The sequence below is a fragment of the Balaenoptera ricei genome, chromosome 8, assembly GCF_028023285.1.
Source record: "Balaenoptera ricei isolate mBalRic1 chromosome 8, mBalRic1.hap2, whole genome shotgun sequence".
Taxonomy (NCBI): Eukaryota; Metazoa; Chordata; class Mammalia; order Artiodactyla; family Balaenopteridae; genus Balaenoptera; species Balaenoptera ricei.
This window is the reverse complement of record NC_082646.1, coordinates 58,767,043-59,013,520: the sequence shown is the minus strand read 5'-3', so window position 1 is coordinate 59,013,520 and position 246,478 is coordinate 58,767,043. Positions and strand designations below refer to the sequence as shown.

Genomic DNA, 246,478 nt, shown 5'->3' with positions numbered 1-246,478 from the left:
AACTTGGTGACTGAACCAATATTAATCCTTGCTCAGCCCAGGGGGTAATTGTTGCAGAATTGTATGCCCCTATGCCCAGGCCAGGTTCCCACAACAGTACCTACAGGCATTATTTCCAATCTGTGATAACACAGAGGTCCTGAGAGAACTTATTTCTAGATTTATTCCTGTCCTGTAAACAGGGCTGGAGTGACCCTGCCAAAGATGCTGGACCAAGACCATGTTGGAGAGTAGGGTACTGGAAGCCATGTTGTCCCAGACAGGGTTTGGACACAAAGCAACCAGAAGCAGGTAATCAGGAGGGTGAATTCAAATTGTTACAAGTAGCTGTAATGAAAAGGACTTAACTTATTACCTTAGATCATGTCCTGGGCGGTAGTCAGGTTGAACTGCACTACCTGAACCCACTGCCCATTTGCAAGGCTTCTCAGAAAATATTCAATAAGATGATAATAAACCCTAGGAAGCCTCAAGTTTGGAGGGAAGTAAAAATATTCATGCAGAGCAAACCATTCACACATGGCTGCTCAGAATCTCTACACACCAGTTTAGAGCATAATCTCAAAAGAGTGTCCTCAGACAAGAGAGTTCTCATGTAACAGTACCCCTTATGTGTCTACCCGCCAAATCTGTTTTATTTCTGACATGAATTTTGCCCGGCCTGCACCTTGCTGCCTAGGCCTCTTGAGATTTTTGATCCTGTAATCTCAGGGTTCCACCCATCATGCCCTAGGCCCTTGTCCTTGACTTTTCTCAGATACCGCTCAGTTTATTCTCCAGTTTGCTCTTGCTCTTCTGTTTCCCTGGGCTTTGTTTTCTGGTTCTGGACCACACCCTCCAATAGCTGCTTTTGGCCACTTTGGTGTGCTGTCCTTGAATTCCCCTTTTGGTCATGGTTTTCCACTCAACTGCAACTTTTCTCTCTTCTGATTTTTATATCCCTCTTCCACGTCCCCACTTCAGCCCTATAGTCTTTTGTTTTTTTTGTTTTTTGGGGGTTTTTTTGGCAGTGCCATGCAGCTTGTGGGATCTTAGTTCCCCAACTAGGGACTGAACCCGGGCCTTCAGCAGTGAGAGCACAGAGCCCTAACCACTGGACCGCCAGGGAATTCCCAGCCCTATAGTCTTGAGTAAAGAAATTGCTCCATCCCTGGCCCCAGATTGCCTTCATATATAAGGGGCACACTGGGAAGGAACAAAAAAGCTCCCTCTCACCCTTAGCCACCAGGGGTTCCACTCCCCAGAGGCAACAGTATTACCAGTTTCTTGAGGCAATTTGGTTACCTCTAGTACTCAGGAGTTATGAAAGTTTTTCAGAGATATAATACGCAAATCGCACTCTCCCAGCAACTCTTATTTTCCCTGGCAGGAGAAGCTCCATCTAACCATAAGAGATGAAGCCTGGCTCTCTGTAGGATGTCAGGAAGAGAGCTGGCCATCTGCAAACCTTGACCATAATTCTCAAGCTAAACACACAGTCAAGGAATCTCTCTGGGTTTCAGGCTGACCTTCCCCTTCCCCACTCTGGTTCAAAATCCACATGGAATGGTATACACTACAGCTGGAAGTCTGGGAGGAATAAACTCTTTCCAGGGCAGATCATTCCATCCTTGAGTTTATCCAGTCCGTTCTCCACCCATCATCCCACCTTCCACCTGTCCCACTGGTAATGATCAAAAACAGAAAGAATAAAAAATTCACCAATCTTTGATTTCGAAAAACGTGGGTAGTTCTGCAGTCTTCTGAATTCTGCCCCTGGCTCTGAGTTCTCACTGAAATGTTATTGTTTGGGAAGAATGTGTACCTGGGGCCTGCTTTCCAGAGTCTTCCCTTCAGATCCATTTCTTAGAGTTCAGACTTTGGAGGTGCCCGGATAAATCTGGATGCTAAATGACTTGAGGATATCTAGTACAGGAAGGGGGTATTATTGGGAACTGTCACTGTATCACATGTACTGATCAGCCAGCCTGCCATTTACAGACCTCATTGCCAGCAAGTCTCACTAGGCTCCTTGGGATTGGTCACCAGGGTCCTATGTGGCTCAATAAGAGTCGTCTTTGCTGCTGGGATTGTATATGTAACCCTGCATTCTCCAACTCCTTCTTAGTTGGATCAGACCCCTCAGATTCTGCCAGGCTTTTACATCCTATTTGAGGCAGCACGCATATTTATCTTCTCTAGTCTCTGTCTTACCAGATCCTTGCAAATACTGTCCCAGTTGCATCACCCTTCTCCCAGTATTAATATCCAGAAACAAAAAATCTGTAGTGGGAAACTTTAGTACTTCTTAGGTCCCACTTGGATTTAGTGAAGAGGTCAGCAAACTTCTTCTGTAAAGGAAATGTCTTAGGCTGTGTGGGCCATACAGTGGCTAGTGTAATTTCTCAACATTTTAATGCAAAACCAGACATAGCTAATATGGAAACAGATCAGCATGGCTATGTCCTAATAAGACTTCATTTATGGATACGGGGATTTAAATTTCATATAGTTTTCGCATGTCACAAAATATTTTTTTCAAACCACTGAGAATATTTTAAAAATTCTTAGCTTGCAGTTCATAGAAAAACAGATGGTGGGCCAGATTTGGTCCATGGACCATAGTTTTCTGACCCCTCGTCTAATGTATATAAAATGTGTATATAAAAATGACAGGTGATTGATCCATCGGTAACATTGTTAATGCCAAACTGATCTGGCAATGTCTGACAATTTACTACTATAGAAATTGTGGAATATTGAAGGTAGTCTTTATGGTGCCAGGAGCGTGAACTAGAGCTGAATGATTGACTGTATTACCTTGACCATATTTTGATTCACAAAATAAGTTTTGTGCTGTTCTCGGCTAAAAATTATAATACACAAACTACTACCTATATTTTGCCCTTGTAATATTTCCAGAAAAAATTGGCAATACTGAAAATGGTGCCAAGTTATAACCAGTGATAACAGAATGAACTGAAGGTAATTCCAAAATTGCCTTGACCATGAACAGCATTTGGATAAGTTTGTTATCACCTATGAAAGTGACTACTATGGAGGTAACAAAACTCATTGCATTATATTTTTTTGCATGCTTGTAAAAAAATTATATATATATATTGGCAACTGGTACCAAGCTATGTTCTTTTAGATATGTTTACTTGTTTTTCTCCTAAAGAGTGCCATATTGTGTCACCTTCATTTAAACTGATTTTCCAAAGTTGAAATAGAATCTCAGGATTGAAAAGACCTTTGCAAGGGTGTTTAATCCATCCAGTCATGTTTCCTTTGAATCCAGGAGTGGCTAAATCCTACAGCTGCTGAAAAACTGCATCTGAAAGGAGATTCTGTGTTAATTCAGCAAATTTTTATCGAGTGGCTCTATGTGCCAGGCAGTGTCCTATGTGCTGGGGTACAGCAACAGACAAAGCAGACACAAGCCTTAGACTTGACAGTCTGAAATCTAATTATATTGCTGTTCACTCTTGCAAAACTTCTGTTCCATGTGCTCACACTAACTCATTGTTAATTGCATACCTGGAAAAAGGTTTGACCTTTGCCACAGGCCTCTCTGCTGTGGTCATGATGCCTCTCCAGCTGCATTAATAATTTAAGGACTATATGTTCCACTTAAATTTTATTATCCTTTAGACCAATCTATATTGGTAGAAAAACACGCTGGCAATGTTGGAAGTGTAAATTGGCAACAGCTTTCTGAAAAGCAATTTGGCAGTATGTATCAGGAGCCTTAAAAATGTTTATAACTTCTGATCCTCTAATTTTACTTCTGGGAATCTGTCCTAAAGAAATAGTCTGAAATGTGGGCAAAGTTTATGTTTTAACAATCCAGAAGTCCAACAGTAGAAAATTGGTTAAGTAAATTACACTATGACGATACTATAGACTAGTATGCAGTCATTATAATTAATGTTTGTAAAGTGTTAAAACAGCATGGCAAAATACTTATAAGTGAAAAGAGTGACATACAAAATTATATACATAAATCCAAAAATATTTTTCTAAACTATTAATACTTTTATTATCAGAATAAAACAATAGCACCAAAAGTTGGCAATGGAGAGAATGGGGCCAAACCATTAGTTTGGTCCAGGAACAATTAACTGGCTGGGTCCACATGGAGACTGTATGATACTATTGTATTGGTAGCAGGAGTGGGACAGAAGGGAAACGGGCCTTCCCCAAAGGAGAAGGGGATCAGAATCCCTACAAAAATCCCAAGTGATATGAGAAGACACCACAAATGGCATGTTCCTGTTATGTGGTCCTAGGGAGGTAAAGGAGCACATATGGATCAAGTATATTCTGACAAATGGAAAGGATTTGAAGTACTCTCCTGGGTAAAATTAACCTTATTCTTGCATTCTCTCATACAAAATGAATATTCTTGAGATGGATTTTATTACAACTGATTCTCTGAAGAATCCTTGAGCTTCCCATATAATTTGTTTAGGATAGGAATGGCTTTCGATGTGCGGAGTCTACCTCCTCCCATGCTGGGACACTCAACACGGATGTACATGGGAGTATTTGATATTCCACACTGAGAATACCACATGAATATCAATAGTCATCTTAATGATGTAACTTAGGAAACTTGAAGGTTTGCAAATGTTTTTGTTGGTGTCCAGAATTACTGTGCTTTTATTTATATCTGAAGAGTAATCATTCACAGGATTTTCAGGTATGAAATGATGTAGATAAATCCTGTCCATCCATAGATGAAATTGTTGTTCTGTTGGGGAAATGCGTCTTTCATTGTTACTTTAGCAAAATGTTTATCATTAAAATGCCAAATATAGCTCCTTGGGGAAATTTCAGATTTTCAAATGAGTACCCAAAGTAAATACATGTTTTATAGGCATCTAGGTTACAGATTTGTCAAGCTGGAAAAGTTCTTCAAGGTCTAAGTCTCTTGGTCTATAGAAACAAAGGAGTGAGACTGGGGTTTTAGTCCTGCTCCTTAACAAGCCATGGGACTTTGGGCAGTTCATTTGCACCACTGGAGCACTTCAGGTTACTCATCCATAAAAGGAGAATAATAAAACCTGTCTCATGGAGATGTTCACTTTGTTCATTCAACAAATATTTATTGATTGTTTATATGTATCTGACCCTGTTCTAGACACTGAGGATACAGCAGTGAACAAGACAAAAAAAATGTTCCTTCTTATGAGCTTACATTTAAGTGGGGGAGACAGACAAGAAATAAGATAAATGAGTGAAAATATAGTATGTTAGATAGTGATTGTTAGATGTGAGGCTTACATTAAAATAATGTATATGGGGTGCCCAGCACAATATCTGGCATGTAGTAAGTACTCAATAGAGAGTAATTTCCTTTGCTTCTTCAGTCTTCCTAACAGTTCCTGATTAGTCTACAGCATGGTAGTAATCAGTGAAAGGCCTGACCCATTGCCTTCTACCTCTTGCGAGTTAATGTGGCCTAAACCTATTTTGCTTAAGAAGACAAAAGAATGCTTACAGATGTGTTTTATACTTCCTGTATGGCAGATTAATCAAGGTGGTGCCTAAACACTGTTGATAAATGACCTTTTCTGAAGCCAGTTGGCAGGGGTCATTGCTTGGAGCTAGATGGCATTTGTCCACAAAGACAAATGCATTGTTTCTTCGCTGTTTAAGCAAAATGGACTAGGAAACTGTACTGGCTGTTTCTCTTAAAGAAAAGATGTGTGACCTTTGTTCTGTTCCAAACATCGGAGAACTGGAAAAAATTTACATTATTTATGGGAAACCAGGGCATTGACTAAAAGCCTGGAAAAAGAGGGTTTAATACTTGTGGTTTCTATATATTTTTGCCCATTGTAGAAAATTTGGGAAGTTCAGAAATGTTTAAAGAAGCCGCCAAAAGTTCACCCCTAGGATTCAGTTATTTCACCAGACCCATCTCTCTGCCTCAGCTTTCTCCTTCAGAAGCATCCAGTGAATAGTCATTTACTGAATTCCTTCTTTAGGCCTGGGCCTGTACTAGGCACAGAGGGTGTAGCCCTTGCCCTTAGGCAGTACCAGCCTTGTGGGGGTAGGGAAAGGGCCAGAGGCGGAGAGACCACTGAGAATGGGCTCCTATCTTAGACTGTCAGTCTCTCCCAGACGACAGCTCTAAGGAACAAGCTTTTGTAAAGAATTTGGAACAAAAGTTGTTATCATCACAGTTAGGGTGATTGTGGGAATGAGAAAGTGGAGTATAAAGAGGCAAAACACACAAAGCATTGGTAACTGGCCTGCTGGCCTTGCCATCCCCAGCTCCTCTTATGTAAAAGGTCCCTCAGTTCTGTCCTGCAGTATCACCTTTCAGAAGAAACTAGACATTAGGCTGTGGGCCAGTACCCCTGTATCTTGCTTTAAGAATCTAATAAGTGAAAATTCAGAATTACAACCCAGATTAGATGAGGAAATTGGCCCAGGAAGATTGAGTGAATTTTCTTGAATCACACATCTAGTTGGTGGCAGAGCCAGGATAATAACGAAGGACCTTGAATTTCTCTCAGTCCAGTGAGGTTTTTTCCACTACTCCATTGGTAATAATTTCCTTTACTAAAGTATACATTCTTAAGATAACTTTAAAATAATGGTCACCCTTGCATTTGATAAATATGATTTACCAACAGCTGATTTACATGCAGTTTGGGGGGAACATATTTATGACAGAGAAGGTGGTGCAAAGGTTTTTCCAAGTTTTCCTGGGGTGTCCAGGCCCCCTGGTCCTTCTCCTGGACTGTGTATTCACAAGTAAATGTTGGCATTCTGTCATTCATTTTTTCCAGATGTTCTTCCCAAGTAGTGTGTTATGTTTTGTGTTTTTAATATTTCTCATAGGGACTTCCGTGGTGGCACAGTGGTTAAGAATCCGCCTGCCAATGCAGGGGACACGGGTTCGAGCCCTGGTCCAGGAAGATCCCACATGCCATGGAGCAACTAAGCCCGTGCGGCACAACTACTGAGCCTGCGCTCTAGAGCCTGCTGGCCGCAACTACTGAGCCTGTGTGCTGCAACTACTGAAGCCAGTGCGCCTAGAGGCCGTGCTCTGTAACAAGAGAAGCCACCGCAATGAGAAGCCCACGCACCAAAACAAAGAGTAGCCCCCCCGCTCGCCACAACTAGAGAAAGCCCGTGCACAGCAACAAAGACCCAATGCAGCCAAAATAAATAAATAAATAAATTTATTTTAAAAAAAAATTCTCATATACATTTTTAAAAATCTGGGCACATAAATCCTAATAAAGTTCTCAACTATCTCTTCTATCCTGTCTCAAATTTCCAGGTGTGTTTATATTTATGACACAGTGTCTGAAGGCATGAACGATATCACATCGTTAGGGCTTATATTCCTAAACCCTAGACTTGCGTTTCTAGGTGTTCTGAAAATTCTTTACACTTCACTTGTAAATGCCACTATACTATGCCATGACATTTCCAGATAACATATATTTCAAACAGGAAAACAGAGGAAGCCCAAAGAAAAGGGAAGTAGGTTTCAAATATAAATACAAAAAAAAATCATTAAAAAATAGTAGAACACATAAGATGGGGAGGAGTATAAATTCTAGTTTCACGTCCCCTGAGAACAGAATGTCCTGCAGACCCACTTTAGGGACTGGCAGTTTCCACTAGCAACAAAGTGGCCCAATCTTGGAATCACACTTCCTTTGACTCTCACATCCAGTCAAGTCCAGTCATTCCCCTAACATGTCTTAGTGTCACCTACTGCAGCCAGACAGGGTGGTCACCCACCTCTCACGTCACTGTCCTGAAGTCCATCCTCTGTGTTGCTGCACACGTGCTATTTAGTTTGGAGTTTGCTGAAAACCAGAGGCTTTTTGATGCCAGCTTTTTGAGCCTGCTCAAGTCACACCCGCTGTCTCGAATCCATCCTTGCTGCCATCCACCTGGAAAACTACTCAGCACTCAAGCCTCAGCCTTACCATTGCTGTTCTCTACCCCTCCCTCACTTCTGTAGGGCAAAGCGGTCCCCACAGTGTACAATGCCCATTCTTAAGTGAAGGAAACCCTAACACTTAATTGAACTTAATTGTCTGCAGAATGTTTTTCCTCCCCTACCAACCTAGGAACTCAAAAGCCAAGACCACATCTGATTTCTCTGTATTACCTGCATCCAGAATAAAGCTTGCCTGGAGCTGTACAATAAATGTTTGATAGATAAATGAAAGAATAGACTTATGGAAATTGCTTCTTTAAATTTCTGTTTAAACTCACCATTTTATCCATTTTAAAGTGTACATTTCAGTGGCATTTAGCACATTCACAGTGTTGTGCAATCATCACTGGCTATCTAGTTCCAGAACACTCCAAAAGGAAACGTTGTATCCATTGAACAGTCACTCCCCATTCACCCCCTTTCCCCTAGCCCCTGGCAACCACTAATCAACTTCCTGTCTCTGTGGATTGGCCTATTCTGGACATTTCAAATAAATGGAATCATGCAATATGTGACCTCTGTGTCTGGCTTCTTTCACTTAGCATAATGTTTTCAAGATTCATCCATGTTGTAGCATGCATCAGAACTTCATTACGTTTTAGGGCTGAGTAATAGGCTGTTGTATTGATATACCACTTCTTGTTTATCTGTTGATGTTTAAATGTCTGATGGATACTTAGGTTGTTTCCACCTTTTGACTCTTATGAGTGGTGCTGCTATGAACATGTGTGTACAAGTTTTTGTTTAAACACCTGTTTTTTTGGTTTTTTCCTAATAAATTGATTTATTTATTTTTAACTGCCTTGGGTCTTCATTGCTACATGCGGGCTTTCTCTAGTTGCAACAAGTGGGGGCTACTCTTCATTGCGGTGCACGGGCTTCTCATTGCCGTGGCTTCTTTTGTTGTGGAGCACGGGCTCTAGGCGCGGGCTCAGTAGTTGTGGCGCATGGGCTTAGTTGCTCTGCAACATGTGGGATCTTCCTGGACCAGGGCTTGAACCCGTGTCCCCTGCATTGGCAGGTGGACTCATAACCACTGCGCCACCAGAGAAGTCCCTAAACATCTGTTTTTAATTTTCCTGAGTACATATCTAGGAATGGAATTGCTGGGTAATGTGGTATTATATGTTTAACTTATTGAGGAACCACCAGACTATTTTCCACAACTACACCATTTTACATTCCCACCAACAGTGTACGAGGTGAGGGATTCAATTTTTCCACATTCTCTCCAACACTTTTCATTTCTTACTATATCCATCCTAATGAGTGTGAAGTGGTATCTCGTGGTTTTGATTCACATGTCCCTAATAACTAATGATGCTGAGCATCTTTTCATGTATTTTTTGGACCTTGTGTGTATCTTCTTTGGAGAAATGTCAATTCAAGTCTTTTGCCCATTCTATTTGGGTCACTTGTCTTTTTTAATTTATTATTTTATTTATTTTTGTCTGTGTCGGTTCTTTGTTGCTGTGCGTGGGCTTTCTCTAGTTGCGGCGAGCTGGGCTACTCTTGAATGCAGTGCCTAGTCTTCTCATTGCGGTGGCTTCTCTTGTTGTGGAGCACAGGCTCTAGGTGCGCCAGCTTCAGTAGTTGTGGCATGTGGGCTCACTAGTTGTGGCTCATGGGCTCTAGAGCACAGGCTCAGTAGTTGTGGCACACGGGCTTAGTTGCTCCATGGCATGTGGGATCTTCCCGGACCAGGGCTCAAACCTGTGTCCCCTGCGTTGGCAGGCAGATTCTTAACCACTGCGCCACCAGGGAAGTCCTGGGTCATTTGTCTTTTTGTTGTTGAGTTGTAAGAGTTCTTTATATATTCTGGATACTAAACCCTGATCAGATACATCCTTTGCAAATATTTTCTGCCATTTTGTGGATTGTATTTTTACTTTTTCTTTTAAAAAAAAATGCTTTTTAGTTTTATTTTTTGGCTAACCTGCACGGCTTTTGGGATCTTAGTTCCCCAACCAGGGATCAAACCAGTGCTCCCTGCAGTGGAAGTGCAGAGTCCTAACAACTGGACTGCCAGGGAATTCCCATGGATTGTTTTTTTACTTTCTTGATAGTGTCCTTTGATGCACAAAAGTTTTTTATTTTGATGAAGTCTGATTTTTCTATTTTTTCCCTTGGTTGCTTGTGCTAAGAAACCATTGCAAAAAACAAAGTCATGGAGATTTCCCCCTATGTTCTCTCCCAAGAGTTTTATAGTTTTAGCTCTTATATTTAGGTCTTCGATCCATTTTGAGTTTGTTGTTGTATATAGTGTGAGGTAAGTGCCCACCTTCATTCTTTTGCATGTGGATAGCCAGCTGTCCTTGCACCATTTGTTGAAGACTATTCTTTCCCCATTTTCACATTTGTTTTTGAAAGATATTTTCAAATTATAAGTTAACAATTCTTTTTTTTTTTTTTTCTTTCTGTATCTTAAAGATTTTGCTTCACTATCTTCTGGATTACATTGTTTTTGATGAAAAGTCTGCTGTAATTCTTATCTTTGTTCCCCTGTATGTACTGTTTCCTCTCATGCTGCTCTTAAGACTTTTTCTTTGTCACTGACGTTAGCAATTTTATTAAGATATGACCTGGTATAGTTTTCTTCTTGTTTCTTTTGCTTGGGGTTCACTGGGATTCTTGAATTTGTGGTCCTAAAGTTTTCATCATTTTTGGAAAATTTATGGCTGTTATTTCTTCAAAAGAATTTTTTTGCCTCTACTTCCTTTAAGGTCTTCAATTACATGTATGTTAGGCCACTTGAAGTTGTTCCTTAACTCAATGATGCTCTATTCAATGTTTTTGGTCTTTTTTTCCTCTTGTTGTGTGTTTTTTTTAAATTAATTAATTAATTAATTAATTAATTATCTTTGGCTGTGTTGGGTCTTCATTGCTGCTCCCGGGCTTTCTCTAGTTGCAGCGAGTGGAGGCTACTCTTCATTGCGGTGCGCGGGCTTCTCATTGCAGTGGCTTCTCGTTGCAGAGCACGGGCTCTAGGCAAGTGGGCTTCAGTAGTTGTGGCACGCGGGCTCTAGAGCACAGACTCAGTAGTTGTGGCCTACAGGCTCAGTTGCTCCGCGGTATGTGGGATCTTCCTGGACCAGGGATGGAACCCGTGTCACCTGCATTGGCAGGCAGATTCTTAACCACTGCTCCACCAGGGAAGTCCATCTTGTTGTGTCTTTTTGTGTAGTTTTTATTGCTGTGTCTCCAAATTACTAATCCTTTCTTCTGAAATATCTAATCTATTTTTATCCCATTTTATGTATTTTTTATCTCAAACATTGTAGTTTCTATCCCTAGAACTTTGATTTGGGTTTTTTAAAGTAGCTTTTGAATTTTGGAATAATTTTAGATTCATAGAAAATTTTCAAAGTATTCCATATGCTTCTCATCCAGTTTCAGTTTCTTCTAATGTTATTTTCTTACATTACCATAGTACACTTATCAAAACTGATATCAACATTGGTACATTAATAGTAACTAAACTTCACATTTTATTCAGATTTCAACAGTTTTCCATTAATGTCTTTTTTTCTGTTCCAGGAACCAGTTAAAGATATCACATTTCACTTAGTTGTTATGTCTCCTGTTCTCTTCTGACCCATTACAGTTTCTAACTCTTTTCTTGTTTTTAATGACTTTGAAAGTTTTGAAGAGTACTGGTCATGTATTTTATAGAATATCCTTAATTTGGGTTTGTCTGATGTTTTCCTCATGATTAGACTGGGGTTATGGGTTTGGGGAAAGAATAACATAGAGGTGAAGGGTCCTTATTACATCAAATTAGAGGGCACATGATATCCACACAACATCATTGGTGATGTTATCTTTAAACACTTGGTTAAGGTAGTTTTGCTAGATTTTCCTACTGGAAAGTGACTATTCTTCCCTTTCCATACTCTGTTCTTTAGAAGCAAATCACTAAGTTCAGGCCACACTCAAGGAGAGGGGAGTGATTAAGTTCTACCTCCTATGGAGGGGAGTATCTGCATATATTATTCAGAATTCTCCTATATGGAATAGTTGTCTTTTCTCCCCAATTTATTTGTTAATATCAGTTTGGACTCATGTATATTTATTTAATATTTTGGATTATAATCCAATACTATGTTATTTATTTTATTGGTCAAATTGTTCCAGCTTTGGCCATTGGATGCCCTTTCAGGTTGATTTCTGTGTCTCTTTGACATGCTCCATCCTTTCGTTTTCTGAACACTTCCTTACTTTCTACTATTACATTATGCTCTAGGATCATCTTGTGTTTTCCCTGTTCCAGATCTGCAATCAACCATTTCTCTAAAGAACGCTGGTTCCTTTTATTGGAGAATGGTATTTAGAAACCAGGACATGGACACTGGCTGTGTTTGTTACTACTGGCATTTGGGTCTTTTTTTTTCAAATTTTTGGCTGTGCCATGTGGTATGCAGGATCTTAGTTCCCCAACCAGGGATAGAACCCATGCCCCCTACAGTGGAAGCACGGAGTCTTAACCACTGGACTGCCAGGGAAGTCCCTGGGTCTTTTTTATATTGCCCATGTCTGTATTTAACAAGCTCACTCTTTTCTCTAGCTTCTTGATCATGTGGAATATAGTTACAACTATTTTAATGTCCTTATCTGTCTTTCTGTGTGATGAGATGAAGTGAGGTGAATGAAGTTGACATTGTGATGTATCGTTAGGCTACTATTGACCTTCTGATGTATTGATGAGGATCATTTGCTCCAGGTGATACTGCATTTGTTACTACTGGGATTTGGGTCTTTTTTTTATATCATCCATGTCTCTATTTAACAAGCTCACTCTTTTCTCTAGCTTCTTGATCATGTGGAATATAGTTATAACTATTTTAATGTCCTTATCTTTCCATTCTACCTATCTTGGTCAGTTTAAATTGACTGATTTTTTCCCCCTCATCATGGTTCCTTCTATATGGGCCCTCTGGCTTTTTGGAAAGAGCTTTTAAGCTTTGTTAGTTGGGACTAGAGTACTAAATTAGCCTAGGGCTAATTTTGCCCCACTATTGTTGCAAAGCCGATCTGATGCCTTGTGAAATATGCCTTGCCACTCTGAATGCTGGGAACAGGAACTGGACCTGTGTGATCTCCAAGAATTGTTCCTTCTAATTCTTTTGGATGGTTCTTTTTCTGGCTTCAGGTAGTTTCCTCACATGCATGCTGAAGGCTCAAGGGGGACCCTCAGCAGATAGCCACAGCTTCCTTTTTGTGCACCTTTCTTCTTTTTGGCATTCTTCCCTGTGAACTCACCACCTTGACCAGCCCAGATTACTCACTCCATCTCCTGAACTCAGGGAAACTACTGGGCTCTGCCTCGGTTTACTGTCTTGGTACCATGGCCTGGAAATCCTCTCCAGGAGGTAAGCAGGGACAATCATAGGGCTTACTTCACTTATTTCCTGTCTCTTAGGAATCACTATCTTTAGTTGTCTGATATCCAATGTCTTAAAAACTGTTGTTTCATACATTTTGTCCAGAGGTAAGTCCAAACCCTATTACTACATCTGGGCCAGAAGCAACAGTATAAGCATAGAAAATTAATAGAGCTAGGGGTTATGATTAGAACACAGGCATGCATATCATAAAACTTAAAGAGGTAATATCATATAGTGGTTAAGAGTATGGACTCTGGAAAAAAGACTGCCTGGATTCAAATTCTAGCTTTCCATCTTGCTAGCTATAAACCCTTGGCCAGTTATGTAATCTTTCTGGGCCTCAATTTCCTCATCTTTAAATTTTTATTTATTTATTTATTTATTTATTTTTATTTATGGCTGTGTTGGGTCTTTGTTTCTGTGCGAGGGCTTTCTCTAGTTGTGGCAAGCCGGGGCCACTCTTCATCGCAGTGCGCGGGCCTCTCACTATCGCGGCCTCTCTTGTTGCGGAGCACAGGCTCCAGACACGCAGGCTCAGTAAATGTGGCTCACGGGCCCAGCCGCTCCACGGCATGTGGGATCTTCCCAGACCAGGGCTCGAACCCGTGTCCCCTGCATTTCCTCATCTTTAAATGGGGATCATAATGGTCCTATCTCATTGGAATGAGATGAGGATTAAATAGATTAACATGTAAAGCATTTGGAACAGTGCTTGGTTCAGAGCAAGCATTCAATAAATATTGGCTATTACTATTCTGAATACAGTAGTCTCCCCCTCTTATTCACAGGGGATACATTCCAAGACCCCCACTGGATGCTTGAAACCATGGATAATACTAAACCCTGTATGTACTGTTTACCTATACATACACACTTATGATAAAGTTTAATAAATTAGGCACAGTAAGAGATTAACAACAATAACCAATAACAAAACAACAATTATAATGATATACTATAATAAAAATTATGTGCATGTGTTCTCTCTCAAAATATCCTGTTGTACTATACTCACCCCACTTCTTGTGATGATGTGAGATGATAAAATCTCTATGTGATGAGATGAAGTGAGGTGAATAAAGTTGACATTGTGATGTATTGTTAGGCTACTGTTGACTTTCTGATGTATTGATGAGGATCATCTGCTCCAATGATACTGGATTACTGAGATGATCATTGAGATCATGACAATGTTGATGGTTGGATGTCAGGAGTGGACGACATTAATGGTTGGGGATCCTGGGTGGAATAGAGCAGGCGGCACAAGATTTCATCAAGCTACTCAGAATAGTGTGCAATTTAAAACTTATGAGTTGTTGGACTTCCCTGGTGGCAGAGTGGTTAAGAATCCGCCTGCCAATGCAGGGGACACGGGTTCGAGCCCAGGTCCGGGAAGATCCCACTTGCTGCAGAGCAACTAAATCCGTGCGCCACAACTACTGAGCCCGCGTGCTGCAACTACTGAAGCCCGAGTGCCTGGAGCCTGAGCTCCGCAACAAGAGAAGCCACTGCAGTGAGAAGCCTGCGCACCGCAACGAAAAGTAGCCCCTGCTCGCCGCAACTAGAGAAAGCCTGCACGCAGCAACAAAGACCCAACCCAGCCAAAAATAAATAAATAAATAAAATATTAAATTACTTTAAAAAAAACCTTATGAATTGTTTATTTCTAGAATTTTCCATTGAATATTTTCTGACCATAGTTGACCACAGGTATCTAAAACTGTAGAAAGCAAAACAGCAGATAAGGGGGGACTATGTACTTGTTAAAAGTAGCCAGCAAATTTGGTTGTGAGTTCTCTAGTGACCCTAGCAAAGTGGAAATATTGGTTACATGATTTAGTGTCCATAAAATATATACGAACTCTTGTATAAGCGAAGTACAGATTTCAGAATGTTTCCTCGCAATATTTCCTCATAAAGAGGATAATTTGTGTGCCTGGAATAATATACCAGCCAGAGGGAGTTTCCCAGGATTTTGTCTTTACCATCCCTCCAAATAGCCGATAGCTTCACACCAGAGCTCAGTTCAGTAAAAGTGACTCCACTGGGACTGAAATATTGTAGTACCTTTGGTCTGGCTTAATCCAACAATAAAATGTATAGTGTTAACATAAAACTACTGAACCACATGTCATTTGGGCAGTTCTCCATAAATATAGGGGGTCAATTAGGAACCAATTACAATGGTTGAGGCAAGACAACTAAAGCCTGAGCCAAAGAACTAACTCCAGGATGGAAGTGTACTGGCAGGGAACAAGCCCACTGCACAGTGAGAATCCACAAGGCTTGGCAATTTACTCAGTGTATAGCTACAGGGAGGAGGAACTTTCAAGGCCCAGGAATGGATGTATGGAAAGATGGAAAGAAAAAATGATCTTTGCGTTGTTCAAATTTTCTATAGCCTTACAAATAGTTTGTCTTCTTCCTCTATCAGCTACTGAGGAAGATGTGTCAAAATCTCCTACTATGTGGATTTGTCCATTTCTCCTTTTAATTCTGTCTTATATATTTGGAGGCAATGTTTCCAGTTGGTACAAATATGTGCTGGTCATTATATCTTCCTGATGAACTGTCTGTTTTATCATTAAGGCATTTGACTCTATCCCTAATAATGCTTTTTGGCCTAAAATCTATTACTGTTGCATTATTTCATTTTGTATTTGCCTAATATATTTCCCCCATCCTTTTAACATTTCTGTGTCATTATCTTTTGAATGCATTCTTGTAACCAACATACAGCTGGATTTTTAAAAATCCAATCTGAGAATCTTTGTCTTTTCTTAAGCATGTTTACATTTCTTCTTCTTATGACATATTGTGGATATTTTCCCCCTTTGTTTTGTCCTTTGCCATGTGTTTTATTTGCTTTATTCTCTTACCCTGCCCTCTTTTACTTTGGTTGTTTTCTTTACTCCCTTTTTTGTCTCACTAGTGGTTTGGAAGTTATACATTCTAATTATATTCCTTCAGTGGATGTTCTTATGTTATCAATGTGCATACTCAACCTAACATTGTTAAGTTAATCACTATCTTTAGCACACTGTGAAAATTTCAGGAACTTTAGAGTTCTTTAATTCTGTTCTCCACCCCCTCTATCTTCCACTTAATTTGGATTTTAGTATTTTAGTTCCAACTGACTTTTAACCACTCACCCCCCACATTAGATGTTTTAACAGCCATAATTTATTTAGATTTACAAACATGCATACCAATTTCTCTGCCTACCTTTCTTAAGTCCTTTCTTTTTATTGAAATATGATTTGTGTACAATAAAATTCATCATTTTAAAGATACAATTCAATAGTTTTTAGCATATTCACAAAATTGTGCAACCATCACCACTATCTAATTTTAGAACATTTTCATCATCCCCAAAAGAAATCTCCCCATTCCTCCTATCCCTAGCCCCTGGCAACCATTAATCTACTTTCTGTCTCTATGGATTTACCTATTCTGGGTATTTCATATAAATGGAATCATGTAATATATGGCTTTTTGTGTCTGGCTTCTTTCACTTAGCACAATGTTTTCAATGTTCATCCATGTTGGAACATGTATCAGTCCTTCATCCCTTCTTATGCCTGAATAATATTCCATTTTATGGATAAACCATATTTTATTTATCTATTCATTAGTTGGTGGACATTTGAGTTAGTTCCACTTTTTGGTATTATACATAATGCTGCTACGTACATTTGTGTACAAGTATTTTTGTGGACATATGTTTTCAGTTCTCTTGGATATATACCTAGCAGTGTAAACCATTATTTCTTATGTTCAGTGGTGTGCTGATAGATGTTTAACAACCAGTTCTCATGTAGTAGGAGTAAGGGAGCCCTGACTTGTAGCATTTGTTGAGCTCTGAGGTGCAAATACTCAAGTTACCAATGTGACATCACTAAAATATAGAGAAGGAAAAAGATGCATAGCAGCACACCGTTCTATAGTATTTCTACCATATAGATGTAGGAGATAATAACCTCAAGTGCATAGATAATAGAAAAATTATAGTAAAATAATTAAGAAGTGATGCATTGTGAGGATTTTTTACCTTTATTTTAAAAGTAATTCATTTAATTGCAAGTTTGTATAATTTAATTTTTGTGACTCTAGCACCTCACTTGCATCCCCCTCCTTACATCTAACTTATTTTTCTAGACTGAATTTTCTTCTTCTTTTTTTAAAATTAATTAATTAATTAATTAAAAAAATTTTTTTTGGCTGAGTTGGGTCTTCACTGCTGTGCACGGACTTTCTCTCGTTGCGGTGAGCAGGGGCTACTCTTCGTTGCGGTGCGATTGTGGTGGCTTCTCTTGTTGCGGAGCATGGGCTCTAGGCGCGTGGGCTTCAGTAGTTGTGGCACACAGGCTCAGTAGTTGTGGCTCACGGGCTCTAGAGCGCAGCTTCAGTAGTTGTGGCGCATGGGCTTAGTTGCTCCGTGGCATGTGGGATCTTCCTGGACCAGGGCTCAAACCCGTGTCCCCTGCATTGGCAGGTGGATTCTTAACCACTGCGCCACCAGGGAAGTCCCCACAGTCTCTTTTTTTTTTTTTTTTTTTTATTTATAGTTGAATAGAAAAGAGGTTTAATTTTTTTATATCTTTACTGGAGTATAATTGCTTTATGATGTTGTGTTAGTTTATGCTGTATAACAAAGTGAATCAGCTATATGTATACATATATCCACATATCCCCTCCCTCTTGACACTCCCTCCCACCCATAGTCTCTTTTAAATGGTTCTATTTTAACCCTTCTTCTCTCCAGTTTGTTGTGTTGGTTGACTCTCCATTTTGCTCACTTCTTTCCTCGTGGTTTGATACTTTTCAGGAGCAGCTTCATCAGGGATTGTTTTTTCTAGTGGATTCTGCAAGCCCTGGATTGGTAAACATCCCTGCAGAGCTATTTTGAATTCACTTCAGCCTAAACCTAAGAATTTTAATAGGTCTTACTTCAGCCCTAACCTAAGAATTTTAAGGTCTGGACCAATTTTTCTGTTAATTTATCTCACTAGCTGTCTGCACATACAGGTAGAGTAAATTTAAACCTCCATATGCATTTGGCACTGATTGGGATTTCTGTTTCTCTTGAGTGCCATTTCTTCCCTTCCCAAGGCCTCTTCAGACATCAAGGTTCCTTGAACTTCTCTAACCTTGGGTAGAGTTTTTCCAGTCTCCTTTTCATGGAAGGGGACAGAGCTTCCAATGTCAGAGCTGTATGCAAGGGGCTCAGTTCCAGCTTTCTCACCTGCCCAGGACCGGAGCCCCATCTCCTACTCCTTAGTGTTCGGTGGAACCCTGGCCTGCAGATCTCAGGATCTATAGCTAAGTGTGAAATCCTTGTGGCAGCTAAGGCACATCACCTATGACCAGTTCTGGCTTTGAGTTTTTCATTTCTTTTTCATTTTTGATATCTGGGGATTTCTCTTTATATTTTTCAAGTTTTGCAATAAAAATATGACGTCTGTTATAGTTCATCCAGCATCTCTACGTGTCTGTAGCGGGGGGGGTGGGATGGGAAACCCATCTATATTAGGATAGTTGATCATGTTTCTGGAAATTCCCAGATCAGAAGGAATCATTCTGTGAGAAAGACATTTATTGTCTTCATTTTTTAGATAAGAAAATGGAAACTCAGAATGGTTGTCCAAATTGCCAAAGCCATAAAACTTTAAATGGGGAAATGGGTTTTGTGTCCAGTCTGTTTGCAAAATCCCATGCAAGATATCTAGGCATCTTAAAGTTGACTTGGTACCTCTGGCTTCTCTCCATTATTAGCCTTTATGGATAATTCACCCCTGGCATTTTGCTGAAGCAAATACTCTGGAAAAGATTCTTCCTGCTTCTTAGCTAAGGCTGTTTTGAAGAGAAGGGGAGGGAGTAAAACGTAGGTCATGGAAGCTGGGCTGTCCTGAGCCTGAGAGCCCCTGGCTCTCAGAAGCATTTGCCTGGGAGGAAGTGAAAGCCAACAGGCATTTCTGCCCCATCCAGAAGCACCCCCAAGCTCACTCGTGCAGTGGGCAGTGAAGGGGACATAGCAAGGGTCCTGCACATTGTCTTTGGTTTGCCTCTGGAAGAAGGAAGAAGCCCAAGTGATGGCAGAGACTGGCACATTCTGAGGCTTTTCACTTTGCTCCTTAGACTAGAGCGCCTCTTGCCCTGTGCATTCTGCACGGAGCCTGGCCCTGAGTGGGCGCCCTACAAAGGTGATGTGGATCAATGACTCTAACTGAGGAAAAAGAAGCCACATCAAGTATTTACAGTAGAGGGACCTTAATGAGGAGGACTGGTTACACAGGTGATAGGATAGGGGACAGAGAGGCATCCCAGAGCTTATCAAGGAAACCACTGCTACCCATAAGGCAAAGGGGCAGAGGGAGGAGGCAGTGTCACCAGGGACCAAGAACCAGGAGATGGAAGCCAGGAGCCACATGATCAGAAGCTGGAGCCCTAGCAGTGGAAGCAGGAGCCATGGAAAATGTGTAGCTGGAAATACCACCTCAGGCAGATGTTATGGGGGGGTGGGGGGGGGACATCCCTCTGCCTCCCCTCCCCCACCACAACCTACCCCCAGTCTCCTGCTAGTACTTCCCTTGGGCCAAAGTCAGATGTCTTAGAGCTTGGATTCACAGCCTGAATGGATCAACCTCCCTATGCTACAGAGCACGGCAGAGCAGAAGAAGGCTGAGGGGTGAGTCTGAGAAAAACAGGCCCAGGACTGGCATGGAAGGAAAGAAGGAAAGAAAAAAGGAAGAAAAGAAGACAAGCCTATGTGTAACATATAAGCATTCTAAAATACTTCTTAAATATCCTTTTGCAATTAAAAAGGATCTATAGGATAAAAAGTTCCCTTCCTTAGAGTTGTGAGGATCAAATGACAAAATGGATGTGAAAACCTTTTGAACATTGCCAACTACTGCATAAATATGAGACGATCATCATTTATATCATTAGTTGTGGGCTTCCCTGGTGGCGCAGTGGTTGAGAGTCTGCCTGCCAATGCAGGGGACACGGGTTCGAGCCCTGGTCTGGAAGGATCCCACATGCCACGGAGCAACTAAGCCCGTGAGCCACAGTTACTGAGCCTGGGCATCTGGAGCCTGTGCTCCGCAACAAGAGAGGCTGCCATAGTGAGAGGTCTGCGCACCGCGATGAAGAGTGGCCCCCGCTTGCCGCAACTAGAGAAAGCCCTCGCACAGAAACGAAGACCCAACACAACCATAAACAAACAAACAAAAAAAAATAAAATAAATATATCATTAGTTGTTTGGATGGAGGAAGTATATTTGAATATGAGTATAAATGGAAACACTTTATAGAGCATCTATTATGTGTGGACACTATTTATGCACGTGTATTAGAATATTATTAGCTGCAATAATATACAATAATATACAAGCAATAACTAACAGTGACTTAAACAAATAGGTAGTTACTTTCTGACATAACAGAGGTGCTCCTTTGGTCTTTCCATCGATTACAAAATGTCTGCGATGCCCAACCTTCACCTCCAAGTTCAAAGCAGGAAGGGGTGGGGATGGGAACAGTTCCGACTTCGCAGTCCTGTTTCATCAGGAAAGCAAAAGCTCTCTCAGTAACTCCCAGGAGAGTTCTATCTAAATCTCATTGGCCAGAACTGGGCCATATGCGATCACCCCTAACTACGAGAGAGCTGTGGTGGGAGGGAGCAAGGGAGAAATGGCTTCTGGGTGACCAAACAGCAGGCTGTGCCACATGCATATAGAGCACAGTACTTGGGCACAAAGTAAGTGCTCAATACATGTTAGCTATTTTCTGTGCGTGAGTGTGTGTGTGTGTATGTGTGTATCTATGTCTGTATGGTTCTATGCAGTCCCCATTTCTCCTAACAATCCTGTGTAGTAAAATCATCTACAAATGAGGCCTAACACATGGCTGGTAAAAGGCAGAGCCAGGCTTCAGACCCAGCTCTTTCTGACTGCAGTCCGAACGCTCTTTCCATTGCCTCGCCATGGCCCACCCTCCCCCTAAACTGGCCCCTAAGATCTTGGTGTTGGAGTCACATCAGGCTCAAGTGGGCTTGATGAAGAGAGAAAGTGGGATAGGACCAGCTCTGAAATGAATTGACACCTGTATCTAGAGCTATACACGGAGTAACGATGAAGTCATGAGAAGAGGTCCCATAATTACACGTGCTAGACTTGTGCCTACACTTGCATGTAGCCACTTAGGCATGATCATGCTGGGAGGCCTGGCACTTGTTCTGATGATGCCACTACTGCCCAAAAACTCCTGTGGGACTACCCTTCACAAGTCACAAAAAACCTCAATGTCATGACTGTAAAATTACACAACGTTTCTGACCCAAACCCAGCTGCAGCTCCTCATCTCATTTACCATGAGTTCCAAATGGCTTTTGACTATTGCCAAAAATAAAAAATCATTCCCCAAAGACAGAATTGTATTGCAACTGAGATGCAAAAGAACGGGTTGTCTGCTCTTCAGGCAATTTTCAAATCAAAATTATAGGGAAAAGCAGCAGAAGAACTGTTCAAATAAATATACCCTCCTAGGTTGATATCTTGGAAGAAGACAACTCTAAGTGTGGTTGAATAATTTTTGGTGTGTTTAAGAAAAAATTACTCACCTTGAGTGGCATTGTGAAAAGAACACGGTGCTTGGTAAAGATTCCCAATGGGATAATACTAAATGTAGGTCAGGGCGTTGTGAGATAGGCACGCTCATGCATTGGTGGAATTGTAGATTGGTTCTCAGAGCAATTTGGCAGTGAGCATCAAGAACCTTTGAAGAGTTTTAACCAGCTGACCTAGACATTCCATTTCTAGGAATCTTTCTTAGGGAAATAGCCAAAGATGCAGACAAAGATTTATGTATACAGCTATTTATTTTATTTGTAAAACAGTAAAAAGAAGTAACTGGTCCAAATGTCCCACAATGAGGAAATTGTCAGGTATATTGTGGTATACTCATTAAATGAAAATAATGCAGCCATTTAAAATGATGTTTTTGAAGAACTGTCAATGACGTGTTTATGTTCACAATGGAATAGATGCTAAAGCCAGACTATAAAACCACATGCATTATATAGTCCATTTTTACTTTCTATATGCTAAAAAAAGGCTCAAGATATACTCAAAATGGTACCAGTGGTTTTATCTGGGTGATGAAATTGTAAATGATTTAAAATTTTCTTCATTATACTTTTATATATACAATTTTTTATCATTATATCTATAAATATTACTTTCATAAGTAGAAAATATGTATGATGAAAATTACTTTTTAAGAAAAAAAGAAATGTGTTTTACTAGGAGAGAAGAGATCTGTCCCCAAGGAGCCAATGGTTTGATGAAGGAAATGAGACACATACGCAAATAAATTCGTTACAAGGTAATAAGGGCTATAATGGAGGGAAGGATTATCTCTACCTGGAGTTGAAGTTGGGTGAAAAGAGGTAACATTTGTGCAGGGTCTTGAAGGATGAACAGGAGTTCTCTAGGGCTTTGTAAATTGTTAAGCACTCTATAAGTGTAAGTTAGTTTTTGGCCTTTATTAGGACTGGCAAAGCTTACCTCATATAAAGCTCTCTTTCTTGTCTCTTTCCCATGCTCCCTGAGGCCCAGGAGCCCTGGGACAGGAAGCAGCGGCAGTTAAACAGTCACACATCAGTGCTCCAGCAAGTGAACTGAGGTGCATCCAACTAAGGAGCATATCCAGGACCAGAGGACATAAAATTACCTGGGAGCAGGGCCAGGAAGGTGCTGGTGGGTCAACAAGTTCCCCCTTGTTTGCCATCCTGTGGAAAGGCTGCCTTTGCTTGGGGCCTCCACCCTGAGTTATAGGGCCATCTCCACCTGGGGGATGGTAAAAACTGAGAACAAGCATCACATATCAGTCCATGATTTACATTGGCAGGAAATGGTGTGTCAGATGTCCTTATAGCCTCCAGACAGAGTGGAGTAGAAAGGAGGAGTGTGAGCGAGGAGACCCGGAAGGTTGGCAAGAGATGATTTGTTTGGGAGAAAGTCTTAGAAGCTCAAGGTTGGAAGAGATTTAAAAGTTATCTTACTTAGTCCTCCTGATCCCCTCCCAACATCCCCATCGCATTGTCATCCTTCTTGGCCTTCAGCGAGCAGCTCAGAGGCCACCTCTTCTGTTATCTCCCACCTCAATTCCTCCAGCCTATGCTTTAGGTATTCCTTGTTGTTCAATTTTATGAGAAAAAAAATCAGTGCCCACTGTGCACCAGGCAGTGTGCTTATGGTTCTTTGATTGCAGTAGGCCCTCCTGTGCCTCCTGTTGTTTATTTATTTATTCAGGCAACAAACATGTATTGAACACCTACACTATGCTAGGCAATGTTCTAGACATTGTGATAGAGTGGAGAGAAAGACAGCCAAGATCTTGTGTTCTCTTGGACCTGTCATTCTTGTCGGGGAGACATAAAATAAACAAAGGAATAAATAAGAAAATACCAGGTTATAAATGTCAAGAAGTCCCCTTTGGGGAAATTTAGGGGAAGAACTTTCCATACAAAGAATGCAGCTAGTTCCAAAATCTCAGGGGATAACCGTTGCTTGTTCTAGAAACAAAAAGAACACTGTGGTATTGCGCATGGAATACCCTTTTGTGCTTTATCTGCAAACAAAAATCTTCTCATTTTTTAGAACTTAGCTCAAGCATCGCCTCTTCAGGCAAATCTATCCTATTTATTTTCCCTGGTTAAAAGTGACCACTGTCTCCTTTCCTCCCCACTGGCTCAGAGCAGACTTCTGTCAGCACACATGTAACGACTTGCCATTCTTACCATACTATAGCATTGCTACTCCCTAGTGGATCTCAGTCTTGTCAGTGGCAGAGCTTCCTGTCTAAATCCCTAATGCCCATCACAGAGCCTGGCACAGAGTCTGTAATTGGTAAATATTTGTTCCTTGAATACATGAACTCTCACATAGCACTTTCTCAGAACCTCCCTGGTGCCGCTTATTCAGGATTAGCAACCCTTTATTGATCGGTGCCAGGTCCTGCACTGTGTTCTTTCAACTCTGCTACCTCTTATAAGCCTCATGGCAGCCAGGTGCAGTGTTATTATCCTATCCTGTAGTTAAAACTCAGAGGATCAGAGTGACTTCCATGGTGACTCAGAAATAAGAATCAGGGCTGAGATTTGAACCCAAGTCCTCTTGATGGCAAATCTCAATGCTTCATTTTCTGTGATGTACCCATCATGCATTAGTTCATTTGCGTACCCGTCCTCTCCTTTCTCCTAGATAACCTTTTCCCTTTGGGAAGGATCTGTACTTGACACCATTCCATTCTGTATTCTCCATGACACCAGAACAGTGCTATGTATTTAGGACACACTCAACACAAATCTCTAAGGATGGAAAAGAAAGAATGAATGTGTAAATGAATACTTCATCCAAAGCGGATCAGCGTCTGATATCAGGTCATAGGATGGTGATGCGCTGGAGGAAGAGATGTTTCTGAGGGGAGGGACCTTCCCAGATACCTCTGCGCCCATCTGGGAAAGCTGAGGGTGCCGTCTCCATGCTACAGCACTCATTCCTTAGAAATCACACCTTTCACTCAGTTGTACATCTCAGCAGGAAGCCAGGGGCACCAAGGGGAACATGCATGGCTTCCAATGAGTTGGGAAAATGAGGTTAGGTTTCGATTCAGATAGTTAATTTTTGTTTTCTGGGTCTGCACGGTCAATAAATTTTCAACGAGCAGTGATTCTGTTCCTCATCTTTCATTGCTTTATGGGACTTCAGGGAATGAAAGCATAACATCCTGCTTTCCCATAAGTTCTCTGGCCGCTACCCTGGCACCAATTAAAGACATGTCCATGCAATTAATCAAAACCAATTTGGAAGCTCTCTGGCACTGCTCCTCTGATGTGCTGCCTGCTCCACATACAGTAGTTCCTCAGCTGCAGCGATGGAGCCAGGAACATAGGAGCTTTTGATGAACTGGTTGTGCCAGCCCCAAGTGTTAACTATGTCATCTGACATGACTAATGAGGCTCCCAACTTGATCTGCGTGAGCGGAGCAGTCCTGCTCTCTGGAGGAGGCTCAGTTTCCAAAGCCAGCCTGGGAAGAGGCTGCGACGTGCAGGGTACACACTCCATCAAGTCAGCTGGAGTCCTGGAGGCCTCTAGTGTTGGAGCTGAGAGTCATCCACGGGGAGGGTGATGGAAACTGTGGGCCAGGCTCTGTGCTGGGCGCTGGTGGGGATGTGACCCGACTTAAACTTCTAGCTCAGCCTCCTCATTTTATAGACATGGAAGCCAAGAGCCAGCAAAAGTGAGGCGCCTGCCAAAGGCCTGAGCTGTGGGGAGAGAAATAAAGGAGAAGGCATGGATCCTACCTTTGAGGAGCTAAACCCCTAGATGAGCAAATAAACATGTGTAAGGATAACAACTGGGGTCTGATGCAGGTACACCTCCTGAAGGGTTAAACTGTGGGTTTCCTTCCTTCATTCTGCAAACATTTATCAAGAGGAAGAGAGTCTGTGTCTTTGTCGCCTCTGCAATCCCAAGAGTGTGTGATTTGAAGTCAACAGGTCTGGGTCTGAGTCCCAGCTCTCCTTTGAGTTGATGTAATCTTGAGCAAATCACTTCATTTTTCTGAGCCTTGGGTTCCTCAGCTGTAACATTGGGACAAGCCAGATATTGCCTACCCAGCCTACATCCTACAGTCCTTGTGAGACCCAGCAGAGTTAATGGGTGTAAAAGTATAAGAGTCCCTGCACACGTTAGTTATTATTTATATTACTACCCTCTCCAAGGACCCCTGGCTGAAATCTCTGCAATATGGATCCACAGATAGCTTTAACTCTCTTCCTCTTCTAGTCCCTTTCAAAATGCACTGGAAAGAAAGGGATATGAAACTAATTGGTCATCTGCCTACAATCTCAACAGCTTTCCCAGAGAATCCATGACACAGGAAGACAAAGAACTCAGTCGTTGTAATTTAATGTCATTCCACACTTTGATTGAGCACCTACCATATACCAGGCGTTGGCCACGCTGTGTGGGGAATCAGAGTTGGATAAGACATGCTCCTTGGCCACACTGAGAAGCTCGCCATTCAGTGGGAGAAACAGACATGGACACAAATAACTAAAACATACTGCAGAAAAATACAATTGCCATAGGAAAGATACAAATCAAGTTCTGTGTGAGTCAGAGGAGGGAATGATTCATTCCCCAAAAGGAGACTGGGAAAAGTTTCATCAAGGACGTGGTATTAAAGGATGAGCAGGGTTTAGCTCTGTCAGGAAGCACCAGAAAGGGTGCTCTAGACTGAAGGAACAGCGTGGGCAAGTGCATGGAATCCTGAAAGGAATGGTGATCTAGAGGACAGAGTAAAACTGAGCGAGATAGGAAGTGTGAGCATGAACAAAAGAAGACTCGCTGGGCCCCAGCTCTGAAACCCAGGCATGGATGTTGCTATTTCACTGTTCTCTTTGCTGGCTGAGGTTACCTTGGCCTCTGTCCCTCAATCAGAGAGAATCCTGTACTGGCTCTTCCTCCAGCAAGGCCAAACCCAAGCCCCAGGTGGGAGAGCCAACAACAAAAATGAATGGGGAACAGCAACGACCATCAGATACAAAGTGGCCTGGACTGGGAAGCTCTGGTCACAACCATACATCCCCGGCCCATGTGAGAGGGCCACATAGATGCAGCCATGACACCAACATCTGAAGCATGATGGCAAGGACCTGAGGCCTCTTGGCATGGGTCACACACTACATTTCTCTCCTTTCCTCCTTTGTTCAGAAGAAGCCAACTTCTTCTTTATGTGTGCTGCTGTCAGAATGGTTTTGGAAGGCCAGGAGCTGCAGCTGGGCTCAAGGCATGGCCATGGGCCACCCCAGGGACTCATATTTTCTCCATGTTTCCATTTTTCATTGTAAATTGGTTTTTTTAAAAAATTTATTTATTTTTGGCTGTGTTGGGTCTTCGTTTCTGTGCGAGGGCTTTCTCTAGTTGCGGCAAGCGGGGGCCACTCTTCATCGTGGTGCGCGGGCCTCTCACTATCGCGGCCTCTCTTGTTGCGGAGCACAGGCTCCAGACGCGCAGGCTCAGTAGTTGTGGCTCACGGGCCTAGTTGCTCCGCGGCATGTGGGATCTTCCCAGACCAGGGCTCGAACCCGTGTCTCCTGCATTGGCAGGCAGATTCTCAACCACTGCACCACCAGGGAAGCCCCGTAAATTGGTTTTATATTGTGCAAATAATACAGTGATAAGAAAGAAACCTCAAAAATAGGAGAAAGAGATAACCCTCTCACACATTATCTGTTTCCATTTCTTTTTGCCCCTTCCTGCTGTTGACTGTGAGCACAATTTTGGGGGGCAGCTTTGATCACTGATACAATTACATACTCTTATTGCTCAGCTTTGTGAGCAATAAGAATATGTCATCATACAGCTTTTTCCATTTTGCTACTTACTGCCCATCTCTGGTGTCCACACAGTCTTGGCCCTGTTACCCCAAGACTGAAGAAAGATGCCAGGGCCATGTAAAAAGGGATGCCCCGTAGATAACGTGGTGGTTGTTGACACTTGCCATCATGGTGCAGAGGAAAGCACTGACTGCTCTGCCATCACATAGACTTGGGTTGGAATCTACTTCGAAGCTAGATAGCCCTGGGCAGATCGCTCCATTCCTTTGAGCCTCAGGTCCTTGTCTGTAAAATCGGGTTGGTATTAGTACCACCCTCATAAGATTGCTATTGCTGTGAGGATTAAATGAGATACCAAAAGGCAAATGCCCCATAACGGTGGCTGCCCTGCCTGTGCCCTTGCTGGGACTGGCCTTGGGTCCACTCTGCTTCCACCCTTCTTCTCCTGCCCACATTGGACCTTCTCCTCTCCCCTGAGCCCAGCAGGCCTCCTGGGTGAGTTCACCTAAATTCTGACAAGCACTCCAGTCTGTGTATTTATTATTCATTGGATGAATGTGCCATCTTGTACTTAGGTATTCACCTCTGATGAAAATGTTGGTTGTTTTCCAATTTTTTACTGTTTTCAATACTGATGTAATAAATATCTTAATGTATATTGCTTACTCCATCCTTTAAAAAAAGTATTCCTTAAGAACAATCCCCAGGAATAGGATCACTAGAACAGAGGTTAGAAACATTTGAACAGCTTCTGATGTATATTTCCAAGTTGATTTTCCAGAAGGTTTGTACCTGTTATTCCGCCACCAGCTCGAGAGAGAGGACCACTTGGACTACATTACAGGCTCTTGGATTCTGGCCACAGACTCTCATTCCTGCTTATTTTTCACCATTTTCTTCCCCAACATCTTTCTTTCTTTCTCGCCTCCCACACTGCAGCCACACAGGACAACTCAATATCTTCCCTCCAAAATAATGCTTCCATGTTTTTGTGCCTTTGTACTTCCTATTGTTTCCCATCACCCTTGCCTGAGAATATCCTTCCCTTAACATACCCTCTCACCACAGAGCTCATCTTTTGTGGAACTGGGAACTTCTATACTATCTTTAAGACCCAGTTCAAATGTCCCTTCTTTGTGAACTACTGCCAATCCTCCTAAGCAGAGTTAGTCACTCTTGCCTCATGTGGTGATTGGAGGGACCCTTGGCATCCAAGTGCTCACCAAGAAACCGTCATCCTCTAATCTCAGCTTACACGCCCAAATCTGTGTGAGTCTCCTCCCTCTCCCCCTCTCTCACTCTTTGCACCAGGCAATTACCAAGTTGTGCTAATTCATATCCTAATTATAATTTTGCATCCACTTATCTCTCTCATTGCCATCACCATTGACCATCACCTCTCATCAGGATTCCTGGAATAGTCTCCTAAAAGAAAAAAAAAGTAATATGTACATGGTTCAAAAGTCAAATTTTCTTTAAAGCTTATAATAGAAAACACTAGATTCTTGTCTCATCTCTCCCCACACCAAGCCCTTCTCCTCAGAGACAACTAGACACTTTCAACTCTTCCGGCTGTTTCTTTTGGTATTTACTTCTGTTTTCCAAATAATATAGCTCTACTGTTATTTCTTGATTTTTAAGTTCAGACATTATATATTGACGTTGAACAATGGAAGATTTCTCTAACACCACTTCCCTGCCTATCTTCCAATATAATTATATCATAATTTTGGGTTACATCATTCTGTGGTATTTACATATTATGACCAGGAGTACCATTAAAAATATTTGCCATCTGAGATGCCAGCATTCCCTCCAGGACTGCTGTCTCTCAGGGGTGAGGTCTGAGCCTGCTGGGGGAAGGCGGAACATTCAGGAATGGGGGTTGATATGTGGGAGGTGGGGCAGGCTGGCCACTGGCTGGTAGCTGGGTGTCTCTGGATGGTTCCTACGCAGGGCTCCCTGGGCCCCGGTACGTGTAACAAGCAGTGCTGAGTTAAGCTGTCTGGGGAAACCAAAGGCAGTGCCCAGGAGGGGCTGTAGGCTGCTGACTGACACAGACACTTGACGGATCCAAAGAGATGCTGGCCTTTCCAGCAGGGTCTGGAGCCCCAGGCTGTGCCAGGTATTGTCTCTGTAGTTGTGGATCCTGAGAAGGTTCAAGGAGTTTTAAGATGGGGGGCAAGGGCAGCTGGAGCAGTGGCAGTGGGGTACTCAGGGAGCTTGGGGTAGCTACTATTGATATTTACTAACCAGTATAGAAAAATGTCAAAACGTTTACAACTTACAAAGTCTAATATAACTTATACAGTTCTGTTGACCCTGATTACGACTATGTAAATATTATTCATAGTCAAGCTGTGCAGGGCTGTGTGATAGCATTTCCAGTTTTGCTAAGATTTTTCCTGGAGTTTTTCCAAAACTTAATAACTGCCTTGTTTTCTTTTGCTTAGTTTCAATATACCCATCACTAATAAATCTTCTCCCAAACTCTTTGGTAGAACAATATGATTACCAAATCCATCAAGTAATTTCTCACTTTCAGCTATATCCCAGGCACTGTGCTAGGCACTGGGAACTCAACTGTGAACAAGAAAGACATGGTCCCTGCTTTCATTGAGTTTAAGTCCAGCAAGGGATCAGATATAAGTAATTACAGTAATTTTAAGTGTCACAATGGGAGAAGTATGGGTTCCTCTTAGAACACATAGCAGAAATACCTCACCCGGCTAGAGAGACAGGAAAGATTTCAGACCTTAAGAATGGATGGAAACTATTCATTTAGACAGTATATATTTACTGAGGGCCTCTTACATGCCAGCCACTGTTCTAAATGCTGAGAACACAGTACCAAACAAGACAGACAAAGCCCCTGCCTTCCTGTAGCTTACATTCTAGTGAGAGGAGACATAATAAACACAGAAGATAATATTCAATTGAAACAAGGACTATAAAATAAACAGGATGACTTGATGGCTGGGGCAGGAGGTAGGGGAGCTGAGGCTGGTTTAGACAGATTGGCAAGGTCATGGAAAGTCTCTCTGAGGAGGTGACACCTGACCTAATATCTGAAGGATGAGAATAGCCAGCTATGTGAAGAGCAAGGGAGAGCGTGTTCCAGGCAGAAGGAACAGTATATGCAAGATCTGAGGAGGTGCAATATCATAAGGTTTCAGGGCAGAACTGAAAGTAGTGCCATGTAGTTGGAACATAAAGGGCAGGGGGCGGTTGCTAGAGATAAGGGAATGGATGTGAGCTACAGGGTGGGATTCCTGGCGGCTCCTAATAATATTATTATTATTGATAAAACCCCTACTCTGCAGTTATTTGTCTGTTTGCTGTAAGATACATTTCCCCCCATCCTTTGCTCTCTTTAGTATTACAAGAAGTATAGGAACTCAAAAATTACATTTTTTAAGCCTCCCTTGCCAGATGGAAGGTATTGGCAGGAGACTGAAAGGCATGAGGAAGGAAGAAGGCATCGTTTTGTCCCGCTTTTTGGTGGTGCCCCCAGCAGTGACACCCCTAATAGATCAGTTACCTACTGTGGGCTGGCTTCTCCCAGGGTGGCGGCACCTTCTTCATGTCCCTTTTTCTCTTCTAACCCTCCTAAGCCCTTTCTTCCTTGGTCTACTCCCATATGCTCAACAATTTCCTGTTTTAAATCTCTTTCTGCTTGAAATGATCTGGAGCAGTGCTGTCCCATAGAATGTTCTGTGATGATAGAAATGTCCTAATTGCGCTGACCAATACAGTATCGACTAGGCATATGTAGCTACTTGAAATGTGGCTAGTGTGACTGAGGAACTGACTTTTTAATTACTTTTAATTTTAATAATTTAAATGTAAATAGCCACATGAGGTTAATGCCTACAGTACTGGACAGCACAGACCTAGAAGGATTTGCTTTTCTGACTGGAAAAACACTGGCTGATACAGTAGTTGATATGGGAAGTGGTTGGGAAACTGACCCTCAAAGATGGGACTCTGGGATTGTTATATGACCTGATTGGGCTTGAATTCAGCTATGAGGTCTTTGCCAGTGGAAAATGGGATACTGGTCAGGGAAGAACCCCAACCTCATGGAAGATGGCAGGCAGTAACAAGACTCCAAGTTGGCTTGCTACACTTCAGAGGTCCCCAAAGTAGACAAGTTCAGTGGATCAGAGAAAGACAGTGTATTTCACAGCACTGCAAAGAGCAGGAACAACAGCATGGTACAGCTGGTTTCCTTGCCCCCAAGTCCCATGGGGCAATGCAGTGGGCCCAGATGGCAGCTACACATGCACTGTCACTGAGGAGCCCCGGACAAGGACTCAGAACCTTTTACAACAAGCAACCAACAAGCCAGTCTCCTTCCCCAAGGGAGTGAGTGAATAGTTGTACAACAGTCATGCTGTGGTCACCTTGGTCTACTTAATTGCCTTTGAGACTAGTTACAGAAATGACCCAGGGTCCAAGCATGGTTAGGCCTTGCAGTTTGGCACACTCAACAAGGGTGTACAGCGGGCTTCCCTGGTGGTGCAGTGGTTAAGAATCTGCCTGCCAATGCAGGGCTCACAGGTTCGAGCCCTGGTCCGGGAAGATCCCACATGCCGCGGAGCAACTAAGCCCGTGCGCCACAACTACTGAGGCTGCACTCTAGAGCCCGTGAGCCACAGCTACTGAGCCAGCAGGCCTAGATCCCGTGCTCCACAACAAGAGAAGCCAGTGCAATGAGAAGCCCACGCACCAGAACGAAGAGTAGCCCTCACTCGCTATAACTAGAGAAAGCCCGCATGCAGCAACGAAGACCCATCGAAGACCCAATGCAGCCAAAAATAAATAAATAAAAAACAAGGATGTACAGGGACCCTTGGGGCCCCTGGTTGGACTGCCTCTTCCAGTAATTAGTAATCCATGACATGTAACAGCAAGAGTTACTTAAACTATCGCCTGTGAAATTTAAAAAAAAAATGAAAAAAAGCTATCACCTGTGAATACCTGGGATGAAATGCCTATTCAAGGCCAGTCTTTGGGAGACCAAATTTCTGCTGAAATGACTATTATGGTGGGAATTGTGACTACAAGGATTTTGAGACAGGTTGGCTGCTTCTGACGGCACCAGAAGGCTTATTGGAAGAAAATCACAAGCTCAGAGTTCTAAACTCTCAGTTCTAGGCACATTAAGAGAAATGGAGAGCTTCTACTATGGCTCTAAAATAATTTTTTTTTAATTAATTTATTTATTTATGGCTGTGTTGGGTCTTTTGTTTCTGTGCGAGGGCTTTCTCTAGTTGCTGCAAGTGGGGGCCACTCTTCATCGCGGTGCGCGGGCCTCTCACTGTCGCGGCCTCTTGTTGCGGAGCACAGGCTCCAGATGCGCAGGCTCAGTAGTTGTGGCTCACGGGCCCAGTTGCTCCGCGGCATGTGGGATCCTCCCAGACCAGGGCTCGAACCCGTGTCCCCTGCATTAGCAGGCGGATTCTCAACCACTGCACCACCAGGGAAGCCCTAAAATAATTTTTTTACCTATTACAGCTTCAGGACTAATGTAATTGAAAATCAGACTCAAACTTTGATCCTGTGGCTGCCCAATTATAATGTTAGTGGAAGTCACAGGTTCCCCGGGTTTCTTTGATGAAAGTTACGGCATGAATGAGAAGGAATGGAATCCTGAGACATGGGATGGAGACATTTGGTTTGATTCAGACAAATAGGAGAATCTAAAATGCCTAAATCCTTCTGAGATCCAGAAAAATAAAAAAGCTTATGGGTCTCTTTTCTATCTATCTAATTTCTTGGGTAAGTATGAGAATGTGACCAATTTTTTTATAAAATCAATCCTTACATATAGATATGTGTGTGTGTGTGGGTGTGTCATGAGAGAGAAAGAGAGGGAGAGCAGAGAGAGAGCACACGTGTGCATAAAGGCATCTGTATCCCCCTAAGACCATTTAGGATCCCTGTGTTTGAAGATGGAATGTACAAACTCAAAGCTCTTTCCAAGTCAGAAGAATCTAGGTCTCCTCTCCTCAAACCACTTTCACTCCAGCCCTGCCTGTTAGCATAATAGAGGCAGGCAAGGTCCATGTGGAAACACAAAATTCCCAATCATAAATCTATCAGACTTAGAAGCATTCACAGCCTCTTGCCAAGTCTGATTTCAATCCTTCTCTTGAGGGCCTACATTTTCCCTCTCCCATTTGTTCTACGCTTTTATTGTTTGTTTATTGAAATGCTCCACTTGCTGGAAGGCTCCCAAGGAAGTAAGTCATCATGCTATTTTTTTGCGGTTGGGATTCTGGGGGAGAAGAGGGAGGGAAGGTGAACGTGGTGCTATGTCGGGCTCCACACAACACCCATGGCAACTTCATCGGAAACTGCAGAGCTCCCCTTCACTGATAAGACTTCAGTGCAGTGATAACACTTCAACGCGCTACTTTTCAGAGGGTAGAGCAATGAATAAGTTGGGGAACCCTGCCCTCAACTAATGGTCTTACAATCTCGTGGTAAAGATTGAGAAGAAAAAGACAGTTACAAGTTATCAATCCAGGGAGATCAGTGCAATGATAGAAGTAAGTGCAAGGTGCTTCAGGATCATTTGAGTTGTGGGTAGAAGGTGGAGAAAGAGGGGGTGCTTTCCTGAACCTCAGCCTGAAGGCTGAGGAGGGGTTTTCCAGGCAAGCCTGAGAGTGGGGTTGGCATTGATCGTGGCAGAGGAAGTAGCATGTGCAAAGGCTTGGAGAGGAGAGACAGTGTGTCTGTTCAGGGATGGCAGGTCATCACAGGAGACCAGCGACCAGAATTTGAAGGGAAAGTGATGAAAGATGAGGCTGCGCAGGTGAGCAGGGACACCTGTTCTGAAGGAGTTTTAGGTGTATGAGTGACACGGTCAGCTTTCTCTGTCAGAAATGTCATTCTGGAGAATGGCATGGGGGCAGAGAGACCAGTTAAGAGGCTGCTGCATTACTCCAGGCCGCATTACTCAGAGAGATGTTGGAGGCTTGAAACTGGGTGGTGGTAGTGGGAAGAGAGAAGCATGTAACGACTTCAGGGTTATTTAAAAGGTAGAATTGACAGACATTAGTAACCTATTAGACATGAAGAGTGAAAGAGAGGGAAGGGTGGAGGGTAAGCCCAGGTTTATGGCCTGGCTAACTGGAGGTACTCATAAGTGTGAACCAATGGAAGGTTCAAGCAAGTGCTCTCAGAACTCAGAGGCTAAAGAGACTGCTATGGGGAAGGATGTGGAATGTGTGGTTAGTGAGGGTCACTGCCTTCAAATGAGCAGGGTAAGATGGAAAGATGAGTCAGTGGAAGAGTATGGGGCTTTGGCATCAGAGATACATGGGTTCAAATCCCTGCTCTGCCATTAACTTGCTTTGAGATCCAGACTAAGTCTTATTCTCTGAGGCGCAGTATCATCATGTGTAAAAATTAGGCCAAGGCTAATTTCTACCTCTACTGGGAAAATTTAGTTTGTAAAATTATAAGCATTGGACTTGGGTTAGTTATCACTGTCTTCAAGTGCATATGTACACGAATTCACCTTCTGTAATCAATCAGCAAATAGTTATTGAGTACTTACAAGAACACAGGCACCATTTATTAAGCTTCACCCAATTTGACAAGCATTATGTATAGCTACCATCTAATTTAATCTTTACCATAACTCTAATGGATATTACATTATCATCCCCATTCTACAGATGAGGAAAATGATACTCAAAGAGAAATAGAGTTCTGCCTAAGGTCACACTGCTAGTAAGTGATAGAGCTGGGATGGGAATCTGGATCTGACAAAGCTGTAGTCCTAGGTGCCGTGGAGAAGATGATTCTTGCCCATCAAGCTCCCCTCCTAAGCTGAGGACTCAAGGCCAAGAAGTGAGATCTACTCTTGGTGGTAGATGGGCTGTTAGTCTTAGGCCATCAAACCCTTGAGTAGGGGAGGCCTCCAGTGCCCTCTAGGGGCAAGGGTGCCAGCACAGTGGGTCACTTAGCAGAATCATTGTCTTACGGGGTCTCCTGACACACAGGCATAGATAACTGTTCCCGAAGGATTAGGGCTGGCAAATTAACATGCACAATCACAACTAGAGAACATTAAATTTGAACTGCTTCTAGTGCTCTAGTGAGGTCAATCCCAGGAACCTTTGTTGGAGATGTCAGCCTGCTGCCCAAGTCTTCTGGCAATAATTATGTACCACTACAATAAATAGCTACATTTACTAAGCACCTAAGACTTTACATATGCCATCTCATTTAATTTTATAACCATCCAACAAACTAGAAACTTGGCACTTTAGGAGATATGTGACTTGAATAAGTTTGCACAGCTAATAAGAGTAAATAACAACAATAGCTAACGTATATTTAATGCTTACCATGTGTCAGATTCCATGTGGTAACAGACACGTTGGTTGTCTACATAACAACCATCCCACTCCTTCTCTGCTCACAGAATCCTAGTTTTGTCCAGATATCCATCCCTAAGGAAAGGGGACTCTATCTCCAGTATGACTGGCCAAGCCAATCACGGTGATTCTATCCCTTTTGTCAGTGATTGGATTAAAGGCAGGCTTGTGACCCAGCTCCAGCCAAAGATGTGAGAGGGGGCATCGGTGAGGAAGTAGCATATATAGACTTCGAGGAGAGAGACAGTGTATTCTGTGATAACACCAGAGAAAGGTTTTCTTACTCTTAAAAAAAAAACACAAAAGAGATGATCCTCTTCTACTTTTGCATATTGTAGTGTCAGGATGTGATGTCTGGAACTGTGGCAGTCATCTTATGTTCATGAGGAAGGCCAGCCTAGGAAAGCCTACAAGCTGAGGTTGGAAGAGCATAAAGACGGAACAAATCTGAGTCCTTGAAGAATAAACCAATCCTGGAACTTCCCTACTTCTAGACTTCTTGTTTTGTGAGATAATAAATTTTCCTAATTGTTTCAGCAATTTTGAGTTTTTATTTGTTACTTGCAGCTGAAGACGTTCTAGCTGATACACATGTACTTTATCATTTGTCACCAAAACTCAATGAGGCTGTTGTTATTGTCCCTATTTTACGTATTAGAAAATGAAGGCTCAGAGAAGTTGGGTAATTTGTCCTTAGTCACAGAGATAGGAAATGGTAGAATAGTATCTGAACCTAGCTCTGCCTAACTCCAGAGCCAGAGTTCTTAACCACATCATACTATGCAAGACAATGAAAACCCAACCTGGTCTGGCTGGCTCCAAAGACCAGGATTGTTCCTCCACATTTCATTGCTTCCCAGTTTCTGGGATGAAATTCTCAGAAACTTGAATCCATGATGTGTGGTGCTTAAGATATGATGGTGCCCATTAGGAAGAGGAGGGACAGCCACAGGATGCAAGGCAGGATGGTTGCAATTGAAAGGGACCCAGACACATGGATTGGTTTGGTCTGAGTCCCCCGTTACCAGCAGACTGGGCCTTTCCTGCCACTGTGGCTTGAGAACATCTGTTGTAAGGGATAGCCTGGCCTCCAATAAGACACAACTGGACTAACTCTAATGCTTTTGTATATAAAATTTCTCTCTTGCCCCAGGTTTAGTTCTACCTGGATGGACCTAACCACTTTCCAAGTCCCCCGACAGGAAATTACCTTGCATCATCCCCTGGCAGTGAAGCCGGGATGTCACAAAGAGATTCTTATCATCAAATGCAGGATTAGACAAAATAACAGCTAAGGTCCATTCCTTTGCTGAAGAGTCTAGGATTACCTGAGAGGTGCCAAGAAGCCTAGAAAAACATTTGGGGTCATCCTGAGAAAGTTCCAGCATGCCAGGGCAGATGACTTGGTTTGAATTTGGTAGGAAATGAGGAGCCAATGAAGGCTTTTGATCAGAAACATAACATCCTCATGGGAATACCCTAGTGGTCCAGTGGTTAGGACTCCGTGCTCTCATTGCCGAGGGCGAGGGTTCGATCCCTGGTCGGGGAACTAAGATTCCGCAAGCCGCGTTGCATGGCCAAACAAACAAACAAACAAAACCACACACAAGCATGCTCAGCATTAGGCTTTAGTGTATGTTAATTCAGCAGGTACAAGCAGAATTGATGTGGGAAAAGATGGGGAATCGGGGAGATCAATTTGAAGATTTAAGGGATCCCTTCTCCCTTACCACCTAATGAAGGCATTCCTTTCCTACTAGCAGAGCCCAAGTGTCTTGCATACCACAGAAAGGCAGCTTCAATGGCCTGGGAAGAAACTCACACTTCGCTCTGAGGGTTCCCGCCCAGCTCAAGGCTCACACACGTCACGGTGCACTCAGCAGAGGCGCTGACAGAGCCGGAGGACCAGGATCAGTTACACAGGGAGAGGAGGTAAGACTGCCAGAGCCAAGCTGCAGAGAATTATCACTGAAGACAGGAGGCCTCAAAGGAGCTCAAGGCAGCCTCTCAGCCAGCTGTGAGGCGCTCAGAGGAGGAGTTCCAGGCTCTGGGAAAGCTGGAGGCCTTAGGTAGTACTTGGAAGTGCATGGCTGTCAGTCCCAGGATGTGAGGACTAGGGGGGTTTCTGAAGGATCCAGTAACCCTCTTACTGAGAAGCTGGGCCAGTTCTGCATGATTACTGAGAGCAGTTTGGTCTTCTGGCCCTGGATCTGGAAGCAGGGGTTTCACAGCATTTTCTCCACGCTGTCACCAGCTGCAGAGAACCCCTGCCATTAGCTGCCTCTGGGCCATGGACAAGCCCTTTTCTGAGCCCTCTCAATTTCTTCCTACTTGATTCATCACCTACTTGAGGCTCTGAAAGTCAGTGCTGGCTTCTCTTCGACAGGCTCTGGCCAGACATACACATGTCTCCTACACCCTCTTTAAGACTAGCACTCCTGGCACATTCCTTCTTGATGGCCTGTGAACATTGCAAAGTTTTATGAAAAGTAAGGCAGCCCCATGAAGTCATCACTCCTTATGTAGCAAACCCTGCAGGTAACATAAATGAGTGAGGGACCTGGGTTTAAGAGAAAGTTGCAGTTCCCCAACAGATACACATTTCTTCATGTCCACAAAGAAACATGCTATTCCTCATTTTTTTTTTTTTTTTGATTGCCTGGCCCTTGTAATCTAACCTCCATTTCCCCACTTTTCACAGAGACATGGGTACTAAGAAATATTTCTTCCCTTAAAGAAAAACAAGAGTGCAAGTGTGATGATAAAGGGTGTGGTGGAGACTTGCAAGTTATATAACACCCCTGGCATCTAAGAAGGACAAACAATACTCAGCTAACGTGAGAATGAGAGCCTGGTGTGGACAGATCTTCTGATTTTTCAACAGAAGCTGGAAATCCAGGATTTTATGTGAAATCTCCGCATTTTAAAACTTTGGCTCATTTCCCTCCACTTTCCAACTGTGCTTCCAAGCCCTTCCCACCACACCAACCCGCCTGCAGCCCCCCCCAGAACTTGATCTCTCCTGTCTTCACACCTCTGCAATGCTGGTCTCAGTCTGCAATGCATGTCCTCCCTTTTCTCTGCCTGGGAATTTCTTAAGCAATTTCTTAAGACCCAGATCAAACTATACTTCCTTCTGACAGCTACCCTTCTCCTTGTAAGATTAGGTGCTTTAGGTGCTCTTCATTCTCTCTCTGCTCCCACAGTACCCTGCACATACTTCAACCAGACCTCTTACTACACTGTCCTGGAATTGCTGGTTTCCTTGTCTTTTGTTCGCCAGCCTGAGAACTCCTTGAAGGCAGGAACTTTTATAGTCTTTGACCTGAGAATCTCGGGTTAGGAGGGTGAGAAATATGCCAAGAAAGTAGAAATAGTTTAATCAGAGGGGAAAACAAGATAGAGAGCCAAAGCCCTGAACATTTCAAGTAAAAGTCCAAGAGGTGATTGTAGGTAGTAAAGAGAAGAGAAGCCCAGGAGCCAGGAATCGGGATGATTAAAACAGGCTGGGAAGTGGAATGGTTTAAGATAGAAGCTATGGATGAAGTAAGGGTATCTGGAGCCTGTTTTTAGTGTGCTGAGAGCATGATAGGGACAGAGAAGGGTACACTTCCTTAATGTCTTTGTGCTGGACTCCATTATTAGCTTGATAGTCTGATGAGTTTCTCTTCTCCATTTCAAGGATTCATTCTCAGCAAGCATCTGTTGAACATCTATTCTGTACCAGGTTCTGTTAGGTACCATAACTATAGAGCAGAATCAGATATGATCCCCGTGCTTGAGCTTGTGGTCTGGTGGAGGAAGTGGATGCATAAATAGATAATGACAAGTAAATGAAGTAAATGCTACAGCAGAGAGAAGCAGAGAGCTATGGTAGCACAGAGCAAGGGCTCCTGATCCATTAAGGTCCAGAAATGTAATTTACCTGAGAACATACAGCTAGGGAGGATTAGAATTCAGGTCCTGTTAGACTTAAAAGGACACTCTTTTTCCATTGTAGAAAATTGGGAAAAGACAGAAATGACTTTGTGATGATGGAGGCAGTTTATGTGTGTCAGCTTGCTTAAGCTGCAACTGTATGATTCTAGGTTAAACTTGGTTTAAAAAGAATAGTTGCTTGAGATTTGGGAAGCAGAAGTGAATCAGCAGCCGTTGCTCTCTGAAGTCATGGGTCTGACAGCAGACATGGAGGTGCCAGCAGGTTCCAGCTTGTCTTCACTCTCCTCCACTCCACATCCAGCTCTTCCCACTGCTGACTCTGCTGGCCCATCATAGCTCCAAGCCCACCACCAGACACTTGGCTGTGCACCCACAGACTTCCCCCTTAGACTTCTCTATCAGCTCCCCCATCACAGCCCCATTCTGCAGCTGGGTGTGCTTGGTTTCTTCTGGTTGGTGACTTCACTGATCTCCGCCCCCCTCCACTTTCAGAACTACACTGCCCCAGCTCCTCCCACAACTGTACAAGTTCCAATTCCTGTAATAAACCCCTTATCCCATAATTCATAAGAGTTCTGCTTCCTTAGGTGAACACTGACTGAAATACTGTGTTTTTCCCAAGGATGAAAATAATTGAGTGAATAGAAGAACAGACTAAGGTTAAAAGTCTATCTTCACCATTATCTCCATAAATCCAATGCCCCTGCACTTAGCAGTTCAGTAAATATTTGTTGAATTGGACTGAATTTTTAGGTTGCTTCCAGTTCATTGGTACAGATATCACTGCAAAGAATAGCTTCTGGGGAAGAGATTTTTAAATTTGTTTTTTGCTTTTCCTTCTGTTTAATTCTTTTCCTAGGATCAGTGCAAAGGTATGGAGTCCTTTATGGCTCAGGCTCTGAAGTTTTGACCCAGGACAGTATCTGATGTGTTGACTGTATGTGTTCATCTCCTGTGTTACAACAGATTTTCCTCTGGCTTCAATTTTCCTCTTTCTCCCTCACCTTCTACTCCTTGCGAAAAAGAAGAAAACCTCACTCTTGTGCATTTTCTCCAAAGAAAATATTTCACACTCTAATCAGATCAGCAAAAAAAAAAACCCATATATTGAGTTACCCTTATGGGAATGCTCCTCTGGCCGGGCTGAGTTGGAAGTGAGAGAAACAAAGACATCTGGAAGTGGAGGCTCTGCTCACTCAGGCTGGATGGACAGCAATCAACTCTGAACCACTTAATTGCAGGGGAATTTCCTCCTTGCTACTTAGACCATTCAACGCTGGTTGAGAGAAGACATGTTACATGCTCACTTTGCCTCCTGGAAAGCTGGGTTATATGTTTCAATTAGATAACCATTTATGAAATGTCTGTCCTAAGCTAGTCCCTAATGTAGTTGCTGGAGATACTGCCCTTGAGGCATTTTCAGCCAAAGTGGGAGGGAAACACAATGAGTTACAGCACAAGTCAGTTTATACTAAGTGCTAGAAAACAGGCATAAACAAAGCACTACAGAACAGAGGAGGGAGCAGTTATTCTTGATGAGGGAGTCGGGGTTGGGGAGGGGGAAGAAGTCTAATGGAAACCTAAAGAATGTATAGGCAGAGGGACCTAACATTTTTAAAGAACTGAGCTGGGTTTCAGAGAGCTAACAGTTACTGATAATCTGTCCTGTGCTGGTCACTGACCCAGGCGCTGTACATACGTTATCACATTAAATCTTCCCCAAAGCTCATCTGGAGGAAACAGAGGCACAAGGACGTGAGGTAACTTGTTCAAGAAGTTGAATGAGATAGAACTGGATTCAAACCGAAATCTTTCTGACTTCCAAGAACATGCCCTGCTCTTATCTGTGCTTGGAGAATTATTTTCAAAAGACATTTTGAGACGGACTATAAAGAATAAGAAGGATTTTGATAGGCTTCAAAAAGCAAGGGGGTGGATGAAGGGACAGGGTAAAAGCATTCCAGGCAGAGGAAGAATGGAAGGAGAACAGCCCCAGGGCAGAGCATGAAGGTGTAAGGCCTGCCTGGGGAAACTAAGGCAGTCTGGGTGACTGTGGGAAGACACTGCCACATGCCCACACCACTGTCCTTTTGGGTTCAACACACCATTCAGTAATTCAGTCAACAGTGCTGGGGATTCAGAAGTCAAAAACCTCAGTCCTTGCTCTCAAGGAGTCTCCTATCTAATGAGAGTCTGGTGAGATAACTGCTATCAGCACTGATTGCCTTGTACACTTCAGCTCAGGGTGCGTATGTGTGTGTGTGTGTGTGCACGCGTGCGCACATGAGCACACTCACACAAGCGTTATTTGGACCATTTCCTTCCCACAATCGTTTCTCAACACATATATTTCCCAGGCTCTCCATAAACACGTGTTGCTTTATTATCTCTGCCTTTAGCAAGGCTTGGATTTGAACTGCTGGCCTTGATGCGGTAAGTTGTTTTTTTTTTTTTCATGTGCTAAGTTTAAAGCCCATAGCATCTCAGTAAGTGCCCTTTCACCCATGAGAGACCTGACCTGGTCTTCCACTAGCTTACCTAGAAAATAATGATCAGTCCTAGGGTTACAGGAAAAAAACCTTCACTGGAACTGACAAGAAAGCAGACACTTTCTACCATTTCTCTGAAGACTTCACAAGTGCTCAACACTTTTTGAAAGAGACTATGGCTCCAAGGCTTTCATTCTGCTGGCTGCAGCAGAGTTTTAAAAAATGCATTTCATCTCTGGCAAATCACAGCAAATGTCATAAACAGCTGGAAACTCTCTGAGGTGAAGACAAGTTGAATATTATGTTTGGATTTATAGCCCCCTCCCCCATGATAGCTGATTTCCATTTCCGACAGGGCTATTATTTCCATCTTCATGAAATATCTTGGATCTCACCTTGGATAATCACTGATTATAATCAGCTCCTCACCTGAGGCACCTTAGCACTTGGGTGAACCTGAATTTTTTTTTCAAAAATGAACTAGGGAAAACTTAATGTGTGAGATTATGTCTTTATTTCCATTTTCATTTGCAATTCCCTTTAGCTTTCTAATGATCAAGTCATTAATCAGTGTCAAATCACCATCCAGAGCACAGACAGTATTTCTGCCACTTGGGTTCCAACGAGGATTAAATGGCAATAACTTGTGTTATTAGGTCTGGTGCTCTCTTGTGAGGTACTGTGGTAATTATTTAGGGTACGGACAAGATCTCAGTGGCCACCTAAGGCTTTTAGCCAAGAGTGTACATCACAATCTTCTGAAATTTGATAGAGCACCCCAAGTTGTTCTGACAGGTACTCCCAGTTGAGGACCACTAAGAATCCAACATCCCTCATTTCACTTCTATGTGTCCTTTTATGCTTCCATGCCTTTGCTTCTATTTTCTCTGCCGTGACACCCTTGATACCCTCTCCTTACTTCTCTGCCTGGTAAAATCCTGTTACTTTGTGAGGCCCAGCTCAAATGCTACCTCTGCTAAGAAGCCTTCTGTGATGGAAACAATCCTTTTCTCCCTGATCCCATAGCACTCCTTAAATGCCTCTGTGAACGTTCTGTGTTACCACGTTCTCCTACGGTATATAGAGCTAACTGCATGTGTCTAACTTCCCCACTCAACTGTGAGCTCCAGGAGGATAATTGTTGTATCTTATTCATCTTCATAATTTCATGGCCTGACATTCATTGAATGAATAAGTTGATACCCAAAAGAAGTAAACATTGGCCCATTAAATTTAGCCAGATCTAGGCTTCCTTTGCATTTATTCACTAAGTTGTTTACAAAGAAAGATGTGCAAGGATGTGAAAGGGAAGGACCTAAGGGGCCATGATGTTAGTTTTTAATATTCTTTTAAGAACATCACTTTCCCAACGAACACGGTAACTGCTTTAATTTGAATTAGTAATGGAAGGCTAGATATCAACTTGAACTTGAGGATCGGTTTTCAGAAAAGCAGACAATCTCACCAAAATCCAAATCTTAATTGATTGGTTCAATCTACCTCTCTGGGTCTCAGACACCTCTCCTGTAAAATGGGGGGGTTAAACTGAGTATCTCTGAGGTTTCTTCTAACTCTGAGGATCTATGACCTTAACCACAATCACTAGCCAACTGATGTAGCAGTTTGTTTATTCTGGCTCTACTGCATACTTAAGAGAAAGAAATATTCTTGGTAAGACACTAAGGAGTTTTACAAAATACATTAAATCATAACAATAATATAAATACTAAAAGAAGACTTGGAAATACAGTGAAGGGAAAAGGATCATCCATGGTTCTACCACTCTAGTATGCTATTGTTTTGGCATGTTTTTCTTCCATTATTACTATTATTTTTTTGATGTTTACATATACATGCTTTTACCATGTACACAAGCATATTCCTTGATGTTAATTATTTGTAATTTTCATCTTAAATGACTACATACTGAAACAGATGTGGGGTATGTAAATACTCTCCTATTGTAAGATAATTGTCAATTTTTTTAGATAGCATTGAAATTAAAATCTTTGTATATGTAAGTGTTCCCATATTTTGGATTATTCCCACAAATGGGAATCCCATATCTAAGGGTAGGAACATTTTTATGACTCTTATCACATTGCCATCGTTTACTTTAGTAAGCATCTCTGATTTTGCTGTGCGGCATTCTTTTATTTTCCTCTGATTATAGTACCCTAACTTTCCTAAGGGAAACCAAGCCCACACTCACACCCACTCCCTGTGCTTTGGGAATAACTGACTTTACCCACACCCTTCCTCCTTTCCCAGAGAGTAACATGTGGTTCAGGCCTGGCAAATCAGGGCATTACATTCCCCTGGCCACAGTTCAGGGATTGGCATGTGACTCAGATGGAGTCAACAGCAACAGAGCAAGACGAGTTTTGTTAAGACTGCTGGAAGAAATGACATGTGCTCTTTTCTTCTGAGCCTATAAGCAGGGGGATCATATAAGCTGGAACTGCTGGGAGCCAACACATGTAGCCTGAGAATGAAGCTAACACAGTAGAAGACAGAGCTGAGGGATGGAGAGATACTAAGACTGGCCCTGTTAGAATCCTGGATTCAGTAATGCCTGAAGCCAGAACTACCCCAGCACTTACTTTTAAGTGAACCAAAAATTTCCATTGTTCCTTAAATCATTTTACTCACTCACTCATTCACCCATCCATATATATTCATCTATCATTTGTCTCTCACATACACACACACACACGCGGCCCCTAACTGGCACAGATAGGTTTTTTTCAATCCTTTTAACTTAACGGCTTTTTAAAATTATTAATTAATTATTTTTTAGAGCAGTTTTATGTTCACAGCAAAATTGAGTGGAAAATTCTCATTTGCCTCCTATCCTCCCTCACTATCAACATCCCACACCAGAGTGGTACATTTGTTACAATCGATGAACCTACACATCGATTATGATATGATAATGACACATAATTATCACCCAAAGTCCACAGTTTACATTAGGGTTCACTCGTTGTGTAGTACATTCCACAGGTTTTGACAAATGTGTAATGGCTTGTATCTACCACTGTAGTGCCCTTTTACTTTTTATTGAGGTATAATCTACAGAAAGGACACAATTTACATGTGCACTTGGTAAACATGTACAGCTTACATGTACAGCTTGGTAAACTTTTACATGTGCATATCTATTTATATAATCCCTACCCAGATCAAGATATAGAACATTTATAGCACCCTGGTACATTCCTACAAGCTCCATTCAAGTAGTTGCTCCGCTAAAGGTATTTATTCTTCAGACTTCTATAACTACAGATTATATTTTACTGCTTTTGAACTTTATATAAATGGAATTTCACAGTATGACTGCAACCTCCTAGTCTCTGAACAACCCAGGTCTGCTGTCATAATGGGAAGACACTTTGGGTTTTGCGGGGAAGGAATGAGTGTGTTTTGCATGTGAGAGGGATATGAATTGTTGTGGACAGAGGACATTTTCCAAAAATGGCCACAGCAACATTTCTGGTCCCACAGAAATGGTACAGAGTTCTTTCAGAACTCTACCACTCTTCTATCTAGCAATGGAATCTATTTCCCTTCCCCTTGAACCCGGGTGGGCTTGACTGTTCCAATCAAGAGTATGGCAGAAATAATGCTATGACTTCCATAGCTTGATTATAAAAATGATATAGTTTCCTCTTGTTTCCTTCTCTCCAGTCACTCACCCTTGGAATCTGGCCACATGCTGTAAGGAAGCCTAGGCCACATGGAGATGCCACATACAGATGTTCCCGCTGATAATCCCAGCAAAGATTCCAGGCAACAGCCAACATCAATTGCTAATCATATGCATGAATGAGCACTCAGATGATTCCAGCTCTTAGTCTTCAAGTTGCCCAGAGGAGCAGAGATGAGCTGTCTCCACTAAACCCTACCCAAACTGGAGATTCGAGAGCAAAATAAATCGTTTAAGCCACAGCAATGGTTTGTTATGCAACCATAGGTAACTAGGACTCTGTAGTATCTGTGTGTTCTTGGGAAGTCTTCTGGTGATATCAGACTTTGGATAATTTCTTCTCTCTAGGCCTTGGTTTCCTCAGCTGTAAAATGGAACAATAATTACTACATCATGGGAATGTTGTGAGGTTTAAATGAGATAATACACACAAGGTGCTCTTTTTATAATGGGACTTAAACAAATGCTACCTAATATTATTTCAACTTACTTCTGTCAAGTTGTTCTAGATTTACTGCTTTGTACAAATTCCCTTTCATGGTATGTGTCATATACACACAAACATAAAACCTGCTTTTGTATATACACACCCAGGCACATCACAATACCGCAGTTTCTACATTGCTCTCTTGGAACACTTGTTCTGGGGGACGCCAGCTACCATTTCATAAGGATGCTCAAGCAGCCTTATAAGGAGATCCATATAGTGAGAAACAGACCTCTTGCCTCACTAACTTGCCAACCATGTGAGTGACCTACCTGGAAGTTGATCCTCTAGCCCTAGTCAGCCTTCAGATGACTGCAACCTTTTAGAGATCCCAAGCCAGAAACACCCTCCTAAGCCACTCTTGATTCCCATAGAAACTGCAAAAACTGTATGAAATTAAAAAAAAAAAATTATTGTTTTAAGTCACTAAGCTTTGGGATAACGTATTATGCACTAATAGTTAACTAATAGATCAATCATCATGAGGAGGGATGCAGGGAAGAAACTGATTCAAGGTTGAGGGCTGTTTCAGGGTCAATGTGGAAGGACAGAGATGGCTGAATGGACTTGAAAGTGTTGATAAGACTGAGTTTGAAATAAATCATCATGGAGTCCAGGGTAGAAAGGGAAGAAAGCAAAACCAGATGAAGGAACAGATTTGGAACTGGGAGACTGTAAACTGCAGATTTCACTGAAGCTGAAGAGCAGGTTTGGTGAGGGTAAAGGAGTAAGAATTTGCAAAAAAAGAAGTTTTGTTTTGAATGTGGAATACCTTGCTTACTGATTCAAAGGTGGAATGGGACTTCCCTGGTGGCACAGTGGTTAAGAATCCACCTGCCAATGCAGGGGACATGGGTTCGAGCCCTGGTCCGGGAAGATCCCACATGCCGTGGAGCAACTAAGCCCCTGTGCCACAACTACTGAGCCTGCCCTCTAGGGCCTGCAAGCCACAACTACTGAAGCCCATGCGCCTAGAGCCCGTGCTCTGCAACAAGAGGAGCTACTGCAATGAGAAGCCCAAGCACCACAACCAAGAGTAGCCCCTGCTCACCACAACTAGAGAAAGCCCACACACAGCAGTGAAGACGCAACGCAGCAAAAATAAATAAATTTATTAAAAAAAAAAAATCTTCTCCTTAAGATCCTTTCATCCCTAGAGTGATGGAATGAGGGTGAAATGGAGTTTGAATGGCTTAATGGTGAAAGCCTTAAAACAGGGGTAGTTGACCTTAATACAGATGTAGTGACAAGTTAGGAGAATGCCAGCCTTTATTTCTGGTTCAGGATATTGAAGATGGGGGGAGAAGGAAGAACTCCATTTGAAAGGGCTTCAAGGGAAGCAGTAAACTTAAGGAAAACATTAGATTTCAGACTAGATTAAAAGGTGACAGCAGTGCTCTAGGAAAAGCTTAGATGTGTAAGGATGTTTCTTTGAATTAGCATGGGTTTGCTTACAAAAAAGCTAAAACTTTATTCTGTTAGCATCTGGGAGCCTCCCAAGTTTTATGCAGGGGACTGACAAGTGCTTTGAAGTTCAGAAAATGCACCCTGACAGTAGTGGCAGTATGGTAGATGTACTGGCAAGGAGTATAGAGAGGTTCCTCTGGAGAAAAAGTGTTGGTATAAAGGTCCATCTCACACAGGTGAGGAGGCCTCATCATCAGCCTACTAAAACAACGGGGTCAGCTACCTAGGAAGTAGAGACTATAGAATTGAATGGACAGTGGGGGAGAGTAAGGGATGCAGTGGACAAGGCAGTGGCCAGATCTTTTACCTTTTTGAACCTGTTCTAGATTGTTCCAAGCACTTCTAATCCTCTATTGAGCCTGGATATGTAATTGCCAGTTATCTCCAGTTTACTTTCCTTCTTTCTTTTCTGTCCCCCAAATCCACTTATTTTGATCTATTTGATATTCTACTTGTATATTTTTAAAAAATTTTGGTCTTGCTATTCTCTTTTAGTACACCTCTGGCTATACCAGTATGGTAATAAAACTTTCTGATGGTAAGAATCTACGGGCAGTGTGATACAGTGGAAAGAGCAGCAGCCTGTAAGTCAAAAGGGCTGCTTTCCAGTCCCAGTCCTGCCATGAAATTCTTGTATGACTTTGGTTAACTCATTTCTTCTTTGGACCTCAGTTTTTTTTAATTCAGAAAATGAATCTCTAAGGTCTTATCCATTTCAATTTGCCTACCTGTACAATACCATAGGAGCTATTTTCAGATATTTTCATGATAATGGTGAAATCCACCTTCTCCAACAGAGTACTACAAAATTAGAATGGTGGATGGTAGGCATCTTGAAGTTTGTTCCAAGAAACCTGCTTAATCTGCTTTGTGAATAGAGGAATAAAGTTTGAGATAGGTATTGTATTCCAATGCATTTTCTCAGACCAGAGGTAGAGGAGAGTGGTTCTTATTTACCATACATTTCCTGGAGTCAAAGTGCCTTCATTCGAATTCATGGCTCTGCTACTTACTAGCTTGTTTCACTGGGCAAACTACTTGAAATCTCTGTGCCTTAGTTTCTTCATCCATAAAATGGGGGTAATAATATATCTCATAAAGCTATTGTGGAGATTAAACACGTTTATTAGGTATGTAACAGCATCTGGAACAGAGAAAGCCGTCGATAAGTATTAGCTATTATTCTTATGTGCTAGGCACAAGAGTGTACAGACTCTTGTGCCTCCTTAAAGAGCTCACTGCCTGGTCAGAAATATTTTCAAACAAATGACCATAACTCAGTGTTCTGAGTTCTGTAGCAAGATGTATAATAAGTGGCGTAGGAGCGGAGGCAAGAATGCCTGTCTCATCCTAGAGAGAAAGGCAGGGGCAGGACAATATTCTTGAGGGTAAAGTTTGAGTCTGATTCTTAAAGAAGAGAATTCAATGTTGGGAACATTTGGGAATATGGAGCAGTAACCGACAGCATGGGGAAGGCAGTTTCTTGCTGCAAAAGACAAATACGGTTCCAAGGAAAGGGAGGATGTGTGGTAGATCAGAGGTAGTAGTTGATGCCAGAGCATCAGCAGTTGAGAGCTTGTTAGAAATATAGGCTCTTAGGTGCTACCCAGACCTACTCAACTAAAATTTGTATTTTAACAAGATACTCAGGTGATTCTTTGAACATTGAAATTTAAGAACCACTAGTCCAGAGCAGACACTGGAGCCAAGCTGCTTACATTTAAATCCTGGCTTTACCATTTACTTATTATCATTATTATTATTATTATTATTATTGTTATTATTTGGTCGTGCCACTGCAGCATGGGGGATCTTGGTTTCTCGACCAGGGATGGAACCCATGCCCCCTGCAGCGGAAGCGAGGAGTCTTAACCACTGGACCACCAGGGAAGTCCCACCATTTACTTATTATTATTATTTTTTAAAAATCTTCATCCTTCCTGTTTTTAAATTTATTTATTTATTTATTTACTTATGGCTGTGTTGGGTCTTCGTTTCTGTGCGAGGGCTTTCTCTAGTTGCGACAAGCGGGGGCCACTCTTCATCGCGGTGCGCGGGCCTCTCACTATCGCGGCCTCTCTTGTTGCGGAGCACAGGCTCTAGAGCGCAGGCTCAGTAGTTGTGGTGCACGGGCCCAGTTGCTCCGCGGCATGTGGGATCTTCCCAGACCAGGGCTCGAACCCGGATCCCCTGCATTGGCAGGCAGATTCTCAACCACTGCGCCACCAGGGAAGCCCCTACTTATTTTTTTAAACATCTTTACTGGAGTATAACCGCCATTTACTTATAATGTGTAACTTTAGGGAAGCTATTTCACCTCCTTCCTATGCCTCAGTTTCCTCATTTGTAATTAGATAATAGTTTCTACCTCATAAAGTTGTTTTAAGGATGGAATAAGTATTTTAAATGCTTAGAACAGTACTTGGCACCTACCAAGCCCAAGGATAAGAGGAAGGACTATAAGATATTCGGGGGACTGCAAGAAGAGAATTCACCCAAATCTATAGGATTTGGGTGAATTCCAGTCAAAGATCTGGAGTTATAAAGCCCAACTCCCTTCAATTGGGTGAGTTCTTGAATATCTGTGTTTTTCTCACTCCTAGTAGGGGGTAATCTTAATTATACCTGCCTCACTAAGATGCTCAAATCAAAAAATATACGTTCAACTACAAAATCTTCTATTAGATTTCACTTATCATCTTTCCAAGAGTTCTTAAGTATCTGGCCAGAAAGCAGGTGGTACCTCAACTCAGTAGGAAACAGATGGAAAAGAATGCATTGGAAGATCAGGGAGGGAGTGGTGGGAAAGCCTAGAGACTATTTGTCCCATTTCCTGCCTTTCTGAAGGGGCAGACTTGGGTTTCAACAATAACAATTTTCCTGGGCCTCAGAGAGGAGTTTTAGCTAATGGGCAAATAGTACACAAATGCCGTTATTTATTTTCTCTTCCTAACCTAACCTACAATGGAGATTCAAGGACATGAACAGTCTCACACGTTTGTATAGTGGTCCAAAATTTACAAATAACTTTTCTCTACTTTGTGTATCACAACATTCCCATAGGGTAATATTAACCTAACATTTTATAAGAAAACTTTGTTAATATCATAAAGCACATTAAAAACTCCTTTCCATTTGAGTATTTTTACCAGATCCGATGTCTCCCAAAGTACAAAATTTAAAAGGGAGATCAATCACAAAACTTGATTGGATCTTCAACAGTAGCAGGTACTGGCTTCGATCTTATGGCCGCGATTATTTGTATATTGGGCCCCTTTTCTCATCCGTAAAACAGGGGCAACAATACCCTCTTCACACAACTGTTCTGTGATTAAACACGAACAAAGGCTGAAGGGTGAACCTACCACGTCGCAGGGCCTCAAATAAACCCCTTCTCCTTCTTGCCTTTGATAGATACAGCACTATCATTCCCACTTCACACGCGGAGAAACCCGAAGTCGAGAACGCTCGGGTTCCTCTTCTCTACTTGCAACTCCGCAACCCCCAGATCGGGTACGCGCAACTGCGATGTCCACTGTGTCAGGTGTCGTAGCGTGTATTCTCTCTCCTCGAGCTGCGTCTGGCGGGGCTGGAGGCCGCTGATAATTGCTCCCAAGACTCTTAAGGAATCCGATCCTAATCCTCAACGGCGCTTCAGGGACGAACCTGCTTTCCCACCGTCCCAAACCCCCCCTAGAATAAAGGTCGCGGGGAACCCTCAGCTCCAGGTACCAACGCCATCTTGACCACTACGTGTGACGCCGCACGTAGCGGAGAGCGCAGCCCATTGGCTGGGAGACGGCATGCGGAGGCGAGGCGCGCGAAGCCGGAGAAGAGGGTGTGGAGGACAAGCCAAGGAAACTACAATCCCAGCCTTCCTTGCGCGTGCACACCAAGAGCGAAAGAGGAGGGAGTTTGGGTTCGGACCACAACTCCCAGCACTCCTCGCGATGTCGCTCCTTTCCTTTCAAAACGTGCAGAAAAAGAGGGACAGAAGAATGGAGGCCTTCTGGTGTCCGTTCTCCGAAAGGCGGGAAAGGCGAACTACACCTCCCGACTGGCAGCGCGCGGCTGCGCCTGCGCCCTGATACCTGTCGCCATCTTGCCCCTTCTGAGGCACAGCAAACAAACCCAATTCCTGGTGTCCCCTAGTCTTGGCGGAGGAGCCTTTTAGATGAGCCCAGAAAGGCCGGGCAGGTGGGTGACTCTTAGACAGGGTTCTGGGAAGAACTGGCAGGATAGCCAGTCTGGAAGAGCGCCGGGCCAAGCATTCGGAGCCCGGCTTGGGGCGCCCAACCCCATCCTCCGTTGTCTCCTAACGGGATCGTGGGGCTCCCGAGGTGGGCTGAGGGGGACTCTGGCAGGCCTGGTGCTGGGATTGCTGGAGTCCAGCTCTGGGGGCCTCCCGGTGAGTCTTGGTCGTCTGCCTGGCTGTCCGAGCGTCTACTCTTTCTCTCCGTTGTCCTCTCCGCTGAGGAGGGAGTGAGGCGCTGATGCCTGCCGGGGCCCCTGACTCCGGCTACCGGTCCTGAGAGGGCTTGGGTCGCGAGCTTGACATTGGGGTGAGCGCTGAGCGGCACCGGTGAGGAGGGTGGGCGGGTTGCTCTTGTTGTGGTGCTGCGAGAGAGTGCGTGTTTGGGGAGGGGGCGGGGCGGGCTTGCCTCCTTGACACTTGAGTGGGGGAAGGATTAGACAGGATTCCGGTTCTCGGAGCGGGCTCCGGCAACCTCTACCCAGGTTTCCAGTGCGATGCGGCCCCGCAATGGGGTCCGCTGGCGGGGACGCGTCGGGATGCTGTGACGTGGTGGTTGATTCCGGCGGTCGCCGGCCGCCTCCAAGATCCTGTCGGGAGGCGGGGACTGGCTTATGGAGGGAGCTGATTCCTTTGGCTCTGCCCCTTCTTCTTCCTCCCCACCCCTTTTCTTTATGTCATTCTGCCGGCTGGGGCGCGCACTCCAGTTCTCCTTGCTCTGGGTTGGTTCTTAGATGAGAGGACTATGGGAAGTAGGGGGAGGGGGTTCAACTTAAGGCGTGGAGTTGCAGTTAGCAGTCCCAGCTCTTGGAACGGGAGATAGCAGTTATTACGGGTCGATGCCTGACTCCTAGACGAGACACTGAGCTCGCTCATTCATACATTCACTCACTCCCTCATTCATTCATATTACTTGCTCTTCTCAGTCATTCATCTGTTTATTTAACAGATATTTACAGCAGATCTGCTGTGTGCTAAGCAGGTATAGTGCAAGGGCCCAGCGCTGTTATCTTTTTCTCTAGACCAGGGAATTCCCAGTACCAAGTTCCTGACATCTAAACTTTTGGTTAATGTTTTTTTGAGGACTGCTGGGTGTAAATTCATGTTTCATTGTTAAGACTCGAGGAGAACGTACTATATTAAGTTCCATTAACCCACTTAACATCCTAGGAACTTTACGTATTTTATTTCATGTAGCTCATAGTGAGAAAGCCGGCAGAAGTCAAGTGACTTGCCCAAGGTTACACAGGTAGTGGCACCTATTTATGAAATAATGTGTCGGCCACTAGGATAAGAACGTCACATACACTGTTATTTAATCCTCATAACAAACTGAGTGATAAAATCTCTGTTTCACAGATGTGTAAAATTTATGTTCCTATAGGCCAATTTACCCAGGATCACACAGCCAGTAAGTTGAAAGATTGAATTAGAACCTATATGTGTCCAACGCCTATGCTCTTTCCACTATGATAGGCTGGAATAGTAAGCTCGCACATGGTTAAATTCTTCATTTGTCAGAAGTTGGAAAGCATGGAGGTGAAATAGGGTTGTGAGATACTCTTACTGGTTTTGCTTCTTAGCGTGTGGATCTCCACGTGAGTGGGCTTTTGAATGTACTTTCGTAATTTGAGTTTTTGGTTTTTGTTTTGGTAGGGAAGACAAGCTCTTTGGGGCTACCAAAAAGAAGCAGCAATGCCTGTTGTGTGGCCAACACTTTTGGATCTCAGCAGGGATGAATGCAAAAGGATTCTTCGAAAATTGGGTATGATTTTCATTTTTGATGTTTCATGCCTCCCTATGATCCTTTTCCCTTTCTGTTTGGGTCATGGCTGTTTGCATGGATATCATATTTCATGATGGTTAGAAATTCTTTAGAGGTATAGTTCTTGTCTTACTCTGTTATTTCCCTCGTGCTTTATATAGTGCTTTGTACACAGTAGATGCATGAATCATATTAATAATAATAGCAGCTAAAAGTTCTTCAGGGCTACTGGGCTATTCTGAGTCCTTTACATTCAGCATCTCATTTAATCCTCATTCAAACCAAAAAGATAGGTATGTTTCTTCTTTTGTCCCCATTTTACAGATGACAGACCTGAAGCTTAGAACCCGAAGTAATGCTGATAGTAAGTCATGGGGTCAGAATTTCAACCCAGGGAATAGGATTCCAGTCTCATGTTAACATACTTTTAACCTTCATGAATGTATGTGTGAATTACATACTGTTTCTGAATTCTAAGTTAATGTAAGCTATGCTGACTTTTCCAAATTACATTTTACTTTCAGTAATAAAACACCATTTATGCCTGTAATGAATTATTTAGTGCTTCTTTTCCTTTCTCAACTAGCATTTAGGGAGAGAATTAAGCCCTAATACTAAGTTATCCATTGTATGTAATGATGTATGTATTATCCTTGGGAAAATTGAGAAAAAAAGAGTTGCTCAAATCATTTTCTGTATTCTGTGGTTCACATGAGAATCCTTGGTTGAGAAATGCAGCCTTAGACTGTAAGGTCCAAGAAGGAACCTTTTTGTCTTATTTACCACTATAGTCTCAGGCCAGCACATAGTAGGGACTCAGTAAATGAAAAAGTAATTTGAAAAAGAACATTAGATGTTTTGGCAGTGGATAGGAATTATTTAGATATCTGTGACTTTGAAGGGGAAAGTGTGGACCTTGAATTCAGATAGACCTGGGGTCTTGGTCCTGTTACTAATGACCGACATGATCCAAGGACAAGTTGTTTAATCTCCCTAAATCTATTGACACTTTTGTAAATGAAGGACAATAATATCTGCCTCATAAGTTTATGTGGATTAAGTGTATATAAAAAGGGCCTATCACAGTGCCTGACATCTGAGTATATAGCGTTTTAAAGCAGCTGCTTTCAGACATTATTTATTTGCAGGTGAATCTTTTCTTCAAAGGAAATCTTTGTTGGGAATTCCTATGCATAAATCTGAATCATAGCTAATCTGGCCCTGCCTGCTAATAACCTTTGCCCTTTTTGTTTCCCCTTAGGCCACTATGAGGATTTCTATATTTTAAACTACTTCTTAGCATTGTATTTTAGCACCTCTAGAGAGGTTTTTTGTTTTGTTTTGGGGTGGGTTGGGTTTTTTGGGGTCAATTATTCCTTTTTTTTTTAACCTTATATCCAAACTTTTAGTACTAACTCAAGGGTGATTTTCTACACACTTATATGCAATTGCTCTAACTTGCTAGCTACCAGTTATAAAGTTGGATTTTTATTTATTTCATAGCTGAAATAATTGCAGATCACAACTGAAGTTGATTGCATTAGAGTTTCTGGGCTTTGGGGACCTTGAATCAAGAGATTATGTTTGAATATAAAAATTGTAACCTTTAAGTCTAAATTTATCCTTAATTTTAGTCAGAGTTGTGTGGGTAATATTGCTGAAGAGCTGCTTCTATACAAAAGAAAACAGCCTTCCTAGAGGGTAATGTCATCTTCAATGGCCCTCCTTTTGGGAGGTGAGCCTTGAGAGTGATTTGCGGAAAGACTTCCTCCCCACCCGTTGGCTCATTATCATAACAGTGAAACCTTTGAATTGCTTTCAAACACTAGCTCTAGGTCCAAAGTTTAGAGAAGGTACTGTATTTAAAAATTAGCTTAAAATATTTTAAGAATTAGCTTTAAAAAAATTCTTTTTAAAAATGTTATAAATTATTTTAACACCAGATGCTAAACATTACATTTTACTTAAATGTAGAGAAATTGGGATAGAGAATTTCTTTGACACACTGAACATACCAGTGATAGATAAATGCTTCCTTCCTTCTATCCTGCTGCTCCCCTGCCCTATTTTTTTATGACCATTCCTGAACTATAACTCTTACATGAGGCTTTATGAACTATAGTATAACTGAATGGCTGGTTTGTTTAAATGGAACGGGTTGAGGGCTTTATAAAAATAGTTTGGCAAATCTTTTGTTTTCTGTGTTTTTTCCTGTGTTATTTCGTTATACTTATGCGTCATTAGAGTTAACACTGTAATAGAATGGTACCAAATATAATACCAGAAATTCAACTGAGTTTGATATTTGTCAGAATCTTAGGATTCTCATCAAATGAAATCCACAAATGTGAATGAGGCTGGGAAGCTAGTAAAAGTTCTTTGCAATGAGTGAGTTTCTCATTGAATGAAGGGGGGAGGTATGCCTTGGATTGTGTAGCTATGAGAACTGTGTTCTGAGTTACAGTTTTGTGTGAGGTTGCCACCTCTTACTTTTGTGCATGACTTTTTAGTTGGACTTGGAATGAGACTTGAGATGTCAAGAATCTTTGTCTTTCTTTAGTTAATTTCACTTTTTTTGAAATATCGTAAAATAGTGAAATTTTGATCACCATAAATTCCACAGGCCAAAAGTAAAGTTTTTCCTCAAACCACTTCCTCTCTCTGACCTCTCCATTTCTTTTTATGGTATTGCCATTCTACTAACTATCTTGGAAACTGGAAAACCTGATTCTTTTCCTTCTGCCATTCCTTCCACACTTAATCAGTCACTGAGTTCTATCAAAAACTTTTTAGACTGGAAATGGTGGCTTTTCTTAGTCTGGCCCCAAACAGTTTTTGCATTTTTATCCTTGTTGGATTTTAATCACCTTGAGGATAAGGACTTTGTTTTGTTCATATAAAGATTCTCCATGGTACCTTGTAGTAGTAGTGTTCAATTAGTAGTTTGGTTTAAATTAGCGACTAACCAAGTACGGACATATTTTTACTTTCCCTAGTGTAAAACTCTCAAAATAGTCACTGACTATTACTGGAAGTTTAATATCTCTGTGAAACATTATATGCTCTTTTACTCTCTCTGTTCCTTTTGCACATTTGCATTTCCCCCACTGCCTGCCTAGAGCACAGTTCTCTTTCTGATTAAAGCTTATGCTTCCAGACTAGATGATGTGTTTTTCTTCTGTGCCTTCACCACTGTATTGTAAACTGTATCAGAATTGTCTGATGACTTGTTTCACTGTAGCTTTATTCTAGAGTTAACTTCTTAAGGGCAGGATTTAGCATACTATCTGGTATATATAATGGGACTCAATACTGATTTGTTGAATAAAATATTCCATAAATGGGGCATAAACATTTAGATATAGTGGTTTCTTAGTTATCCCCAGTGTCTTTCTGAACTCTACTTTAGGTCCTGATAAAAGCTGAAATATATGTTTCCTGGAACAAAGTATTTCCTTCGCTACTCCAGAGAAGCAGAGTTTGTCCTTCCAGAGAGACCACATGAAACATCTACATAATATCCAGCCTAGATTGAACATGCAAGATGTTTACACATGGGATAATTCAGTTGGACCAGACATTTCTATTTAATATGGTCAGCTCACTCTTCTATATAAAGTCTTTTCTTTTGATAGAACTGTGAATAATATGAACTGAATGAGGCTACTGTTTTATTGTTGGTGTAGTACCTTGGATGCAGGTATGCATGCCTTAATTATTTGGCTAATATTCAGTATCTGTTGTATGTAAGGCATTGGCAAATACTGGTAGCAACTTGAATTGAGTAAGAAGATAACTGTAGTCTGGACACTTATTTCCCATCATTTTGTTTTGCTCAGGTATACTTGTCTCATAGTGTTAATGGTTTGAAACAACTATTTTATTATTTCTCATGATTCTGTGGGTTACTTGTCTTGCCTGAGCTCTCTCATGTGGCTCTATTCAGCTGGTAGCTTAGCTGGTTAATTGGGCTCAGCTGAGGTGGCTGGGCCTCTCTCTCCATGTGACCTTTCATCCTGGGCTTCTTCATAGCTTGGTGATCTCAAACTTCCAAGAGAGCAAGGTCCTGTGTCCAAGGCTGTTATTTGCATCATGTATGCTGATGTTCCATTGGCCAAAGCAAGTCACATGCCAAGCCCAGAGTCAGTGTGGGAGGGACTATTGGAAGGTAGTATACGAGGAAGTACACTGAGAGGCAGGCATGGTTCATTGGGAGCCATTGAGGGCTTTTGGGTTTTATATTTTAACCACTACTAGGGACTGACAGTTTCATTAAATAACAGTTGTTGCTGTGGAAAGTTAGTGAAATGAAACTGTCTGGCATTAGGGTTCAGTGTATTATGTCCTGATTGCTATAAGAGCAATTCATGTGTGCTAATCTGCCTTAGTCATTTTGCTGGTGGTTTTTATAGATGCAGAGGATCATAGAAATGGAAGGTACCTTCAAAGTGTCTTCTAGATAAAGAAACTGAGGATCAGAGATGAGAAAGGACTTGTCCAAGGTCACACAACTAGTGTCAGTGCTGGAGCCAGAATCTGGTCATTTGACTCTTGATCCAGTAGTTTTTCACTTGCACACCCTTCACAGATAGAATATAGGTCAAATTCTTAGGCAAGCCTAAGGAATTATTTCAAAGTTTGGCCAGTAAAGGTACCTATCAATAATGCTAAAAACTTCTCTTATCAGCCTTATTATATCACTTGGAACCTGTTCCCAGGTGTTGGTAGCATCTGAGTTGAATGTTCTTCAGGATGATGCGTAAGACGAAATATTTACCATTAGATTTTTCTACCTAAACTTTTTATATACATGACTTCTGTGAGGCAATAAAAAAGAAAATAAGATTACAAAAGCCACATTTTAACCTATGGTTTTAGATAAAATTTTTGAGAGGACATTAATGAAATATTCGCATATTGATTTTTAGGTTTCCTGCCCTGAAGTTTCACTCTATGTAGCCATAGTACTTAAATATTGATGGCCTATCTTGATAAAATAATTTTCTTCTTCTAGAATTGGAGGCATATGCTGGAGTTATCAGTGCACTTCGGGCACAGGGAGATCTCACCAAGGAAAAGAAAGATCTTCTTGGAGAACTCTCAAAAGTTCTTAGGTAAATTATCATAAAAGTTTGTGAGAGATGAGTCTAGAAATTTCATTTTGAGGTGTTTCAATACTTTTCACTCTTAAGCTGAAGACAGAGGTGTTCAAATTGTTGGTGTTTAGAGATCCCATCCCAGTTGTGTGCTTTGTTATGGAAAATTATGTAATTTACCATTTATTCTGTAATCTAATCAGAAAAGGTTTAAGGCAGGTTATCTTAGGTTTGGACCTCTTGGAAAAGGGAGGTATTTTTGACCTGGGTGAAGGAAAGAAGAGCTGGCAACGACTGGATAGGAAGATCTGGAGTGGCCCAGTGGCATTTGTTAGGGGGTAGAAGGAGACACTAGGAAGTTGTTGTCTTAATTTATAGAAATGGGTGGTGATTATATAGTCATAGCCTTAGGGATAGTTTATCCCTTCAGCTTCCCATTAGAGTTAAAAAAATTCATTAAAAAATTCTGGTGAAAGGGATTCTTTGATACTTTGCCTTGACCCATTCTTAACATCTTGAGCTTTCTCAGAAAATTCAGTTCTGTTTTAACTGAAGTTTCCTTTCTATATTTAAGACCATTTTGTCCTATTCTTTTTTTAAGTGAAAATAGGGAAGAGATTTTTTTTCCTGCATTTAATTAACATTAAAATAGGGATGTTATTAAGCCAAATCGTCAGTCTTATTGCCTCCATACTTAACAATTTGTATTTTTTGTTTGTTTGTTGTATATATTGCCTCATAAATTCTGCTTTCCAGCCCCTTAAATATTTTAGTCTGTGTTATAGATTTAACTTAGCAATAAAGATTACACTTTTAAGAGTTCTATTCATTTTATTAAGTATTTATGAATGGAATGGGTATAGCCTTTTTTCAGTTGTTTAGATTTAACTTTACATGTATTTAATCAGGATCAACATAAGTACATTTTTACTATAGTGGTAACATGATACAATGTAGAAGACACACAGCTCAAGTGTTGAGTAATGAAGGAGTAATATCCTGGTGTCAAGTTTCATAGCATATAGCTACAGGAAACATTATCTTGCCACTTTCATTTCTTTATTATATTCACTAAACATAAAATTATAGACTCTTAAGCTTTAGAAAGAACTTTAGAAGACTTTCTTCCAAGTGCCAAAATCCTCTTCTCAGTAACCATGATTAGGGGTCATTCAGTGGCTGTTTACATTTAGATAACACGAACCTCTGCTAATCTTGAACATGGTCTGATATTTCTGTGTTTTGGACGTAATGACTTGATATCAAGCTGAATTTGTCTTCCTGTGATTTCTAATTTGTAACTAATTCTCTCTGCAGTTACACAGAATCAGTCTGAATCCTTTTCTATGACTTTAATTAAAGCATTTGAAAATATATATTAGGCCCCTGTCTATATCTTTTTACAAATCAATTTTGCCCCCCCCCCAAGCAAAATGTTGACTTAAACATTAATAAAAGTATAGAAAAGAGCTGCCTGCTTGGCAGAGTTCTATAATGGCTATTTTTTTTCATAGCATCTCAACAGAGCGCCACCGTGCTGAAGTTCGGAGAGCAGTAAACGATGAACGGTTAACAACAATTGCACATAAGTAAGCCATTAGTCATACCACCCCTGATTTTTCATGACATAGTATACCGTAGTTTTGAAAGTCTTCCTATTGTGTAGCATTCCTGAGTCTTTTATCTTGATAGTAATATCTCTGTACTCAGGGATCCTGACCATAGCTGTGTTAACTATTTATTCAGTTGGTTATGTTTTTGCATTTGGTTAGGCAAGCTTTAAGTACTCAGGTCAAATCCTGTTGCAATGTAATCTCTGTATAACTAAAGGCCTCCACAGTTTAGCAGATGATTCCTTTACTTGAAGCAAAGTTCAATAAGAAAGTAGTGTGCTCCCCAATTTTGACAGCCCCTTAGAGTTACTTTGTAATAGTATTTGATATGTATATTGCTTTATAAATAGGCATTATAAATTTTTTGATGACTAATATTTCATGTATTTTGAGATTCAGCAAAAAGATTGTAAAATATATGTTCTGCTTTTAAGAAATATGACTACAGTATACCTTAAATTACTTCGAAAAGCCAACAAAATAAAATTGTAAAGGATTCTTATCAAACTGTTTTCAGATCATTGTAACTATTTGATAGGTGGGGTGGAGGGTGGTGTAAGACACAGATTGAGCATTAACAGAGTATGTATGGAGACAGTGCCTCTTGAAAAATAGAAAAGAACAGAAATTATCCTTTAAATGTTAATGCAAGATGGTAGGAACATTTTATAAAATAAGGTATGTTATAGAATATTCATCTGTTTTTTATTTTTATGTTTTAATGTGAAATAAAACTAAAGGAAAAAATTCAGTACATTTCCATAATGTAATAAATAGTGCTTTTAACCCAATTGGCAGTATTGTATTGACCCCGAAGATCCATTAGCTTCATGTTGTGCTTTAATGTTACTGATTTTACTTGACTGATAAAATGGGGTGCTACCTTTTTAACTGTGTAGTTTGAAAGTTAAGCTGTTTGAATTTGGAGATTTTTCAGTGGTTGGTATGTATGCACTGTAGAAATTTGAAAATTTTCCTCTAGCATCATTAAGTATTTACTTGTTAGGCCAACATGGCTAAAACATTCACATATTGTGTTCCTTCTTTAAATTGCTCTAAACTTTTAAATTTGGATACTCTAAAAATAGTAACTGAGCCTAGATTCTAATTTGAGAACTTATAATAGGAAACTTATGTGCTAGGTAATAAAGTAGTAAATAATAGTTTGCATTCAGAGGCACTTAAAGACAAAATTACTACCTTAAAAGCATTGGAACAATATTGTGGGGCAATTAGTTGTAAGTTGATGCATCAGTTTCATACTTAAAGATAACATTTATTTAGTCTCCTTTTCCTTTTTTCCCCTTTAAAGAATGAATTTATCCTTATATTTGGGTGAAAGACCAAGTTACAGGTATGCAAATAGGTTATTATTATTTCAGGCTTTTTCTTGTATTTATTTCAAAATTGAAGCTCTCAATTATTCAGGGGCACATATTCCATTTATGAATTAACCATGCCCCTTGCTTTTACTTCTCTTCCCCTCCTCCCCTTCCTAATACTGCCCACCCTTTAGCTATTTTGCTGCTTGAAAGTACCTCTAGTCAGAGGGTGGGAAGGGAGAGGAGGTGAAAATTTTAATTACTCATTTTACCACTTGTTAGTTGTCCTGGGAGAGGTTTGATGGAAGAATTTACAAGTATTTGCCAAAGTATTTTTGGATAATAGGTCAGTTTCTTTGATCTGTTTGACCTCTCCCTTTCCCTCCTCTCTTTCTTAGCATGGATAATTGAGAGTTGGCTTCTATCTACCTGTTTCCTCTTTTTTTCTCTCCTTTCTGATTTCTTTAACACATGAATTTAATTTTTTGAAAACCGTTTACTTCAGTGTATAATTTTAAGCTACTTAGGTCTTTCCATACTCCTGTTTTAATATTTTATATTGTGGCTTTAGTTTGACCAGACGTCGTATTTACTTGTTGAGCCCAAGGGTCAATGAGTGGGGAATGGTGAGGAAGACATAGATCCCTCATTCTGTCCGTCTCCTCTGCCCTCCTTCCCTCAGAAGTAGTAACAGAACCTAGTTCTAAAGATTATCTATAGGAGGGCTTCAAACTCTGAGCTTGAAAAAAAGTAACTTGAGCCAAGGAGGAATGCATCTGAACTGACTGCATTCCCTTTCTCCTCTTCCTTCCCTCCCCCACTCAAAACAGCAGCTTAGGCCAGAAGGAATGTGGTTGAAAGGTAAAGAGAAAGCCAAGAAGACTGAGCACAAAGGAGATGGAAACAAAAGGAGTGGAGTGTCTGGGATCAAAGAAAAGCCTTGCTTGAACCATAACACGTGTTTATTATTTGGCACGAGACCATTTATTAAGTTTGGTACTCTAATTCAGTTTTGAAACATGTCAGAATATTATAGTATTAAAGCCTGGAATGTCAAGGGGCTTCACAGTTTTTAATTGAGGCCACTCTTGCCAGCATTGTATCTAAATAAAGTGGCTATCCAGAATTACTGTTCTCTTAACTCCTTCTCCATCAGCCAGACATTCATGGGATACTGTTTGAGTTTCTATGTGAGGATGAGGATTTCATGCTGGTGCGCTGCATACCAAAGGATGAGAGGGCCAAGGTAGTTCCACTAGTATCTTGTTAGACTTCTCAGAAAAGGGGCTGGAGCCAGGTTTCTACCCTCCCTTGCTATATTTAGTATAAATAGAGAGGAGTTGTTTGAAACTTAGGAATCTCAGGAAAGCCCTGGAATAAGATGTTTACAGAAACCTGTAAAATTCTATCTAGATGATTTGTGCAGCTAATGCATATTTACACCCCCATTAGTAAGCAAAATAGGAATTTTGATCTAATTCTAACATGATGTTTAATTTTTCATTCACTTAAAAAAAGTTTGAGCATGTTTGCGTGAGTAGAAATTTGGAAGATTTATAGATCTTTCTAAAAGTTGCAGTTGTATGTTTTGCACTGCAAATTCTGTCTTTTCAATAGCATATATATTCATGTATTTTAAATTATTAATCTTCCATAATTTCTGCCACCATTTAAACAATGTACCAGGTAAGTGTAGACATCACTTTATTTGTATGGTAAACTCTCACCAAGCAAATTTATTAGTGATATTCTAATAAAATGATAGCAAAATAGGAGTAAGCCAAGAAAATGCTGAATAGCTTTTAGAATTTTTTCCTTTGACAATTAGCAATAGGTCTATTTCTGTCTCTCTTTCTTGTTTGTACCATTTTCTGTTTCAGAACTAGCATCAATTTGAAGATTATGTGATAACAAATTTGTGAGGGTTATTGGGGTCTTAAGAATCCCTCTTTCTCATGTCTTAGGTAGGACTATGTTATACCATGAAGGAATTTGCAGATTTTCCCACTGTAACTCAATTGAATTCATCAACTCCTAGAAATTCCTTTCTTGACTTGAGTATAAATTCTTCTCAAGTTGTAAAGTAATTTATTTGTTCCATTCAGTGAAAGTTGCTAGTGATTAGACAGCAGTGCCCACTTAGTATAAATCAAAGGCAAAAGTTAGACAAAACACATTTGAAAATTTTTATACCTTCCACTTGTGATGTGGCAGTTAATTTCAGTAGCATGATGTATGCTTGCTTGTTGAAGGAGACATTTAGTAGCTCTGTGACCATAAGCAAGTTATTTAACCTTTTGTTAATTCAGTTTTCCCATCTTAAAAATGGAGATAATAGTATTACCAATTTCATAAGATTGAAAGAATTGTATGAGTTAATGCATGTAAAATGTTTAGAACAATGCCTCACATATATTAAGTGCTAATTGATGTTAATTATCATCATTACCATCATCATCATTATTCCACTATCCACTAACAAGGGCTTTTGTGTACTCTATCTAAATTTGAAGAATCAGTGGACCTACAGAATCTTAAACTCTAGGTTGGGTTGTAGAATCTTTGGTTTTGACAAAGATGCAGAAATATTTCTGACTTAGTGAAGAGGTTGGTTGGTTGATTGGTTGATTCTGGGTGAATTTTAAACCTCGACACTAATCATTAGTCAGGAAAAATGATACCACTACCTTTTGTGGAGCCAAGCCAAGGGAAGTGAACAACTGTCTTTTCATATTTCAACCTCTGTTTGGATTCCTAGGATAAAATTTGCTCAAGAAATTGAGTAAAACTGATAATAATGTCTGCTTAGGGGTAGAGTTCAATTGCCTCAAACATTCCTTAGAGTGAAGAATGGTATAAATAAGTAAAATTAAAGTAGTGGCAGGTTTCTTGCAGTGTCCTCAGATCTAGTATACTTTTTTTAACAGGAAGGATAATAATATAACACATTGTCAGTGACACATGCAGTGATGTATACAGCTCCCTTCTATCCCCCAGTACCTAGTCTCCCTCGTTTACTGCCTCAGTTTCCCTTGTTTGAAAGCCTTAGAACCTCTGGCCATGCAGGCAGTTAGGATAATTTTGCAAAAGTTCAATGAATTCCATCCTTAATTATTCAGGAAAATCTGATTTTTGAAATTATGAGTACTTTTTACCTTTTTAGCTTAATTATAACATTAAGTTCTAAAAGTTAGTAGAAATACTAGTTTTCATTAGCAATACCAGATTTAAACTAATGAAAATAATGTTGATATTTATTTAAAAGGCATGGGACAGTTTTTCATAGTTTCAATTTTGTTCATTATAAGATTCAGATTATGGAATAAGATGTGTAAAAATCTAAGTGTGTGTGAAATTCCTTGAATTCTGATTATTATTCATAATTTTGATCTTGCTTGCTTAAAATAAAGCCTCTCCTGTTGACTCAGGGCACTTTTTATAATTTAAAAAGTTATATTTGAGTGTATATATTTGCTTCATTTTTAGCAATTGAGAACTCTTGTAGCAGTGTTTTCTTTTTTGTTTAGTATGTCTGGACCTAATAGCTCTTCAGAATGGTCCATTGAAGGTCGTCGATTGGTACCCCTGATGCCTCGGCTGGTTCCCCAAACTGCCTTCACTGTAACAGCTAATGCTGTTGCCAATGCAGCTATCCAGCACAATGCATCTCTTCCAGTGCCTGCAGAAACAGGAAGCAAGGAAGGTGAGTAGAGAAATAGTTCTGTGTGTAGAAATGACTTTTCTCAGATTCTTCAAGAAAAGTTGTCTTATTTTTCATCTGTTTTTGTCCAGTGTTTAAAAGTTGTGAAACATAGTGAGCAACTCTTGTTCTGAAACGAGAAACTGCCAAGTTTTTAGTCTCAACCAAAATTAAATATCCCTTTTGTTCAAAGTGTGAATTATATTAATCACAAAATTGCAAAAAGCCTTCTTGGAATGAATTTTTGATATGAGCGTGTCTTGTTAGAAGTGGATAAAAGGCCTTAACAGGTGACATGGAAAATTAATAAGATGATAGAAGTCATTTATCTGCTGAAGAAAGATGCTCAACTGATACTTTAGAAAATAAAGCTCTGTTTTTGTCTTCTGGAATCAGTGGTATACGCTGCTTCTCTGTTCCAGTCAATGTGCTGAATCTGTTAGGGGTTACGTGGCCGATGGGGATGGCTTTCTTATTGTTATTTAATCTAATAATTGATACATGCTTTAAAAATCCTTGGAGTTTCCTGAGGTCACCAAGAGTAATATTAAATTTGAGAGCGCATGTTTGGGTTGACTTCGGTAGCTTAGTTTGGTGTTACATGAAAATGACCCTGAAAATAATGCAGTTGTCAGATTGCTTTGCAGAATTGTCTTTTCTTGACTAGCAATGGGTTGTGGAGCAGAATGAGACATTCCTTTCATACATGCCAGACTCTGTTTTACACGGAAGGAAGCTATATTTAGGGAGAGACAGTTATCAGTGTGCAAACTTGGCCTCCATTGAGTTCCTGTTTTCTTTGTTGCAGGAGAGCTATCTTTCTTCTCTTCCCACTTTTATCTTTTCTATTTACCACCTCTCTGGTTCACTGGAAAGAATATAGAATTTTCAATAGTCTAATCTATGTTTGAATCCTAGTTCGCCATTTCTTTGCTTTGTGACCTCCAGCAAGTCTTTTTAGCTTCTGTGAGCCTTGGGTTCCTCATCTTTAAAATGAGGATATGGTGTTGTGAGAATTAGTGATAATATATGGAAAGGATTTAGCATAATGTATGGTACTCAGTAAACAGTGCCTATGAGCTATTCCTGCTTGTTGTTGTTATTCAAGAAACTGAAATATGATGTTGTCATTACCTTAGTTATTATTGCACTGCTTAGATGGCAAGTGACTAGTGAGTTGTTTATGATAAAAGAAACTTACCTTGTTTCTCTCCGGGAGCCAAGTTGGAAATTGCTATGGTTAGGGAAAAATTATCCATCACTCCATCACTGATACTGCTATTAGTATTAAAAAAAAATACAAGTATATGCTTTTTGTCCAACTCCTGCCATGAAGGAAAAATGATTTTCATTTTTCTCAGTTTTAAACTTGGTTTCTTTGTAACTGTGCTCTTCTCCATTGTCAGTGTCACCTGTAGACAGCTGCTAAATACTTGGGGAAAACCTAGTTAAGTGATGATTTTCAGGAAAGCTTATTAATACATTTTAACCTAGTACTGCCATTTATCTTCTGATTATATAAAAATGTTAAAATTGACCTGCAGAAAAAAAAATAATTTTACTGTATGCATGGACAGTTTTGGTGAAAGTTAACAGCAGACTTTTTTATCGTTCCTTCAGTAGTGGTTTGCTATTCCTACACAAGTACCACGTCAACCCCAACCTCTACCCCTGTTCCAAGTGGCAGCATAGCAACGGTTAAGTCTCCAAGACCTGCCAGTCCTGCCTCCAATGTAGTTGTCTTGCCAAGTGGAAGTACTGTTTATGTCAAAAGTAAGTGATACTCTCAGTGTTATCAGGGCCATCTTGACTAAAAGCTGCAGCATAGGCTCTGATTAGATCTGCCTTCCTGATTTAATTCATTGGTCCACTGGCTATTAGCAGTGGTTAGTTTTTGAAGGTTGTAAAGAATTCCTTTCTTTACATGTGACTAGGTATATATTGCTTTTTAATCAGTTCTGGGGGTTGAGAAATTACTTTTTTTTTGTTTTCTGTGGGGAATCTGCCTTGAACAGTGCTATACTCTAAGATTCACTTGTTTTGATTTTCATGGAATAGAAATGTGAATAGAAACGAAAGGAATGTGCTTATGTCATTTATTTAGTGTTTACTCCTATAATGTAATCTTTGTAGTGTTTTAAAATATTATTTATGTACCATATCATTCAACTGTTAAATTCAGTGAAGCATTCTAGAGAGTCCTTTCATATTTCTAGTTGACTGTAATTTTTTGAAGTTTATTTGCAGTTTTTAACCCCTTTGATTCTACGCTGTGAAGCAGTTTAATGTCCAGTTCATTTTTTGTTTTTAATGTCTGTTATGTCGGTATTGATTTGCTTTTGGTATTGACTGGAGATCATTAATATTTGACTTTCATTTTTCTCAGTATAGTTATAAACTTGATTTCTTTGTAGCTTTTAGAGGTGGACTTAGCTGTTTTAGACAAATGATTTTAGGTCATTGTCAGTCTTGTTTAGGGTTTAAAAATTGAGGGTATAAGGAGTTATGTTTTATTACCAATTCCATGAGTCATGCTGTATGCTTTTTTAAATGTCTGCTTTAAATTTTCTATGTATACTGCAAGGTTTTATGTTTCTCACTTGATTTTTTTAAAAAGTACAGAAACAGTTGAGGCTTTAGTGCATTAAGAAAAAACTAAGAATCTGGGAGTATTAAGTTTATATCAGATTTCTGTGGATTTAGCCAAGATGATCTTTTAAAATAACCGTAGAGGTCTATTTTTTAATTGTTTTTTTAAACGTTGAAAGTGAATCCCAAACATGAAGAAACCATTTCACACAATATATAGTTTGAAGTAACAGGAAGTTTATTGTTTCATTCTCAGAAGTCACACAGGCAACATTAGTTTGAGATATAATCATTCATTCACCTAACTTCATATGTGCAAGACACTATACCAGGGAAAGAAACCGATAAGACTTAGTCGTTGTCCTTTGGGAGCCCCTTAATAACAGGAGATGTGCAGACTGACAGCCACATTACCATGGGGTAAGTGATACAGAAGAGAATGTACAAAGTGCTTTCTAAGCTCAGAGGAGACATGAATTCACTTTGCTTAGAGGAGTAAGGGAAAGCTTCACCAAGGAGATGGCTTGCAGGATGATGATTGCTGGATGATGAAGAGGTCATTGAATGTATGTGGTGTTCCCCAAAGAGCAATAGTATATAGAGACTCCAGATGGACAGAATATGTGATAAGGTGGCTTTGGGGAATGGTGAGCAGTTCATTGTGCCAGGATTAAAAGGTGGGTGGAATAGGGTATTGTGTTCTTAGAAAGATATGAGACCTTGAATGATAAAGTAATGATTTTTGTGCCTCATCTTGTAGAGAGATTAAAAACTACTAAAGGATTTGAGGCAGGGCATTGGCTTTATTAGATGTGTGAGATTTTTATAGCTGGTAGTAGCATGAAGGGTAGAATGGAAGTGGAGAGATTAGAAGCATGTACACCTTTTAGGAGGTTGTCGCTAAAATACAGGCAGGCGATAAGAAGGCCTGACATGGCCATAGGGTTAAAGAAAAAAGGGAAGCCATTCAGAGACAGCTTCCCTGAGGGAGGATTGATAGAACTTACTGTCTGATTGGGCATGAGGCAAAGGGAGAGGTCAAGGATGACTGATAACGCAATGATTTAAAAATAAAGTATAAAATACAAGGTTATATTGCTATAAATGTAGCAATATTGTCACTGCCTTACAGGTGTTAGCTGTTCAGATGAAGATGAAAAACCCAGAAAACGAAGGCGAACAAACTCTTCTAGCTCCTCCCCCGTTGTCCTAAAGGAAGTTCCAAAGGCTGTTGTTCCGGTCTCAAAGACGATCACTGTACCTGTGAGTGGCAGTCCTAAGATGAGCAACATCATGCAGAGCATTGCCAACTCCTTACCACCCCACATGTCTCCTGTGAAAATAACCTTCACCAAACCATCAACACAGACAACAAACACAACAACACAGAAGGTACGTGGTGGAGGGAGTCTGTCTGCCAATTGCTGTTTTTATCTCTTTCAGTCAATATTATTCAGATTTAACAAACATGCACTGAGTGCTTACTATGTGCTTGGCATTATGGTGGGAATGTTCACATCTCTTTCTTTAATTCTGCACATAAAGCTTTGGGTTAGGTATTATTATTTCACTTTTTGTATATATTTTTGTATATGAGGCTCAGAGATGCCAAATGACTTGCCTAATATGACACAGCTAGCAGATCTTCTAAGACTTTCATTATATTTTACTATTGTGATTCCATTTGGGAAAAAAATTAAAATATAAAGGATTCTTTCAGCCTGTATTTGGATAACTTTACCTTTAGGAACTTAGTTCTTATATTGCCAGAGTAATGAAGTTGTCAGAGTTAGGTGTTTCATAGACAAAAGGAAGGATATGATTAAGTGAATAATTGTTATCATCTTTTTTAATTCTTAAATGCTATCATTAATTCATTTCTAAACTCTTCTCTCAGTATGTTCAAATCATCAGTATTCTGTCAATTTTGTTATTAGAACCCTCTACTTGCCACACTGATCTGGATGCTGATGGTACCCTAGGCTTGTTACATACCTCTGTGTCTGAGATCTACCTTCACTATCATTCTGATCTTCTTCTTTCTTCGTTTATTTACTGATTTGCTGGAGCATATCCTCCAGTAGCTTCTTGGTATATAGGTGGGATGGAAAGTAAAGTTTTTGAGACCTTGCATGGTAGACTGAAAATTTCTTAATTCTACCCTCCTACTGTCTTGATGTAAGTTTAACTAGGTAAGTATTCTAGGTGGGAGGTCATTTTCCTTGAGAATTTTGAGGATATTGCTTCATGGGCTGTTGGCTTCCAGTATTGCCTTTGAGAAGCCCAGTAATGCCATTCTAATTCCAGATCCTCTTTTTCTCTTGGAAAAAGTCAGAGTTCTGAAACTTCCAGGTAATTTTCCTTGGTGTGGGTCTTTATTTTATCCATTGGGTTACACACTCTGTGGCCCCTGTTATTCTAGACACTCATATCCTTCCATTCTGGGAAATTTCTTGAATTATTTCTTTGATTTTTCTCTGTCCTCGCTTTTTGGATCACCTGTTATTCTGGATGTTGAATGCCTAGATTGATCCTTTAATTTTTCAGTCTTTCTCACCACCAGTTTCCATTTGTTTGCTTTTTCTACTGTAGTATAGTAGTTAAAAGCCTGGATTTTAGAACTAGACTTCCTGAATTTGAATCCCATTTTATGCTACTTACTAGCTATGTGACTTTGGGAAAACTAAACTCTAGACCTAAGTTTTTCTCTTGTAAAATAGGGAAAATAATATATCTATTTTATAGGGTTTTGGGGTGTAAATAAATCAGATAATAAATACAAACCAGTAGAACAGAGCCTAGCACATAGTAAATGCTCTGTAAGTATTATTTTCTTTATCTTTTAACTTTATCCTTCATTACTTCTCTGGAATTTTTCATTTTTGCTATCCTATTTTAAATTTCTAGTAACTCTGTCTGGTTTTCTGAAAGTTTCTTTCTTTATTTTTCTTTTAAATAGCATCCTGCTCTTTCATAGTCACTATGTTCTCTTTTCTGATGATATTCATGATAATTTTTTTTGATGTTTTCTCTCTTACCTGTAAATTTCTTTTATCTATTCATTTTGATCTCTTCCATTTCAGTTTCCTTAAATGCTGGCTGTGGAAACGGACACTAAAAGCTGACAGAAGGCTCTGTGTGTAGGGTGGGACATGCTGGCTGGTGACTTTCATTGTAGGTTGACCTAGCTGGGCTGTTTTGTTGATGAACACCCACTACCCCTTTACCTCACCAGTTGTCATTCATTAGGGCTTTTTTATGGACTGGACAGTTTCCTCAGAGAAGAATCTTCCAGTCTTTTGCCTGCAGTAGTAAGCCTGTCTGCTAATATTTTGGGAGTAAAGGGAGGGAGTGGGCTGGATAGTCTCATCATTCAGTATATAGACTTTACCTAACCTCTCTGTTTTCAGCATAGCACCTACCTGCCTCAGCCTGGTATCATCAAATTCCCTTGGATTCAATCTCTCCCTCACGAGAATAAGTTTCAAGTCTTCCTTGAGGATAAGGGAGGATAGCTGGGGATCTTAATGCTGCTTAAACAGATTTTCAACTAATTTACATCTCTTTAGTCCCACTTTTATCCCCACTTCAGAAGTATCTGGTGTTCTCAAATTACTGAGTCTTTCTGCGGTTCTCTGAAAGCTGTCTTGTTTTTTCTTCTGTTTGCTGTCTTAGGTTTCCACTTTCTTGAGTATGCTTGATCAGTTACTACTTGTCTGTTTGTTTTCCACTTTCCAGAAGTTGATAGCTATTGTCTCCTTTCCATTTTGACCTTATGGGTTTATGTGCCTCTTCTAAAAAATCCCTTCATACTGTTTTAGAGGGATTTTGGGGAAGGAGTAGAGGTGAATTCTTGTTTTCAATAGACGGTCTTTCTTACTTTTAAGTCTTCAGGTCCATGATAATTTTCATTTAAAGAACCTCCTTGAGTTTCTTGGAAATATGTCATTATATAATATATAAAAAATTATAATTTTCTAAACAAACTAGAAATGACAGTGAGTTGATCTGTGTAATGTAATTCTAGCTTCAGTCTTAGGATGAGGCATTATAGTTTAGTGTTAAAATCAAATAAGAATTTTTGTAGTCAAAGAGGCCTGGGTTAGAACCCCAGGTCTTCCACTTCCAGTATGACCTGAGATAAATTAGTCTTTCTAAACCTGTTTTCTAAACCTTTACCCATCTGTGAGATGAGAATAATGCCAATTTTATAAGGCTACCGTGAGGATTAAATGGGATTGGGTATTTTAAAGTACAGCATAATGTATGTACTCAGAAAATGTTAGGTCCCTTCCCTTGCAGGTATTTTATGGAAAGCAGTGTTACCTAACATTATTAACTTTCCAGTCTTCTTTGGTAGACCTATATAAAAATATTTTAATAGGAGGGGTAAACCTATAAGTGAAGTCAGTGAACTTTAAAAAAAAAAATTAATTGCAGTGTTGAGAATGCGCTGTTCCAAATAATGAATTTATCAGCTCACTGAAGCTTACCCCTTAATATATAGAAATTGACTATTTTTGGTGATTTCTTAAATGTTACACTGAACATAATTTTTGTATTTAATGACTCCAGGGTAATCTTTCTGAATATCAATTTTTATATATTATTATAATATTGCTTTCTGGGCAAGCTGTATATTAGGTGTCTTCAGCCTGCTCTACTCTAAGAATTTTTAAATCTACTTTTGTAATTTTTTACTACCTTCTTTGCTGGATCTATTTTATCAGTAATTCTTCTCTCTTCTCCCCCTTCTCATCTGCTCTTTTAATTTGATATTTGAGAAATATTGTAGCAAAGTTATAGCTAAAAGAGCACCCATCTCAAATCCATGTCCTTTTATTTCCTTATTCTGTTTTGCTTATAACTAGTTGACATTATATTTATTTATTTCCTATTTCTCCCATAGAGTATAAGTTACTGAAGGTAGAGACTTTGTCTTATTCATCCCTATTCCATAGTGTTTAGAACAGTGCCTGACATGCAATAGGTGTTGACTAATATTTGTTGAATGAATGAATGAATAAATGAATAAGTATATCTGGTTCCAGTACTGGCTCTCCACCTCTCTTGAGCTTCAGCTTCCTTATAAGACAAAGATAATAATAGTGCTTACTAGATAATTAAATGAGATGATTCATGGAAAGTGCTTAACATAGTGCATATGATGAGTGTTCAGTAAATGTCACCTAACAGTATTAACTTTCCAATCTTCTTAGTAGACCTATATAAAAATACTTGTAGTAGATGGGGGCTCACCTGTAAGTGAAATTGGTGAACTTTTTTTTTTTGATTCACTGACGCTACCATATTTTAATTTTTTCTTTTCTTCTGAATTGTCAGTTGAGAGTGGATAGTTGAGATTGTCAGACTTGTAATGCTCATAAGAGGACATATTTATCTCCAAAGTCATACATCAGTCATACTATGAGATTCCAGGCTCAGAACCTTAGATTTGTCCTACTATGTTTAAAAAATAAACATTTAAAACAAATTAAGTTAAAAATAAGACTCATTCATTCCACAAATATTTGCTAAGTATCTATTATGTTCTAGATGTAAAACTGTACTCTTACTTCATGTGTACTCAGTGCCATTACTTTTGTTATTTCTTGGACAAGCTGAGTGTGGGTAGGACTAATAGATATTCTTTGGGATTTTTCGTATGTTTTTTGTTTTCCTTTTTCTGGATAATTGGATTTTTTTTGAAATCTCTGTAAGGCTGTTGCCATTATTGCATTCACCTTGGATTTCTCACAAATCATATGGAAGTCAACTTAGGACATTACTTTAGTTAAAGTTACTTTTACATTAAGTATAATTATTTATGAATTTGTGGACTTGATTCAAATTCAAATAGGTCATATATTTTCAGGGTAGACAAATTTCCACCTGTGTTAATGTGGTGCCTTCATTTTGAGTATAACGTTGGTACAACACTTATATAAACAAAGCAACAGAATATAGCTTTATGCTTTCACATGCTTGATTGATATTTTTCATTTTATCCTTAGGGTGCAAGTCCCAGCACTCTTAAGGAGTTTTTGTGAGTGCTAGAAGGTCAGTAATTTGAATTATGGCCTGAATAAACACTGTTTGGTTCACTTGGTTTCAAAATCCCTTTGTTTCCCTTGTTGTAACATGTAACTAAAGTGCAAGTAAATTTTCTTCAAGGTGGATCTCTAATTTTGGATAACCCCTTTTCAGATCAGAAATTAGCTTGTAGACTGAAATCTCAAAATATGTTTTATCATTTGTACCTGTAACCTAAAACATGCTCTAAAAGACTCTAGATTTATTTTGCTGAAGTTATTGTCTTAATGTTAGAAGTCTACATGCATACTCTAGTTCTAAAATTGCAAATGTTTGACCCAAGTGTGAATGCTTCCCCTTCCCTACCCATGACAGAGATTGTTTATTAACTGTGGCATACTTTCCTGCCAAGCCTTGGTGAATCCTCATCTGTGTCACAGAGTCCTTATAAAAACTGTACTCTAGGAAGGCACTACTATTAGTTCAGAATTGGCAAATATGAAACCTAATTGCTATTACTACTCTTAATTGGCTTGGCTGTGCTAGTAACTGTGAGCTCTTTGGATTCTCAAGGGTATCAGTATTTGGGAAAAAGATATAAAATTTTTTAATGAAACAAAAATAGAGTACATTAAAATAAATTTCCAGTTTGATTTGATCTATAACACCTTTACTGATATCCTTCTAACATTTATTAAGTAGTAATAACAAGATACTAATAAGTACCATTTGTGAACTGCCAAATATTGACCACCTGCTATGTGCCTAGCACTATGTTAGATGCTTCACATCATTATCTCATTTAATCCTTATAATGATTTGCAAGGTAGGTATTATTATCCCTATTTTATAGATGAAAATTGGAACCCAGAGATTTTAACATGTCCAGGGCCCTGCCATTTGTTAGTGGCAGAGGCAGGATTCAGCTCAGGTTCATTTAACTCTTAACTTCTGGTCTTTTTGCCATATTAGTCTACTTCTCGGTTTATATGATGGCTGATGGTTGTGTTTGTAATAGCGCTATATATGTGTTTACTGATTTAGTCTATGTAGAAGTATGCTTGTCAACTCTATAGAGGTGTTTGCTGGTCAAGACTTGTATGTCTCTCTTGACTCCTCAGATAATCAACAAACTCCTTAAAGTTATGGACACATACTTAGAATTCTCTAACACTGAAATATATAATAATAATGATATAATCAAAGCTTCTTTGAGATGTCAGTACTGAGTACAGACATACTCAGTAAGTTTGACTGACTGATTTAATTTCAGAACTTCTTTAGGACTGATACAAAAATGAAAAAGAATTTCTCCCTTAAATTCTTTGGATTCTTCAAAACAATTTTCTCTCCTAGGTAGGTAAAAGTAATTTTGGTGAAAGAGGAAAAAGACACTCTGTGTTTGGGGTATCATTAAACTACCATTATACTTGCCCAGAATAAAACTGATATTACAGATTTGTAAGTAATTTTTGTGTTCTCAGCTGTAAAATGGGGATAATAATAGTATCTCTGTCATAGGATTGTTGGGAGATTTAAATAGGCCAATGTGTATTAGCTCTAGGAGCTAATCTTCTTTCCGTTCTTTTCCTCAACCCTGCCATTTCCATACATCAAGTCCTGTTGACTCTACCTCTTAAAATAATCTGAATCTGATCACTTCTCTTTATTTTGACTACTAACACCCCAGTCCAAGCAGCCTCTACCGTTTCTTGCCTAGTCTACTGCAGTGGCTTCTTTACTAGTTTCACTGCTTCTACTCTTACCTCTTACCACATAGCAGCTAGAATGATCTTTTAAAATATAAATCAAGTTTTGTTGTTTCTTTACTTAAAATCCTCTCATGGCTTCCCATTATACTTAGTATAAAACTTAGATTCTTTACTCTGGTTTACAAATTTGATCTGGACTCTGCTGACTTTTGCAACCCCTCCTTACCCTATATGCTTTTGCTACACTGGTTCTCTTTTCTGTTTTTAAATACAGCAAGCTAATTCCTACCTTAGGTCCTTTGCTCCATCCTGTTCTCTCTGTCTGAAATGCTTTGTCCCGTATCATCTACATTTTTCTAGTCATACTGGCTAACCTTGAAGTCTCTTTCCTGCCGCTTTTTTCCTCCATTCTGTGTATCTATGAGCAAATCCTGTTGGTTTTACCTTTAAATATATTCAGAATCTGTTCACTTTTCATCAGTTCTACCACAAACATTTTGGTCATTGCAAGAGCCTCCTAATTTGTCTGCCTGTTTCTACTGTCTCTGCCCTGCTGTACTTTTCACCTAGCAGTTCAAGTAATGCTTTTTAAAAAGTACTTTATTTTTTAGAACAGTTTTGGATTTATAGGAAGATTGAAAAGATAGTACAGAGAGTTCTCATATACCCTGTATTCAGTGTCCCCTATTCTTAACAATTTATATTAGTATGGTACATTTGTTACAATTAATGAGCCAATACTGATGCATTAATATTAACTAAAGTCCATGGTTTATTCAGATTTGTTTAGTTTTTACCTATTGTCTTTCTCTGTTCCAGGATACCACATTATATTTTCTCGTCATGTCTCCTTAGGCTCCTCTTGGCTGTGAAAGTTTCTCAAACTTCCTTGTGTTTGATGACCTTGACAGTTTTGAGGATTACTAGTCAAGTATTTTGTAGGATGCCCCACTACTGCAATTTATCTCATGTTTTTCTCATGATTAGACTAAGGTTATGGGTTTTTGGAAGGAAGACCACAGAGATAAAGTGCCATTTTCGTCATAACATATCAAGGGTATATGCTATCAACAAGATCTTACATCATCTAGTCCCCCATTACTTTCCTAAATCTGTCTCCTACTGCTCTCTACCTTATAAATTTCAATCCCATTCATTAGGGTCCTTGAGATTTCTTGAACATACCAAGCTTGCTTCTGCCTCAGGGGCTTTGTATTTGCTACTCCCTCTTCCATTGGATGCTCTTCCTCTAGGTAGCAACATGGATCAACCCCTACTTCTAGTTTCTGCTTAGTTGTCACCTTATCAGAGAGATCTTCATTGAACGTTTTATAAAAAATCATACACCACTTCCATTTTCTTTTATTTCCTACCCTGCTTTATTGTCTCTTCCATTTATCTCTACATGACATATATTTACTTTTTTATTTGTTTATTGTTTTTCTCCCCTTACTGGAATGTAGCTCCATGAAAATAAAAACTTTGTCTGTTTTGTTCATTCCACTATCCTCAGCCTCTGGAACCATGCCTGGCACATAGTAGATGCTCAACAAATATTTATAAACGAATGACTATCCAAATTATTTTCTAGAAAAATTGTGCCAATTTATACTCCCTAAGCAGTATATTGAAATGCTTACTTTGCTGGATCTTATACAGCATTGAATATTGTCTTTTAAAATGTTTGGTTGGTAAAAATTGTTTCTTTTAAATACATTTTGATGATTACTAGTAAAGGAGAGCTTTTGTATATTTTTAGTTGTAAATTTCTTTTTCTTGAATTGCTTCATCATGTTTCATAAGCTATTTTTAAATTGTATATAACTGTGAGTCTAGATACATTAGTAGTATGGTAGGTACATGAAAATAACTTATTTTATCTTCCTTAGGTTATTATAGTGACCACATCACCAAGTTCAACCTTCGTGCCCAACATTCTCTCCAAATCCCATAACTATGCAGCAGTCACTAAGCTTGTACCAACATCAGTCATTGCTTCCACAACCCAGAAGCCACCAGTGGTTATAACTGCTTCACAGTCCTCTCTGGTCAGTAGTAGCAGCAGTGGCAGCAGCAGTTCTACACCATCACCTATTCCTAATACAGTTGCAGTAACAGCTGTGGTTTCTTCCACACCATCTGTGGTCATGTCAACAGTAGCACAAGGTAAGTGGTAATTCATCAGGTAATTCTGTCCCTGTGTTTATGGGAATTTCTTTCTTTTTAAATATTTTAATTTTATTGGAGTATAGTTGATTTACAGTGTTGTGTTAGTTTCAGATATAGAGCAAAGTGATTCAGTTATACATATGCATATATTTATTCATTTTTAGATTCTTTTCTCATATAGGTTATCACAGAATATCACAGAGTTCCCTGTGCTATACAGTAGGTCCGTGTTGGTTATCTATCTTACATGTAGTAGTGTGTGTATGTTCATCCCAAACTCCTGGTTTATCCCTCCCCGCAACGTTTCCCTTTTGGTAACCATAAGTTTGTTTTCGATATCTGTAAGTCTCTTTCTGTTTTGTAAATAAGTTCATTTGTATTTTTTTTTAAAAATCACATTCCACATATGAGTGATATCATATATTTGTCTTTCTCTGCCTGACTTACTTCACTCAGTATAAAAATCTCTAGATCCATCCATGTTGCTGCAAATGGCATTATTTCATTCTTCTTTATGGCTGAGTAATATTCCATTGTATATGTGTGCCACATCTTCCTTATCCATTCCTCTGTTGACGAATTTAGGTAGCATTTAGGTTGCTTCCATGTCTTGGCTATTGTAAACAGTGCTGCAATGAACATTGGGGCGTGGAAAGTTTGAAGAAGACTTTGTGGGTGTGTTTGTATGCTTTGGGTGTGAAGGTACCATCTGTTATATCAGAGATTACCACTTTCCCTCCCCTAGTTTGAGAATGTCAAGATAGTGGGTTACTCAGTTTCCTTATATTAATATCCTTACTCTGAGATTTTTTTTTTCAAATGCACAGTACCTAGTCACCTAGGCAATTATGTAGGTTAAATCTTGTCACCACAAATTTCAAAGGCATATACAAATATCTGTAATATAATGAAATTTTTAAGTGAGAAACTTGAAATTATTTTACTATAGGTTTTTTCAGAAGAAACATTAAGTATACAACCTACAACCTCTTCAAAGTAAGTTACCCAATGATAAGAAGTAAGGGGAAGAGGATGATTTCAAGGACATGCCATTCACCTTTTCTTCAGGCTTCTAAATTTTTCTGTATGGGAGGATGATAGAAAGTATTGAGAGGAACTGAGGCTGAACTGAAGGACAATTGCTGCTTAATAGCAGAGGAAAGGAAATGTGGAAACCTCAGTTCTACGTTAGCTTAAATCACTTGAGCTCTCTTCCATATCTTTGTGTTCCTCTCATATAAAGAGCAGATAGCACACTGTCAGAATTTTCTTTTTATAGTGTTGGTAAGTCTTAAGATGGGAATCAGAGGGAGCCATTTATTATACAGAATTCATAGCCATGGTTGTAGTCTTTCAAAGGGAGCACAGAAGCAATATAGAACAGTATTTAGTATTCGTTTTCATTGAATTTTACTTGCACAATATATAGCTTAAGATAGGCTGAGACTTGGAAATATCCTAGTTTATGAACTAGTGGTGATACAGGCGCTCAAATAGGAAAACAGTGTTTTTCATAATTGCTTTAGTAATTTTAGTGTGTTCCATATAACTGTTAGCAAGGAAGAGGTTACATAGATGCAGGCGCAGTCAGTATTCATTCATTCTGCAGGTCTAACTGGTAGGATGTGAGAGCATCTGTCATTTTCTGCCTCCAATACCCATTTAATGTCTCAGTCAATGATAGGAAATAGTAGGCTTGAAATTTTCTTTTATTTGTTACCTTAAGTAATTTAAATAAACCATTCCAACCTTTCTGTTTGTGCAGCAGTAAACTACAACATAGTATTATTAAAAATAGAAATAATTTTTGTATAGAAAAGCTATATAAATGTTGGTTGCAAACATGATCCAAATTCACCATTTCAAAATTTCAAGGTGATGAGAGAAGGAAAGACCACCTGTTTCCTCACCTGACTGACCCCTGTATCAAAGTTATCATCCACTGATAGTTGTTGTTCCCTTCTAGTGCTCATCACACAGTTTGCCAAAGTCTTGCTGTACTAGAAGGATTACTGTTCTTCCAAGGAAATTGTTATTATTTGAGACAAGAGGGGTATTTCTCTTAGTTACTATCGATATATTTTTAAGCAAAATGAATATTCCATGCTTCTGTTTTTCATTCTTAATTTCTCCAACTATCTTCTGAATCTCTTGGGAACTTATGACTTCCCTATTTTCTCCTTTGTTTCTTAGCATCCTATATCTCTTTGAGTCCTAAGTCATTTTAGGGGAGCTAGACAAGACATCTCAAAGATTTCTCATAAATTCAATACAGCATGAAAGATGTAAAAGTAAACTATCTGAATGTAGATACTCAAGGAAACTATATGATTATTTTGGGTTTTTGTTTGAGATATTTAATTTATTTTTTTATTTTTTTATTTTTTTAAACATCTTTATTGAAGTATAATTGCCTTACAATGGTGTGTTAGCTTCTGCCTTATAACAAAGTTAATCAGTTATACATATACAATATGTTCCCATATCTCTTCCCTCTTGCATCTCCCTCCCTCCCACCCTCCCCATCCCACCCCTCTAGGTGGTCACAAAGCACCGAGCTGATCTCCCTGTGCTATGCGGCTGCTTCCCACTAGCTAGCTATTTTACATTTGGTAGTGTATATTTGTCCATGACACTCTCTCACCCTGTCACATCTCACCCCACCCCCTCCCCATATCCTCAAGTCCATTCTCTAGTAGGTCTGTGTCTTTATTCCCGTCTTGCCACTAGGTTCTTCATGGCTTTTTTTCCCCTTAGATTCCGTATATATGTGTTAGCATACTGTATTTGTTTTTCTCTTTCTGACTTACTTCACTCTGTATGACAGACTCTAACTCCATCCACCTCATTACAAATACCTCCATTTCATTTCTTTTTATGGCTGAGTAATATTCCATTGTATATATGTGCCACATCTTCTTTATCCATTCATCTGTCGATGGACATTTAGGTTGCTTCCATGTCCTGGCTATTGTAAATAGAGCTGCAATGAACATTTTGGTACATGACTCTTTTTGACCTATGGTTTTCTCAGGGTATATGCCCAGTAGTGGGATTGCTGGGTCGTATGGTAGTTCTATTTGTAGTTTTTTAAGGAACCTCCATACTGTTCTCCATAGTGGCTGTATCAATTTACATTCCCACCAACAGTGCAAGAGAGTTCCCTTTCCTCCACACCCTCTCCAGCATTTATTGTTTCTAGATTTTTTGATGATGGCCATTCTGACTGGTGTGAGATGATATCTCATTGTAGTTTTGATTTGCATTTCTCTAATGATTAATGATGTTGAGCATTCTTTCATGTGTCTGTTGGCCATCTGTATATCTTCTTTGGAGAAATGTCTATTTAGGTCTTCTGCCCATTTTTGGATTGGGTTGTTCGTTTTTTTGTTATTGAGCTGCATGAGCTGCTTGTAAATCTTGGAGATTAATCCTTCGTCAGTTGCTTCATTTGCAAATATTTTCTCCCATTCTGATGGTTGTCTTTTGGTCTTGTTTATGGTTTCCTTTGCTGTGCAAAAGCTTTTAAGTTTCATTAGGTCCCATTTGTTGATTTGTGTTCTTATTTCCATTTCTCTGGGAGCTGGGTCAAAAAGAATCTTGCTGTGATGTATGTCATAGAGTGTTCTGCCTATGTTTTCCTCTAAGAGTTCGATAGTGTCTGGTCTTACACTTAGGTCTTTAATCCATTTTGAGTTTATTTTTGTGCATGGTGTCAGGGAGTGTTCTAATTTCATACTTTTACATGTACCTGTCCAATTTTCCCAGCACCACTTATTGAAGAGGCTGTCTTTTCTCCACTGTATATGCTTGCCTCCTTTATCAAAGATAAGGTGACCATATGTGCGTGGGTTTATCTCTGGGCTTTCTATCCTGTTCCATTGATCTATATTTCTGTTTTTATGCCAGTACCAAACTGTCTTGATTACTGTAGCTTTGTAATATAGTCTGAAGTCAGGGAGCCTGATTCCCCCAGCTCCATTTTTCGTTCTCAAGATTGCTTTGGCTATTCGGGGTCTTTTGTGTTTCCATACAAATTGTGAAATTTTTTGTTCTAGTTCTGTGAAAAATGCCAGTGGTAGTTTGATAGGGATTGCATTGAATCTGTAGATTGCTTTGGGTAGTAGACTCATTTTCACAATGTTGATTCTTCCAATCCAGGAACATGGTATATCTTTCCATCTATTTGTATCATCTTTAATTTCTTTCATCAGTGTCTTATAATTTTCTGCATACAGGTCTTTTGTCTCCTTAGGTAGGTTTATTCCTAGATATTTTATTCTTTTTGTTGCAATGGTAAACGGGAGTGTTTTCTTAATTTCACTTTCAGATATTTCGTCATTAGTGTATAGAAATGCAAGAGATTTCTGTGCATTAATTTTGTATCCTGCTACTTTACCAAATTCATTAATTAGCTCTAGGAGTTTTCTGGTAGCATCTTTAGGATTCTCTATGTATAGTATCATGTCATCTGCAAACAGTGACAGCTGTACTTCTTCTTTTCCGATTTGGATTCCTTTTATTTCTTTGTCTTCTCTGATTGCTGTGGCTAACACTTCCAAAACTATGTTGAATAATAGTGGTGAGAGTGGGCAACCTTGTCTTGTTCCTGATCTTAGTGGAAATGGTTTCAGTTTTTCACCATTGAGGACAATGTTGGCTGTGGGTTTGTCATATATGGCCTTTATTATGTTGAGGAAAGTTCCCTCTATGCCTACTTTCTGCAGGGCTTTTATCATAAATGGGTGTTGAATTTTGTCGAAAGCTTTCTCTGCATCTATTGAGATGATCATATGGTTTTTCTCCTTCAGTTTGTTAATATGGTGTATCACATTGATTGATTTACATATATTGAAGAATCCTTGCATTCCTGGGATAAACCCCACTTGATCATGGTGTATGATCCTTTTAATGTGCTGTTGGATTCTGTTTGCGAGTATTTTGTTGAGGATTTTTGCATCTATGTTCATCAGTGATATTGGCCTGTAGTTTTCTTTCTTTGTGACATCTTTGTCTGGTTTTGGTATCAGGGTGATGGTGGCCTCGTAGAATGAGTTTGGGAGTGTTCCTCCCTCTGCAATATTTTGGAAGAGTTTGAGAAGGATAGGTGTTAGCTCTTCTCTAAATGTTTGATAGAATTCACCTGTGAAGCCATCTGGTCCTGGGCTTTTGTTTGTTGGAAGGTTTTTAATCACAGTTTCAATTTCAGTGCTTGTGATTGGTCTGTTCATATTTTCTATTTCTTCCTGGTTCAGTCTCGGCAGTTTGTGCATTTCTAAGAATCTGTCCATTTCTTCCAGGTTGTCCATTTTATTGGCGTAGAGTTGCTTGTAGTAATCTCTCATGATCTTTTGTATTTCTGCAGTGTCAGTGGTTACTTCTCCTTTTTCATTTCTAATTCTATTGATTTGAGTCTTCTCCCTTTTTCTCTTGATGAGTCTGGCTAATGGTTTATCAATTTTGTTTATCTTTTCAAAGAACCAGCTTTTAGTTTTATTGATTTTTGCTATTGTTTCCTTCATTTCTTTTTCATTTATTTCTGACCTGATCTTTATGATTTCTTTCCTTCTGCTGGCTTTGGGGTTTTTTTGTTCTTCTTTCTCTAATTGCTTTAGGTGCAAGGTTAGGGTGTTTATTCGAGATGTTTCCTGTTTCTTGAGGTAGGCTTGTATTGCTATAAACTTCCCTCTTAGCACTGCTTTTGCTGCGTCCCATAGGTTTTGGGTCGTCGTATCTCCATTGTCATTTGTTTCTAGGTATTTTTTGATTTCCCCTTTGATTTCTTCAGTGATCACTTCATTATTAAGTAGTGTATTGTGTAGCCTCCATGTGTTTGTATTTTTTACAGATCTTTTCCTGTAATTGATATCTAGTCTCATAGCGTTGTGGTCGGAAAAGATACTTGATACGATTTCAATTTTCTGAAATTTACCAAGGCTTGATTTGTGACCCAAGATATGATCTATCCTGGAGAATGTTCCATGAGCACTTGAGAAAAATGTGTATTCTGTTGTTTTTGGGTGGAATGTCCTATAAATATCAATTAAGTCCATCTTGTTTAATGTATCATTTAAAGCTTGTGTTTCCTTATTTATTTTCATTTTGGATGATCTGTCCATTGGTGAAAGTGGGGTGTTAAAGTCCCCTACTATGATTGTGTTGCTGTCAATTTCCCCTTTTATGGCTGTTAGTATTTGCCTTATGTATTGAGGTGCTCCTATGTTGGGTGCATAAATATTTACAATTGTTATACCTTCCTCTTGGATCGATCCCTTGATCATTATATAGTGTCCTTCTTTGTCTCTTATAATATTCTTTATTTTAAAGTCTATTTTGTCTGATATAAGAATTGCTACTCCAGCTTTCTTTTGATTTCCATTTGCATGGAATATCTTTTTCCATCCCCTCACTTTCAGTCTGTATGTGTCTCTAGGTCTGAAGTGGGTCTCTTGTAGACAGCATATATATGGGTCTTGTTTTTGTATCCATTCAGCCAGTCTGTGTCTTTTGGTGGGAGCATTTAATCCATTTACATTCAAGGTAATTATCGATATGTATGTTCCCATTCCCATTTTCTTAAATGTTTTGGGTTTGTTATTGTAGGTGTTTTCCTTCTCTTGTGTTTCCTGCCTAGAGAAGTTCCTTTAGCATTTGTTGTAAAGCTGGTTTTGTGGTGCTGAACTTTCTCAGCTTTTGCTTGTCTGTAAAGGTTTTAATTTGTCCATCAAATCTGAATGAGATCCTTGCTGGGTAGAGTAACCTTGGTTGTAGGTTTTTCTCCTTCATCACTTTAAGTATATCCTGCCACTCCCGTCTGGCTTGCAGAGTTTCTGCTGAAAGATCAGATGTTAACCTTATGGGGATTCCCTTGTGTGTTATTTGTTGTTTTTCCCTTGCTGCTTTTAATATGTTTTCTTTATATTTAATTTTTGACAGTTTGATTAATATGTGTCTTGGCGTGTTTCTCCTTGGGTTTATCCTGTATGGGACTCTCTGTGCTTCCTGGACTTGATTAACTATTTCCTTTCCCATATTAGGGAAGTTTTCAACTATAATCTCTTCAAATATCTTCTCAGTCCCTTTCTTTTTCTCTTCTTCTTCTGGGACCCCTATAATTCGAATGTTGGTGCGTTTAATGTTGTCCCAGAGGTCTCTGAGACTGTCCTCAGTTCTTTTCATTCTTTTTTCTTTATCCTGCTCTGCAGTAGTTATTTCCACCATTTTATCTTCCAGGTCACTTATCCTTTCTTCTGCCTCAGTTATTCTGCTATTGATCCCATCTAGAGTATTTTTAATTTCATTTATTGTGTTTTTCATCGTTGCTTGGTTCCTCTTTAGTTCTTCTACGTCCTTGTTAAATGTTTCTTGCATTTTGTCTATTCTATTTCCAAGATTTTGGATCATCCTTACTATCATTATTCTGAATTCTTTTTCAGGTAGACTACCTATTTCCTCTTCATTTGTTAGGTCTGGTGTGTTTTGACCCTGCTCCTTCATCTGCTGTGTGTTTTTCTGTCGTCTCATTTTGCTTATCTTACTGTGTTTGGGGTCTCCTTTTCACAGGCTGCAGGTTCGTAGTTCCCGTTGTTTTTGGTATCTGTCCCCAGTGGGTAAGGTTGGTTCAGTGGGTTGTGTAGGCTTCCTGGTGGAGGGGACTATTGCCTGTGTTCTGGTGGATGAGGTTGAATCTTGTCTTTCTGGTGGGCACGTCCACGTCTGGTGGTGTGTTTTGGGATGTCTGTGGCCTTATGATTTTAGGCAGCCTCCCTGCTAATGGATGGGGCTGTGTTCCTGTCTTGCTACTTGTTTGGCATAGGGTATCCAGCCCTGTAGCTTGCTGGTCGTTGAGTGAAGCTGGGTCTTGATGTTGAGATGGAGATCTCTGAGAGATTTTTGCCGTTTGGTATTACGTGGAGCTGGTTGGTCTCTTGTGGACCAGTGTCCTGAAGTTGGCTCTCCCACCTCAGAGGCACAGCCCTGATGCCTGGCTGGAGCACCAAGAGCCTTTCATCCACACAGCTCAGAATATAAGGGAGAAAAAAATAGAAAGATAAAAAGAGGATAAAATAAAATAAAGCTATTATAATAAAAAATAAGAAAAAAAATTAAGAGTAAATGTATTCAGAAAAAATTTTTTTTTAATTTTTAGAAACAGATTTATTAATATTTTATAGTAAAAAATAAGAAAAAGATTTTTAAGAAAAAAATTTATTAAGAAAAAAAATTTTAATTTTTTAAAATAAAAAATATGAAAAAACTTATTAAAAAATTTTTTAATTTCTAAAAATAGAAAATACGGAAAAAATTATTAAGAAAATATATATTAGGAAAAAAAAATTTTTTTAAGTAAAAAAAAAAAAAAAAAAAAAATGGACGGACCTAACCCTAGGACTGATGGTGAAAGCAAAGCTATACAGACAAAATCTCACCCAGAAGCATACACATATACACTCACAAAAAAAGGAAAAGGGGAAATTAATATATCCTGCTCCTAAAGTCCACCTTTTGAATTTGGGATGATTCGTTGTCTATTCAGGTATTCAAAAGATGCAGGCACATCAAGTTGTTTGTGGAGCTTTAATCAGCTGCTTCTGAGGCTGCTGGGGGAGATTTCCCTTTCTCTTCTTTGTTCGTACAGCTCCCAGCGTTCAGCTTTGGATTTGGACCCGCCTCTGCATGTACGTTGCCTGAGGGCGTCCGTTCCCCGCCCAGACAGAACAGGGTTAAAGGAGCAGCTGCTTCGGGGGCTCTGGCTCACTCAGGCCGGGGGAGGGAGCGGTACGGAGGAGGCGGGGTGAGCCTGCGGCGTCAGAGGCGTCGTTGCAGCAGCCTGAGGCGCGCCGTGCGTTCTCCAGGGGAAGTTGTCCCTGGATCACGGGAGCCTGGCAGTGGCGAGCTGCACCGGCTCCCGGGAGGGGCGGTGTGGGGAGTGACCTGTGCTCGCACACAGGCTTCTTGGTGGCGGCAGCAGCAGCCTTAGCGTTTCCTACCAGTCTCTGGGGTCCGCGCTGTTAGCCGCGGCTCGTGCCCGCCTCTGGAGTTCGTCTAGGCGGCGCTCTGAATCCCCTCTCCTTGCGCGCCGCGAAACAAAGAGGCAAGAAAAAGTCTCTTGCCTCTTCAGCGGCTGCAGACCTCCTCTCCGGCTCGCCGCGGCACGCCAACCCCTTCAGGCTGTGTTCACGCTGCCAACCCCAGTCCTCTCCCTACCGAAGCCCGCACCTCAGCTCCCAGCCCCGCCTGCCCCAGCGGGTGAGCAGACAAGCCTCTCGGGCTGGTGAGCGCTGCTCGGCGCTGAGCCTCTGTGTGGGAATCTCTCCATTTTTCCCTCTGCGCCCCTGTTGCTGTGGGATCCGCGCTGATAGCCGCGGCTCGCACCCGTCTCTGGATTTCGTTTAGGCAGCGCTCTGAATCCCCTCTCCTTGCGCGCCGTGAAACAAAGAGGCAAGAAAAAGTCTCTTGCCTCTTCGGCAGCTGCAGACATTTTCCCGGACTCCCTCCCGGCTCGCACCAAAGCCCGAGCCTCAGCTCCCAGCCCCCGCCCGCCCCGGCGAGTGAGCAGACAAGCCTCTCGGGCTGGTGAGTGCTGGTTGGCGCCGAGCCTCTGTGCGGGAGTCTCTCCGCTTTGCCCTCCGCACCCCTGTGGCTGCGCTCTACTCCGCGGCTCCGAAGCTTCCCCCCTCTGCCACCCACAGTCTCTGCCCGCAAAGGGGCTTCCTAGTGCCTGGAAACCTTTCCTCCTTCACGGCTCCCTCCCACTGGCGCAGGACCCGTCCCTATTCTTTTGTCTCTGTTATTTCTTTTTTCTTTTACCCTACCCAAGTACGTGGGGATTTTCTTGCCTTTTGGGAGGTCTGACGTCTTCTGCCAGCGTTCAGTGGGTGTTCTGTAGGAGCAGTTCCACGTGTAGATGTATTTCTGCTGTATCTGTGGGAAGGAAGGTGATCTCCGCGTCTTACTCTTCCGCCATCTTGCCCCTACCCGAGATATTTAATTTAGATATAAGTGCTAAGGAAATTAAGGCATTTTCTTTTAAAAAGGTAAATGTTAGTGGAAGTGGTAACATATAAACTGCAGTTGTGATTCTGACTGCAGGGCTTCTTTAGCAGCTCTTGTGTGGGTACCTAGGGGACAAGGGCATTCAGTGTCTGCTTCTGTTGGGGACTAGAGACGGACTGTTTTAGAGCTGATGTATCTGTCTCTGGTTAGTCTTATAGGGGCAGCTGGTCGTAGAGGGGGAAGAGTCTTAGTAGCAATAACTTCGTGGCTGACTCCATGTTTATAAGTGTAGAGATGGTTCCAGAGGTACGGAGTAGGGGGATTGTGTATGGTTGGCTCATACAGGAAGTCTTAAATTCTACCAATTAGAATGCTTATTCTGAATTGGTCATCCATGAAACAGGATAACTGAAATTTTCTTTTTTATTATGGAAAATTCCAAACATATAAGTGGATAGAATAGTAAAATGAACCCTCATTGTACCCATTACCCAGCTTCAAGGATGAGCAACACATCGTCAGTTTTGTTTCATCTGTACCTGCTATTTTCCTCTACACATCAGTGACCCGGAATGTTTTGAAGCAAATCCCAAATATCATATAATTTCAGTTATAAATACTTCAGTATGTATCACAACTCACAATACCACTATCACATCTAGAATTTTTAACAATTTCTTCATATAATAAAATAGTTAGTTAGTATCCAAATTTCCTTGATCATGTCATAAAAAATTTTTTTTAAAGTGAGATCTAAATAAGGTCCACACATTGATTGATATGGTTATATCTTTTTAACTCATGGGTCCCTCTTCTGTTTTTTTCTTTTCTTTTCAAATTATTTGTTGAAGAAATCAGTCATTTTCCTGAGTTTCCCATAGTCTGGGTTTTGCTGATTTTAATTCCCATGGTTTAACAAGTTCTCCTGTTTATTTATTTTTTTATTAAATTTATTTATTTTATTTTTGGCTGCATTGGGTCTTTGTTGCTGCGCACAGGCTTTTCTCTGGTTGTGGCGAGCGGGGGCTACTCTTCGTTGAGGTGCGCAGGCTTCTCTTGTTGTGGAGCACGGGCCCTAGGCGTGTGGGCTTCAGTAGTTGTGGCTCACAGGCTCTAGAGCGCAGGCTCAGTAGTTGTGGTTCACGGGTTTAGTTGCTCCACGGCATGTGGGATCTTCCCAGGCCAGGGCTCGAACCCATGTCGCCTGCATTGGCAGGCGGATTCTTAACCGCTGTGCCACCAGGGAAGCCCCTCTCCTGTTTATATTTCCATAAAACTGGTAGTTAAATCAAGAAACTTGATCAGATTCAAGTCTGATTGTTTTTGGAGATATGGGGAATGAACGTTCGATAAGTGGTATTCCTGATGTGTACCTATAAGTGTATTTAAGTGTACTTCCTGTTGCATCATTTTAGGAGGCACATGTCTGGTCTCTAATGATATTAACATTAATCGGTAGATATAAGTATTACCAAATGTTTTTATAGCTATTGGTAATCTTTCCCTAGATCATTATTTTATTGGTAGTTGCAAAATGAATTTTATCTTCATTTTCTTCATTTATTAGCTGGAATTCTTAAAGAACTTTTACTTGCTACCATGGGTTATCCTGAGGTACAGTTCATACAGGAATTATTTCCGTTTATTTATATGTTTTCAGATAATGAGATGGTTCAGTGACCAATAAGATTTTTGTTCCCCATATCATTAAGATTTCTGATGTCTGTCAATCCATCACAAATATTCTTTTGGTGCTCAAATTGTCCAATCTGTTGCAGTGGGAGCCTCTTCAAGTTGGCTCCTAAATTCTTTTGACACAGCCACAAAAGACAAATTGATCAAATTTTCCTTTTTTGGGTGGCGTCTATTTGTAGTATCAGTTATTGAGAGGAGTGTAAAAACCTCTAGCTGTAATTGTGGGTTTATACATTTTTCCCTTTGTCAGTTGTTGTCGCACGTATTTTGAGCTCTGTTATTAGGTGCATGCACGTTTAGGATTGTATATTCTTGATGAATTGACTTCCTTTTTATTATGAAACATTGCTCTTTTTCTCTGGCGGTACTCCTTATTTTGGTGTTTACCTTTTCTGATATTAATGTAGCTACTCCAACTTTCTTATAATTAGGGTTTGCATCATATTTTTCATCTGTTTACTTTTTTTTTTTTTCCATCTGTTTACTTTTAACCCGTCTGTGCCTTTGTATTTAAAATGCATCTCTTATGAACATTGTATAGTCAGGGCTTACATTTTTATCCATTCTGACCATCTTTGCCTTTTAATTGAAGTGTTTAGTCCATTTATATTTGATATAATTATCAATACGATTGAGTTTAGGTCTACTATCTTAATAATTGTTTTTATTTGTTTTCTGTATTCTTTGCTTTTCTCCCATTTTACTGTCTTCTTTTGGATTTATTAAGCTTTTTAAGAAAAAGGATTCCATTTTATCTCTTACATTGGGTTATTAGCTCTACTTTTTTTTTCTTTTTTAATAATTGCTTAGGGTAGGGTTCTTAACCTCCACATATGGACGTTTTGGACCAGATAATTCTTTGTTATGAGGGGCTGACTTGTGCATTATAGGATGTTCAGCAGCATTCCTGGCTTTTACCTACTAGATACCAGTAGCACACCCTCCTGTCATGACAATAAAAAATGTCTCTAGTGATTGCCAAATATCCATGGGCAAAAGGGAGAGCACAATTGCCCTGCTTAAGAACTCAGCTCTAGAGCTTACATTATACATTGTAAATTATAACAGTCTGTCTTCAACTTCCCATATTGTGTTAGAATCTTAGAATAATACTCTTCTATTTCTATTTCTGCTCTCTCATCCTTGCACTCCGGTTATCATACATTTTAATTATATATATCATAAACCCCACATTGCATTGTTACTACTTTTGCTTTAAACGGCCAATTTTCTTTTAAAGAAATTACAGAAAGGTGGGGGGGAATCTTTTATATTTACCAACCTCATGTACTTTTCCTACTCTAGTCCTTGGTTTAGCCATTTCTCTAAGGAGCCCTGATTCATTTTAGTGGAAAGTGATAATTAGAAGAAAATCTGGGTGCTAGATATGCTCATTGCTAGGGTGTGTGTGTGTGTGTGTGTGTGTGTGTGTGTGTCTGCATGTAGATTTATACACACACTCACATATATACATCTATATTTATTTCTATATGTTGAAAACTTTGGGTCCATACTGATATGTCCAATTTCAAACTCTGCTTGTTAATTCTAGTTTTCTCCCTTCTTCTTCAAAAACCTAGCTTCCATTATCTTTCATATACTTACTTATTTTATCAGTTCCCCACTCTATAACCAATCTGTCATTGTTGCTGCTGTTGCCTCTACCTTCATGCAGATACCTTCCTCATTCCAGTCAGGTTCTGACATCTTGCAGACTTCTACTTCACTTCACCTGAGTTCTGACACTTTCCCCATGTCACCCTTTTGCATGATGTCTTTCTCACCCTGCTCAATTCTGACACCTGTGCCAGGCCACCCTCCTACCCAGAAGTCTTCTTCACCCAGTTTGGACTCTGATCCCACCCCTTCCTGTGGGCATCCTGCTCAAGCTTTGAGACCCTGTGCTAGGTGGCTGACATTCATGGAACCCCTCTTTATCCTACCTGAGTTCTAATTCTATATGTGGCACTGTACCCTGAGCTCCCACAGCATGTACTCCTTCCTCAACCTACTTGGACTCTGACTCCCATGCTCAGTCAGTCTCTGCAGTGGGTTCTAACACCCCATGCTTAGCCATTATTCTGCTTAGCCATCTAGTTGTCCATTGTGCTTTGCAGCATCTGATGGCTTTAGCGCTAAATTTTTGTGAATCGAAGAGCAAAAGGAAGAGGAAGGGGGCTTTTTATTTGTTAAAACAAAAATAACATTTATTACAATTTGTAATGATAGATTTGTGTGATCATTTGATTGGCTTCTCTAACCTTCCTGAAGGTAGGGACTGTTTCATGGATACAAAAGAGTTTCCCAAGGATATAGCATAAAGTATATGCTCAGTAAGTTTTTATTGAATGAATAAATATCTAAAGGAATTAAGTACTTTAATAAGATCACACAGCTATTATGAGTTTATGTGTTGAAGACATAATTTGAACACAGTTCTCTGATTCTGAAGTCACCCTGACTGCCTTTACATTAGATACTTTTCCTATATAAGAGGATACAGAGAACGTAGATTAGTTAGGGAGTTACTCATGTGCACAGTTTACCTCAATTAATACAAGAGTTCATTATGAATGCAATATAAAGGTTAAAGTTTTCAAATAGTTTAAAAATAGTGTCTTTTACTTGAATAGCACTTTATATTCATTAAGTTATAAAATGTTGGTACTGAAAAGGGCTCCAGAGATAATCTAGTTCGGTACAACTAAGCAGTATAACATACACATGTCACCAAGATCCTAGCATTCAGGGAGGGATGGGGGTGGGCAAGGCAGGAGAATGTGTAAGTAATGTGAGTAAGCCCTCCAGGTGATTCTGACTACATCTTTCTTTTGTCTTCTCTCAAACTATTCCTCAATCTATGATTTTACCTGATCCATATAGCAACCCTTAGAGAATTATAGGGCAAGGAAAATTCAACATATGGGGAACCTGAGAGAGTCAGAGTGACTACTCAAGGCTTCTTCTTCATTTTTATTATTCTCCAGAAACATTTTACATAAAAATGTTATATTATCTAAAATTTTTTCTGTAATACAATGTAAATGTCATAGTGGGGCTGTGGTGGAGGAAGGAGTGAAATAGCCTATTTGATAATTGGAACTTGGTCATTAGGCCATCAATTTATCAGTTTCTTTTCATTGTTTTATCAGTGCTCAAAAAATTGATACGGAGATTTATAGTCTAGGTTCTTCCTGTGAGGAGTATTAATTTACTTACAGATAATAGTCCTATTGTGTTGTTGATGAATTATAAGATTACTGATGAAAAATCTTGGAGAGGGAAGAATTTCTGTCAGGCTTACCCATCTTTAGTGAAAATTGTTGGTATTTGCTACCTACGCATGCTTGCTAATATTAGTATTGCATTGAAAAGAAGTGTCTTAAAACCTTGTATCAGGAGAATTTTTTTGCTGTGGATATGTTGAATAGTATGCGCACTTGTAACTTTTCACATGATTATTTAATGACCCAGTTCTCAAGAAATGATTTTATTTGTAGATTATTGGAAATGAGATATAGAAAAGCTGTTGTACTTTGCCATGCTGAATAATTAAAAAGGTGAATGTTTCAGTGTGAATTATTTTGTCTAATGCTATGTTTAAGTTGACTCATTAGAACCTGAAAAGTAATATTCGAAAAACTGTATTACAAATAAGATTCAAAACCTAGTTTGCTTTGTTCTTGTTTTTTTTTAAAACATCTTTATTGGAGTATAATTGCTTTACATTGTTGCTAGTTGCTGCTGTATAACAAAGTGAATCAGCTATACGTATACATATATCCCCATATCCCCTCCCTCTTGCGTCTCCCTCCCACCCTCCCTATCCCACCCCTGTTCTTTTATTCACATTGAGAACCTATGTTTTTTAAGAGAAAAACCTATTGAGAGACATGTGTGAGAACATCCTGCCTGATACTTTGTTTCTTTTGTTTTGACTCTTCACCAAGGGAAAGTCAGTTAGTTTTTTGAGTGTTAGAGCAATGATGCCGCCCTTGCAAAGTTTGAGGACTAGATATAAAATATGTAAAATACCATACACATTATATCTGACACTTAGGTGCTTAATAATCATTATTTTTGTTGATTTACCTAGTTTTAAACTATTACTACAATAACCAGAAGTAGCTTTAATTATGTTTTACTATTAAATGTTCTAATCCTTACTCTTCTATAGGTGTATCTACATCAGCAATCAAAATGGCATCAACCAGACTTCCTTCTCCCAAAAGCTTAGTGGGTGCCCCAACTCAGATTCTTGCACAGTTTCCTAAACAGCATCAACAGTCTCCTAAGCAGCAGTTACATCAAGTACAGCAACAGACACAGCAACAGGTGGCCCAGCCTTCTCCAGTATCTCATCAGCAACAGCCTCAGCAGTCTCCTTTGCCACCTGGTATCAAGCCTACCATTCAAATCAAACAGGAGTCAGGTAAATGGAAAATGTTTCAGGAGATGGTAATTCTTCCCCAGTCACCAGTTCTCTGAAGATTGCGATATATATGGATTCACTTCCACATACAGTTTCCTCAAGCATGAGAGTTTTAATTCCAAAATATATTTTGAGACCCTCCTGTTGGAAATACTTATATAGAGAGAACTGGTGCTTGGGAATAGAGAAGGGAGAAAAAAGCTGTTTGCGCAGCAGGAAGAGGTTTTTTTCAGTGAACTCTCAGAAGAGATAAAGGAAGCCGAGGAAACAAACCCAGACTTTGAGCCCACTGGGGTTATGGGAAGTGAGCAGTGGAAAAATTAGTCTGGGGAGTCTTGTGTTAGAGGCCATATTGTGAATCTGGCATAAATTTGTCATGGGCAGAGGTGCTAAGATTAAAAGACATCGTGTACGGTGAAGAAGTTTGTGGTATAACAATTTAGCAGTTTATTGAAAGCATCTCTAGCACAGTGGGAACACAGGGGTAGGAGGCAATTACTGTTAAGTTATCGAATCATAAAAGTATTGAATAGAAAGACAGGTAGGATGGAGGCTTAGATACAGGGAGACGAAAAAGCCTCTTAACGTACTTAATATCTTTAAGAAAAGAAAATGGATTTTTTTCCTCCACTGAAGCTGGATTTTATTTGGTGGTAGAAAAGGACTTTGGGAGATGCTGACATTTTCAGTTTTTTGTTTGTTTTATTTTATTTTATTTTATTTTATTTATTTATTTATGGCTGCGTTGGGTCTTTGTTGCTGTGCGCAGGCTTTCTCTAGTTGTGTCGAGCGGGGGCTACTCTTTGTTGTGGTGTGTGGGCTTCTTATTGCAGTGGCTACTTTTTGTTGTGGAGCATGGGCTCTAGGTGCACTGGCTTCAGTAGTTGTGGCACGTGGGCTCAGTAGTTGTGGTGCACAGGCTTAGTTGCTCCACGGAATGTGGGAGCTTCCCGGACCAGGGATCGAACCCGTGTCCCCTGTGTTGGTAGGTGGATTCTTAACCACTGCACCACCAGGGAAGTCCCTTGTTTTATTTTTTTTTAAATTTATTATTATATTTTGTAATTATTAGCACCTTTAATTATTATGTATTTATTTATATTTTGGGCTGTGTTGGGTCTTCGTTTCTGTGCGAGGGCTTCCTCTAGCTGTGGCAAGCGGGGGCCACTCTTCATCATGGTGCGCGGGCCTCTCACTATCGTGGCCTCTCTTGTTGCGGAGCACAGGCTCCAGACGCGCAGGCTCAGCAGTTGTGGCTCACGGGCCTAGTTGCTCCACGGCATGTGGGATCTTCCCAGACCAGGGCTCGAACCCGTGCCCCCTGCGTTGGCAGGCAGATTCTCAACCGCTGCGCCACCAGGGAAGCCCCCTTGTTTTATTTTTTGATAGGAACATTTTATTATTTTTTTTGAGATGTAATTGACACATAACTTTGTATTAGTTATAGGTGTAACATAATGATTTGATATATGTATCTATTGCAAAATGATTACCACAATAAGTTAGCATCTATTACCACTCATAGTTACAATTTTTTTTCTTGTGATGAGAACTTTTAAGATTTACTCTCTTAGCAACTTTCAAATATACAATGCAGTATTGTTAACTGTAGTCATCATGCTGCACATTATCACGTCCCCAGCACTTACTTATCTTATAACTGGAAGTTTGTACCTTTTGACTGGAAGTTTGTACCATTTCACCACTGCCTCATACCTAGTATGAGGTATGGATAGTAATGCATCGATAGACATAGGGAAATTGGTCTGTAGTTTTCTCTTTGCCTGCAGTCTCTGTCAGGCTTTAGTTTCAATGGTATGTGTGCTTACAAGAAAGAATTGTAAAGTTTTCCTTTTTAAAATGCTCTGGAATTTTTTCTATTAAAGGACAGCTTTATTGAGATATAATTCACATACCATTCAATGAACCGATGTAAAGTGTACAGTTCAGTGGTAGGTAGTATATTCACAGATATGTGCAACCATCACTACAGTTGATTTTAGAACATTTTCATCACTTCCAAAAGAAACCCTGTACCATTTAGCTATCACTCCCTACTCACCATGACAACCTCTCCAGCCCTAAACAACCACTAATCTACTTTCTGTCTCTAGATTTCTATATTCTGGATTTTTATGTGAATGGAATCATATAATATGTGATCTTTTGACTGGCTTCTTTTACTTAACAATGTTCAAGGTTCATCCATGAAGTAGCATGTATTAGTACTTCATTCCTCCTTATGGCCAAATAATAATTCACATTTTGTTTATCCACTTGTACATTGATAACACTTGCTAGTCTCTGACTTTTTGATTCTAGCCATCCCAGTTTGTGTGAAGTGGTATTTCATTGTGGTTTTGATTTGCATTTCTCTGATGACTAATGGTGTTGACCATCTTTTCATATGCTTATTGGCCCTTTATATATCTTCCTTGGAGAAATATCTATTTATATGCTTTGCCACTTTTTAGTTGAGTTATTTGTCTTTTTATCATTGAATTGTATGAGTTTTTTTTTTTTTTTTACTATACATATTTTAGATATTAAACCTTTATCAGGTACATGAATTACAAATATTTCCTCCCATTCTGTGGGTTGTCTTTTCACTTTCTTGATGATGTCCTTTGAAACACAAACATGTTTAATTTTGGTAATGTACAATTTATTTTTTCTTTTGTTGCTTGTGCTTTTGGTATTGTATTTAAGAATCTTTTGCCAAATCCCAGGTTATAAAGATTTATCTTATTTTTTCCCTAAGAGATTGATAATTTTGCCTCTTAAATTTAGGCCTTTGATCTATTTTGATTAATTTTGTTATGGTGTGAAATAAGGATCCCACTTCATTCTTTCACGCATGGCTCTTCGATTGTCCCAATACCATTTGTTAAAAACACTGTTTTCCCCCCCATTGAATGGTCTCGGCACCCTTGTTGAAAATCCACTGAGCACATGTATGACTTTATTTCTGGATTCTCAATTCTGTTCCATTATATGTCTATTTGTATGTTGATTTGATTACCATTGACTTACATTGTTTTGAAATCAGGAAGTGTGAGTGTTCCTGTTTTGTTCTTTTTTAAAAGATAGTTTTGGCTATTCTGGGTCCCTTGCAATTCTGTATGAATTTTGGAATCAGCTTGTCAGTTTCTACAAAGAAATCAGCCGAGAATCTCATGGGGTTTGCATTGAATCTGTAGATCAATTGAGGAGTATTACCATCTTTATAATGTTAAATCTTCTGATCCATGAACATGGGATGTTTTTGTGTTTATTTAGATCTTTAATTTCTTTCAACAGTGTTGAAATGTGTGGTTCTTAGTGTATAAATTTTACACTTCTTTTGTTAATTTATTTCTAAGTATTTTATTTTTGTAGCTGTTGTAAGTGGAACTGTTAATTTCATCTTTTGGATTACTCATTGCTAATGTGTAGAGATGCCACTGATTTTTTGTTGATTTTGTACCTGCAACTTAGCTGAACTCACTTTTTAGTTCTAATAGTTTATAGTGAATTCCTTAGGATTTTTATATAAAAGATCAAATCATCTGCAAAGAGAGATAATTTCTGTTACAGTCTGGATGCCCTGTATTTCTTTGTCTTGCCTAATTTCCCTGACTGGAACCTCTGGTAAAATGTTGAATATAACTGGCAAGAGTGGATATCATTGTTTTGTTTCTTGTTCCTTCTATTCATAGAACTTCCTTGAGTGTCTGTTGTAAGATGGTCTGCTAGCAACAGACTCTCTCCGTTTTTGTTTATCTGGTAAAGACTATTTCATCTGCATTTTTTGAAAGATAGCTTTGCTGGATATCGAATTCTTGGTTGACAGGTTTTCTTTGAGCACTTTGAATACGTTATTCTACTGCCTGCTGGCCTCCATTGTTTCCACTGAAAAGTCAGTTGCTAACCGTAATGAAATCCCCTTGTAAATAGAAATTGTTGTGCTCTTGATGGTCTCAGGATTTTCTCCTTGTCTTTGACTTTCAGCATTTTTAGTATGATGTTCCTGTTTGTGGTTCTCTTTGTATTTATCTTCTTCAGTGTTTGTCTAGCTTCCTGGATGTGTAAGTTATTGCTTTTCAATAAATATGGAACATTTTCAGCCATTACTTCTTTGAATACTTCTTTTTCTCTTTTCTCTCTGTTCCTTCCTTTTTGTAGTTACATTACATATGTTGTGCACTTAATGGTGTTCCACATTTCTGTTCATTTTCTTCATTCTTTTTTCTTTGCATTCTTCAGCTTGCATAATCTCTAATTGATCTGTCTTTAAATTTGCTAATTCTTTCTTCTGCCAGTTCAAATCTATTCTTGAGCCCTTCTAGTGAATTTTTTATTTCAGTTATTGTACTTTTCAACTCTGCATTTTCCGTTTGGTTCTTTTTTGTAATTTCTATTGCTTAATTAATATTCTCTACTTGATGCAAATTTGTCATCATACCCTCTTTTACTTCTGAAATCATGCTTTCCTCTAGTTCTGTGAACATATGTGTAATGGCTATTTTGAAGTGTTTTTGTTGTTGTTAAGTCTGACATCTGGTTGCTCTCACAGTTTCCGTTGCCTGCTTTTTTCCCACTGTGTGGGTCATATTTTCATGTTTCTTTGCAAGTTTTTGTTGGAAACTGGACATTTTAGATATTTACATTGATATTTTAGATATTAGATATATAGATATTAGACATTATATATTGTAGCTGGGTACTGATCTTCCCCTACCCCCACCCCTGATTTGTTATTGTTATTGGCATGGTTCTTTGTTGTTTAGTGACTAGATCAATTATTTTGCTGAAGTTAAGCCTCTGCTGTTGTTCCTCAGGGAGGTACAGCTCTGGGTATACCCAGCCATTCTGAGGTGACAGTGATATTGGTATGGCTTTTTCCTCTTTCCTGACCACACCCAGCTGTTAAACTACACTAACTGATTGTTCTATTTTTTTCAACAATTCCTGGAGCATAAGTTGCTCTACAAACTCATCCAAATTGTGGCTTCTTTGAAGGAATAATCTCAAAGGTACATTTTTGATATTTGTTCTGACCATAGGAGCGTTCCTCTCAGCTTCCTTACTATTCAGTTCTCTCCTGCAAACTATCTGGCCTATAGTCTAGAAGGTATCTTAATTAAATCCATGATTCTCCTTCTCGTTGCCTTTCATCACATCCTCCACTGTTTTTGAGAGCACCCTTAGGCTTGAACTTCTCCATGCTCTGTTACAGATGAAGTCAGTTCCTCTGGGAAGAGGCTAGGAGCTATCTGTTTTAGGACGTGTTTCTATCCTCAGGCAACCCTGGAGCTCTAGGGGTAGGGTCAATGGCAGACTTCTCTCTGAATGATACCCCTGCTGTAGGAGCTGAGCACTCAGTGAAGGCAAGTGTGGGAGATTGGGCAAGCAGCCTGAGATCCTCTCAGCTTGCTTCCCCTGGTTGGTGGAGCCACTCCCTCACAAGCCAGGGCAGTGGTGGTCAGGACCCCAGTATTCTCAGAGGCTCTGTGCCCAAGGTAGAGCCTTCGTTCCATGAACTGGGGGCTGGGCAGAAGAAGGGAGTACCCACCTATTGACTGCAGTTGCCTGGGACTTAAAACAGGTGCCTGGGAGCAGAAAGAGATAAGCTGAAGTCCTTCTGCTCCTCAGAAGAAAGCCCTCCAACTGGGAGCTGGAGTAGGAGGAAACCCTGTGTTCTTGACTGCAGCAGTCTGGAGAGCAGTCCTTGCTTCACCTGTAGGGAGGGAGGAGGAACAGGTGTTAGTTTAAATGTCATAGATTTCACTGTTCTTACCAAATATTTCTGTGTATTCTTGAATAGATGTTTCTTCATTTGGTCTTAGGACCATTTCCAGAGCTTTTCATTGGTTGTTTTTTTAAATCATTTTTGCCGGTTTCATTGGGTTAGCAGGTTAGCAGAGCTCCTCATGCTCTCTTGTCAGAAATCAATCTCTGGAATGGTTTTTGTTGTTGGTTTATTTTAAGTGTAGATATAATTCACATATAACATTGTATTAGTTTGAGGTGTACAACATAATGATTTGATATATGCATATATTATGAAATGATTACCGCAATAAGTTTAATTAATATCCATCACCACATAGTTACATATTTTTTTTCTTGTGATGAGAGGAATGGTTGTAAATACATTGGAGTTATTTTCTTTTTAAAGGACCATAGAATTGTCCTCTGAAACTATCTGGGCCTGCTATGTGGGGGGGAAGGGGGAGGAGCTCTTAAAATTTTGTTTCAAGGAAATTTGTCTATTTATACATCTTTTTTGAGGTCAATTTTTGATAAATACTGTTTTTCTAGAAAATTACCCATTTGATCCAAATTTTCAACTTGTTTGTGTAGGACTAAGCAAAGTAGTGTCTTATGATTTCCTTAATTTTTTTCTCTGTGGTTATTTCTTTGGGGGTTTCTTTTTATGTACCTTAAGCATTATTGTAATTCATTAATAAGGTAATATTAGAAATCATTTTCTCCCTACAACTTCACAGTTTATGATTTATTGTAATCAGAATTTATTTATACAATAATAATACTTTATTTATTGAACTCTTGCTGTGTATTATGCACTTCACAACTGTGATGTAGTTAATCTTCACATAGCTCTAGAAGGTATATACTAATAGTATCTTGATTTTATAGATGAGAAAACTGAGTCATAGAGATTATTAAGTAATTTGCCTAATTATGCCTGGATGTCATAATTTTAATTTCTTTGTTGGCTACAAGTATTTTAAAATTATTTAAGGCTATTAAATAAATAAATTTGTTTGCTTCCTAACGTCTTAACCTAAATCACCATCCAAAAAAGTAATAAAAATTTTAGTTGTCTGTTGAAATGTATTCTGTCCCATGAATTATTTCAGTGAAGTTTAGTGGGGAAAAAGTGTTACCAAAAATTTCCTTCCTTAGTTAACGATTATTAGTACTTAAATTTGTAGTTAACATGAGAGATTTCTTTTAAATGGACATCTTACATTTGAAAAGGCAGTGTAACACTTATAACATTTAAATTAAAAATTTGAAAAATGTAAAAAATATCATACCATCACCACCCTAACATTTTAATTTTATTTTTATATACTGCCTTCAAGTTCTTGTCCACATGCATATTTTATGTAGGTGCAATAATAGTGCATTCTTTACTTTTGACAAAGTGAGCTATTTAAATACTTTTAAAAGAAGTCAATTTAAAAATAAATGTTCAAACAGAAAATGTTCTTGCTCTTTATAGTCTTAAGAGGTTAGAGAAATCTTTGGTAGAGTTGAGAATATATAAAAGCTACATTAATTTTTTTTTTTATTGGAGTATAATTGCTTCATAATGTTGTGTTAGTTTCTGCTGTACAACCAAGTGAATCAGCTATATGTATACATATATCCCCTCCCTTTTGGACCTCCTTCCCACCCCTCACCCCCACCCCCCAATCCCACCCATCTAGGTCATCACAGAGCACCGAGCTGAGCTCCCTGTGCTATACAGCAGGTTCCCACCGGCTATCTGTTTTACACATGGTAGTGTATATATGTCAATCCTAATCTCCCAGTTCATCCCACCCTCCCCTTCCCACCCTGTGTCCACACGTCTGTTCTCTACGTCTGCATCCCTATTCCTGCCCTGCTTTTATTTTTGACTTATCCTGATCCTTTCATCCCAAGTATTTGCATGGAACACAGATTATTTGTCTGTAAAAGTTCAGATCAATGGCTAATTTGGTTTGAAAGCTCTTATATGATATGATCATAGACAAAAGAAAAATTGTTTTTCATTAAAACTTGTTAATAGCTTCTGTGGTATTTTAATTATATTTCTGAATGAGAGAAATTTGGGAAGATAGGAATTTGAGGAATAAAAGTTAAAAGAATATCTTTCATCAGTATGAACAAAAGCCTCTTTTTAGGCAAGACTCAGTAAATGTGTGTAACTGCTGCCCTCTTGGGTTGATACAAAGCACATGTTATTAAAAATAATTTGTACTGAGATTTATCTTTCTTCTTTCAAAGGTGTTAAAATCATCACACAACAAGTTCAACCAAGTAAAATCTTACCCAAACCAGTGACAGCAACTCTGCCCACCAGTAGCAATTCCCCTATTATGGTGGTTAGCAGTAATGGTGCAATTATGACAACTAAACTGGTAACCACTCCTACTGGTAAGTTTTCTTGAGCGTCAGTCCATTCATTCATCATACTTATTGAGTAATTTCTCTGTACTAGCAATGTACTTGACATTGGGAATAAAGAGATTAATGAGACAGTTCTTCAAAGAGGTCTTTCTTGACTCTTCCCTCCTCCCAACTGAAATTAGCTCTCTGCTATTGTCATGGTCCTCTTCTTTTCCTTTATAACACATACTATAATTTCTAATTACTTAGCTACTTTTTGTCGATTTGTTTAATGTTATTCACCTTGTTAGACCATGAGCTCCATGAGGATAAGGGACCTTGTCTGTTTTATTCACCATATATATGTAGAGCTAGTCTGTACGTAGGTGTTTAGTCAGGATTTGTTGAGTGAATGAAAACACAGTCCCAGCCCACAAGGATCTCACTCTGATGAGGTTGAGAATCTATATTACTTTACAGTGTAGTTAGCATTACTCAGACTGAGAAAAGCATAGGATGCCATTTTACCCAGTTATGAGAGTATCCAGGCTATGCCCAAGGAAGTGACAGTATAGAACATTTTAAATAGTACCACCCTTTGTGACCTTGAGCAGTTTACTTTAATTCCTCTCAGTCTTTTCCATTGTCTATTTCAATGTGATCATAAAACCTGTACCATAAAGTTATTGTAAGTGTTAAATCAGCTATGTAAAGTCCCCAACAGAGTGCTCAATAGCCATTACTATTAATTAATGTCAGAATTAGCCAGTACCATTATTTTAAATTTGTATAACTCTTACCGAACTTTTTGAAGAGGGCCAGATTTAGATAATAGAATCTAGAGTGTAAAATGATTCCTTTCTCAAGTTTATAAGCTATCATCTATTGGCCATTATATAAAAGTATGTATAAGCATTACCCTTTATCTCCCTTAGGCTTTAATATCTCCATTTTCAGAGACAAAACAGAGGCTTATGTTAAGCAATATGCACAAGGCCACACAGCCAATAAAAGACAGGACTGGGATTTGAATCCAGATCTGTTTGACTCCCAAAACTGCTTTAAAAAAAAAAACTTTGGTAAAATATAGATAACATGAAATTTACCATTTTCACCATTTTTAAGTGTATAGTTCATTGGTATTAAGTACATTCACGTTGTTTTACAACCATTACAACCATCTAGCTCCAGAACTTTTTACATCTTCCCAAACTGAAACTCTGTGCCCATTAAACAATAACTCTGCATTCCCACCTTCCCCCAGTCCCTGGTAACTGCCATTCTATTTTCTGTCTCTTTGCAAAGTCTATGCTTTAAAAACACTGTTATTCTTGCATTAAATCTATCATTCTTCACCCAAAACTTTTCTCCATTTAGTACAAAGATAGTAGTGTTATGTAGATATGATTCCTCATGTTAGGGAAAGGTAGTGAAAAATAATATTGTGTCTGTGCTTATGTATATATATTAGAATAAGTGTTTCTAATTTTAAAACAAAAGCTTAAGTTGAAATGTTTTCCAGCTATAATTAACTAATTCAAACTGTGTATCTTCATAGCATATTTATTTTACACTAGATTTTTTTTCTGATTTAGATGTATGTTTGTAATCAATTTAAAGTAATTCTACTTAATGTTCTTCCACTTCTCCCTTTTTTGGGTAGTGATTATATTTTAAAACGGTAAATACTAACTGGGTAAAACCATTCTTGGGAGGGGGTTGTTGAAATGGTTATCACAGTGACCCCTGAATCTAATTATCATGAAAAAATTTTTTTCAGTTGAAGAAGGTGTTATCTGAGTTATCTTCATTCTCCCCAAAACTAACGGCTCTTAGGAACAGTGTTAGGAACTTAGAAACAGTGCTTAGGAATAGTGTTTCTGAGTTACCAGATTTGTGACAAACTACAACAGGCTTATCTGGTTAATTTTTAATTCCTGTTTGGGGAAAGAAAAAAGTCCTAGAAATAGTGGGGAAGAATGTAAAGTCCTTTGAGAGATATGAAGAAAAATATTCTAATGGGTCAGTTAAGAGGAAATATGTAAATAGTGGACTTTTTAGGCTAAAAAGAAATATTCCTGGTAACTCTTGGCAGCTTCAACTTTAATCTCTAGTAAAATGATGGAATAACTCTTTAAAAGATGGAAATATATTTAGAGGGTAACAGAGTACAAAACTGTAAAAATTTATAAAATTTTAGGCAAACAATATACTGCCTTATTTGCTGAGTGCTGCCGTTGGGTTTGGCATTGAGACAGCATAAAACAGATGCAGAGACCTTGAAATCTATAACAGAAATACCTAAAATGCTCTGGCAGGAAAGATGATTAAATTTAAGTTTCTTTTGGCATCAAACTAGTGGAAGAAGGGTAGTGGAAGAAGGGAACAGACTTGGTTATACTTTTTCTTGGGGTTAGTAATTTGATGCAACACATCACAAAATTTTACGTGTAAAATTAATTCAAATTGAGTTGGCTATAGTTCTTGCTATGTGCATTGAAAACTGGCTATAAATTGTTACTTAATGACTTGACACCTTGAAATTCCATTTTCAAGTTAAAGCAATGTAGATTATGTTGAATTATAGTTAAACTGTATAAATCGTCATTCTTCTAAAAGTTATGACAAGTTTTTCTCTTGACTTTTCCCTTTTATAGGCACACAGGCAACCTATACTCGGCCAACAGTGAGCCCATCTATAGGTCGGATGGCTGCAACCCCTGGAGCTGCAACCTACGTGAAAACTACCAGTGGTAGCATTATTACAGTAGTACCCAAATCATTAGCTACCTTGGGGGGCAAGATAATTAGCAGTAATATAGTTTCTGGTAGGTATATCTGAAATACGTTAAAGGTACAGGTGACCAATAAGAGGAAAACCATTTCACTGTTGAAGGATTCTGTTTGATCGCAGTTTTCTGCTTAGAAATCTATAGCTTTGTTTTTAGTCCTGATGTTTTAGTGATTAGGTATAGTTTTTTTAGTTCTAGTATTAAATCTTCATATCTTAAGCTTTTGAGAGTTTTAGAACATTTAGTTGCATTTAATCAGAATGGAAGGATTATGGTTTACATTTGCATAGAGATTTTTCATTTACAAAGTATTGCCCCATTTATCAATTCATTCATACCTCATAACTCTGAAATAGTTGGTATCAGCCCCAGTCTACAGGTACAGACGTATTTAAGTTTAGAGGATGAACTTGACCTGTCCAAAGCCATACAAGCTAGATAGTGGAAGAACTAGTATTTATTAGTCTAAATATGTTTGAGGGATCGTATCTCATAATTTCAATTACTAATGTCACTTTAGCATATTAAAAATAAAAATACTTGAATATTTTTATTTGCTTTTCACCATTTATATTGGCTATTTACTTTTTAAAAATGTTTTACTCAGATAGTAAAGGCTAATATTTATTGGTATTTTGGAACCTTACCTGGTTTTTATTGGCTCATTTATTCCTGCAATATTTGCGTTGTGTACCCTGAAGTGGAATGTTAACACGGTATCCATTTTCATTGATTATTATTTTTTAATTAAAATGATGTGAATAATCTCTGACCAAGCAAACCCTGTGGACTTTAACTGTCTACCATTTTTGTAGACTAGCCGTATTTTGTACGCCCCAGGTGAATTGTTCTAACATTTTAAAGTGAAGGGATTGAAGTTCCTGGCAGTAATATGATGTTGCTGATAACTCAAGGAGTGAAAAAAAAAACAAAGCAGGGCATGGTATTGGCATAAAGCACTATATTTAAAGCTGCTAATTTTGGCTCTACTTTTTAAGTGTAAGCTTCAATGTTTGCCAAACTGAGGAGGGTGAAACCAGTAGGGAAAGAATCATCATACTCCAGCTTTTAAGAGGATATTTTAAATAACACAGTTAAAACTCAAATTATAATTTATTACCTGACAATATCTTTAAATAGTATAGAGCACATACTTAAACATTTTTCAAAAAGTAATCATGTTTTTTATTAGTGTATAGCTTTTTATGACCATAAGGGTTTTTCTTTACTTAGATATGAATTCTTAATATCATATAGCTTGAAGGAATGTCTACATGTCATGAAGCCTCTGTTTTCAAACCTTATTTATGATTTATCTGCTTTGTATGAGGTGAGAGCAATACAGGCAAGCACATGGCCCTAGAAGCAAAGAGGCAGTGAGATATATACCCTACACGTGTATACATTTCATCCACCTTTGTTTTTAAATATGAAGTAACTCATGGTTAGTCGCTATTTCAAGTGTATGGGTATACAGAGGAAGAGTTCTTAAACTTTTTCAGCACTATAGGATATACTGGGCTCATAGCTGAAATAGCTTTATTCATTGCATGGAGCTCATTTTGCCTCAACCTTTGCTTCACTATTTGACACTTTAATTCTAAAGAACTTCTCTCATTTCTGACTGCTTTAAACTGATCCTTATGTTACATATCAATATTCTTTATAAAGATAGTTTTCTTATTTTTTTTTTAAATTTATTTATTATTTATTTATTACTTATTTATAGCTGTGCTGGGTCTTCGTTTCTGTGCGAGGACTTTCTCTCGTTGCGACAAGCGGGGGCCACTCTTCATCGCGATGCGCGGGCCTCTCACTATCGCGGCCTCTCTTGTTGTGGAGCACAGGCTCCAGACGCGCAGGCTCAGTAGTTGTGGCTCACAGGCCTAGTTGCTCTGCGGCATGTGGGATCTTCCCAGACCAGGGCTCGAACTCGTGTCCCCTGCATTGGCAGGCAGATTCTCAACCACTGCGCCACCAGGGAAGCCCCAGTTTTCTTATTTTATAATACTCTTGTTGTTCCATGATACTGGGATTATCGGTTAGTTTATTAGTAGTTTTCAATCCCTGTCTTTTCACAGTAAACCGATAAGCCTGGTTGGATGAATTTAGATAGTTTTCTGCCTTCATCCATGATCAGATGCTGGGTACTAGAGTCCGTGCCCCCACCAGCCCACAACCAAAAAGAAATGCTTTTCTTAAAATATATTCAAACACCTGGCTGTAAGAATAGAAGGCTTTAAAAAAATGATATTTTCCCCTTTATTGTGGGGAATTTGGAAAATACAGAAAGGTATACAAAGAAAATTAAAAACCTGTAATTTTCGCCATCTAGAGAAATATGTTAAAATTTAAGTGTATATATTTCTGTTTATTCCTTTTTCTATTTAGATTTTTATATAAATGTTTTTGTGTATATATGTATAATTTTAAAATTAAATTTAGATCTAATATAATTGGTTTTAATCTTTTTTCATATAATAATATCATTTTCCCATTCCATTAAATGTATTTTGATACCCCACCCCCGCCCCAGATTAATGACTATGCAGTGTTCTCTCATATGATGCACCATGATTTAACTGTTTATTCATTGTTGAGTGTTTTAGGTTACTTAACAATTTTTTTTGTCATAAATAATCCTGTGATGAACATCATTATACATAAATTATTATGTGAAGTTCTTATTTTCTTTGTATAATATACTGGAAGGCAAGTTCATGCTTTCAAAGTGCTTTCTAGAAAGGTCAAGTTTTTGTTAGAATAAGCAATTAAGTGGAAGGCATGACTATTTTTGCAGTTATTTAATTCATATCTTATGGAATCAAATATTTACTTATATGTGTATATAGAGAGAGAACTATCAGATATGTAAGTCTTTTGGAGAGCTTTGTTGAAGGTTGGTTGAAAAATCGTGCCTATTTTATGCAGAAGATGGGCTCCTTCAGAGATAAACTCATTATCTTGACTCTAAGGACATTATGAGAACCTTTGACAATGGCAGGACTTGATTTTGATTCCCTTGATCTTTAGTACAATGTCCAGGCAAGGCTTGCAGTCTATATACTTGTCCATTTGTTCATTCGTTTGCTCATTCTTTGAGCAAAGTAACACATAAAACATTATTCAAAAAACCAAGATTGTCAGAGTGATTTAAGAATCTGTGAATAGTAAAATCTGGGCCAATAAATTTGTGTTCTTTAAGCCTACCTACCATAATGCTCAAACTTTTACAAGCATCTTATTTTTGAATAGGAATCTCTGGAATGCGTCAGTATCATGGCCCATGATCCAAATGTGATTCACATTTACTTGCACCCATTGTATCTTGACTCTTTATAAGTAAAGACTGTATGTATAGGTGAGTTCTCTAATACGCTATGAACTAGATATGGGGTCGGATGCTGTGATGCACCGTGATGTACATGAGGTGCATTCTCTGCCCTAAAGAATGCTAAACAGGTGAACTTGTATAGTCTCTTGTAACATGAGAACTATACACTGAATACTATGAAAACATAGAGGAAGACTTTATTTATTTGTTTGTTTATTTATTTTTGGCTGTGTTGGGTCCTTGTTGCTGCGTGTGGGCTTTCTCTAGTTGGGGTGAGCAGGGGCTACTCTTCATTGCAGTGCGTGGGCTTCCCATTGCGGTGGCTCCTCTTGTTGTGGAGCACGGGCTCTAGGCATGTGGGCTTCAATAGTTGTGGCACGTGGGCTCTGTAGTTGTGGCTTGCGGGGTCTAGAGTGCAGGCTCAGCAGTTGTGGTGCACGGGCTCAGGTGCTCCGCGGCATGTAGGATCCTCCTGGACCAGGGATTGAAGCCATGTCCCCTGCATTGGTAGGCTGATTCTTAACCACTGCGCCACCAGGGAAGTCCGAGGAAGACTTTTTTTTAAATGAGTAATACTTCTTTCTTCAATATAATGTAGATGTCACCTGAGATATAGAAACATGCTATTGGAATTTTAAACTTTTATAATTTGATAATTCTAGTCATAAATTGTATTCTTAATTTATTCATAATTGTAATATAATGCTGTACTTGCTTTTCCTTATGCTATGCCTTTTTCTTCTATTTTCTAACATTGCCCCCACCTCCCATTTTGTTAAGCTGGTGAACTTGGTTTGCAACTGTCTCATAAATTGACACACCTGTAATGGAAAGGATTTGACATTTTCATAGTTATAAATATAATTCATTTGTTAAGCAAGTTTTGTCAAAAAAGTGATCCTTGTACTTTGGTATGGAGTTAAATCTTGATTTACATTTCCTTGAGATAGTTTTTAATGCTTACTTTCTAAGAACACTTTTTTTTTTTTTTTAATTTATTTTTTATTTTATGGCTGTGTTGGGTCTTCGTTTCTGTGCGAGGGCTTTCTCTAGTTGTGGCAAGCGGGGGCCACTCTTCATCGCGGTGCGCGGGCCTCTCACTATCACGGCCTCTCTTGTTGCGGAGCACAGGCTGCAGACGCGCAGGCTCAGTAATTGTGGCTCACGGGCCCAGCTGCTCTGCGGCATGTGGGATCTTCCCAGACCAGGGCTTGAACCCATGTCCCCTGCATTAGCAGGCAGATTCTCAACCACTGCGCCACCGGGGAAGCCCAGAACACTTTTTTATTAACCAGATATTAGGTGAGGGAGCATTGTCAGAGGAGGCATCATAATCACATATGAGGGACTGGAGTTAATTAAGAGTTAAAGTTGATGTAAGTGAATAAGAGGCAGCTTGGTTTTTGTGGCTCTTAACAGTTCACTATTCAGAGACTGCAGGTAAAGGGAAAAACATTTGTGAAACTGGCCCACAGATAAAAGTGCTTTTTTATGTTACCTGAGCATGTTACCTTGGACTGATGAAGCATTAGATGATGGCAAGTGTATTATAAGATATTGTAACAAGATGGCCAAAAACTGGCATATAACTAGAATATTCTTATTCTTGTGCAATCTTATTTCTAAAACTAGTAAGGAATGCTAAGGTTTCCCAGTAGAAAAGATTAAATTTTAACTTTTATTCTTGAGGGTATATTAATCAGTTGTGTTTTTAATGTGTACCCATTCTGTGCTTAGTCATTTGATAAATGATACGCAAGCCTATAGCAGAAAAATATGACTTGCCTGTTTTCATAGGCAGAGAAAATTATAGGTGCAGAAGTAGAACTGGGATTGGTGTGCTCGAGGACCAGTGTGGAAACCAGCACATTGAAGGAGAGGTATATATTGGATAATCCTGAAAATTAAGGTCTGATGGAACCTGGAGGGCTAAGCAGAGGAGTTTGGTCTTTGTGTGGTAGGTAATAGGAAGCCATAGTAAAAGGAGTTACTTGTTAAACTAGAGTTTATGGTGTGTATTTTGGAGTAGGAACAAATAAGATCTAATTGGTGGATCTAAGGCCAGATTATAAAGGATTCTGAAACCCAAGACAGGAAGTTGGAACTAAATACAATGGGGATTTGGAAGGTTTTTGACCAATTTCACATGTTGTTGGTTCTTGATATGGTGAAATGAGTTTTTTTTGTTTTTTTGTTTTTTTAGGATGTTTGCTATGGCAGGATGCATCAGAGCTATTTGAATGATAGAGAAACTTGAAATAGGGAGAAAATATGGGAAGCCAAAAGAGATGTGGGCCTGTCTGTTGAGCTGGCATTGATAACATTTTGAAAGAAGACATATGTTGGTGACAAATTTAGTTCATTCACATACTCGTTGAACGATTACTTGAGTAATTGCCGTATGGTGTGTGCTAAGCACTGAGGAGTCAGTGGCGTGAAAAGATACAGTGTGGAGCTAAGGGGCTTTCATTTTGTTAGAGGGTACAGGGAGTGAAGACAAGGCAAGAATCAAAGATTGACACCAGGATTTCCAACTTGAACAATTAGAAGAATATAGGGTATAAATTTGATAGGTAGATAGATTTGATAGGTGGAAGAGAAGCAGTTTGTGGAAGGATGTGGGGGAGAGGGTAAGATAATATGTTTGGATCAGTAGATACAGATCTACTACACAGATGTTAATGATGGAAAATATAAGTTTATATATATAAGTATATAAATTAGGGTTTCATCCTCAGACTTTTCAGAATGCTGCAGGTGATGAGTATACGTTTCATCTGACTTGGTCTGTGACTGTGTTTATTTTATCTTTTTCTTGTCACATAAAAATAAATGACATTTCTTTTCATCAATTTTCTCTGTAGTCTAGTGTTATATGAGAATTTTGATACATATTTACCTCTTTTTTATGTTATTTTTTGAAGAGTTTTCCTATCACACTAGTCACATAGGTAATACCATTGAGTTTGGGAGAAATGTTTGTCATGGAATAGAGCTTCTAATTTGTTTCAGTTAACTAGTCAGGAGAGGAATATTGATGGGGAAGCAGATAGTGATATTTTTAGATTCTGAGTTTGGTGTGTAGGCCCTCAGATTCCAAAAAGATGAATGCTGTAAGAGTCAATTCTTAATATTCTCTCATTCTAGGAGAACTTGTAATTTATTATTCCAGGCCTTCATTTTCATCCTCATGACAGCCTTCACGTCATCTAGGGATGACATCAACTACATGTATTAATTGTATACAACATAAACAGAAGTAACCAAATATCACTAGTCCTTAACTCGGGCCTCCTTTTCTCCCCCCTTCTTTAAGGAACGACTACCAAAATCACTACAATCCCAATGACTTCCAAGCCCAATGTGATTGTTGTGCAAAAGACTACAGGAAAAGGAACCACCATTCAAGGCCTCCCGGGCAAAAACGTTGTCACAACATTGCTAAATGCTGGAGTAAGTAAGAGCTTGAACTGCAGACTCAGCAATCCACTAAGAATTTTAAAGACCAGCTATACAAATATTTGTCTAAGGACTTCAGAACCCACAATGGCCGGAATGGCTTGATTTACCCCTACTGTGATGTAATAACTGTTAAAAAACACCACCTACTGATGCCATTTTTTACAGTAATTTCTAAAACATGTTGTTCATAGCTAGGTTGCTTATGACCATGATTTAGATGCTTGGCTTGGTCCAGATGGAAGATTCCACTGGGTTAACTACAGAGGGACCTCTGTCAGAGGACAGTTTATTCCTGCTTTTGGCCAATAGATACCAGTCTAGTATTTCACCTAGGCTAGGCAAAGAGAAATATTTGGGACTAAGACTAAATTAATGACAACGATTTGTTACTTTCATTTTTACTTCTTTGAGCTAGTGAAAAAAAATCAAATAAATAACAGATTCATTTATAGTTCTGAAGGCAGTTGTTAAGAGGTTAAGAGATTTGGAGTTAGCCAAACCTAGGCTTTGTCTCTGAGTATCATAATTGTTTGACTTTGGCTAACTTATTCGACTTCTCTCATCCTTAATTTCCTCATTTGTACGTTGGGGATGATGATCTCTACCAGTGAATTTGTTGAGTAACTAACTGGTAGCTGTTGAAAGTGCTTAGAGCAGTGCCTGGCACATAGGAAGTCCTCAATAATTTTTTTTTTCTTACTGTTATTACTCTTTGTACTTAACTGTCTAGGTTTGGTAGTGTCCCTACTTCGCTAGAAAAAAAAATGCTGTACTTCATTGTAGTTGATCTCTAGTAGCTTCCTAGGCATCACAGTCTTTACAATGTTGGTAGGGGTCTAGTATTAGATTTTTTCATCACGTGGGAAAACATAGATTTTTCCTAGCCTTAGTTCACACAGTAAGCCAAAAGTAAAGCCAGGATTAGAATTCAGATTTTCAGAACGCTTTATCTTTTGGTTTGTAATTTCATGGAACTTGATATTAAAAGAGGGGAGTGCCATGTACTCTAGGTCCTATGGTCACATAGATCTAAGAATAGTGTGTGTGAGTACTAGCTGCTATATACATCTAATAGCAACAGTTTGACACAGGAAATGATAGTCAAACAAGCAGATCAGAGTATAAGACCATCCGCTTAACCACATATGTACATGTACCTGTACTCATAACTTGCTTACCTGTGCATGCGTAAACACACACACACACCAGAAGAGCTTTTTCAAAAAATAGCCTGCTAGTTGGTTTTGATTGGTTTTGAATGGTCTTTATAATTATACTTGGACAGGGCCCATTGAGCTACTTAATAGAAGGGCATGCCCACTTGCAAACTAGCAGCTCTTGGCAAATGAGCTAGAGCTCTTTCCAGAGATGCTGCTGTGAAGGGTGTACGTGTATTAAAATAAGTAATCACATGATTGGCAGACACTCCATGTTTCCCTTAGATAACTGCAGCAGATATTTAAACATGTGAATTTTGTAATCATTTATCTCTAAATTCACAGAGTGATTACCTTTTTGCCAGCTCACCTGGGTGCTTTGTTTTTACTGGCTGCAAAGTTTAGATGGCCACACATTTAGGTGATGATGACTAAAAGAAAAACTGATAAGATGAAAAAATTTCAGATCCTTTCCTTTTTAATTTTATGGATTTAAATTTTTAAAATTTTAACAGTTTAGTAAAATGACTGTATTTGAATTTAATTTAGTTAAGCTCAAGTATTGACTCCATAAATGACCAGAAAATGGTTCTTAAGAATAAAGCAGATGAAAATGGTGAAAAGTTAATGGGCTTAAACTATCTAGTTAATAGACTAAAGTGATATTAGTAACATGCTGATGTGGGAAATGTCCTAAGTTTTTTCTTTGTATTTTCCCATGTAACCTCAGAAAGAATGTTAATACCTCTGCTGATTTCATCTCTTGCCCATACTGTTTCACATAGGCATTCTGCTATATATCCTTATAATTTCATGTTTGGGGAACTGAGGCAGTTTATTTTGTATGTGAACATTTGGCTATTGGTAAAATGCACAGTAATTTTTTTATTACACATATGTTCATTTCAGATAAACTGTCAAAGTTGAATGTTGAGGGGACAAGACCTATAGTCCCAACAGTTAGAGATAACCATTGTTAGCATTTTAGTATATATTCTTCTATAATTTTTGACTCTATTTTATATACATATTCTGTGAATGAGACAGTATAAGTATTCTTACATAAGGTGATTTTTTAAATTCACTCACCAAGAAATATGTAATGCCTTCTTAGGACAGAAGGTTGGTCAGAGGACTTCTGAGATCATTTCAACTAGGTCTAAGATTTTTGATCACCTGGAAACATTGTACTTTGTTGCAGAGTTTACAGCCCTTTGCCCATCATCCTGGTAAAACCTTTCTGTGATTTTCAGTGAAAAAATGCATATAAATCTCATATATTTACTGACTTCAATTTAGGGAGAAAAGACTATTCAGACGGTGCCAACAGGAGCAAAGCCAGCTATTATCACTGCTACAAGACCCATCACCAAAATGATTGTAACTCAGCCAAAAGGAATAGGTTCCACAGTTCAACCAGCAGCTAAAATCATCCCAACAAAAATTGTTTATGGGCAGCAAGGGAAAACACAGGTATGCTAAGATATGGTGATTTTTCTTGACTCTGGTATATTTTAAATTCCTAGAAAAGATCAGTAATATTTAAAGAATCAGATTATTAGAAGTTATGATTGAATGTATATAATCATCTGTTTTCAAAACAGTACTTTTCAGTACTTAAAAAAATATATATCTTAAATATTTGTGTCATGTCATGAGCAAAGGTTAGAGAACAGAATCCCCTTGGAGGCACAGTGGATAAGAATCCGTCTGCCAATGCAGGGGACACGGGTTTGATCCCTGGTCTGGGAAAATCCCACATGCCGCGGAGCAACTAAGCCCGTGCGCCACAACTGCTGAGCCTGTGCTCTAGACCCCGTGAGCCACAACTACTGAAGCCGTGCCCCACAACAAGAGAAGCCATTGCAAGGAGAAGCCCACGCACCGTTACGAAGAGTGGCCTCCGCTCGCCACAACTAGAGAAAGCCTGCGTGCAGCAACGAAGACGCAACGCAGCCAAAAAAATAAATAAAATTAAATCTTTGAAAAAAAAAAAAAAGAATCCCCTTGGAATAAAATTTGCTGAAGGTATATATTGTTTTTTGAGAAGAAGATGGTTGAGGGATGATGGTAGTTATTCATAATCTCTCAAAGAAAAGTATTTATTTTTTTATAAGCTTATATGGGCTTTGAAAGCACTTTGGATATTATAAAATTTGATTTACTTGAAACCTAAATAATGGAGAAGCTGGAGATCTGTTCATTTTTCAACAAGTAAACGATAAGGGAGCTTTTCTGGAGATTTGTCTGGGAAATTGAGGCTCGGGATTTAATCCTGTGTTGCTGGGCTACTGTTTATTTTGCAGGTACTTTACTTTTCTGAGAATATCAAAGGAATCGATGTCAGCTTTGGTTGAGAAATGCTATCCTAGGATTTTTGTAAAAGATACTAATTTACCTATAAACTAATAATTTGCCTTTAGAATCAGTTCCCTCAGTGTTATAGCCAAATAGTTTACATATCTAAACAATAAGTTTTGTGATTTTCTAATAAGTTCAAATTGCCTTTAAATTTCAACTGTAACAGTTTCATTTGCTCCATCATCTAAGTCATAACCCATGTTTTCATTCTTGAATTTTTGGAAATGGTGACTTAAAGAGTCTGAAAAGGTTTAGAAACTTATATATGGGAGAAATAAAAAATAATTGTGAAGTAACATTTTTATTCCATGCACCCAATTGAAGTTAACTCCCAGAGTCCAAATTTTGAAGTGAAATGGTTCACTGTGAAACTTTTCTACCATTTCACTTGTTGTAGTGTCTGTGGTTTTGACCTTTGCCAAGAGTTGATCTATCGCATGTTCCTTATCGATTCTAATAGTTGTCTAAATTAGTGTTCCTCTGGGGATTTCTTCAAAGATGACTTAGGTCCTTAGCAATTTTACTTTTTGCAGTTGTGTTAATTAGGAATTTCATTTGGTTGCTAAAGAAAAGAAACCTGAAGAACAGTGGCTTAAACAAATTAGGGTTTCATTTTTATTATGTTGATAAATATTCAGAGGAAGGAAATCCTGGACTGTTATTGTGACTCAAAAATTCCCCTGGGAATCTAGGCTTCTTGTGTCTTTCTGTTATGCCATCCTTAGTTTGTGACTATCATTCTACCGTATAACCTACAGACTGTAAAATGACTCCTGAAGTCATTACAGGCAAGAAAAAACAGGGGCAAAGGCTCTTGTTAGAATCATAGCTGTTGTAATGTAGCATGTACCGCTTGAAATTTTGTATGTGGCCTGCTATAATTTGTTCATAGATTGAATTAGTCTTTGATGAACAGTGCTGTGCGCAAAGTATAATAAATGTACAGAGTACTGTTTTCTGTGTCAGGAAAGTATTTGTTTCATCATGACCTAGAAGTTAAGCATTTTTATAAATGCTCTAAATTTATACTGGTTGTATTTTTGCTTGTGTTCTAGGTTCTTATTAAACCTAAACCAGTGACGTTTCAAGCTACAGTTGTTAGTGAACAAACAAGGCAGCTGGTCACGGAAACATTACAGCAAGCATCCAGGGTGGCAGAGGCTGGTAATTCATCTATTCAGGAGGGAAAAGAAGAACCACAGAGTTATACAGATAGTAGTTCCTCTTCTACGGAGTCCTCCCAAAGTTCCCAAGGTAAGATCCATTTTACTTCTGATTTATGTAATTACTGCTGACATAGTGCCCTAGTTCCAAAATAGTTGAATCTAGGGATCTCAAACAAACATGTATGCTTTGACTTGTTAGTTCTTTTGATTTTATTGTCTTTTGTTTGATATGTAATCAGTGAGCAGAAGTTCTGTTTTTGGTAAGGCTTATTACCATCCTTTCCTGCCTGGCATATGTTCATCAAGTAATTGGTAAATTTTAGATGATGATTTTGGCAGGTAGGTATTATCAAACTGGATAGAGCTGTGATTCCTTCTGTTTGCTTTGAGTAAGTAGGAGAAGTATGCAAGAAAGTGAATATACCTTTTGAAATGGTTGTTGCTGAATCTTGAGAAAGGATCAAGGTGGTCAGAGGTGGGGCCATAAGTGGGCTGTAAGTGGGTGATCATACATTGCAGTTTGCATGGGACAAGTCTTAGTTTATTTCTGTTCTAGAATAATTAGTAATAGCGTTCGCTTTCACTCTCAAAAGTGTTCCAGTTTAGATGATAATTATATGGTTGTCCTAATTATAAGGAAGGTGCTATGAAGCCAGACTCCATAATAGGGAAAATCATTATCCTTAGTGCTATTTTAATTATGTTGTTCTAGGAAGTCACTTGAAATAGACTCATGATCATAAGCTTTGAGACTCTCTACAAATATAGTACCCGTGTCTGTCAGTTACCTTAACCACCCATATTGTCAGATAGTGTATTTATGCCTGTACTTATAAGCTCTGATATATCCAAACAAAACTGTTTTATCTTCTCTTGATCATTCCTCACTCATTCCATTTCCTCTCCTCACCTCTCCATTATTGTCTCTGGAATGCTTTCTTAGCACCTTCACTTTTCTAATACAGTTTCTTCATATTGTGCAGGAATTATTATTTTAACTCTTCAATGGAATCTTCCCAGATTAGTCTTACTAATGGTTCAAATTGCTGATTATTCCATTAATTCAATTTGACATTTATTTATTAGTTTATACTGTGTATTAAGCTTCATGAGAAAGCTTCATGAAGGAGGTAGCATTTGAAATGGTCTTTGAAAACTCATCAATTAAAAATTAAAATGTTGATTTTAACAAACAAACAATATGGCACTCATTTTAGAAATTGGATAATTTCTTCTGCATATTATCAATAATAGTAATATTTTCTGAATCAATTTGCTAAGATTTAATTTATCATTCTGTATTGATTATGAATCAGTTTATGTCTAGTTATAGTAAGATGATGCTTATTCTCTATTTCTTTTAGACTTACTGATTTGATATGTATAGAGTCCATTCTTAGTTTAACTCATCAGATGCTTTTTTTTTTCTCTTTTATTTTTAAGTCTGTAGTTATTTGAATAATACCAGCCTTTTTTGCCCTTGAGAAATATTCTCATAGTGGGCAGGTAAAATGTTTAGGTTACGAATTGGTACTGAAATGGGGACTTGAACAGTAGATGTCTGTGTATACATGATCTCAGGTTATCTTTTGAAATTGCTAGTTTTTTCCCAAGAGAGCTATAAGCCAATCATTACTTCCCTAACATGCCATTTCATTAGTGAGCCTTCAATTTTCATTCTAAGAAAGGGACAAAAATTTGGCTGTTTTTGGAACTGATTGAGTGTAAAGTTTTCTGCTCTTTGATCTGTTACTATACATGGCATCATTTATTTTTATTTTTGTTGTTTATCTTTCATTGCATATTACTTCTTTTTAGAATATTCTGTCCCCAGGGTCTAAAAAAAAAAAAAAAAAATAGAATATTCTGTAATACAGAAAAAATTCACCATTCAAAGTAGGTATATGTAATATAGTTGACTATAAAGCCAGTTTTTATAATCCGCATTTACTCCTCTCACCGTATCCCTGTATAGTTCCTTAGTATATTCTCACAAAGACAAGGGGCTGGGAATATATATGCTATGATTTAACAGAAAGGGATAAAGGGCTTTTTTGGGTTTTTGGGGTTTTTTTTTGGCCACACCTCAGGGCATGTGGGATCTTAGCTCGTCGACCAGGGATCAAACCCACGCCCAGTGCAGTGGAAATGCAGAATCTTAACCACTGGACCACCAGGGAAAGGGATAAAGGTTTTGATCAGTCTAAGACTCATGTTTGGTTTTCAAGGTATAAGAGGGTCATACCTACGGGGAATAGAAGCACTATATAAGAGTCCATTCTTTCTTTATATTGCTTTTGTAGTTTTTAGCGCACCTCTTTTTAGTAACTTTTAATGTAATTTCAAACTTAAAAAATTTGCAAGAAGATTGAAAAGAACTCCTGTGTATATTCTTTACCTAGATTCACCACTTATTTGTATTTTGCCCTATTTGCTTTGTTGTTGATTCTCTTTCTGTCCCACTATGTGTTTATAATTTTTAAATTTTTTAACCATCTGAGAGCAAGTTGTAGATATTATGTCCTTTACCTCTAAATACTTACATTTGTAGGTTTATATTTCTTAAAGGTTAGTCTGTTCATAACTAAAATACAGTTATCAAAATCAAGACATATGAAGTTACAGTTCTGTAATCTACAATCCACTCAAATGTCATCAGCTGTCCAATCATGTTCTTTGTAGTTTTACCACCACCTGCCCCCCACCACCAGTCCACAGTCCAAATTAGGATCATGCATTACATTTAGTTGCATTTAATGGTCATGGCTCTTTATTTTCCTTAAATTTGGATAATCCTCTAGCCTTTCTTTGTGTTTCTTGATCTTGACATTTTTGAAGGAAATAATTAGTTACTTTGTAGAATAGTCTTCAATTTGGTATTGTCTGATGTTTCTTTATCATTTGATTCAGCAGGAATTCCACAGATGTGATATATCCTTAGCTTTGTCTTATCAGGAGGCCCTGATGTCAGTTTGTCCCAATATTGATGATGTTAATGTTGATCTCTTGGTTAATTAAGATGATGTCTTCCCGTTTTTTTTTTGCATTATGAAGTTACCATATTTCCCTCTGAGATTAATGGTAATTTATGGGAGATGCTTTGAGACTATATAAATATCACATTCCTCATAAAACATTTATCTACTAGTTTAAGCATCCATTGATAATTTTCTAAAGCCCATTATTTGTTATATAGTTGATAGTTGGCATTCTACTGTAAGAATGAATCAACTTTGCTTGACTTCATATCCTTTTTCTGGTGACTTCCTTTACACAAGTCTTAGAATAAGGATGTCTTTTATGCCAAGGAATTTCTTGATTCTTCTCGTGGTTTCTAAACTTTCCCCACCATTCCCCACCCGCAAGGAGGAGCAATTTAGGCCTTATACCTTATTTCTGAACTATCTCCTCACAGGCTAGAATAGAGACCTTCATCTTCACCTTGTTTTGGCACTTTCCTTGATCATCCTAGGAGGGTTCATCACTCCTTCTATATACTACGCTTCCGAAGTTGCTTTGTATTTTATCATTGATCATTTTATTTTGTACTTTTTTTTGTTTGTTTAATATAATTATTTTCTTTTCCACTAGGCTACTAGCTTCTCAAAGGCAAGGATCATATTCATCTCTATATATTCAATATTTAGCGAAGAGGTTAGCTAGCTCTAAGTAGACACCCAGTAAAAGTCCCTGAATGAACAAACAGCAGAACAGCAACCATAATAACTGTGGTACGGAGTTAAACTTCAGCCTTATAAACTAATTTTTGTCTCCTGAGTCCAAAACATTTTTTCCTTTTTGACGTTTCCCCTAACCTAGTGGGTGGGCCTTTTAAGCTGTATACCCCTGAAGTATTTTTACATACTGATAGATGACCAACCCTAATAGTTCAAGGTCATACTTGCCTAGATCACTTACTGAAGATTGGGCCGTATGCCTTCCACAGCTCCTGAGCTTTCCTTCCTATTTGGATCTTCTTATTTTCCCTTTCTCACTTGGGAATAGGGTTATTGGGCTTATTGGGTTCTAGATTTTTTTAAAAAAAGAAAGAAAAAATGTTAAAAGTTTTCTTTATTTATATTCTCTTTATTTCCAAAAGGTTTTAAGGTAGATTAGCTAGAATATAAGACTATATGAAGTAAAATGGAAGAGAAAAAGGAGACAAAATCAAGGGTAAGGATTTAAGATGGAACATGGCATGAGGCAAATATAAAAATGCATCCTGTAAAGACATTGCTTTAAGTAGGCCACAACTTGGTTTCTAGGATGATTCTTCCAGAAGCTTCATGATCTTGGTAGGTCATGGTGAGGGTGAGGAATAAATCGAGGTTAAGCAAAACATACTTATTGCAGAACTTTTCAGAGCCTTTATATGCTAATATATGTTATGAAAGATGAAGGATATAATGTAAAATGCCCCCAACTTTTTTGACCATGGAAGCCTTCTTTTGCAGAACATCTTTTTAAAAAAAATTTATTTATTTACTTTTGGCTGTGTTGGGTCTTTGTTGCTGCGCACGGGCTTTCTCTAGTTGCGGCGAGTGGGAGCTACTCTTCATTGTGGTGCGCACGCTTCTCATCGTAGTGGCTTTTCTTGTTGCGGAGTGTGGGCTGTAGGCGTGCGGGCTCAGTAGTTGTGGCTCATGGGCTCAAGAGCACAGGCTCAGTAGTTGCGGTGCACGGGCTTAGTTGCTCCACGGCATGTGGGATCTTCCCGGACCAGGGCTCGAACCTGTGTCCCCTGCATTGGCAGGTGGATTCTTAACCACTGCGCCACCAGGGAAGTCCCTTTTGCAGAACATCTTGAGAAATTAATGTTCTCTGGAACATGTGGGGCAAAGCTGTATAAGCAGTTAAATACTGTGAAGGCCTTGGGCTTTATGACAGTACTTCAGAGGGAAGGTACCTATTACATCATGGAAGGGATATAGACAACTTGGGTTTAGTTTAGAAGAGATGGTTTAGATGCATAAGGCATCTGAGAATCATTTTATGTGAAGAATGGTAGGTGGAGACAAGACATTTATCATGGAGAAGAGAAGATGAAAATTGGGTGGGGTTGTGGGGGACACGGAACTGTTGTCAGTTATCTTGAGGACTGTGACATGGAAGAGGGAAAAGAATTGGTCTTTGGTAGGTACATGGACAGAGCTAGAACCATTGAGTAGCAATCAGAAGACCTGTTTCCACTCTATATAAGAAAATTTTCTAATTGTCATAACAGTGCAAAGATGGAAAGAAACTGTCTTAGAAAGTGAGTTCTGTGGTGCTGGATTCCTGGACTGTTAGGGATATTTTGAAGATGTTAGCATAGGATTGATGATAGTATTAAAAATACTTTTAGATTGTCTTTTCTAGCTGAGAGATCTTATGATTCTATGCAAATGTGATATAGGCTTTTTATAGTAAAGATATAGGAGACATTCTTCCATAGAGATGCCTGAATCTGCCTTTGGATATAGCAATACAGTGTTTATCTCTAGTATCTAACATGTAGTAGATGCCCAATAAATATTTGTTAAATGACCTGTGGGGAAAGATATCTGAGGGTCAGTAGGCCATCATCCTCAAGAGACATAGGAAAGTCTAGATGGATGCACACTGCATAATCAAATGGATCAGGCTCCTGGTGTCTCAGTCATTGCACTCTGATCCCAGCATCAGACTTGGTAGGCAGTAGATTTATCTAGTCTAAGCATAAGCCAAAAGTAGAGAGGAAAATCACTCAAGGAGTGTTTTTCACATTTAGGTTCGTACCCTCATTCTGTGTCACAGCAGTTGGGGGTGCTGCATTGGTGCTTTGTATGGTCAGCTATACTTTCTGAGTATGGGCAGAAAGAGAAAGACCAATCTCCCCAGTCCCTATGGGATGATGTTATGTGGGGTGATGTCTCTGACAGGTAGTCCCATGTGGAAATTTGTTCTCCTTTTCCAGTCTTATTCTACCTTATCTCTCTACCAGTGCAGTTTTTGCTTTCTTCTGTATATTCAGTGTGTGTATTTTACAGAGTTGGGTTGCAAAGTCATTCTTTGCCTATAGGTCCTCTCACCTAGCCAGGGGTACTTATAGCATCATGAGAAATTCTTAAAATTGAGGACTTAGTTTATATAAAACTAATGATTCCCTAATATAATCAGTTCTCTTAAGTTTAAATTCTATATATCAACTTAGAATGAGTAAAGAAAAACTGTTATATGCCTCATGTGGCATTTGATATTACTACAGGATATTGTCCTTCAATCATCTAGATTTTTTTTGAAGGTTTAATGGAAATTATACATCCCTGGTGTGGCATATATTCTACCTAGTGTTTAGGGGCTAGGGTGGGGAGCGGAAATACAATTTGTTAATGGTAAATAAAAATTCCAGATATTTTGTATACTGATTTTGTTTTCTTTGGGAAGACAGTTTTTTTGTTTTTTGTTTTTTTAAGAGTCATTCCCCCCCTGCTTCACCTTTTTGGACAACTTTGTGGTTTTCAAAAATATAAAGTTCATAGAAGGTTGAATTTAAGTTGTATTTATTCTTGGTTTTAGGGCTGCATGAATTCTTTTCTGTGATGCTTTCACTGACCATTCCAATTCACAGTAGTCTTTTGCTTTCTATATAGTTGCCCTATTTGCCCTTATCATTTGACTTTATCCCAAAATACAAAGCTATATGTATATCTTTATTTTATGTCTCCTCCATTATAATCTAAACTTGGGAGTAAGAGTCATGCTTTTATAGCCTATATAATTTCCTGTGTGGTATCTTGGACCAAGGAGTTTAGGAACTTAACAATAGTCTGATAAAACCTACTTATTCTGTAGATGGAAAACTCAATAAATAATTTGTTGTTTGATTTGATGTGTATTTAGTATTTACATGCATACTTATATAGCATGAATATAATAAGCCTTGAGTTAGGGCTATAATTTATTTGGAAACTAACAAAAAGGCTTAGAACTTTTCAGCCCACAACCAGAACAACAACAACAAAATAAAACACTTCTATTGTCCTTCATAATTTATAAAGCTCTTTTACGTATGTCATTTCATTATATCCTCAGAAATCCTGTGAGGTAGAGAGGTAATTTTAGTGTTGCCATTTTAGAAAGAATGATACTAAGACCCAGAGAATTAACTTGCTGATAATTGGTAGAACTAGGACTGTAACATAAGCCTTTGAACTCCAAATGTTATACGTGTCATATCATGCTGCTTCTAGATCATTTATCCATTCTTGTTGTTAATGGACAGGATTTCCTTTCAGTAACTCAGCCATCCAATAAGTGTTCACTGAATGCTCAGGTTATAATACAGAACACATTTTTAGGTGCATTGGGGAAAACAAGACTCTTACAGCGTTTTGTTCTTACTGTACACAAACATGCACCCACCCACACAAACGCACACCTATTTATTATAGCAATTATAACATTGAATTGTAATTTGTCTCTTTACATGTCTGTCTCTCCAACCAGATTGTGTGCTTCTTGAGCATCCTTTGATTATTCTATGAACTCCTTTATATCCTCAGTGCCAAATGTCGACTCTGGCACATAGGTGCCTAGTCTGTTGAATCAGTGAATGAATGAATAAGTGAATACAGACATGAAAGACATTATGCCCTCTGGGGGCTTACAGTCTTCTTGGGGAGATAAAGCATGAAGTTTATAGTAAAACAAAGATTAAAAAAAAAACAAATTGTTTTTTTTTAAGAGAAACTTTGTTTATAGGGTTTTTTTTTTTTAACTAATATAAAACAGATTCCCAGCCTGTAGTTCATGTAATTGCTTCCCGGCGTCAGGATTGGTCAGAACATGAGATTGCAATGGAGACTAGCCCCACCATAATTTATCAGGATGTATCCAGTGAATCACAATCAGCTACTTCAACAATCAAAGCTCTGTTAGAACTCCAACAGACAACAGGTATGAATTCACATGCTCAATTGAATGAAGCATGTTTTCTCTAGAGATGGGTTGTGCTAAAATACTACTACTGTTATATTTTCTTTGTTATTATTTGAGCACATTTCCCCCCTCTGGACTTGTCTATAATCATTGGTGCAGTCTGTTTACTTGTCAGTTCATTAAGATGTTCACAGGAGTACTGAAGGATAGACTATAGTCAGTAGAAAGAAGACAAAAATGGCAGAGCTCTTTCTTCTCTGTCTCCTGCTTAAAATGGACAATCCTGTTGCCTTTTGTCACCAGAAAGGAGTAGGTCTGTCAATTCTAAGCACGAAGATAAATGCAGTACAGTTGCCAATTCTATTCAAGAATAGTAGGAGGCAGATTGGAGGGCCCCTGCCATCCTCCTTGATATTGGTGGGGCAGTTTTGTGGTCCTAAAACACCATTAATGGCCTTGCTAGCATTCTAATTTGTTTTTTTATCTTCATACTTCTTTGTGTAATTTAACAACTTGAGCTTCCATGCAAAGCTATTCTTATTTAACAAGATCCAGTCAGTATTTCTAGTTACTAAATATTTTTGATAAGCTCTAGGCAAAACTGTGTTAGTTATACTGACTTTTCTATTATAATAGGTCAAATATTGTCAGAGTATTTAAGGGACCTTACCGATGATCTCATCCAGCCCTTTCATTATGGATAAACAAACCGAGACCTAGAGAAGTTACCCAGTTGGTTAGTGGCAGAGTGAGAGTCCATGTCTTTTGATTCCTAGTTCAATGTCCTCTCTATTTGTGGGGTGACTTTTGTATTCCTTTGGTTTTGTTTTGCTTTCTTTGTTTAAATGATTATCTTGATTTTGTTACATTATATGCTTGGTGAGAATAATCTGAATGATCATTCAGTGTACTTAATTACTGGTTACTATTTGTTTGTAACATCCACTCTACACTACCCAAAGAATACTAGCTTTTATTGTAAGTCTTTGGTTAATCTTTCTGTTGGTGTTATTTTTGGCTTTAGGCATTTCCTCAGCTCCTTATCTTTTACATACTCAGCTATTTCCATTAAAGCCTTATAGAGGGTGGAAACCAAATGATTTTGTAGAAAAAGTGATAATATAGAAAGTTATTCTATCCATGTAAACCATTCTTGACTCCAGACCATTCCATTGACATTTTTGCAGGAACAGAGAGGCCATATTTTCCTGACACTGAAAATTTTTATTCTTTAAGAGTCACTAAAAATATTGTAACATTTCTTTGGAGATTATCTTGAATTTTTAATAGATCAAATTAAACTGGTCACTATTCACTGTGTTGTGCTCTTCTGGGCAGGTGTGCCCTAGAGCAAATCATGCTGTGTACTGCTTATTCACCCTTTGTTTTCAGGTTGGTGAACTCCACAATACCAGGTACTGCCTTGAAGAAGGGTAAAGGAAATGTTCTAAGGGGAGTATGTACAGGGGAAACAGATGTAATTGTTTGGCCTAGTGATAATAGGGGGGGATTTTAGTCTGATTGCATATGAGTTCTTGCTAGGCTGCTGGGTATGGTTGCACAAGTTGTGCACTCTACAGCCATACATAGCAGTCTGCTCTTTTGTTTTCAATTCATTGACTCCTTAGTCACTGCCCATGTGGCACCCCAGAGGTCTTGTTCATTATTCCCGAGGACAACTCTGGTTTTAGTACTTGTTTGTAATAAAAGTTAATTTTTCCTCTGACTTTTTTATACAGTAAAGGAAAAATTGGAATCTAAACCAAGACAACCCACTATTGACTTGAGTCAAATGGCAGTGCCTATTCAGATGACCCAGGAAAAGAGACATTCTCCTGAGAGTCCGTCAATTGCTGTGGTAGAGTCCGAACTAGTTGCTGAATACATCACTACTGGTAGGTGTCCTCTTAAAAAGCAGTATTAAGGTAGGAGAGCTACATTTCTGGATTTCATGAGATGGTTGTTTTGGGGAGAATATATTTTTTATATTTCTAGATCTCTTCCAGTTTTCTCTGAGAGCAAATTCACATTGTCCTTGGGATTTACCCTGTCTTTAATGACTAGGGGGAAAAAATCAGTAGGTTGTTAGAAAGTTTGCTAGTAATATAAAACTGCAAGTTGGCCATAAATAACATCTGTGAACATAGGGCAATAGTTGTAGTGAGAGGATAGAATATCTTTTATATAAGAATAAATATTCATATGCATCTGGATTTTTTAGTTTTGGGGAAAGGGAGGTGGGTCAAGGGAGAAAGAAGGTATAAAAGCCAACCCTTTTTTTAAAATGTAAGGAAAAAAATGTGGAAAATTTTAAATCCCTGTAAATACTTAGGAGTTCTGGTGGAAAGCACATTAGGTATTTGTTTAAAATGTGGTCTGGCAGCAAAACACTAACGAAGTTTTTGGATGGCATATGTAGAGAAGTGGAGCAGGAAGGATAATAGATTCTTTCATGTTCTGCTGAGACCACACTTGGAATACTGCTTTCTGTTTTGGACACTTCATTACCTTGAGATTTGAAATAGTTCAGAGAGTAGTAATGTGAATAATTAGGGGTTAGGAGAGATAATTTATGAGGCAGTATGTAAAGAACACCTGTCTTACCTTTTCTTTAGCAGTGATTAAAAAAGAACATAAAGTTACAAATATTTGAAGGATGTAAATAACAAAGTGGAAAAGGAATTCTTTGGCATTTTAGGAGATATTGTTAAGACTAATGGGTTAAAATTGCCTAAAGGGAAAATCCAATTAAAGATTATGGAAAGCCATCTAGTATCTTTCTTTAGAGCTATTTAGCAAAAAGCAGAGTGTAGTATGTTGGGGAAATCAATGATAACCTCTGGGGATAGACTAGATTATCAAACAGTAAATAGATGAAAAGACCTATGATTTCTTCCCTTACTTATCCTTTTCAGAACGCACTGATGAGGGGACAGAGGTTGCTTTTCCCCTTCTAGGTAAGTGGTGTGCATCCATTTGTAGTATAACCTAAGGTAAAATATGATTGTTTGAGGGGGAAACCACTTAAATGGATGCGCTCTACTCTGATCTGGTAGAGGAAAGGTAAGCTCTACTCAGTGAAAGGGAGAGAGACTTTCCTTTTGCAGAATACTAGGATTCTTTCTCAGAAATGAGCAGTTTGACATTGGAAAAATGAGTTGTTTAAAGAAATAAGTGACTGTCTTATGGTGTTTACATGGCCCAGTTAAGGTCACTTCAGCTGTTTTCCAAATATGCACTCTGTGACCTCCCTTCCATAATCTCCTCCCATCATATCCTCAGCCTCACTGAGTTTTTTCTTTGACTTCAAAGCCAGCTTTCTGGCCCTGGCCTCTTGTATCATCCTGCAATGGATATTATTTTTCTCTAACTTTTCTGCACTCTGGGGAATTACTATGAAGAGATTTATAGTATCTTGAATGAGGATTATTTTTAAATGGTTTTAGTTGATCATCTATTAAATCCATTTCATTTCTTAATAAATTTAGTGTAATAATTATGAAGATTAGTGTGGGCAACAGAAATCTGCCATATAATCTGATAATTTCATCAGAAATTATATTTATGTACTATTTATTTTTCAAATGTCATTCATTTCTGATGATGCTTACATCAGTAAAAAACTTCATTAATTTGCTTGCTTAATTTTAATATTAGTATGATTTGTTTTTTCTCTTTTTCAGTTATATTATAAATGATTCAATACTTATTTTAATATAAACCTTTTTTTCAGTTTGGTTGAGCACATATGAAAGATTTTATTAACACATATAATTTAAAATGTACATATAAAGCATATTGTGAAATACAGTAAGATACTGTAGCACATTTATAAAAGAGTACTGCTGGTGCTACCTATAACCTCATATCACATGTAGGCATATGTATAGCAACAATAGAAAAACTGCATTTGTGAATTTAGATAGAATGTGTTATAAAAATAAAGCTTGTTTATATTTCACTGGCTAGTTTTAAAGTTCTATACTATAACACATAAATGGCACTTTTACACTGATTTCTGTTGTGTTCATCTTACCCTTGGGCACCCCACTATGACTTTTCTAAGTATGGAACCACTACTACTTGAAATTGTAGATCAAGATATATGAGAATTAGAACCACGGATTACTGAGAGAGTTTTGATATTCTCAAAATCCTTAGCTAATTTTATAGATTTATTTTAATCTGTTCCTGATTCAAAAAGTTGGTTTCCTAGTGACCATAAGCATTTTTAAAGGTCTGTAGAATAAGAAGTGATGATTGTTTATACTGTTTAAAAAGTTGAAATTGAGGAGACTTCCCTGGTGGCACAGTGGTTGAGAATCCGCCTGCCAATGCAGGGGACATGGGTTCGAGCCCTGGATCAGGAAGATCCCACATGTCGTGGAGCAACTAAGACCGTGCGCCACAACTACTGAGCCCACATGTCACAACTACTGAAGCCTGCATGCCTAGAGCCCGTGCTCCGTAACAAGAGAAGCCACTGCAATGAGAAGCCCATGCACTTCAACAGAGTAGCCCCCGCTCGCCACAACTAGAGAAAGCCTGCGCACAGCAACCAAGACCCAACGTAGCCAAAAATAAATAAATACACTTAAAAAAGAAAAAAAAGTTGAAATTGAGACTGATTAAAAGTGGTAGTTTGGCATCAACGTAGATGTATAGTTTTACATCTATATATAAATGTAAATATAAATGTATAGTTTACTCCATGGGACCTTGTAGCAAGAGAGTAAGAGGTGGGGTTGTTTCCTAAACTATACTCTCACTCACTTGTGTCAGATGAGCCAAATTTGAATAGATGAAAGAAAGAACACTGACTTTTCTGTTATTTTGTTAACTTTATATTTTAGTACTTAACAATTTAAGGACCATTTTCAATTCATTACTTCATTTGGTCCTCTTCTAAGAAATAAGTTTTTATCCCAATAAAAAACCAAAAATAAAACAAACAAAATAAAACCTCCAAACTTTAGAGTTTAATAACATAGAGTTTAAGTGACCTCTTCAAATTCACATAGCCGGTTGGTGGCAGAGCGGGACAGAATCCAGTTGTGACTCTTGGTCCAGTTCTCCTTCTGCAGTATCACCTTGACCTCTTACATCTTTAGGGTATGAGACAGTGTCACTTTATATATAAAGGAGTGAATGCTTCTGGTTTTTCTGTTGCGTCTGGAACCGGGACCAAGAGATTAAAGAACTTGTACTGTCTCACTGTCCTTAAAGATATTAGTCTGGCATTTGATTGCAGAAACTGATTGTTGTTTTGTTACCTTAATGGGGTAGAGGTCACTGGAGAAAGAGTACAACTCACAGGAGGATATAACTTTAAGGGATTTGTTCCTCCTTTGTGATGATAGTTTTCACAGTGCTTCCATATACATTTCTCATCTCATCCTTCTAATAGCTCTGTTATTCCCGTCTTACAGATGAGGACACAGAGTCTCAGAGAAGATAAGTGACTTTTTCAGAGTCACACAGCTCATAAGTGGGCAGACTCTGGTCTTCTGCCTCCTAGTACCACACTTTCTCTCTGTGATGCAATCTCACAGACATTTGTTTCAAATGACTACTGGTTACAGATGCTGTGGTGATTTCTGGAGAAATATCATCACCTCCTCTATTTTCAGTCAGCCATCGCTCCCAGCCCCAACAGCCCTCCCAGCCTCAGCGGACCCTCCTCCAGCACGTGGCTCAGTCACAGACCGCAACACAGACTTCGGTGGTGGTGAAGTCCATCCCAGCATCTTCCCCTGGAGCAATCACCCACATCATGCAGCAGGTTGTATCTCTTCTTTTTCCTCCTACCTTCTGTAACTGCCTCCTTCCTGAAATAAGGTTTAGTTTCATCTCCTTTTGTAAGAGGGGAAATAACTGAGTTGAGGCGTGTTTGTATAGTTCTTTCATCTGTGAGGAGTGAGTAAGGGAAATGAACTGAGAGTCTTAACACCAGAAAGTAATTAAGAAATAGTATTCTTGGATCTTCTGTGAACTCTTAACATTTCAAAAGGGTGAGGCTATCTAGATGAATCTATGACATCAGGATTTGTCACTGTTTCTATGTATTTTATTGTTATGGAAGGATTTATCACTGAGGTAAGATTTTCTGATGAAACAGAAGTTGGCTTGTTTAGCTGTTTGTTGCTGTTGCTGGGTTTTTCATTTGTTTTACTCTTTGCTTTTATAATGAATCCTTATGGAAACATTAAGAATAAGTAGGTAAATAAATATTTGACTTCTTTCTTTTTTTAACATATTTATTGAATATTTGACTTCTTTTACTATATGTGATCAATTGAGGAAGGGACTCACAGGAAGGAGAATGAATTAATATGAAACAGAAAATCTGGTACCAAGGGTAATGGGGAAAAGGAAAAAATATATTGATGACATTGATTTTGTGCCAGATACTGTGCTTTGAGCTTTAAATACTTTAACTTGTTTAATTCTTGCTATGATCCTGCAAGGTGGGTGAATTATCTCTCTTACAAATGAGGAAACTCATGCTCATAGAAATTAAATAACCTATTCTGGGTGGCAGAGCCAGGATTTAAACCCAAAGCATCCTGCCTCTATTATAAAGTTATATCATAAATATCAGATTTAAGCATGACTTATTATTAGTAGCCACATAAATTATCATCACTCAACTGGTAGAGGTTGACCCTAATTACAGGCAAACTACTGGAAAGGCAGTGAAGAAATTGTTGAATTAAAAACCTATATGCATAAGATCATTATGAGATAGGGGAGGGTTTCAGTTGAATCTCAAAGTTTTAAAGTTTAGAGTAGATGTGTAGCATTTGACAAGGCAGTGGGAAGGATGGGGTTGGAGTGGGTCTTCTGTCACTGAGGGAAGCCAGATGGCCAGAGGTTTTGCTGGGTGTCAGCTCTCAGCCTGGAGTTTGGCCCTTATCTGGCTGTCCTGACATTGACCTTTCTCAAGACACCCAGAGAGGTCGGACAGCTGGCCCTAACCATGTCACTCGAGATCGCTGCCTCCTCCCAACACTATTATAACTGACACCAGGCCATCTCCCTTTCTACTGACAGGAGCACTCTTGTCCCCTCCCCGGTCTGCTTCCCTCCTGGGAGCCAGGTCTCTGGGGAGCCATTGCCTGGTGGGCCTGGAACCCAAGCAGAGGGCGAGGAGGGCTGGGGCAGAGGGCAGTTCACGCAGACCTTGGTGTGAAGCCTGACGAACCGTCTCCACTCGGAGCCGAGGGGCCCTCTGTGGGGATGGGATGGGCACGGCCTTCAGATAACTCCTACCTTCTGGACCGTGCTGGATGGGCGCACGGCTAAAGTGAGCTTCTCTGAACCTTGGCTTTTCTCTGGATGCCTCACTCCTGGGTTGCTGCGTTCTTCCTTTGGGCAGGTGAAGAGCTCTGATGACCAGGCCGGAGAGCTGTGTCCTGAGCCGGGGAGCCTTTTCTTCTTCTGTGTCGTGCTGTGCTTGCAGGGCATCCTTGTTTCTCTTACCTATAAGCTCTGGGCCCTCTAGGACTTTTCTTATTGCAGTGAGTTGGCCAGTTTTTGCAGTACTTAATGTTGAAGTACTAAGAGTTGAAATTATAAAAGTCTCAATCTAAGGCCCCCTTTAGGTTTAGAAACCTTGAGGTTTTTTGGTCTTTTTAGGTTCTCCCTTCTGAAATTTTTTTGAATGATTCTTGTAATCAAGTCTTTTCCAATTTGAGGAAAATGTAGCAATATAGGTGTTTTTCTTATTTCATTCTTACTTTGTGCCTTTTTTACTTAGGCATTAAGCAGTCACACTGCTTTTACCAAACACAGCGAGGAACTTGGAACTGAGGAGGGCGAGGTTGAAGAGATGGACACTTTAGACCCTCAGACAGGTCTGTTTTATCGATCTGCCCTGACTCAGTCACAGTCAGCTAAACAGCAGAAACTTAGCCAGCCACAGCTGGAACAGACTCAGCTGCAAGTGAAAACCCTGCAGTGCTTCCAGACTAAACAGAAGCAGACCATCCACCTGCAGGCAGACCAGCTCCAGCACAAACTCCCGCAAATGCCCCAGCTTTCCATCAGGCATCAGAAACTCACCCCTCTCCAGCAAGAACAAGCACAGCCCAAGCCAGATGTACAGCACACACAGCATCCCATGGTGGCCAAAGACAGGCAGCTTCCTACCTTAATGGCACAGCCCCCACAAACTGTAGTACAGGTGCTTGCAGTGAAAACCACGCAGCAGCTCCCCAAACTGCAGCAGGCTCCGAACCAACCAAAAATCTACGTGCAGCCCCAAACCCCCCAGAGCCAAATGCCGCTCCCAGCCTCGTCAGAGAAACAGCCGGCAAGCCAGGTAACGGAATATTGATAGCATGCAAAGTTAAACTTCTCTGTTCACGGAAAAAATGAGAACATCACGACCCTATCGTGATTAGCAGTGCATTCTCCTGGCAAGAGGAAACTCAAAAGCCTCATTACACTGGTGTTACTTTACCCCATCAGAAGGTTGACATTAGGGAAGAAATGCACGTGTTAATATAGGAAGAAAAAAAGCATAGCGCTCAGAACTTGATTTTCCAGGCAGTTTTTAATGAAATAACTTCAGCATTGATCAACAGTGCCTAGAAGCGATATCCCTAAATTATTTTTATTTTTTAGGTATAAAATATTTATTTCCATGCCTGTAAACTCTATTTCTGTGGCAATAATGCTAAGTAAAATATAGTCTTTTAAGGAGCTTCATTGACCGTCTTCCTTTGTAGTTTTACATCATCACCATTTGGTTAATAAATTTATCTTCTAGATTTATCTTCTAGATTTTGGAGGAATTATCTGTGAATATTGAAAAAAAATTATATTACGGAAAATCATTGGCTTTGAAGTGATGTATGTGTGTATTATAAATACATATATATAGAATATGTTTGTATAAATGTATTTTGAAGCAGAAGATTGAAAAAAAACCCTACTTTTTATTTTAAAAAGCTGAAGATTATATGAAATAATTTGAGATCGGTTGAAGGTATACTGTGTGGGGATGTAAATCCCAAAGGAAAACAAGGCTGCTGTGACTTTTTTTTCCTTTACTGTTATGAACCTTGGCTGGCTGAACAAAGGTTCTTTTGACCCCTCCTCTTTTGCTAGGTTTCTGACAAGTAATCAGATACTTTCCCATCAGCCCTCTTTTTAAAACACCGAGCTTCAAAATATCTTCCTAGTATACCGCACGAATGTTTCTTTTGCCATATTGTCTGGGGTGTTTGATAGGTTTTCTCAAAGATATGTAGCTGTAACACACACAACCCCAATTTGTTTTCAGGTGGAGCAGCCAGTTATAACCCAAGGATCCTCTGTTACAAAGATAACTTTTGAGGGGCGCCAGCCTCCCACAGTTACAAAGATAACTGGTGGCAGTTCTGTGCCTAAGCTGACATCACCAGTTACAAGCATATCTCCCATTCAGGCCTCTGAGAAGACAGCAGTGTCAGACATTTTGAAAATGTCTTTGATGGAAGCTCAGATTGATACAAATGTAGAGCATATGGTAGTGGATCCCCCAAAGAAGGCTCTTGCCACTAGTATGCTCACTGGTGAAGCAGGATCATTACCCTCCACCCATGTGGTGGTGGCAGGGATGGCGAATTCCACTCCCCAGCAACAGAAATGTAGAGAGTCCTGTTCAAGTCCATCTGCTGTTGGCCCTCCCCTAACGACAAGGAAAATCGATGCACCAGGAGTGCCTACGACAGGCCAGTTCATGCGTATTCAGAATGTAGGCCAAAAGAAAGCTGAAGAGAGCCCAGCAGAAATTATCATCCAGGTAAGAATTGGAAGGAACACCAGAAACCTTGAGCATATTGGGGGTTGTGGGTTTGGTGTGTTTTGGGATGTCACAGGAAAAGTCAAGCCAAAATGGGAAAGAGATTTATCTTTGAGATGGCATGTGACAAACTTGGTTTACTACCTGTTACAAATTTACAAATTTGTACTTATTTTCTGAAACAAAGACCTAGAAAATTGATAGATATTGTCACAACAGCACACCTTAGAGGCAGTCAAGGGCCCTAAGCCCATGTGTCTGCTTGATTCATAGATGCAAGCCACACTTGCCAGTGTTGACTCAGCAAGTCAACCTACAAGATCAGCAACTTCCCAGGTCAAACTTTGGACTCCCCAGTCTTTGCCCAAAGAATATAAGTAGTTTGTACTTCTGGGATATAACTGCATTGTACTCCTATTTCAAGTTAGTTTCAGGGACCCTTTCCTTGCAGAAACACAGTTCTTGATCCAAATTTATGGTTTTCAGGACAATAAAACCTTAATTAACTGAAATGTCTAGAGAAACATGTTATAAGAGAATGTTTCGTAGTAATTTAATTTTATGTCTAACTTGGGATTAACCGTAAAGCTTTGCTTTTTATTTCAATCATTGTATTATTGAAAAATCTTATTATGGTTACTGTCCTGCCCTGGTAAGTACAGGCTAGTGAACATGATGGATTATTCATTGACAGTAGATCTAACTATGCCTCACATTCCCTTCATTTTAAAACTCATCTGTCATCTTGTATAACACATCTAGACTGAAAAGTTACACTGGGCCCAGAGTAGCTTTTAGAAGTTGTGTTTTATTTCCCTCTCTCCTTGCAAGGTATCAGGTTGTTCTCTTGACATTTATCGTTTTTGCTTGGAAGGTGTCAGAGCAGCACATTTTAGTTAATTGAGAATTTGGATTTATTGAAACATGGATAGTCTAGTATTTACCGTAGACTCACTATTGTGTGACTTAGGTGTTCCTAAAGTAAATTTTGCCTTTCCTGCGATGCCAAGCCACGAGAGAATGCAAATTGACCGATGTTAATCCAAATATGATTTAACTTAATATGGGGGAAATGCTTAAATGCAAATAGACCTGGCCATTGAATTATTCAAATAATTTGTTCCTTCCTGTCAAAACAAATGTTAGTGAACTAAATAATCCTTGACCGAAGGATTTGTTACGTTTTTTTTCCACCTGAAGAGGTAGGGTTTGGTGGAAAAGGAAGTTTCCTGGCTTTGCCATTCACTGTGTGACTTTGGGCAAGACTACTTAACCTCACTGTGCCTTCGTTTCCTCATCAGTAAAATGGGAGTAAGGAATGCCTACTTTACACGATTGACATAAGGATTACACAAAATTGAGATGAAGCACCTAGCACAGTACCTGGCTTGTAGTGATTGCCCAATAAATGGTAGCTATTACTATTTTTACTAAAATTTACTGTGGCTCCTGGGGAGTTTAAATTGGTATACTCACTAAATTGAAAATAATTTTGAATAGCTTATTTAGAAACTATTTTCTGTACTTTGTGAAAAGGGGTGAAAATGTAATTTGCTTCAGGTATCAAGGATGATAGCTAATGAGTGGGTTCTCTACAAGAATACTCAACTAACTTTTAGCATGTACCATATGCTGGGTTGCTGTGCCAGAGGGAAGAGCAGCATAGTGATTAAGAACCAAGCTTTTGGAGTCAGAAATGCCTAGATTTGAATCTCACCTGTACTCCTTAACCACATTGTGGCATTGAGCAACAGAGTTAACCTCTGTCCCTGTGATGAAATGGAAACAGTAACACTTACCTCACAGGGTTGTTTTGAGGATTGAGAAGATGTATATAAAGCAGCTGGTTAAGTGTCTGATATAGAGTAATACTCAATAAGGATAGCTCCTGTTATTATAATCATCACTAATATACTATTAGAACATTTTCAGGTCTCACTAGTTATGCTTAGCTTTGACCCAAAGTATTGATTTTTACTGATTTAGTAAAGTACCTATTGACATGAGTGAAGGAAGTCTGCAGAAGTTCTTTGATTCCTTCAAAACTATTCTGTAAAAATTCAACATGTTTAATATTAAACGCTTTGTAGACAGATAATCTGTATTTCATTTATTCATTCATTCATTCATTCCACATGTATTATTTAACCTCTGTCTTCCGGGCACTGTGCTAGGTGTGAGGATAGAGGAGTAAACAAAATGAATGTATCTTCTGTTCTGAAGGAGTCTGTATATGTGGAATTGATAGAATTTTAGAACTGCAATGATCTTTAGAGCATATCTTCTCTAATTATCTTATTTTACACAAGATTAAACTAAAGCTCAAGGAAGTGAAGTGACTTTTTCAGAGGTCCACAGCAAGTCAGAGCCAGAGCTGAACTAAAATTCTGACCCTACCTGAGACTTTTTCACAATGATTAGCTATATGGAACAGGGGCAGGAGGGTGAGGGAAGACAAACAAAAATACTTCAGCACCCTAGAATCAATGCCTAGGCATCTTACACTATTTTCTTGATAGTATTAAAATTAAATTTGCATCTTTAAACAACCCTCAGTAGAAGGTTGTTTTGGTTAGGTATATTTTCAAAGTGCTGATATTCAGCTTTGCTCTGGGGTTTTTTATGTTAAAGATACATTATTCATTTGGAAAGTATTTATTGATCATCTAATGTGTGCCAGGCCCTGTTTAAAGTTATGGGCATCTAACACTGAAAAAGATAGTCGAGTTCTGTGCTCTGGTCCATACTGTCTTGGATCTTACATTCTAAGGGTGAGAAGAAAACAAAGAGATGATAAATGCAATGAAGAAAATGTAACAGAACATAATAGGGGTGGGGGGTGGGATCGAGCCACTACTCTGGTTTCCTTTCATAGAAGGAAGGCTTTTCAAAGCCTTTTACTTTAAGCATTTGAGCTAAGATGCAGATGACAAGGTGGAACCAGCCGTGTAAAGATTTGGAGGAGGAGTATTCCAGGAAGAAGGGAAGAACTAGTGCAAACACCCTATGGTACAAGTGAGTTTGGCATAAGGCTGGAGCCATCCATGGTAAGGCTTTTGATTTCATAGCAAGTACAATGGGAAACAATTGTAGAGTTTTAAGCAGGGGTATGATATGAACTGATATACCTTTTAAGAAGGTATATAATAAAGTTGAGAAAAAAGAATCTGACAAGGCAGTATGGCCTAATATGTGTTTATCTATCGGTATTTTTATTGTTCAAAAGACAGTTTTGTCCTCCCTAGTCTTATTTTCAATAAAGATTGTTATTATGTGACCCAAACAAATAACTTCCCCTTTGAACTACCAAAGGGCTTAAAATATATTGTGGTATCAGCAGATTAATCATTCATCTTACAGATAATAATAAGCAAAATCTGATTACATTTACATTTCAAATATGCTTAATGACCAAATAAAAATGTCCTTCAAAGTCTGTCTCTTGAATTAGGCCCAGACTTCAGCCTCCTTTGTTAGAAGAGGCACCATCAAGGAGTGGAAAGATCACTTTGAGTTGTAGAGGACTTGGATTTGAATCCTGGCATCCTGGCATTAACGCTGACCAACTGTGTGACCTTGATTAAGTCGCTTACTATCTTAGTTTCCTCATTTGTAAAATGGGAATAATATTAAGCATCTAGCACAGTGCCTGGCATCTAGTAGTTGTCCAATTAATGTCAGTTTCCTTTTTTCCTTCCTTATTGTTGTTGAGAAATCCTCCTGTCACCTTTTTTTTTTTAAACCATAAAGCTCTCCTGTGTCTTCTCTTTCAGGCCATTCCCCAGTATGCTATTCCTTGCCACTCCAGCTCCAATGTGGTAGTAGAGCCCAGCGGGCTCCTTGAGCTAAACAACTTCACCAGTCAGCAGTTGGATGACGATGAGACAGCAATGGAGCAGGACATAGACAGTAGCACAGAGGATGGAACCGAACCCAGCCCCTCTCAGAGTTCTGCTGAACGGTCCTAGTGTTTTGGACACAAGAGTGCACTTTAAAACCTACTTGGTTACCAAGTGTCCAGGGAAGCCCTTGTATTTTGATGTCTAAAGAGAGCACTTTGCCCATGCTTAGGCTGTGGACCCTGAAACAGCAGTGTTTGAACAAGAATTGCTGCAGGAGTAGCATTTTAAAACAAGATAAAACTCACAGGGGAATGTACTTTTTTTTGAAAAAAGAAAAAGATGCACATCTACAGTGACGTGAGACATGATATTCTTTCTCTGTTGGACCATGGCTAATGGAAAAGTTTGTCTTGCAGTGGAAAGAGACTTTTCCTGTGAATGTTTCTCAGCTGGTTTCTACTGAGCAAAACACCATCAAAAAAGGAGAATGTGAATAGTTTGTATTTTGAAACAGTGTGTCAGGAACAGTTTTTTTAAAAAATCTTGTATGTTTTTGCAAATCCCTGCAAGTGCTGAATTGGTTAACATTTTACATCTGCTCAGTTCATATTTTATAAAATAACTAGTTCTTTAATACTGGCATTAAAGAATCCTTGTTAGACGGTAGAAATCAGGTCCCTAACCCGTGGGAAATGCTTTTTGGGTGGCTTGTACATTCTCACCAATTGTATGCTAATTTATTGTCTTGTTGTTCCTTTGTGCTCTAGGCAGCACACTTGCCTTCTATTTATTTAAATGTAAACATTTCAAAGCAGGCCATATTCCTTCTGACAAATTTCCTGTAAGCCGGGATTGCCTACCTTTTCCATCTCCGAACCTCCCCCTTCTCCTTTAAGAAAGCTTAATGAGAAAATGTTTCATTGTGAAACAGAGGAAAAGAAACATTTTCTGATCCAAAGGAAATGTTCAGTTATGTTCAGGAAAACAAATTATTCATATGATGCTATCTTAACATTGAAATTGCACATTCATGTTGGACTGAGACTTTGAAAATAACTTTTACATACTTTTGTTTAACCCCCTTTGAAATGTATAAAAAGTTCATTTACAGTTCTAAATGTAATGGTTTTAAACATTCTACCTTTTTAGGACACGATTTGTTTAAGCAATATGTTTGGGTCTTGTGATCACTGTCTGTCACAAGTAGAGTGAGGGGTAAGAGGGTGGGAGGGTAAGAGTCAGTTTTGACAAGTTGTGGCAAAGGAAACTATACTTTTCATTTTTTAAAAATGTAAATAGAAAAATTTTTAACGGTTTTATATAGATTTCACTATAAATAAGCATTTTAAGACTGACAAATGTTGAACTGTACATACATATATCAGCATAACTGCCCAATTTTTTGGTGCTGAAGTACTGTAAGTAGAATTCATCAATGGTCTCCTAATTTTTACATCTATATCTGGAAAAAAAAACTGTGATCCTGTAGTTAATAAATTCCCACTGGAGTGACACTGAAGATTTAAACACAAGCATTCACAAGATGCACTGATCTCTGGTAGTTGTCATTATTTCTACTACGTGATAATGACTTATACCCATAGATGGAGCTGTTGGTTATTATTTTGTTGTACAAATTCACGTTGAAAAGACTTTGTGACTGCTTCTAGTTAAGTAATTTTTTTTAACCTCTTGGGTCATAGACTTCTTTGAAAATCTAATTATACTATGAACTCTCTCACCAAAAAGATACACATGCCAATATACATGTTAGGTTTTGCATACATTTTTAGGGGTTCATGGCCCCCCTAAGCCTATCCATGTATTCCAGGTTAAGCCCTCTGTTATGGTCAGTCCATTACTTACAGATGAAAGTTTTTATAAAATAAAATATCTTTTAAATATTCATGCATCAGATAACAAGAGCAAACTTGAATAAAGTCATTATGTTCTACTTCTACATATTCTGGCACCATAACATACCTGTGTCCCTTTGAGAATTTAGCCTTAATATGTTTCAGCAACTGAAATGGCAAATGAAATTTCCATAGTCTTCATTTTTAAAAATTAGTATATATTTTAACAAGCTATCAAGTGAGGGATATAATCTTTTTTCTTTTAAAGTTGTTAATTTCAAGGAGAGCATGAATTTCAGTTTATTCGACAAATATTTAAGCATCTTCTGTGTGCCAGGTGCTATTCTAAGCACCAGGAATATACCGTAGTGAATAAACAGAAAATCCTACCCTAATGGAGTTGATAAACAAGGTTACCTGCTGATGAAATGGATACGAAGGCTAAAGGAAAGAGGTAACAAGAGTGGCTCTTAGATTTCTTGATTAAGTAGGTGGATGGTGATGCCATACATGGATCTCCAGGCATACTTTTATTGAAAGTCTTAGCATTAGATCTATTAGTATTTCATAGGTTTAAGTCCATAAGTTAAATGTAAATTTAAGTCATCCACGTGAAGGATATGCAGAGATTACAATGCAAATGCTACAAAATTAATAAAACCCTAATTGTTAAAGACAGTGATCAGAAAAATCCATTTGGCTTCAAGTAAACGTTGCTAAATGCTTCGTACTGCAGATGCAGTTTATGGTGAACTTAGAGAACTTAAAAAAAAGTAGCAGCTTTATTGAGGTTAATTCACATGTCATACAATTCACCCATTTAAAGTATACAGTTCAGTGGTTTTTTAGTATATTCACAGAGTTCAGCAGTCATCACAACAGTCAATTTTAGAGCATTTGCATAACCCCAAAAGAAACCCTGTACCCCTGAAACCACCACCACCCTAGCCCTAGGCATCCACTAAACTAATTTCTGTCTCTATGGATTTGCCTATTCTGGACATTTCATATAAATGGAATCATACAATATGTGGTCTTTTGTGACTGGCTTCTTTCACTTAGTATAGTGTTTTCAAGGTTCATGTTGTAGCGTGTATCAGTGCTCCCTTACTTTTTATGGCTCAGTAATAGTCCATTGTGTGGATATACCACATTTTATCCATTCATCAGTTGATGGGCATTTGGGTTGTTTCCACTTTTGCGCTCTTATGAATAATGGTGTTACGAACATTTGTGTACAAGTTTTACATAAATTTTCAATTCTCTTGGGTAAATATCTAGGAGTGCAATTGCTGGGTCATATCGTAAATATTTTTAACAATGTGAGGAACTGCCAAACTCTTTCCTACAGTGACTACACATTTTACATCCTTGCAAGCAGTGTAGGGGAGTTCCAATTTCTCTGCATCTTCACCAACACTTGCTATAATTTGCCTTTTTAATTATAGCCATGCTAGTGTATGAAGTGGTACCTCATTGTGGTTCTGATTTACATTTCCTTGATGGCTAATGATGAGCATTTTTTTCATGTGCTTATTGGCTGTTCATCTATGGAGAAATGTCCTTTGCCAATTTCTCAATTGAATTATTTTCTATTTTATTATTTAAATTGAGAACTTTTGAAGTACAGAAATATTACTATTCTTAAGAGAAAAGTAAGCTGTTTTCTGGAAATTAATTCATCACCCTTAAAATCTTAATCAGGTTCTCTTTCTTCCTCTCTAATGTAACAAATTGCTTAACATCCTTAAAACTGTACAGAGCTTTATAGTTGAAAATGCTTATAAATACATTTCTTTGTGAGGTTCTGTCAATAGCCTGCTGGGCTAGGATACCTCAGTAGCGCCTGGGATAGTGCAAAGGAAATAGTGGTCAGGTGGTCTGGATTTGAGTCCCAGGCTACTCTGTTTATTGGTCATATGAACTTGAGGAAGTCACATTCCCCATAATACAAAGTGAATATTTCTGACCCCATAGGATTATTGTGAAGATGAAATGAAATAGTTTATGTAAAAATGTCAGGAATTTTTTAAAAAGCAGATTCATCTCAAAAAAAATGCCAGGCACAGAGTTACGTGCTGTATTTTTTTAAGTCTAGTATTTTACCACTCCTACTCTATAAATAGAAAACTGAGGGCTCGGAGAAAAATTATGTACCAAAACTCACAAATTAAGCACTAATAGGTATCATGCCAAGTCACACAAGTTGCTGCTTTCTATAGAGGGGTGTGTGTGCCACCAGACTCAGGACTGGCCTTTGGAAGAACAGAGGAACTTGGTGCTGGTCTATACCACGATCTTTTTGCCAGCCTTACTTGCCTTCACACAGAAGGACAGAGGGAGGACAGAAGCCTTTGGAAGGACAGAGGAACTTGGCGTTTGTCTATATAACACGATCTTTTCACCAGCCTTACATGCCTTCACACACAGGTGCTCAGTTCAGTTTGAGTTTAATTATGTGTCATAAGCTCCTGCTAAGAGGAAGTGGAGTAAAAAAGCACCATATAAGCAAGGCCTTTCCAAGAAAGGATAGTGAAAAAACAGTCTTCTGCCTCTGCTTGCAGGTTTGTAAGCCTTTAAGTAAGCGAGGTTTGACGACCTATATATGTATTGAAAAAAGAAACACTGTGGATTTTGTACTTGTGAGAAGGCTCACTCTGCCTTTTTCTCTCTTCCTTGCTTATGTATACACTGTAACTGAAAACATGTGCTTGCTTTGAAAACAAAACAAACCAACAAGCCTTGGTTTGAATCCTGACAAGCCATGTGAGTTTGGACAAGCTCTCAGAGGCTTAGAACAGCAGAAGATGGAATGAATTATAATACCTACTTTTAAAAAAGACATAGATGAGCAATATTCCTCCCAAGTGGTTCTTTCTGACTTTTCTTTCTCTTCCTTCAAATAAATAGTTACTGGGTACCTTCTTTGGGCTGACATCGGGGATACAATTGTCAGCCAGGGGGAGAAGCCCCTGTCCTCATGGAGCTTCAGCCTAGCAAAGGAGATATGTTCATCAAAGATCACACCTAAATGTATTCAGTTCTAAATGCCATGACAGAGAAATAGTGCCATGATAGCATATAAATGGGAAGGTTGGGGAGTTTCCCTCAGGAAGGATTGTTTAAACTGTAATCTGAAGGAAGAGGATTGAACTAGGCATAGAGGAGGGGGACAGCTGTCCAGTAGATGGACAGCAGATAAAAAACCTTATGGTGGAAGGGGAACTTAGGCCACTGTGACAGCAGCGTGGAGAGCAAGGGCAGTGAGCATGGTGGGAGCGGAAAGTGGAGACCAAACTATATGGATCTTGCAGCTTATTATAAAGGTTTGGGTCTTTTTTCTAAGAAGTCATTAAAAAGCTTTAAGCCATTAGAGCTGGTAAAATGAATTAATACATTTACAAAATATTTGGAGTTATGTTGGTCCATTGGAACAGAAAAATAACATTTATTTTTTGATGCTAGTCTCATCTCCTTATGTCCTTTTTCTCTAACATCTTCAGTGGTTCCCCAGTACTGTAGTATAAATCTGGCATTCAAGGGTCTTAGCCAAAGCTTCAACCTACATTTCTAGATTCATAACTCATTTCACTACCCTGGCCTACTGCCTATCTCCCCCACCGCACACACAGTTTATGCTCTGCATTAGAAAGTCTCACTCATTTCTCAAAGCCCAGCTTGAATTTCACCTCCTTCACTAGGACTGTCCAGATCTTTTCAAGGAGGATTCATTCCCCCCACCACCCCCCCTCCCCCACTGCTAGGTTCCTCTAGCATTTTGGGAGAAACACGTGTTTACTAAGCACTTAGTTAACCTACTGTGAACTATTTGTATTGCATAAGGATCTCCTTTATAGGCTTTTTTTTTTTTTTTTTTTTTGTCAGTACTTAACGCGTTGCCAGTTTTCTCTTCCAATAACTGACTTTTGGCTTCATTGATTCTATTGTTTTTCTATTCTCTGTTTAATTTATCTCCATTCTATTCTTTATTATTTCCTTTCTTTTGCTAGCTTTGGTCTTAGCTTTTCTTCTTTTTCTAGTTCCTCAAGATGTAAAGTTAGGTTATTGATTTGAGATCTTTCTTTTTAATGTAGGCATTTACAGCTATAAATTTCCCTGTGCATTGCTTTTGCTATATTCCATACACTTTGGTATGTTGGGGTTTTTTTTTTTTCATTCATCTCAGATATTTTCTAGTTTCTCTTGTGATTTCTTCAACCATTGGTTATATAAGAGTGTGTTGTTTAATTTCTACATATTTGTGAATTTTTCAGTTTTACTTCTTTTATTGATTTCTATCTTCATTCCCATAAATGTTCTATCCATGTTTGAAAGTGGTGTACTGAAGTCTCCACAGGTCTCTATTGTGAAACTATTTCTCCCTTCAGTTTTATTAATATTTGCCTCAGGTATTCTGGAACTCTGTTTGGTGCATATATCCTTATAATTGTTTTGTGTTTTTGATGAATCAACCCTTTTATCAGTGTACCTTGTGGTTCTTTGTCTCTTAACAGTTTTTACTTAAAGTCTATTTTGTCTGATATTTAGTTTAGTCACCTCAGCTCTCTTTCGGTTACCATTTGCATGGAGTATATTTTTCTGTCCTTTCACTTACTATCTATTTGTGTCTTTGGATCTAAAGTGAGTCTCTTGTGTATAGCAGATTTGATCTTTTTTTAATTCAATCTGCCAATATTTTTGAATGGAGAGTTTAATCCATTTACATTTAATTAATTATTAATAAGGAAGGATTTACTTCTGCCATATGGTGTTTGTTTTCCATATGTCTTATACCTTTTTTATCCTCCATTTCCTCCATTACAGCCTTCTTTTGTGTTTAGTTCATTATTTGTAGTGAAATGTTTTGATTCCCTTCTCAATTCCTTTGAGTATTTTTTTAGATATTTAGATATTTCCTTTGTGGTTACCATGGGGATTACATTGAATATCCTAAAATTATAGCAATCTAGTTTGAATTGATACTGACTTAACTTTGATAGCATACAAAACTCTGCCCCTATAAAGCTTCATCCCTTCTTTATGTTGTAATCACAAATTACATCTTTATACATTGTGTGATCAATAACATATTTATAATTTTTTAATGCATTTGTCTTTTATGTAAGAAGTAAAAAATAGAGTTGCAAACCAAAATTATAATAATAATAGCTTTTGTATTTGCCTATGTAGTTACTAGATATCTTTATTTCTTCATATGGCTTCAAGTTACTGTTGAGAGGCCTTTTGTTTTAACCCGAAGGACTCCCTTTAGCATTTCTTTTAGGGGAGAACTAGTGGTAATTAAGTCCCTCAGCTTTTGTTTGTCTGGAAATGTCTTAATTTCTCCCTTATTTTTGACAGTTTTGCCAGATATTGAATTCTTGATTGACAGTTTGGTTTTTTTTTTCTTTCAGCACTTTAAATATGTCATCCCACTGCCTTCTGGGCTCCATGGTTTCTGGTGAGAAATTGGCTGTTAATCTTATTGAAGAGTCTTTGTACATGACAAGTTGCTGCCCTCTCGCTTCTTTCAAGATTGTCTCTTTGTCTTTTGACAGTTTGATTATGATGTGTCTTAGTGTGGATCTGTAACTTTATCTACTTGGAGTTCATTGAACTTCTTGAATGTGTAGATTCATGTGTTTGTCATTAGACTTGGGGAGTTTTCAGTTATTATTTATTTAAATATTCTTTCTGCTCTTTCCTCTCTTTCTTCTCCTTCTGGGACTCCCATAATGCATATATTGGTCTATTAGCTAGTGTTCCACCGGCCTTTTAGGCTCTGTTCATTTTTCTTCATTCTTTTCTCTTTCTGCTCCTCAGACTGGATAATTTCAGTTCTCTCATCTTCAAGTTCACTGATTCCGCCTTCTGCATTCTCAAATTCGCTGTTGAGCCCCTCTAGTGAAGTTTTAAAAAAACGTATTTACCAACATCTCCCCCATTTTCCTAGCCCCTGGCAACCACCATTCTACTCTCTGCTTTTACGAGTTCTACTTTTTTAGATTCCACATATAAGTGAGATCATGCAATGTTTGTCTTTCTGTGTCTTGCTTATTTCACTTAGCATAACGTCCTCCAGATTCAACCATGTTGTTGAAAATGACAGAATTTCCTTATTTTTAAAAGCTGAATAATATTCCATTGTGTGTATATATATATATATATATATATATATATATATATATATATATTACACAACACACATACACACACACACATTTTCTTTATCCATTCATTTGTTGATGGACAAATGTCTTAGCTATTGGGAATAATGCTGCAATGAACATGGAGTGCAAATATCTCTTAGAGATACTGATTTTATTCCCTTTGGATATATACCCAGAAGTGGGATTGCTGGACCATATGGTAGCTTTATTTTTAATTTTTTAGGAACCTTTATACTTTTTCCATGATGTTTTCATTTTAATAATTGTATATTTCATCTCCAGAATTTCTGTTTGGTTCTTTTTTATAATTTATCTTTATTGATATTCTCATTTTGTTTAGACATCGCTTTCCTTATTTCTTTGTCCACGTTATCCTTAGTTCTTTGTCCATGTTATCCTTTAGCTCTTTGAGCATATTTAAGACTGTTATTTTAAAGGCTTTGTGTAGTAAGTCCAATGTCTGAGTTTTCTGGGTGGCTTTCGGTTAATTAATTTTGTTCCTCTGAATGGGTCGTACTTTATTTTTTATTTGTATACTTTGTGATTTTTTTTTGTTGAAAAGTGAAGATCTGAATATTATGATGTGGTAACTCTGGACATCAGATTTTCCCTTTCCCCCTGGGGTTTGCAGGGTTTTTTGTTTGTTTGTTTGTTTTGGTGTTTCTTTGTTTTTGTTTTTGATTTTGATTGTTAAAAGCTATCGTTCACTTGTCTAGTGACTTCTCCTATTTTTTTTTCAGAAACTGTTTTCCTTTTCATGTGTGGTCACTGAAGTTTCTATTCCTCAGCATGTATTCAACTAGTGTTTTGTTTTGTTTTTTTTTTTTTTTTTAATAATTGACATGTTACATGGAGCTTTTATTTATTTATTTATTTATTTATGTCTGTGTTGGGTCTTAGTTTCTGTGCGAGGGCTTTCTCTAGTTGCGGCAAGTGGGGGCCACTCTTCATCGCGGTGTGTGGGCCTCTCACTATCGCGGCCTCTCTTGTTGCGGAGCACAGGCTCCAGACACGCAGGCTCAGTAATTGTGGCTCACGGGCCTAGTTGCTCTGCGGCATGTGGGATCTTCCCAGACCAGGGCTCGAACCCGTGTCCCCTGCATTGGCAGGCAGATTCTCAACCACTGCGCCACCAGGGAGGCCCTCAACTAGTGTTTGACAGATATTTCCTTGAACCCCAGGAGCTAAGCAAACACACACACACACACACACCTCCTTGTATTTGCAGATTGGCTTTGTGCTGTGGCCCTTCAACACTTACCCAGACTTCCACTGAGCTTAGAGACCATCCTGAGGTGAAAGCTTGAGGTCTTCTCAGTTTTTTTTTCCTAAGTATATGCATGGCTTTCTAAATTTCTCCTTATATACAGGTGCTTTTGAATGCCCTAATTTCAAAAAAAACAAAACAAGACAACAACAACAAAAAACCACACCCCAAAAAAAAACACTTCCTCAGCTTTTCTTCCCAGTCCTTAGGTGGTTTATTGATGTCTCAACCATAATCTTTTGCTTCAGGTGTCTGCAGGTTGTTTGTCAGCCTTACCATGTTTTCAACCAATGTATGCTGCTTTTTCAGCCTGAGTTCTGATTTAAGTGAAACAGCAATGAGTGCCTTGCATCGGTCCTTCAAGTAGCCCTGAGGCAGGTTAGAACAGATGTACACAATAATTTGCAAATAAGGTTTGCTGTGCTCCTTCCAGAACCAGGAACCAGGGTCCTACACTGATAACATGGACATCTTTAAGACTACTGCCAAGCCCGAGAGAGGATAGGGTGAAGGCTAGTAAAATGCCATAAAGCTTTCCTATGTTTTTTTTCTGTCTCATTTTTTTTATTGTGGTAAAATATACATAACATAAAATTTACCATTTTAACCATTTTAAGTACATAGTTCATTGGCATTATGTACACTCAGATTGTTGTGAAACCATTACCACTATCTGTCTCCAGAACTTATTCCTCATCCCCAACTGAAACTCAGTACCCATTATATAATAACTCCTATTCCTGCCCCGCCCCCCCCCCCCAGCCCCTAGTGACCATCCTACACTTTTCAAGTTGCCTTTTGCTTGATTCAGCATTTAGTTATTGCTGTAAACCTTTGACTATATTCCAGAGTCTGACAAAGTTGGTTCTGACAGTTTCTGCTTGTTTTTCACTGTTTCTGTGGGATGATGGGAGCTTGGAGCTGACTACTCCACCATTTTGCTGGCATCATCATCAACACAAGATTTTGTCATGAGCTATTTGGAAGAGTAGAATAGCCATTAACTGAAGTAGGAAAGACTGTGGGAAGATCTAATTTTTAAAAAATTAAGTTTTATTGGAGTATAGTTGCTTTACAATGTTGTGAAGATCTAATTTTGAAGGAGAATATCAAAGGCTCAGTTTAGGATAAATTAAATTCAAGATACCTGCTAGACGTCAAGTGGAAAAGTCAAGTAGATAGGTAGGGAAGAAAAGAGGTCCAAGGGCTGATCCCTGGGCAGTCCAGCACACAGGAGTCAGGAAGATGAGGCAGAACCAGAAAAGAGACTGAGAAGGAGTGGCCAGAAAGATGGGAAGTAAAGCTGGAGATTGAGGTGGTAGTATCTTGGAAACACCTAAAGAAAGCTGCTGAGTCCAATAAAATGAGAACTCACAGAGTTAGCCATGTGAAGTCATTGGTGACTTTGGGAAGAGCAGTTATGGTGGAGATAGGGACAAAAGCTGGAGGAGAATGTGAAGAGGAAACTGGTGACTGAGAATATAGATAATTCAATGAGTTGCTGTAAAGAGGAGCAATTTCTAGAAAGGCAAGTGGGGTCAAGAAGTCTGTTTTTTATTTTAGTTTTGTAACTTAAGGAAATGGGATTCCTGATGGGATCGATCCGATGGAGAGGAGAAAGTTTATAATGCAGGAGAGAGGAGAATTGCTCGTGCACTGTTCTTTATTGTTTTTTTATAATATAAATTTATTTGTTTTATTTATTTATTTTTGGCTGCGTTAGGTCTAAGTTGCTGCGCAGGCTTTCTTATTTGCCGAGAGCAGGGCTACTCTTCATTGCGGTGCGCGGGCTTCTCATTGTGGTGAGCGGGCTTCGAATTGTGGTGGCTTCTCTTGTTGCAGAGCATGGGCTCTAGGCGCGTGGGTTTCAGTAGTTGTGACTCGCAGGCTCTAGAGCGCAGGCTCAGTAGTTGTGGTGCACAGGCTTAGTTGCTCCGTGGCATGTGGGATCTTCCCAGATCAGGGCTCGAACCCATGTCCGCAGCATTGGCAGGCAGATTCTTAACCACTGCACCACGATGGAAGCCCTCGTGCACTGATCTTGAATAGTGGGAAGGGAAGGGATTTGCGGACATGCTGGGTTCATCCATTACAACAGAAAAGAAAGAAGATATTCAGGAACAGAAGCAGGTAGGTGGGTAGATAATATTTGCTTCAATTTTCTGTTGAGTCTCAAATCCATATCTACAATATTATCTCTTCCCTGAGCCAAAACCAACTGCCTTGAGACATCCCCAACTGGATTTCCTATAAGTACTTCAGCATCAAGTTGTCCCAAACCAAGAAAGATCAACTCCTTTTCTTCTAATTCATGGTTTCATTAGCGACACCAGAGCTGATGCTGGAAGGAGGGTAGACATCTTCCATGGGCAAGAGGGTAGGAGAATGGAATAGGCAGATAACCCAAAGATGGGGTGGGAAATTGGGCTTGAGTGTGGAGTGACTAGGGAGCAGTGAGCTCAGAGCAGTCCCCTGGGGGCTGTTACACACCCAGAGGCCAACAAAGCATTCTGTCAGGGTCTCATGGAGTTATCCATGGTTTGTTACATGATCGAAAGGGCTATTTATCTTCAGTTTTTCTCCATAGCATTAGATTGTTATCCTGCTGGAAAAAGAACCCTGACAAGCTCTTTCACCTCCTGGGCCTTGTGTTCCTACTACACTGCACTTAGCCCTGATTACTGACCAAATCCCTTCTCACCCTGCATCTCCAAGGTCACGTCCAGAGATATTTTCCCGAACCTTTTCCCCCTGAGCCTCTCATCTATATCTCCATTATAGCTCTTCTATATTTTCATTATGGCTCCCAATTTTTGCTCCATGAAAGTTTTGCTCTGAGAGTTGGATTCCTCTTCGTGTCCCTAGAATAGGACCTGGCGTGGATGAGGCATCAACAAATTTGTTGATTGGCTGTATAAAAAAAACTCAGACCGTTCTGGTCCTGGGGCTCTGCCCACAGTTGCACAAATGCTTATTAACATTAAAATGCACAAGCAAATCCCAGAAATAACATCCTTATTGCAGGCTGTTTTGGGATGAGGATGTTATTGTTGTGAGATATTTGTGTATCAGCCACTCTGGACTCAGAGCACAGTGCCCATCTCTGCTGTCATTTGTTCTGTCACTTCAAAGTGCAGGAAAACCATGGGTGGTGATTTTAGAATCTTGTTCAGAACCCTCAGGGAATGAGTCATTTCATAGTGACGACTTTTCCGGATTGCCACAGTTCAAATAAATTAAGCAACAGGACATTGTTGTTGTTGTTGTTAATTTTAACCTCTTTAGAAGGTAAATTTCAGAAATACATTATCCTACCATCCTGAACATGATTCTGCCATCTCTTGTTTCTTCAGAATCATTATTATGAACATAGTTATAATTTTTCAGCTCCGCAATGAGAATACACAGCCTTGCTAAAGGAGTAAGAGGGGGCATAATTCAGGCTCAGTCTCTCCCTGGAGCAGATCCAGACCAGAGCCCAAAATCTAAGGTGGAGGCAGCTGAGCTGCCCCAGAAGTCAGAGGGGTAAGTGAGGGAACAGAGGCAGGCCCTGACCCGAGCACAGGACCAGTGAGTCTCCTGCTTCTTTGTGCATTTGAACCACGTGGGGATTTGTTAAAATGCAGATTCTGATTCAGTAGATTTGGGTTCAGTTCTGGGCTGGTATCTGAATTCTGCATTTTTAACAAGATCTCAGATGATGCCAGTGCTGCTGAACCGCAGACCACACTTTCAATATCAAGTCTTTTGTTGACCTACCAGAGGTTTGCTTGTGATTTTGTGTGGGTTTTCTTTAGCGAGTCTTTCTGTGGGACGTCTTACAAGTACCAGGTGGCCTCTGGCAGTATGCACACAGTGCTCTAAGTTTATGGAGTGCTCTCACGTGCCCTGTTTCCCTTCTTTCTCACATTAGTCCTGGGAGGTAAGTTAGCACCATTTTACTGACTGGGAAACCAGTTCCTGACATCTGACAGATCACTAAAGGGAAGAACCAGGGCTCATGGCTCCACGTTTAGCGCTCTTCCCACTGCTTCTTGCTCGCTCCGCCACACCTGTGCGGTGTGCCTTACACAGCCCTATGGACTCAGCGCCCTGGGGATGCTGTGAGGGAGACAGTTGCATGTGCACACACACGTGTGTGCCTGTATTAAAATCAAGGGCTGATCAACAGCTGTAGCACCCGGGCCTGTGCAGTCTCACTTAGGACACCCCAACTGAGAGTGACATTTCCTCACCCCTCAAATCTCCCCCTCAGACAATGACCTTGCCTCATATTGTATAGACTAAACCCTGGACTCACAAGCGGCAGTGACCGTCTGCAGCGTACGCTGAGATGCTTTTGGCGCCCCACTCATCGCCCCTTTAAGCGTTCCCATTTCAGGGCCGGCTGGCTGGACTCCATCTCCCAGCTTTGGTCTCTCTGTCCGCCCAAGGGCTTTCTCTGGCACAGGGACCTGTTGTGCCCCATGCAGGTGCTGAAATGCTGGGAAATTTATGGCCCTCCAGTCAACCAGGGACCAATGGGAGCTGATAACAAAATAACCCAGCTCTCTCGCCTCTTAATTTGGGATAACTCGGAGGCATTTCCCCCACACTAAGCTCCAGTTACCCACAGTGGTAACTTGCTTGGTTATGTTGCCTTTATTTGCTGCTTTCCCCTCCCTGCCTCACTTCCCCACTCCTGTAATAGTGTTTCCAGGGATCCCCTCCTAAAGAATGACTTACACGCAACTCTTTGTCTCATGGTCTGCTGGGGGAACCCAAATTAAGACCCTTCTCCCAACCACTATTCCTACTGGTCTACTTACAGCTGGACCCACATGCCTGCCTTCCCTCTAGTCATAATGGAGAAAGTATTCCAGTTCCTTAGTAAGATCACACCCTCTCCCAGGGATCTGGATGACATCCTCCTGCTTCTTAAGGATTTCCCTCCTTCAATTATCTCCTTTCTCTGCAGCACCATCTCTCTCTCTCCCTGTCTCCCTCTCTCCCTTTCCTAGATCATTCCAGCGTACAAACACGCCTCAATAGGACCCCTCAGGCCGCAGTCTTCTGATTCTGGCCAAAATGGAATAACAGGGACTAGATTTCTCTTCTGCCTGAAAAAACAACAACCAAACAAAATATATGAAACAATGGTTTTCAAGACGCTAGACATCAAACACCAAAGGACAGTGATTTTTGAGAGGTGGGAACCAAACACAGGAGAGAGTTTCCAGACCCTAGAACAGGAGAACCCAGGAAGAGCTGGTGCTTGAGGAGAGAGAACTAAGAGTCCAGAGAGACTAAGGGAGATCTACCATGCAGGACAAAGTACAGGGAAGGAGCGCGTCACAGAGAAACTCCTGGGGTCTGCAGAGAGACACCTCATGTGTTCAGCAGAATGCTGATTGGCACATGTGTGTGAAGACACTATCAAAGGACTGGGGAAAGAACCACCTGGAAGGATTAGAGGAAATAGTAACTGGCACTCACACAAGGCCAGGAATAGTGTTGGTTCCCACCAGCCAGACTGAAAAGCTACGTATTTCACAAGGCTCTAGGTAGAGTGCTCAAAAGAGTTTTGCCTTAGTCGTGGGGAATAATAAGCCCTGGATGAATTGCCATTCTCGTCCTGCCTAACAAACCTTAAAAGAAATACCCCAAGAGGATCAAACTGTTTCAAACTAATTTAAGTGCACCTGAGAACAAAGTTCAAGAATATTTATAGAACTATAAAAATATCCAACACTCAACAAGGTAATATTCACAATTACTTGCATCGAATAAAAATGATCAGAAATGCAAATAAGCAGGAAAATACAACCTACAATAAGAAAAATCAAATAATCAAAACAGGCCCAGGATTACCTCAGATGTAAAAACTAACAGAGGAGAATGTTTTAAAACGTTTTTATAACTACATATATGTATTGAAATTTTAAATGGAGACATAGAAGATATAAAGACCCAAGTGAAACTTTTAGAGATGAAAACTGTAATATCTGAGATATATGGTGAATGAGATTAGCAGCAGATTAGGCATTTCAGAAGAAAAATTAGGGTACTTAATGACAATAATAGAAATTATTCAAAGTGAAACACAGGGAGTAAGAAGAAAACTTTTAAAAATGAGCAAGAGCATCAGTTAACTGTGAGACAACTTCAAGCAGTCTAATATGTGTGTAATTTGGTACCCTGGGGAAACAAAACGGAGTGGGGGACAGAAAAATACCTGAAAATAATGGCCAACGTTTCCCCAAATTTGATGAAAGCTATAAACCCACATATCAAGGAAGCTCAATGAACTGCAAGTACAAGAAACATGAAAGACTGTACCTAGACACGTCACAGTCAACTGCTCAAAATGATGAAGAGAAAACCTTAGCACCAGCATGAGGAAAAAGACATACCGCAACATGAAGGAACAAAAATAAGGATAATAACAGATTTCTGTTCAGAAACAAGCAAGAAGAGAGTGGGACAATATTTTAAAGTACTGAAGGAACTATCAACCTAAAATTCTGTACCCACTGAAAATAAGTCTCAAAAATGAAGGTGATGATTTTTGACAACACACTATGGTTATGTGGGATGTTGTCCTTAAGGGAAGCTGGGTGAGCATACATGGGAACAAAGAGATAGATCTAATGGCAAGATTTCACCCTAACCATATAAATAATCACATTAAATGCAAATTATATACCCTCAACTAAAAGGTATAAAGCATTAGATTAAATATAAAACCAAGACTCAACGACGTGCTGCCTCCAAGAAACTCACTTGAAAAATAAAGTCATAAATAGGTTAAAAGTAAATGGACTGAGGTGCAAATTGCTATGTATAAAATAATACAAGATTATAGGATGGATTCTACAGAACAGGGAATATAGCCAATATTTTATAATAACTTTAAATGGAGTATAATCTATAAAAAATATCAAATCACTATGTTGTACACCTGAAATTAATATAATATTGTAAATCAACTATACTTTAATTTTAAGGATTGAAAAATATATACCATACTATCAATAGTACAAAGAGAATTGGAGTGACTATATTAATGTCAGATAAAGTAGATTTCAGAGCAAAGAATATAATCAGGGATAAAGAATATCATTTCCTAATGAGAAAGGAGTGAATTCATCAAAAGGACATAATTCTAAAAGCATATGCACCTAATAATTTCAAAGTATATTATAGAAAAACTGCTAGTATTGCAAGGAAAAATAGACAAAATTGCTATTATGTTCAGAGACTTCAACATCTCTTTCTTATTAATTAATAGACAGAAAAGAAGTAAAGGGGAAAAAAAAAGTTTTTACACTAAGAAAGCCAAAAAGAAAAAAGGGCCCAAAACAAAAATATTATGCCAAGTGAAAGAAGCCAGTCACAAAACTCCACATATTGTATAATTCCATGTATATTAAATGTACAGAATAGGCAAATCCATACAGAAAGTAGATCATCGGTTGCCTAGAGCTTGGGGTTCGGGGTGAGAAGAAGTGACTGCTAATAGGTAAGTGGTTTTTGTCTTTTTTTTTTCATATTGATATGATGCAAATGTTCTAAAGTTGTTTGGGGAGATGATTGTCCAACTCTGTGAATACAGTAAAAACAATTGCATTTTCACTTTATTTTTTTTTTTTTTTTTTTTTTTTTTTTTTTTTTTTTTTTTTTTGGGGTTTATTTATTTTATTTATTTATTTATGGCTGTGTTGGATCTTCGTTTCTGTGCGAGGGCTTTCTCTAGTTGCGGCAAGCGGGGGCCACTCTTCATCGCGGTGCGCGGGCCTCTCATCATCGCGGCCTCTCTTGTTGCGGAGCACAGGCTCCAGACGCGCAGGCTCAGTAATTGTGGCTCACGGGCCTAGTTGCTCCGCGGCACGTGGGATCCTCCCAGACCAGGGCTCGAACCCGTGTCCCCTGCATTGGCAGGCAGATTCTCAACCACTGCGCCACCAGGGAAGCCCCGCATTTTCACTTTAAAAAGGTGAATTCTGTGGCTTGTGAATTATACCTCAATTAAGCTGTTGTTTTAAATTTTGTAACTATCTCGGGTTAAATATCAAACAAACAAACAAACACCCGATGGCTTCTCACTGCACTTAGGATGACATCCCTCCCCCTAACCCTGGTGTGACTGACCCTTGCCTACCTCTCCAGCCTCATCTCGTCCTTCTCCTCATTCATGTGCTCTAGCCACAGCAGCCTTCTCTCTGTTCCTAGACGTGGCAAACTGATTCCTGTCTCAGGACCTTTGCACTTGCTGTTACTTTTGTCTTGAAGTCTTTTCTACAGAACTGCTTCCTTCTTGTCAGTAATGTTTCCTCTCAAGTATTATCTTCTCCGAAAGGCCTTCCCACATTGTCCTGGCAAAAGCCTACTTCTGACTCCATGTTACCCTATTTTATCTATTCCATGGAACTTAGTACCTGAAACCACCTTCTTTGTTTATTGACATATGTGTCTGCCTGCACGAGAATATAATGTAAATTCGTTGAGGAAAAGTTTTCTTGTCTTGTTCCCTGCTATATCCACAGTTCATAGAACAGTGCCTGGCACATAGTTGTTAACTGCATAAGAGCTACCCAGGCCAAAGAGAATTGCCAGAAATGTGCACTGGTGGTAGAAATAGTAGCACTAGGGAGCAAGTCATGAAGTATAGCAGGAGTGGGTGAAGGTCACGCCTAAGTGATACCAACCTTGCCTCTACCAGTGGCAGGGCCTGAGGGGGTAGGTTGACTGCTCTCTGCAGGTTAGCAGGCTAAAGTGCTAGCACTAGAAAGAGGCTAATGCAGTAGGAATAGATGGTTCTATACTCTTCGTTAATAATTTTTAAAATTAGAAATATATAATCTATACAGAAGAGTATATAACGTTTTCATACAATTTAAAGGATAATTATAAATCAAACATTAGTGTAGAAGCCAACCAAGTTAAGAAATAGGACACTGCCAGCCACCCTCCAAGTCTGTAATTCTTCTTGTCACATTCCTCTTTTCTTCTCAAGACAAAACCACTCTCCTGATTTTTATTATAGTCATGATGTCCTTGTTTTTGTTTTTTTTTTAATAGTTTATCATCTACTTGTGCATGACTAAATAATACATTTTTCAGTTTTTGAACTTTATATAAGTGAAGTTATACTGAATTTATCCTTCTACGATTTGCTTCTTTCACTCAACATTATGTTTATAAGTTATTTCTATGTTGATGGATGTGGCTGTTCATTGTTACTGTTGTATGGTATTCCATTGAATGGACATACCACTATTTATTTTCCGGTCTAACAAAGGTGGATGGTTTTTAGTTTTTTGCTATGCTAGAAATATTTTTGTATATGTACAAGTTTTTCCAAGCCTAGTATGTGTGTGTGTATATATATACATTTTTTTTTTCACTCCCACCAGCAGTGAATGAGAGTTCTCTTACTTCACATCCTCATCAGCATTTGGTATTGTCCAGTTTTGGGATTTTAGCCATTTTAATAATTGTGTAGTAGAATGGCATTGTTGTTTTAATTTGTGTTTCTCTAATGACAAATTATTTTGAGTGTAATCATATTTTTAATTTTCATTTTTCTGATTATTATTAAAGTTGAGTTTATTTTCATATATTTATTGACCATTTGAATTTTCTCTTTATGAAGTGCTTGTTCAAGTTTTTTTGCTCATTTTTCAATTTGATTCTTATCTTTTTCTCATTATTTCCTAGAACTTCTTTATATATTCTGGGTGTAATTTCTTTTCTGGTGTAATGCATTGCACATGTTTTTCCTTACTTTATGGCTTGCTTTTCACTCTTTGTCATGCCTTTTGATGAACAGAAAACCTCTGTATTTGAACTAAAGCATTTACTCTATTTATATTTAATTTAAATACAGATATATTGGATTTGTATCTATCATTTACTTGTGCTTCTGTTTATTCTATTTACTTTATTTCTTTTTCCCTCCTTTCTCACCTTCATTTGGATTGATTATTTGGTGCCATTCCATTTCCCCCTCTACTAGTCTGAAAGATATATGCTCTGAGCAACAGCCAGCTCTACCCACCACCAGTCCCTCCCATCAGGAAACTTGCACAAGCCTCTTAGATAGTCTCAACCACCAGAGGGCAGACAGCAGAAACAAGAAGAACTACAATTCTGCAGCCTGTGGAACAAAAACCACATTCACAGAAAGATAGACAAGATGAAAAGGCAGAGGGCTATGTACCAGATGAAGGAACAAGATAAAACCCCAGAAAAACAACTAAATGAAGTGGAGATAGGCAACCTTGCAGAAAAAGAATTCAGAATAATGATAGTGAAGATGATCCAGGACTGTGGAAAAAGAATGGAGGCAAAGATCAAGAAGATGCAAGAAATGTTTAACAAGGATCTAGAAGAATTAAAGAACAAACACAGAGATGAACAATACAATAACTGAAATGAAAACTACACTAGAAAGAACCAATAGCAGAATAACTGAGGCAGAAGAATGGATAAGTGACCTGGAAGACAGAATGGTGGAATTCACTGCTGCAGAACAGAATAAAGAAAAAAGAATGAAAAGAAATGAAGACAGCCTAAGAGACCTCTGGGACAACATTAAACACAACAACATTCACATTATAGGGGTCCCAGAAGGAGAAGAGAGAGAGAAATTACCCAAGACAATATTTGAAGATATTATGGTCGAAAACTTCCCTAACATGGGAAAGGAAATAGCCACCCAAGTCCAGGAAGTGCAGAGAGTCCCATACAGGATAAACCCAAGGAGAAACAAGCCGAGACACATAGTAATCAAACTGGCAAAAATTAAAGACAAAGAAAAAGTATTGAAAGCAGCAAGGGAAAAACAACAAATAACATACAATGGAACTTCCATAAGGTTAACAGCTGATTTCTCAGCAGAAACTCTACAAGCCAGAAGGGAGTGGTATGATATACTTAAAGTGATGAAAGGGAAGAACCTACAACAAAGATTACTCTACCCAGCAAGGATCTCATTCAGATTCGATGGAGAAATCAAAAGCTTTACAAACAAGCAAAAGCTAAGAGAATTCAGCACCACCAAACCAGCTCTCCAACAAATGCTAAAGGAACTTCTCTAAGTGGGAAACACAAGAGAAGAAAAGGACCTACAAAAACCAATCCAAAACAATTAAGAAAATGGTCATAGGAACATACATATCGATAATTACCTTAAACGTGAATGGATTAAATGCTCCAACCAAAAGACACAGGCTCGTTGAATGGATGCAAAAACAAGACCCATATATATGCTGTCTACAAGAGACCCACTTCAGACCTAGGGACACATTCAGACTGAAAGTGAGGGGATGGAAAAAGATATTCCATGCAAATGGAAATCAAAAGAAAGCTGGAGTAGCTATACTCATATCAGATAAAATAGACTTTAAAATAAAGAATGTTACAAGAGACAAGGAAGGACACTACATAATGATCAAGGGATCAAACCAAGAAGAAGATATAACAATTATAAATATATATGCACCCAACATAGGAGCACCTCAATACATAAGGCAACTGCTAACAGCTATAAAAGAGGAAATCTACAGTAACACAATAATAGTGGGGGACTTTAACACCTCACTTACACCAATGGACAGATCATCCAAACAGAAAATTAATAAGGAAACACAAGCTTTAAATGACACAATTGACCAGATAGATTTAATTGATATTTATAGGACTTTCCATCCAAAAACAGCAGATTACACTTTCTTCTCAAGTGCGCACAGAACATTCTCCAGGATAGATCACACCTTGGGTCACAAATCAAGCCTCAGTAAATTTAAGAAAATTGAAATCATATCAAGATATACGCTCTGTTTTTACCTTCTTAGTGGTTTCTTTAGACATTAAAAGAGCATCATGAATTTACCAAAATCTAATGTAGTTAACATCTTTACCCTCCTCTTGAACAATAAAAGGACCCTCTCTCTTGCTCTCACTCTCTCTCCCCTTTCTGGGGCTCCAATTACACTTACGTTAACTGTTTGATATTATCTCACAGCTCTTGAGTTCTCTGTTTTGCTTGTTTGTTTTTTGTCACTCTTGTTTTCTTTGTGTTTTAGTTTAGGTAATTTCTATTGGTCTATCTTCACTGAATCACCCCTCAGCCATTTTCAGCCTACTGATGAGCCACTGAAGGAATTCGTCATCTCTGATACTGTGATTTTTATTTCTAGGGTTTCCAGTAGACTCAATCTGAGTTTCCATCTCTTTGCTGAAATTCTTCCATCTGTTCTTGTGTGTTGTCCACCTTTTCCACTAGATTCTATAATATATTACTTTTAGGTATTTTAAAGTCCTCCTCTGATAGTCCCAACGTCTGGATCAGTGAGTGGGGAGATGTTCTCTTTGTCATGTTCCTGGCTGAGTCTTAGGCTGGACCTGTGTGCCTGGGTCTCAGAGGTGGGGCTGTCTCAGCATTCCTGCCCCTCCTCCCCATGGAAGCCAATCTCTGCCTTATATTTGTGGTGAGTCTTGCACTGGATAGGATTTCCTGCCCTTCTCCAGCAGGAGGGGACCTCTAGCAGTGGTATTAGTTCAGACTTCTGGGCCTGGGACAGTTTTCCGCCCTCTATCAGGGTAGAGGGAGTTTTCTTTTATCCTTCTCTCATCAGCAGTGGGATCTCGCCTGTGCCCCTGGGGACAAAAATGTTGGCTACCTTTGCACAAGTAGCTTAAGGGTTTTGTTCCAGATGAGAGAAGGGTCTTGGCAGGGGGACAGTACTGTGTACCTTTCCTCTAGTACCTCTCCTGCACATCCTCACTCCCAAAGCTGCGTCTTTATAATCTTATCTGTAGTTTATCTGGCTTTTTCTTGTGAGGATGGGGGCACCACTCCTTCCAGCTTTCTACATCTTGGGCAGTAGTGAAACCTCCCTCCTGTATTCTTAAGAAAGTAAATAGGTTTAACTTCTTTTGCCAAGTCCCTCCCCCTCCCTGCTGCCCTCTGATCTGGTTCCTCTCTGCTTTCCCTCCAGCTCTGTTCCCCATTCCCAAAGTAAAAGAGTCTACCTGGCATTGCAAGACCCTCCTTACAGGCAAGGATGGGCAGAAACTGAAGGGAAAATGTAGTCTTTTTAGTGGGCAGGGGTTAGGACAAGCTCTTGAATACTCATATGTTAATCATTTTTGTCCTGTCACAGCTTTAAATAATAGTAGTAATTGGAATGGGACAGGGGTCACTACACAGGATCCCATCCTGACAAAGGGAATCCTATGAGGGATCCTGCAGTTTTCCCCTTTATTTTCCCTATTGCTGGACAAGAGGCCAAGTTAATCCACATAATAAAGTACTGGGGGTGAGGTGAGGGAAATGAGAAAGAGCTGAATAGTTTGGGGTTGGAGAAGTTTTCAGGGCCTTTGAGGTGAGAGCAGCCAAACTAAGCAGAGGCTAGAAGTGGACAGGAGAAGAAAATGGATTCTGAGAGCATTGCATGGAGTGTTTTTAGATTTATTTTTCTTTTCAACAGAATCAAGTAAAGAATGGATTATTCTACCAAGATGGCGGCCATATGAAGAAGGTGGCTGCAGAAGATGTCAATGTTACTTCTGAAGACAAACAAAAGACACATTTGCACAGAATACAAGTAGAATCCCAGAAATGAAGGAAGAAATAGAAGTAAAAAAGAAACAACTTTGAAATCTGGAAGGTGCTTGTGGGGACATCATGCTTGCAGGTGATGACTGCTTAATGATATCAAAATGATTTAAAACTGGCGATGTTTTCATTAGCCATTCTCAACAATGAGCACAAGAAGTGTTAGAAGAAGCAAAGAAAAATTTACAAGAAGAAATTGATGCCTTAGAATCCAGACTGCAATCAGTTCAGTGAGTGTTGGATTCGAAAGTTCAGTTATATGCAAAATTTGGGAGCAACATAAACCTTGAAGCTGATGAAAGTTGAACGTCTTATAAGACCTTAAAAATTTGTTTAATAAACCTGAATAATTCTTTTGTTATCATAAAATGTTGACTATATTCCCTGAGTTGTACAATATATCCTTGTGGCTTATTTTACACATAATAGTTTAAATCTCTTAATCCCCTCCCCTCTTCCCTCTCCCCACTGGTAACCACTAGTTTGTTCTCTATATTAAACTTGAATAATGTTTAAAATGACTTTTTTAAAAAAAGAAGGATAAATTATTCTATTGGCTTTATCTGTTTAGGTGCACTTCTTAAATGCAATTCCAGTCTGAGACTGAACCCTGAGTGTCTCTGGCTTCAGAAGGGCTCCACTGCAGGCTTCCTATGGATGTACCAGGCTGTGTTAAGGACTTTAAGGATGAAGAAACTGAGGGTCAGAGGTGGTGGGAGCCTCACCCCTAGTCACACAGCTAAGAAATGTCAGAGCTTGGACACAAATCCAGCTAGGTCTGGCTTTCTAGCCTGAGGTCTTTCAGTCTTGCGGCTCAGATGGCTCTCCTTTGATCAGCCACTGACCCCTAGCCTCATTCCTGCCCCCTCACACTTCCTGCCTCCGCACTCCCCCACCCCTGCCGCTCCGTCTGTCCTCCGTAGGGCCGGGTGTTGCCTCAGGGCCCGGCTGAGCCTGCACCCTATCCAGCTCCTGCCATATCAGCCTCTAGAGACATCTCCCCCTGCCCCCATCAGTGAGAAGGAGAGAAAGTTCTTTGCTTCCTGACACTCCCCAGACAGCAGGGCCCCAGGGCTTGCAGCCAAGTGGAACCCCTCCGGGTGCCCCCAGCCTGGGCTCCGGGTGCGCTCCCCGTCACAGCCCAGGAATGTGGGCATCCAAGCATCAGCAGCAGACACGCTGGCTGTCAGCCGAGCCAGGGCTCCTGATAACTGACAGGAGCTGAAAGAACCATTAGAGAGGAAGGCTGGCTCGAGGGGCACGTTTCAGGGTCGCCTGGGCTCGGCAGAACGGTGCAAGGCAGCCAGGACTGGCAGCCTCGGAGAAGCCACTGCCTAATGGGCCTCGGTTTCCCCATCTGTAGAATAGGGATGGTATTTCTTGACCTGCCTGCCTCACCAGGCAGCTGTGAGAAAATGAATATGGTTGTTTGTACTACTCGGTTGAATTGCCTACTCCAGCCCATCTCAGAGGACCGACCACAGGGGAAACTGAGGCCCCAAGAGCACAGATTACACCTTGAGCTCTTAACAGAGCCAGGATCAGACTCCAGGTCCCTGTCTTCCCAACCAGGGCTCTTCTACCCCAGTTTCAGTCCTTTCTGTCCTGAACACACTCAGGTAGGAAGGACAGCTTCCTGCATGGGAGGCCAGGATGAGGCAGAACTAGTCCAAGGACCTGGGATGAAGCCAGGAGTGCTGGGCTCTAGGCTTAGGCTGTCACTGACTTGCTGTGGGAAACTGGGAGAGGATTTCTCCTCTCAAGGCCATTCTTTTTTTTTTTAAATAAATTTATTTATTTATTTCGTTTTTGACTGCATTGGGTCTTCGTTGCTGTGTGGGCTTTCTCTAGTTTTGGTGAGCGGGGTCTACTCTTTATTGCGGTCCGCAGGCTTCTCATTGCGGTGGCTTCTCTTGTTGTGGAGCAGGGGCTCTAGGCGCGCGGGCTTCAGTAGTTGTGGCACGTGGGTTCAGTAGTTGTGGCTCGCGGGCTCTAGAGTGCAGGCTCAGTAGTTGTGGCGCACGGGCTTAGTTGCTCCGCAGCATGTGGGATCTTACCGGAACAGGGCTCGAACCCGTGTCCCCTGCACTGGCAGGTGGATTATTAACCACTGCGCCACCAGGGAAATCCCAAGGCCATTCTTTAGTGTAAAATGGCGTCATCACCAAGAACAGTGCTTCTTAGACTTTCATGTGCTTGTGAATCACTGGGATCTTGCTCACAGGCAGATTCTGATTCAGCAGATCGGGGGCGGGGCCTGAGAGACTGCGTTTCTAACAAGCTTCCAGAATCTGCTGATGCTGCTGGCCCTTGGACCACCTTTTAAGAACAAGAGGCTGGAGGAGCCCTAAGGGCTTCCGGCTCTGGCCTTCGGTAAGTGGCTGGAGCTTCAAGATGCCTCCTTCCCTTCACCCCAGCACCCCGACCCCGGGCTGTCCAGAGGTTCCTGAAACTCCTCCTGGGGAGCGCTTCCTCCCTTCTCTGGGACTCTCCTCTCCACCCCCTCCTGCTTCACCTTCAGGATCAAGAAGTCTTAATTTGCTCCTCCCTCCCGCTGGGACTTGCCTCAGGAAGACCCTCCTCCAGCCTTTTGTAGGAGACAGAGCCCCGTCTCTGCTGAGGATGTGAGAGCTCGTTGCACAGCTTCCCAGCTCTACGGCGAAGGCCGGGAAGCATGAGCGAGCAGGGCTCCTGGGAGCCTCGTGTCCCGGGGCCTGGCTCTTGCCTCTGGTGTGGGCCCACCTGGGCCCATGCCCGCCCCCATGCCTGCCCCCATGCCCGCCCAACAGCAGCAGCTGCTGGAGTGAGATTTATGTGACGCCATTGGGGTTTTGTTAAAAAAAAAAAAAAAAAAGAGGGTGTGCGTTCAGAAGGAAGGAAGAAACCCAACATTTATTAAGGTCCTATTGTGTGGCAGGCATATTTGCAAACATCTCTTCCTCCCAACCCTTGGCCCTGAAAGGCACACTTGCCTGCAGGTCATGGTGAGGATGAAATAAGGTGAAGCCTGTGAAACTCCTGGGTGACTTGTCAGCAGTTTGAAGAGTGGATAGAGGCCAGCCTGGCTTCAGAGCACAAAGAAAGAGGAGGCTGGGGCAGGCGGAGGAGGGGTGTCCAGCCTCGGTGGGGCCTGCAGACCTCAGATGCAGGGGGACTTTTTTCTATGAACAGTGGGAGCTGGTAAGAATTAGGCAAATTTGGGACCAGATCAGATTGGCTCTCCAGAAGTACAGTGTGGTCACTGAGTGGAGATGCGTGGAAGGGGCACGGCTAAATGTGTGGAGGTCAGAGGAGGTCCGAGGAGCCTCTGGTGAGGTCCCTTCTACCTCTGGGATCTTGAGCTGGACAGGCTATGTGGCAGTCCTTTTGGTCTACTCCCTAAATATTTCTATGGCACGTTTATACCCACAGTCTGAGTTCCCCTGTCAAAATCCCCAGGAGGGGGCAGTACAGGTCTCAGTCTCCCCTTTGGGAGATTAGGTGAAAGGAGTACCAAAGGCTTCCTCAAGACCACCATGGGATGAGTCACTGGGCAGGAATTGGAACCCAGGCTCCCATAAGCTGTGTTGCTGCCAGGAGTCTGGGGCTTGGGAGGGAGAGAGGCCGGAAGGCCGGGGCCCAGCCCGGGTCAGCCAGCGTCCATCACCAGGAGCATCACCAGGCTGGCCCGGCTCAAAATAGCTCTCCAGACGCAAGGAAATATTTTATCCTACTCTGTTTTCCCACCAAACAAAATAAACATTCCCAGATCTCAATGGGGCCAGACTCCAAAGAGGGGGAAAGGGAACAAGAACAGGCCTGGCCGCCCACTGAGAAGTCGGGTTTCTCTCCTTTTAGCTCCTTTCTTAAGGGTCAAGGCTTCGCTTCGTGACATGAGTGTAGAGACTCCCACAGCTTTCCCAGCGGTGACTGGCTTTCTCTTGGTGTCAGACTGCCCTTTCCCAGGGGTCACTCACCCCAGACATGGTGACACTACTGGATGGCTGCAGAGACCATGCTAGGGGGGTTTAAGTATATGACATGACTCTGCCTTTGATGGCTTACAAGCCACTGGGTGGCATGGCGGGGTTTCCTCTCTCCTTGAGGAGTTCTTGGAACCTGGGGGAGAGAGCACTGATATTTACTGAGAGTCAACCATGGGCCTGGTACATAGCAGGAAGTCCCACAAACGTCATCCCATTTGACCCTCACGACAAGCCTTTGAGGGGTATGTTGTCACTTCCCATTTTACAGATGAAGAAACTGAGGCTCAGAATGGGCATGACCAGTTCAAGGTTTCACGACCAGCAAATGGTAGACCTAGGACTGGATTGTACATTACGTGGCTCTAAGACCGTGCTTTGCATCATGCTGGCTCTGGTAGGGCCCACGGGGAGGCTGGTGGGTGGATTGCATGAGCCCCGGACTCACTCGTGCACAGAGCTCTCCCCTTCTTCCTCTGGCTGTGGGACCCCCAGGCCCTGGGACACCAAGACCTGATCAGGAAGACAGAAATGAGGCTGGTATGGTTATGGGTTGAATTGTGTCCCCACAAAAGATCTGTTGAAGTCGTAACCCTCATACCTGCCAGTGTGACCTTATTTGGTAATAAGGTCTTAACAGATGTAAACAAGTTAAGATGAGGTGGTTAGGGTAGGCCCTAGTCCAATATGACTAGTGTCCCTTTAAGAAGAGGGAAGACTGCCACATGAAGACAAAGGCAGAGATTGGAGTTATGCTGCCATAAGCCAAGGAATGCCTGGGGCTACCAGAAGCTGTGAGGGGCAAGGAAGGCTCCTCCTCTGGAGGCTTTGGAGGGACCATGACTGCCAGCACCTAGATTTTCGAGTTCTAGTCTCTGTAACTGTGAGACAATACATTTCTGTTGTTTTAAGCCATCCGGTTTGAGGTCCTTTGTTATGGCGGCCCTGGTAGACTCCCATTGCTGAGGTCTGCCTGGTGTCCCCCTTGGCCTCCTCAGGAAGCAGGCAGACTGGAACCTGTGGGAGAGCAGAGCTCAAGTCTCAGCTCCACGAGGGGAAGAACTCCCAGCCAGAGTGAGTCTTCAGGAGGGGCTGCTTCCAAGGAGTGAGGGCCACATCATAGGGTGTATATGTGAAGGAGTGGATGGACATTCTGTGCAGATATTTGTCTCTTTCTTATTGCTTTTTGGGAAGTCATAAATGTTTATATAGATATAAAAATAGAAAGATAGGTTGGGCTACTGATAAATTTGTTATGTATTTTGCAAATATGTTTCCTAGTTAGAGGCTTAGTCTTTTCATATTCTTTTTTTTTTTTTTTTAATAAATTTATTTATTTATTTATTTATTTTTGGCTGTGTTGGGTCTTCGTTTCTGTTCGAGGGCTTTCTCCATTTGCGGCGAGTGGGGGCCACTCTTCATCCCGGCGCGCGGGCCTCTCACTGTCGCGGCCTCTCCGTTGCCGAGCACAGGCTCCAGACGCGCAGGCTCAGTAGTTGTGGCTCAGGGCTTAGTTGCCCCGCGGCATGTGGGATCTTCCCAGACCAGGGCTCGAACCCGTGTCCCCTGCATTAGCAGGCAGATTCTCAACCACTGCGCCACCAGGGAAGCCCTTTTCATATTCTTTATGGTATCTTTTAAAAAACAGAAGGTCTTAGTTTTAATGTTGTCAAATTTATCCACATGCATCTTTAACTCATCTAAAATTGATTTCTGTGTAGGGTGTGAGGTAGGGCACAAAACAAAACAGTTTTGTTTTTAAAATATAGATAAGCAACCGCTCAGCATCCTTTATTGCTCTGCAGTACTGTCTCTGTCTCTTATCTGCCTCTGCAGCAATACCTTACAGTCTTAATTGCTGGAGATTTAGGGTAAGTCTTAATATCTGGTAGAGCAAAACTTCCCCATCCACATCTTCTTCTTCTTTTGAAATGTCTTTGTTATATTTTGGGGTACTTTTTAAAGGTCATTTAAAAAATTCTTAGCCCCACCCATTTGTAATAAAGCTCTCTTAAAATAATACTAGTATCACTATTAATCTGAATGATTCACCTTAAAATTTGTGTAACAGAGAAATTTATATAGCTGTTTGTATAGTGAGAGTTTGAGAGTTTGGGAGGCTCAGTAGTTGTGGCTCACGGGCCTAGTTGCTCCACGGCATGTGGGATCTTCCCAGACCAGGGCTCGAACCCGTGTCCCCTGCATTGGCAGGCAGATTCTCAACCACTGCGCCACCAGAGAAGCCCCCCATTTACATTCTTACTAGCCCTGGGGCACATCAACTGTGGGATCACAGTCACCAGCACACGGTGTTTTCAAGAAGAGAACTAGACAGATACAGTAAAAATAGAGCAAAGAACATAACAGACACTGTGGATCCACCACCCATCTTTGTCCCGTATTTACTACATGAGTTTTTTATTACCTTTTCTTTGGAAATTAAAAAGAAATTAAGGACATTTCACACATACGTAAAAGTGGAATGAATGGTATAATGAACCCTGACCACCTTCAACAATTATCAATTCATGGTTCACTGTGCTCCGTCTAGATTCCCAACCCCAAGTTAATCTGAAGCAGACGCCAAACCTCATATAATTTCACCTGTGGATACTTCAGCAAGTCTTTCCAAAAGATAAACAGTTTCACACCTTAAAAATTAATGATTTTCTAATATAATCAAATATCTCATGTATCAAACTTTACTGGTTGTCTTTTTACATATGTATTATACTTATGTACATATATATAAAATATAGTATATAATACGTATATTCAATATGTATATTCATGTATATGTATATTCTCTCTAAATATATATATTTGCTTGAATAAGGATCCAAAATAAGATCCAGACATTGCCTTTGATTCTGTCTCTTATACTTTTCTTTTTAATTTTGAAACAATCAGGAACAGAAAAGTGACAAGTGCGTTACAAAGAACTTTCCTTCCCGTGAACGTTTGGAGAGTGAGTTGTGGACCTGGTTTCCCATCACCCCCCGAGTCTGTAATGTTTTCTACAAACAAGGACCATCACCTCTGTAGCTACAGTACAACCGTCAACACCAGGGGGCTAATGGAGTCATTGCTACCATTTACTCCTCAGACCTCATTCAAGTGACCAGTTGCCCGAATAGTGTCTTTTATAGCCGGAGGACCCAGCTTAGGCACACGCGCTGTAGTTAGCTGTCATGTCTCTTTACTCTCCTTCAGTCTGGAAAAGTTCCTCAACTTTTGACTTTTAAGACCTTGACATTTTGGGAGTGATTTTCTAGATCTCCCTCAGTAGGAATTTGTCTGACGTTTCCTTACGATTATTCATCGTTTGCAGGAATAGCACGGAAGTGACACTGTGGTTTTCTCATGGCGTCTTCAGATGGCGTGTGATTTTGACTGGCCCCTTTATTGATGAGGATTAAGGTGATGTCTGCCAGTCTTCTCCACGGTGAAGTTATTCCTTTCTCCTTTGTGATTTTATAGAGAGATACTTTGAAACTGTGCAAATGTCTCATTCCTCATCAAACTTTCAATTTATTCGTTTGTTTATATCAGTATGGACTTATGGTTTTCTGTTTCATTCAGTGGGCTATAATTTCTTACTATCAGTATTCAGTTTCGTGCTCAAATTATCCCTAACTTGACCAGTCCCTTCAAGCTGGGTTGTGTATCCTTTTGAAAAGTCCCCGTCATTCTTGAATACTTCCGTACTTTCTGGCACAACAAGATCTTCCAGGCACATCTTGTACTTTTCCTGTCCCCATCCTGTAATCAGGCATTTTCTAAGGAAATGCAAAACGGTGACATTCTAATTCTATTATTCTTTCTTTGTTTATTAGCTAGAATTCTTTTATTCTAAACAAAACTAAAAACTTCCTTTTCATCAGATACAGGAGTTCATTTCTTTGAGGTACAGTTTAAATAGCAAGTCAGCATAAATGAGTCTTTCCCTTTACTTGTCAGCTTTCATAATAATGAGTTCGTTTTTCTAGCATCCTCCAAACGTGATCAGTAAGACTTTTTTTCTTCCAGTTTTATTGACATACAGTTCTTCTAAGGTTTAAGGTATATAGCATAATGTTTTGATTTACATATAGCATGAAGTGATTATCACCATAAGTTTAGTGAATAGTCGTCATCTCATATAGAAACCTAATTAAAGAAATAGAAAAAAAATTTTTTTCTTGTGATGAAAACTCTTAAGATTTACTCTAGGGAATTCCCTGGTGGTCCAATGGTTAGAACTCGGCACTTTCACTGCCAGGGCCTAGGTTTGATCCCTGGTTTGGAAACTAAGATACCACAAGCCTCGGGGTGAGGCCAGAAAAAAAAGATTTACTGTAACAACTTTCATATATAACATACAGCAGTGTTAATTTTATTTATTGTGTTGTACATTACATCCCTAGTATTATTTATCCTGTAACTGGAAGTTTGTATGTTTTGACTGCCTTCATCCAACTCCTTCTCCCCCTATCCCCCACTTCTGGTTACCACAAATCTGATCTCTTTTTCTATGCATTTGTTTGTTTGGTTTTGAAGTATAACTGACCTACAACACTACGTTAGTTCCTGTTACACCACCTAGTGATTCAATATTTCTATACATTTCAAACTGATCACCATGATAAGTCTAGTTATGATAAGTACAAGTATTATTATGAACTTATTGATCTTTATGTATTTCAATAGATGTGTCATTATTATGAGGTTCAGATGACCCCATATTTGGTCAGTGGGAGCCTGTCTTGGACCTTTATTTTTCTTTATGCATCTAATCATGAGGAAACAGGAGAAAATACAAGCAAGATGAGTTCTTTCCCAGTGAAAAAGTTTACTGGGAATTTTGATTGGGATTGCATTGAATCTACAGGTCAATTTGGAGAGAACTGACATCTTCAAGATAGCGAGGCTTTTTATTAATGAATGTGGTGTACATCTCTGTTTATTTAAGTCTCCTCTAATGTCTTTCAATGAAGTTTTATTAAGTCTTGCACAAGTTTTGTTAGATTTATTCCAAGATATTGCATATTTTCATTGTGAGTACAAGTCATATCCTTTTTAAAGTGTATTTTCTAACTGAGAAAATTAAAAAATGGTAGTATATAAAAATGCAATTTAGAGCTTCCCTGGTGGTGCAGTGGTTGAGAATCCGCCTGCCAATGCAGGGGACACGGGTTCGAGCCCTGGTCTGGGAAGATCCCACATGCCGCGTAGCAACTGGGCCTGTGAGCCACAATTACTGAGCCTGCGCGTCTGGAGCCTGTGCTCCGCAACAAGAGAGGCCGCGATAGTGAGAGGCCCACGCACCGCGATGAAGAGTGGCCCCCGCTCGCCACAACTAGAGGAAGCCCACGCACAGAGGCGAAGACCCAACACAGCCAAAAATAAATAAATAAATTAAAAAAAAATGCAATTTACTTTTGTATATTGATTTTACATCAGACAAATTGCTAAACTCTCTTACTAAGTCTAATAATTTGACTAGATTATTTTGCTTTTCTAGGTAGAAAATCATATTAAATCATAACACAGTTTTGTTTCTTCCTTTTTGATCCTTATAATTTTATTTCTCTTTTGTCTTATTGTGTTTTCTGGAACTTTTAGTGTAATGTTGAATAGAAACGGCTATAAGTACTCTTTTTTATCTTATTCCTGTTTTTAAAAGAAATACTTTTAATGTTTCAGAATTTAGTAAAATGTTTTCTGTAGGTTTTTTGGGTAGATATCAGGTTTAGAAAGTTTATGTTACTAATTGCTAAGAGTTTTATTTTAACCGTGAACGAATGTTGACTTTTATAAATGTTTTCTATATATTTAATTTATTGATATAATTCTAATTTTTCCTTTAATCTGTTAATAAAAGCAATTCATTTATAGATTTTTCTAATGTTGAACACTGTGGTCAGAGAACACGGCTTATGTGATTCTTTGGAATTTATTGATACTTGTTTTATAGCCCAGTCTATTATCAGTAGGCAAAGGTGGTCTATATGTGCTTTAAAATTGGGTTTATTGTCCAGTCATTGGATGCAGGATTCTAAGTGCAAGCATTAGGTCACTAAAGTCTTACTGATGATTTTTTTTTACATGATCTAACAAATCCTGATAGATCTCCCACTATATATGTCTTTTTTGAAGCCATGTTTTTATGTGTGTATGAATTAAAGAGTTTTATATCTTCCTGGTTAATTGAAACTTCAGTCATTTTGTGATGGCCCACTTTATCTCTCGTAATGTTTCTGTCTTGAAGTCTGTTTACTCAGATATTAATGTGGCTACACCAGATAGCTTTTAGTTAATATTTGTCTCTTCCATCCTTTGAATTTTCTGTGTTCTTACAGCTATTTTTTTTTAACTTACTTTAACAGTCTTCATCTTGCTGTTGTGATGACTGATGTATTCAACTTATTTCTACCGTATAGCACATAGTAGGTGCTCAGGAAACCAGCCATTGTCAACCTCAGGTCTCTCGAGGCCTGCTGGGGGTAGGGGACTGGGAAGGGAAATGAGGTCTCTTCTCGCTATTACCCCTCAGTCTGGGGGGCCTACAGGACATGGTTTTTCCTGAGAAAAGCATGGCGTTTCCAGAAAGACTTGGCTGAGAAAACCCCACTAGTCTGAGGCCACATAACTGTTTCCTAGAAACTAGATGTGAGTGAAACTCGGCTGGTGCCCGAGTCACAGCATACGTTTCCTGTTTTTCATCCACGAGCTAATAAAGTTATTTCCTTCGCATGCTGCTGAGCAGGAAGGCCCCACTGCCTCAAGGCTGGAGGCCGGCCCTTATCCACCACGCTCCAGGCGGAGGGAGGAAGTGGCCTGGGCTCCCCTGGGGGAGGGGCTTCCTCCCAGGCAGGGTTGTCAACTCTTCTCCCTACGCTCCCTCGACCCCTCATCTGCAAGGGGGCATCGGAGCCCGCTCTACCCCAACAGTTCCCAAGGCTCTGCCTCTGGCCTGGAGTCCTCCGTGGGTCTCCTGACCACCTCTCTCATCCTCTTTGAAGGCCCCCTGATGCCTGAGCAGCACCTCAAATTCCATGTGCCCCACGCAGATCTCTTGCCTTGCCCACGCTCTTCCTCATGTTCCCCAGCTCTATGGTGCTGTCACCATCCACTGGCTGCTTAATCTTAATTAAGGGCATCCCTGGGCCCCCTGCCCAATCCCTGTAGCCTGTCAGCCAGACGATTTGGTCTAGGCTCCCCGGCCCCAGCCCAGGCTCCACGCACAGCAGTGTTGGGGGAGGGCTCCGGGAGTTCCCCGGGGCGGGGATGGGCTGGCTTCCTCTCTGTGCCCCAGAGTCCGGCACGGCGTGGCTGGGGAGACTGCTCAGGAAAGTTTGTGGAACAAACTAGTGAATGAATGAATGGATGAATGGGCCCTCGGGAGTCTTCTCCAGGATCACACCCTGCCACCCCACCTCTCCTAATTGTCCTCCCTAGTTGTGGTTTCACCTCAGCCTCCTGCCCTTCCTCCGAACCTGCTCCAGGCCTCCACTTTCTCCCCGACATGAGAACCCAGCTGCAGACACTGTCCTGGTCACTCCTCTAGGGCAGGGCCCTGGCTCTGGCTCTGGGGGTGGCGTGGTCCCGCACAGACAGTGTTGGCTGTAGGCGCCAGGGATATTGCACTGGGTCATTCATCCTTCATTCCCTCAAACGTTTATGGAGCCCAGAGTACATGCCATACACTCAGGAAATGGCATGGCAAGGACGGACCAAGTCCCTCCCCTTGAGATTCACTCACCAGAGCGGGCAGTTAAGGACCCAGCAGCACCCAGTCACCAGTGGTGTCCGTCCAGGTGAGCTGGGGCCTCTGTAGGTGCGCTCGGTTAGTGCAGCCACACAGGAGGGCTGTGGGAAATTTGTGCAGGTAAAAGCCTGGACAGCAGGCCGAGCTGCACGGCTGAGTCCATCTCCCAGAATGAAGTGTGGCAGAAGGATGGAGGGCAGTGGCCCTCGGGGGCCAGGGTCCACTGCAGGTGACCCAAACAGATGGGGAGTGAGAAGGTCAGGGTTTGGGAGTCAGGCAGCCCTGACACACTGAGGAAGTTGCTCTCTGAGCCCCAGTTTCCTTTTCTGTAGAATAGATGTTAATAATCCCCACCGCACTAGAGGATGAAATAAATGCACATCAGGGAAGGCCCCCTGGCACATATGAGGAGCCAAGCTGGGGCCGGGTGGGGGGAGCCCATAACCAGTCCTGGAACAGGGGACCGGAGCCAGAGCTGCTCAAAGCCCCCTGCTGTCTTCTGCTCAGGGGGTCTCAAAGCTAAGACAGAGGATGCGGGTTAGGGTGAGGGGCAGAGGAGGGCGGAAAGATTCAGTTTAGAGTTGGGCAATGTACGTGCACAAGTACAATGCTCACAAGCCTCAGACGAAGCAGGTCTCACCCTGAGGAAATTGAGGCTCGGAGTGGAAATGACCTGCCACAGGTGAGGGGCAGAGCTGGGCTCAAATCTAGGTTTGCAGGCCTCTGTGCTCAGGCTCCTTGTCTTGCACTGAGGTTGGGGACCTCACCCCAGGCCTCATCTCCTTTCTCGGAATCCTGGCCCTGGAGCCAACTGAGTGGTCCTCCCTGGCCTGGCTGTGTACTGCTGCATTTTTGAACATCTTATTTACCCTGATGGGTTCATCTTTTGTTTCCAGCCCAGCCTGGAGGCCTGCAGATGCATGGTAGTCCCCATCCTGCCCCTGTCTGGGCTGCTCCATGTCTTGGATTGGCCTCTGTGCTGCGCTCTGGGAGGGTTGGGCCTCATCCCTGTGTCACCAGCACCCAACCAGGGCCCCGGCACAGAGCGGGAACCAGGACAAGATTTGCTGAAGAGGGAAGGGGTAGAGCGCAGCCTGGGTTACCAAAGTGTCCTGAGTGGGTGAAATTTCCCCACCCTGCAGAAGGGAAAGGACCCCAAGAGCGGTGCCCCATGGACCCAGGTACAAACCCCACCTTGGCCATTTTTTTTCAAATTGCGGTAAAATATACATAATATAGAATTTACCATTTTAACCCTTTTTAGCCACAACTCAGAGGCATTAAGTACATCCACACTGCTGTGCAACCATCACCACCCTCCCTCTCCAGGACTTTTCAGTCATCCCAAACTCTTGGCTGTTTTTTTCTTTTTCTTGGCCATGTGCCCCCAGGAGCATAAGTGCTCTGCCTCTGAGCTTCAGCTGCTCCTTCACACACCAGGAAGCACGCTGTGTCTCACTGCTTGCTGTGAGAGTAAAGGAGGTGGGTGTGGGCCACGCTTCCTGGGTCAGGTGGGGTGCACCCAGCAGTGGCTGGTATTGTTCCCACATTGGCACAGGCCAGCCCCTCAAGGACACTTCCTAAAGGGCTACATTGCGTGTAATGATTACGATAATTATGGTACAACCATGGCAATGAGGCATGAAGGAGAGGACGCCAGCCAACAGGGAGCTGGGAAACTGGACCCTGAAAATTCTCTGCCGTTGACTAGCTGTGGCCTTGGCCACATCCCTGCCCCTCCTGGACGCCGCTTCCTGCTTGTACAAAAGGAGTGCACAGCGGGGCACTTTCTCTCGTGGTACCGAAAGCCCCTTCTTGTCTGTTATCAACCTCTGGCCTCCCCTCACCTCACCTGGACCAAGAGGCTGGGTGAGCAGTTCCCTATGTGTGCGGAGGGGGAAGCCAGTGCTTCCCAAGGTCCTCTGCTCCCTGAGCATCTCGTGTGCTTGTCCACCAGGCCACAGGCCCCTCGAGGACAGAGGTCCTAGCTTTCTCTCATCCGTTCATCCATTCACTCCTGTGCTTAATGAACCTTTGTCTGTGCTGGGCCCTATGCTGGGCTGGCTGTGTGGGACCGGTCCTCCTTCTGCAGGCTCCCAGTCTGGTGGGAGGTCAGAGCCAGGCCCAGACAGGGTGGTACAGTGCTGGGCCTGCAGGGACAGGATGGTATTCCCGGGGCCCTGTGCCCGGCAGAGGGTAGGGCGGGAGTGGCCTGCGGTATAGACATGCTGGGACAAGTGCCCGCCTCCTACAAGCTCTGTCTCCTCATCTGCAAAGCAGCCGCCCCAGAAGGTTTTTGTGGCGAGCCAAGGAGGGGAGTGCACGTGGAAAGAAGAGCACAGCTGCTCAGCGAACAGGGTCTTGTGTAAACAGAGACCATGGTGGGGCGGCCCTGCCAGGAAATGCTGCTCCTACGTCCGTCTGTCCGTCCCTCAGCCAAACCCTCCCAGCACCTGTTGGAACAGTGTGTGGTAGACATCACACAAAATGGGCTGTCGCTTCTGTGTGGTACTTCTTGAGAACCTATAGAGATGCTTATCTCCACGGAGCTGGGGTTCTCAGAAGGGACCTGCTGTTGGTGAGCATAAGCCTTCGGTCCAGGACACAGAAGCACAAGCCCCAGGCCCCTCCCTCTAGGTCCTCGGTCTTGTGGGGAGAAGCCAGGTGTGAAACCACAAGCGACCTGCTCCGCGCAGGGTGGACGGTGGGACCCCGGGCCCATGTCCCCAGTGGGGGTGGGGAGGTGCTGAGCAGAGAGATGGACTCAACTCGTGGGCAGAGGATAGGATTGAAACTAAGGTAAAGGACTGTTTTGGCCAGTTCTGATGTTTCTTCTCACAATAGCACCACCACCACACACACACACACATACACACACACGATTTAGTTATTATAATAACTAAATAACTAATATAATATAATATAATAACGATTTAGTTATTATATCTACAATCTCCATTTTACAGATGTGAAAGCTGAGGCTTAGAAAAGTTATCCACTCGTGAAAGATCACACTGCTGGTAGGTGGTGAGGCTGGGATTTGAATGCCACACCACGCCCTGTTGCCTCACACAGTCTTTCTCTCTCCCCTTCTGGGGGTCTGCCCTCCCCTCCTCCCCTTTCACCATCCCATGCTCTGACCTCCCCCAGGTTTCACCTTAAAATCACAAGGCCCGGAAGGCTCCATCTCCTTTCCTGTCACAGGCCTCCCGATAGGGACTTCCTGGGGGCAGTCGGCGGGAAAGCGGTAACTTTGTAATTCCCACTTCTCCCACAGCCAAGGCCTGGCTCACAGGCCCAGGTACACAGGCTTCACCCTGGGGTGTGGGCCGGAACAAAGCCTCTTTTTTCCATTGTCTGCCGCCACCGGCCCTGCCCGAGCAACCCTGGGTTTGGGGAGGGCTCTGGCAGCTATGCCAACCAAGCGTGGGTTTGTTGATGAGGCAGCGGGGCCCACGGATCCACAGATTTAGTACACATCCCACCTGCCTGTCAGCATCACCTGGGAGCTTATAAAAAAATCCCCAAGCCAGGACCCCACCCCAGACCAGTTACACCAGAATCTCCGGGTGTGGCCTAGGCATCGGCATTTTATGAAAACTCCTCATGGGAGTCCACGTGCAGCCAGGTCTGTCTCGGTAGGCTGTAACGTGGTCCTCATGGTCAGGCAGGGGTGCTTAGCCTGAACAGTAATTTGCACTGAGCTTCAAACCTCTCCTCCAACAAGTTTATATTATTATTATTATCTCATGTTACGGGTTGAATTTTGTCCCCCTCCACCGCCCCCCACCCGCAAATTCATATGAAGTCTTAACCTCCAGGCTCTCAGAATATAACCTTATTTGGAGATACAGCCTTTACAGAGGTAGACAAGGTAAAATGAGGTCATTAGGGTGGGCCCTAATCCAGTATGACTGGTGTCCTTATATAAAGGGGGAATTTGGACATAGACCTGCACAGGGAAAACGCCACGTGAGGATGAAGGCAGAGATCAGGGTGATGCTTCTCCAAGCCAAGGGATGCCAAGGATACCAGCAAACCACCAGAAGCTGGGGGAGAGGCAAGGAGCAGATTCTCCCTCACAGCCCTCAGAAGGATCCAATCCTGCCGACACCTTGATCTTGGACTTCTAGCCTCCAGAACTGTGAGAGAATACACATATGTTGTTAAAACCAATCAGTTTCTGGCACTTTGTTACAGAAGCCCCAGCAAACTAACCCATCCCTTTTTTACAGATGAGCAAAACCAAGATTACGAAGTGACTTTCCGGAGGTTACCTGGGTGCGGTGGACCTTGTTGACTGGTACTTATTTCTCTGCCACCTCTTAAATGCTGATCCCCAGCACACCCCAGTCCTGAGCCCTCAGCCCTTCAGGAGTTCATCCATTCATGCATCTTTGAGGCATGCAATGTTCTAAGTACAGGGTCCCAGCAGAGAAACAAACAAATATACAAACAAACACACAAACAAACAGACACAAACCCCTCTCTACCTCCACCCACCATGGGGAACAGACAGTAAACAAGGTAAGGGAAATGTAAGTTGATAGTAAGTTGCATGGTCTAAGGGCCATGGGGAAAAATGAGGCAGGGAAGGGGCGTAGGAGGTATGGAGGGGGGTGGTTTGAACAGGTCCTTGGGGAAAGCTCACCGGGAAGGTGACACTCCTGGCACCATTGCACCCACCCAGGCTGCAGCCCCCTCCAGAGAGATGCCTCCCAGATCCTGCCCAGTTCATGCTCCCTACTGGGCCTCTCCCCTGCGACTCATGCTGCCCGATCCAAACTCAGCTTCCCTACCTTGCGCACTGCCGCAAGCACATCCCAGCAAAGGGCACCACCATCCATGCTCAGCCGCTCAAATCAGAAACCTCGAAGCCAACTACGTCTCCCCACCCTCTTGCCCCCTCACCCCATCTGACCCTGGGAGCTGGAGGTGCTCCCTCCACAAGTGCTGAAGTCACTGGCTCAGCTCCCCTTCAGCCTGGGGAGGAGGGAAGTTGCTGCTAATGGTGGACCCAGCGCCAGTCTAATCACCCGTGCAGACACTGTCCACCACCATTGGTGGCTTCAACCTCAGAGCCCACGGTTGGGCCCTGAGCTCTGTAAATCTGCCTCCTCTTCTGTGCCTACCAAAATGCTGCATCCCTCTTGGCGGGGGGCGGGGAGGGGGCTTCCATGACTTGTCCAGTGAGAGCTAGCGGGAGGCTGAGGACAGACTCCCAAGACCAACATCCTGTAGCGATCAGGGAACCAAGTCCCTTCCCTTTCTGGGCCTCGGTCTCCCCATTAGTATAACGGGCACAAATCCCTGCAGAGTTAACCTCTCCGGTAATCTTGGCTGAACCAATGGATGTGAATGGCATTGCTCTGAACAGTGTGTACCCATGGATAGGTCAGGGTGAGAAGAGGATGAGGTGGGAAGCTGTATGTACCAATGTGGACAAGCCAGAAGGTAGCATCTGTGGCCCTGGCAGGAGCAGAGTGATCTGGGCTAACCCAATCCTCACACGATGCTCTCCCACCCTCAGTTTCCTCTCCAGGCCTCTCTCCTCCTACTGCCATCTGCAGGAAAGTTGTGCCAAAGACATCCCCTGCCTCTGGGGGACACACTGTGCAGTGGGCAGGTCTCTTCCCACACGTGAATAATAAGGTGGGGTAGGATCAACTGATATCTTGGATCCTAGAATTTCCATGGACTTTGCAGGGATGCTGGAGGCTTGGTGGGACGTAAAAGGGACATGTTCCTCAAACTGCAACATTGGACCAAGCCTCCCTTTCTGAGGTCCAGGCCAGAGCAGCAGAGGTCCTGGGGGATGGGAGGGAAGGGCAGACTGGCCAGATTCCACGTTTGGGACCCATACAGGGCTTGAAGCGGGCTGGATGCCCAGGAGACAGAAGCTGTGTATCTGAGGTTGGGAGATGGTCAGTGCACTTTGGATCTTATGTGAGTCTCTCACCATGTGCCTCTGCTGAATGGAGCTGCCCACCTAGTCCCCTATTCAGGTTGAATGGCACCCTTTGCTCTGCCGTGTTCGTGCCTATGTGTGTGCATGTGTGTAGGAGAGTGGGAAAAGAAGGAGAAAAGCCGCATCCTCGGTCGGTCCACCTGGCACCACCCATAGCAGCCTTTGACAGGGCAAGATGAAGGAGAAAAAGCTGTTGCTGCCCAGCTGTCTCTTGGTTCTCCCACTTCCATATGAAGGAAGGGTGACTGAAGGGCTCTCCCTGGGTGTGCCTGTCCCTCTCTTGGTGAGCCAGCGAGAAGATCAGTGAGTTCATCAGTTCTGGCGTGGGGAGTCTTCCTTTGCTCTTCTGTGCCTCTGGGGTGGGGTGGGCTCCACCGCCTCTCAGTTCTGAGGGGTGACTAAATCCCTATCCTGCCGTGTGACCTTGTGCAAGTCACTTGACTTCTCTGAGCTGGCTTCCTCATCCAGCTCACGAGGCTAATAGTACAAACTCACAAGGTTGTTGAGAGGATCGAATGATATATAACCAGTACTTAGATTCTTATTGTTAGCTCTGGGTTTCCAGCCTGGCCGGCACCTGGCACCATCGTTGGCCCTCTTCACTCCTGCGTGGAAAGCCAGCAACCTCAGATCATCCCTGGGCTCTATAACCATGCTCTCTACCTTCGTAGCCACTAGCCACCTGCAGCTATTCAATATTTGAAATGATATTTTGTCTGAATCAAGATGTGCTGTATTTTATTATTATTATTTTACACTAAATTTCAAAGAAAGACAATACGAAAATGTAAATATATCATTAATGATTTTTACTTTCAATTAATTAATATTAACTACATGCTGAAATGACTAATAGTTTGGATATATTAGGTTAAATAAAATATATTATTATTAAAATTAAGTTCACTTGTTTCTTTTTAACTTTCTCAATGCGGCTACTAGAGAAATTTAATTACATATGTAGCTCGCATTACATTTTATCGGGTGACGCTGCTCTACAACTTGGAAAGGCCATTTCCAGGGCATCTTCTTGGAGGCTCCCAGGAAAAACAGCTTTTAGAATTCCCACTGAATTCCACTCAACCTCAGCCACTGAAGAATGTCTGCTTCCCAGGCAGCTCCTGAGTTCCAGAACCCACTCAGGGTGGCCTCACTCACTTCTCCCCAGTTCCCCACGCGTCATGCAGCCTCCCAGGCAGCTTCGACCCTGCCAACGATCCAAATGTGGCAACGAAGCCTGCAGCCCCTTCCTCCAAACCCCAGCTGTCTAGCTGCTTAGAACCTCCACGCTGTGTGGGAATTTGCCCGGCATCACTTTCTCCCTCCCAGCAGCCCCCAGGGATGTGGCTTCCTTGCCCCAGGCCCTGAGTCAGCTCCAAGGAATCCCCTCTTCTTTCCAAAGGATGAGGGTGAGAGGCAGGCTGTGTGATGCTCAAGAATACGGACTCAGGAGTCAGAGAGATCCGGATGTGAATCAGGGCTCTGCCTCATACCAACCACATGGCTGGGCAAGTCCCCTCTTCTCTACACCTCAGTTTTCTCATTGACGAAATGGGTACAATCATTGTACCTGCTTTATGGGGTTGTTGGGGATTAAATGACATTGCCAGTGTGTGGCCCTGGCACAGCGCCTGGGTTATCGTAAGTGGTAGTTGTTCAAGGACAGGAAAGGGTTAAGGATGTGGCTTTTGGCCACAGCTTCACTCAGCCAGCCACGAAGAGGAAGCAGGGCCAGGGGTAGGAGGGAGGCAGTGGGACTATAGTTCCTTTTAGACCTGGAGCTACAGGTAGCCTGACGTACAGCCCTGCTGCCCCATTTTCAGATGAGGAAATCGAGGCTCACGGAGGTGAAGTGACCTGCCCAGGGATGGCACTTGGGGTTGTCACTGGGGCTGCCTGGCTCCAAAGCCCATGCTCTCTCTCCTACGCTGCGTCCCAAAGTCGGAGAATGGTGTGCGGTGCAAGTGGATTCAAGGTAGTTTGAGAAGAAGCTTGAGCTGATATGGCCCCTTTCCCACTGGGTCTTTTAAAAGTGTCCAAGGGGCTTCCCTGGTGGCGCAGTGGTTGAGAATATGCCTGCCAATGCAGGGGACACGGGTTCGAGCCCTGGTCTGGGAAGATCCCACATGCCGCGGAGCAACTGGGCCCGTGAGCCACAACTACTGAGCCTGCGCGTCTGGAGCCTGTGCTCCGCAACAAGAGAGGCCGCAACAGTGAGAGGCCCGCGCACCGCGATGAAGAGTGGCCCCCACTTGCCGCAACTAGAGAAAGCCTTCGCACAGAAACGAAGACCCAACACAGTCAAAAATAAATAAATAAATAAATAAAATTAAAAAAAAAAAAAAAAAAAAAGTGTCCAAAACTCCCATCCTAAACCGGGTTCCCCTAAAGTAGACTAGGAGCCAAGAACTCGGGTACAGGTAGTTCCTTCAGGAGGTGACGCCAGGAAACACAGTGAGGGACAGAGAAACAAGACCGGGGAGGGAGAGAGCCCAGGAAAGTGCCTCTGATGAGCAGGACACCGCTGTGGGCACCTGAGCTCAATCCCACCCGGTGCCTTTTGAGCGGGTGTAGAGAACACACACCAGAATTTTCAAACGGGGAGCTGAAGACTGGGTGTTGATCCAGCTTCCACCCCTCACGATTGAGGGTGGGGGGGTATGAAGTCTCTGGCATTTCCCTGCACAGGCTTCCTTGGCACTGGAGGAAGCCCTGAAGTAGAGAGAGGGGAGGAGAGAGGCTGAAGCTGGGCTGATATGCGCGGGGAGTCCACACAGCCAGAGCCCCATGCCTGGAAATTCCTCTTGAGAAAAACTTTCAAACTATACAAAAATGTTCATGAAAGTTAAAAAAAGTAGAGAGATAGGTAGAGAGAGAGAGAGAGATATGAATTTTAGAAATATATATTTAGATAAAGATAGATATAGATATTTAGAAGTAATCTAAATGTCCAGCAAGAGGCGATTGGCTTAGTAAATTATGGTGCATTCACAAGATAGAATATCCTGCAGCCAAAAATGAAAACATGGTTGCAACATGGAAAAGCATTTGGGAAGGAACGTTACTTAAAAATGGTGCATGCACATCGTCTCCACCACGGATGGTGCGTCGGTCAGGGCTCCATCAGGGAGGCAGAACCGGCAGGAGATACACATTATGAGACTTATTGCTAGGAACTGGCTTATAGAGTTCGGGGACTGGCTAGGCAACTTCGAAGGACTGCGTCCAGGCTTGCCTGAGGCCGTGGAGACTACATGCATCCAGCAACATCAGGCTGATACCACTCCAGTCTGAGGCTTGATCTTTCCAGAGCCCCTCCCCGTTCACCCCTTTCCCCTATCAGGAGATGTAAGGTGGCAGGGTGGGGACCACTTTCTCTCCTGTTTTTCGGCCTTGACCTCAGCATTCATCATCTCTGGGCTCAGTGCCTGACTGACATACTTCAGCCCTCTCCCCCTTACTGCCCAGGGCCTCCTGGAGCTGGGTGGGAAGGGCTGTGGTGGGACAGGGCCTGAACACATGGATCCTATCAGTGACCTCACTCTGACTGGCCATCGCCAGATTTTCCCTGGTCTGGCAGAGGGCTGGCTGAGGCTGCCCTCACCCCAGGTGTGGGATTTGTACAACCTCCAGCCCCCCAGGACGGACCAAGGCAAAGGAGGAAGTGAATCAGGCTATGATTGGCTGTGTTACCTTGGGCAAGTCCCTGTCCCCTCTCTGGGCTCTCTGGCCACCCCTAACTCTAACGTGGGACATGTTTGATTATGCCAGTGTTAGCCTCTGTGGATCTTGGGGTCAGTGTCCAGAGCTGAACTGCCTAAAGCAGGGCTATGTAGACATGGGGTTTGGGCCAAGTGGCATGAGCGACGGCCAGCGGGCCTGGAGTAGGGGCGTTTATGGCAGGAGTCTGATCTGCCCCTACTGTCCCCACCCCTTACGCCTCAGTCCTGGGCTGAGCCCACCAGACCCAGGGACCCTGTAAGATCCACCTCTGAAGCATCAGTGCCCAGTCCAAGGTTGGCACAAAGTGGGCACTCAGAGACAAGAAAGAGGAAGGAAGGAAGGGAGGGAGGGAGGGAAGACAAAGAGAGACAAAGAGGAAGGGATGAAGGGAAGAAGGGAGAGAGGGAAGGAGGAAGGAAAAGACAGCGGGCTAAAGGAGAGGGACTGGCAGAGAGGATGAGTGAATGAAAGAACGAGTGAACGAGTGACCGAGTGCGTGTGAGGCGAGGCCGTGTCATGAGCCGTACACCGCCTGTGGAGCTCAGTTTTGCTGCGGGCTCAGAACACAGAACTGGATGGGCAAGCCCAGCCCTTTCTACAGATGAAAAAACTGAGGCACAGGGAGGGAGGGAGGGAGGGAGGGAGGACACAAGAGGTTGTGCGGTGAACAGTGGCAGGGACGGGACCAAGGCTCACGTTCCAGGGCTCTTCCCACCTCCCAAGACCGCCCTCAGAGGAGAAGGGGTTTCCTAGAGCTGAGTGGGAAAGTGACTTTGGTGGCAGGCCCTGGGCCCAGGAGGGAGGCGTTGGGGTCCTTGGATGGGTTGTACAGGGTAGGGACCGGGCTCTGAGAGGCCAGTGGGCAAGAGCCAACCTCTCCCGGCGTGACCATGGCTGCCCTGGGACCGGGGGGCATGGGCACCACCTGGGCTTAGGGGTACGGCTGCTCAGAAACGTTTCTCCTTTGAGCCGCCATCCTCACCAGCTCCCCTGTCCCGGCATTTTCTCAGCCTTGTTCTTTTGCCCCTTGTTGCCATCTTTCTCCTCCCCCTCTACCCTCCTTTCTCTCTTTCAGTCTCTCCTTCCTCTCTGTTGGTCTCTCCTTGGATGTTGGTCTCTCTGCTGTCTCTGCCCCTCTCTGAGGTCCATCTCTCGATGCCTTTCTCTCCCCTCTGGCTGTCTATCCCTGTCACACCACCTGACTCTGTCTCCTGCTGTCACTTCCACCTCCGTCGGTCCCCGTCTGCTTTAATGCATTCCCTGTCTTGCCCTGCTCTGTCTTGGTGTCTCCCTCTGTCTCTCTCTGTCACCTCCAGTCTCTGATTTTCTCTCTGTCTGTGTCTCATGCTCCCCCTTTTCAAGTCACCAAAGGCTCTGCTGGCTGCTCTGGGCAGTGCCACGCCCTGCAACCCAGTCTTACCCACCTCTGGTAACAGTTACCCTGGCTGGAATGGAATCCTCCAGTGCCCCAGAAAGACCTACAGGCATCACATGGGGACCAGATGGTGACAGATTCCTCAAGAAACTAACCACTTTGGGTAAGGGATCAGGAGCCCCTGGGGAGGTCACACCAGCCCAAGAGCAAAGACCCAGAGTCCTGCAGCTGCCAAACCGCTTCTTCGAGGCACAGTGGGTGGTGTCAGGCACCCAGGGCATAGACACCAGGAGCAGCCAAAGGCAGAGGAGCAGGAGCTAGCATGAGAAAGGGTGTATTTTACCATATGTAAATTATGTGTTAATTTGAGAAATGGAACAAAAAGGCAAATCAGGTCATGTCACTGCTCTGCACAAACTTGTCCAGTGGCTCCCAGCTTACTCTTTACAATGTTCCGTAAGACCCAATATCAGTGTCTTGCAAACTGTGGGCTATGACCTTTTCAGTAAGTTGGGAAATCAATTTAAGGATCGTGACCAGCATTATTTTCTTAGATGAAATAGAATAAAATAAAATATATAAGAGTACATATATATAGTAAAGGTATATTTCATGAAATGTTTACTTCAGTGGTATTTTTGTATATGTATGTTTATACTGAATTGCAATATAAAATTTATTTCTTACTGTGGGTTATAATCAACAAAAAATGAAAGACTTCTCAGCGTGCTCTGCTCCCCAGCCCCTGTTATCCACTTACTTTCTCTCATCCCTTTCTCCCTTGCTCACTCTGCTGCAGCCTCGCTGACTTTCTCATTGTTCCTGCATCACTCCTGGCACACTCCTGCCTCAGGGCCTTTGCACTGGCTGTTCTATCTGGAACATTCCTCCCCCAGAGTCCCCGTGGCTCCCTCTCACTTCTTCCAGGTCTTAAGTGTCAACTTCCAGAGAGAGGCCTTCCAGACCAGCCTGTAGTCCCCTTGCCTCATTTTATTTTCCCTCATAGCACTTATTTCCACTTACCCAGAGTATTATATATTTATTTGTCTACTTCCCTCCACTGGAATGTCAGTTGCATGAAGGCAGGGACTGTGTCAGTTTTACTCTCTGTTGTACCCCAGTGCCTCGAATAGTGCTTGGCACACAGTAGACATTTACTGAATAGATTCGATTGAATAATCACCCTCCTTGCCCTGGTGGGACATAGAGTCTGGTTTAGATGGCTTCTTACAGTTCTCTTTAAATGCTGAAGCTCTTGTAAGCTGCCTTCGTTCTCTACTGAAAGGAGAGTAGGCACACCTGAGAATTCATTGGGGTTCACCAACCTGGTGAGACCTAAACATCCTCTGGACTTCTCTTTGCCTCACTGGAATCCCAGCGAGAACTGGCTCCCTCGCTAAGTTCCGGAGCAGCTCTGCTGGGATTTCCTATTGTCCTGCCAGGATCCTGGTGGTCTGCACAGAACCCCTCGGCCTGTGCCCTGCTGAAGTAAACAACGTGGAAATGCTGTGTTTGGGATGTTTCATTCCAGTTGACAAGACTTGTGGGCTGAGTGCTCCAGCTGAGACAAAACAGAGAAAACTGAAACAGATGGATGGGGAGGGGGAGGTCTCCTGGCGTGGGAGGCTGCCTTGCCACCGGCCCCATCCCACTGGCGGCAGCCGGAGAAGCCCCCCTCAGGAGCCCACACCTGGCCTTGTGGCGGAGGGTGAGGAGTGGGGAGGAGAAGACCACACCTCCAGCAGCTCGAGGGTCAGAGTGAGTTCTCTTCACCAAATTGATCTGATTCCCCCAGGTGGTGAATCACAGGCTCAGAATGCTGGGAGGGCCCTAGAGATCACGTAATACAACTTCAACATTTCACAAGTGGGGAAACTGAGGGCCAGACAGAGGAGCCACACCCCTAAAATCACACCGCAAGCTGGGGCTAGAACCTGCATCTTCCAACCATCAGTCTGGGGGTTTTGAACCAGGCAGAAGTTACAGGCCAGGCAGGCTGGGGGGAGCAGGGACGGAGAGCACTGAAGCGTAACCACTGCCCCTGAGCCCATCCGAGGGCACCGGGGGAAGCTCGAGGACGCAGGTGGCACTCGAACTGACTCTTCACAGACTGGATTTCACCAGGTAACGAAGGCGTTCCTGGGGGTGGGGTTGGACTGGGTTAAGCTGGGTTTCAGAGCTGGGGACCCATGAGGAACAGTGTGGCTAGTGTCCAGGTTGGGTGTGTAGGGGTGGGGGGCGAGTGGTGGGAAGCGAGCTCAAGGCCTGTCTTGGCTGTCAGCAGTTAGCTTTATGCCAAGGGGAAGAATTAGGGGCCGAGGACTTAGCACTTGGAAGAGATCAGGGAACACAGGACTGTGCGACCTGGGTGTCCCCCACCCCCAGTTCTCCGTTCTCTCTCACCCCACTTGGCCCTGCCCTTCCTCCCCTCCCCAAGGCAGCACTGTCCCTACAGGTGGCCATCTCTCCTTGCCAAGTGCTAATGCTATTTTGGGATACGGAACCTGCCAGTTGCTTGGGGACTGGACTTGAGGCCCCACCTCCTGCAGGGATGCTGAAGGCCTGGGAAGCAGGAGCAGGGCCTGGGAAAACAGGCCATCAAAGCTGCCTTGGTAATTCCCTCCGGCCATGGAGAAGAGAGGGCTGCAGGGTCACAGCACAGAGCTAAATATAGGGACACTCGGAGGTGGAAGTGGTTCCTGCCGGCTGCAGGGGGCCATCCAGTTCCTTCTCCCAGAAGCTGGGAGGAGGCCCTCGGGAACAAGGTTTATGAGACAGTTCTGGGTGCCCGGCTCAGGCACTTGGAGGACCTCAGTCTGGATCTGGTGTCAGATCTCCGTCTATGGCAGGGGTCATGGCATTGATTACCCCCAGTCTTATTTGTTAATTCCAACCTTATCTATTGGGCCCCTACTCTGGGCTAGGACTTGTGCTCAAAGCTCAGGTTCAGAAGTCCCTGCTCTTAGGAATAGATGCTTTCCTGGGGAGACAAACTTGTAAATGGCCAACGACCTGTGGGTAAATGGCATGCGGACTGAACCTCGAACTTCATCGTCTACCTGACTAGAATGTGAGTTCCCAGAGGGAGGGATTTTTGTCTGTTTGGTTCACTGCTATATGCCCAGCAGCCCCTAGATCAGTGCCTGGCATATAGTACGTGCCCAATAAATATTTGTTGAATAACTGAATGAATGACTCTGCCCAGAGAATCAGAATTGGCTTTATGGAGGGGTGGCCTGTGGCTCTTGAACGAAGGATAGAATTTTGAGCCAGTCCACTGAGGATGGGCATATCAGGCAAAAAGCCTTGCAAAAAATATATGATGTACTCAGGAGCATTGGACCTAGTTCTATGTGGGAGTCAAGGTGGGAGGAAGATTGGAATAGATCCCGAGAGGCTATGAACATGGCCAAGGACCCTGTTGTGCAGCCCAGAGGTGTCCAAAATGGTGTCCACAAGGTGACCCATTCACGTAGACAGAACATTCTAGAACTTTTATTTATATTTATTTTTACCTTTAAAAAAGAAGGAAGAAAAATTTAAGCTCTACTAACATTAACCAAATAGACTGACATTGGTGCCCTCACGTTGTCCACACCCTGTTAGGTCACATGTCCCGTATCCCAAGTCTCCTGAGTAAAGTAGTGTGTGGTCCACCGTGCAGGCTTGGCTGACAATGGTGCCCCACCCCCCTGTGATGCCTTCAGTTAACCTGCCACAGGATTCATCCAGGCACTTAATTTTATAAAAACAAAGTCTTTAAATCATAGAATCCTTACAGAACATCTTATTGACAAAGGCAGGGGCCATAAAAATCTTTTGTACCATACAGAAATTTGCTGGTTGTCTCAGAGCAAAGTCATTAAAAGAGTTACCGCCTTAAAGATGAGTTTTTTTTCTTTTACAAAAAAAACAGACGATCCAAATGTGCCGGCTCTTTGACGACAAGGGTATGCTATCCAGCAGATGCTAAAACAAATAAATAGATAAGATGTTGTTTTAAGATTTAGAAAGTAACCACTTTTGGAAAGGAACTCACGCTACAGAGAGAGCACTTTGCAGACGGACATTTTGGAATGATTTTGTTGCTGAGCATCGTCTGTCTGTTGCATCTACACATTTAAAATATAATAGAGTTTTATAACCTATTTTAAATCTTCTAAGTGAGGAGTTTCAGTAGGTTTTGAACTCGTATGTCAAAAAAAATTTTTTAAATAACACCTTCTATTTAGTTTCCAACAGCAACTGATTGACATTGTTTAAACAAAATTGCAAAAAAAAAAAAAAAACCCTCTGCACAGAATTTTAAAAATCACACCTTGTGATTTGGTAAGCACAGCCAGGAACGCTCTCCTTCCACGTGGAGCTTCTGCTCTTTGTGAGGTACGTATATTTTTCAACTACAACAGGCATTAAACCAAGTGACGATATAAATGGAGTTTAGTACCAGATTCTCAGTCAATGAGTGCACCACATCACTGAACCAAGATTTTATTTAAAATAAACCACACTTATTTATTTATGTTTTTAATTGAAGTATAGTTGATTTACAATGCTGGGTTAATTTCTGCCGTACAGCAAAATGACACAATTATGCATATATATTCTTTTTTATATTCTTTTCCATTATGGTTTATCTCAGGACATTGAACATAGTTCCCTGTGCTATACAGTAGGACCTTGTTGTCCATCCATTCTATATGTAATAGTTTGCATCTACTAACCCCAAACTCCCAGTCCATCCCCCCCACCTCCTTTCCCCCTTGGCAACCACAAGTCTGTTCTCTATGAAAAATGAACCACACTTAAGCACAATTTTTAGTAATAATATATTTAATTAGAGAAAGAAGCTTTTTTTAGACCATTAAAGAAAAAAGAAAACAAAACATAAAATGACTGGTTTACTCTTTCATTCTTTTTTCAGTTTCTATTTTTTGGTATATATTTTATAACTTATCTAATATATTCGTATGGTGGCATATGTATATAATTTACAAATAAATGCATACATATATTGGTTAGATTGCATGAACTTTGCTTTTACTGATGGGAGGGTGAGGTTCATCTGTGGCTGTGATGGGGAAGCTAGGGAGGAATTCTGGAGGTAAAGGCTGGATCCACTGAGGCCACTTTGGGAACGTGAGGCCTGGTGTCTAGACAGGAGGTTGGACTGTGATCTAGACTGGATTCAGGAGGGAGCCTGAGCTGGGCCTGGGGCTGAAGGCAGGGCGGATGGGGAGAGGAGAATGCCTGTGGTAATAGATGAGAAGAGGGGGTGACAGAGCTCCAGAGGCACCCATGCTGCTGCCTGGTCCATGTGATGAGGTGACCATGTGGGGTCCCTGCTGGAGAAATCAGAAGACCAAAGCCCTGGGAGAGAGAGAGACTCCACTTCCTGGCTGCTCTCCCCGCAGGCTGAGCCAGCCCCAAAGGCCCAGACAGGGCTTCCTCCTGCCTTGTCCTGTACAGCCCAGCTGACCCAGGGAGGCTGCACCAGAATTGCACATGCCAGCAGTGTGTGGGGTGGCCAGAGCCCCAGGTCCCAGGCTACCAGGTCTGGAGGTCACTCTGGCAACAGACTCTGTTGTGATGCTACACAGAACCAGGGGCCTGTTAGTCAGAGCCATGCAGGAAGGTCCCCTCTGGCCCTGAAAGGCCTGGCAGGCCGAATCTGGACACGCCTGGGAGTGGTCCAACAACCAACCATTGTCTGGCTTGGCTCTGGCTGCCAGGCCAGGGGAAGAGCAGTCGGTCAAAGGGGAGAGCTGGGTCTAGCAGGGACTGGGGTTCAAAAGTCAGTCTGTCTATTCACAATCTGTGCTCAGATAGCAGGCAAATCAGGCCCTACCCTTGGTGTGGGGGGAAGGGTCCCTGTCTTTTGACTGAGATGGAATATCAGAGGTGTCACCAGCACAACTAGCATGCATCCTTCCAAATGCACCTCACTCCCTGGAACAGTCCCCTTGGGAGGTCACTGTGCTTATGCCAGTGGTGAGGTTGGGATGCTCACATTTCAGGACACCTCGTGGGATGGTTTCAGAGCCACAGGGGAGAGGCAGCTCATTTCAGACCTGGGCTGGTATATTCTAATCTAGCCTGGGATACAGTCCCCTTTTCCCTGGACCTCAGTCTCCCCATGGAACACCCTCAGACTGCCCAGGAGACCTGCCCCCATCTCACCACTCAGAGCCCGCTTCCCTCATCTGGTCCCTGAGAGCCCCGACTGCATCCACACCAAGCTTGGCCCACCCCATCCCGGTCTCACTGCCATATTACTGGCTCGCCTGCGGCACGTTGTTCCAATTCGCTGCTCCTGCTGCGGGGAAAGCAGTGTGAGACCCTGGGCCCAGCAACACCCCTCTTCGCCCCTCCCAAGGCTGGGGGAACCCACTGTGTTACTGTCCCCAGGCAGGGGTCCTTTCCCTGCTGTGCCCAACCCCGCGTCCCCACGGTGCACACACAGATGCCCTTGGGGGTACGATTGGCCTCAGTGGAGCCACTTCCCTCCCCGAGTCTCAGTTTCCTCGTCTGTGTATGAAGGGTAATGAGAGTGACCTCACAGGGAGGAGGCCTGGGCAGCCTGAGCTCCCACACTTCTGATCACATTTAAGGAATTGTTATTTTTATTATTAACGTGGGCGTCTCTTGTTGGCTTTTTGGGGCTGTTTGATGAATAATTCAGGCGTGGGTCAGACCCCGCTTCCCTTGACCCTCTTGTGGGTCGAGGGCCTGCGGGGGTGGAGGGTGGGAAGCCACGCCATCCAGGAACCTGCCCCTCAACGTGCGTGTCCAGAAGCTGTGTCAAGAGCAGAGCAGACCTGAATCACTCGGCCCTCCCTGTCCCTGGGGAGCTCTGAGAATAGACCCAGGAGCCCTTCCCAGAAGCAGCCCAGAGCCCCAGTTAGAATCCTGCCTGTGCGGGTGCCTCGGAGCCAGTCACCTGAGCTCCCCGCAGTATCCTCACCTCCACCTTCCCCTGGCTCTTCCCTCTGTGAATCTTACCTCCCAGTTGCAACCATCTCTGCGGACCCTGTGGTTTCCCGCTGCCCTACTCTTGGGCAAGCTGTTCCCTCTACCTGGACTACCTTCTTTCTTCTGAGCCACCGCCTCCAAGAAGTCTGCCCAGGTTCCCCCGCCTGGAAGGGATCTTTTCCTCAGCTCCTTGTAGGCGCCACTTTAAAGGCCCGGATAGGAGCTCTAACTCAGCACTGCAGCGGGAGCAGGGGCTGGGCCCTTCACACACAGCCTCTCATTTTCCTCTGCTTTACAGATGAAGAAACGGAGGCTCAGAGAGGTTGAATAACTTGCCCTGGATAACTTGCAGAGCTAGGCTCCAAAGCGGGGTGACACAGCAGCAGCTCCTGCACATGACCCTTTCCAGGCCCTGCTTGTCTTCACTAGACAAATGCACATAATGTCCTGAAGGAAACCTGAGTTTAAAAAATTAAAAATTAACTCAAATCAACTCTCCAGTTAACCAGTGACTCTCCCAGATTCATTCCTCCAAACTACTGGCATTATAAACCTCTTTTTCCGGTAGAGATATGGTTCCTAAAACTAAACATTCTCAGCGAATTCAAAGAGATGGGAGGGATCTGAGAGTCAGTTGTCTCCTCCTTATGAGCCTGGGTCCGCCTCCTCACAGGTACTCCAGGCACCTCCTTTGGGGCCCGGCTTCCCTAGCACCAAGGGCAGTAATATCAACATTCACGCTGGGCTAAGAGGTCTTTCCCTCATTTTACGCTCACAGCTACCCAGCTACGCGGGTGCTGTTATCCTCATGTCCTGGGGTCGGGGGAGACTGAGGCTCAGAGAGGTTGGAGGTAACCTGGACAGATCTGCCTGGCCCTTAAGTTCACGTTGGTACCCTACCAAGGTGGGACCTCCCCTCCTTATGTTTCCCAGGACAGCCCCTCCCACTGTGGCCAGGGGTCCTCTGCCTGGGGAAGCGTTCGGTCTCTTGCCAGAGGATCTGCCTTGGGGATCCACAGAGCCTGGCTAACCCCCAGCGCCTCCTGCTCTGGTCCTGCCCCTGTGGTCATGTGGACGGTGGTGCCCCCTTTGTGTATGGAAGGAAGAGTCCAGACTTGGAGTCAAGAGCCTGGGGTTCGAATCTTTGCTCTGCCACTTTTTTGCTGCGCCATGACCTTGGATGAGTCACTCGCTTCCCTAAGCCTCTGAGGGATTGTCCTCCAGGTGAAATGAGGGCATGGAGGTGACGTGGGGAGGAGCATAGTGGGCCTCCCTGGAAGTGAACTGGGTCTGAGGTCAGGGCGGAGGGGCAGGCAGGAGCAAGTTTGGTCCAGGAGACCAGGCCATCCCAGGTCTGGGTTGGGAAGCCAAGCAGGGAGGGAAGGAAGGTATGAGATCGAGGACGTGCTTGTCCACAACTTCAGGGTTCATTGCTCCCCTCCGTGGGTAGAAGGCAGGAAGAGCTTTCTCCCTTGGAATGTGCCCCTCCACCTCCTGCATGCCGCAAGACACAGACCTCCAGCATTTGGGCTGAATTAAGAGCGTCAGACGTCAGCTGCCTCTGAATCACAGGCTGCTTGAGCCTGGGGAGAACATGGGATCGCATCTTCACACTGTCCGGCAGGCTCTGGGGGTCCTTGGGGGTGCCCAGGAGGAGGGGGCCTCTGGGCCCTACTCTGGCTTCTCTCACAGCAGCTCCCTTAACCTGAGTTATATATTGGGTTCCTCTTATTTCAAGTGAAGAGAGAGTTCTGCGTCCTCATAGAGGAAGGGAGTAAACCGCGAGAGTATCCAAGGGTCTGGCTTTTGAGTTCTGAAGTCACACAGCCAGACAGTGTGAGGGTGGGATTAGAACTGTGTCTGCCAGGTTCATTCACTCAAGCACGCATGCTTTCTTCCACTAATTAATTCAATAAGCTGGTACTGAAGCCCTTCCCTGTGTGCTCTCAGTGATGACCGTGAGGATTTTGTGGAAGCCAGAATAGACAGGATTCCTGTCCTCAAGGAGTGTAAAGTCTAAGGAGATGACACTGATTAACAAGAGCTCATACATTCAACCTTATCACCACCTGCCATGTACTTTACACATATCAACTCTCATGACAACCCTATGAGGTAAGTAAATCCCCTATTTATAGATGAGGAAATTGAGGTACAGGAGGTGAAACAATATACCAAGCCACCAGGAAGTGACAGAGCTGGGAGTTAAACCTCAGCTATCTGGCTACAGAGTGTGTACTCATGACTACAACATTAAACAGATAAATACAATTTATAACCTATGGTGTTTTCTCTGTGTTTTACACACACACACACACACACACACACACACACACACACATATATATATATACAGGGAACCTGGCTAAGCTGAGGTTGGGTGGGAAGGGGTGTCAGCAAAGGCTTCTCTGAGGAAATGATGCTTGAGTTAAGATGAAGGGTGATATTTACAGGCAATCAATTTTTACCAGTGGTGCCATGAGAGAAAGAATAGTCTTCTTAACAAATGGTGCTGGGACAACTGGATATCTACATGCAAAAGAATGAATCTGATCCCCTACTTCACACCACACACAAAAATGAACTCAAAATTGATCAAAATCTAAAACTAAAGCTATAAAACTCTTAGAAGAAAAAATAGTTATAAATCTTTGTGACCTTGAATTAAGTAGTGATTTCTTGGGTATGACACCCAAAGCATAAGCAACTAAAAGAAAATTAGAAACATTGGATATCATCAAAATAAAAAAACATGTATGCTTCAAAGAACACCATCAAGAATAGGAAAAAATTTTACAATGCCTATATCTGATAAGGGACTTGTATCTAGAATATATAAAGAACTCTTATAACTCAATCATAAAAAGACAAATAACCCAATTAAAAATGGGCAAAGGACCTGGATAGACATTCCTCCAAAGAAGATGTACAAATGGCCAATAAACTCATGAAAAGCTGCTCTGATATCATTAGCCATCAGAGAAATGCAACTCAAAGCCACAATGAGATACCACTTCATACTCACTACAATGGATATATATATATATATATATCTCTTCATATACATATATGACAATAAAAAGTGTTGATGAGGATATGGAGAAATTGGAAATTGATGGAGCCTCTGAGGAAAATAGTCTGGCAGTTCCTCAAAAGGTTAAACATAGAGTTACCACATGATCCAGCAATTCCACTCCTAGGAATATATGCAAGAGAAATGAAAACATGTCCACACAAAATTTGTACAAGAGTGGTCATAGTGGTATTACTCACAATAGCTAAAAAGTGGAAACAACCCAAATGTCCCTCAACTGATGAATGTTTATATAAAATGTGGCATCATCCATATGATGAAATATTGTTTTGCAATAAAAAGGAAGGAAGTACTAATATATGCACCAACATGGAAGAATCTTGAAAACATTATGCTAAGTGAAAGAAGCCAATCTCAAAAGACCACATATTAAATGATTCCACTTATATGAAATGTCCAGAATAGAAAAAGCCATAGATACAGAAATTAGATTAGTGGCTTTAAAATTTGGGGGAGGCAGGGCAGTAATGGCTAATGAGTACAGGGTTTTTTGGGGGAGTGATGCAAATGTTCTAAAATTGATTGTGATGATAGTTACCCAAATCTGTGGATATCCTGAAAACCATTGAATTTTATACATTAAATAGGTGAATTGTATGATATATGAATTATAGCTCAATAAAACTGTTATTTAAAAAGGAGAGAAGGATGAAGAGGCATTACATGGACATGGAAGGGGCTGGGGCTTGGAGTATGCCTTCTAAGCTAAGGGAAGTGCATGTGCAAAGGCCCTGTGGCTGGGAGCCTGGTATGTTTAAGAAAGCAAAGAAAACCACATGTCAGGAGCTTATAGGGCAAAGGAGGAAGAGGGGAGAGAAGAGGCTGGAGGGCCAGGCTGTCCAGGGCCTTGAGGGCTATGGCAAGGTCTCAAGTTCTCGTGGAGGCAGAGCTAGGAGGGTCAGGCTCTCACACAGTGCAGGTGATGGCACGCGGCTCACCACGCTCAGGCTGTCCTGCTCTTCCCTCTTCCTGACCTCTCTCATCTGCCTGGGGGAACCCTAGGATAGGATGTGAGTTATGGAGGATCTTCGGGAATCATTGGAGTCAGAAGTCTCTTCAGAAGCCGGGCTTTGTGGCAGAGCCAAGATTTAATTCCCAGCTCTGCAGCTTGCTGGGTGACTCTGGGCAAGTTACTTCATCTCTCTCAAAGCCTGAGTTTCTCCGTCTGTACAGTAATGGCTCTCCCTGTTCTACCTTCCTCAAAGGGCCAAGATGGGGCTGGGGGTGGGCGTGTGATGGAGTCCAGCACTTTTAAAGAAAGCTTGAAAACCCAGACGAAGGTCATTATCTATCCACCGCCAGCTGCCTTCTTTCTGAATTCCAGGGTCTGCTGAGAGCCGGCAGGGCTGCCGCACCCTGGCTCTGGAAACGGGGCTTTACTGAGGAGCTGGCCCTAATCCTGAGATTGGAGGGAAAGCCTCAGGCCTGCAGGCTGCTCCTCCCCAGCTCCAGGGCACTCGGGGGGTCAGGGAGTGGGAGAGCTGGGAGCAGACGGTCTGGGTCCGTAGCCTAAGAGCTGACTAATTGAGGGCAGTGGGGCAGGCCTACTGGCCGGGGAGGAAGGGCTGAGCGTGGACTCCTTAGAGAGGAGCAAAATCTGGGGTCTTGACAGCTGGAATCGGTTCGCTTGCTCTTTGAACAAACACCGAGGCCTTCTGTGCAAACTTAGAGATCATTTCAGCTTAATACAGGCTCTGGATTAGAGGAGGCAGCTGAGGCCCAGAGTGGGGGGAAGCCTTACATAAAGCCGCACGGTCAACGGGCGCAGAGGAAAACAAAGAAGTCGGGAAAAGTCAGAAAGGGAAGGGGCGTGGAGGTCTTCTGGTCCAGTCCTCACACCGCACACGCAGAATAGCAGCCCATAAAGCTCAAATCATCCACAATCATAGGCACAGGCCAGCCTGCAGACAGAAGGATGGGCCAAGGGACCCATACTGCCCACGAGGATTCTGTTGTCCTGACCCCTGAAGCCTCCTCTCTGGACCCTCAAGAGGAAGACGCCATGGGCATCCTCCCGAAGTCCCATTCCTTGTCTTAGTCACCCCACCCTGCACTGCCCTGTAATGGCCTTCCCCCCACTCCCCTCCCCCCCTCCCCGGCCTCCCATTTTGATGCCTGACTTGGACCTAGCATCCCCAGGTCAGAGCTGAGCCCAGGGTCCGGCCACCATAAAACTGTGCTTTGTGAGTCCCAAGCAGAACCTGTCACTGGGCCCCGGTTCTACTGCCCACCCTCTAGTCTCTGTCAGTGATAGACACCATCGTCCACGCAAGTGCCCAAGCCACCCAGGCCCCTGGGGTCACCTGCCTCCCCTTCCTTCTGACTAGTACTCGTGTCCCAGGGCCATCCCTTCATTTCTGAAATAGAGCTTCCCTGCCCACTGCCTTTGTCTGCATCCCCAGACTTGCATTCCAGTGGCCTCCCAGCCTCCCACCCATCTCTCTGCTCCAGTTCAATCTCCTCACGGTAGCCAGAGACACATTTTGGACACACAGGTCAGATCACACCCCTCCTCTCCTCAAAGCCCTTCCATGGCTCCCCAGAACCCTCAGGGGAAAGCCCAAGCGCCTCAGCCTTTGGTCCAGGCCCTTCTTCGTGCTCCACTGGTTCCTGCTTCCCTCAAGAACCCCTGTGCTCTGGCCATCCCCGCACAAGACAGCCTCTGGGGCTCCCCGCTCCAGGCTTTGATCCCAACTCCGTGTGCCCATGGCTCTTTCCTTCTTTTCCTTCTGGTCTGCCTGGCAAACACCCACCCATTCTTCAAGGATCACACCTCCCAAAGATTTCCCCACAAGGTGGCCCTTACCCCGCCCTCATCCTATGCCCCCTCCCCCATTGTACCCTGTACAAACCTTGAAAGCCCCGGTGACACCAAGCATACAACCCCCTGCTCAGCCTGGGAGCCCCTCAGCCCAGGGAAAAGGGTGGAAAGTAGGCAGGGAGGGAGGAGAAAAGAAGGAATTTATTTCAGGTGCTTGCTCAATGCCTCCTCCCCCAGGAAGGCCCCCAGACGGCAGCATCTCCCTGTCATGGCCACCCAGGTCCCTTGCTTGCATCTCTGCAGATGCAGTCACAGTTACTCTCCTTCACACAGCATCTGGAATGTCAGTGGAGCCCGAGGCCCTGGAAGGTCCTTTAGGCTACACCTCATTTTACAGGTGTTGAAAATGAGGCCCAGGGATGCAGAGCCAGGATGTAAACTCCGTCCCATCCTAAACCCAGTGCTCTCTCCTTGCTCCCACTGCCTGATGTTGGCACCTCTGGATCCCAGCAGCATGTGGTTGTGAAGGGGCCTCACCAGGACTGGAAGCCCCCAGCCACAGGCCTCAGTGCAACAGGGCAGGCGGGGGCGGGGCTGTGGGCAGGGTGAGGGGGGAAGGGGCGTGAGAGGAGGGCAGGGGGCTGAGCCTTGAGGGGCACCCACTCTGTGCTGACCCCATCCCTGTCTCTTCTCAGCTCATGGGATCAGCCAGGAGAAACTATGTTTGGAGCCCCCATACAGCCCTCAACACACTGTCCACGGGGCCAGGCTTCTGCGGCTTGAATCCCAGCTCTGGGAACTTGGACATGTGCTGGCACCTCCCTGTGCCTCGGCTTCCTCCTCTGTGAAATAGAAATATTCACAATCTTATACTATAGGGTTGTGTGGGAATTAAAAAGTTCATACACGGACATCACTCAGAACAGTGCCTGGTGCATAGTAAGTGCTCAAAAACAAGCTTGTTATTATTATTTATCCATCTTGCCCATGAGACAGTGAAGCAGAAGGGCTGTTTTCTGGGTCCCACTTCACCTCAGCACCCATTCCTGTGCCTGGCCCACATGTCTGTGTGTGCAGGAAAGCCCGGGTGGCGGTGAAGGCACGTCAGCCTGTATACCCTGCGTCTCCCGTTATCCCGGCCGGGTGGCACCATGCTGTGCCATTGGCCAGCATGACCTTAACAGAGAGTCTTCCTTGAGGCCCCTCCAAATCTGAGTGTGACTTGAAGGGAAAAGAATACATTCCTGGTGTTGGGAGTAGAGGACCCCTCAAGCTCTGCGTGAGGCTGGGGCTCCCCTCCCCGCCTGCTCGCAGGGCTACAGGGAGGGAATGGGGGGGATGGGGAGGGGGGAGTCCCCCTGCTCTTCTGCTTTGGTCTGCTTTGTGTCTTCCCGGGCTGGCACATCAGGCGCGTTTACATTTCCAAGTATCCCAGACGACAGCGCTGATAAGGATGTCTCTGATCTGGGAGCCCCCGCAGGGACTTTATCTCTAGGTGGGGCCAGGCTGGCCCTGGCTGGGGGAGGGAGGGTGCCCCTGGGTTTCTGAGAAGCTTCAGAGTATGATGCTCAGGTGTGGCTGAGCCCACCTGGCTCCGGTGCAGGTTACCCGACCCTCACCCTTCCATCTTCCGTGGCTGCCTGCTGTGCCTCCCACTCTCCCACCCCATTCACCCACGACAGGATCCCGCCAGGGCCCGCACAGCACCGTCCCTCTTCCTCCCATATCTCGGTCAATCTGGGAGCAAGTTGAGGGCAGTGTCTCCTGGGACCCATCCTGCCTGCACAGAGCTGGGCTTCTCACACTGACTGTCTACCAGAACTCATCACTTTCCAGGCTCCCTGGACCCACTCCTCTTCTCTCCCTTGACTAAGTCAGAGGTTGGGGCTACATCTTTGACTGCTTCCTTTCTCCCCAGCCTCACATCCCTTCATCCACCTAAGGAGCACTCACTATGTGCCCGGGCACTTTATTTCATAAATCCCCCAGACTCCGGAGAGGCGCTATCCTGATTCCCACTGGCACAGAAAATGGAGCGTCCTAGATGGTTGGTGACCTGCTCAAGGGCACACAACTGGAAGTGACAGAGCTGGGCTTTGAGCCAGGGCTGTCCAGCTCGGCTTGGAGGGGTCAGCAGTGGGCAGAGGACAGACTCCAAGTTATGCCTGCTTGAGTGGGAGTGGGACACAGGGAGGAGCTTACCTGTGTCTGGCTGGGGTGACTCAGAGGGCTGCAGGGGAAGGAGGAGGGCTGTTCCTGTTACCTAATGCTGTGTACTCAAAACTTGGTGCTTGAAACGGTGACATTTATTTTGTTCTAAAATCTGCATTTGGGCAGGGCTCAGAGGGGATAGTTCATCTCTGCTCCACTTGGCATTACCTGGGATTGCAGTCTGGAGCTGGAATCATTTGAAGAGTCATTCATGCCTAAGTCCAGTGGTTGAAGCTGGCCATTGGTCAAGACCTTAACTGGGGCTGTTAGCGAGAGCACCTATAGTGGTCTCCCCATGTGGCTTGGGCTTCCTCACAATATGGTTGCTGGATTCCAGAGAGAGAGAGAGAAACACAGAGACACAGAGATGTTCAGAGAGACAGGTGGAAGCTGAACTACCTTTACAGATTTTGGCCTGGGAACTTATGTAATGTCATGTCTGCCACATTCTCTGATACAGTCACAGAGTTCTGCTTAATTTCAAGGGGAGGGACAATGGACTCCATTTCTTGATGGAGAATGGCAAGTTTTCAGTATGTGGATGTGAAAATATTCCTGAGGCCATTTTTGGAAAATAAACCCTTCACAGGGACCTTCTCTCCCGACCTCTCATCAGTAGTCTCACTTCCCAACCTGGCAAGGCACTTCCAGAGGCTCAGTGGACACTGCCCCTCTCACCCCAACTTTGGAAACATGGTCCTCGGTGGTGGGAGGGGGGAGAGACAGTGAATGGCCATTTCCTGGGCACTTTCTGCATGCCAGGTCCTACCCCAGGCACTTCCATGCCTATTACATTCCATCTGAACCATGATCCTACATAACGGGCCATGCGGCCCCCCATTCTGTGGGTGAGGAGACTGAGGCCGAGAGAGGTGAAGACTTACCAAGGCCACAGGGAGGCATCAGCGAGGCTGGGATCTGAAGCCGGGTCTGTGTGGCTCAAAAGGTCCTGCTCTTGCCCTGCACCAGCTGTCCCCAGGTTCAAGATAAGGAAGTGGTGATAGGGTGAGGGATTAAGAACATGGGCCTTGGATCAGAGCAACTCGGGTTCTCATCGAAGCTCCCTGACCTTGGGTGGATTGCTTCATCCCTCTGAGCCTCAATTTTCATATCTGTCCAATGGGACATCTCAGACTTTAAAAAAACAAACCAACGAGATAAAATAATCTCTGTTACAAGCTTGGCACACCCTCTGGCACATCATGCGTGGTACCCAGACCACCCAGCTCTCCCTCGACTGGACCTGCTCATCTGCGGGCAGAGCTAAGCTGTCTGGGGAATAAGCCTTCTGCCATTCACCAAGGGGGAGCCCCGGGCTCCTGTTGGCTATTTTTAGGCCTGTGTGGGCAACCACAGAACCACATGTGGGGTTTACCACTGCCTGGGCAAGCTCAGAAGAACAAGAAAACACTTCTGATGACAGGGGCGGGGCATCTGAGGTCAGGATGGAGCTCAGTCCTTCCCAGCATCTCCAGGCTGACTTTGGACAAAGAGTCTCTCCAGGTCTCAGTTTCCTCATCTGTAAAAGGAGGATATCACAAGCACAATTTTGGTGCTGCTTACCGGGTGCCAAATGTGGATCTCACATGATTCTCGCTGTGAGGGGGCCAGGGGCACAGAAGTTGCTCAGATAGAAGAGGGACAGGAGGGGAACAAGGGCTTTTCATCGCTCTGCTCCCAGCCTCCCCAAACAGCTGGAAGAAGTTCACGAGGATTAGCTGAGATTATGGATATGGGTGTGTTTTTTAAACTGTAAACTGGACTCTACACTGTAAACCAACAGGCCCAGAGACAGCCTAGGCTCAGTTCCATGGAGACCCCTCCCCAGCCTCAGCCTTCAGCCACAGCATTCCCATTTACTCATCTGTTTTCCATGGGTGGGGATCCTTGTAAGATTTTATTTTGCCTCTACTACCCAATAAAAGGCTTTGAAAGCCACTGAGGGGTGAACTGAAAACGGGAGGTGGCAGTGACACTCCCCAGGGCTCAGAGTGAGGGCTGAGGCCCCAGGTGTCCCAACCCCTATCGCCTGCCTGGCGCACAGCTGTGGCCCTGGGGGCCGCCACCCAGTTCTCAGAGGAGCCCAAGCCTCGGGCCCACGCCCCTTCTTCACTCACATGGGACCTCTGACGATGTCACTTTTCAGGTCCTGGAAGAGTCACCAGCCATGGTTAGGGCTCAGAAGCTCTGTATTTCCCAGGAGGAAAAGAAAGAGCAACAGGCTACGTTCGTGTGTGCACATACCTGCAATCGTATGTACTCATACGCACCACACAGATCACACAAGCCCGCTTCATGCACAAATTCACCTATGCACACACATTTGTAGATCTACACACACATGTTCACACAGGCACACACAAAACACTTATTCCCACAGGCACGCATATGCACACACGCACACCCATCCATATTCTTACGTTAAGATGCACCTACAGAGTATACACAAACCTTATCCAAAACACACACGCACATCTCATACGCTCATATGGATTAACAGAAACGCACAAACATGTGGTTATGCAAAAAGCACAAATATGCACAAACAGATGCATATTCACACACATCCAATCGTCATACACTTCCATGGATAGACAGGTACCTAGACTCAATATACTCATGCTGTGAAAGCTTGTATACAAATGGATGCTCACACAAACACCCGCAGTCCCATACAAACCTGGGTGGGCATATACATTTCATTGACACTTATTCGTACACAGTAACAATAAACTTAGGGCTATGAGCATCTGTGTATACAGAGCAAAACCACACATCACAGCCATCCACACGTGCATGTGCAAACACAAACACCTACCCTTGCACGCACACACACAAGCTCAGCAGCACTACACACCAGTGTACACGCTGACTTTGCCTCCCTTGCTGCTGAGCGATTCTGCAAAGGTGCAGAGACACAAGCACCTAGTTCCACCTCACCTGAAAACCCCCAGGCCCTGGGTGTGTGGGAGGGTGAACCAGATGCCCTCTGTGCAGGGGGCACAGTGGAAAGTATGACCCAAGTTGACCTTTGCAGAGAGCAAAAGTGAGGGTTTTTCCCACCCTGTTACCTCACTGTGTCGGGGGTGACCAGGGCCACCATCACTAATTCTCCTCCCATGAGCCCCTCACCCTTGAGGACGTTCAGGTCCAACATCAGAACTCCATATCCTTAGTTAACTCAGCAATTAACTCACCGACACCTGCCCCCACTCTGTGCCAGGCGCTGGGCCGGGGGTTAAGGGCAGAGAAAGCAGCTGGACCTGGGCCCTGTCTACGGGGTTCACAGTCAGGAGGTGGGGTGATGGGTGTGATCAATGGGAGGCTCAAGATCAAGTCCCTTGAAGTGTATTCACTTGACGATCAATTTGCCAAGGGATCAATCTTTCAAAAGACTGATTTGCTGAACATACCAATTTATGTTTGTTAATTTCAGGGTTTTTTTTTTTTTTCCAGTTTAAAAGTATACAGCAATTTTATTGAATGGACTGGAATTTGTTTTCATCTTGTCTTCATAACAGCATTTTATTTTATTTTATTTATTTTTTTTAAACATACTTTCTAGTAAATGTTTTTATTATTTATTATTTTTTATTTTTGGCTGCGTTGGGTCTTCATTGCTGCATGGGGGCTTTTCTCTAGTTGCAGAGAGCAGGGGCTACTCTTCGTTGCGGTGCGTGGGCTTCTCATTGCAGCGGCTTCTTTTATTGTGGAGCACGGGCTCTAGGTGCGTGGACTTCAGTAGTTGTGGCGCGTGGGCTCAGTAGTTGTGGCACACGGGCTTAGTTGCTCTGCAGCATGTGGGATCTTCCCGGACCAAGGCTCGAACCCAATGTCCCCTGCATTGGCAGGCGGATTCTTAACCACTGCACCACCAGGGAAGCCCATATAACAACATTTTAAAGAATGTTCAGATGGTCAAAAGCTTAGGGTCCGGGGTGGTATAGCTTAATGAAAGCACTTAATATTTGTAACTGGAGAAGGACTTTCTGGGGACATCCAGTTCTGCAGCATGACAGGCTTTCTGGGACCACCTGCCAGGTGCCATGTGACCTATACCTGGATTCTCGTCTGATTTGCTCTGTGATCTTGGCCATGTCCCTACTCCTCTCTGGGCCTCTACCTCCTCATGTACAAAGAGCTCATTGTTAGGGCCCTGCTGACATTTAATGAGACCCTGGAGCTTCCTGTGACCTCCATCTCCCAGTGTGGCCGGGATTTTGGCTGCGGGCACCAGAGAGGATGCTGATTCTGCTGCGGGTGACCCCGCTCTGCTTGGAAGTCAAAGTTGTAATAGTCAACACTCACCCGTGTAGTATTGGTGCCTCTGTCTGAAGTGTGACATTTCTGGGTCCTGTCTCCAGCTTCAGGCAGAGGGGCCTAGCGTGCTCGGGGTGGGGAGGTGGGGAGCACGGGCTGCAGAAGGCGGGGCCCAACTAACTTTCCTTTCCTGGTAACACGCTTGCTAACCTCATTTCCTTTTTCTGAAGGGAAATGCCATTGACATCACACAACTGGATTTTCAGCGAGGCCAGATGAGAACTCGTGCTCTCTTTGCAGGCAAGGAGGATGCACACTTGGGCTGGGTGGATTTGGAGAACCCCTGATCTGAGGCTTCAGAGATGGAGACCCCTGGGCCAGAAAGGGGCAGAGATATGCCCTGGGGTCCACAGCCGGACAGCAGAGCTAGGGCCTGGAACCAGCCCCTGCCTCCCAGCCAGGGCTCTAGAATGAGGCAAACTAACTTGTTCCCTCCACCACCCATTTTTTAAAAATTAATTAATTAATTTTTGGCTGCGTTGGGTCTTCGTTGCTGCGCGTGGGCTTTCTCTAGTTGCGGCGAGCGGGGGCTACTCTTCATTGCGGTGTGTGGGCTTCTCATTGCGGTGGCTTCTCTTGTTGTGGAGCACGGGCTCTAGGCACGCGGGCTTCACTAGTTGTGGCACGCGGGCTCACTAGTTGTGGCTCGTGGGCTCCAGAGCACAGGCTCAGTAGTTGTGGCACACGGGCTTAGTTGCTCCGCAGCATGTGCAATCTTCCCAGACCAGGGCTCGAACCCGTGTCTCCTGCATTGGCAGGCGGATTCTTAACCACTGTGCCACCAGGGAAGTCCCTCCACCACCCCATTTTAATAATGGCACGAACATCCACCAAGCTGCCCAAGCCTGCTCAAGCACCTCCTCACTGCGCTATGCAGCTCCTCCAATCTGTCCCCAGGCCACGCCCCAGCTCAGGCCTCCTGGCTCTGTGTAGGACCCCTGCCCAGCCTCTGCTCGGGTCTCCCCACACCTATTCAGGCCTCTTCCTCCAATCTGTCCAGTTGCTTGGGTGACATGGCTAAAACACAGCCCACGATGTTACTCCCCAGCTTAAACACTCCCGGGGCCTCCTGGCCCAGCATTCAAGGCTCTCCATGACTGTCCCCATCTTCCTCTTAGCCACTCTCCTGACATGCCCCTTTGCTCCCTCAGTGCAGAGATTACTTGCCCTCCCCAGATTATGGAAGCTTCTTGCACTTGCTCATGCTCTTGCCTCTATGGGAACTCCGCCATCTACATGCACATTCCTGCTTCTTCACTCCTGAGGGAGGTGCAGCACTCCAGGATCTGCTCCCATCATTGCCTCAGAGGAAACTGATCTCCTTGGTTGATGTGTCTGAGTCCTCCTCCCTACCTCCTTAAGGGAAGCAAAGACATTTTATTGTGGAAAATTTCAAGCATGCACAAAAATAGAATAGTACAAAGAACCCTGCGTACAAGGCCACTCTTGTTTCATTTCTATCCCCCAACACCTCCCCCTCTGGATTATTTGGAGCAAATCCAAAATATCAAATCACTTTATCTATAGATATTGCAGTATGTATTTCTAAACCATAAAGGCATGACCAGAATACCATTATCATATGTCTATTTTCATAATATTTTAACATTATCATCAGATATCCAGTCATGTTTAAAATTTCCCAATTGTCTCATAAATGGTCTTTTAAAGTTGGTTTGTTCAAGATCAGGATCCAAAAAGGTCCACACATTTCACTTGTTTGTTGGGTCGCTTATGTCTCTTTCAATCTGTAGATTTCTCCCCCTTCTCTTATTTTTCTCCTGTTTATTTGTGGAATAAACCAGGTTGTTTGTCCCCTGTCGTTTTCCACATTCTGTACTTTTCCTACTACATCCCCCATAGTGTTGTTTAACATATTCTTCAGTCCCCTGACGTTTCTATAAATTGTCAGTTAGATCTAAAGACAATTAAATTCAGATTCAAAGTTTTGGCAAGAATACTTTATAGGAGGTGTGTGTACAGTAGTCCCCCTTTATCCACAGGGGTAAGTTCCAAGACCCCCGGTGGATGCCTGAAACCTTGGATAGTACCGAACCCTAGGTACACTATGTTTCTTCCAATGCATACATACCTATGATAAAGTTTGATTTATAAATTAGGCACAGAAACTGAATATCCAAATTGCCAGCATCACTACTCTTGAGCTTTGGGGCCATTATTAAGTTAAGTAAGAATTAGTTGGACACAAGTACTGTGATACTCGTGACAGTCGGTCTGATAACACAGACGGCTGCTAAGTGACAAATGGGCTGGATGATTCACATCCCGGGCAAAACGGAGAGGGATGATGTGAGATTTCATCATGCTACTTAGAACGGTGCACAATTTAAAACTTATGAATTGTTTATTTCTGGAATTTTCCATTTAATATATTTGACAGCAGGTAACTGAAGCTGTGGAAAGTGAAACCATGCATAAGAGGAGAGACTACTGTCCTTTCCTCAAAAGGCACATAATATTTCATTGTCTGTCTTTCTGCGCTGCTAAAAGACTTTGATGGTCATTGCCTAGATCCACTATTTTGTTAGAGATTTGCAAAACAATGATATTTTAATTTTACTTTCTTCTTCAATTATTAGCTGGAATACTTCTATGAAAGAAACTTCTCTCATCAACTCTGGTTTCTCTGAGGTACAATATACTTAGGAAAGGCAGGATAAATGCTTGATGCTTTCTTCTTATTTATCAGTTTTCAGAGTTGATTCCCTAATATTCTCTAAAGGTGACCAACTGGGTTTTGCTTGTTTTGGCTTTGGTGTTTTTTTGTATCATTATTATATCATAGTTTTAATGTATTTGATATGTTTTAATCTGTTACAGTTATTATCCTTGTTATCACTCAAATCGTCCCAACTTTGGCCAGTGGGGATCTCTTTAATTGGCTTCTGAGTCCTTTTGAACAGATCCTAAGTAGTGTTTAGTAGCTTCCTGACTTTCTGGTATGACAAGATGTCCAGATTTGTCTTGTACATTTTCTGCCCAGATCTGGAGTCAGCTATTTATCCAAGAAGTTCTGGTTCTTTAAGTGAGAAGTAGTATTTAGAGACCACAAATCTGGATGTTAGGCGTGTAATGCTATTTGGCTGGTCATTATGTCTAGGTTATTCCAGGGTGCAGAGCTGGGAAATACTTTTTTTCTTAAGAAAATTCACACCAAGAGTTCATATTGATATTTTAAATAAAACCTAAGACTATAAGACTTTTACTTAAATTCTTTGATTTTACATTATTGTCTCTTTTCACTAATGCTGAAAATCTTGCTTCCTACGAACATTAACATGATTACTGATTCACTGTTTCCTACTTTCTCTATATATTATAAAAATGTCAGAGTAGCAATGTCATTACTTTTACAAACAATCTGATGACTGAAAACACCTTATGATTTGTTTGCAGTTCTTTTGTCCTTAGAACATATATATCCTACTAGTGATGTGCAGTCAAATCACCACATTTCTAAGTCACTTGAACTATTTCAACTGTGCATGGAGAAGCCATCAACTCAAAACACAGATTCATTAATTTCGTTTTGCTTTTGATTTGGGGGGGATTGATTTTGACTTTTGTTTTGATTTAATTTTGTTTTATTTTTGTGTAAAGCATTTATCTGGTTCCAAAGGTAATCGGCAAAATGAGGTATATTCAGAGAAGTCTAGCTTCTACCTCCACTTCCTTTACCCTATTTCCTTCCTCCTCCAATAGACAACAGTTTAAATTTTTTATTTTTTATATTTTAACTGATTTTCTTAAATTAAAGAAAATATGTGTGTTTTCCCTTCACTTTCTTTGATAAGTGATAATGCACTATATACAATTTATTCCACTTTGCTTTTTTACTTAAGATTGTACCCTGGAGATTATGTCATCACAGCATCTAGAGACCCTCTTCATTCCCTTTTCTAGCTGCAGAGCCATATACTGTGTGGCCAACTAATCTCTATTGGTGCACATCTTAGTAGTTTCTATTACAAATGGTGCTTCTTCCATCAATAGCTTTATGCATACATCTTGTCTTATTTTTGCCAGTTTATCTTTGGGATAGTTTCCTAGAAGTGGGGTTGCTAGGTCAAAGAATAAACACATATGTAATTTTTCTAGAAATTACCAAATTCCCTCCATATAGGGCTTGCACCATTTTGTATTGCTTCCACACCATGTATGAGAAAGCCTCTTTTCCCACAGTCTTGCCAACAGAGTATATTGTCAAACTTTTGAGGTTTGTCAATCTGATAAATGAGATATGGCATCTTGGCTTAGTTTTAATTGGTATTTCTCTGATTATGAACAAGGTTAAATATCTTTTCATATGTCTAGGTTCTGATTCACTTTTGGGTCCCTAGTGACATTTGTGTCCCTGGCACAGATGAGGTCCTTTGGAGAGATTCCTAGAATGAAAGAAGGAAGGAACAGGTGAACAAACACATGAAGAAAAGTCTTGAAGAGGGTGGTTGACTTGCACAAAGTCACATGTCCAATTACCACCAGAATCGGAACTGGAATTGATCTCTTTTTTTTCCCTTGTCTAATTTATTTTTTCTGTCTATAAAATGAATAGAAGTTTATAGTATAAGTTTTCTGACTATAAAATGAATATGAGTTTATAGTAGAAAGTTTGGAAAGCACAAGAAAGTATAACCCAAGGAAAAATTTTAATCTTTCTACCCAAAGTCAACGATTTTTAGCATTTCAGTCTACTTCCTCCCAGCCTTTATGCATTTTTTCCATTTATGATCACACTACATATATGGTTTTGTATTCTGTTCTTTTTCACTTAACACTTTTCCATGTTAGTAACAACTCTTTGCAAACATAATTTTAATGGCTGTACAATATTTCACTCTCCGAGTATATGTTAATATATTTAATCTTTCTATTATTGCTAGACTTCTAGATAGTTTCCAGATTTTTGCTATTATAAATAAATTCTTCCATGTTCATCATTTTTTTCACATTCTGAATTTTTCCCCCTTAGGATTTGATTCCTGGAAGTGGAGCTCCTAGAATCCCAACACTGAGTTCCAAGTCCCAGGCTTTTCTTGGCTGTGCTCAGAGGACAGTCTTTGCTAAGTTTTGCCCCTGTGACTTCCTATAGCCCCAGGCTAGTGTCTAGTGTCTGTGCTCTGAAGCAGGGACACACTCATACCCAAGTCAGATCAGAGGATGGGCCAGGCTGGGAGGGATGGAGCCCACTCAGGATGAGGAATCAGAATCTCCTGCCATTCGCCCTTGAGCTCCTTGCCTTCCCAGGGCTATTGACAGATAACTTTAACCAATAAGAGGAAACCGCACACTGGCAAGGTCAAGCCTGATGGAGAGTGCAGGGCAGGCAAGGTCAAGTCTGGTGGAGAGTGCAAGCAGGTAGGGACGCTGAGCAGACGTGGTCTCTGCTTTGGAAGGACTCACCATCCAGGGAGCAGACATCTGGGGTCATACCTTCCCACCCTGAGAAGGGCTCCATGATAGACTCTAATACAGCACTGTTCACTACAGAGGGATCTGGGAAAGCTGCCTGGAGGAGGCATCAATTGAGTTTAGTAGTAGGGACTATAGGTCTTACCCTGACAGATGAGGTTGGGCAGTGACCAATCCTGAGGGGCCCTGTAAGCCAGGTTACAGATCCTGGATCATGTCCTATGCAGTGAAGCAGGGGGATGAGGATCAGGTCTGTGTAAAGGACGATCCCTCTGGCTGCTGTGTGGAGGGCAGAACTGTAGACGGGAACTGGACAGACAGTTAAAGTGAGACCAATACCCAGGCAAGAGACCATGAAGCCCAAATCAGAGCAGTGGCCACAGGGACAGAAAAGGAGGGCCAAGATAAGAAACGCCAGGTATATAGTCAATACTCAAAAAAGAAAACGTTATGTCAATTTATGACCTTCCTGTAGCCTATGGGAAAGAGTGCTGGACTGGGAGTCGAGGTACCTAGGTTCCAGTGGCAGATCCCTGTGATCCAGAGCAAGTCTCTTGCCTATATCTGGGCCCCAGTTTCCATTTTTGTACACCAAGGAGGTTGTAACAGGTCATCTCCAGGGGCCCTGATGTTCTGAAAACTCTTTGATCCTAAGTCTGCAAAGTAGCCGAGGTCCCTGGAGGGGAGAGGAGGGATGAAATCAGAGGCTGACCAGAAAGAGCAGCCGGGGCTGGGGTCTTGGGGTCCAGGCTCTCTGTCTCTCCGCCCCATCAATCTCGTAGGCTTAATGTCAGTGGGGCGGCTGGGCCGAAGCCAGAGGCCAGCTGCAGGGAGGGAGGAATTGTCTCTGGCTCGAGGAAGAGAGAGGAAAGAATGCAGAGTTTCCAAAAAGCTGTGAACAAGTCATCCGCTCCGGCTGGGTGCCCAGAGGTTTCGCAACTGTCCTGGGGCCTGAATAACAGAGCAAGCCAACATGGGAGGGCGGATCATTCCCCTTCTGTGCACCAGAACCTGCACGATGACGAGGGGCACTGAAGACGCCTCTGGCTGCAGGTAAGAGAAAACCCTGCCTCCAGAGCTTCTAAATATAGCAAGGAAATGTATCAGCTCTCACGCTGCAAGCCCAGAGAGGGTGGCTCCGCTCCAGCAGCAGCTCCTGGTACCATCCGGAACACAGGGTTTTCTATTTCCCTCTTGTCCTTGGCTGGCTCCCTTTGTGGCCCCATGACAGCTGCCAGTGACAACAGAGGCTACACGTTTCTGTGTGAATGTCCCGCGGGAAAGTGCAACAGAGGACTTCTCTCCCAACCCTGAACTAAAGTCCTTTTCTTTGGTTTGAATAGGACAACTTGGGTCATGTTTCCAATCAATAACAGTTTCTCAGGGAATGGCATGTGCTGATTGGCTTAGATTAATTGAGATCTAATGTTAAACCTGGGGCTTGAGAGAATGAGCAGAATTGCGGTCCTATAAGGAAGAAATTGGGGAGTAGTTGCTGGATAGGCAACTAACACTTCTACAGGATGATACACCTCTGTTTCCCATCAGCTCATACAATCCCCACCCAGACTGGGAGTCAGCAGAATGGGTGCCCTCTCTAGGTGACCACTGAGGTCCCTGAGACATGGAAGGTGGAGTGGCTTGCTTGGGTCACACAGTGGGTAAGTGGCAGAGCCTGAATTGAGAAAAATAAACACATAGCAAACACAGAGCAGACCTCCAGCTGCCAGCCTCGAGTCAAGCTCCTCTGGGCTTCCACAGTGCCTGCCCCCAGCGGCTCTGTCTCAGAACCCACCTTGCAGTGTGGAAACGCACCTCCCTCTCCAGCCTGAGCGTGCACACACTCGCTCACGGTGTGAGGCTTCCCAAGAGCTTAGGGATCCGAGGCCAGGGGTGTGGGTTCGAATCTTGACTTTGAGCTTCTGTGTCCTCCTCTGTGAGATGGGAGTGTGAACCCCACCTTCTCCTCTTGGCATAATTGTTGGGGGAGTGAAATGAAATGAGGAGATGATGCTTTACTAATTCTGAACCATCAGGTTTTCCATCTCCTGGTGGAAAATGGTCATTCCATGGGCCTCATCTTCACTAAAAGACATCAGGAAACAGGGAGCCAGAGGGACCACCAATGAGACACCCAGACATGGATCCATTTGGTGAAATGCATAGTTCGAATCCATCAGTTGATAGATAAGGAGATCTGTCCAGAGAGGGGCAGTAACCAGCCCAAGGTCACACAGGACTAGAACCCAGGCCCCTGGTTCCCAGCCCTGTCCTCCTGCACCAGGTCCCACAGGTCAAGTGAGGTCTGGTGCCTGGCCTGAGGTGGCGACGGCACAGCTGCAATATGGTCTGTGCCCGCCAGCACGTCCCCAGGTTTCTCGGGGGCCATTCTTCAGGGGTTCACTGAGGCGAGGCCACACTTCCCCTCTGGCGGCTTCCTGTTTTGGCCAAACAATGACTCTTGCCGGGACCTGGTGCCAGCTGGCTGCAGCTGTTGCCAAAGCGTTGACTTCTTGCACGCAGAAAGGGGAGATCCTGGTGCCCCCAGCCGGGAACCCCACACTCAGACGTGGTCTTTGGGCCCCACTGAATTCAGTAGTCCCTTCATGCACTGATTACACGCACATGTGCATGTGCGTTTGCCAGGTTCCATCTGGGTATCCAGAACACAGAGGTACATCAGACGAGAGTTTAGCAATTCTGCGAACATTTACCCTCTGCCCATGAGGAGTAAGACATTGTACGAGGTACCAGTGATGCAGATATGAATAAGGTACACCCTATAAACTTGATGACTGATGCATCTATTTGTCCTCCCAGGGCCTTGCAAGAGCTCTGAGTTGGTTGTCAGTCATTTACACGCTTGTGTGAACTAGTGCAAACAGCTCTTTCCTGACGGAATGTCTCAGGGCACGTGGGGAAGGGTGTGAGTAAAAATAATAAAGATGAAATGTTTATGATGGCTTTTTTCAGTAGGTGAGAAAATCAAGATTCAGACATGCAAAGGGACTTACTTAAGGTAGGGAACGGAGCCAGGACCTTGAGCCAGGCTTTCAGAGTCCAAGCCTGGCACACCAAGGTACTTCAAAGAGCATCCAATCTATGCGGAGATTCACAGGATTGGAGATGCAGTGGGAGCGCCCAGGTGCACATGGGGTAGGGGTGCTTGTTGCTGAATAAAATCTGTGGGGGAGACTGGACAATGGGAGGGAAATATTGAGTGCTCTCTATGTGGCAGGCACCTAGCCAGTTGTCACTCTACAGATGAGGAAAATGAAGTGGTGAAAAACCTCCCTGAACATCTGGAAAGCGGCGCAGCTGGCACTTTCACCCAGGACCCACACTGTGCTGGTCGTTCTCCAAATGCCCCAGATCTGTCCTCTGTCCTGCCCTGTGTCCCGGGAGGCTGACTTCTGTGGATGCTTCACCTTTCTGTTGGGTTCGGCCAATGGGAGGCTATGGCAGGTGGCCAGGGAGGGAGGAGAGAGAGGTCAAAGCATCTGGTTCCCCTGCTCCTCCCTGCGCGCCCACAGTGCTGGCACCACCGGCTCTGGGAACATCACTGCCACCCAGGAGGGTAACCGCTTCCCACTGTCGCTGGTCTGGGTGCTCCCCACCCTCTGTGGGTTCCCTTAGTCTGCCCATCCTTTCAGTCATCTCTCTTCAGCCCCTCACCTTGAGTGGCCCAATTTCCTGCTGGAATCCTGGCTGGAACCGAGCTGGACCCTTCTCCCACCTTCCTGCCTTGTTCCCCATCTCCACTGCGATGCCCCCCATGGCCCCATCCACACCCACCTGAGACAGAACAGCGACAGGGCAGGGTCTGCCTCTCCCTGGGCCTCCTGCATTGTTTCTGGGCTCGTGCTGTTGTGGAAACAATGAGACAGGGGTTTCCAAGTGCTGGAACTCGGTCCCTCCATGACCCCTACCTCCTGGGACAGGCTGGAACTCCCGGGCTCTCACCTAGAAGAAGCAGAGCGTCCCGCGAGTTGGGGGTGGTGCCTGAACCCAGGTCTGCCTGCCGCTACCCTCCAGCTGGGGGTGGGGGGACGAGGGAGGAGAAGCAGCGGAGTCCCCTCCTGCTGAGCTGCAGGACCCTTAGGGGTCACCCAAGGCGACCCCTCTTGGTTGGGCAGCAGGAACAGACCCAGAGTAGGGGACACACCGAGACCACTAGGTGGATGACACCCACGTCTGCTTCAAGCCCAACCTCTCCCCTGAGTGCCACACACAGACCTCCACATGCTCCAGAGACCTTCCTAACCCACAAGCACCAACACCCAACATGTCCCCCCCAACTCCTCTCCCCATGTCCCCTCCATCAGGGAAAGGCACCAGAAGCCTGGAGTCACCCCTGACCATCTCTCTCTACCCTCAGCCCCTGTCCTTATCCGGGTTTTCCAGCGGTTCGACTTGCTAAACTACTCTCGACCCTGTGATCTTCTCTCCAGGCCATCGCCCCTCCCCTAGTCTGGGCCTCATCATCTGTACTCAGTTATGACAGTGGCCTCCCTACTTGTCTCCCTGACCCCAGTCTTGTTCCTTCCCATCCATCCTCCGCTCAGCAGCCAGAGTAGTCTTTCAGAAGTACGAATCTAAGTGTGTCTCTTCTGCACTTAAATGGAGCCCAGGGTTTTAACCTGTGTGGTACACCCAGGCCTCCCTCTCCAGCTTTGCCTCTAAAGCAAAACCCTATCAATGGGCCATGATCCATTAGCTGTTGCTGGCTTCTTCATGCATGGCCACGAGTCCATTTCAGAGGGGGCCCCTTGGAAAGAGCTCCTCCTCATTCCCACCAGCACCAGCACTGCTGTCTCAGTTTGAGTTCCTCCAAAATCAGAGTATGACTCAAGGCTCTGGTGTAAGTAGTTTATAGGGAGGTGATCCTGAGAAGCGAGAGTAAGGGAGTGGAGGGAGTGAGACAGGGAAGGAAGAAAAACCCACACTAGGTGTGTTCTATCCGTCTGCACAGTGGGCAACGGAACTGCATTACACCAGGACCCTGCGAAGCCTATGGAACACCTCCCAGAATCGTCCACCTGCAGGATGGGGAGCTGGAAGTTGATCCTGACACTCACCCCATCGGGTGAGGGGCCTTTAGACCTCTTGGCTGTGTCATCTTCCCAAGCAAGCTCGGGTGGTGCTGAAGAAACTGCGGCCAATGTGGAGACTCACAGCGCAAGCATGGGGTAGGACACTGGCCTTGGGAGGTGATCTTTGCCTGTAATCAGAAGTGAGCCAAGGGATGTAACAACGGCTTCTGAGGCGACTGCACAGAAACATTCTTTAATCGTTCAGTACAGGTGCCTTGTTGGCGCTCAGTGTGCAGGAGGTGCCCCGAGTTGCTGAAGAGGAGCCTGTGGTCAGAGTGCACCTGAGCAGCTCTGGAAGGAGCCTGGACTTTGCTGTCAGACTTCCTGGGTTCAAACCCCACTTAGGTTGGCACCTGCTGTGGGTCCTCTAGCAGGCCACACCACTCTTGAGCCACCGTGTTGTCAGCCATAAAATAGGGACAATAAATTCTACCATATAAGGTGTTTATGAGAATCAAACGTGTCATCAGAAATGAATGCATATGGCAGAGTCTGATGCCAAATACAACTGGTTACGTCTATTTCTTTCTTCCCTCAAGAAGATGCTGCCCTAAACTCTTACTTACTCGGCTCCCTCCACCATGAGCACCCCATCTCCTCCATGCTGTAGGTTTAGCCTATGTTACCAGGAGCCCTAGCCTCCTATGGGCAGTGCCAACGCATCTGCAGTCCCCTCCCCCACTCCAGGGTACAGAGCAGAAGTAGCTTTTGTGGAAGCACAGAAGAGTTGGCAGTGCATGCCACACAGAAATAAAATTTTTCTAAATCCCCATGAGCTGTTTCTGTCTTTCCCCCAAATCCCCCTTCTGACCCAGCTGCCTTTATCACATGGGCAAATTTAGCTTGAGCCGACACCTCTAGTTCTATTCCTCCATGCTTATCCCTCCACTTTGGGCTCTGGCCTCCACTCACCTGTTATGGGTAGGATTGTGTCCCCCCACCAAGCCAGATTCATAAGTTGAAGCCCTAACCCTCAATATGTCAGAATGTGACCTTAATTGGAAATAGGGTCGATGCAGATGTTACTTTGTTAACATGAGATTATAATGGAGTAGGATGGGCCCCTAACCCAATATGACTGGTGTCCTAATAAAGAGGGAAAATTTGGACACAGAGACACATACATAGTGAGAATTCCATGTGAAGACTGCAATTGTGCCGCTCAAGCCAAGGAACTACCAGGAAGCCAGGAGAGGGCCCTGGAACAGATCTTTCCCTAGTGCCTTCAGAGGGCACGCAGACTTGCCAACACCTTGATCTTGAACTTCCAGCCTCCAGAACCGAGAGACAATATACTTCTGTTGTTTTAACCCACCCAGTTTGTGGTACTTTGTTCCAGCAGCCCTAGCAAACTAACACACCACCTAAAAGGGGAACTTATTTTTCTGCTACAAATACCATGTTCCTATCCTTACCTTCTTTTTAAAATTATTTAATATTTATTTATAAATAAACAATATTTTTGTCCCAACCCTTGTAATCCCTTTGTTCCTCTGTTTATGTGTCTTTCTTGACTCCCTGTTGGACTGTGAGCCCCTTGGAGGCGGGGCCTGTGTCATTCTCATTGTTGTATCTTCAGGACCCGGCAAAGAGCCTGGTCCACAGGATACATTAGCAAAGTTTTCCTGGAGATTTCTTGAAAGAGGTAACTCTGATGCTTGCCCTTGAAGTGTGGCCCCTTTGGACAGGCAGAGCTACCAAAGGAAGGCATTCCGGCGAGGAGAATGGCATGAGCAAAGGCACAGAGGCAGGAAAATGCAGGGCACGAATGAGTGAGCAGCTCACTGTTGGCTGGGGGCTAGGGTGTGGGACACGGGAAGGTGCAGAGGCAGGGTGGGACCAGAGGGTGGGGAGAGGTGGGCGTCAGGGTTTCAGGGTTTGGGAATGCATTTAATTGAGAATGCAGTGGGGGTGGTGGAGAACCATGGATAAGAGAGGGAACAACAGTGGGGCTCTGGGAACGGAGCTACAGAACAGACTGAAGACAGGGAGGCCACAGCCCAGGTGAGAGATGACAAAAGCCTGAACCCTCAGGGGCCTGAGGATGAAGAGAAGATGAAAGACATTTAGGAGGAAGAAATGTGGGCCTGATGACTGATTTAGAGATATTTTCCCCTTTGAGGTGCCTACGTCCAAGCTCCTCCTCCTTCTGAAGATGCCACACTGACAATTTCCATGATGTCGGCAGTGACATATAAATCACCCCACCCCCGGTGCCCTCTGTGACAGCTGTCAGTCTTGGGGAGGCAGCAAAGGGATGAGCAGTCCCCACCTCAGGCTGCTGAGCTTTCTGGTCCACAGTTCAAAATGTAATGGAAGCGAGTAATTTTTCACCATTTTTTTAATAGCATTTTTTTCTTATCACTCATGACTAATGTAAGTTAACTGTATAAAGAAAATCTGAACGTACAGTGGCATTAGATCTTATAAGGTGAAAATTGCATTCAATAAAAATGACCCTGGATAATCCCTTAAGTGGAAGGACCTGGGATATTAGAAATTCAAAAGACAAAGATTACTTTGTATAATGACCTTTTTACTGTGACCTCTGTTTCCCTGGAGCATCAAAGACCAAGGTCTAGTTTGAAATGGGTGAAAGGGCAGAGTTTGGAGGTGGTGGGTAGGTAGATTAAATGCTTGCTGGGTATGAGTCCATTATATGGATAAATCAAAGAAGAAAATAAAAATCACCGGAAATCCTCCTCTTACTCTTAGTTTGTGGTGAATATTCTCTTTCCAGTTTTTTTTTTTTTCCCCCTAATGCACATTAAAAGCTATACTCAGTAGAGTATGAAGTGCCTCTTGATGTGGTGACCTGAGAAAGACACATCACCTCTGTGGTATTCCTGCCAAAAAGGCAGAACCTGACAGAGGAAACATCAGACAAACCCAAACTGAAAACCAGTCTATAAGATTATTGGCCCAGACTCATCAAAATGTCAATGTCATGAAACACAATGAAAGACTAACTGTTTCAGACTAATGGAGATGAAAGAGACAAGGCAACCAAATAGAATGCATGATCCTGGATTTCATCCTAGATCAGAGGGGAAATTGCTATAAAGGACATTATTGGGGCATTTTTAGTGAAATTTGAATCTGGCCTGAGGGTTAGATAGCGGTGTTATAGCAATGTTAAATTTCCTGAATTTGATAACTGTACTGTAGTTATGTAAAAGAATGTCTTTTTTCCTAGGAAAAAAATGTTGAAATAGTTTGGGTAATGATGTATGCAACTTATTCTCAAATAGTTTGGGGAAAATGTGTATATAGAGATAGAAAATGACAAAGCAAAATGTTAACAATTGCTAACAGCTGGTGAAACTGAGTGAAGGATATTTGGAAGTTCAATTCTTCTGCAAGTTTAAATATGTTTCAAAACTAAAAGGTAAAAAAAAGTCCAGTCCACTTAAAATTAAAACTTCAATCTCTGGGAAAAAATATTTGAAAAGACATATCCGACAAAAGACTATTATCCAAAATATACAAAGAACACTTAAAACTCAATAATAAGAAAACAAACTGCACAATTTATTAAATGTGTAAAATACCTGAACAGACAACTCACCAAAGAAGATATACCAACTGCATGAAAATCATATGTTATCAAGGAATTACAAGTTAAAACAACGAGATATCACTACAGACCTATTTGAATATCCAAAATCCAAAACGCTGACAACACCAAATGCTGGTGAGGATGTGGAGCAACAGGAACTCTCATTCATTGCTGGTGGGAATGCAAAATGGTACAGCCACTGTGGAAGAGAGTTTGACAGTTTCTTACAAAACTAAACATACTTTTACTATATGATCCATCAATTGCACTCCTTGGTATTTACCCAAATGAGCTGAAAATTTATGTCCACACAAAAACCTGCACACAGATGTTTATAGCAGCTTTATTCATAATTGCTAAAACTTGGAAGCAAACAAGATGTCCTTCAGTAGGTGAATAAACAAATAAACTGTGGTACATCCAGACAATGGAATATTATTCAGAGCTAAAGAGAAATGAGCTATCAAATCATGAAGACAGGGAGGAAATTTAAATGCATATCAGTGAGTGAAAGAAGCCAATCTGAAATGGCTACATACTGTATGATTCCAATTATATGACATTCTGGAAAAGGCAAAACCATGGGGACAGTCAAAAGATCAGTGGTTGCCAGAGGTTGCAGGAAGAAGGGGATGAATAGGCAGAGCATGGAGGAGTTTTGGGGAAGTGAAACTGTTCTGTATGATGTTACGATGGTGGATACATGTCTTTATACATTTGTCCAAACCCACAGAATGTCCAACACCAAGAGTGAACCCTAATGTAAACTATGGACTCTGGGTGATAATGATGTGTCAGTATAGGTTCATCAGTTATAACAAATGTACCGCTGTGGTGGCGACGTCAGTGGGGAGAGGTTGTGCCTTTTGGGGGACAGGGAATATGTGAGAACTCTCTGTACTCTCTGCTCAATTTTGCTGTGAACCTAAAACTGCTCGTTAAAAAGTCTGTTAAAACAAAACAAAATTTTAGTCTCCTACTACACTCCTATTAAATGGATTAAAAAGAACGACAACAATACCAAGTTGTTAGTGAAGACGAACAGCAACTGGAACTCTTATTCATGGCTGGCGGGAAGTGAAAACTGAACAGTCGCTTTGGAAAACAGTTTGTCAGCATCTTTGGAAGTTAAACACACACTTGCCATGGGACCCAACACTCCCACTCCTGGGCATTTACCCAAGAGAAAGGAAAACTTATGCTCACACAGAAACCTATAGGTGAATGTTTATACCAGCTTTATTTATAATTCCAGCCCCAAACTGGAAATAACTCAAATGTTCTTCAGTAGGTGAATGGTTGGACAAACTGTCATACATCCACTCAGCAGAATACTACTCAGTAATGGCAAGGAACCTTGATACTTTCAGCAATATGGATGACTCTCAAATGGGTTGTACTAAGTGAAAGAGCCCAGACTCAAAAGGCTACACACTGTGTGGTTTCATTTATATGGAAAAAGCAAAACTACAGCAGAAAACAGATCAGTGATTGCTAGAGACTGGGGATGCAGGAAGGAGTTGATGACAGAGGGGTGCCAGGGAACTTTTTGGGCTGATGGGAATGCTTTACATTGTGACTGTGCTGGTGGTTGCATAACTGTTACGAGTTTGTCAAAACTCATAGAACTGTACATTAAGGGTGAATTTACCATATGTAAATTATATCTCAATTACACAAAAAGACAAACGAACAGAATTTCTCAAAACTTCTCTCCTCCCCTACAGCTCCCAGACAGATACACTTCAGAAACATGTGATGGGAAAAGGAAGGTTTGAGGCAAACAATTTTGGGATTGTGTGGAGCCCCCTTTGTGGTCTCTGCCAGCTGGTCCCTGGGCTTGGGGCACATACCCCTGGCTGACCACCTGTCCCTGCCCCCTCCATTCCTGCTGAGGGGTTCTTCTATAGCGTCCCCTTGTCCTGGAGGGCAGACTTCTTGGGTAGGGATATTTTGGGATGACTCAGGCCCAGCTACCGTGCACTGTGTCCAGTTGGTCCCCTAAGAAACATTCCTCTCTTTTGTTGCCAAACTCTGGAAGCACAGGCTGCTCCCACAGCAGTCCCCACTCCCGGTTTGGGCTACCACCAGGGGCAGCTCCCACCGTCTTCTTATCTTCAGACTTTTCCATGTGAGAGGTGGTCTCGGGTTCTGTGTCCTCTCAGCTCCAGGGAAGCCCCGGTGGCCAGGCTTGAGCCTTGTGTGGTGAAGCACAGCACTTGAACAACTCCTTCCATGGCAAGTCTCAGTCCCTTTCCTCCTCTCCCAGGTCGGAGGGAGTCTGGAGGCAGGTGATGGGATGAGGACATCTTAATCTCTGCCCGAGTCCTGCTGGTTGTGTCTGGTGCTGCTTTTGAGGTTCTGGGGGACAGCAGCAATTCTGAGACAGGAAGGTCCCATTTAGCACACAATTACACATAACTAGTATGTTATTTTAACAAAACTGGGATCTTACACATGTTTTATAATCTGCTTTTCCACTTCACACTATGTTTTGAGCATCTTTTCATGTCAATAAACCCACCTCTACATTCATACCCTTTTAAATGACTGATCAGTATTCCCTTGTATGGATGTATTGTAATTTACTATACTGAACCCTGATTTTTGGCTGTTTTAGGTTGTTTCTAATTTTAGGTTATTATTAACAATGCTATGATTGTCTATTTACATGTAGCTGATGGTGCTTTAGCTGCAGGGTCCTCACTTGCTCAGAACCTTTCCACATGCCCAGGAGAGGAGTCTGGCAATATTATATTCATGATTTTGTCTTCTTTTTGTAAGAAGGGCCCTCTACATTGTATGAGCTTCAGGCTCCACAAAAGCTGGATGTGCCCTTGGCTGTGATAAACATCCTCACAGTCGTTTTCCTTTGGCTACATCTAGAAATGTAACCAGAATTGCTGGGTTAAAGCAAATGCACATTTTTAAGATTCCTGGAACATATTGCCCAGTAGCTCTCCAGAAACACTGATCTAATTTACACCCCATCCCTGCCCTGGGCAAGAATACCCAAGACTGTGGTGATTTCTATGGGATTGTAGTTCCCTGTTACTGTGGCTTGGTTGTAGCTGCCATTAGCATTTTCTCCCCAAAGCAGGGGTCTTGACCTGAGATCCATGAGACACAAGGGTAGAATTCCTGGGGCTGTGAACCTGGATGAGAAAAATGTACATCTTTCTTTTCATCATTAGCCTCTAGTTGAAATGTAATAGCTCTTTCCATCATGAATGTGGGCCACAAATCCCTGAAGCATTACTAGGACCTGTGATGTTAGCAGTTCCACTACCAACAGAAATCAGAGATGTTTTCATGTCTTGTTACAGCTGTTGAAGATCTCTCAAAATATTGCTCATGCCCAACAGTGCTTCAAAATTACAGTAATTATTAGATCTGCAACTAGGTTTTGGTATTTAACGTGTTAATTAAAAAACATGTATTACCCAATTACAATTATTTTTTAATATTTTGAAAACTGCATTCAGTAGGATTGATTTCCTTTGTAATCATGCATTTTTTTTTGTTTTATGAATTAAAAAACGTTTTTCTGAAAAGGGGTCCACAGGCTCATCAGACTGCCAAAGGGTTCACGCACAGTCAAGGTCAGAACACTTCCTGTATGGGACTCTTGACTCACATGTTCTTGAAACTTGTGCATGACACAAAAGGAAAGGAATTAAACTTTCATGTCTGCTGCCTGGAGCCAGGCTCTGTGTCAGGTGCTGGGGTACAGAGCGGGCAGGATGGCCCCCTGCCCTTGAGGAGCTCATAGTCTAGGTGGGAGATGCAATTTCACAGCTCCTGCCACTCACTGCCCTGTGGGCTGGGGATTCAGGTTCTCAGATTTTCCAGGATTTTAAGAAAATCAGATGTCCATGTTTTTATATGGTCCCATATAAAACAACTCTTTCAATTTTTAAATGTTGGCACCCAATCCAGATTTTTATAAACCACTGTGTGGGCCAAATAAAGCATGTCTGAGGGCTAAATCTGGCCCACAGATCACCAGTTTTCAACCTTTGCTCTAGGAGGAGAACAGAATTCCAGTTAGGGTGGAAAAAATTCATTCTGTGGAACAAAGCAACAAGGATTCTGAGCCCCCATACACACCTCAACACTGCTCCTGCAAACCAGAGAGACAGGGAATTGGAGCCCTGGTCTTGGGAAGAGAAAACATGTGAGAAGGAGCTCTGTGGTGGGCAATGCGGGGGGCGGGGGGGTGGAAATCCCTGCAACCTGGTTGCAGTCCAGGTGAGGAGAGGCCTGGCTGGAGGCAGATGCTACTGTGGTGAGGGCATCAAGGGAGCTATGGGAACAATGGGGTCAATTAAGTGATCGTATACCCAGAAAACCCAAGAGCCTCTGGCAGAGAAACAAAAACCAAAAACAAATGCAAAAACAAATGCAAAAACAAAACAAAACAAACAACAATAAAAACAAGAAAAAGGGCTTCCCTGGTGGCGCAGTGGTTGAGAATCTGCCTGCAAATGCAGTGGACACGGGTTCAAGCCCTGGTCTGGGAGGATCCCACATGCCGCAGAGCAACTAGGCCCGTGAGCCACAATCACTGAGCCTGCGCGTCTGGAGTCTGTGCTCCGCAACAAGAGAGGCCGCGATATTGAGAGGCCTGCACACCGCGATGAAGAGCAGCCCCCACTTGCCGCAACTGGAGAAGGCCCTCGCACAGAAACAAAGACCCAGCACAGCCAAAAATAAATAAATAAATAAATAATAATTAAAAAGCTCTTTGCCTTTAAAAAAAAAAAGGTTATCTCACAGGTTGTTTGTGGAAATATGAAACATTATTGTCCTTTTGAAAAGTAGCTTTAATAAAATTATGCTTCATCTATATCTATATCTATCTATCTATCCACTGATGTAGAATCTCACTTATAAGCAGTTATCTGACAGAAATACAACTCCCAGGGACTATGGGCATAAGAACAAGGATGATTTTGCAGCATGTTTACATTTGCAGGATAACAAAGTGAATATCCACCAATTGTGAATGGTTGAATAAATTATGGAATATTCACGTAATGGAATATTGCGTACTGTCAAAAATGAATCAGAGCTTTTTGTTTGTTTGGTAGGATTTCCTTGAAGTATTGTTGAATAAAAACAGCAAGATGCAGGAACCCATATATGATACGATCCCATTTTTACAAAACAGTGATACATGCATAAGTTTATTTGCATATAATTTAAATGTATCTGTCAACGGTGACTTTATTATGGAGAAGACATACAGAAGGTTAGATAGGAGAATGTTAGTAAGCTACCTAGGGTGAAAGAGTATGGTTGGTGCAAGCTGACATGGGTGGCTCAGGAATGGCGGAGGGAGCGAAGCCCATCCAACCGCCCCACCCCAAATAAAGCAGGGGCCTTTGGAACTTGACTTTCTTACCCTGTAGCCTAGCCAGTCCCTCACCCCCACAATACTTGACTCCTGGCACCCATCACTTGGCCATCCCTCCCACCACCCCTTATGGGTGACCTTCCATATTTTTCTCCATGATTCTAGAATGGGACAGCCAAGGTACTGAGGGGAGGGGAAGGCCAGGAGGGTCCCAGGGTAGGGGGACCTTTCAATGCATGAGAATGGACCTCAGGGTCTAGAGTGCAGCTCTTGAAAATTCATGGGAGTGAGGGGAAGAGGCTAGAAGGAATATTAATGCACTCACTCATCTTAAGTCTTCCTTCAGTCTCAGCTTACAGATTCCATCCTCAGAGAGGACTTCTCTGAGTCTGCCCATTTCATTCCGTCTCCCTATTATTTTGTCTCATAATACTCATCAAAGTTTGCCATCTTGCCTTTATTCTTGTGTGTGTGTGTGCGCACGCACGCGCACGAGCATCTATTTAATGCCTATTCCCCTCCCCGCCAAATAAACAGCACCACCAGCACCACCAGAGGAGGGAGCTTGTATGTACAGCACAGCATGTCAGTTGAATTCAATAATTTCCTACTCACTTATTCTCTTTTTCATTGACTCACTCTTTTATTCATTTATTCCCATATTCATTCCAGAAACGTGCTCTTGGCCAGTGACTTTTCCCCTGATCTGAGTCTTCCACTTTCTAGGGTGGCTTTTTGGGGGGAGGTGGGAGTGGGAACATGACTGCATAATTCTGGGAATGCATCCACAACCTGGGAGAGCTGGGTGAGTCTGAAGCTCTCCAGGGAAGGAGGGAAGATTCCAAAAAGCTAGAGGGTCAGAGCGGAAGGTGCTGGAGGATCAGAGAGGACACAGTTGGGAGTGATAGGGTGAAGGAGGCACAGAGGGAGACTCTTCTTTGCCCCCACCCTCACATCTTCCCACTGCCCAGCTTTTGCTCTGGCAGTCTGCTCTGCCTGGAAGAGGCTCTCCCCATCTCCACATGCTGAAATGCTACCCTTCCCTGCAGGGCCAGCCCAGATGTCCTCGAGGTCTCCTCTGAATCCTCCAGCTGGAAGGGCCGCTCCCTGCTGCAAACAAACTCCCAGAACACAAAGTCTGGACCTCCCTCGTGGCGCTGACCACTTCCTGCTTGGGCTGTGGTGTGGCCCCTCCCTCCGCCCAATAGGCAGAGGCTCTGCCTGCCTGTTCCCAGGGATCCCGCACGGCCCAGGGCCCAGCATCAAGCAGACGCTCAAGCCTAACATGTGAACAGCACTGCGTGTTTGGGGGGGGTGGGCAGTGATTATGACCCCATTTCACGGATGGGGAAATGGAGGCACAGACCAGGGGCGTGACCTGCTCCCAAAGCAAAGCGGCAGCACAGCCTAGACTCAGCCCTGCATTTCTGGTCCCAGAGGCAGGGCTCTTTCCAGGGCAGCTTGGTGGGAGGTGGGAGTAGGGTGGGGTGGGGTGGGAGCTGGGTCCTGAGAACCAGCAGGCCAGAGAAATTTGGAGTTCGAATGGCCAAGTTCAGGGAGAGCACAGCTGGGGAGGAGCCAAGGTATTTATTATGCTTGGTCTCCAGCTCCAAACAGAGCTGATGGATGGAGCTGCTCCAGTTCCTATAAACAGCTCGGGCCTCCCTCCCCTCCACCCCTCCATGTTCTCAGCACCACAGCTCCAGCTCATCCCAGTGAGAGGGGGGTGGGGGAGAGATGACCAAGGGAGGAGAAGGAGAAGAGAAGAGGGGTTGGGGGGAGAGAGGGGGATGAAGAAGAGAAGCCAGGGCCCTAGAGGCAAGAGGAACTGAGGGGAATGAGAGTGGTGAGAGAAGATTCCTGTTCCCCTGGGCAGCCCACACCCTGCGGTCCCTCTGTGTCCTCTACGTTCCTGGGGTCTGTCTGAGAAGTTTATCACCCATTCTTGGTCTGAGGGCTGATGTTAATCCCCACAAGTGTTTAGGTCCTGGAGGGCAGGGCCATCCATTCAGGAAACCTTTTCTGAACTTGCCTCTGTGTTGGCTCGGGCACAGGGGACACCGAAGGGACTCTGGGTAAGACCTCCTTCCAGGAGCTCCTGGTCTGGTGGTGGATCAGGCAGACATCCCGATGTTGTGAGCCCGGGCAGCCCAGGGCTGATGGCAGCTGGAGGAGGGAAATCAGGGAAGTCTCCCCAGAGGAGGTGATGCAGGTAAGCATTGAAAAAGGAGGAGTTTGGCAGGTGGGTCAGGGTAGGTGAGACATTTCAAGTAGAGGAGGTGGGAGAGAGCCGGAATTGGGAGGGTCAGGAAGCAGTGCTGCCTAATGGTTAAGATTGCTGGCTCCAGAGAGGAGTAGGGCAAACCTGGGTTCAAGTCTCAGCTCTGGCACTTGACAGCTGTGGGATCTTGAGTCTCAGTTTCTCTAAAGTGAGGATGATAATAATAGAAATCTCTTCAAAGAGTGTTAGAATTATATATGACCATGTACATCAAGTATTCAGCGCAGGGCCCACCTGGAAGTGCTCAATAGCTGTCAGCTCTGAATAGGAGGTGGGAGGTGGCCAGAGAGAGATGAGGATGGAGGGCCGCAGGGACCCGGACTTGCAGGGCCTGTGAGCTGCTAAACAACAGGGGCACAGAAAGCAGACTGTGGATCCTGGATCCTGGGGGATTGTGCCAGCACAGGGAACTGACAGGGTGAGGCAGCTGGTGGGCCAGGGATGCTGGCTTCCTCTCCTCCCACCTGGCCTGCGAGCCCGGCTCCTGCTGGGCCTGGTCCTCGTGGATTGAGTGAGCCAGGTGACCTGACACCGCAGTCTGTCTGTGACAGGGGCTGTGCAAGGGCATCCTCTCACCCTGGAACCTGCCGGATGCTCCGATGACCTAGTTGGCAGCTGTGTCCATGTTCGGCTGAAAACAGGAATTTCTGCCTTGCTGGGGGTCTTGGTCAGGTGAGCAAACTCCCCTGTTTGCCAGGAAAAGGGGTTAGGGGCCTGGTGGGCTCCCGGCTGAGTCAGAGGTTCCCAGAGTCCTGGGTTGAGCTCAGCCCGCGCTACTGCCCTCCTGCAGGCCTTCACGGAGCGCCTACTGTGTGCCAGGGCGTTGAGTCACATACCCTGTCACCCCCTAGCCCCATCCATGAACTAGGCATTTCAATTTTTCCTTTGGAGAGTAGGAGCTGGGAGCAGGAACTGGGAGGTGAGAGGTCACAGCCCAGGGAGGAAGCTGGGCTGGAGAAATCTCCAGGATGCTTGCGGATGGGGGAGGTGGAGCTGGAGCCTGTGGGAGAGGAGGTGGAGAAGAGAAGGTTGGCACCTGCAAAGGGGGTGATGTCTGGGTGTCAGGCAGCTGAGAATGGGAGGCGGGGCCACATGAAGACAAGCACAAGGGGCTGCAAAGTGGGAGAGCCAGGGGGACCACTCCCTGCCCTCTAGACTCTGCCTCAGCCCGTCGCCTGACTCCCACCCCCACCCCAGGTGAGGTGGCTCTTGTCCCCTCCCCCAGAGCCCACAGCCCACACCCTCACCCTCCAACCCCCTTCTAGGAACCACGAATGCTCTTCTTCTGGCCCCTCTTGGTTCTTCCAAGTTCAACCTTGAACTGCAGCCTGGCCGCTCACTCTCAGTCCTCCAGCCCCTGGGAGACCTTTAACTCTCTAGCTGGGGAGGCCTCTGGGTGTCAGGGTGTCGGGGCTGGACGCTCAGGAGGGGCTGGGGCTGGAGACAGAGATGTGGGCATTGTCAGAGCGATGGGGTGGCTAGTCAGTGAGGGTGATGACATTCCTGAGAGAAGAGTCCTGCTGAGCACCATTCTGATGGCTCGAGGAAGATGAGCGCGTAGCGGAGCCTGAAAAGGAGTGGCCTGAGAGGAAGGCACCTAGGGTCCTAGATGTCCGGAGAGTGTGCCGAGGGGAAGGTGTGGGTGATGGGGGGATAGAGGTGAGCGGCCCCGCAGCTGAAGGGTCAGAGGCGTGGTCTGAAAAGTACACGGCTGGAGGTGGCCTGGGATGGGTTAGGATGGAGGGGAGGGAGAGGAAGCTACTTTACCTAGAAGTTTACCCGTGAAGTAGGGAAAGGAAAGGGGAAAGTGGCTTAAGGGTCTCCTTACTGTTCGTAAGATGGGCAAGACTTGAGCACAGCTGAAGTCTGAGAGGAAGAAGCAAACAGAAAGGAAAGGCTGAAGGAGAGGAAAGAGAAAATGGAGCTGCAGAGGAGGGAAAGGCGCGCTCAGCGGCTCCTGCTGGAAGTCACTGTTTTCTCAGGGGTGGGTGGGGAGTGGGGTCTGCTGAGTGTGAGGGGACAGAGGTGTGGCAGGGACACGATGGGGGCTGAAGCACCCAGGTCCAGGATGGTGATGACCCAGAGCCTCAGTCTCCCACCCAGTGGTCCTCAGCCTGTCTCCCCAGGGGTTTGCCATGAGGCTTCAAAGGCTGGAAGGGAAGTAGAGGAGGGCAGGGTTCAAGTGGACGCAATGATTACCCGCAGCAAGGAGGAGGCCGGCAGGCTGCACTGTTTCTCCAAAATCATTTTTTAATACATTCACGTGGGTTACACAAAGAGCTGGCCCCGAGGCCTGGGTTGTAGCCTGGGTCCTGGGGGGTGAGAGCAGCATTGTGTAGTGTTCTCAAAGATCAGGCATGGAGGGGCCCACACCTTGCCCTCCAGGCCTGAGGAAGAGTGTTTGTGTGCAGTGAGCACCTGTGGTCATGATCCCAAACAGGACTGGACCCACCGGCTGCCCCACTCGCCACCAGGGCCCCGGGCTGGGGCCAAGCCACCAGGTTCTAGCCCCGGCTCTGCCGTTGACTCCCTGAGTCCTCGACCCGCTCTGGGCCTCAGTTTTCTCATCTGTAAAATGGGGTGGAGAGAGGGGCATTTTCATCATCTCACACTTTACCGAGCACCATCGTGAGCCTGAGTGCGGGCCAAGCACAGGTAAGAGGGTGAAGACAATGACACAGGGTCCCGGGCTGATCCCAGGGCTTCCTTTCTTCCCAGACAGCCCACGGTTTCATGGGTATGAGAAACAGGAGGTTATATCTGGATGGGATTTTTCTATCCATTTTTCTAGGGGAAAAAAAAAGTCCCTGCATGATGAGGACTAGTAAGAGAGTTTGGAGCCAGCATCATCTTGTGATGTCACAGCTGAGAGAGAAGGAAACCATTCAGGTCCAACCACCAAGCCCCCCCGCACACCCGCTCAATGAGGTCTGAATCCACCTTGTTTCACAGGCTCTGCCACTGACTTGTGCAGCGCTGAGCAAGTCCCATTCTCTTCCTCAGTCTTAGCCTCCCTATCTGTGCAACAGGGAGGTCGGACTCGATGGTTTCAAAGTCCAGGCTATGCTCAAAGGAGGGAGAGGGAAGGAGGGCACGCAAGAGCAAGAAGAGAACAAGGAGAGCCCGCCTAGTCTGCAAATGAGGGAATAAGGGAAAATGAGGCACAGGAGGAGGAGAGGGCCTGTGGCTGCGCATCTTCTCTCTGCCCGCCTGGGAGAGAGGAGGGAGAGGAGCGGGTGGGTGTGCACAGCACAGGATGCTCCCGGGCCTTGATCCGGCCACGTGGGGCCAGTTCCTGTCCACCTAACAGCCTGCAGCCCCTGCAGTGGCCAAGCTCAGGCTCTGGACTCAGGAGGATGTGAGTCTGGAGCTCAGTTCTGGCATTTCTTAGCTGGAGGTCCCTGGAGGGAGACTTTTGGAGACTCTTGTAAAATGGGATAAAATACCAACCTCAGAGGGTTGTCATAAAGAGGCAGATGCAGGCTTGGGTTTGTCACCACTGCCAAGTGTGGTGCAAAACAGAACCAGATACCTAAGGTTCTTACTCCTGGCTCACCAGGCAGGGTGGGACTGGGATGGAGCAGGGGGCCTGGGCAGGGAGTAGGGGGGCTAGGGCAGTATCTTGGCCGGTGTGTGCAACACGAGAGTGCCAGGTAGGGGAAAGAGCCTGCCCGGAGCAGGAAACGGAATGGTCCAGTGCTGGGCTGGAGCCCAGGGAGACCGCCTCTTAACCAGGCCCTGCTGGAGCTGCCGCAGCCCGCCTGATAGCACTGGATCCAAGCCTTACTCAAGTGCCTCCGGCTCTCTTCCGGTCACAAGCTTTTTATGTTCCAGAGAAGCTGAAAGTCACTATCAGAAGACGTGACAAAGAGTCTGCTTGGAAACATCTCAGACAAATCCTCTTGGTCTTACCCCTCTCCTACGCTGGCCCAGCAGGGGCAGGACGATCCACACTCAGCCAGCTGGGGCTGCAGGGCCCTGGCGTCCGCGCTCCGTGTGGTCACTGCATGTTCTGCAGCCACCTCCCCACCCAGCCTGGGCGATGCCGAGGGTAGGGATGTGTCTCATTCCCTGGTGTCCCCAGTGCCCAGGGCAGGGTGTGGCACAAAACAGATGCCTGGTGAAGATGTGTTGATCCGATGGGTCAACCTGACACTCTGTCACTCCTGCAACTGCCCATCTTCCAGCTTCCACAGCTGGACCACATGTGTGCCCTGTGAAGTGGGTCAACCTACTGATGCAGCAGGATACAGGGAAAGGAGCCCAGGGCTGGGACTGAGAGACCAGGGTTCTTGGGTCCTGGCTCACTGGGTAATCTTGGGTCAGTCCCCACCCTTCTTCGTGCCTCTGGCTCCCCCACTGACCTGGCAGGGTCCCCCGACAGAGGCGGTCTGTAGCCCCCAGCCTCTCTAGGCTTTGTACTGTTGGTTGAACTTCTGTCGGCGGACAAAGCAGCAGGTGGCCAGCGTGGTGAGAAGGACGGCACACACCAGTGCGAAGGTGAGGATGATGATGAGGTTGACGTTCTTGAGCCCCCCCTTCTCACAGTCCTCAGGACGCACGTGACTCAGGGACACCTCCTCCTGGGAGCCGAAGCGGCAGATCAGGTCCTGGGTGGCGTCCACGTCCACACGGCCCTGGTGCAGCTGGGCCGCCAGCCAGCCGTTGCCGCAGCAGCTGAGGGGGTTCCCCTGCAGGTAGAGGCGCCGCAGGCTGGTCTCCAGGCCGCCCATGGCACTGCCCGGCAGGAGGCTGAAGCTGTTGTTCCTTAGGTCCAGCACCTCCAAGGACACAGCCTGCGTCCAGGCAGGCAGGCGGCTCAGGCGGTTCTCTGCCAGATTGAGCCGCTTGAGGCAGCTGAAGCAGGGCAGGTCCACCTGCAGGATGGCCAGCCCGTTGCCCTGCAAGGCCAGGACCTCCAGGGAGCCCTCCAGGCCCGCCAAGGCCCCTGTGGCCACATCCAGCCCAGGGTTGGCAGAGAGGTCCAGCTCGGTCAGCGGAGTGTGGAGGAAGGCACCTGCCCGGAGCGTCTCCATCTCATTGTCCGCCAGGTTCAGGACGCGGAGGGAGGAGACGCCAGAGAAGGCCACACAGCCCGCGGGTCCAGGCTCACCTGGGCCCCCGCAGGGGCTGACCCGGTTCCCCTGCAGGTTGAGCCTCTGCAGGCTGGCCAGGCCGGCGAAGGTGTACGGGGGCAGGCCCCGCAGGGCGTTGTCCTGTAGGAGCAGCGTCTGCAGAGACCCCAGGGCCCTGGCACCCAGCTCCAGGGTCTCCAGAGCATTGTGGCTCATGTCCAGGAGTACGAGGCAAGGCAGGGAGCCCACACGCCGGGCCTCAAAGGCCCGCAAGCAGTTCCGGCTGAGGTTCAGGAAGCGCAGGGAAGTCAGGTGCTCAAGAAAGCCCTCCGGGACGAGCTCAATCTCATTGTAGCTCAAATCCAGATTCAAGAGCTGAGAGAGGGGCTGGGTGCTGGCGTTGCGGCCGGGGTTGGAGAAGGGCAAGGCGGACCAGCCCTCGGAAGGCGCGTGAAGGCCCTCGCCGCCCTGGGGCGGCCCCGCAGGGAGGCGGATGAGGTTGTTAGACACGTTCAGGTAAATGAGCCTCGGAAGTGCGGCCAGGTCGGGGAAGTGGAGCAGTTTGTTCTCCCGCAGGTCGAGCCAGGCGAGCTGATACTGGGCCCGGGGCTCCGGGGCCGTCTGAAAGGCCTCGATACTGTTGCAGCTCAGGTCTAGGACCCGCAGCTGCTGGAGGCTGAAGTCGGAGATGCAGGTGAGGGAGTTCCTGGAGAGGTTGAGGTGTGCCAGGTGGGGCAGGGCCTCGAAGGCTCCGTCCTCGATGTCCATCAGCACGTTGCTGTGAAGGTCCAGCCGCTCGAGCGCAGGCGTGCCCCAGAAGGTGTGGCGGCCCAGGCGCGTCAGGCTATTCTCCGCCAGCGAGAGGCTGCGCAGGGCGGGCGCCTCCGCCAGCAGCCGCTCCGCCAGGCCGCTGTACAGGCTGTTGCCAGACAGGTCCAGGGACGTCAGGTGTGGCAGGGGACCCAGACCCCCAGTGCTCAGCGCCGTGCCCACCGCCAGGCGGTTGTGGGCCAGGTTGAGGTGCTTCAGGTGGGGCAGGGCCTGGAAGACCCCTGGCTGGAGGAAGCTAATCTCGTTGGCGCTCAGGTCCAGGTGAAGAAGCGCTGTGTAGAAGCCCAGGGGTGAGGTCAGAATGCTCCGCAGCTGGTTCCCAGACAGGTCGAGGACCTCGATGTCCCGCGGGAGCACCGAGGGGACCTGGAGTAGGCCAAGGCCCCGGCACAAGACTTCCTTGTCCACCTGGGGAGGGGGAGGGCAGGGAGAGCAGCGGGCATTACTGGGTGCTGTAGGAGGGGGAACCAGACACGCGCCTCTAGGAAGTATGACTGGAGCCGCCACCAGGCTTGGCCAGGCCTCTGCTCTGTCCTCCCAGCGTGCTCGACGTCCTCCCCCCGAGCCTAATCACCCCACGTCTGCGTGACCCCTACTCTGCTCCCTGCCCCTGTCTCTGGTACCCAGTACGGCAGTGCTGGCATCAGGGAGGGACTCAAGGAAGCTTTGATTGGTAGACAGAGAGAGAGAGATGATAGACAGATAGAAGGACAAATGCACTAACAAAATACTCTATACTGACTATTATCCGATTTTAGAAGACACTAAGCCATGTATCACCTAGAGTGCCCCAGAGCCAGTGAGGAGCAGGGCCAACTGGGACCCAGGCCTCCTGGTTCCACATCCCAGTTTCCTTCCGTGGACCCAGAGAGTTAAACTTACCCAGCTGATGTTCTACAAAAAACTACTTCGGGAGAAACGTTTCCAAAAGGGGAAAATGCTATTTGCACTCCTGTCTTCGGTGTTAATTTTGGTCTCTCACCCTCAGATCTCATTCAAGCCCTCACTCCACGGGGCAGAGCTCGGGTCCCAGAGCCTGCCTTCCTTGCTGACACTCACCAGATGACCTCGTTCTGCTGCTGCCCCCACCCCCATCAGTGGCTTCACTTTGCATGGTCCAGTCCCAATGGGCCCCTGGAGATGGGGTAGGGGCAGGAAAAGATGACCAGAGTCTCAACCCACATTCTTTGATGACAAGACTGATGTTGCTGTGTCACATTACCACTCTGGTTTCTTATCCAGAATGTAACTCATCCTTCCCCAGCACCCATTCAGCATTTTATATCTTATTTAGCATTTTCAGACCCCTTGTCTCACTGGATCTTCACAATAGCCTGCCCATCAAATCTGATCACCCCTCTTTAAGAAACCCAAGCTTAGAGAGGGGAAGGGAGGCCCCAGAATCATCCAGCTGGTGAGGAACAGAGCTGGCTTTTGAACCCCAGTCTCTTAACAACCAAAGACCCCACTTTTGTCCCTCTATCACATGTGCCTTCAGGGGCCAGAATTCTTTCCATGGAAATGCAATCTCCCTCTGTCTTTTCCCACACACCAGGAACCCCAGCCTTTCCCAGCGAAGGCTCTGGCTTCCATAACCACCAAGCACAGGCCCACTCCACCCTGGCCTCTCTGTCTCCACTGACCCCTTTCCGCCAGCCAAATGCATGGCAACTGCTCAAAAACTCCACTCTGACCGTGCTGCCCTCGGCTTAAACCCCTTCTGGGCAAAGTGCAGCACCCTCAGCAGAGTTCAAGGCTGCCTGTGGCCCTGCTGACCTGTCCCCTTTCCTCCCAACCCACTCCAGCCCAGCCCGCACCTGACCACTGCCCACTGTGCCCTCCCACACCCACCTCTGGGCCTCCTCCTTGCTGTTCCCTGTGCTGGTTATGCTCTTCCCAACCAGATCAGCATGGTGAACTCTGTGTGCTGAGCTCCAAGGTCTCCTCCACCTGGAAGCCTTCCCTGACTGCCGGGCAGGTCGGGGCCTCCTCTGAGCTCTCACAGCCCCTATGCTTCCTCTCTCATAGCTTTGGCCCCCTGAATTGTGACTGTTTGTGTGCAGGCCTGCTAGACAGTAAGCTCAGGGCAAACAGGGTTTGATTGAGTGACTATTGTGGACCTGGGCCATAGAAAGTGCTCAGTACATTTTTCAGTGAATGAAAGAGTCACAGACATCATCAGCTTAGTAAAAGTCTGAGGGATTGACTGAATCACTTTTCTGAAAGGAAAAGAAAAGAGATGATGCATATATTCAGACTAGAGTCAAAGACCGTTAGAGCAAAAGGGGTCCAGCCCACCCACTTCCCAGATGGGGAGACTGAGCCTAAAGATGGCAGTGACCTGCACGAGGTCACCGCGAGTCAGTGGCTGAGCCGACAGGGCAGGAACACCAGTCTGGGTGTTCCCTGCCTGGCCCAGCTCTCAGCTTCCTCCCAAGAGCTTCAAGGTGAAGTGGGGGGAGGAACGGACTGCCCTCCATCAGGCAATGCGACTCTTCCAGCTCCATGAAGCTTCCAACTCCACAATACTGCCCTACTCAGAGGCCCGAGGCCACCCCTGCAGTTGGGCACCCATGCAAACTGGAATCCTACCCCGGCCACCTTGCCAGACCTGCTTGGCTCCTTGCCCCTTCCTCCCTCACAACAGTCTCTGCCAGCTGGGGCCACTGGGCACAGCCTCCCTATCCGTATCCTCAGCTCCCCAAACCATCCTGATTAAAGAAGAAACAGCAAAATGAACACGAACACAGCATGTGTTGGGGGATGGGGCTTATCCCACCTGCAAGCCCACACCCCGTTTCACCCCAGAGGCAATACTCAAAGGCTCCCTGGGGCACCAGCTCCTGAGAGTTGAGCCGGGACACAAAGCTGGCCAAGTCCAGCACCTAATCCTGCTTTCTGCCCAGTGCCTAGGACCCCTGTCACAGAGGCCCAGAGGGACTGTTACAAGGCAGGGCCTCCCAGCTCTCCAGTCCAGTCTAGGAAGGAGCTTAAAGGCGTGGGCAGCTCTCAGAACCCCATTTGTCGGGTACCCACCGCTCCCTGAGCTCCAAGCTGCGTGACTTATTTGGGGAGGGGTCTTGGGGGCATCAGCCTTTAATCAAGTTCAGAGCTTCCCCTCATGACCCCCTATCCACTCTCTGGTATGCCAGGACTCCACTGCCCAGCTTTTTTTTTTTTTTTTTAGAGGGAAGAGGGTGCCACTCATCACCATTTTACCACCTGCACATAGAAGGGAAGCAGGGTAGGGAGAGTTACCCGGCGGTGGACAGCATGAGTTCGGGAGAGATGGGTTCGAATCTTGGCTCTGTTACCTCCTATCAGTATGACCTTGTGGGTCACATCTCTTCTCTCAGCCTTGGTTTCCTCAGCTGAAAAGAAGAGTTTTCTCTCATTAAATGAGAGAAAGCCCTTAGCGTGGAGCAGGCCCCTTGTTAGCCCTCGGCATGTGGCAATTTGTTTTTACTACTTTGAAAAGCATCATAACCGCTTTCATGGGAGTTCAGAAATTGCTTTCCTGCCTGTTACCTCATTTGCCCCAAATCCAAAGCCCACCCAGTTCCCCTCTGCCTGTTGGGTGGCCCAGACCCTTTATCTCTCTGAGTCTATTGCCCCAGGTAGATGTGGGGCTGCATTTGGTGACATCTGAGGCCTTCTCTGCCTGTTATTCTGGGTTCTGGGAATCCCAGAAGGGCTCCAAGGAGTAAGAAGTGAGGTGGCAACAGCAGGACACTGCAAACCCCGGGGAAGGGTTGCCGGGCCCTGGCTGCCAGCTCATCCAGCCTCCAAAAGCAGCTGCCCATCTTGTGTCATGAGCTTCCCGTCCCAGGTCCAGGTGGGGCTACTGGAGGGCCTGTCCCTTCCCCAGCCCAAGCTCTGGTCTTGACTTCAGTGATTGCCCAGCCTTACGAGTGGACCTAGAGGGTTCCTTTTCTCTGTACCCCACAGGGTCACAGTAACCTCAGGGCTAGTCTCCCTGACTCCTGGCAGAAAAATGGAACAAAGTGAATCAAACCTGGTCACTGCCCTTGAGAAGCTCTTGGTCTGGTAGCTGAGACAGGTATGGACCATTCACCAACTACCCCATGTACTCAATATTGAGATGGAAGGAAGCTTAGGGCTGTGGGAGCCCCAGAAGGGATCAAACAAAACCAGGTCGGCCTGGAAGGGGTCAGGGGAAGCTTCCTGGAGAAGGCAGCATTTGACCCCGGCACTAATAAGTGACAGGCATCACAGCAGAGATGTGGCAGATGGGCTCGAGTTAAGGAGCCCAGTTAGGAAAGGGGATTTGTCCCCCGAAGGGGCCTAGTACAGAAGAGCCTTTCCCAGATGCCCACTCCAAATTCCCCACACACATATACATATTCCTCATCAGCCAGCTAGACCCACTGCCCTTTGGGGGCAGCTGGAAGGGATAGAGTCCAATATTGGCCCTAGTTGAATGACCTTGGACAAGTTACCTACCTTCTCCAAGCCTCAGTTTCCAACTCTATAAAATTGGAATTATGGTACTTACCCAGCAGGATTAACAGTAAACAAGGCATTTAAACATTCTAGTAGGTGCTCATTAAATGCAAGGTTTAAAGGCATTAAATGCATTCTCCTTCCTTTTCTGACCCCTCTAGCCTCTGGCTTCTGGGGCTGGGGCAGTAGGACACCCCCGGGCAGGGGGTAGGGGGAGACAGAGAGTTCTCCCTGCCTAGGCAGAGCTTCTCACCTTCTTACAGGGCACCTTGTCTCGGTGTTGGGAGGTAGCCAGGCCCAGGGTCAGCACGGCCAGAAGCAGCAGGATCCGGTGGCTCATGGCTCTGCATAGGGCAGGAGGAAAGGGGAAGGCTGTAAGACCACAGGCTCCTTCCCACCGCCAGCCCCCACCGCTCCTTCCTGTCTGCACCTGCCCTCAGGGAACCCCAGACCGCAGCTGTAGCTGGACCAAAGGTGCTGTGAATGGGGCACCTTGTGAAGGGGATGGGAAAAAGGGCTGCAGCCCATCACAAAGGGCCTTCAGTGCCGGGCCAAGGAGCTAGGCCATTACCCTGGACAAGAGTTTTTAAGCAGTGGGTGACATGGTCAGATTTGGGTTTCAAAAGACCCTACCTGGAAGACAGCCTGGAGGAGGTGAGCAGGAGGTAGAGGAGCCCTAAGGGCTGCCCTGGCCAAGCTCAGGGCTGGGGTGGGGTGAGGTGGGGAGCTGGGGCTCTGACTCCAGTTCCACCCAGGCCACAAGCAGGTCCCCCCATCCTAGCTCTTCAAGCCCCAAACGGAATTCCTCAATCCCCCAACCCGCAGACCTTTATTTTGCCCTTTCTCTTTTGATTTTCTGGTTCTCGAGTCCCTGCCATTGTTTGAAGGCTGGGCCTGGAGCCTTGACAGGAAGCCCCGCCAGGAGGCCTGCCCTGCCCCCAGCACTGCGGGCCGTGGACTTCCCCAGGAACAGGCTGCCAGGCCCTTAACTTTCACTGAAGCCACCGCCCACGCAGCGGGACACCCAGGCATGCTGGGCCAGCCCTTCTGGCTATGAGCAGCGGGGCTGAGGTTGAGGGGGACCACAAAGCCCTCAGGCGTGTCACATCCCAGTGCTGCTAGGGGCTCATTCACTGAGAACCTGGGCCAAGTGCTAGGAATACACAGCTCAATCCATCAATTTCATTCATTCATTCATTCACTCACACCTTTACTGAATGCCTCCTCTTGTCTGGCTCTGTCCTGGGAACTGGGGACACAAATAAAGGCACAGAAGAGACCATAATACATACAAAACATTAACAAGGAGAGACACATAATGCCCTCCAAGAGCACTGGACCCAGTCACCCACACCAGACTCCTCCCTCTGTCTCCTCCGCTTACCTGCTGTGTGACTTTGTACAAGTCACTTCACCTCTCTGAGCCTCAGTTTCCTCTTCTGAGGCTAATGCCAACCTCAAAGTTTTGTTAAAGATCAAATGAGACATATTCTATGAAAGTGCCACTTACAGAGCCCTCATTATGCACCAGGCACTCTTCTTGACACTTTACATGTATGAACTCATTTAATCCTTCCAATAATTCAACGACTTGGTTCCATGATCACCATTACCACTGTGCATACAGGAAAACTGAGGGTCAGAGAAATTAAGCAACATGCCCAAGGTCACACAGCTAACAAGTGGCAGGCAGGAAGTCGGGCTCCTGGGTCTGTGCCCTTAACCTCTACACTATAAGGTCTCCTGCAGGTGCTCAATAAATAAGTGCTGAATTGTGACTCTGAGGGATGTTTTGGAAGAGGCATTTATAGAAACTTTATGGCTGAGTCTTGACTATTAGAACCCATAAGCATCCTTGCTATGAATTTTAAATGAAGGTGGGTGCTCTGAGGTCCTTTCTTGTTCAAACATGCAAAGGCCCAAGCCGTGTCTTCTAAGCCCTGTTCCCTGGGTTCCCCCGGGGCCATGGACCCCCTGCCCCGCAGATGTCCTCCTCTCACCTGCATTACAGGTTGGGTTTTCACAGGAAATTTTGTTCTGTTGTTTAAAAAGCAGAACATCACCACCCTTTTGAATGCTAGTGTACTCAGAACTGAGTGGAAACCCCTCAGAGGGGCCTTCGAGGCCCTTGGGGAGTGCGCCCTGCCCAGCCAGCTCTTTTCTCCAGCTTCATTTCTCATTGTCCCTTCTCCCACTCTGTGTTCTGGAAGCCTCGTATTTCCTTCAGTTCTCTGAGCATCTTTTCACTGCCCCAAACCTTCACTTCCTCCCCTCTCTTGTGCTGAATACCTCCTCATCCTTTGGGTCTCAGCCTAGATGTCACCTCCTCCAAGAAGCCTTCTCTGGTTCCCCAAGTCTGGGCTATATATTGGCACCGAGCACTTCATCACTCCGTGGTTCCCTCCCCTTTACCCACCAACCCCCACCACCACCATGGGAAGTGCCCCCAGGGCAGAGGGGCCTCACTCTCCTCTGGGAACCATCTTACACTGTGCAGGCTGGGGAAGGCGCTGAGAATTGACATGAGGCGCCTCGGTGACATGGTGACGCTGGTGAGAGCAGTTTTTCTCCTGGACTCTCCCTTCACCTCCCCGCCACACTCCTTCCCCCCATCAGCGGGTCCTGTCTACTTTCCCTAAAACACAGACTCTGGATCTGCCTACCTCCATCACTGCCACAGACTGAGGCACCACCACGACCCTGGGCCTCGACCCCAGCAACACCCTGACCTCTTTTAGTCCGTCCTAAGCGTGGCAGCATGAGTGATGTCTTTAAATCATGTATCAGATCATGAATCTCACTGCTTGAAAACCTCCCATAAAATCCAAGCTTATACAATCTCCTCTCTGACTCCATCTACCATGTGCTCTTCCCTCACCAAATTCTAGCTTTCTCACCATCCCTCAAACACAGCAAGTGCATTCTTGCCTCAGGGCCTTTGCCCTTGCTGCTCCCTCCACCTGGAATGCTCTTGCCCAGATCTGCACGTATTTTATTGTTTTCCTCTCATTGATCATTTCCCGATCGTTTATTTCTTATTCTATGAGAACAGGGGTCTATTAAGCGGTGCTCACTAAAAGTCTACTGAACAAACAGCAAAGTGAGGGGTAGCAGTCCACGGCAAAGGGCTGAGCGGTGAGTGTGAGGTGAGGATAAGGAAGGACCTGGATTAGTTCTGAACCTGAGAGCACTGCTGCCCAAAGGGGCACTCGTTTCCCCCTCCCCTGCCTGCCAAATTCCACTCTATCCCTGAGGTGAGCATCTGAGCCTCCAGGAGGGGCCCTCCCTGCAGCACGTGGAACTCCACCCTGCCTCCACCGTGTGGAGGATTTGAGGGTTACTCAAGGGAGGGAGACCCAGGCTCCCAACCAGCCTCTACTGCTCACCAGCCCTGCTCCCTGGGGCAAGTCCCTTAAGCTTTCAGGGTCTCAGTGTCCCATCTGTAGGGCAAGCAGCCTGCTTCCTGTTTTGCCACTGTTTGACCCCAACGGTTGTGATGACCAAGCTGAGAATGGCTGTGAAGGCACCCTAGACACATATTGTCTTTCCCAGCTGGGACAAACCCACAGGGCTGAGCAGCCCAGGCGAGGTGAGGAGTGCTGAAGAGGGAGGCCCCAGGCCAGCAGACAAGTGGCCTAGGCAAGAGGAGGCAGGAGGCATCTTAGGACACTGACTGGAGGGAGAAGTGCCAAAGAATATCTGTGTGTGTGCGTGTGTGCGTGCACACAATGCAGGGAGAGAGAGAGAGAGAGAAATGGGGTGGAGGGCAACACCTACTACCATAATAAGCCCATCCCTAGTGTTTAAGGATGTTAGATACTCTTCTAAGCACTTGACCTATATCATTTCATTTAATTCTCACAACAAGCCAGTGAAGCAGTTACTATAATTTCCATTGTACAGATGAGAACACTGAGGCTCAGAAAGGTGAAGTGACTTACCCCATAGTTACCCAGCTCATAAGTGTTTTGGGATTTAGCCCCAGGTCTGTATGACCCAAATGCTGTGTTTTCTCCAGCAGGTGCTGAGCTGCCTGCCCCCTGTAGAGTTTGCCCATGAGGGAAACGAGGCTCAGAGAGGTGACTTACTCAAAGTCACACAGGCAGTAAATGGCAGAATCAGGATCAGAATCCAGCCTGTCTGCCTCCAAAGCAAATGTTTCCACAACACCAGGCCAAGATCTCCCTCTCTAACCCCCTCCAACCAACCCCCAACCCCAGCAGACAGGCTCACAGTGCTGGGCTCTAGGGTGCTCCTCTCCCTCCTCTCAGCCTGGATCACTGGCAGAGTGGGGTCCTGGGAGAGCTGCTGTGGACGTTCCCAGCGAGCAGTGAATCACTAAGGGCAAGCCCCATTCTGGAGACATGTGCATCCCACGGGGGAATTAGACCTTAACCCAAAGGAATGTGGCTGTGATGGCGGAATTTCAGGCAGCTGAGGGTGGGGGTGGGGGTCCCTCACGTCTTACCACCCATGAAGAAGCCTGGCTGCGGAGCTCCTTGGAGGGAGGTGGGTGCCACCACCACCCCCCATCCCCGCCCCTAGAGATGGGTAGGCTATCTGGTGCGGTGGGATGGGAAGACTCACGCCCAGCCAGGGTCAGAGGGCAGTAGCAGACCAGATTCAAATCTCGAACTGCCCTTGACTAGCTGTGTGTTCCCTGCTCAAGTGCTGGCCTTTTTGCGGTTGTTTTCCCATCTGTCAAATGGGAACGCCGGCCTCGCCCTTCGCGGGAAAGATCCGCTGAGCTAGGAGCCTTGGAGACTTCTGGAGTCAACCCTGGCTCCACGCGCAAAGCAGGGGGCGGTGGCGGGTGGGGACTGTTGAAGATCCGCGTCTCGATGGACTAGTCCCAGCCCAGCTCCGCGCCGGGTGCCCGAGAGGGGCGCGGGACCGCCGGTTCCCCGAGGGGGCCGGCCAGCCTCGCCCGCTGGGCGGCTCCTACCTGGCTCAGCGCGGCCGCCGCTCCTCTCCCGGGCAGCCCCGGCACATTTTGCGCAAACCTGCCTTTCCCGTCCCACCCCGCGCCAGACCCCGGGGTCACGGCCCGAGGAGGCGCACGGCCGCTCCACAGCCCCACGGGAGCCAGACCCGCGAGAGGGCGGCTCGGGCTCCAATTTAAATACCTCTCCCGCCGACCCGCCCCACCACGCCCACCCCCTAGGCCCAGCCGCGGGGTCCTAGCGCCGGGCCGGCACGCCCCCGTGTGACTCGGTTTATCCGGAACCCGCGAGGGGGTGAAGCTTTTTCTTGACACTGAAACCCGGACTGGGAAGGGGCGGGTCGAAGAGGGCGGGGATGGAGAGGGGTCGCTAAGGAAGCGCTGTGCCAGCCAGGCCGCCCCGGGCCGCCGCACGTGCAGTTCGTGGCCCCGCGGGGTCCAGGGGGGCGGGTGGCTGTAGCAGCCGCGGGTCCGCAGAGGAAATCCGGCCTGGCCCCGATTTCCCCCGCTGTCGGCGCCGCCGCAATTAGCCGGGGAAACAGGAGAGGTGACGGCGGGGCTGAACGCGGAAGGAAATGACCCTTTGCTGGCCCTGGGGTGGCCACAGAGGGGGTTCCCCACACCGCAGCCATCCCATCTGGTAAGTCCAGGCAGGTCACTTCTCCTCTCTGGATTGTGGTCTAGTGTCCAGACTCTTCCTCCTTCATCATCTCCTGGACCCTTAAGCAGCCCTGTGAAAAGGTCCCATCAAAGCCCCCAGAATTCAGGTGGAGAAACAAGCTATGGATGGGGTCATCGAGTATAGATAAAAATCACTCGTCTGGGACTAGTAAGGTCTCCATTTATATTTAGGGAAACCGAGTCTCAGAGAGGTTAAATAGCATATCCAAAGTCACACAGAATATAAGAGACAGGGATTTCCCCCCAGTCTGTCCACAAAGCTAAGCCCTGCCCAAACTGGGTACACTTTTCCAGCACTATGTTAGTCAGGTTGTCTTTGAGTGCTGTGCAAAAAGTAGCACGGTGCTATTATTGTCTTTTATGTGGGAGGTTGAGGCGCATCTTCCCAAAACCACCTCCTCTTCTAGATGCCTTGGCCCTACCAGATCACAGCTGCCCCGCCCTGCCCTGCTGGGTGTGGACCTGAGGAAGGGGAGCCTAGGAGAGGAGGGTCACAGCTGTCCTTCAGGCCCTGGTTCCAAGGGTAGAAGAGAATTCCTCCTCCAAAATTTTTCTCTTCTGTGATGGTCACCAGCCCTGAGAGTAGTACAGCGTGTCCCATTTTATCGGTGGGAAAGTGACCACCCAAAGCTTTGTGGTAAATCAGGGTGAAGCTAGACTTAGAAGCTGGGTTCCCTGAATTCTATATAGATGGCAGCTGCATTTCCTTCCTCCCATCTGGCTTACTGTGGGGACAGGCCTGGGGAGATGGGGACAGCTCAGAGAAGACAGTCTGTGATAGCTAGGAGGGCAGGGTGGGGGTGGGGCAGGGCCTAACCTAAACTCAGAGGAGGAGATCTGGGAAAGCTTTCCTAAGGAGGGACCTGAGCTGCTATGAGGGCATAGGTAGGAAAGGTCACAGGACCTGGGAAGGGTGTCCACACCTTCCTCTCCCTCCCAGCCACTGGGAACCTCAGATCTATGCTGAGGGAGGGCCCAGCTGGTCAACCCCCTCTCCCCGCCTCGCCGGCTTTAGTCCTCATCTGGTCAAATGGAACCTCAGTTTCCCCATCTGTAAAATGGGAAAGATAGTAGCTTCTTCTCGGGTTGGTGCCAAAACAAAGAATAACGGACTTAGCCTGGGGCCTGCACCCAGTGGGTGTTAGGCAACTTCTGGCTGTCTTTCTTGTGGCAATTAATGATGCCTCTGCCACACCCTGTGGGCTTCCTTTTCCAGATCCTTGTCCAAGGGGCCAAATGTCCAGGAAGTGCTTCGCAGCAGCCCTGCAGCATGGGCAGAACATGGCTGAGTTGGACTCAGACAATTCCTGGGCTCTCCCACCTGACCTGCTCCCCCCACATCCAGTGCCACCTCACCCTTCTCTGAGCTGCTGCCAGCAGAAACCGCTGGGCTGGCGCAGAGCTTTGGCTGGGGCTGGGGTAGGGTGGGGCTGGGGCTATGGCGGGCTCGGGGGAGAGCGACCTGCCTCCCACACACCCCCAAACGCTGCGGTTGTGGTTAGTCAGTTCACAGGGGTCCACTTCACTCAGTGCCTGGATGGGGCTCCCCAAGAGTTGGAGACAGATGAGCAACCAAGCGTGCCTACCCGCTGCAGATGCCTCTTGGGACTAGGGGCTGAAATCGGGAACCCCACGTGCTCAACGCCCCTTCCTTCACCTTTTCACTTCTTCAGCATTCATGTTGCTGTGGGACTTTTGGCAGTTTGCTTGATCTTTCTGACCTCAGTTTGCTGATCTGCAAAGTGAGACTAATAATAACACCTGATGTTCTGGCTTGTTGTGAAGCCCAAATTGCAGCAACGTGTGTAAATACCTGGTCGGGGGCCTGGCCTGTGGTCTTTGCCCAGGAAACATGACCTCCCTTCCCTGGCCGGTCCCGGAATCAAAACATACAGGACCTACCCTTGTGGAGCTCCCAGACCAGATGGGAGGCAGATGAGAACATAGGATGATGGAGTCCAGAAAACTCAAAGGCCAAGTCCGGGAGTCAGAGCTGGATCTGAAGCGGGAGGAGAAGTGGGAACTGAGCAGGGTTGGATTTGCCTGGCAGCCATGTGGAGGGTGGCTTTCTTTTAAAGGCCACCAAGGCCAACTTTCCACCCAATGTTGCTTAGCGCCTGCTCGCACCCCTCCAGCAATGGGGCGTTCTTCTGGACAGCTCAGCAATGGGAAGCTCATCTTCACTGTGTTGGTGTCTTTGCGGAAACGCTTCTATACACTCATGCATCTGTCAGTGAAGCTAGGAGACACATCTTTTCCTGTGTCTTCAAGACTACCGTTCCGAGATGAGAAAACCCTCCCAGGCACGAAGACAGGCTCAAGGCTCCCTGGGGGGGTTTCTTAGGCCTGGCTGATAACCAAAGGTCACAAGTAGGAGTGAGTGCCCAGGAAAGCAATGATGTGCACATCCCATCTGACCTCAGAGAAGTCGCTAAACCTCTCTGAGCCTTGCTGGCCTCATCTAACTGTAGAAATGGGGTGGGAAGGACCATGGCACCCTGGACCCCTAACTTAGTTTCTGCTGCTCTTTTTACTGAACGCCCACTGTGGGCCAATCCTTTATCTCATGTGGCAAATCAGAATAAAGATAGCCACAGACAGCCTCAGGTGTCTTTAGTCTCAATTACTGACTAGGAAACTGAGGCTCAGCGAGGTTAAGTAACTGGCCCAAGTCACACAGCTTGGGAGTCAGGAATTGAACCTGGGTCTCCAGACTCGCAGACTCCCAGACCAGATCGCAGTGCAAGGATGTGGCTCTCCTCACTCCCTGCCCCTGCCCAGCACCTCTGTGGGCCCCCAGGGAGTCAGGGAGTTTCCTCATCAGCCCCTTTTGGGGCCCTGCCTTCTGTGGCAAAACCCTGGGTTCCCCAGTTCTTCTCCTGCCCACCCTCCCATGCTCCCTAGGGCAGCTAGGTTTAGACCATACCAGCTATGGGCCACCTCCCATGAGGGACAGTAGGATAGGAGAGAAAATCCTTGGTGTCAGCTGTAGGGAGTTTGTGAGCCAAAAACCAACCTAGGGTGCTTGGGAAACAAACGCTGATAAAGAGACAGGTGGTGTTTCCTTTCTTCTGAGGACTAGCTTACGTGTTTAATGGGTATAATGAGGGCTGCAGGACCGGGCATGGTGCCAGGTACTTTACTTGCACTGTCTTCTCCTCACAGCCACCCGGCAATAGGAGGCTATTGTCCCCCCCCTTTTACAGAAGAGGGACCGAGGCTCAGGGGTCCTGTGACTTGCCCACAGTCACACAGCTGATAGGGCGGGGCACGGCAGCCCTTCCCATCGAGTCCTCAGACTCCAAGGCCCTCATGCATGTGGCCAGCGACTGGCTTGGCTGGTTTTCTGCTCTCAGTGGGGACACGAGACACCCCCTCCCTGGGCGCTCGAAGCCATCAATGCGGGGGAAGCGGGTGCTGTGTACCCCTTGGCCGCCACACGGGAGGCTCTTGGCTCTGAGTCTGGTTAGTGAGACCTGGGGCTGAGGAGTCTGGAGGCTCCCGGAGGCCCCAAGGGAGGGGGGGGGGATGTTAGGTGAGAAACTTCGAGACTGGGTGAAGAAGGCAGGGCAGGATCAGAAGCGTCTCCGCAGCTTGACTGTGCTGCTCCGTGGACCGTGAAACCACAGCTCTCTGCAGGCCTCAGGCTGCTGGGAACCTGAGGGTTTGTCCCTTTGAGCCACACAACTTTTTCATCTGTTTTAACCATTTGAAGCTTAAACCCCATGAATCCTTTTCTTGATGATCCAGGGTTATCAGGATGGGGCTTGGTTAGGGTCTGTGATGTCATAAATGTCACGTCCAAATGAACACATGAGCAACAGAACCGAGCCCGGGGTGAGATAGCTGCACACACACGAGTGCCCCCGAAGGCAGCGTTAATTAGAGGCGAGGCTGCTGTGGGGCGGCTTCCCCCCAACGGGGAGCTGGGCGCCCTTGGGCAAGTCATTCTTCCTTGGCGGCCTTGATTTCTCATCTGTTAAATGGGGACAGTCATTCTGCCGACTTCAAGGGGGTGTTGAGAGGATGACATTGTAGAAAGCTGAATGGAATGGGGACTGGGTCAAAATGACTGACGTGGCCTTCCTCACCTGAAAGCCTGTGACTCGGCGGTAGACTGAAGGGACCTGTGGGCAGAGGGAGCACCCAGTGATGGGAGACAGTGACCGGGAGGGGCTGAGTCGGAGGGACCATGGCGCTGTGGGCTCAGGACCCAGGGCAGAGGTGGGTCCCAGGCCCTTCGGGGGAAGGGCTGTGACCCAGATAGGACAACCCATGGTGGGGTGCCCCTGCCTCTAGGTGTCCCCTGGAGGTCCCTTCCCACATTCCCAACCCTTCCAGACTTTGGGATCCCCACTGTGCTGAGCCCCCGCAGGCTATCGGCTCCTGTCTCCCTCCAGGTGGTCAAAGCCCCAAGGCCTGGCAGAACTTCCAGAAACCGGCTCGCCTGTACCCAGACGGTTCCCACAGATAACGGTCACCTGCTGAAGTTTCAGAGGCTCCTTCTTGCCTCCTCTACTTCCACTCCCGGAAGGACAGCAGATTCTAGGCCCAGAGAGCATGAGGTCACATGTGGTTGATTCCCCCTGCCCCGCCCCCGCCACCCTACTTTCCTTCACTTGCCTCACGTGCGGGACTCCCGGTTCACAGAGCAATCTTTTCGGAGGCTTCACCCAGTTCCTCTCAAACTTGAGAGAGTATCAGAATCCCTGAGGGCTTGTGAAGGCATATTGCCGGGCCCTACCCCCGAGAGTCTGGTTCAGTAGGTCTGAGGCGAGGCCCGGGACCTGCATCCTGAGCCACCTCCCAGCGGTACTGATGCTGCCTGCCCGTCCGCAGGCGCCCTTTGAAAAGCGCTGCGCCTGCGAGGGCGTGGGGCGGTCAGGCTCCGTGGTCCTTACGTGGCGAGATGGAGGTAACCCCAGTCCCTCCCCACTGAGCTGCCGGAATGAAGGGGTGAAACATGAAGGTTATGGTTAACGGGATTATGAATCTTTCTCACCATGAGTGAAATTCTGAGACCAGTGTGAGGCCCCTGTACTTTTAAGTTGAGAAGGGGATGGGCTGACCCAGGCAGCTTTCTAATGCGACTTTCATGTTGTAACCCATTTGATCCTACAACACTCAGTGAGGTAGATATTATTATTATTATTATTATTATTACCTCCATTTTACAGATGACATATGAGGAAACCCAGAGAGGTTAG

At 43.2% G+C, this 246,478-nt stretch overlaps 2 protein-coding genes and 1 pseudogene across 15 annotated transcripts; 2 read left to right on the top strand and 1 right to left on the bottom strand.

The window, feature by feature from the left end:
• The first annotated feature begins 52,273 nt into the window (after positions 1-52,273).
• On the top strand, positions 52,274-140,599 carry EMSY (EMSY transcriptional repressor, BRCA2 interacting). Of its 7 annotated transcripts, none has more exons than XM_059930762.1 (22): positions 52,276-52,435; positions 54,147-54,255; positions 59,270-59,369; positions 60,866-60,940; positions 62,277-62,318; positions 65,814-65,989; positions 67,607-67,759; positions 69,708-69,967; positions 78,210-78,486; positions 94,358-94,612; positions 102,617-102,766; positions 105,376-105,546; positions 112,161-112,297; positions 114,763-114,936; positions 116,880-117,078; positions 124,743-124,907; positions 126,629-126,784; positions 127,805-127,846; positions 130,520-130,671; positions 132,649-133,212; positions 134,179-134,679; positions 138,453-140,598. In XM_059930762.1, the coding sequence occupies exons 2-22, from the start codon at positions 54,186-54,188 to the stop codon at positions 138,645-138,647; spliced, it is 4,014 nt and encodes a 1,337-aa protein (XP_059786745.1). In that variant the 5' UTR covers positions 52,276-52,435; positions 54,147-54,185; the 3' UTR covers positions 138,648-140,598. The 7 variants fall into 7 exon arrangements, with proteins under 7 accessions (XP_059786751.1, XP_059786745.1, XP_059786749.1 ...); XM_059930763.1 differs by lacking the exon at positions 52,276-52,435 and adding an exon at positions 52,456-52,800; XM_059930768.1 differs by lacking the exon at positions 134,179-134,679 and having other exon boundaries at positions 52,274-52,435; positions 138,453-140,599.
• A 20,732-nt stretch (positions 140,600-161,331) lies between these two features.
• Positions 161,332-161,723, top strand: LOC132369775 (prefoldin subunit 4-like; annotated as a pseudogene).
• A 65,785-nt stretch (positions 161,724-227,508) lies between these two features.
• Positions 227,509-240,730, bottom strand: LRRC32 (leucine rich repeat containing 32). Of its 8 annotated transcripts, none has more exons than XM_059930754.1 (4): positions 240,594-240,730; positions 236,857-236,897; positions 235,902-235,992; positions 227,509-231,592 (listed from the first exon to the last, which is right to left on the bottom strand). In XM_059930754.1, exons 3-4 carry the CDS (start codon positions 235,986-235,988, stop codon positions 229,688-229,690), a joined length of 1,992 nt encoding a protein of 663 aa, XP_059786737.1. In that variant the 5' UTR covers positions 235,989-235,992; positions 236,857-236,897; positions 240,594-240,730; the 3' UTR covers positions 227,509-229,687. The 8 variants fall into 8 exon arrangements, with proteins under 8 accessions (XP_059786737.1, XP_059786740.1, XP_059786736.1 ...); XM_059930757.1 differs by lacking the exon at positions 240,594-240,730 and adding an exon at positions 239,882-240,090; XM_059930753.1 differs by lacking the exon at positions 236,857-236,897.
• Positions 240,731-246,478: the final 5,748 nt, after the last annotated feature.

What these genes read in the sequence shown, in the direction of transcription:
- EMSY (XM_059930762.1), top strand. Translation starts at nt 54,186, where the DNA reads ATGCCTGTTGTGTGGCCAACACTTTTGGATCTCAGCAGGGATGAATGC. An exon ending in GGCAGCAAGGGAAAACACAG is followed by an intron (nt 114,937 to 116,879) that starts GTATGCTAAGAT and finishes CTTGTGTTCTAG; the next exon opens with GTTCTTATTAAACCTAAACC. An exon ending in AGAAACAGCCGGCAAGCCAG is followed by an intron (nt 133,213 to 134,178) that starts GTAACGGAATAT and finishes ATTTGTTTTCAG; the next exon opens with GTGGAGCAGCCAGTTATAAC.
- LRRC32 (XM_059930754.1), bottom strand. Translation starts at nt 235,988, where the DNA reads ATGAGCCACCGGATCCTGCTGCTTCTGGCCGTGCTGACCCTGGGCCTG. An exon ending in ACAAGGTGCCCTGTAAGAAG is followed by an intron (nt 231,593 to 235,901) that starts GTGAGAAGCTCT and finishes CCCCCTCCCCAG; the next exon opens with GTGGACAAGGAAGTCTTGTG.